The sequence below is a fragment of the Oryza brachyantha genome, chromosome 5 (assembly GCF_000231095.2).
Source record: "Oryza brachyantha chromosome 5, ObraRS2, whole genome shotgun sequence".
In the NCBI taxonomy this organism is placed as follows: domain Eukaryota; kingdom Viridiplantae; phylum Streptophyta; class Magnoliopsida; order Poales; family Poaceae; genus Oryza; species Oryza brachyantha.
This window is the reverse complement of record NC_023167.2, coordinates 10,750,144-10,986,482: the sequence shown is the minus strand read 5'-3', so window position 1 is coordinate 10,986,482 and position 236,339 is coordinate 10,750,144. Positions and strand designations below refer to the sequence as shown.

At 41.0% G+C, this 236,339-nt stretch overlaps 17 protein-coding genes, 1 long non-coding RNA gene and 1 pseudogene across 24 annotated transcripts; 9 read left to right on the top strand and 10 right to left on the bottom strand.

Annotated features, from left to right (window-relative positions):
* Window positions 1-7,781: 7,781 nt before the first annotated feature.
* On the bottom strand, window positions 7,782-12,468 carry LOC102713188 (beta-glucosidase 19-like). The gene is made up of 13 exons (XM_006655175.3): window positions 12,083-12,468; window positions 11,895-11,958; window positions 11,072-11,130; window positions 10,879-10,954; window positions 10,717-10,788; window positions 10,389-10,476; window positions 10,015-10,273; window positions 9,757-9,872; window positions 8,901-9,121; window positions 8,779-8,807; window positions 8,592-8,691; window positions 8,374-8,458; window positions 7,782-8,272 (listed from the first exon to the last, which is right to left on the bottom strand). Exons 1-13 carry the CDS (start codon window positions 12,230-12,232, stop codon window positions 8,044-8,046), a joined length of 1,548 nt encoding a protein of 515 aa, XP_006655238.1. The 5' UTR covers window positions 12,233-12,468; the 3' UTR covers window positions 7,782-8,043.
* A 13,267-nt stretch (window positions 12,469-25,735) lies between these two features.
* On the bottom strand, window positions 25,736-29,172 carry LOC102702846 (pentatricopeptide repeat-containing protein At1g10270-like). The gene is made up of 2 exons (XM_006654248.3): window positions 26,304-29,172; window positions 25,736-25,885 (listed from the first exon to the last, which is right to left on the bottom strand). The coding sequence occupies exon 1, from the start codon at window positions 29,054-29,056 to the stop codon at window positions 26,342-26,344; it is 2,715 nt and encodes a 904-aa protein (XP_006654311.2). The 5' UTR covers window positions 29,057-29,172; the 3' UTR covers window positions 25,736-25,885; window positions 26,304-26,341.
* A 417-nt stretch (window positions 29,173-29,589) lies between these two features.
* Window positions 29,590-34,831, top strand: LOC107304290 (annotated as a pseudogene).
* Window positions 34,832-51,025: 16,194 nt separating this feature from the next.
* LOC102702284 (putative disease resistance protein RGA3) lies at window positions 51,026-54,833 on the top strand. The gene is made up of 2 exons (XM_040524594.1): window positions 51,026-54,247; window positions 54,346-54,833. Exon 1 carries the CDS (start codon window positions 51,075-51,077, stop codon window positions 54,207-54,209), a length of 3,135 nt encoding a protein of 1,044 aa, XP_040380528.1. The 5' UTR covers window positions 51,026-51,074; the 3' UTR covers window positions 54,210-54,247; window positions 54,346-54,833.
* A 2,722-nt stretch (window positions 54,834-57,555) lies between these two features.
* Window positions 57,556-61,461, bottom strand: LOC102712636. Its single transcript, XM_006655174.3, has 6 exons — window positions 61,327-61,461; window positions 60,695-61,107; window positions 60,195-60,505; window positions 60,031-60,078; window positions 59,049-59,521; window positions 57,556-58,577 (listed from the first exon to the last, which is right to left on the bottom strand). Exons 2-6 carry the CDS (start codon window positions 61,030-61,032, stop codon window positions 58,218-58,220), a joined length of 1,530 nt encoding a protein of 509 aa, XP_006655237.1. The 5' UTR covers window positions 61,033-61,107; window positions 61,327-61,461; the 3' UTR covers window positions 57,556-58,217.
* A 5,535-nt stretch (window positions 61,462-66,996) lies between these two features.
* On the bottom strand, window positions 66,997-69,188 carry LOC121054459 (phytochrome A-associated F-box protein). Its single transcript, XM_040524260.1, has 2 exons — window positions 67,880-69,188; window positions 66,997-67,596 (listed from the first exon to the last, which is right to left on the bottom strand). The coding sequence occupies exon 1, from the start codon at window positions 68,991-68,993 to the stop codon at window positions 67,899-67,901; it is 1,095 nt and encodes a 364-aa protein (XP_040380194.1). The 5' UTR covers window positions 68,994-69,188; the 3' UTR covers window positions 66,997-67,596; window positions 67,880-67,898.
* Window positions 69,189-79,957: 10,769 nt separating this feature from the next.
* LOC102701725 (serine/arginine-rich-splicing factor SR34-like) lies at window positions 79,958-87,984 on the bottom strand. Of its 7 annotated transcripts, none has more exons than XM_015837831.2 (15): window positions 87,897-87,984; window positions 87,383-87,474; window positions 86,807-86,872; window positions 84,056-84,130; window positions 83,827-83,926; window positions 83,699-83,745; window positions 83,570-83,627; window positions 82,574-82,623; window positions 82,328-82,384; window positions 82,092-82,234; window positions 81,961-82,002; window positions 81,641-81,703; window positions 80,477-80,517; window positions 80,332-80,406; window positions 79,958-80,244 (listed from the first exon to the last, which is right to left on the bottom strand). In XM_015837831.2, exons 2-15 carry the CDS (start codon window positions 87,467-87,469, stop codon window positions 80,234-80,236), a joined length of 915 nt encoding a protein of 304 aa, XP_015693317.1. In that variant the 5' UTR covers window positions 87,470-87,474; window positions 87,897-87,984; the 3' UTR covers window positions 79,958-80,233. The 7 variants fall into 7 exon arrangements, 4 of the variants coding, with proteins under 4 accessions (XP_015693317.1, XP_015693318.1, XP_015693319.1 ...); XM_015837832.2 differs by having other exon boundaries at window positions 80,477-80,498; XM_015837833.2 differs by having other exon boundaries at window positions 81,641-81,682.
* Window positions 87,985-88,207: 223 nt separating this feature from the next.
* Window positions 88,208-92,234, top strand: LOC102701447 (chaperone protein dnaJ 49). Its single transcript, XM_006654245.3, has 3 exons — window positions 88,208-88,332; window positions 89,751-90,988; window positions 91,812-92,234. Exon 2 carries the CDS (start codon window positions 89,835-89,837, stop codon window positions 90,933-90,935), a length of 1,101 nt encoding a protein of 366 aa, XP_006654308.1. The 5' UTR covers window positions 88,208-88,332; window positions 89,751-89,834; the 3' UTR covers window positions 90,936-90,988; window positions 91,812-92,234.
* Window positions 92,235-95,983: 3,749 nt separating this feature from the next.
* On the top strand, window positions 95,984-100,064 carry LOC102712363 (mitochondrial zinc maintenance protein 1, mitochondrial). Its single transcript, XM_006655173.3, has 2 exons — window positions 95,984-96,340; window positions 99,585-100,064. Exons 1-2 carry the CDS (start codon window positions 96,091-96,093, stop codon window positions 99,659-99,661), a joined length of 327 nt encoding a protein of 108 aa, XP_006655236.1. The 5' UTR covers window positions 95,984-96,090; the 3' UTR covers window positions 99,662-100,064.
* An 11,299-nt stretch (window positions 100,065-111,363) lies between these two features.
* On the top strand, window positions 111,364-119,187 carry LOC102712086 (putative E3 ubiquitin-protein ligase LIN-1). The gene is made up of 17 exons (XM_040523876.1): window positions 111,364-112,172; window positions 113,253-113,313; window positions 113,414-113,656; window positions 113,943-114,022; window positions 114,093-115,274; window positions 115,351-115,492; window positions 115,708-115,953; window positions 116,027-116,324; window positions 116,499-116,620; window positions 117,198-117,317; window positions 117,487-117,618; window positions 117,695-117,817; window positions 117,895-118,005; window positions 118,082-118,228; window positions 118,305-118,430; window positions 118,580-118,696; window positions 118,788-119,187. Exons 1-17 carry the CDS (start codon window positions 111,508-111,510, stop codon window positions 118,803-118,805), a joined length of 3,933 nt encoding a protein of 1,310 aa, XP_040379810.1. The 5' UTR covers window positions 111,364-111,507; the 3' UTR covers window positions 118,806-119,187.
* Window positions 112,428-114,653, bottom strand: LOC121054404. Its single transcript, XR_005811786.1, has 3 exons — window positions 114,565-114,653; window positions 113,374-113,633; window positions 112,428-113,281 (listed from the first exon to the last, which is right to left on the bottom strand). It is a non-coding gene; the product is annotated as an uncharacterized LOC121054404 (long non-coding RNA).
* A 1,018-nt stretch (window positions 119,188-120,205) lies between the features above and the next one.
* Window positions 120,206-121,512, top strand: LOC102701170 (ubiquitin-like). The gene is made up of 4 exons (XM_006654244.3): window positions 120,206-120,366; window positions 120,553-120,763; window positions 120,892-120,958; window positions 121,304-121,512. Exons 1-4 carry the CDS (start codon window positions 120,264-120,266, stop codon window positions 121,343-121,345), a joined length of 423 nt encoding a protein of 140 aa, XP_006654307.1. The 5' UTR covers window positions 120,206-120,263; the 3' UTR covers window positions 121,346-121,512.
* A 23,486-nt stretch (window positions 121,513-144,998) lies between these two features.
* Window positions 144,999-148,960, top strand: LOC102700896 (UDP-glucuronic acid decarboxylase 2). Its single transcript, XM_006654243.3, has 6 exons — window positions 144,999-145,785; window positions 146,779-146,926; window positions 147,716-147,795; window positions 147,915-147,998; window positions 148,096-148,170; window positions 148,380-148,960. Exons 1-6 carry the CDS (start codon window positions 145,147-145,149, stop codon window positions 148,698-148,700), a joined length of 1,347 nt encoding a protein of 448 aa, XP_006654306.3. The 5' UTR covers window positions 144,999-145,146; the 3' UTR covers window positions 148,701-148,960.
* A 48-nt stretch (window positions 148,961-149,008) lies between these two features.
* On the bottom strand, window positions 149,009-155,359 carry LOC102700621 (caffeoylshikimate esterase). The gene is made up of 7 exons (XM_040524287.1): window positions 154,926-155,359; window positions 154,626-154,719; window positions 154,439-154,471; window positions 150,770-150,916; window positions 150,139-150,269; window positions 149,883-150,020; window positions 149,009-149,687 (listed from the first exon to the last, which is right to left on the bottom strand). The coding sequence occupies exons 1-7, from the start codon at window positions 154,959-154,961 to the stop codon at window positions 149,190-149,192; spliced, it is 1,077 nt and encodes a 358-aa protein (XP_040380221.1). The 5' UTR covers window positions 154,962-155,359; the 3' UTR covers window positions 149,009-149,189.
* Window positions 155,360-163,750: 8,391 nt separating this feature from the next.
* On the top strand, window positions 163,751-165,532 carry LOC102711808. Its single transcript, XM_015837081.2, has 3 exons — window positions 163,751-164,089; window positions 164,465-164,782; window positions 164,936-165,532. The coding sequence occupies exons 1-3, from the start codon at window positions 163,751-163,753 to the stop codon at window positions 165,530-165,532; spliced, it is 1,254 nt and encodes a 417-aa protein (XP_015692567.2).
* Window positions 165,533-182,121: 16,589 nt separating this feature from the next.
* On the top strand, window positions 182,122-182,938 carry LOC107304257 (protein SENESCENCE-ASSOCIATED GENE 21, mitochondrial-like). The gene is made up of 2 exons (XM_015837501.2): window positions 182,122-182,270; window positions 182,410-182,938. The coding sequence occupies exons 1-2, from the start codon at window positions 182,227-182,229 to the stop codon at window positions 182,654-182,656; spliced, it is 291 nt and encodes a 96-aa protein (XP_015692987.1). The 5' UTR covers window positions 182,122-182,226; the 3' UTR covers window positions 182,657-182,938.
* Window positions 182,939-185,917: 2,979 nt separating this feature from the next.
* LOC102711535 lies at window positions 185,918-187,341 on the bottom strand. The gene has a single exon (XM_006655171.3). It carries the CDS (start codon window positions 187,103-187,105, stop codon window positions 186,608-186,610), a length of 498 nt encoding a protein of 165 aa, XP_006655234.1. The 5' UTR covers window positions 187,106-187,341; the 3' UTR covers window positions 185,918-186,607.
* Window positions 187,342-196,831: 9,490 nt separating this feature from the next.
* LOC102700338 lies at window positions 196,832-197,698 on the bottom strand. Its single transcript, XM_040524329.1, has one exon. The coding sequence runs from the start codon at window positions 197,570-197,572 to the stop codon at window positions 197,066-197,068; it is 507 nt and encodes a 168-aa protein (XP_040380263.1). The 5' UTR covers window positions 197,573-197,698; the 3' UTR covers window positions 196,832-197,065.
* A 3,165-nt stretch (window positions 197,699-200,863) lies between these two features.
* Window positions 200,864-208,672, bottom strand: LOC102700056 (glyoxysomal fatty acid beta-oxidation multifunctional protein MFP-a-like). Its single transcript, XM_006654241.3, has 18 exons — window positions 208,495-208,672; window positions 207,883-207,954; window positions 207,747-207,803; window positions 207,616-207,669; window positions 207,464-207,531; window positions 207,293-207,374; window positions 206,467-206,522; window positions 206,050-206,352; window positions 205,861-205,947; window positions 205,288-205,462; window positions 205,041-205,162; window positions 203,942-204,105; window positions 203,607-203,861; window positions 202,481-202,602; window positions 202,251-202,372; window positions 201,614-201,762; window positions 201,365-201,503; window positions 200,864-201,225 (listed from the first exon to the last, which is right to left on the bottom strand). The coding sequence occupies exons 1-18, from the start codon at window positions 208,586-208,588 to the stop codon at window positions 201,190-201,192; spliced, it is 2,157 nt and encodes a 718-aa protein (XP_006654304.1). The 5' UTR covers window positions 208,589-208,672; the 3' UTR covers window positions 200,864-201,189.
* Between the last annotated feature and the right edge of the window lie 27,667 nt (window positions 208,673-236,339).

The window sequence follows — 236,339 nt, the reverse complement described above, 5'->3', positions numbered from 1 at the left end:
TCTTAGTCTTGGCATTTACGGACTTTGATGGACAGACCAGGTTCTCTCCTCTTTACCTTAATTCAAATAAAAATCGCGTGCTCCGCGAGGACAAATTTTGAGTCAAATGGGATGATATGGACGTCTTGCCGATTTCTTAGTTGCCCTTGTTGGACAGGCTGATCCTGATCGGGCAATTGAAAAAAAATTCTTTTTTTAGAAAAATTTGAACCAACTCAGGAGATAATTGTTTGGCTAAAAAACCAAACGACATATTTACAAACGAAAGATAGTTTGTGAATTAAAAATTTATATGCGTGTTCTTAGTGATCTAAATCCTAGATAAAAAAATAAACTGTAATAAAAATTCTCAAAATCAACTTTAAATTTAAAGTTAAAAACTTAAAGTTTCACATATAAAGATAAAAAACGTCAGAGTTCTTGCTAGGACGGGATGGAACCGGATGCAGTAACAGTGAGTTCTCTGAATGGTTGGTTACAAACTTACGACCAAATCTGGAAGAGTCTTTAGTGTGGTTACAAACTAGCATTGTCTCTTTTTTTTTTCTATTTTACTCGTGATTTGTTGGATTCTATCATATTTTACTCTTTTCAAAGAGCTAACTTAGAAATTTCATAGCTAAAGGAATCTGTTCACATGATGGATGAGGGCATATTATTTTTTATTTTACTGGTATTTTTTTTAAAAAAAATGATGCGTGTTTGGTTGTTCTGTAATAAACACAAACGATAATTGGCTGAGTGCACCACGAGAATAATTAATCTCATAGGATATGCTCTCAGCTCTAGATTGGTTCAAATGACAGCATATACTAACCCTTCAATACTATCTATCCCAAGAATAAAATAGGTTATCCAGAAGATGAGTTAAGGTCTGCCTGACAATAATACGCCAACAAAATTAATTGGTAGAAGCTGTCCAGACACTATATTACTACACCAAACACACACACATATATTTTATACTACACCCAGGGCATAGTATAGCTAAAACGTACGCCTCAACCCTTTCCACAGTGCAAATTACTCGGACTAATTTGTTTACTAAATAAAGTTGCAATTTATTTATTACAAGAAAGGAAAAAGAGAAGCAACCATATGTGCGAGAGTAATTTTTTATGTCTAGATTAATACTCTGTAAGTTATTTATCTACTAAAAGCGTCGAGAAATTTATTTACCGAGAGAACGAGAGACAGTGAGAGAAACCATATAGTAGAATGAACAGAAAAATCAGAAAATATGCAGTTGCGCACTCTATTAAAAGAGCAATTTTACTATCCTTAGTAGATACCAAGAGTTACCACTGTTTTCTATATAAAATTTGGTACTTATAGTACCTTGGATGGGAAAAAAGCTTAAGGATAGGAAAAAAGCTCCTATTAAAAACACTCACAGGGTGTGCTTTAGCGCATCCGTAAGAAATTAGAAGCTAACGTGCCTTGGATTCACATTATAGACGTCTTCTATTTTCTGGGCCTGAAACACTGGGGTGAATGGACTTTTCACAGAAATACTCACATTGAACCAAGAGGCCAGTGAAATAATTACAGAAAACTTCACTCTTTTGTACTGTCACGTGCAAAACTTTTTACACAAGTACTCACATTACATGTATTGAGGCTGCCTAGTGCTTAGCAGAGTTATTCTTGTGTCATCTTTGATTAGGTGTTGATTTCTTTTTTCAGGTTTTGGTGATGCGCATCAGGTTTATAATATATGGTTGTTTGAAGTTTTCAGGGAAATATTCCTTTGAAGACATTTTATTGTTCTGTGTGGGCATGTTTTTATGGTATGCAGGCACTAAGAATCATGAAATCAACGATTGAAGCTTTATATGGTCTTCCTTTAGATATTCATACTTCGTTTTGTATCAGCCTATCAGACTTACGATATATTGAAAGTATAAGCACATACTGATTTAATCTATCACATAAATAAATCATGATATTGTAAAGCGAAAGCATGGCAACACATGGATCAACCAACATGAACAGATCTGATCTAAACATGTATGCGAAACAACTACACACGAATAGATTAAACAGATGCAGTACTAGATTAAACATAATTGACCTGTACCGAAGGTTGTTCTGAGGAGGATTGTGAGCAGCACGAACGACTCGCGGCGTAGAATGTTGACGACGGCGAGGCGCGACCGATCGACGGGAAAGACGAGCCATCGTTGACGAACAGCGAGCAGTCGCGCAGAGCGCTCCCCAAAAACCTTATTCGCCCTCTCCCGGTACAGGACTTCACGAGGGCGACGGTTCCGGAGACCTGCTCTCCCGATCGCTAGTGCACGCCGGCGAAGGGGATGGAGTAGACGACAGTGGTGGCGTAGCACAGAGGAAAGACAAACCCTAGATTGTTTTTTCACATACGTTGCAACGAGGTAGCGGTCCGGTATTTATAGGACGTGTGATCAGCACGCCTACCATATCGTAACCGAACCAGATAAGCCGCGCGTAACCCATCTGGACTCTACACTATCTCGCGCAAGGAAGAATCCGATAAGTTTCCAAAACTAATCACCGGAATTTCCGTTTCATGCAGCAAAACAAAACTGCAAAAGGAAGCCGCATCTGCGCAAGCACGAGGAGGCAATTTTGGCGGACCATTCACGCGCATGTCGTGCGCGCGCGCCACCCGGCCCAGCCCGGCTAGGCTAGGCTAGGCGAGACGAGCGAGCGTGCACGTGTGTTGCTCTATTTCTTTCTTGCTCAAGGGCCTAGAGAGCACTCTCCTATTTAAGGATGTCTCACTCTCATAGAACTAGCAAGGTGGTACTAAATGTTCACATGCATGCTTCCATGAAGTGGGCTTTTTAGATTTTCCTAGGAATTATTCTACACATGGGCCTTAGCCCAACCAATAATTCCATCAATCCCCCACCAAATCTCAAAAGCCTTAGAGATTTGCCTGTCAATGTACTGTTTATATACCAGTATTGCGATTGAGACCGATTAAGGTTGAACATCCACCCAGAACCCCAAGCTACACTTACTCACAACTTGAACAATGGACTATGACTTGAATTACAAGTTTGGTGCAAGTAAGTTTCAGTTAGAGCCTTGACTGATATTAGACTGCTAGTAGTCTACCCCACGGGTGGAGCCTATAAGTCATACTCCATGGTCTCCATAGATTGCGACTACTAGTCAAGCTCATATAGGTGTGTTCTTTCAAGATTACTCTATAGGATAGTATCTTCGCTGATTAAAGCCAGCAGAACACATTAAGGTATTGCCAACCTGCCTTGTAGCAAGAGAGTACATGCATCTTCACTTAGAGAGGGTTATTAATTAAGAATACTCTCCTTCAGTTAACTAAAGGCTTGTTCTTCCTAGTTCCTAATTCACAGAATCTCCGATTACATAGGTTGTGTTACTACCATAGATAACTCATATGGGTCTCATACCCATCTCCTTCGATGCAGTGTCTATCACATTCCGTGATAGCCCCTTAGTAAAGGGATCTGCCAGGTTTCTAGCTATTTGGATGTAATCCAACGTTATAACTCCGGAGTTTCTCAATTTCCTGACAGACTTCAATCGTCTCTTCACATGCCTAGACGATTTCATATTATCCTTAGAACTGTTCACCTTAACAATCACAGTTTGATTGTCACAGTTCATTAGGATAGCTAGCACATGTTTTTCAATAATTGGTAGATCCATTAGTAGATCTCTCAACCATTCTGCCTCAACAGTAGCAGTGTCTAGTGCTGTAAGCTCTGCTTCCATGGTTGATCTCGTCAAAATGGTCTGTTTGCAAGACCTCCAAAAAACAGCACCACCACCTAGTGTGAAGACATATCCACTAGTGGCTTTGATCTCATCAGCATCTGAGATCTAATTTGAATCACTATATCCCTCTAGTACCGCGGGATAACCAGAATAGCAAAGTCCCAAGTCCATAGTACCTTTTAGATAGCGCATAACTCGCTCGAGCGCTTGCCAATGATCATCTCCCGGATTAGAGGGAAACTGGCTCAACTTGCTCACAGCAAAGGAGATGTCAGACCTAGTTGAACTAGCTAGGTACATTAGTGAGCCAATGATTTGAGAATACTCAAGTTGATTCCTAGTTTGTTTCTTATTCTTTCGAAGCAACATGCTAGGATCATAAGGCGTTGGAGAAGGCTTGCTATCAATATAGCCAAAGCGATTCAAGATCTTCTCCATATAATGAGATTGCGACAGTGTAATCCCATCATCGCCCTTAACTAGCTTAATGTTTAGAATAACATCAGCTACTCCAAAATCCTTTATGTCAAAATTTTGAGACAAAAATGATTTAACCTCTTTAATCACCTCAATGTTTGTCCCAAAGATCAGTATGTCATCAACATACAGACAGAATAAATCCATCGCCCCCACCATGGCGATAGTATACACACTTATCTGCCTCATTGACTGCCAAGCCTGCAGATGTTAGTGTTATATCAAATTTCTCATGCCATTGCTTAGGAGCTTGTTTCAAACCATACAAAGATTTTAGCAACCTGCACACTTTGCCTTCTTGACCTTTTACTACAAATCCATCAGGCTGATCCATGTAGATTTCCTTATCCAACTCTCCATTGAGGAAAGCTGTCTTAACGTCCATTTGATGAACGAGAAGACCATGTGAGGCAGCCAGAGATAGTAGTACTCGAATTGTGGTCAATCGCGCAACAGGTGAATAAGTGCCAAAGAAATCTTCGCCTTCTTTCTGAGTATAGCTCTTAGCCACAAGCCGAGCCTTATACTTTTCAATAGTACCATCAGGCCTAAACTTCTTCTTAAATACCCACTTACACCCTACGGGTTTGCATCCATAGGGTCGCTCTGTCACCTCCCAAGTCCCGTTAGCGATAATGGAATCCATTTCACTACGAACAGCCTCCTTCCAGTAGTCTGCATCTGGGGATGCATAAGCTTCTGAAATTGACTTGGGAGTGTCATTCACGAGATACACAGTGAAGTCATCACCAAAGGATTTAGCCGTCCTTTGTCTCTTGCTCCTCCTAGGAGCTTCACTGTCATCCTCTTCAATGACAATTTCATGTGTAGGTTCCAAATGTTCAGTTGGAGTGACTGAACTTGGAACCATCTCAGAAGATTGGCTAGATGTGTTATGTCCATCTTTCATTGGGAAAATGTTCTCAAAGAAAGTAGCATCTCGAGACTCCATAATTGTACCAACATGCTTGTCAGATACCTCAGATTTAACTATTAAAAACCTATAAGCAATGCTATGATGAGCATATCCCAGAAAGACACAGTCCACAGTCTTGGGTCCCAACTTAAGTTTCTTAGGAATTGGTACATTGACTTTCGCCAAGCACCCCCACGTACGCAAGTAAGAAAGTGATGGTTTTCCAATCCATATCTCGTATGGTGTTTTGTCCTTATTTCTGTTGGGAATTCTGTTAAGTACATGATTCGAGGTCAGCAATGACTCCCCCCACCATGCCTGAGGTAGCCCCGCGGTATCTAACATGGCATTCATCAAGTCAGTCAGAGTGCGGTTCTTCCTTTCGGCAACCCCGTTGGATTCGGGAGAATAGGGAGGTGTCCTCTCATGTATTATGCCATGCTTCTCACAGAATAAATCAAATTCGTTTGAGAAAAACTCTTCACTACGATCTAACCTAAGTCTATTTATCTTTTTGTCAAGTTGGTTCTTAACTTCTGCCTTATAGATTTTAAAATAGTCTAGAGCCTCATCTTTCGTTTTTAGCCAATACACATAGCAAAATCTAGTAGCATCATCAATCAATGTCATGAAGTATCGTTTTCCACCCTTAGTCAACACCCCATTCATCTCGCACAGATCAGAATGTAGGAGTTCTAATGGCGCCAAGTTTCTCTCCTCAGCAGCCTTGTGGGGCTTACGAGGTTGCTTTGATTGCAAACAACCATGGCACTTAGAACCTTTGACAATGAAAAATTTAGGAATCAAACTCATACTGGAAAGCCGAGACATTAAACCAAAATTAATATGACATAAACGTGAGTGCCAAACATTAGCATCATCATCCATACTACCACAAATATGGTTCACAGACTTATTGCAAAAATCAGAAAGGGAAAAACGGAACATGCCTCCGCACTCATAGCCTTTACCAATAAAATATCCATGTTTAGACATGACTACTTTATTAGACTCAAACACTAACTTAAATCCGTCTCTACATAGACGGGAACCACTAACGAGATTCTTGTCGATAGTAGGGACATGCTGCACGTTCTTCAGCTGCACGATCTTTCCCAAAGTAAACTTCAGATCCACCGTGCCAACACCATGAACAGAAGCATGCGACCCATTCCCCATTAGGACGGAGGAATCTCGAATGGCCTGATAAGAGGTAAACAATGAGATATCAACTAATTAGTAGATTGACTGACTGAAAGAACAGTAGAAAAATTACCATACCCTGTCCCATCTTTAGTCATGCCAATGGTCACATTGATAGAGTTAGAGGTCTGTCTCGCAGGTGCCTTCATGCCCTTGCAACCCTTCTTCTTGAAGTTAGTGTTCTGCTAGGCTTTGAATTTCCCGTTGTTCCCTTCATGCCCTTGCAACCCTTCTTCTTGAAGTTAGTGTTCTGCTAGGCTTTGAATTTCCCGTTGTTCTTGTGAGAGGGCTTGTGCACCACATTAGCACTTGATTGCCCCCCATCGCCTTTAGACGCAACATCCTTAGCTCGAGCCTTCTCTTCAACATCAAGTTCCTTAGCGATGGTTTGTATATCATGGGCCTGTTCTACCACATAACGGTTTTCAACCATCCTGATATAGCGTCAGTCATATGCATATATGACTCTACGAGACGATCACCAAGAACGCTAAGAATGCCTTGCGCCACCCGCAACACGAGGGTGCGCGCGCCACCCAGCCCAAGCCCAGCGCAGCAAGCGAGAGCGCGCATGTTACTCTATTTCTTTCTTGCTCAAGGGCCTAGAGAGCACTCTCCTATTTAAGAAGGTCTCACTCTCATAGAACTAGCAAGGTGGTACTAAATTTTCACATGCATGCTTTTATGAGGTGGGCTTTTCTAGATTATTCTACACATGGGTCTTAGCCCAACCAATAATTCCATCACAATATCTGTAATTAATCTCCGACCTGGAACTATGCATTGGATTATTAAAACGTTAATATTTTACATTCATTTGAACTGCCTGTATTCTTGCAGAAGATCTGATCTTCAATATTTCTTCTTACCTTTTTATTATTTCAGACCTGAATTATATATCAGGATTATTGCATACTTGTTTTTTTTCCTGCTTTTATTCCAGATGCATCGAGGTCCTAATGCTAGATGAGGCTGCCTAATCCACGCCCTCGTAACGTACACTTTCTCAATGACATTTACATCTGCTTCAGGTATCGACTAATTTGTCATGAGTCCCTTTCCGTTGTACAGAATTTAATCGATACTGTTAATATATTTTTATTAAATAGTTGTGATTAAATTATATTATCAATTACATTAGGAGTAGTAGAACAACTACATTAGGAGTGTAGTAGAAATTTAGAGGGATATTATCGTCTTTTTAATTGTAAGACTAAAAGTTAAGTATGTGTTATCTTCTCTGCTATCGGGCTACAGCGGATTGCGACCTCACCACCGTGTATGCGCACGCAGAGGAAACGATCTTCTGTTCTGCGAGGCTGTCAAAACTCACTCTGCAATTACCTTTTTGTTTGCAAAAAAAAAAAATTCTAAATAGAAAATACTACTAATCAATTAATTAACAAAGTACCAAAATACTATTTTTAATTAATGGCTTAGATTAATTTCACTGGTAGTATAATAACATTAGTGGAGAGCATCGGAAAGGGACCTATTATTTATAATAGTAGTGAAGCCCTCGAGCTGTCTTTGGGAATTGGGAGGATTTAAGCCAACGAGTGTTGAGGCTGCAGCCATAGCCGTAGCCAACTCTGAAAATTGCAAGACCATGCATCATCGTGTCACTAGAGCATACAGTTGTTCTTGCAGGAGAACAGCAAGGCTAAGGCTTCAAATTCAGAATGGCAGCAGACAGACACTCAAAGCTGAGAATGAGATGCTGCAGAGACGAAGCCATCCTCCACCTCAACGACAGCATTGTTCTTCAGGAAGCCTGAGTACCATCTGGCAGAGTGCCTGGGCATCCTTCTCAGCTCCCCGCCGCCAAAATCGACGGCGACAAGGCCAAAATGCGCCTTGTAGCCGCCAAACATCTCGTACTGATCCATGAACGACCATACGGAGTACCCCTTCACGTTGGCGCCGTTCCTGGGATCGGTCGATCAGTCATTCAGTAGTAATATCCATGAGTGAAAATCTTGTGATGAACTCCAAGTGTGTGCAGTGATAAAACATAATTCTTAAAGCACCTGATGGATTTCAGTGTGGCTGCCATGTACTTTCTCAAGCAGTCAATCCTACCCTCATCATCCAGGGTTGCATTTGATCCACTGCCTGATACAAATGCCCAGGTGAAATTGATGACAGAATGTGAGCTGAAAGTAATATCTCTGAACCCTAAATTTTTGTTAAAAAAGAGGACAGGATGCCTAAAGTTAACATTGGAGGTTAATTGAGTGCTACTGACCATTTTCCTGGATATAAACCAGAAAATCTCCATACTTTTCTTGAAGGTATCCAAGAGTATGCTCTAGGCCCCGAGGATCTAATGTGGTCCCTGGTAGAAACTGCATCAACAGCATTCAAACAAAACCATTTTACAGTCTGCAGATGTTACTATAAGTTCAATATTTTCAGTTCAGAGACGGTATCACCTCTCGAGTAGGTGTGCTATTCTTGGTGGCTGCACAAAAATGCAGGCAAACATAAAATGAGTGGACTTCATAAAATTTGAGAATATATGAATAACAAAAGCATTTCAGTACGAATTTTCTACCCCAGAAGAGAGAAGCCATATCAGCAGTGACATCCTGTAGCGGCGCCTTTACTACGTTACTGTCATCACTCACATAATTTGAGATATAATGATTCAACCCAATGAAGTCGAACGCGTTAGTAACCAGCTCAGATTCGTTGTTAGAGAAGGACGGAAGGCGGGAACCGGCAGCCTTCTTCACTGTCACTGGGTAATCTCCAAACACCAAAGGATGCAAGATCCTGCAATTTGGTTAGATTTTATGGTTTCAGGATTCAGATTTAACTATGAGGGTGCAACATTGTCTAATGTATTTGAAACAAAGACTTAAAGATGGAGTAGCAATAGAGTTCGCTGCAGTGGCTGGTGGCAAAACTTACAAACAAAACCTATAGTGCTCTTGAAGGAACACAAAAAGATAGCTTCGGTATCAGATTTTCTCATATTTTTACTCGTAACAAATTATTAACTTAAATTTTAGAGGTACAGTAAACAGAGGAGTGCATATAGTTTTTCTTTATGCAGATTTGATGACAGACCCCAAAATAGGTGTTCACTGTACCACTACAATTTGCACAGTCATATACCAACTCTTTTTTCAAGGTCATATACTAACATTTTGATACTAATACTCCACAATAAAAAATAGGTGTTTTAAATGTTGAAAGTCAGACCTGCAGCTATCCACTAACAAAATTAATGTGTATGCAGAACAATAGAATAGGCAAATAGTAGATGCAATGAATGCAATCATGGAGGATTGAGTCTTGTGGGTACATACTGACTTGAAGATCAAGCCAAATCCCTAGCGATAGAGTTATTTGTTTCATTCTTGCTATGGTAAATACATTGAGAAATAGGATATAACATGGCATACCATCCAAACATGTAATCCTTTACTCTTTCAGTGGCAACAATATCTTCAGCTGAATCTGTTAATGGGTAGAACCACATGGAGTATATGTTGATGCCAACAATGCCCTTTTGTGCAGCCTAAAACAGTGAAACCAGAAACACAGCAATGAAATCCATGTCCTAGACTTCATAAGAGTAATTAAGATCACACAGTACACAGACATTTCAAGAAAACATTCAGAAGAAGGCAGAAAATTTTCAGATGATAATGCACACTCACTTGGTACTTCTCCCTGTAAAGTCTAACAGCTGAAGCATGAGCTAGCAGGGTATGGTGTATGAACAGGTATGGCTCAACTGTGGAATTTCCAACTGTACAATTGCTTCTACCAAATGGATATGAGCAACGGTTTGGTGGGAGATACCCATCGTCGTAGCCAGATTGAGCCATGACATTTGGCTCAATTACAGTTGTCCAATGCGCAACTCTGTCACCGAACTCTCGGAAGCACACATCGGCATATGCTGTGAAGTCATCCCTGCAACACATATGCAGGGAAGGTAGAGCTTGTGAGGAACAAAATTCTAGTTCTTGTCATTCTTGATAATGTTTATCAGCATGGAGTGAATGGAAATTATTGGGTTAGTGCTTACACAACTTTGGGGCTAACCCACCCACCATACTCGTCTTGAAGGCTCTGAGGAAGGTCCATATGGTACAGGACAGCATGTATCTGAATACCTATTCATGAATGAGGACCAGAAAACCTAATCTCAGATGTTACCCGTCATGCATCATTGCTGCTAAGTGGATCATTGCTGCTAAGAAGATCTCTTCCGAGTGGTTTATTATGGTTGGTTATTTAAGACTGTTCATAAAAGAAATGAGAATTGTTTTTTTTTCTTTTCAGAAACAAGAAAGTACATATATGCATGCAAGTGGAGAAAGTTCAAAATGATAGGAAAATCAACCTATTCTTACCTGCTTTCACCAGCTCATTTATCATACTGTTGTAAAATTGCAGCCCTTTTGGATTAACCGCTCCTCTCCCATCTACAGATTGTGCAAAAGTTAAAATCAGAACATGCAACTTCATCAACAATGATAAATTGATAATATGTAGTTGACACGTAGTTGTCGTACTGGGAACAAGTCTGGACCAAGAAATGGTGAACCGACAAGCCTCCAGACCTATCTCACTCATTAGCTTGACATCCTCCTACATAGATAGAGCCCTCAATGAACATAGATGAAAAGATAATTTCTCAGACCACTGCAAGATCATGGATGATTAGCCTGGCATTTGGTGCTTTTATTTCTAATCTAAACACCATACCCTGTACTTATGGTAGCCATCACATGCCATATCACCTGTTTCGCCTCCTGGGTTCCACCCTGGTGCAACAGACCACAAGTTAAATTGACACAGGTAGGTAGAAGAACAACCGTACGTTTGAAGACACATTTCTTTTTTCCCGCCAATTTAAGTGCATTGCTAACAAAACTCGCTGTAGTTTATCATGTTCAGTTCCCTAACTCAAAATAGTAAGGAAAGAAAACATCTTCAACAATGTTCTATTGGGCTTTGTGCGTATTTGATGGACCAAGATCCTCTAACGTAGGGGAAAAGCTAGAAAATTAGTTTATTGGGGGTCACCGGGGTCAGAATATACTAATCTTATTTAAGCTTTAGTGTCATCTTAGCTATCTAAATAATATAACAATGAATTTCGTCGGAGGTCATCAGGGTCGGCTGATTCCGACGGATGACTGTAGTCCGCCCATGTCTAATGTAATGTCGGAGGGACGTAGTTGATGGTACGTGGAGTCCCATCGTTCATGGGCCCACATGTAAGTGACCACGTCACCGGCGAGCTCACGTAAGAGGATTCACATCTGTGTTTGACATAGCTACTGGTTTGTCAATTATCTAAACTCTAATAAATAGTTCATTTGAGCTATCCGGAAAAGAAATGCAAGTATGCAACTTTTCCGATTTCTCTTGGCTGAATCATGTGTACCCTCCAAACTAGAATAACATGACACCATCATCATTGTAAAAAAAAATGCTCCTCTCTTGTTGCAAGTAGTACTAGGTAGTTAATTAGGAAGCAATTAGGCACAAAACCAATCAAAATTGAAAGGGAGAGAGGGAGTACATGAATGTGCGTAAGTGTCCCAGATGCTTGGTTTCCTCCCATCCTCTGCAGCTGCTCCCTCATACTGCAAAACCAAAACCCAACCAAACCAAACACGCATCCGTTCTTAATCTCCGCAGGTAATTAAGAACAACGAGCAGCAGTAAAAGATCAAACTGACAAAAACCCAAAAGAGTCATCTTGGTTACCTGATAAGCCGCAGTCCCGGCTCCAAACACGAAGCCATCGGGGAAGTCGTCCCGGGTGAACTGCAGCGACCTCACGCCATGAACATGAAGCAGCAGCCATGGCGAGAAGAAGATGAGCAGCAGATGATGCAGGCGATGTCTCCTCTCCATCGCGTTCTCTGGACGACGATCCGGCAAGAACTTTTTGGGGATCTTTTCCGAGAATTTTGACCGGTGGTGTTTGGTGGCTCAGCTCAGCCCATTGCGGATTCGCCGGAGATGGGGAAGAAGAGCTGCAAGAAAATGCAGCGAGAAGAGAAGAGAAGAGAAGCTCAGCTGCATCCGTTCCAATCAGAATCCATTGCCTAGAAAAGAAAAGAAATGAAAAAAAATGGAAAAAGAAGAAAGAAAACGTGGCAGGAAGATTGCCTCATTAAAGAAGACGGATAGTAGTAGGTACGTACTGCAAATCCTCCATTGAGGGAGATGCTTTGGATAAATTTGAGTGAACACCAAATTTTCTCAAATCTCAATCGTCGAACTGTATGAGCTGAGGGATACTGCCAGGAGATGAGGTTCTTGCTGTCCTGGTCGTTATACTGTCTATTTTAACCTTCTGGTTAATAATGTTGATTAAAAATTTTGTGTAAATATATAAAATTGTAGGATATTTTTAAAATTTCTACGTAATAAGTTAAGACGTAACCAAATAATTAATAATTATATATTTTTAAATAAGACGAATTATTGAACGTAGTCATATAAGTTAACAATATTAAATAGAAAAGGAAAAGTACTTCACTTTGCAATCTCCGTGCATGACAAACATGAAATTAAAAATAATTTGTTTTAAAAGTGACTAGAATTAAGGATAAAAGACTGACGCCCTCGGTAAACATGAAATTTTTGGAAGCGGAAGTGTAGGTGAGGTAGGATGGCGACAAACACGATCATGAAGTGATTAATGAGAGTAATAACAGATCAACGAAAATGCTCATCTTGTGGCTCTATTCTCCTGTTCTCCGTTTGAATACTACCGGGTAAGGTAGCTCGGTGAGAACATAACTAGCCCTCCCGTCAGCAAAGTGAAACCCCCTCCTCTAGGCTTGTTACAGTGGTGGGTGATGCACGTCGAGACCCAATGAAGAAGATGTCTCTTTACTACCTTCTAGTAAGAATAGAGAAGATGTCTCATCTAGTAAGAATACACTTATTTGTGATCCTCCCTCTGTGACTGCTATTCCTATACTATCAGAAAGTAGACTATCCTAAGATTCGGGTTGCGATCCTCAAGGAAATAAGCTTTAATCTCAAAAATACTATTAGAGTGGGGAAACTTATAGCTACCTGCTCTTTCATTGAAATGGACGAATTACTGCCAGTAATCTGAGAATTCATTGGTTCAAGGTGATGACACACCGCCTTTTGGCTTGGTTCAAGCCAGCTTTCCAGCTATCCAATTACCGTGAGAGCTCTTGGACTGTTAGACCAAGTAAAGGTATTTGTCCCTTCCCCTTACGAGCCTGTGGGTGAAAGTGCCCCTCCAATTGCACAAGTCTCTCCAGTCCCAACAAGGGACAATCAATCCAGTTAGCCAATTTTGGAAAGCTTTTTAAAGTGCTTTACTAAATAAAGTTCTGTTTCGGCCATTGAGCAAGAGCAAGTATTCAAGCAGGAGTAGAAAGCTTCGATGCATTGGAAGTTCGATCTTCTACCTGCGAGTTCTGTTACAGCAATTGGGAGTACCCTTTTCACCGCAAGTTCTCTTACATTTAGTAAGCCAGCGGCGAGGGTGCCAACTCTTACGAGATCTCACCCCGATTATAGTGAGTGCTTATCCCTTGATCTTCCCTTGGAGTGCCAATTGTATAAGAAAGTCTTAAGCAAGTATATTTCAAATCTTAAGCTCATCTAGTGCCAGTGCACGTCACTCTATTCCCTAAGAAAGCAAATGATAAGAAGCTAAGCGCCCTTGCTAACTGACTTAACTGATACTAGCATGGAACTAAACTAATTGAAAGAGAGCAGCTACTGACGTACGATGAAAAAAGGCTGCTGCTTCCTACGCTCATAGCAAAGGTGTCTATTAACAAGCACACTTAATAATAAGAAGATGAATGCTTGGTGCTTTAACCACCAACTGAGTCCCTGCTTATTCAGAGATGACCCGTAGGAAAGAAACTGTCGAAAGTATGAGCCGAGAGCCTTATCCCTATCCGAGTGAAGGGTTGATTCAACCAAAGCAAGAAACAACCCTAGTATTCCTACTTCTGGGACAACCCTTGTTAACCGAGTTCTGGGCAAACCCAAGCATTGTTTGACGGCAAAGGAAACTAGAAATTAGTTGATTTGCAATACCCTTAGCTTTCATTTAGCTTCGAGGGAAGACCTTACTTTCGTTCCAGCATTCGCTTAAGGATGAAAGGATAGGAATAGGAATAGTCATATCTCGCTCGTACTCATATCACCCTCTATCGTAGGAGTGGTATTGAAGGAAAACCGTACGAAACAGGGAAGGCAACCGAATAGATTGGGTTTTAAAATAGGGGGGCAAAGGAAATGTTGATGTGATTGTTCAAATCATTCCGCAAATCCAGAAACTGAAATGGGGTGGTGCTGCCAATAAGGATACCACTCTTACTAGCAAGGTGAAGGACACAACAACCCGCATACCCTTTTACCACACCTAGCCCTTGTTGGGCACATTTACGCGTCTCTTGAGTTGATACCAACCGCATGACCCGCTTGGCTAACTAAAAGAAGCTTCTCGGAGCATCTATGCATATGAGAACGGCTTCCGTTCAAAGATTCGTATCTTTTATTCCTGGGGATCCCATTGGAGGTATGGTTCCAATACTAGCTTTTGGTGGAGGTCTCGTACCATAGCGAGGGGCGATCAATTCCTAGCGCAAGAGATATTCCTATCCTCGAGCGACGCTAGTCCGTTTCCTAGGAAGGCTGCTAAGGGTTCGGGTAGGAAAACTGGTACGGTTCCTTAGAATACCCTACTCCCGAGAAAGCCTCTCCTCCCCGCACTGAGGTCAAAACCATCTCTCGATCGGGGCTATACTACTGAGTCAACCAATTCCTCGCCGCCCTTCTCTGTCTTTACCCGCTGGGGGAAGAGTTTGAGGAGCATTGTCACCGAACTTCACTATACTATTTGGTTTGGCATGACATCTTCTTCTAACTGAGTTCAAAAGAGTATTGAAAAGAATGAATCCGGGTTTTAGCGCTCCTTGAATCTGGCCCATACGTAGTGTAAGCCGCCTGTGGCTGCTAAAGGCAAGGTATGAGGGTGAAAGTAAGCGAAGCCCATCTTGATATAGTCAATTGAGTGAGACTATGTTATTTAGTTCAGTTTATGCGTCTAGTGAGCATTGAACTCCTTTGAAAAGCGCAATGCTGATCAGTTAGACGCTTTGGATCTGGTTAAAGCAGAAGTGACGATATCAGTGCCTGCTGAACTTCCAAGCCCTCAAATATCGAGGATATGGTGGGCCCCGTTACCTTATTTCAAGGTGTAATAAAGGCTCTCCCCCGACTAGAAGGATCCTGGGACAACTGCTATTTCCTTCAAAAATATTAGCAGTAGCCGAAACGACTGGAAACCTGGGTAGCGGTCCGGCAAGGGCTAAAGGGCAAGGTGAGTAGTGAAAGCAAGAACGTTCTTTCGCATATAGAGCGGCAGCCCAGATTCAGGGTTACTTGTCCACACCAACTGATCAGGTATCGGAAAATAGGGCATATTTGTTTCAGCCGGGAGACCCCCTGGGGGTCTAGTTTTAAGGCGAGTAGGCCTATTGAGATGCACATAACTACCTTTTTCATCTTATCACCCCGCCTAGCGACTTTGCAAGCATTACAGGCTAGGCACCTAACAACGGTTATTCCTCCAACAGGTTATTCTGGGTTACGCTAAACCTTCAAGCCTTCTACCAGCAGATGAATACTTAATCTATCCCCTGTGCGCACGGAAAGGGAAAGCTACTCTTCACTTCAAGAGTATATGCCGAAAATCCTATGTTTGGAGTGACCATGAACACACTGCTTGAGACCCTTCTTTCGTGAGACAGTTGTGATTCCGCTTTCATGTTTTGGATTGAGCTTTGTCACTCTTTCTATGCCTCTTTCTTTTTCTTGGAGGACCTTCTCACAACACACACGCGGCGCTAAGGTTCCCGTGGCAACTGAACTAGGATTCGAAGCCAGGATGAGCGGATCTACCGCTCCAGGTCCTTTCCTATTCTTATACTAATATATGTAAGTTCCTTGCGTTTAGAACTAGAATGTGAGGCATAGTAATGGCGCATGTGTGATATTCTATTGATCCTGTTTAGGCTGCTTTAGGAAAGCAGTCAAGCAGGAATGGAAAAAATGTCTTCTGCTGCTATCTTATCTGCTAAAATGGACAAAATCTTCTCTTCTTCTCTATGTCACTAATCTGAGTCGGAGAGACCCATGAGACTTTCTTTTCTCCCGGCAGGCTCTAGCGCTATGGCAATGCTTATGGCTGCAATCCAAACAGCAATGGTCCTCGCGGGTTTAGCGCACCCAATCCATTAGGGGTTCCTGATAGTGAGATTCCTCTAGTCAAGTCTAAGGATTGAGTATGAGGGATTTCATCCGGTCTGTTTCCATTGCGGAATGTATGGTCACAGAATAGACTCATCCCCCGGCTTATAGTATGCAGCATGGAAGGCCTTGGATTCACACGTCTGGTGCTGCCCCGTCTTCTCCGCATCAAAGAGTAAAGTATGTTGTTGAGGGCCATGTGGTAAAAAATCGACTTTGTTTGTCACTAAACCTGCAGCATTCACATATATTGAAGCCGCTGAAGAAGCTATTGAGACTTCCTTCCAGTCACTCGAAATTTGGAATGCTAATTCTGTTTCTGAGGGCCCAAAGATGTCTGAAGCTTCGAAGATGGTAGCAAGATTTATGCTGAACAACCCATATCAGAAAGGCAAGGGATTGGGCAAGAACTAGCAAGGAATATTCGCCCCAGTGGAACTCCCTTCTGTTGATGAGAGATTTTGGGTAAGAGTTCATAAAAGGCGCTAGCCAGTTTCAAGGTCAGGAAGTGAAAGGAGTGATAATATATATTGGTTGTCCTTCGCCGAAACCTTTACGATCCACTTTATAGATCTTTGGGATATCGGTGTGTCAAGGAGAACTATTCTACTAACGTTTAGAGGATCCATAGAAAGCAATGACTACTGACGCCTGGTGGAGTCGCCATCCAAGGTTTCAAAGCCTAGGCTATAAATTTCCCAGCTATATGAGATTAACTTTTCGCAACAAATCCGTGACATCCAAAGGTAAAATAAGCTTTACAACTTTTTCCATTATATGAAACTAACTTTTCTCAAAAAAGACAAGCAAGTCCCAAGGTAAAATGATCGGTAAGGATTTTGCCCATATACGAAACTAACTTTGTTCAAAGTAGACCCTAGCATTGGTAGCGTTCCCCTTAGCCTTAGCCGCTCGTACCTCTATTTATTCTAATATTTCCTTAGCCGAGGTGCAGATCAATTGGCTTAGCCAAAACCTTTAACGGGATAAGGGTACCCACCTTTTAATGGAATCACCGAACTGTGGTATACAACTAGAAAATCCGAAATATAGTACTCGCTCTTCCCCCCTCGCTTCGGTAGTAGAGGAATCCCCAAGCAAAGGCCAGGACGCTAACGCTAACGCTATTGATATTCCTAGCGCATGTTTTCGTAGGATGTCGAGGACTCTTGCTTGAATACAACTAGAGAATTATCAAAAGAATACGACTAGCTCTTTACCGCGGGGATGCGTTGAGAGGAATCAATTGTTTAACCCGGTGACCGGATAGGAGCCGTGACTGTGTGGGTAGCATTATCAAAAGAAGGAAATTTTTGGAGTTAGCACGGTACTGAGGTCTCTGGTGCGAGTGACGGATTATCTCTTTTGGAACATTAGAGGTTGTGGACAGCACTCATAGCTCCTCTATTTCTCAAGGATCTATGCTTCCAGTTTGCACTCTTTCTAGGCTGTCTTCCAGTGCGATAGAGAAGCTGGCAGTGAACGGATTCATCCTGCAAATGTGGCCATACTACTAGCTCTGGCTAGTCCTTGCTTCATGAGGTACATACTTCTTCCGGTCTGCTCTGTTGCCGGGCTTTCATTCTCGGACACCTACATTCCCAACAGGCTAGGGCAAATACATGATGTCGGAATGATTCCCACACCTGGATTGAATGCTCCGCCAAAGTAAACCTAAACAATTAATTGAAGGAAGGGACGGCTGAGAACGAGGTGCCGATCAAAGAGAGAGGAAAAGTGGAATCCCGTTGAGGAAGTTCATTAAAGTGGGGATGACTCTTTGCCAAAGCTTCCGTTCAATAGCGCTAGGGATAGGAGCCGTTAGCAATAACCAGTAGTGGATTTCCTTGAATTGCTGATTCTTTGTCGTAGCCGTAACCGTCCCCGTAGAGGAACTACTGCCGCAAGCGAAGGAAGCAAAGGATTGATGAGCATTTCGAATCCCTATAGTTGATTGCCGTGATTAAATAGCTTTCATTTATGGATAGCTGCGATAATTCGTATAAATCCTATTATTCGTAGGAATAGAATCGTATATTGTAAATTGCCTTGGGCGAGGATGGACCCGAAGCCGAACTAGGAAAACAGGGAAGTACGTACGAAACTAAAGGGATGTCGTCAAAGGGGAATTTGCTTATTACCTACGTCTCAGTTCGGCGAGGTCATAGAAAGCTCTTTTTGCCTAGCCTCGCGCCTGCCTCTCACCTTAAAGGAGTACCCGAACAAAGGGGGAAGCTTGGTTTAAGCATATTTCCCTTGCCCGAGGATACGAATCCGAGCTATTAATTGAAAAGGCAGGGAAGGATATCTCGGAACTACAGCCGTCTACTACTATTGAATCCGAAAGAGGAGCCTACAACTATTTAATTGATTTATTTCTTTCATTCGTGGGGATAGCATCATTGGATGAAAGCGCTGGGAATCGTATTTACTACGTCATATTGGCCTAAGCTGATGCTGGAAAGGCTTCCCATTCCCAAGTTTACCTCGAGTAGGGAACCGTACCTGTTTTCCGACTTTCTGAAACCGAGTCAGGATGCTGCGATAGAGGATTTCATTTGATGAAAGCTATTGAATAACAAAAAGAATATTTCCATTGGTACCGTTTCCGCCATTTAGAAAGGGGGTTCCCTTGATCAAAAGTTGGAAAGTTGGTATTGTTGTTTTGGTGAGTCCACAGCCGTGCCGTAGGATAGCATTATTCTATTTCATCCTGTGGGGATGACATTACAAATAGATCCCTTGCCCTGGTCTAGCGCTGGGAATCATAGGAGCAATTCGTATTGGTTTTAAGCTGAGAAAAGGGACTATCGGAGGATGTGTCGAGCCATGGCCTAGCCCAAGCTGTCGATGATCACCTAGCGCTATCAATTAACGTAGGGAACGTACGCTACTACGAATGGTTCTACACATGCCGTAACAAAGCTAAAGGAAGCCGATCAATCGAGTAGGAACCAACACCGTGGCCGTTGTTCGAAAGTCAACCGTACCGTTGTTGGAAAGAATCGAAGCCGAGGACTCTACTACCCGGAACTCAATATGATTCAACCAAAGCCTTTGCTTTGCTAAAGATACCCGTTCCGCTGTTCCTTTACCGGCAACAACTATTGAGTAACAACCTTTTCCGAGGATAGCATTTGAGGAACTACCGCCGAGGAATCCTTTTTTAGCGGCGCTAGGTCAACAATTGCAATAGGATTTAGTGGCCTTACCGTTCCTTTTTCCAACTACAACTGATGAATTATCAAAAGATACCGCTATCGCTGTTCCTACGACGTAGTCAATACACATTGGAATAATGGCATCCCCTCCACCATAGTAAGAAGTAACAGGTCTACACCCTGCTTCCTTGTTCGGTTCAGGTTACGGGAACGGTTGACTTTCGAAATAAAATACCCTTCTTCCCTGTTTTGCAAATTCGCCTAGAGCTAGCGAAGCGAGTCCGTTTCCTAAGGACGAGCGATAAAGAGCTTTTTATAATGAAATATTGGTCTACGCCCTCCTTTGATGCCCAGAGGAAGAAAAGCGAAGGCAAAGCAATGGCATGGGCATGAAAGGCTACGTAAATAAGTACTTCCCCGAAAGAAGGGGGCAGTCTAAGGCGGGGCCTATCCACTACTTGTGAAGTAATAGAAGAGAGGATTTCTCGTATCTAGCGGGAGTACCACTACCAATGCTAGGGGCTCCGTAGAAATCCCAATTCCAAGCAAGCAACCTCTGGTCCTCGGGTCGGCGAACGAATGGGTTTTGGGAAATAGAGAACATGGACTCGATTGAACAAAGGTGGCACCAGAATGAATAGCCCACTTGTTTCGGGCAAGAATGAATGGGACTGATCGACTCGAGTTACCGAGCGACCTCCACTCTTCGACTCGAGCTTTCGCTTCGGCTTTTCTCTTGTTTTGATTTATTTTCTTTTTAGGTTCAAACCCAGAAAGAAGATTTCTTTTCTTTGCTAATTCCTCTCAATGAAATTTGCCATGTTACACTAAGTTACTTACGGATGTATGCATACAATCCGGGAACACTTTGGGGTGAACACCCATCCGAACAAGTAGGGTCAATAGTTCAGCATTTAGGCCGTAACATTTAGCAAAAAACTAATCTTAAACCCAACAAGTGCTCCCCCGAACCAAGCTAGATAGTCTCCTATCACTAGGCTCACCAACCAACCTGGACTTAGATTCTTTCTTATTATTCTAACCGGATATCAAAACCATAAGGATTGTTTCCAGCCAAGAGTTCCCATATGACATAAGCGCTCTTGGGTGGGGTGGGCCTTCATTCGCCAGGTCTTTGAGTGCCCGTCGGACCACGTGGTTGGTACACTAGGCTGATAGAGACTTTACTTTAAGGATCTGGCACCTGCACCCGACTCGGTCTGCCAGTGAATTTTGGCTCTACGTCCGGTCGGGTATGTTCGCGATTCGTACAAATGGAAGGCAATGCTATCAATGTTTCTACTGTGAAATAAGACTAAAAATAATTATATTTTACAACATATGGGTACAAGTTATACTTTAAGATTTTTTTCTCGATATACAGTTAGTGCTTTAAATTTGGTATCTATAGAGTACATACTATATTTTACGCTGTAAACATGCTGAGATTTTGAATTTTTTGTTGAAAGATATTACGCCATAAATATAGACATTCACTGAATCGCCTATATATAGATTTAAGGACCCATTAAGTATGGCTCTAATAACTCCCAACTCTAACTTACATAAGCCAGAATCATATCAAATGATATAGATTTTTTTTAAACAATGTAAGCAGAGCTGCTCCTAGAAAATAAACTATAGGTTGGATTGGGTTTTACTGCTTCACAACTCCACTCCATCCAAAAGACCTACCACTCTCTAATTTATTAATGTAATTACGTAAAGCTATCCCTTACGTACCACTAACTACAATTGTCAACCTACCCATATCCTCTCCCTGAGCTAACCAAACTAGTCAAACAATTTTAATCTAATATCCAACTTTCATAGGATCTAGTTCACGCTGCAGTGAGAGTTTGGAGTTCTACCCAGCACCAAGCAGGTACCAAGTCAACTATGACATCTGCAGTAGAAACTGCATAGAATTTACACTAAAATCATATTGAAAATTTGAGGTCCATTTTTAATAAAACAATGACAACATAAATATACACTAAAAAAACATGTATATATCAGATCAATTTTTCTCTCTAGTTTAATCATTCTGATCATTTTGAACCACGATCTTGTTTGACTACTATTTTCTACTAAAATAAATAAATATTTATTTATTTGTATTAAAATACTTTTTATGCCTCGCCTATGGATTTTGTTGTTAAACTAAATATTCAAATTTTATTAAAAGTTATAATCTGTCAAAAGTTTAAAATTTTAAACCGTATTTTTATACACAACGACATAAAATCAGAACGAAAGGTAGTATGACACTGGAGGCTCACACGGTCGCACCATTGATCGATCGAGTTTATGAACTTATCGTCAGGTACTGAAAAACGAGCACCAACAAAACGGAGATGTATGCTAGGTACAATAGCAGGCTATAAGCCAAAAAAGATAAAGAGAGAAGAGAGGAGAGAAGTGTGCTACTAATTTGTAGACAGCTACACACGGGTTCCAAGACAAAATATGTGTATGACATGTAGGACCATGTATTAATATTTTGTAGCTAACTATTGTATGAATTGACTATTACATTGACTATAGATAAATTGGAGCTAGTAGTAGCTAGTAGTCTAACAAGCTACGAACCAAACCTCAATTCTTACTGGCAAACGGACAAAAGAGAGTGATTTGTTTAGTTTTTTTTAATAGAAAAGGTAGACCGTCGTATTTACAAACAAAGAATAATTTATAAATAAAATTTTTATACGTGTATTCTTAACGATCTAAAAAGCAAGGCTAAAAAATAGACTTTGATAAAAAAAACCTAGAATCAACTCTAAATCTAAGATAAAAAAATTTAAATTTAAATTTATAAGATTACGTAGAAGCAAAAAATTAGTATGAGAAAATATTGTTATAAAGTGGTAGTGGTACCTATTTATTACCCTAGTGAGTTGTCATAGCGACAACCACCAACAGTAATTAGTAACGAAATTGGCAGGAGAATTTCCGCTGCATAATTATCTAGAAACAAAACACTGTTATTGGATCGATTCGGTGCGGAAAATGAGCCAGAAAGACATCTTAATTACTACTATATAGAAGTACTTCTGAAAGTCAATCAAAAACGCAAAATCACAGGAACCTCAGCAAAAATGTCAGAAACAGTTCACATACACGAAAGACTTGAGCATAATATTTCACTTCTGCAAATGCATGGATGATCAGTCCTGTCATACGGGCAATGATGGGAAGAACTACAGCAAAGGTCAGAAAGCACAATTGTTCAATCGTTCTAAACTTCAGATATGATGGTTTCCTTTCTGAGCATATGTGTGTATGGAAAAATAGATTACATCCAATAATGTCTCCTGTCATTTGATCAGAGAGACGGGAATTTTTGAAAAGATGAATGGATAAGCGACTCAGAGGTTCCGCTCCCGTAGTTCTATCTTCCTCCAGATCAGCATCAACACTGGCGTATCTCAACTCATCGGGCAGCTCAATCTGCAAAGGACAAGAGGAAACAATAATGGCAGTTAGTAGATATTGCATTCTCAAGCTGTTCAATTTAGACATCACATCAACATATGGATCACCCTTTTGTTAAAGAAGAAAATGAAACAGAAAAAATAATAGGGATAACTCATATAGAAACCAGCATAATGAGCAGAAACAGTATTTGTGTTGTATCTTGTTATAGTGCTACTGTACAGGCGAACTCCTTTACAATTAGAGTATGCACAACTTATGTAAGATTATCTTAAATCAAAGCCCATTTCTCAGAATGAGAAGAACTGACCAACATGATCAAGGCTTAAATCCATATAACACCCTCCTGGAACGTCCAGACCTCCTGCATGATTTACTCCATTGGGATGAATGGACAGTGCCAGTTCCTGAAGAACTATTAACCTGTCACCATATTACAACCTTCAACACGTGTCATATGATAAATTGATCATGTCATTTAATAGTGAAATGTGCTAAATTAACCGTCAAACTAATTCCTTCTCCCTTCGTCCATTATAACCTTCAACAAATGTGTCTAGATAAATTGATCATTCATTTAACAGTCAACTGTGCTAAATTAACCGTCAAACTAATTCCTACTCCCTTTGTCCCAAATGACTTTCTAGCCATTCGTCTCTATCCCAAAAGGACTTCATTTCTGCCTTCTCACCTACCATTTGGTCTGCAAATCGAGAAGTTTTTTCCCTTTCATACCCTTTGCCTGCCACTTCACAATACTGCTTTTCTTATTAGTTATTAGTGAGGGGCACTTTGGCCTTTTACCCTTGCCACTAATTTTTCAACCAATGACTACAGATGGAGTCTTTGTGGGACTCAGTACCAAACTGTATTCATACAAAATTCCCTCACAGGCTGAGTTCCTACTCATCCCCTACTGAACTGTTGCAGTAATATCTTTACCTACCAAAATTGAAGGCTTAATCACTTCTAGGGTTTAGCCAACCAGTGCAGTATCTAGTCTACACAGGAAATCCCTGGCAGTAATTAATCTGAACTAAGAATTGATCAGCCTAATATTCCGTTTTAACTAGTTAGTTAAATTGGCAGCAACGAACAGGCGGTAAGTGATCACAACAGCAAGCAATCAATAATATCTCCCACAAGCATAACTTGCATGAGGCAAGTCAGGTATGATCTATTTTGGAGATATTATTGAACCAGCAATAACTCCACTAACTACCCATGGTAGATTTACTGAGTAATGACGAATCTTTCTCAAAACAAAAAAGAAAACAAATACGAGAGCATCTAACTGAATAATTTCCATTGTGTAAGAAGCAGTCATGAGATAATACCAAAGCACCTGAGCTTTCTGAACTGATGGCACACGAAACCAGTTTTTTCTATATCAAGATTGAGCATGAGTATGCAACTAAAAAATGGTTGTTCCTGATCACATGACTTGATTCAGTCCATATTTTAGCATCTGTACAGAGGCTGAAAATCCACAAGCCAAACTCTTAACACTTACTTATTTTCACTCTAACATCTTCCTTTTCTTATCTACAAGAAAATTCAGATAAGTTTCTCCTTCTCCTAACTATACATGTGTACAGTTTCCTTGATGACAAGTGGAGAATATTCAGATAAGTTTCTCCGACCTATCCTGTGTACAGTTTCCTAGATGAAACGTGGTTAGAACTTCATTAAAAGCAGTAAGAGTACTTTCCCCTAACTTGATGAAAAATGAAGTTGTCATGATAATGCAGAGACAATGCGAAAAGGCTATTTCACGCGCGCTCGCGTGGAGCGAGCATGCGCGAACACTTCCAAAACTGCTGTTTCTGGCCCATGTTTTAGCCCATGGTTCGGCCCATGGTGAAAAACGGCCCGTTTTTGGTATTTACGTTACATGGGCTGGCCCATGTCCTCTTTATATGTTTTTTTACTTTATGTGCATAAAGTTTGCACGCATAAAGTTTATAGGTATAAAATTTATATATATATATATAAGTTTATATGTATAAAGTTTACATGTATAAAGTTTGTATGTTTAAAGTTTATATGTCTAAAGTATGTATATGTATGTGTGTGAGTGTGTGTGTGTGTGTGTGTATTACATTTTAATTTGAAAAATTTTGCATGTATAAAGATATATACATAAGTTTATATACCTAAAGTTTATGTTTATAAAGTTTATATATATAAAATTTATGTGTATAAAATTTTGTAGACCTAAAAAGAGAGTGTGTATGTGTATGTGTGTGTATAAGAGAGAGAAAGGGTACCGTATAGGAAAAATCCGATCGCTGGTGCTGGGGGCGAGCGATCGGTCGCGTATTAGACCTGCCCGCGACAATGCAACAGTGTGACTGGCAAAGATTAAAGGAATGCCAAGCTAGGCAAAACACACACACACACACACACACGAGATGCATACAAAGCATGGCAGCATGGTCTCTTTCAGGAAAATAAAGAAATAGAGAAAGGAACGTAGTAAAAGTTGACATGCACAAAATACCAATTGGTGGCTAAACCATTATAAATATATGTGTGTTGTTAACATAGTTGAATGACTAACTCAATATTTTTCCCTGGTCCAAAAGATTTCAATTCCCCACAATAGTTCCAAACAAAATGCTATTGAACTAGCTGATGCTTGAGGAACCTGCATTTCAAACATATAGCAGTAGTTAGCTATGTTATGCCCCAGTAAAACTAAGCAATATTTAATATGCTTTACTTAGTTTTGAGTTTGAGATGTTTAGATGGGCAAATAACAACTATTTGTAAGTACATGATATTTTATGTAGATTTCACCAGTTAATTTGCACACAGATTACCCTCAATTTAAGTACACGTTTATATAGTGGAGCCACTTCACAAAACTGTAATGAGGGTATAAGTTGCCATATTGATCACACATGACATTAATAAATCGAGTTTTTTAAAGATTATTATATATTTCTTAGTTCGTTACTTCCAGTTTAGTATAAACAGAGCATGGACAATAATTAATAAATCATTAAATCTGCTGAACCGATACTATGAAAATATGCTGTATATACAGCTATATCAGAGCTCACCTGAGTTGCTATTATTGAATGTCTCATGGAGACATCCTTCACCTAACACGTGCATAAGCATGAGGCACCACTTGAGGATCTTCATGTCCCATTTGCTCTTCAGGCAATCCATAGCCTCTTTGGTTCCAGGCAGCACCATGTGAGGGTTGGCTCTGAGAAGCCCTATATTCAGGTGGTACCCCTTGATTTCCAAATCCTACTTGTCCACGGTGAGAACTAAAACTGTTCTGACCTTGGTGGGCATAATTTCCAGAAGGGACCTGAGCACCAATTCCCTGCCGTGGAGGCTGTGTGTTGAATTTTGGCTCAACATGAGGAGACCCAAAGCGATTATGCTGATCTACTGCGTGACCATACTCCGGTCGGCTCTGAGAGCCAAAACCAGGTGGTGGTGGTGGTGGTACTTGAGCACCAAAATGTCCCTGTGGTGGCTGAGTGGAACCAACAGGATGCTGCGATGACTGAGGTGCACCATAACCAGGCTGTTGAGCTTGCGGAGCACTGAAGCCTGTATGCCACGGATGAGATGTGCCAAAACCATGCTGCTGTGTCTGAGGAGCGCTATGCATTGGTTGTGGTGGTTGAGGGTGACCAAAACCAGGCTGCATCGGTGGAGCTGATCTAAAATCAGCTTGTTGCACTTGACCAAGGCCAACAGCATGTTGCCATGGATGAGAAGAACCCATCCCATGCTGTGTTCCTTGAGTTGCACGAACACCTTGCCATGTATTGGGAGTACTGACATCTCGAGGTTGAGTCATGGAGACAACCCCAGGTTGCCGTGGATCAGGAGCACCAAATCCATGCTGCAATGGACGGCTACCGAACTCTGACCTGTCAACTTGAGGGCTTCCAAACATAGGCTGCTGAGGTTTAGGAGGCATCCCCTGAGGCTGTGTCACTTGGGATCCACCAAGACCAGGATGAAATTGTTGAGAACCATATGTCGGTTGGCCTTGGTGAGGCATGTAGTTACCCCGTGCCTGATTAGATGCAAATCCTGGCAGCCCTTGGGGTGAACTGCGAGGGCGATACTCTGGCCTAGGCGGAGGAGGCAGTGGCACTGGCTTCTCTTCAAAAGCTTTCTCAACCTCTTCCTGCCGGCCATCATTCTTGAAAATGTTAATAACAGACTCCCGGAACTCAGGAGGACAAGCAACACCACCCCTTGCCATTTCAGTCACCAAGTCCCGTGCTTGATCCAAGTTCCCTTCCTTGCACAATGCATTAATCAGGATCTCGAAGGTGGTTGTGTTTGGCTTGATCTCCTTGTCAGCCATCCTTCCATAGACCTTCAAGGCATCATCCATCTGGCCAGCTTCTGTAAGTCCTTCAAACATCCGATTGAAGAAACCAATATTGAACTTTGGTCCATGCTCCCTTCCATCTGCCATTTTATAGAAATACTGAACAGTATCATCCACTCGGCCTTCCTTGAAGCACGAATCAACCAGGTAAGTGTAGGTGTATACATCTGGAAGCACCGACTTGGTTTCCATTTCCTCAAAAAGCTTCTCCGCCTCTGCAAGCATCCCATTCTCACAAAGCTTCCCGATGATGTTGTTGAAGCAGCCAACATCCATCTGGACATTCTTCCTGGGCTGCCTGTGGAACACCTCAATCGCCTCGTGGAATTTGCCCTCCTTGAAGCACTGATTGACCATGACATTGTAGGACTCGCTGTTGATGCCGATGAAGCTCGGCGGGGTGTGGTTGTCGATCATGGACTCCCAGAGGTCGTTTGCCTCCTTATGCTTGTCATGCTTGAAGAGCGTCTCAAGCAGCACGTTGCAGGTGGCAGGGGTCATCCTGAACTTCTTGTCCAGCAGCGACTGGTAGTTCTCCATGGCCTCCTTGTCCATGCCCTTCTTCCAGTACCCCTCCATGAAGGAGGTGTGGACGACGCCATCATAGACCAAACACCTCCCCTGGAGCTCCTCGAAGAGCTCGAAGGCCTTGTCCCAATTGTCTTGTTCGATGTAGCCGGCGATGAGGTTGTTGTAGACGAGGGAGTCAGCGCCCTGGCCGCGGTTGAGCATCTCGCGCAGGAGGTCGAGGGCGTCCTGGATACGGCCGGCGGCGACGAGGCCCTTGGTGAGGTGGCGGTAGGTGACGGCCGACGGGGAGAAGGGCGCGTTGTCGAGCATCTCGCGGTACACCTCCAGCGCGGAGTCGACGCGGGCGGCCTCGCAGTGGGCGAGGATGAGCGTGTTGTAGGAGACGACGTTGGGGACGATGTTGGAGCGGCGGAAGAAGAAGTCGAAGAGGGAGACGGCGTCGTCGTGGCGGCCGGCGCGGACCATGGAGGCCGCCACGGCGTTGCAGGTGAAGACGGTGGGGCGGACGCGGGAGTTCACCGCGGCACGGGCCGCGACGGAGGCGCCGTCGAGGTCGCCGGAGCGGATGAGCGACTGGACCCGGTTGTGGAGGCTGAGGCGGGGCCCGACGAGCGCGGAGGTGGTGTCGGGGAGCCGCGGCGCGTTGGGGTCACGCGGCGGGGGCGGCGCGGAAGGGTCGCGCCGCAGCGCGTGGAGCGGCGGCTCGATGCGGAGCCTCCGCTTGCGCCTCCGCCGCTCGGCCGCGGCCTCCTCGGCGGAGGAGAAGGCGAGGCCACGCGCCGGGGCGAGCAGCGCGTGGGGAGGGGGGCGGTGGAGCCGCGCCTCGGCGGGGACGGCGTCGGAGGAGAGGGCGGCGGAGCGCGGGTGGAGGGCGGAGAGGCGGCGGAGGAGGAGGAGACGGCGGTAGAGCGCCATGGCGTCGGCGGCGGTGAGGTGTGGGAGGGCGGCGGCGATCTTCGGACGAGGACGGAAAAACCCCTCTTTGCGTTCTGTGCTGTGGCTAGGGTTTTAGTGGGGAGGGAAGGGAAGTGCTACTGCAGACTGCAGTCATCTATCCATACGCTCACTGCGACCAGCAGTTCGTTGGGCCGTTTAACTTGGGCCGGTTCCTCTGCTCAAGTAGGTCGTCCTCACTGCTCAGTGTGAGACACCTTAGTCAATGTTTAAACACTTATTTATTTATTATAAATAGTAAAAATAGATTATTAAATTATAAACTTATATATAATTTTAGACTAATTCGTAAAACAAATCTATGGAGCCTAATTAATCTATAATTAGTCTATTTGGCGCTATCATAAACCTACTTTAATTATAGATTAATTAGACTTAAAATTTTGTTATCCAAATTAGCTATCATTTTTATAATTAGTTTTATAATTAACATATGTTTAATATTTATAATAACAAGTGGGATAAGCTCTTAGCACTTGAGGGAGGCAGCCGCCGAAGTGGCCGAGGAATACAACACAACTAGTCTAGTCTACGGGCCTTCTCCTCCGATCCACCGACGCCGCCGCCAGTCAACTCCCCCACGGCGATCGACCGCGGCCTCCGGCGAAGCGACGGCTGGCTTCTCGAGCGGATCCACTCAGCGAAGGCGGCGGCCTCCACTCCATCCGTGCGCAACATTGTAAAGCTTTCCGCCTCTTGCTTTGCTGTCTTCGTTTATTTATTTATTTATTGATTAGATGTTGTGTTCGTTAATTAGTTCACTAATGCTTTTTTTTTTGGGTGTTGTTTCTCGATCCAACAGGTTAGTCAACCATCGCTGATTTTCGCCAGGTGATTTGCAGTTTACAAGCAAATATAGAACAAAAGAAGCCTACTTTTTCAGAGTTCTCTTCCTGCTTGCCTGTTCATGTTTCATCGTTCTATAGGTTCCCCTCCTCCAAACACAGTAGTTTCATTTAGAAAAATAAATTTGCTGCTGTGTTGTCCCAGTATTTTGTTCATACCAATTTCCAACCAAAGAAAAGAAGCCATCCTAGCTTTTTCTTCGACCATGTTCACATCATTCCTTGTTTAGATCTTCGTACTTCTTAGTTTCCCACCATTTTCTGTCTTCACAACCAATTTCTCTGTACCAATCACAGAAAAAGATCCGATGGCTGAATTGGCGCTGGCTAGCTTACGGCTGGCAGCATCACCGATCTTGACGAAGCTCCTCACCGACGCTTCAACACACATTGGTGTGGACATAGCGAGTGAGCTCCGTGAGCTGGAGACCAGCATCATGCCGCAGTTCAAGATGTTGATTGAAGCAGCTGAGAAGGGCAACCACAGGGCCAAGCTGGACAAATGGATATGGAAGCTCAAAGAAGCCCTGTACAATGCTGAGGACCTGCTGGATGAGCACGAGTATGACATCCTCAAGCGCAAGGCGAAGAATGGGGGAGCATCCGGAGGAAGCCTCTTCCTCCCATTCCATCCTGAAGCGATCCATGCACGCAGCATCGAGCAGGCTGTCCAACCTACGACCAAAGAACATCAGGCTTGTACGTCAGCTGAAGGAGCTCAAGGCCATCCTAGCTCAGGCAAGAGAGTTCCGTGAAATGCTTGACTTAACTACTGGTAGCAAAAGTGCAGAGGGTCAAAATGGATGTACGGAAACGGTGGGTATTACGCCGGCGACATCAACCCCACCACCAAAGGTGTTTGGTCGCGACACGGACCGCGATCGCATAGTTGATCTTCTTACCCAACACAAGACTTGCCCTGAGTCCAACCGCTTCGTTGTCGCCATTGTTGGACCTGGTGGCATGGGAAAGTCCACCTTGGCCCAGTATGTTTACAATGTCAAGAGGATACAAGAATATTTTGACGTCACGATGTGGGTTTGCATCTCACGCCAACTTGATGTCGATCGCCATACAAGGGAGATCATCGAGTCTGCAACAAAAGTGGAGTGCCCACATGTCGGTAATCTGGATACTCTCCAGTACAAACTAATGGAAATACTGCAAAACTCAGAGAAATCCCTGCTTGTGTTGGATGACATTTGGTTCGATAATTCCAAGAGTGTGGATGAATGGGATTTGCTTCTTGGTCCGATACTAGCTTCTCAAAAGGGGGCAAGCAAAGTTTTGGTAACATCTTGATCGAAGGCACTTCCACCTGCTCTTTTCACTGAAGATGTCATTGATTTGGAAAATATGGAAGATACTGAGTTCAGGGCACTCTTCAAACACTATGCTTTCTCTGGAGATAAAAAACGAGACCTCCAGTCGCATAGCAGGCTGGAAGAGCTTGCAGAGCAGATTGTTGAAGGCTTGGAAGTTCTCCTTTGGCAGCAAAAGTTGTAGGTTCCCAGTTGAAAGGGAAAACAAATATCGATGATTGGAAAGATGCTCTCAATATAAAGATTGACAATTTAAGTGAACCTAAGAGAGCTCTGTTATGGAGTTATCAGAAATTAGATCCCCATCTTCAGAGATGCTTTCTGTATTGCAGCTTATTTCCAAAAGGTTACAAGTATAATATTAATAAGTTGGTTCACCTTTGGGTTGCAGAGGGATTTGTTGATGCACGCAATATGAATAAAAGAATGGAAGATATCGGCATGGATTACTTCAAAGAGATGGTCTCTGGATCATTTTTTCAACCATTTTCTGAATATTGTGATGGATTTTATATTATGCATGACCTCCTTCATGATTTGGCAGAGTCACTCTCTAGAGAAGACTGCTTTAGATTAGAAGATAACAAAGTGAATGAGATACCATGCACTGTTCGATATTTATCTGTTCGTGTTGAGAGTATGGTACAGCATAAGCTAACTGTCTGCAAGCTACAGCATTTGCGCACTCTGATCTGCATTGACCCGCTAGTGGATGTCGGAAGTGATCTTTTCAAGCATGTACTGTTGAATCTGAAGAAGTTGCGCATACTTTATTTGTCATTTTACAACACTAGACAGTTGCCTGAATCAATTGGTGAGCTAAAACATCTTCGGTATTTGAACATCACCAGCACACTTATTTCTGAACTTCCAAAATCATTATGTGGCCTTTACCACTTAGAGTTACTTCACTTAAATGATGTTTCAAGTTTTCCTGACAGACTCTGCCATTTAAGTAAGTTAAGGCATCTTGAAACACGTGGTAATCTGGGACAGATTCGTGACATAGGAAGGCTAACTTTGCTTCAACATATTGGTAATTTTCACATCCAAAAACAGAAGGGATATGAGTTGCGGCAGCTGAGGAGCATGAATGAGATTGGTGGGAGTTTATCTCTCATAAATCTTGAGAATGTCACTGGAAAGGATGAAGCCTTAGAGTCAAAGTTGTATCAGAAAAGTCGGCTTAAAGAATTTTATCTTTTGTGGAATGATGGGAATAACATGAATCCAGAGAATAGTTTACACCTTGGGATTCTTGAAGGCCTCGTGCCACCGCCACAGTTGGAGCACTTATCAATTGAAGGTTACAAATCCACTACCTATCCAAGCTGGTTACAGGAGGGTTCCTATCTTGAGAATGTAGATTCCTTTTTTCTTTGTGAGTGCAGTTTTTTAGAAACTCTGCCATCCAATACTAAGCTCTTTAGGCGTTGCCATAAATTGCGTCTCTCGGATCTCCCAAATATGAAGAAACTACCCTCTCTTCCAGAAGGTCTCACAAAGTTTTCGATTCACAATTGTCCACTGCTTCTATTCGTTACTAGTGATGAACCGTATCATCATGATCATAGTGAGAACACCATGAGGATAGAGCACATGGCAGCACAATTTGCTTTGATCGAGTTGATGGGGTCAGGTTCATTTATTACGAGTGCACTGTTGTTAGATCTTTCATCTATGAAGCAATTGGCAGCACTGATGGATTCTGATATATCAAAAAATTTCCAGACCATTGAATGTGCCCTAGAAAGAGAAGATGAGGTAGTGATGACTGAGGATGTCATCAAGGCATGGATGTGTTGCCACGAGCAGAGGATGAGACTCATTTTTGCGAGGAAGATTGGGCTACCATTGATCCCACCAGCAGGATTAACTGAACTGATACTTAAATCATGTACCATTACAGATGGAGCTCTATCCGTTTGGCTTGCTGGCCTATCTTCACTTAGAGTTTTGTACTTATGTGAGATCATGACTTTAACTATGCTTCCGTCAGAAGAGGTCTTAAAAAATTTGACAAAGCTTGAGCACTTGAAAATTCATGCCTGCTTGTTTCTCAGATCGTTGGGGGGCTTGCGAGCTGCTAGTTCCCTTTCATATTTAATCTTGTCCCCCTGCCCTTCTTTAGAGTTGGCACGTGGTGCAGAATTTATGCCAGCATCCCTTGGGAGACTCTCAATAAACTATTGTGTGCTTGCACCTGACTTGTTTTGTGGTAACTGGCCTCATCTGAAAGCTATTTCCTTAAGCAACTGCAGATGCTCTGGGTCATTGTTTGTTGGTGGTCTTAGCTCCCTCAAAACATTCGCACTTCGTCATTTGCCAGACTTATGTGTGATTGAAGGCCTGTCTTCCCTTGAAGTACACAACATGTGTTTGATAGATATCGCAAAGCTTAGTGCCGAGTGTGTGGCACAGTTTCGTGTCCAGGATTCACTGTGTGTTAGCAGCTGTGCGGTGCTGAACAACATGATCTTGGCTGAAGGTTTCACAGTTCCAACCTCTCTCTCCCTTGAAAGCTGCAAGGAGCCATACATTTCGTTTAAAGAAACTGGAAATTACTCATCTGTGAAGCATCTGGAATTAAATGGGTGTGAAATGAGTTCCATGCCACAAAATCTGAAATGCCTCTCAAGACTGGTGGGACTTCGCATCTTGTTTTGCTACAATATATCATCTTTGCCTGATCTCCCGTCATCCCTGAAGAGCATGGACATAACATACTGCCCTAATATATCATGTTTGCCTGATCTCCCATCATCCCTGCAGACAATGGATATATTTGGTTGCCCTAATATATCATCTTTGCCAGATCTCGCATCCTCCCTGCATAGCATATCCATAGGGTGCTGCCCACTGCTGAAGGAGAGCTGTAGAGCACCTGACGCGGAAAGCTGGCCAAAGATTGCGCATATTCGCTGGAGGGATATTGATTGAACTACGCCTCAGATTCGCTGGCCAAAATTTGGTACCTCCTAATACCTAGGTACCAAGAAGTACCAACATTTTATACTGAAATTTTGGTACCTCTTGGTACTTCTCAGAACTATAAAATTGTTCTTACTAATTAGTACTAGCATGGTTTTTTAGCTGAGGAAATACAAAGCTCTGCGCATGAATGAATTCTCTATAATTCTGTGCAACCAAGGTTAAACACCACACGGATAATATACATATTGGCAACTAATGTTAAGAAGAAATATCACGAATTAATCATATGGAAATTGGATCAGTTAAGAAAATATTTTTTATTTTAATACTATTTTGAGAATAGTAATGTCCAGTTATGTGTAAAATTTAGAGGGCAAAGTTTCATACTGGACACTAGTGTCGACGGAAAGTCTAATGCGCGAACGTGTGTGCGTGTCTGTACGCACTCAAAATTGTTTTGACATGGTTTCACATGCATCATCCTGTTGAAATAGCTTTTCTTCCTTGGTTTGTACCATCAAACTAACTAGTTGGCATCCCGCGCCTTGCCATGGGTTTTGTAATTTTATCGCCAAACAAAATCGAAGTTTTGAATAGTTAGGTGCAACCCTATGTATTTACAAAATATATGATAACGTGGCTTCATATATATCATATGTTATTACAATGCAATTAATGTTTTATTTTTCAAAGCGTCATTGTGTACTGTTATAAAATATTTTATGTTCAATATGGGAGTCGTTGCAGCTAGATAGTTCGCACTTGAGCATTCTCTGCTTCACTCAAGCTTGCTCTGAAAATAGGTTTAAGTAACGGTACCTAATAATTATATGCTATCTAATCATACATAATAAAACAAAACTTACATATCATGAACAATAATTTGAGTTGAATTCAGAAAAAATTGCATTGTTTTTTAGGACTTAAAAAGAGAAACATAGTGTTATGTGCAAAATAAAGTAGTAGTATTATGTTTGACTATGTGGTGGAGCAAATGGAGGTGAATGGATGACTAATAAATGATTAAGTTAGATGGATTAAATAGCTTCTTGATCCAACGCAACGGGTTGTTATCTTTGTACTAATGTGATCTGATGAGTTAACATTGTTGATGATCTTGCATGTCTTGTTTTATAGAAATAAATGATGGGTTATTTTAGTACAAAGCTTGTTAGTACAATCTTATACTGCCTCGGTTAGAACTTCGGTTAGAACTGATATATAAGGTTATTTTAATTAATCACCAGCCGTGGATGAGGATGAGGACTGCCCGGCGTCCTCTGTCGCCTTGAGCCTTCCAGGCACTTGTACCAGGGACACACAGGGCTTCAATAGAAAGAACAAACCGGGTGAAGCTGGGATGGGCAACACGCAGTTACTTCTCTTAAGACTTTGGTCGCTGGTTTGGGATCGCCAGGACTTGCGAGTTGGTTGACGGTGGTGGTCAGGCGTATGGCAAAGTCTTCCACTGTCTTGCCGTCATGGAAGGAGAGCGATTCGTACTCTATGCGCACCTTTTGTGTGCTCGCATTAGCAAGGTGAGTGCACACCAATTCGCAGCGCCTTGATGCAGTGCCACGCCACCTTAGCTGAATTCTTGATGGCCAATGTCGAGATGATCTCAAGGGGAACGATGCTACTACAAATGGCATCGAGCGCCATCCACTACTTCTTTGTGGAGCTCGACACCGCATGGCTCGATGGTGTAATATCTTAGCCATGATTAATATTCGGTGATGAAAAATTGGCTTGCAAATTTATTTATTAATAAAAACTGTTTTAGAAGTATTTGTAGTGTTGGTGTGAATACATGTAACTAATGCGGGTTAGGTTGTGATATCCGTGACCAGAAACAGTTGATTTATCTCTATGTATGTAGGTGACTGTTAATGGCGAAATTTTGATAGCCCTTAGTGGCCGTTGATATTTTTTTACCGTTGCGGTGGAATCGGAAGCCGATGCGCTGATATGTTTCCATTGGGAGGCGCCGATGATTTTCTAAGTATGGAATATGGATTTGGAAGCCGTTAAGGACAAAGAATGTTATTGATATGGAAGTACGATGGTTTTCAAATCAGACTCACGTGGTTTCCTTAGATTAGTTTGATATTTTTTGCTTGCTTTGGATATCAGACTGATTGCTTGTAACAGGTTATGGAATAAATTTAACCAAAAGGTATAAATATATACGCCCTAGGTCATTTAGTTTTTTGAGAATAATCTCAATACATTCTTGGTGCATCGCCATTTTGGTTCATATCTTGTCAGAGCAAGCTCTCGGCTCGGCTGCATGTCTCGGTTCAATCTCCAGCACGCATGTAAGTTACTGGCATATAGTGATTATATCAGTGAGGTTAGGATTGTCTTGGTTCAGTTCAATATCCAAACCGATCTAATATAATCACTGGTTATAAGATTGGTTGAGATTCGAGTTGATTATTATATCTATCGACGTTTGATGTCGGCAATAAACTTATAGGATGACTACCGAGCTCGGAATTCGATGGTTAAGATGAAGAGGGAGATGATTTACCTAGGTTCAGGCTCTCGACGTAGCGAGATAATACCTTACTCATGCTTGGCGATTGTATTTCTTAGATGGATTTCCGCTTGCTCTCAAGGGGGGCACCCCGTTCCCCTTATATAGTGGGGGAATGGTTACAGATATGATAGAGTTCTAATCTAGTAAGACTAAGATCTATCCTAATTCGGTTACGGCTCGGATCCGAAGTACACGGCATACAATCTGGTACGTACCGGACTCCTAGCCAACATCGTACAGATATAATCTCCTTCCTATTCGGTACCCCGTTGACCGTACATATTTGTATAGTCTCCGGATACCCCCGGTATAGCCGTATAGGTATCCCACAATATCTTTGATTTCTCTAATAGATTAGTATTCGATACTATAGATTAGACTGAGACTTTCCTGGTTCAGTCCAATATCGTGGTTTATGCTTTTTCTCATTTGTCTATCCAACTTGATCTGAGTCATATATATCTCTTGAATCAGTATCGATCAATAACTTGAAGTATTTTAATTCAGTTCAATAAATGTCATTTGTTGTCATTAATCTTATATTGGCTCGGTTAGGCCTGATCTATAAGGTTATTTTGATTAAACAATGTTTATTAGATAGCTTTATGTTACTCTCTGTTCCATCAGAGTTCTAACCGATGAGTTATCCTGGTACTGGGTTCTGATTCATCGACTAATTGATTGATAGCTAACATATAGTTTTCCTGAGGATTTCTATTAATCTCGGTTCGGAATAACATTATACTATCTCAGTTCAGTCCATCTATGAAGGTTGTATTAAATTAAGTTGATGAATTGTCAAAGTAAATCTATATTCACTCATAATTAATTGTCGCTAATGATTGCTGGTGCGACCCTGTTTGGTCTGATCTGTCGAGATTACTCTTAATAAAATGGATTGGGTACTTAATAGATAGATTACCTATTAACTAGTTATACTTGGCTAATTCATTCATACTCTCTCCGTTTTATAATGTAAGATGTTTGACTTTTTTGCTTGCTATGTTTGATCATTTGTCTTATTTAAAAAATTATGAAAATATCATTAATTTATTTTGCTTGTGACATTTTATTATCAAAAGAAATTTAACCATGACTTGTCATTTTTTATATTTGTACTAAATTTTTGAATAAGACGAATGGTTAAAAATTATAAAAAAAAGTTAAACATATTACATTACGAAACAGAGGTATTATTTATCATTGTGGAATCCAGAAGAACATAGCACTGTAGCACGTAGGGCAAGAACAGAGTACACACGATATTTGTGCTGCGATCAAGATCAAGCTTCAGCTTTTCAGGATTTTTTTCCTTCTCCTTTTCTTTTATCATGCAAGGAAAAAAATCTGGTGCACACCGGGTGCAAACACCAGTCCGTGCAGCCCCGACGCGGACACATGACGACACGTGGACGAGGCTACCATCTGACGGCTGGCCCACACAAGCGAGTAATTAAGCGACCTGCGCAGCTGCGCCTGTAACACGGCTCGTGCTTGATCGGCTCCCTCAGATGCGCGTGCAACATGGATCGCACTTGATCAGCTCGATCTAATCCGCTTCTTCCCAACGCTAGGCTCCTCTCCTCCTCTCCATCATTCCCCTCCACCTGTTTTTAGTCTCACCAGTCGCCTCCATGACTTCTCGTCCAGTGTTGGGTGCGTCCCCGACGACCTCCCACCTTTCTTCACGTGGGAGCCCTTCCGTCGCCGCTGCGCTGCACTGGAGGGTGTTAGTAGGTGTTAATCCCCCTCATCTCATTACTGATCAATAAAACTTTATATATATTTACAATATATAGGCCTCTCCTTTACATAACTGAAGGGATAGGAAGGGGCCTGTGAACAATAATGAGAATATATACGGCCTATGTCTAACACCCCCCGCAGAGGCAACGTCGGGCGGACGGACGTTGAGGCTGGACCGGAATTCGGTAAACAGAAGCGATGGAAGACCTTTGGTGAAGATGTCGGCATACTGTGACGAAGTGGGCACGTGAAGAACACGAATGGCTCCGAGAGCGACCTTCTCACGAACGAAGTGTAGATCGATCTCGACGTGTTTAGTGCATTAATTCGGTAAACAGCACTAATGTTGTCACAGTAAACCAGTGTCGCTGTGGGTGGAGGAGAGTGGAGCTCCCGAAGTAACTGGCGCAACCAAGAAACTTCCGCCACAGCATTGGCAACAGCGTGATACTCTGCCTCAGCACCAGAGCGAGAGACCGTGGTCTGGCGTTTGGAAGACCAAGACACCAGATTATCACCAAGATAGACAGCATAACCGGAAGTGGACTTGCGGGTATCGGGACAGCCCGCCCAGTCGGCGTCGGGGTAGACAGTAAGATCAGTAGTAGAGGAGCTCTTGAGGTGCAAGCCAAGATCCATCGTGCCATGGACATAGCGCAATATCCGTTTGAGAGCAGCAAGATGCGGTTCTCGGGGGTCATGCATGTGGAGGCACACCTGTTGGACAACATATGACATGTCTGGTCGGGTAAACGTGAGGTACTGAAGAGCGCCAGCCAAACTGCGGTAGTCAGTGGGGTCGTCAACTGGAGGACCATCGGTGGCAGACATCTTGGCACAAGTGTCAACAGGTGTGAGAACCGGCTTGCAGTCAGCCATACCTGCTCGCTCCAGGATGTCGATACAATACTGTCGCCGACTAAGAAAAAGTCCAGACCGCTGGCGAGTAACAGTAATACCCAAAAAGTGATGTAATGGACCAAGATCCTTCATGGAGAACTCTGACTGTAAAGAGGAAATTGTCCACTGAAGTAAGCGATCCGAGGAAGCCGTGAGAACAATATCATCAACATATAGGAGGAGGAACACTGTATCGGTGCCGCGGTGATAAATGAACAGTGAAGTATCAGACTTGGCCTCAACAAACCCGATGGAGAGAAGGTACGTGGTGAATCGACTATACCAAGCATGTGGCGCCTGTTTAAGTCCATAGAGAGACTTGTTCAGACGACACACAAAGTCCGGGCGAGCGGTGTCGATGAATCCAGGCGGCTGTGAGCAATAAACTGTCTCCTGTAGAGTGCCATGGAGAAAGGCATTCTTAACGTCGAGCTAATGAACCGGCCAAGAACGGGAGACACCAAGACTGAGAATAGTTCGTGTACTGTTACAGGCTTGACCACTAGACTGAATGTTTCGTCGAAGTCAATACCAGGGCGTTGGGTGAACCCGCGGAGAACCCAACGTGCCTTGTAATGATCAAGAGATCCATCGGACTGAAATTTGTGCTTGAAAATCCACTTGCCGGTTACAATTTTGGCATCGGGCGGGCGTGGGACCAATTCCCAAGTCCGGCTGGCGAGGAGGGCGCTGAACTCTTCCTCCATAGCAGTGCGCCAATTTGGATCAGTTAGAGTTGATCGGTAGGTCTTGGGCACTGGTGAGAGCACAGAAGCATGGAGGTTGAGCCGGTCAAGAGGACAACGAACCCTGGTTTTACCACGAGTTGTGATCCCATGGTCATTGACCACAGGAAACCAGCCTAGCACAGGCGGCAGCCCGGTGAAACCAGGCTGACGAGCAGAGCGTGGCCTGGTTGGAGCAGGTGGCGGCTCGGCCTGTATTGTAGGTTCTGTCCCAGAAATGGCTAGTGGGGAGGCCTGGCTAGTACCAGGTGAAGAGGTTGGCCCAGGCGAATGGGCAGGCCGGTGGGGCGAATCCGAGAGGGCCGGCCCAGGCGAATGGGCAGGCTGTGATGAAGAGGCGGTGGGCCCAGGCGAATGGGCAAGCCGTGAGGACAAGGCGGCCAGCCCAGGCGAATGGGCAGGCCGTGCTGACGAGTTGGCCGACCCAGGCGAATGGGCAAGCCGCGGGGACGAGGCCACTCCGGCAGTGGGCGACGGCTCAGGAGTGCAGACCGGCCCAACGACTTGGGTAGGCCGAGATCGCCCAATCGAAGCCTGTATGGGAGAAGAAAAATCCTCCAAAAAGCTGGGATCATCACTGTCAGTAGGCACAACCGAATTAGTAAATGGAAAAGAATGCTCATCAAACACAACATGACATGAAATAATCACCCGATTAGAAACCGGATCAAAACACCAATACCCTTTGTAGTGTAAGGGATAGCCAATGAACACACACTTGACGGAGCAGAGGGGAAAGTTTATGGGGGGCGGTGGCGGCAAGGTTTGGATAGCAAGTACATCCAAAAACACGAAGATGTGAATAGGATGGGTGGTCTCCGTAAAGTGCAAAGTAAGGTGTATGGTGGCGTAGTGTTTTGGTGGGATGGCGATTGATGAGGTAGTTGGCGGTTTGGAGAGCCTCGACCCAGAAGGAACTAGGGAGACAGGCTTGGAAGAGAAGGGTTCGGGTAATATTGTTAAGGGAGCGAAGGATGCGCTCAGCTTTACCATTTTGAGGGGAAGTGTGGGGGCATGACATACGCAGTGTAACACCATGTGTAAGGAAGAAGGAACGCGCGGAGTGATTGTCAAACTCGCGGCCGTTGTCACACTGGATGCTGCGAATAGAGGTGGAAAATTGGGTGCGCACATAAGCAAAAAATTGTGACAAAGTGGAAAAAGTGTCAGATTTGAACCGTAGGGGAAAAGTCCAAACAAAGTGGGAGCAATCGTCTAGAATAACGAGATAATATTTAAACCCAGAGACACTGACAACCGGAGAGGTCCACAAGTCACAATGTAAAAGATCAAAATTATGAGAAGCTCTAGTAAAGGAGCTAGTAAACGGGAGGCGGGTGTGTCTACCAAGCTGACAGGCATGACAGAGACTAGTAGAGCCGCCTCGCGGTAGAGGTAAAATGGAGCGAAGTTGAGAAAGCGCATCGGGGCTGATGTGACCAAGGCGGCGGTGCCATATAGTATGGGAAGTAGAGGAAGTGGTGAAGGCGGTCGCAGACTCCAAGGATGATGCTGGTAGAGGGCTGTGGAGGGCGTAAAGAGGCCGGAACTATTGAATTTGGCGATCACGGTCCTGGTACGCAGATCCTTCACAGAAAAACCAAAGGGGTCAAACTCTACGGAGCACCAATTGTCAATAACAAATCGACGTACAGAAATAATATTCTTAATAATTAAAGGAGAGCAAAGAATATCCTTTAACGTAAAAGAATGAGTATTGTGATGGAGGTTAGTTTGGCTGACAGAGGAAACATGAATGGTTTGACCGTTACCAACGATGATATGGGAGGGATCATGTGAGGTTGGGGGTGGGTGAAGGAGAGAGTACCGGTGTCTGATGTCATGTGTGCAGTGGCACCCGTGTCCATATACCATTCGTTTGTAGCCGGTTGAGGAAGCGTTGCAGTGTTGAAGGACCCAGCAAGGGAGGCGAGATCCCATTGGGACGGGGCGCTGTTGAACCAGCCCACAGGTTGGGACGCGCCTTGGGGAGAGGCCGGTTGAGGCTGGTAGCCCTGGTTGGCCGGCTGCACCGGAGGGCACCAGATGGCCTGAGGTGCCTGCTGCAGTGGAAGAACACCTTGGGCCAGGCCGTTGGAAGGCCCAGCCATCGCTGCTCCAGCGAAAGAGGCCCCGACCGGGCGGGAGCCGAGCAGGCCGCGACCCATCGGACCGGGCCACATGTGAATTGTGCCGGCCCACGGATTATGCGGAGATGGCCAAACAGCCTGCACAGCGCCCGTGGTCCGGGAACCTTGTTGTTGGCCCGGACTCTGATGATGTGTAGTGGTGCTATTGCGGCCACTGCCGCCACCACCACCGCTGTTGCGGCGCCGGCGATTGTTGCGGGAATTCCCGCTGCCACCGCCAATGGTGGTCGATCCAGTGGATGTCCCGGCGCCAAAACCGGTGGAGTGCGCCGGGTTAGAGGCAGGACGACCACCTTGGCCACCAGCAACGCCTGAAGTGCCGGCAAGAAGAATCGTTGAGGAGGCGGCCGGGCGAGATTTGTTCAGTTCCTCAAGAAGTAACTGTGACTGAACATCGGCAAACCACGGAAAAGGACGTTGTAGGGGAATAATAGTTTGAAGATTAGCAAATTTTTCCCTCAAACCGTTCAACGTCTGGAGCACAAGGCTGCGGTCGGTGACTGTCGGCCATAGTCTTCAGCCGGCAGCAGTACTCCACGACGGTGAGGTCCCCTTGATGAAAATTGCGGAACTCGGCGGATAAGGTGAGGGCGCGTCGTTCGGAGTGGCCGAGGAACCGTGCTTCAAGAGCACGCCCAACGGATCGGGCAGTGCCGGGGGAGAGAGACATGACATCTTGAAGAAGATCGGCAGAGATGGAGCCGTAAAGCCATCCTAGCACCACACAATCCATTTGTATCCACTCGGCGAGGTCGGGGCGGTAGTCATCACAGAGTACGTGATCCGCCAAAACATACTTGCCGAGGGCGACAAGCATGAGACCACGCCACCGAGACCAGTTGCCGAGGGCGACGTCGAGCTGCACCGGCACAAGCGTCTTGATGTTGAGGACGCTTACTGCCTGTGCATGTAGGGCAGTGCGGACGTCGGCTCCCAGGGAAGGAGGTGCGACACCGGCTTGTACAGCTTGTGGTGCCGAGGAAGAGGGGACGCCGAGGGAGCCGAGGGAGTGTAGAAGATGTTGAAGTGCCGGCGACAACTGGGAATTTGGCGATGGCGCGGCAAACGCAGAGGTGAATCCGCCGGCTGGGAATGCTGGCACGAAGGTGGACGCCGCAGCAGGTCCTCAGATATATAGGTGTATGCCATTCTCTGTATGTTCATATATAGTAATTATCAATCAATTACAAACATGTCCTCAGATTGATAGGTCATCCTTATTTTTAGAGGATGCCCACAGTAAAAATTTGACTGTGCGAGTTGATTACCAAATACTAACTTGCCCCTTATATTTCTACATACACCATCTTTGAAGGTGAGATATATAGGGTGTATCATGGCTGAAAATTCAAACAACCGGCTGCGGAAGACAGAAGAGGAAAATAGATTGTCTAAAGGATCGTAAATGCAGTAGACAGAAGAGGAGATGGTATTGAAAGGATTGTAATTTAGTGAATGTAGCCATCCAATCTAATCCTGAGCCGTGCAAGCCGGGGTGAGGGAGAACGACTTGATTCTTAAGTCCAGCCGAGTGCAGGTCGCTTAATTACTCACTTGTGTGGGCCAGCTGTCAGATGGTAGTCTCATCCACGCGTCATGCATCTGCGTCGGGGCTGCACGGGCTGGTGTTTGCACCCGGTCTGCACCAAATTTTAGAGGCACCTGGGGCCCATCCCCATGATCCTAACGGAAACAGCTTCTATGCAAGTTTTAACTGACCGAGATTGATGGATAATTCTTTCTGCCTTGTATCTTTCATTGTGTTTCATCCTGTACAATTCTCTGGTGCTCTGTTTGCTGCTCTATTTTTTTTTCAAGAGTCTGTACACGCTCGAGGTTTGCCCGTCCAAACCGGGGACGGGCTTGAGTCGAACTAGCCTTCTCAATGTGTGTTCTATATGGGTCCCGATTTATTAGCACATAAATAAATTTAGATAAGACCAAAAATATCTCCGTGTAGAAATATGATTAGAAGTATAAAATTCAGTTTAAAAACTAAATGTTACGAAAAAACATAACTTTAAATTAAAAATAAAGAAAAAAGAAAAGTAAAAGAGGTAACCCTCGAATCACAATGAAAAAAATACAACTAACGGATTCTCAAACATATACCAACATGAAGACGGATTCCTAACTAGATTCTAGATGAGAGTAACAGCCATAAAATAAAGGGTTAATTAGATCCATGCCACTGCAATTATGCATGATTAAAAAAATACCATTACAATTTATCAAATTAGAGATATGTCATTATAATTTAGCCGAAATGAGATGGACACCACTGTATACGCTGGAATTAGCTAGGTTGACCTTTTTTGACCGTCAGTTTTTTGTATGGACCAAAATACCCCATGGGGTCTGCTAAACAACCGGATAAAATCCCCATTTCCACGGCGACAACGACGAGGTCGACGGCGTGGCGGCGGCTAGCAGCGGTGCCGACCTCATTCCCCCCTTCCCAAAGAGCGACAACAGTGACGACGAAGTCGACGGCGCAGCGGTGGCTGGCAGTGTACCGCCCCATCCCCCCATCCTATAGATCGACGGCAACGACAACGAGGTCAACGGCGCGGCTGCGGTGCCGACCCCATTCGCCGTTCCCAGAGATCGACGACAACGACGACGAGGTCGACGGCGCGGCGGCGGCTGGTGGCAGTGCCGACCCCATTCCCCCTTTCCAGAGATCGACGGCGACGACAAGGAGGTCGATGGCGTGGCGGTGGCACCGAACATGCGGCTCCGAGCAGTGGGCGTCCTCCGAGCACACGCACAGCCGTCGCTCACCACGCTCACGCCGCCGGTGCCGGCGACGCCGAGTACTTGGTCGCTCCACTCTTCACTTCACTCGGTTGTTAGTAAATCAAAGCTAGAAATGTGCTGAAAAGTGAGAAAAAACGCAGGAAAAGTACAAAAAAGCAGCGATATTTGACACTATAAATTTCTTAAAATGAGCTTAATCCCCCCATTTTTCATTCCAAATAGTAGGATAGGAACTGATGTTGCTGTTTTGGTAGCGCAAGTGTAAATAAAACAAATATGTTGTTCGAACTGCTCAAGTGAAAAGAAAGATGTGACTGGAGAAGAGGCCGTCCGGGTCGTACATGTCCTTCACCTTGAGGAACTCGCCGGCGTTCGGATACTTGGCGATGGCGCCGTCGAAGGCGACGTTCCGGTTCTTGCCCCAGTGCGGCACGCCGCCGTACTCGCGGCTCGGAGCGTAGTGAGCGACGGGTGCGCACTGGAGGGGTTGTGCGTGTGCTCGGAGGACGAACATGTGGTGGCGCCGAACACGTGGCTGACGACGACGATGACTCCTCCCGTCAGCGTCCTCGAGCGGCGACGACGGGTGCAGCTTGCCGCCGGCGGGGCCGCAGATCTGGCAAGCGCCCCTGCCCCTTCCGTCGTGTTCGATGATGTTGAGAGTAGAGATGGCAACGGGACCCGAGACCCGGTGGATATTTACTGGGTATGGATATGAGCTAAATATGTTACCCGTAGATAAGTAATTAAGCAAATACTTTCACCCGATGGGTACGCGTGTATGAAAAACGTTCTTATGATCCATATACCCGTTTACCCATGGGTAATAAATATCCGTAAAGTTTAAATGCATGTCATGGCCTAATATTAAATTAGCATAGCCTAATTAACCAAAACCATAGATATTTAAACCATCTATACATTTTCCACCACACTGTATGAATATGTGATGTCCTAAGTATCTAGCGTCTACGCAATATACTATATGGAAACTGTGATATTTAGATTATTTTGAACTTTTGCGGGTATATGGGTGACCCGATGGTTTACCCAAACGGGTATGGATATGGGGAGGTTTTCTTACCCGTGACGGGTATGAGTATTTTAATGGTACAAAATTTTACTAGTGAGTATGGGTATAGAATAGCAATACCCGATGGATATTTACCCATTGCCATCCCTAGCTGAGAGAGAAGAGGAGAAGAAACAGTTTGGGAGAGAAGAGAGAAGAAACGGAAGACGGGGCCCACATGTCAGTGTTGTTAGATAGGGGTATTTTGGACAATACGAAAATATAGTAGACTGCAGGTGGGTCCAACGGTCTTCTGAGTGTAGAAAATGGCATGTTTAAAATACAGTAAGAATTATAATGACATATCTACGATTTGGTGAATTGTAATGTTATTTTTCTAAACTCGCAAATTTATAATGACATGGATCTAATTAACCCTAAAATAAAATACAATACAAAGCGAAGTGAAACCACGCGATGGAAAAGGCAACGACAATGGCAATGACCTCTAATCCAGCAAAGCGAAGTAAAATGGAATGGATTTGGTTAGATAATTTCAGGTTCTAAATTGATTTGACCCGTGGAGGCAAATGGTTCCCATTAATTCAGTAACCACTAGACATATGTGGGACCCAGATATAGAAATTGATCAAAATTGGCATAAAATTGATCTTATACATAATAAGTCATTCCAACAAATTTTAATCAAATTTGATTTACTTCTATAGTGTGAACACAAGTTTAAAAATTTTAGGTCTGAGTTTATACGTACTAAATGGGTATACCATTGTGCTAGAGTGGATTGGACCTATTTTAGTCAAATGGTTTGGCGCGGAATGGGTTAAAGTCGAAGTTGAATTGATCTGACTTGGATTCTAATGAAAATGATTAGTGTGAGTTGGTTTGGTGTACCGCTTTGTGAAGAGATGAATTGAAGTGGATTTGGATTGGATCGAAACCTTTACTACACTTAGGCCATTCACAGTGCAGGGACATAGCGAGTGGTTTCAGCACGCCAAGTCCCTCACCATCCGCCATGAAGGAGAGAGGGATGCAGATGCGTACCTTCGTGAGGTCTCATACATCTTCATCAGAACATGCAGGACCTTGGCGGAAAATGGCACAGGGTATAGCGAGGGCTTGCACTGGGGAGGTCATACCTCTGCCTCATTGTGCCCTAGCGAGAGTAGAGAGAGAGAGAGCGCACATTGAAAACCGGACCCTGACCACCGTTGTTCCCGAGCGGTGCCGACCACCGCCATCCCGAGCCTACTTATTTTATAGGTCATGGGGTGTTGAAAGCATGGGTCATTGAAAGCAGGGAGCCAGTGGGGTAGAGAAGGTTAGAGGAGTTTTTTATATTTATTTTATAGGTCATGGGGTGTTGAAATGTTGGACCTCCATATATATTAAAGAATGTATAGGGACTAAAATAGATATTATTAGGGGCTGAAATAAAAAACTAAAGCCACTTGCGAAGCCACATGCATAGTAAGAAAAAAAATAAATTTTAACTTAATTGCTTGGGCTGAGTTGGCGTGCTATGGATTCTCAAGAACATGTCTTGCACTACGAATGGCCTTATGTGGTGGTGGCCATGCCAACATTCGGTGAGGGTGAGCGTACTGCAGCATCCTCTTGCACGTAAAGATTTATGCTTTCTTGTGTTATTCTCGACAAAGAAAAATAAAGCTGTGGGCATGCCTACTGGGAAGAACGTAATTTGACTTTCTTAAAAGCTGGATCGATCTCTGTGATCAGTCTTTGCTCTTGAAACTAATCTTTGTTTAGAAAAGTTCAATTTCCTGCTCACTCCGTTCCAAAATAAACCAATTTTTTATTTTTTACCTATAATATTTGACTCAACATCTTATTAAAAAATTACAATTAATATTTTTTTTCATTAGATGATAAATCATGAATAATATTTTACGTATGACTAATTTTTTTCTATTTTTTAAAATTTTTTTAAATAAGATGGATGGTCAAACACTGGACATGGAAACTGAAAGATTAATTTATTTTGGGACAAACGGAGGAGTGTTTTGTGGTGGTCTGAACTAGGAAGAATTGGAACATGGAAATAATTGTATTTTTGTCTTTGTTTGCTAACCTAATGGATTCTCTGTTAGTATGTTGCCTTTCCGTTTGAAAAAGTGAATATGTGATCACTATGGAGTATTTCTTTTCACTGTGGCACAGTTGGTTAAGATGGCTGATCACTGGTTTGCTCCTGTGGTTTTGATGCACGACGACGTCGACGAGGCCTTAGACCAACCTATAACACGTATTGATAATAATCCTACCCAATTCTGTTTTTTCCCTCATTTTGTATAGTCTTCCCGACATCTTGATACTACCAAATTTTTTATTATTTCGTTGCTTTGATTAGAGAATTCTTAGCAACCTTTATTGTGTACTAAAAAGTTCAAAAAATATTATCTTCACGTTTTAGGTTTGACATTATAGGTAAATATTTTAGGTAAGAAAATTTAGGTAAATTTCATACCTAAAATATCATTCCGGTTCTATCGAATATTTGTGTTGTAACTGTCAAATTGTTTTATAAGAGAATTGTATATGAATATATGAAGCGATCTACTCACACCGTTTCAAAATAAGTTTATTTTTTAGTTTTTGATATAATATTTAATTTTTTGTTTTATTTAAAATTTTTTGTGATTAATATTTTATTGTTATTAGATAATAAAACATAAATAATATTTTATGCACAACTATTTTTTAAGTTACTTTATTAATTTTTCAAATAAGACGAATAATTAAACACTAAAAATATAAACCAACAAATGGATCTTTTTAGTATGGAGAGAGACCCAATGACCTTGTTGACAGCATTACATATTTTTAACTAACTTATAATTCGAAACACCTGTGACAGAACAAGGTTTTGACCCTGTTTGGTTTCCACTGACTTAAAAAAAAGTTCCTGTCACATTGAATATTTGGACACTAATTAGAAATTAGAAGTATTAAATATAGACTATTAATAAAATTACCTCATATTCTGGACTATTTCACGAGACGAATCTATTAAGCATAATTAGTCTATGATTAGCGAATGCGATGCTACAGTAAATATTTGCTAATCATGAATTAATTAGACTAAAAAAATTTATCTAATAAAATAACATTTATTTATATAATTAGTTTTATTATCGGTCTATATCTAATACTCCTAATTAATGTCAAACATCTGATATGACAAAAGAAAAAAAAGTCTCTGGATCCAAAAATCACTTAGTAAGTCGTTGTTTTCCTTTATTATCCAACTACCATCCCTCTCTTCTACGCCGCTGCCTCGCCTAATCATCTATCCATGATACTTTTTATTGAGTTTTGCTATACGGACGAAAGTCCTCATATGATCACAGTCCGAGTAGCACGTGTGCCGTCGTTCCGTCGGCGCCAACGCCGAACAGATCGTTTGCGCTCCTTCTTTCCGTTAGCTTGTACACAATTGGTAAAAAAGTATAGTACGCTAAGCTATTTTTTTTTATTTCATATTCTCCTTATCATTTTTCCATTGCCACGTACTGGTATTTTGTTGGTAAATAAAAATAGCTTTTTTAATATTCGTGAAAAATATCTGGAGCCACTATATTTTTCAGGGTACAAAACTAAAATATTTAATATAGCAAGATACTTTAAAAAATGGTAAAAAGCCCGAAATAAAAAAGTTCAACCGAACGACGCATGCCAGCAGCGACAAGTCAAAAGTCGCAGCCACCGCTTTGGTGCTTTTCCCGGGGAAAACCTAACGGAATGGCGGAGCGGCGATGGCAGCGGCCGAGCCTGATGCCGATGGCGCCGACGGTGGCAACTCTTCTCGCCGTGGGGCAGAGCCGGAGCATCAACGAACAAGGTGTGATTCCCCTCGATTTTACCTACATTGTGGGCCTTTTAAGTTGGGGAAAATTCTGTATTGTCCACATTGAGGTGACGCAAGTTGCAATCTTTTTTAGGTAATAATGAACGCAAGTTGCAATCTTTGTTATAGATAATAAGAAGAGAAAAAGAGTTGCCAATTGAGTGCGAAGAAAGGGAGAGTGGAAGTTGCAAAAGAATGTTCTCAAGTCAACAACGGCAGCGAAGGGAAACAATAATTGGCTCCATTGTTTTCTTGCGATATCCATGCAACATTCATCCGTAGATTATTAGTTCATCCCAAATCCCCTCGGCCGGTTCCAACCTGCTTCCGTCGTCCACGCTTCAGCGGTGTAAAAGCGGGTAAAGGTTTCACCTCTTGCTTTGCTCTCCTCGTTTATTAGTTCATCTCCACCTTTCCCTACAAAACCTTCATCTGTCTCCGCTTCCCTTCAATAGTTTGATTTCCTTTTTGTTGTTTCTTGATCCAGTAGGTTGTTCATCCATCGCTGATTCCGCCGGTGGTTCTTTGAGTTCTTTCAGGTGCATGGTAGAAGAAAAAGGGGCAGCAAAAAAGACACGGTTTTCATAGAATCAGAGTTTTCCTCCAGTTTGTCCTTTCATCATCCCATTAGCGTCTTTCTTCGTTATAATACATCGTTCTATTTATCCCTCCGAACACAGTACTTCCATTAAGGAAAAAAGATCCATTTCTTTGTTCATAGCAATTTCCAACCAAAAAAAGATGTCACCGTATCTTACACCTTTTTTAACATTGTACCTTCTTTAAATCTTCCTAGTTATTAGAGTCTTTTAGTTTCCCACAAATTTCTGTCCTTGCATCCAAACTCTCTGCAGTCTATACCTACGTACCAAAATACAAAAGGAGAAGAACGGCAAGACAGTTACTTATGGCGGAATTGGCGCTGGCAAGCTTACGGTTGGCACTATCGCCGCCCCTGACGAAGCTTCTCACTGATGCTTCAACATACATTGGTGTGGACATGGTGAGCGAGCTCCGTGAGCTAGAGACCAGCATCATGCCACAGTTCAAGCTGTTGATTGAAGCTGCTGAGAACAGCAGCAACAGGGCCACACTCGACAAATGGATATGGAAGCTCAAAGAAGCCTTGTACAATGCTGAGGACCTGCTGGATGAGCACGAGTGCAGCAAAAGGGGAGTGCCCGCGTGTCGGTAATCTCGATACTCTCCAGTACAAACTAAGGGAAATACTGCAAAACTCAGAGAAATCCCTGCTTGTGTTGGATGACATTTGGTTCGATAATTCCAAGTGTGTGGATGAATGGGACCTGCTCCTTGGTCCCATACTAGCTTCTCAGAAAGGGGCTAGCAAAGTTTTGGTGACTTCTCGATCGAAGGCACTTCCACCTGCTCTTTTCTCTGAAGATGTCATTAATTTGGAAAATATGAAAGATGCTGAGTTCCAGGCACTCTTCAAACACCATGCTTTCTCTGGAGCCATAATTCAAGACCACCAGTTGCATAATAGGCTGGAAGAGCTTGCAGAGAAGATTGCTGAAAGGCTTGGAAGATCTCCTTTGGCAGCAAAAGTTGTAGGTTCCCAATTGAAAGGGAAAACAAATATCGATGATTGGAAAGATGCTCTCACTATAAAGATTGACAATTTATGTGAACCTAAGAGAGCTCTGCTGTGGAGTTATCAGAAATTAGATCCTCGTCTTCAGAGATGCTTTCTGTATTGCAGCTTATTTCCAAAAGGTTACAGGTATACAATTGATGAGTTGGTTCACCTTTGGGTGGCAGAGGGATTTGTTGATGCACGCAATATGAATAAAAGAATGGAAGATATCGGCATGGATTACTTCAAAGAGATGGTCTCTGGATCATTTTTTCAACCATTTTCTGAAAAATATTATGATGCAAGGTATATTATGCATGACCTCCTTCATGATTTGGCAGAATCACTCTCTAGAGAAGATTGCTTTAGATTAGAAGATAACAAAGCGAATGATTTACCATGCACTGTTCGATATTTATCTGTTCGTGTTGAGAGTATGGTACAACATAAGCTAAGTGTCTGCAAGCTACAACATTTGCGCACTCTGATCTGCATTGACCCACTAGTGGATGTCGGAACTGATATTTTCAAGCAGGTACTGTTGAATCTGAAAAAAGTGCGCATACTTTCTTTGTCATTTTACAACACTAGACAGTTGCCTGAATCAATTGGTGAGCTAAAACATCTTCGGTATTTGAACATCAGCAAGACGCTGATTTCTGAAGTACCAAAATCATTATGTGGCCTTTACCACTTAGAGTTATTTGGCTTGAATAATGTTTTAAGTTTCCCTGACAGACTCTGCCATTTAAGTAAGTTAAGGCATCTTAAAACACATTGTAATCTGCCACAGATTCGCGACATAGGAAGGCTAACTTTGCTTCAACATATTAGTAGTTTTCATATCCAGAAACAGAAGGGATATGAGTTGCGACAGCTGAGGAACATGAATGAGATTAGTGGGAGTTTATCTCTCATAAATCTTGAGAATGTCACTGGAAACGATGAAGCCTTAGAGTCAATGTTGTATCAGAAAAATCGGCTTAAAGAATTGTATCTTGTGTGGAAAGATGTGAATAACATGAATTCAGAGAATAATTTACACCTCGGGATTCTTGAAGGCCTCGTGCCACCGCCACAGTTGGAGCACTTATCAATTGAAGGTTACAAATCCACTGCCTATCCAAGCTGGTTACAGGAGGGTTCCTATCTTGAGAATGTATATTCCTTTTTTCTTCTGAAGTGCAGTTTTTTAGAAACTATGCCATCCAATACTGAACTCTTTAGGCGTTGCCGTAAATTGCGTCTCTCGGATCTCCCAAATATGAAGAAACTACCCTCTCTTCCAGAAGGTCTCACAGAGTTGTCGATTCACAATTGTCCACTACTTCTATTCGTTACTAGTGATGAACCATATCATCGTGATCATAGTGAGAACACCATGAGGACAGAGCACCTGGCAGCACAATTTGCTTTGATCCAGTTGATGTCAGCTTCATTTATTACGAGGGCACTATTGTCAGATCATTCATCTATGAAGCAATTGGAAGCGTTGATGGATCATGATATATCAAAAAATCTTCAGACCATTGAATGTGCCCTAGAAAGAAAAGATGAAGCAATGGTGACTGAGGATGTCATCAAGGCATGGATGTGTTGCCACGAACAGAGGATGAGACTCATTTTTGCGAGAAAGATTGGGCTACCATTGATCCCACCATCAGGATTAACTGAACTGTCCCTTGAATCATGCACCATTACAGATGGGGCTCTATGTATTTGCCTTGGTGGCTTAGCTTCACTAAGAGGCTTGTACCTAGACAAGGTCATGACATTAACTACGCTTCCATCAGAAGAGGTCCTAAAAAATTTGACAAAGCTTGATCGCTTGAGAATTGATGCCTGTTTGTTTCTCAGATCGTTGGGGGGCTTGCGAGCTGCTAGTTCCCTTTCGGTATTAAACTTGTCCTCCTGCCCTTCTTTAGAGTTGGCACGTGGTGCAGAATTTATGCCAGCATCCCTTGGGACACTCTCAATAAACTATTGTGTGCTTGCACCTGACTTGTTCTGTGGCAACTGGCCTTATCTGAAATATATTTCCTTAAGCAACTGCAGAAGCTCTGGGTCATTGTTTTTTGGTGATCTTAGCTCCCTCAAACAATTCGCACTTCGTCATTTGCCAGACTTATGTGTGATTGAAGGCATGTCTTCCCTTCAAGTTCACGACGTGTGGTTAATAGATATCCCGAAGCTTAGTGCTGAGTGTGTGCCACAGTTTTGTATCCAGGATTCACTGTGTGTTAGCAGCTGTGCGTTGCTGAACAACATGATCTCTGCTGAAGGTTTCACAGTTCCAGCGTCTCTCTCCCTTGAAAGCTGCAAGGAGTCATACATTTCATTTGAAGAAACTGGAAATTACTCATCTGTCAAGAGGCTGACATTAGATGGGTGTGAAATGAGTTCCATTCCACGAAATCTGAAGTGCCTCTCAAGACTAGAGAAACTTAGTATCTACGATTGCCCCACTATATCATCTTTGCCTGATGTCCCATCATCCCTGCAGTACATATACATAGAGGAGTGCCCCAATATATCATCTTTGCCTGATCTCCCATCCTCCCTGCAGCGCATATCCATACGGAACTGTCCACTGTTGAAGGAGAGCTGTAGAGCACCTGATGGGGAAAGCTGGCCAAAGATTGCACATATTCGCTGGAGGAATATTAATTGAACTCTTCCTCAGATTCACAACAACAAAGGAACAGAAAGGTAAATGGCTCCATCTATGCGCTACCAAAATATATATATTTATGCAAGGATCTTTTCCAGTCGTTCCTGATCGTTTAAATACTTCATCCATTTACCAGCTAAAATGCTCTCCTGAGCGCTGCCTGTGCTGCTGTTCCAACGCCCCTCTGCATCATGGACTGCCGCATGTGATGTCTCCTGCAGCTTGATTGATTGGTCTGAGTTCCTTCTTCTTCCGGTGCGTCGCATTTCGCTGGTTGTTAGCTATGGTCGTCTATGAGTATATTATGTGGACTATTTCCAAGACATGTATGTATATTTGGATCTTGTTGTGTTTTGCTGCCTGTCTATTCTTTTGGATTATTATTATTATTATCTGCCATCTATGCCTTTTGGACTTGGTTTCTATTTGCCGTAAGCCTGTAACTGTCATCTCGTGTGATCCGATGTAAATGCAAACATCCAGTATCTGCAATTAACTCTCGTGTAACTGTTTTCTCTTGTGTGATCCGATGGGAGGGTTTTTCTTTTTTCCCATGGCAAAACGCAGTATCACTGACTGCTGTACTTTATTGTTCAATTATTATCCATTGGCATAAAACATGTCTACCGGTTGGCTAATGCCTAGTTGTTTGATGAGTTTTTAGTTTGTCTCATTTATCTTGGATTGATGCTGCTCCTGACTCCTGTTCGTCACTTCGCCATTGTAAGATTTCCTGTGTCTATTCTTGGCTTCTTACAATTCAACTGGAAAGTTCCTAAGAATAAAGTTTCGACAATTCAAGTGCAACGTCTGCAATTACAAATTTTCAGGTAGAAGTTTTTCAAAATTTGTTCAAAAATTTCCCGTGGTGGTGCGGCAGAATGCGAGCGAAGCATGGTTGGCGAGCGATGGCGGACAGTGTGACCCTGGAGCACCAGGGGTGTCCGAATGTGCGGCAGTGGCGCCATGGCCAAGGGCAACGATGACAGATGGGCAGGGGTAGCAGTTGACGGCGGTGGTAGCGCCCCATGGCCGCCTAGCTTGGCGATGCGCTACGCGCATAAAGATGTTGCCAGGGACCAGGGGGCATGCATCGGTGGACGGTGGTGGTTGTGGTGCCGGCTGATCGGCTTGTCAACATACTAGGAGGAGCGACTGTGAGTGAAGCAACGATGGTAGGGATGTGGACTCGGTGAGGTGTGGTTTGGTGGATTCGGATCACCTGTCGGTAGCACAGTTAAAAAGAGTTGAGAGAGCGGATAACAAAACACTGTAGCATATGCACGGTAGCCTAAAAGGAGTAGTATAACTACTGTTTTGTGCTGTAGCAAATCACTGTAGCATATTGATCCGTAGCCGTCTGCCACGAAGCGGAGGGCTGAGATTGATCCAACGGCAGTGCACTGTTCATCCTCTACTATTAGCATGGAATGGTAGAGGATCCATTTCCGTGGTTTGGTGGTGTATTATAGAACACCTTATGGGTTAAATGACGTCATCATACAAGAAGCTGCTGAGTTACCAACCGATCTTGTTTGGGGACACTTGTGGTGTCAATGGGCTTGTGAGGGTGGGCGTGGGCTCTCTCTCCCTCCTAACTCCGCGATCGAACTCGTATTGATAGGTACCAATAGCAACTTTTTGTTGGATGGCTATTTGGTGGTTGAGATCTGCAGTGGCAGAGATGGTGTGATGATGGGCAATGCGGACTATAGCCGCTGCTTCTTCCCTTTCTCTCTCTCGTGCAACGATAGAGATCTCCGCATGGGAGGAAGACGCCAGTGATGATTTGGAAAGATTTCGAAGCAACAACAGCCAAGTTTGGAGCTTAGGTTTACAAGGTCTGAAGCTTAGTCTTCTATTTTTTTTATGTGTTTCTTTTGTGTTCCTAGGTTGAAGTTTAAAGTCTCTTTTGGTCGTTTATACCCTTCATGGATAGAGAGGCTGGATCAATGAAAAGTCCATTATCTAGAAAAGGAACTAATGATAGGACAATAACATCTATGTTGATTGAGCCATTGAGGCTACACCGACATTGGCGACATGGAGCTGAGCTACATGGATGATGACATGGTCGCAAGCTCGTCAATATAAGATTTTCACAGAACCGTGTATATATATATAGAAAAATTAGATTTTACTACCAGGTGTAGCTACTCCCTACACGTCCATGATGAAAAACATTTTCATAACTGTTTCTGCTCCCACCCAACAGAAAGTATGAACACTATTAAATCCCATGTAAATGATATAACTACATGTATAGAGTTTGTACTTTCTGTTGGAAGAGAGAAGAAATATGTATAGAGGTGTTTCTGCACCTTAAACGTGAAGGGAGTAGCTACACCTGGTAGTAGGATATATATATATATATATATATATATATATATATATATATATATATATATATATATATATATATATATATATATATATATATATATATATATATATATATATATATATATATATATATATATATAACAACTATAACTAACGAGTTCTTCTACCCCTATAATGTTTTATTAAAAATTGTTTTAAAAACATTTTTCCACTATAATAGTAATTAGAAATCATCGAACTATTTGTTCATTCGCACGCGAGGAGTAGAGCAAGCCAGACCGCAGTCTCTAAAAATAAATATGAATTGTTTACTTTTTGGGTGTAATGAGCCAAAATGGGCACAAAATTAGTGGGTTGCCAGCCTATCAGGCACACATTTTTTTGAATCTACCAATTAATTTTTTTTTGGGCTTGTATTTTTACTCTAGTATTCAGATGAATAATCCACCTCAAAACATGGTCTTTTGGTTAAAACTTTTATATCTATGTTGCTTGTATTTTTAAAGCTAAAGTTGAAAAATATACTACAACAAAACCTCAAAATCAACTATAAAATTAATTTTTAAAATTTTGATTTTGATTGGGACTAATAAGATACCATCTATGTCCCAAAATGTAAGTATGTATATGTTGTTTGGTAGAGATTGAGATTGAGAGAAAAAAAAAAAGACTATGATACACCTTAATAAATAACAAATAGATGAGGCTGAGAGAATTGATGGGAATAAAATAGAAACACTTATGTGAATAGTGCTAGAAATCTTTATATTTTAATACAAGATTTAAATAACATAAATACTTACATCTTGGAATGGAAGGAAGGAGTACTCGATGATAAAAACTAGCTAAGGATGTCAGCAGGATATTTTGACAAGGCAAAGAAAAGGAGAAAAAGAGGAGAGAAGGACGTTCGTGGTCACCTAGTTAGCAATTGAGCGCCAATCCTAAGTTGATGCTTCGAAACGATACATCAGAAATGGTATCGAATGCAAAATCAACGGGAACCAACTCAACTGACTGTCGGCTGGGAAAAGTTTCTAAAGAATCACCTGTACAAACTACAAACTACATGTACAAAAATGAAACGACAATTCTATACTGAAGTAGACAAAAATCAAAACCAACATAACAAGCCAGATGCTGCGGCATTCTACTACAAGATATACGCATCCAGTTCTGCCAAGATGCACACCAGAAAATGCAACTCAACTCCATGACAAGTGACAACCATGCTACCTTCAACATCATTCAAGAAACATGCCATTTTCGAAAAAAGCACAGCATATGATTTTGGTATAAACAATCTTCCTACCTGCAAACTTCTTAGAATGATGTAACCTAAGATGCTGCTACTATGCCTACAAGTCTGCGCAGCAAATATCCAAAACTGCTCAATGTTGTCCTCTGTAACCTCCAAATAAAGGGTTCTTACTCCCTGAGCACGACATACCACTTCAGATTTCACTTTCCTATAACTATGATTACTTACACAACTAACTACATAGCATCTGGCTCAATGTAGCTACATATTTGGACAGCAAGGCAAAAAAATCCACTGGTGCAGTCGCAACCAGAAACCAGGAAGGATTTCCTTTTGGACAGCAAGGCAAAAAATCCACTGGTGCAGTCGCAACCAGAAACCAGGAAGGCTGGAAATCGCTAGCTTCAGTAAATTTTGGGTTTTCGAACACGTTGACTCCTCCGGGGATCCACAGCCACCAAAACAGTCCTTTCGTTATTCATATTGCTGGGATCTTTCTCGGTTTTGATTTTCTTAGCAAGCAGAGAACTCCTATGTTTCTTATTTGGTTTGTGTCCTCGCTTTTCTCTAGAATTGATTTGCTTCACAACAGGAGCTGTTTCTAGAACTTGTTCGCACTCTACTGTGTGTGCACTAGCCTTTTCTCCTTCGGAAGGATGCATCAATATCTCTGAGTGCTTCTCGTCAGCATGCTTAACCGTCTCAAAGGGCTGATAACCATCTTCTTTGGCTGCTTGATTATCTATAAGAACATCATCAGCACTCTGCAAAGATAACCAAACCATAGAAAGTAAGTACATAATTAACTTTGATAAATACTTCAGTACAGAAATAAGATACTTCAGTATACAAATAGTGATCATTACAATTATCAGGCAACATAGATCTATCAAATATGAGGAAACCATTATAAATGGTATCAGGCACATGATTTTGCAACACAAATATTTTAGCTTTAGAATTATATATTAGCACTGTTTCATTTTGACTATGTATCACAAAGCAGAAAACACCTTTAAGTTCACCTTGTTTTCCACCATATACTATTAACAGTTGACTTCAAGAATACAATGGCCTATAGGTCCCACAGCCACAAATGCAACCGGAAATCTACATGGCATCATAGAAATCTAGATACTCTTTTAGACTGGCAAAGAATTGGCATATACTATCTTGCCAATTCTCCATACATATCTTGTGATCCAAAAGAGAAGAATTGGATGCTATTAACTTACTTCTTTGATAAACTCTCCAACATGGGCATCAGTTAGGAGATTGTCTGCATTAAAGAGCATATCAAATGTGATTGTGTTTGCATCCAATTGTGTTGCATCTTCCTGTGCATCATGCATCTTCATATATCCCATCATACCATCAGAGGGTTTATCTAAGTCATCATTCTGAAAAAAACTATCCAGAGCCTTTGTTTTTGTTTTCTGATGAGAACGTCTTCTATCCTTCTTACAAGAGGTGATGTGGTTCTGCACCTTCTGATTCTTTTGAGACACCTTAACCTTCCTATGGTCTAAGCATAGTGACAACTTTTCATATTTGCTGCGAGCATTGTTGAGACAACCTTGAAGGCTCAAAATTCGGGATTGGACCTCATCAACTGTAAGAAGAATCTCTCTCAAAGAATATTGTTCAAAGATCTTGTCATCCTCAAGTAATCCGACATCATGACTATTGCTTTTGATGTCCTCATCAACTGCGTTAAGAGTAACGAGTAGAAAGGTTTATCAACTGATAGGAGGAGGAATTCCACATAAAAAGACACATTTCTAGCATTTGAACTTCATTAATCTAACACTGATTAATAGAATGGTATTCTTTGTTGTTCTGCATAACCAGTTACCGAAAGATAAAAATAGTACTACAAAAGATAGACTAACAGAAAATAAAATAAATGCAACTGAACCAAAACTGATAACAAGTTCGACGGCTGCTCAGATAGATACTATATACAGAAACAATTTTAACCCAACCAATTTGCATGCAAGCCTGCAACTGATTAGCAGAATCCCCAGGAATGCACTAAAGGAGTGCTTTAGCAAAAGTGAGATCTTAACAGTACACGCATATTAAATTTGATTCCCTAATAATCCACGGTGCAAATAATCTGACCACTGACAAAAAAAAACACAACAGCAAGTACATTGATGTTATAACAAACATTTACATTTTACATTGACAGAGAACAACAAAGTTCACAGATACCTGGACTGTCAAAAACATCATTAACCAAGAGACCATCTGTTCTGTTTTCTGCAAAAGATTGTGAAACTTAATTATAATCCAAAAAAATATGAACTCCATGCAAAATGTGTTACTCATTCAACTTTTTCTAGCCTATAAAACAAGGTCAGGACAGGATGTCGAACCATAATAGGACAATGCAGGATGCATCTTCATGTACAGTGAGGTATCCGTAGCCTCTTCATCTCTTTTTCTTTTTCTTCTCTTCATTATAATTTTCTCATGGCTCTCAGAATCCAGTTTTGCCAATTCTGATTCAGGACCATCAGCTTTAACCATTTCCAACTTCAGATCTTTTTCATGATTGATAACAGCAAGTTCCTTGTCATACTTTGCTATTTGTGAAAAGATATTCTTCATACGTAACTCCAACCATTGGCATCGCCACATTATTGGCCCAACCACCTTTTTCCACTCGGCTGTCACTTTTTTATGTCTGGAACAAATTTAATCTAGTTACAATCTATGCACACGGCATTTTATCAAACGCAGAAGAAATACAATAAGTACAGTTTTTTTTTCTAATTCTGTTTGAACAACAGTACAACACCATGCTAAGTTGCTAACCACATGATACGACTTTAAGAATCGAAGACCTGCAATGACCTTGTGAAGAGATGCTCACCTGGCCATACTTGGTGCAGAATTAGCGTGATCCACATTCATATGGTTCGTACCAAGAAACGGCGAATCCACTTCCATGCCATGCATGTCCGGCTCTGCGTCATCATCAGACGCGGAGCAAGACGGCCCAAACGAGCTCGAGCACTCCGTGGTGTCCCCATGGTGATCGTCTCCATCAGGCGTCCCCACTGGATCACCACTGACAGTGACTCGCAGAGGGGTGGGAAGCACGCCACCCCCGCAGGTGTTCCTACCAAGATCCTTGGGCTGGTTCGACACATCACGAGCCTTGTCGTCACCGTCGTCGCCGTTGCCACCCACCGCCGCAGCCGCAGCCATTGTCAGGAACCCCCAAAACCCAAAACCTCCTCTTCCTCTTCTTCCTCCTCCTCTAATCGCCCGAGAGACACAAAGCTAACACCCACAATTTCGCCCAGAAACACAATCCACCATCAGTGCAACCATCACGCATCGAACAAATCAACAAGAAGCTGGACCGATTAATCCGCGGGAAGGAAAAAAATAAGAACAAAACCGAAGCCGACGACCCAACCCACACGAATCCACGCGCCCGATCATCCAGGCGGGCGGGCGGGGGAAAGGGGGAGGCCACGGGAGGAGAATGAGGGATACCTTCAGCCCGATCCGCGCCGAGACGGAGGAAGGGCAGAATCGGCCGCGTCACCCCCTCCCCTCCCTCGCCGTCCGTGCGCGGGGGAGGTAGGCGAATCCGCAACACGGTCGTTGTCTAGGCCGGGGGGTCAGGGAAAGGGGGCCGCCCACGCGCGCGGACCCACCTCGCCGGCGGCGCTCGCGGGTGAGGCGGTGAGGCCGCGGCCGGCGCTGCAGATGGGAAACAACAGAGAGACGGAGAGAGAGAATACAAACAAACAAACAACAGAGAAATAGTCAAATAGATGGAGGGAGGGGAAGAAGACGAGGGGTGATTTTGTAATTTGTTTCGGTTACAAAAGTCCAGTTCAAACTGAACTTGTGCAAAAGCTAGTGAGAAGCGGGAGTCGGCGAAACCGCGGTAACCGTGTTTTATCTGTTAGGTAACGAAAACGGATAGCGTGGTTTAATGAATTTTATCTGAATAAATTTATGTGGTAACCGGTTTCGATTTCTACCTGGTGATCAAGGTTTTTTTGAAACTAACAAAGTTTACTTCATGTTTTTGGCATCCATCGAAGTTGGAAAAAAACTTGAAAAACCAACACATGGGTCGGAACATGATTTTTCTAATGTTCTTTTCCTTTTTGGTTTCAACACTGCCGTCGTCGTGGCTTTTCGTATGGAGTTTAAAATTTTGAATCAAAATTCTGATGTGTGAAATCATCGTGGTTTTCGCGGCAACCACTTTGCCGTTGGGGTGGCGGCAACGGCCACCCGTGCGGTAACCTTAATGAGAGAGTGATTATGATCATGAAACAATTTTAGCACTTTTTTATGGTGCAGATAAAATGTTTCCTATATTATATTAGAGTGTAGATCTTGAACTCATCCAATATAATTTTTTTATGGTAACTATTGAAATTTTCATAGCCCCTTGTGAATGAAACTAAGTTTTCCCATGTTTGTGGTAAAAGAAAGAAAGGAAGGACCTTTTTGTGGAGCCTAAAGAATTTGTTTCTGACTAGAAATGAAAGAAATAATTTTTATAATCTCCTTTAGACATGAGGACATATAACATTCGGTTTTAAATATAAATGTCGTAGACTTGTGCAAAAAAGATTAAAAGGAGTTCGAACATGTTTTTTTTTCCTTTGTTACGGGTTATTCATTTACGAAAGGTGCATACCATTTATTGGCAGAAACAAATATGAAAAAGATGAAAAGAATGCACAAAAAGTTATAATACAACTTACTCATAAGAAAAAGTTTGAAAAAACTGACCTGTACGTTTATAAAGAGCGGGAGAGAGTATAAATTTCATGATTACAATTAGAGAAACCATCCTAACACTTGAAGCGTTCTCAAATAGATGATTAATATTGGATGATATTGAGTTTATCACCATATATTATTTGAGGGCACAAATGAATGGATTGAATATTAGAAAGTTGATAAATTGATTTAAAAGAGTTCCCTAAAAAATATCGATGAAGAAAGTTTCCATACTTAGGTGCTTGACAAGTGTGTTGTGTTGGTGACAATCAAAATTCGTAAGATGCCAAGAACGCACCAAGAAAGTTCCATGATGGATGGCTATCGTTATGTTAAACTGAATTCAGCATGATTACGCGTAGTCAATTAAAAATCATAAGTATTAACCGTTATAACATGCAATGTAAATCATCGTTACTGGCATGAATTTCCTACATGTTCTTTTACCATGATTTCCTACATGTTTTATATTTGGCTTGCCATTTTTTGCATAGGAAAAACGTTTTGTTTTTCATATAGAACTTGGTAATAGTGAATTGACATCTTCACAGAAGGACCATCATTTTTTCTCGTCAATGAATTTATGCTCCATATGAAAGTTTGTTTTGCTCCTCCTACAACCATGGAAATATTAGACACAATATCAACACAACACACTGCAACACAGTACAAGAGGGATAGAGAACAATAAATAGAAGGAAAGAAATAAGATGGGTAGCCAGAGAGAAAATGGGTGATCATTTGGCTTATTCAGATAAAAGATCAAACGATATATACACGAATGAAAAATAATTTCTTAATAAAACTTTTATAAACGTATTTTTAGTGATCTAAAAACTAAGACTAAAAAATAAACTATGACAAAAAGTATAAAATTAACTCAAAATTTAAGGTTGAAAAAAACATAAAATCAACATGGTAACATACGTCATTGTCACTATCATGAAGTTACATTTTGATGTTTTTAACTAACAGGTTTTTCATAGAAAAAAATACCAGTTTTGTTGTAGCACTGGTAATAGTGCAGATTGACATCTTCACAAAAGGACCATCAATTTTCAGTCTTCACAGAGTTTGGTTCAAGCCTTTAGGGTAATAGTTGAAGGTGATTGGTTCTACATTTAGATAAATCAGAGTGCGTAAAGTCATGTATAATGTAGTTTGGCCATGAGTATGATTGACAACTAGATGAAAGATGACAATTGGTTAGAGGTGGCGATGGATCAACAGGAACAACCATTGAAGATAGGGAAGAATGTCAAAACGGAGCTAGCTTTCCTAAAGAAGATAAAGAGCTCCGACGATAGAAGATAAATTGTTGGAAGGGAGACATCAGGGTAATGGAAGGTGACCAAGGGCAAGGTGAACGTTGACGATGGCTATGAGGTAGGAGGTGGAGGCTAATAGGGTTTGAGGAAGAGAGATGGGGATATTACATATATGATTTTTCAAGGATTAGAAAAGGTGGAGGTGACATCCAATGACAATAAGTTTAATGACTTCTCTTCCAAGAAAGAAAATATCATATGGATGACTTACGTGTGTATTTGGTTATCTGTATATCCTCTAGCATGACCCATATTGTTCGACATGTCCCAGTTAATCTTGTCCTGACAGTGCAATCTTATATGTTTGGTTATATGTGTTTGCTTAGCCAAGATAACCAGACAAGTTGTTTGATAACTTGCATGTCCCTAGGTAAACGACCAAAAAGACACCATCTGAACCACACAACACATACCACATGGAGATTTTTATGCCCACATAGCCATGCTCGAGGGAAATGAAGCACCAAATCATTTTTAAGAGGCTCGGCTCGCACCTCTTTTTTTGCATCAACATAGACATCTTATGTGACTCACCCAACCAACTAAACATCAGAACCTTGCGTGTGCTAAGCCTGGGCGAGTTTAGTGAACCAAACACAATCTACTTTGGTCTCACCAAAGATACTACAGCTCTGTTCTTTACCCGTTAACTAGCCAAGATTCTCATATCTTTCATGCACACGTTTTTTCCCAAACTGCTAAACTGTGTGTATTTTACGAAAATTTTATATAAAAAAATTATTTAAAAAATCATATCAATATATTTTTCAAGTATTTATAGCTAATAATTAATTAATAATATATTAATCCGCTACTACATTTTATACGTCAATTACTTACCTCACCAAAGAACGCGGCCTACCTTTTAGAGCTTGACTATGATGCTCTCTAATGACATTATTATACTACCAGTAACATCATTAATAGAAAAATATTTGTCGTTAATTTAGATTTCTACTACCACTAGAAAAATATTCTGCTATAAATAGTTGATATGATAGTATAAATAAATTTGATCCATTGAATTATAAAAAATAAATGATATAGATTAATTCTACTACCAGTAGAGAATATCATAGAATATATATACTTTTTAAGATGGCAAGGACCATACTACGAATTGGCAAAGGCAATTTTACACCAAGAGAAACACAAAAGGGTCCTTAGGAGCAAATAGTATTACAAGCAGGCCCTTCTAACAAGCAGGAAAGATCTTTAAAAAAACAACAAAAGCAATTAAATCCTTGTGATGTCATTGCAATCGGAATTGAGGTAGCTGGCGCCAGAGAACTTCCATGGATGGCTGAGTGAGCTTGTCTACCTTGAATACCATGTTCTTGGCAGCCTCTAAACCATGAAGGTTTAGTCATGGATTTTCTATAGATTAGGGAAACAACCAACTCAAACTTTTAGTCTTTTAGTGATGCCTTGTAATAAGCCGTCAATTGACCACTGCAACCCACAACTTGCTACAAAACTGGTCCAAATCCTTGGCTCTTATCGTTTCATAGTTGCAACCTCTTATAAGCCAAAATTTAAATTTTATAACTTAATTTTATTGGTTTTTTATCGTGGTTTATTTTATAACTTTTGCTTTTGAGTTATCATGGACACACATATAAAAGTTGGTTTAATTAGATCCATACCATTAAAAATATATAAGCTTTCAAAATATAGTATTGCTATTAGCGTATTTATAACAATGCCATTTATGTTGGTTGTAATCTTAGTGACTTAGATACATATTTTGCATGCATTAGACGAAAATGCCCCCACCTTCTACCTCTCCCATCACTCCTCACTCCCTTTGTCCGATGGGTTCAATGGCAACGGTACGGTAGGTTACGGTAGCACCCGCAAGAGAGAAACCAGTGACGTGCCAGCCACAGGTCAATAGCGGCCGTGCCGCCACCGCCACCACCATTGCCCACAGGTCATGGAGTTCTTTCACAGCGATATTTGCTGGCGTCTGGCCATCATGGCCATCCTCATCCTGCTCAGTCACGCCGACCAAACAGGGGAAAGAAGACGGGAAAGGGCCAATTTTGGTTAAAAAAAATTGTACGTCCAAAATAAACGAATTTCTGAATTTTTTATAGAATTTTTGACTCTTCGTCTTATTTAAATTTTTTAGGATTAATATTTTTATTATTATCACATGATAAAACATAACTAGTACTTTACATGTGACTATTTTTTTCAACTTTTTTATAAAAATTTTAAATAAGACAGATGGTCAAACACCAAACTAGAAAACTCAGAAATGTTTTTTTTATCGACGGAGTAATGCATACGAGAGGTAGGCAGTGACATATTCCAAAAATCCATAAAATTATAATGCACTGTTAGAAATAGTTAAATACTAGTGGTATATTTCAAGACCCGTATATCTTTAATATTTCAAGACCCGTATATTTTTAATAGTATAGATCTGATTAATCCCTAAAAAGTTTTATCCACAAGTTACATTTTGTTGGAAAGACACGATTTCGCTTTTTCTGGGAGCTCTTGCCTTGCCATGGGAGATGTTAAACACTTCTGTCACCCATTAGTTGTCACCAAAGTTACTGATAGGATCACCGTTTTACCTTAGAAGTCGCCCTATCCCACCTTTTTCTTGACAGTGGGGAAAAAATGTCAATTCGAAAGAGAAAATATTTCATAACATTTTTTAAGCTTCAGTGAACGTGATTCCTTTTTTTCTTCCGTCGTAAATCATCTGCAAAAAGTGAATTAGAATTCCCTAGGGTTCCAACATTGCTCCATACCAACCAAAGTTACCAAACCTAACACTAGCCACACACATAAGAAATGAGTAAATAGCATGTCTCCGTTGGATGCTTGAATGGTGACCGAGCGGCTGCCACGCCAACGCCACAGATAAACAAATGTTCTTTGCATCATCACGTGATGCAAACAACGGCGAACCCACTACTTTACTTAGGGTGATTAACTCTCTCCTTACGAATTATGATCGTAGGCTTTTTTTAATTATAAATTCTATAATAATTGGTTATAGCTTTTTCGAAGCGAAGGCTAGATGTTAATCCATTATATAAAATGAATAAACACTATGCAGCAGCCGGCAGTGAATCAGCCCCAAAAGGCAGGAGAATCAACAGCCATAAACTATCTAATAAACTAGTACCAGTATCATATAGGAGTATACTACTACTACAAAGTTCAAACTCGCTATCCAAAAAATTGTATGCTACACACTCCCTCACTATCGTTTATTAGTTTAAGGCAAAACCAGGAGGTGCTGCCATTGCCAAGTTGCCATTGATAAATATCATAATACCCCAATTGGCAAAGGTGCAACTTTCTGCAATGGTCAGAAAGGAGAGCATGCATGATTGACAGTCTGTGAGAGTGTGACACTGTCACTGATTGTTAGTTGCATCTAAAGAATTGCCATGTCAACTAGATCAAAGATAATGTTTAAATCCAATCAGGAAGGGCAATCAAAGTGTTTAGAGGTTTTCAGGTTGTAGCTGAACTGAATCCATGCAAAGCTAGAGAGAGGAAGAACCTTGAAGATTAATTTCACTCCTTGAAGGACAAGAAGAGCTGCACCTAATAGCTCATCAGCAAACAGAGAATGTGGAGAGGGTGGATTGATTTTGCTGACAGTCAAGGAGCAGTGATCCTCTTCCTCAGGAGAATTACACTTCAAGCATAACATCACCTGCATAAAATGCATTTTCTTGTGGTGATCATCAGGAATTACCCTCTTGATTGATCGCCTGAATGCGCTGCGAATTTCACTTGATGGCGCGATAATCGCGTTAATTAGATTATCTCTAGCAAGGTAAAAGAGATGCATGATGCATCACCTTCTGCATAATCTCAGAGCTGATCATCTGATAAACCCACATTGCTAGTATATACACTTGTAATTATCACAAGCACGCAGTAAGGTTTGCTTGGCATTCGGCAATGGCGGCAGAGAGCAAGCAGTAGTGGCGTACCACTATGTGGCGCGCGGAGTCAGGAGAAGAGTGGGCGCTCGGTCCAGGCGCCGGCGACGTGGCCGTTCTCGCAGACGTAGGCGCGGACGACGGGCTCGCCGTCGTCGTGGTAGCCGTAGAAGCTGCGGAGGCAGAAGGCGGCGTAGAGGTCCCAGGCCTCGGTGCAGCCGCAGAAGGCGCAGTCGACGGCGACGGTGGGGCGGCGGGTGTCGCGGAGGGCGCGGCGGACCTGGGAGCGGGCGAAGTTGTGGAAGACGCCGCGGAAGACCATGTACTTGCGGCGCTCCTCGGCGTGGACGCACCCCGGCCAGTCGCAGATGTAGAGGCGGTCGCCGCGGAAGCGGCTGGCGAGGAGCTTGTTCCCTTGCTCCCGGCTCAGCGTCCACGACCCCGACGCCAGGTGCGCCCCCACCGTCCCCAGCCACCGCCGCGGCCGCCGCCTGCTCCCCGACGCCACCCCGCGCCGGGCGGCGACGTCTCCCCCTTCCCCCGCCGCTGGGGCGGAGGCGGAGGCGGGGGCGGGGGGCGGGATCTGCTGCGCCTCGGAGGAGCAGTCGTAGGCGGCGTCGAGGTACAGGTCGTCGTAGAGCGACCACGTGGCGGCGTCCGATGTCGGGTTGGTGCCGCCGCGGTCGGGCGGCGGCGCGGCGGAGGTAGCGGTGGAGGCGTGGTCGAGGGAGGAGGAGGAGGGTGAGGGGGAAGGCGCGGGGGCGGTGGCGAGGTCGGGGCCGATGTCGAGCTCGAGGCCGAAGTCATCGGAGGGCTCGAGGAGAACGCCGGCGCGGAGGAGGCCCGGGCAGCAGACGGACAGCTTGTGGAGCGCGGCCCACGCCCTGTGCGCCCCGTCGGGCGCCGGGGGCGGGAGCAGCTCCGCCGGCAGCGCCCGCGTCAGGCGCGGTGGGAGGCACGTCCCCCTGAGCAGCGCGGCCAGGCGCGGCGACGCGCACGACGCCCTCGCCCAGTCCCGCGGGTCCCCCTCCAGCCGCCCCAGGATCTGCAGCAGCACGTCGTCCGCCAGCAGCGACAGCGACGCGGCGGCCCCCTCCCCCTCCGCCGCCACCCCCTTCTTCTTCCTCTCGCCGCGGCGGGCCGCCGGCCCCTCGTCGGCGCTCATGGCCGTCTCCAACTTTCCCGGGGACTCAAACTGCTCAAGCCCTCAAAGAATTTTATTTTATTTTCTTGTGCCTTTTTTGGGTGCAGGGAAATGGATTTTTTGCCTTTTGGGGTTTTGTTTGGGATCGCGGGGCGGGGCGGGGTGGGAATGAAATGAAATGAAGAAATGGGTTGGGATTATTGTGTGCGGGTGTCGGATGTAGGAGTATGTGTGATGCATTCTGTCCAAGGAGAGGAGATATTTTATTAATTTATATTCCTGTGGCAGTGCAAAAACGTGTGGATGGTGTTGGTGCGTGTGGCGCTAATCGCCAGGAAGTGTCAGCTAATGATGAGGCACGGAACGGTCCCGGTTTGCGCCGCTCTAACCGGTTGTTTGCTTGGCCTTAACTTAGGCCTGGTTTAGGTTGAAAAAGATTTTGTAAAACATCATATCAAAATTTTAAATATATATTTGAAGTATTAAACGTAGTTTAATTAAAAAATAAATTTTAAATTCTGCCTGTAAACCGCGAGACGAATCTTTTGATCCTAATTAATTTATCATTAGCGCATATTGGTTACTGTAGCATTTATGGTTAATCACGTACTAGTTAGGCTCAAACGATTTGTCTCACGATTTCTCACATAACTGTGCAATTAGTTCTTCGTTTTGTCTACGTTTAATACTCTATTCAGGTGTCCAAAGATTCGATGTGATGTTTTTGGGTGAAAATTTTTTAGAACTAAACAACCCCTTATGCTCCCTCCGTTACCGATTATAAGATATTTTTTCTATATTTATCTATGTGTTAATAAATTTATATATACATACAAAATATATACAGTGATATATAGGTGAATTTAGATAAAACAAAAAATTTTGATCATATAGAACGATGGAGCATGTTACTCTCTCTTAGTACCTATGGGTTTACGCGGTTTATATTTAATGTTTTATTGTTTATCTTATTTGAACTTATAATTAATATTTTATTATTATTCGATGATAAAACATGAATGGTTTAATTTTTTATAAATTTTTCGACGAACGATCACACGAAAATCCATAAATACAGTTATTTTTTTAGAGAACATAAATACAATTATATTGGAACGGAGGTAACATTAGCATCGAATAAATCAAAGTCAATCAAATTTGATTAAGGCACAATTTAATTTAGTTTAGAATTATTATAATCTAGATAGTTAAAAATAAGTTAAAATAAACGGATGGATTGTTTTGATATTATTATAATTTAGAGCTTATTGTAATCTTGTAAGCTCATTCAAATATAATTTTTTTTAGATTATGGGGTTAAAGGCCCACTGTCATTGTATACTTTAAATTAATTACCCTCCACCCATTATTTAGCATGCATCGTACTCCTCCATCTTCAATCCAAGTGTCTGTATGAACAGTGGGCCAAGAGGGGCGGCGGCAGACCGAGGAGAGGCAACAACGCACCAGATTAGGGCAACACACATGGTGGGAGGAGGTGACGGATCTATTATATAAAGTCAAAGTATAAATAATGTATAAAATAAACTGAGGGCATTCTAAATTTTAGCCTTACAAACTCACCGATCTATGACTTCACTAATCGAGAAATATTATGACAATCTTAGACAAATTAAATATGTCAACCAAACAACCCCTCCTTCGTCGTGTTTGGTTCATAGTTATAATTCATATTTTTGTTGAATAAGACTATTTAATTTCTTATTTGGTTTGTATGGAAGGGAAATCTATTTCTTATTTGGTTGGAGTTGGTAGGAATATAACATGGTGCTAACGCCAGATTTTGGCAAATAGGCGTTATTGATTAAGACACGGTTGAAAACCGAATTGGATAGGAGGGCTCGAATCGGCGGGGGACAGGAAGCTGGACGCAAAGGGATTGCAACCGATAGAGTCCAAATCGGACAAGGATAGAAACCCGATTGGGCCCAAAGCCTGGAGATAAGTTTGGTGTTTAACCGTGAGTCCGTGTAGATTAATTAGGATTTATCTCAGAGTTCGGTTAGGGTTTTGTTAGTTAAAGTCCGGATAATGTAATATTAGTTATTAGCGAATTCTTATCCAGTTAGCTATTTCCTGAGGCTATAAATACAAGTGCCCAAGGTCTTTGTAAATTATTTCTCGATCAATTTAACTTGGCGCATCGCCTCAAATCTTCAGCTTGCCTGAGCTTTCGGCGTGGAGTTTGTCATTTTCGCAATGTAAGTTCAAGTTCGTCAAAACCCATCGATCAACTAAGACAGAACTGTCTTGATTAAGTTCGATCTTCTGCTTGGTTGATCGGCGGGCCGAGTTCTACTATTGCTTTGACCTGTTCTGGCTTGAAGCAGTGGTAGTTCTCGATCAAGGTCTCACAAATTCTTCCGTCTATCCTATTAGCACAACGATGGCGAACTTGGTTCTGTCTCGGTTCGGTCCGATCAATCTGGTTTGTTGGTGTCGTGTTGGTGGGTTAGATTAGGAATTTGTGAGGGCTTACTGCTAGAGTTCTAGCCAGCGTTATCTTGAGTAATTCATTGATTGGTTTATTAATCTTACCGGTCTTCGTGTTTCTATCGTTATATTATGCTGAACTGCATACTGTCTCGGTTAGATCTGATCTATGTGTGTTTGGTGCAATCTATCTATGGAAATCTGTCTGATCGCTGAGTTTAGTAGATCGGTTGGTGGGTTACACTATTTTGCTATCTCATTATTCGTATGCTAGGATATTTATCTGATGTTATGCGTAGTCATGTTTAAGTCTGTACTGTCTCGATTGAGTTCGATCTTCTAGGTTTGGATTGGGCACGCATGCCGCCGGGTGTTAGTGTTTTATGCGAGTAATTAGTATAGCATTCCAGTTTACTGTACAAATTCCATGTTTAGTCTTATATCGGCTAACAATTTAGCTGATGATAAATGTTGGAGCGGTCCAATCGGCCGATTAATCTTAAGACTGTCTCAGTTGGGTCCAATCTTTTAAGATTAATTCGCTGGTTGGCTTATCTAGTATTTATCCTGCTTACGACTTAGCCGATTAGACATATTTATAACTATTACCACGAAATTCATGTAAAGCTGATCGTCTAGTCTATCGGCTAGGGTCCTAGAGCGGTATCGGCTATCTAGCCGATAGCGATTTCGGGGTTAACTGTTTTCCATGCTACATCTTATCAGTTACAGGATCAAACTGACTGGCACGCTCGATATTTCTAAGAATTAGGTTCTGCACTGGAATGGTCTAAGATTGATTCCCAGGCCTACGTGTGTGACCGTTGATTGTCATTTTCAGCGTCAACACATGGATGGGATAAGTTTTTTTTTATATATGTGTATATATAATAGTAATATATATAATAGTGTAATTGGATTATAGATTTATGAAATAATTTGAACGAAAAGGTTATTTAAAGATTGCTAACACAAAAGAAACACACTAGAATAGGCCATATCATGAGAAGCAAAATATGCATGGTTAAACCCGCCTGATTTGTTCTTATTTCTTTGGTAGTTGCCCTATTTCTTGCTCGCCCATGAATCAAACACCTCAAAATTTTGGGTAGCCATCTCCAATCCAATGATATCAAACCAACCAAACTCAGCTTCCTTTGTCTTAAATCATCTTAAAATACAGATGCAACTTCTTACAATTTAAATTTTCCTCAAAAATATAACAATCCTTGATATACTGTTTTATCTCAATTAATCATAATATTTCTCCATTTATTTTTTTAACATTTCAACCCCCAATCATAACTATTTCTTGCTTCAACCATAATCCTTTTTTTAATAAAAACATATATAACCCTATATACTTTAAGACGGATGCAATAAATTGTTTTAGGGCCTAAGCAATATGATGTTCCCTTAACTAGTAGCCTCAAGATCCACCTAAGCAAAAGAATATAAGCCACAGTTGAAATTACAGCCCTCTCTCTCAATGCATCATAGTATTCATTTAGTCAACCATTTCTATTTTTACTTCTACCTATAAATTAACATGACATTATAAAATTTTGCAATGAAATCTTCTTAAGCGGAAATCTATTTACAAATTAAAACATGCCCCACATGTTAGTCACTACCTATCTTTTATCTACCACTCCCTCCTCTCAGTCTTGTTGCAATTCTACTTCTGATCCCAACATCAGTTTGTTGTCATCTCCTACTCCTCGTCCTCCAGCTTCGCAGTATGTACCCCTTTCATCATTTCCTTCTTGCCAGATATCAGCGGTCATTGACCTAGTCACTAAATGCCAATGATGACTATGAGCTTCCAGATCTAGATATTCATAACCATGGTGGCAGCAGTGGTCGTGGCAGCTGCGGTTGTGTCTGCCTAGGGACAAGGATGACCCCTTCCCAACAACGGTCGGTGGTGCTAAAGTTTCCTGGTTATATGTGAGAGTGACCATCCATCGCCCCCAAAACCCATGGTTTTTGCCTCTCCTTGCTTGAATAACACACCTTTTTTATATGGGGATCCTTTGGCTTGCAGATGGCACTCTGCAGACATGTTTGTAAGCCACTCCTTTTTCGCCACGGTGGCATCTACGACCAATGGGGTCACTCCTCTCAAGCCATATATTGTACATTGCATGAGTAATGCTGCGATATATACAAAGTGCCGTGTTACTGCATTAGTTGGTGATCTTATCCGTTCATTTACAAATCAATGATTTGAGATATACTACCTCTATCATACTCGAATGTATAGTTTTGAATATTAAATTATATCATTATATATACATATATATACTCTCTACAAAATTAAAATTATATGAAAGTGCATTTAAATACAAATCTAACAACATAACATTCATTTTTTGGATGTGCTAGTATAATTAAGATTTAAAAGTTACAAAGGCTGATTTTCTAAAAAACAAGAGCATCTTATATTCTGAAATGGAGTAAGTACTATTATACTCTCTCTATTTTTTAAACGAATGAATTTCGGAAACCCCCATGTTTTATAGCCAATATATATCACATAAACACAAATTTCAATTTATTCTGTTATATAACCCTATGCTTTCCATCCAATTAACACAATACCACAGGTTTAAGGGTGAGAAAGTGCCACATGGGCAAGTGACATGGTAGACTTGCGCATCACCGTGACCCAGCTGCCAGGTCAAAAGCGTGGCCTACTGGGGCGGAGCGTACACACCTGTGGAACAAAAGCACACGTCTGTCCCTCTGTCGTTGCGTTCAATAGTATAGCCAACTATTAACTTTAATTTATCTATAGTTAATCTAATAGCTAATTTATATAATAGTTACCTATAAAACATTAATACATAGTTCACATGTCATACACACTATGTCTTATAGCCCGTGCTGCAGCTGTAGCTGACTATGAAATAGTAGCTCACTACTCTTCTCTCTCCTTTCCTATCTCTTTAAAATATGTTTATAGTTGGCTTATAGCATGCTATTGTACCTGCTCTAAGGCCACCTCCAATGAGTGTAGTTTTTTACATATATTTTAATACTAAGTAAGAATGAATTGTAGGATGATTTGTATTATGAGTTATTTGCTAAGAGATAAACTCTTTAAGAAGTTGTCTTTTAGAATGCTTAGAGATAGGATGTTATCTCTATTATTGGAGGTGGCCTAATCTTCCGCGATCAGGGAGATGGATGGGATCAAATATCGCTAGCAGTAGCAGCTAGCATTCGTTCCTTGTCTTGAGATGATCTCGTATGAGTTGGAACCTAAGCACGCTGGTTCCCACGCTCAGCTGGTTCATGCTTCTTCTGATGGGGAATAAATCCAACCTTTTGATCCTTTTTGCTTGTCTTGTCAAGAAAGAAGGGCAAAAAAAAAAAATGCAATTTAGGGGATCTTTGTTAAAGGCATTGCATAATGCAACTGCTGTTGTGTTTGTCGTAATAAATTTGGCAACTGCATAGATCATTCTCTGATTTTACTTTTTTGCAAATATACGAAGCTTTGTGCACTAATGTATTATTGTTTTAGCAGATGCATCTAAGATCCTAGGTTCAAATTTCTATAGGAGTATGAATGTCAGATTGGGTATTTGAAAGGCTAAATCCTCTACTTGAGCTAAGTTCTCAAAATAAAAAAAATGACTGCATATATTCAGGTGGATATAGAGGTCAGATAAAAATACTCTTCTTTAAAAAAAATATTACTCCAGGAGATAGAAAGAAATTATATGTACACCCTACACCTGCTGAGAGTAGGTGGGGAATGGAATAGGGGAAGCACTCTGGTTTTTATAGACCATTCGCTAACATCATATGCATTCAAACAAAGTCATTTGTTCCAGGTATATGTACAGAGATATTAATAGAGAAATAAACTATGATAAATACCCATCAACTTTGTAAATAAAGAAACAAAATAACAAAACTGGCAAGGTTATTGGACATCAACAAAATCCACTACTTTCTCTGTAGTGATAGCACTATCCATTCAACTTGATCCTTCATTTAGCCTGCAACATGGCGATGGATTTGCTCATGTTCTCTCAGCTATCCTTTTGATTTTGATCCACTTGACCTTAAGATCGATTTATTGCAAAATTAAGAGTGTGCCGCATCCACCCATCAGACCAAATTACATTCTGCAACCAGAAAAAAAATAATTGTCAGCAACCAGAAAGAAGTGATATCTGAAACAAAAATTACACAAATGAGTGGGAAATAATCTACTGTTGTGCAGGGTACCCTGGCATACCCCTCAATAAATTGGTATAAAAAGAAAATATTTTGATACACCTCAATAAATGTAAAATGAAAGAAGCTGAGAGGGTAGATATATGGAGGTATGATGAGAAAAGATGAGAACAAATTTGAATAGAAAGTGATTGATGTGAAGAAATAGTGTTGTGGATATTATAGAAATGAGTATATTATGAAATAAAATCTAATTTTTAGAAATACTTTTATTTTAGAATAGACGGAGTATTACATGCTATTACTGAATCAAACTACCCCACATTCTTCTTTGCTCTCTTCTTACTCCATCCTACATTCCTACTCCCATCCCATGGCTTCCAACTTGCTCACCAAACATGGTTAGTATTATCATCCTTCTCCACCTTCCATGGCTCCAATGTGGACACCAACAATTGCCACTTCACACATTTGAGAAATCTTTGATCATGGTGTGGGTATAGAATCCTCTTATGTAGGTCATGGTGTTGGTCACAATACATGCAATGCTATCCTCATTACATAGTATTAGTGTAAAGCCACGCATTAAGCCAAGATCTGCCAACACTGCTACATTGGCATTTAAATTAAGCACGACTAGATGAGCATGATAGAGCATTATGTGTAGAATTTTGTTCAAAGTACAACTAACATTTGGACGACTGCACAGTTGTTCTCCAATCTAACGGATGCACAAGTATAATTAATAGATTTTTATTACTTGGTTTGGCTTGAATACCTCTTCGTCATCATTATCACTCAAAAGACTCACAAAACAAACCAACAATAATAAATGTCATACACAATACTCCTATATTGGATGTGATGACTTATCCAAGTGACGCACCACAAAGTCAGAAGTCCACCGCTTAATAGCAACAGTTTGGTTCTACGTTATAATTATGATACCACTAATTTCAGCCACATTGTCATATACGTGCAAAACTCAAAATTCTTTTTTGGCTCAATACTTTTGTGATAGAAGAGAGAAATCTAAGTGGAGATTATCAAACAATTTTATCAGTGTGGAAACTACCCTCAATAACTATATGCAAGAATTATGTTATAAAAATAAAACACTATAGCTGACCAGTTATACAAGATAAATTTATTCAGCTATTCATAAACAAACAAATAAAATGTGATGCGCTACACTCCTATTTTGGATGTGACGAGTGACGATGCACCCCATCTTATTAATTAGTAACAGTTTGGCTCTATGCTATAATTAGGCCGCACTATTAAAGGCTCCTTAAGAACACAAAAGTTTCATTGGATTTTTACACAAAACATTTTAAGTCCTCTAATCTTAGGTAGCCAATAATACAGCCACGTACCTCAAAATTCTTTTTGGCTAACTTGCCCTACACCAAGTAATCGCCACATGTGGGTGAAAGAAATGCCTTGGGTGCCGCCTTTCTATCTATTCTATTTCTCTCGACAGCAAACAAAAGCATACAACTTACTAGCACTAACAATAACAACCACACAAAACAAACCGGGCATAATATTCTTTTTACATGCAAATAGAAGGTTGTTTAGAGGGTGATTGCTTGGCTTTTTATAGAAAAGGTCAACTGGTACATTTACAAACGAAAAATAACTAATAAATAAAATTTTTATAAACGTATTCTTATATATTTAAAAGTTAAGGCTACAAAATAAACTTTAGTTAAAATATCGAAACTAACTTTAAATTTATATAAGACTAAAAATTAAATTTTTAAATTATAAATTTAAGTAGAAGCGAAAAGACAAGTCGTGAGACTTCGTGGCCTGAAGAACATTGCTAGTGACAGGGACTTTTGGACGACACACCCTCATCAAAGCATACACTCGCTCGTCATCGGTTGCTTTCGTAACCCACAGAATCGAGTGCTACAGGCATGTGCATATGGTGGAATTGGTCCACTGATGGCGGCCTGCTTGGAAAGCATTTTTTGTTTGCGCCATATAAACTGAAAACACGTGGCCGATACCAACGAAAAATAATTGGAGGATAAAGATTTATTTGGAACAAAGAAAATGTGGAAGTTTTTTTAGGATTTAATCATCTAGAAAATTTCCTATATGGCTATTTGGAGCAAAGGATTACACACATTCGAAATCTATAAAATTCCTTTGAAATGGTTCCATGCGTGAAGTATTTTGATTGTTTGGTTTTTTCATGAAAAGATCAACATTACATTTGCAAATGAAAAATATTTTATGAATAAAACTTTTATATATGTATTCTTGGCGATCTAAAAGTCAAGGGTGGAAAATAAACTTCACTTAAAAAACTCCAAAATCAGCTCCAAATTTAAGATTAAAAATTCAAATTTTGACTTATAAGTATAAGCAGAAGTGAAAAGATAGATGAAGATCTTTAGAAAAAGTTGGCATCAGGTCTAATCCCTTGAAAATTTTTATTTGGACCTCTAATATAATTGATGTGCTTTTCTACCGCTTATTCAAATAATTTTTTGTATGTTTTTCTTTTATTTTGCAATACTCTGTTTGGTATATGCATTCTTATAAAAAAAATCTATTGCTATGTTTTTACCATTGCTGTGTTTTAAAATGAACTTATCCAAAGAGATTAGAGTTCAAAAGACAGACTAGGCATGCGCTTAGAGCAACTCCAACAGCTACCTATTTTAACTTGACATCTCTGTTTTTTGGCAAATTGTAAAAAAACTGTCTCCAACAGTTTGTCATCCGGATTCCTAAATTTTAGCAATTTGTCATATCTTCTCGTTTATGCGTATATATGGAAGTCCGAATTTCACTTGACATAAAAAAAGTACGACGCTGGGTTTCTCTCGCACCTTCGCCTAGAAATTAACGTGGAGTCCCGATGTCGCCCACTGCCCGAGCCGCCGCCGACCGGCGTCCCACCGTCGCTGAGGCTCGTTCCCGCACTCCGCGGCCCGTTCCCGGCCGCGGCCCCTCGCCTGCTTGCCGTTGCCTGCGTCGCCCATCCCCTCCCCCCCCGCCACCGCGCCCGCCGCCCGGTGCCGCGCTCCAGCGCCCGCCGCCCCACGCACAGCATTGCCCTCGCGCCCCCGGCGCCGCACGCCCGCCTCCTGGCGCAGCGCCTCGCCCCGCCCCGCGCGCTTTACCCCGCAGCACGGCCTCCGGCGAGCATTTCCTGAAAAATGACGAGTACAACAGGTTCATAGTTAATCCTGAAAACCGAAATGCTTAATTGATTATATGAAGTGTTGCTTGTGCTCATTGATCTTGTATTGCTTCTCAGACTAGTTGTTCTGTTCTAGTGTTCTTCCTTTGGATGAGTGATGCAGTTGGGATGAGACGGTGCAGTTGGGGTGAGGCGGGTGTGACTTTGTAAGCAGCAAGCACCTTCGACTTGAATTAGCAAGAGCAGTGCGGCATGGCGCCGGACGTCGCGGGCCGGCGACGGCGCTGCTCCGGGTTGCTGGATGCGATCTCCCTCTCGTCTAACGTCAACTTCCAACGATCTTGAGGACTGATTTTATTTTTTGCAAGTGTAGTATCCCTAACTCTTAGGGATGAAACATTTTTTTCTTTACTATATTGTTTACAAACTTGCTAAAACATAAGATTTAGGAAATAAAAATTGGGTAACTGTTGAAATTGCTCTTAGAGAATGCCTAATACATTCATCTTATACTTCATCTACAAAAAAGAGTACACTAAAAATATGATCTAGCAATTCATCGAACACGTACTTCATATTTAGCCATCATCCATATGGAAAGAAAAAAAAACTCCATTCTCTCTCGTTACTTCAAATGGAGATGTAGCATATACTTAAGAAAAAAATTTATGGCTAATATATATTTATAGAATATAGTTGGATATGTACGAACATATATATAGAGAAAGAAATCTTTCTTATATGATCATTTAGACAAAGATATAAAATACCAAATTTAGACAAAGATATAAAATACCAAATTTAGATAAACAGTTAGACACGCTATCAGCCTCGCTCATCCCACCTGACGAGGCAACTAAACAGTCTTAAGGTTATTAACGGATGCAAGCGGCAAGCCATACCTTAAGCAAACAATCAAACACGCCCGTAGAGATACCCCTACCAAGCGAAAACCGGACGTATGACGCTCATAAGCCGTTACGGAACAACGGTACAACAGTACGCATCAATGGTTGCCCAATAATACCAACTAAGCGAGGAAAGCCACTTTATATAATCACAACATAATAGGTCCACACAAGTACACAACCACAAACTCTTAACGCAAACAACAATGGATGAAGCGACAGTTGAACTTAGAATACAGCAGAGTTCATAATAGTACTCTATGGAATGAAGTTAAAGCACCATGTGCTACGATATATGTTAGATTGGTGATGACAAGTAAAATGCTAATGCCAAGGCATGTAATACATACAATCTTTCCGACAAATATTACGACATGAACAAGCAACAGTTGAAACAACCACTTTCTAAATGTGAAAGTAACAACAATTCAATGGTAAAGACGAAACAGGGAAACCATAATCCACGATCTAATGCCTTCCAAACTCAGCTCAGCAAATCATTATGAAATATAACTGGCACCTTCAAGTGCATCCATCTTCACTCAGACTTCGCCTGAAAGGAAGCACAGATCATATAAATACAAAAACTTCAATCATATTAAAGGCTCACAAAAATACAGAGCTTTTGGTGAATGTATACAGGAGACTGGGATCGGGATAAACTTCTGCTCTTGACAGGGCTCCTGCTTGCAGACTTCTCGCGGGGAGGCTGAGGCTGCACGAGACAATGGTTACCATATGGAACAAATTTATAGAATATAAGTTACGTTGTTTGGAAAACTTACAGAAGTAGCAGGGGATGGGGATCTTGATGGTGATTTGCGAAATGTTCCAAAAAAGATGAAATTGTTAGCAAGCAATGCTCTATTACAAGAGTTTGATCCAAACATAGGTGAATATGGTAACATCAACACACATGAGAGCAGCAAACATTAAAGCTAGGGAGGAGTGTTTTGGATGAGCACAGGTAAAGAGCTCACCTTTTTCCAATGTGCATGTTATCTTTTGAAATACTATTGACAGACCTTAAAAGTAAATGTTGTTTTAGAAAGAGGAAATCACGAATCTTCCAAATGAAGACGAAGCCACGATGGATCACACACTTCAGTTCTAGCTATTCGCTGAACACACTTATTTCATTGAAAAGTACTTTAGAAATAAACTCTAACATTAAGGTGAGGTCTATATTTGAGAATAGGGGTGCATGGCCAAGTTTACATTTGAGAACAGAAATGTGTAAGTCATAGTATTTCGATTATACCACGAAATGCACTCCATAAGTCCATATATGTTTAGCGCCAGCCCTATCTTTGCTCCATAAATCCTATTGCTGGTTGTAGTCCACTTGTCATACAGTATGTCACTAGCCAGCAGAACTATCCAACGTTCCAAACCATCGTCTGGTTCTCAAAGCATCCAATATCCTACCAATGCAACCCAGATCGCTGCATGTCCCAAATCTAAGAAAGACAAGAGCAAATTTTCAACAACAAATGACAGCTATCCAGTTTTCTGCATGTTTAATAATCAAGAGTGGAAACTCAAAGTGCATGTACAGAAGAAAAAAATGCATCTCGAAAGCATAAGATGTAAAGTACAAACCAGAAAGGAAATTACAAATTTACACGAGAATATAAAGAGCCAGGTCTACTTCATTTTATGAAGAGAGATATGTGAATCATGTGATCTATCACACAGGCTATGAGGCTAATCACATAATCAATTTTGAATGTTCAATATTGGAGGCGGTCCATTTCTTAGAAAATCATGTGTAATTTTTAAATAGCAAATATGAAGATAATGCATGCAAATGCTAGTTACTTTCTTAACTTTGTAACATAGTATTAATTGGAGAATCTTAGTACTGCACCATTGGAATGAATCGAAAGCTTTTCATCAACCATGTAATATGTTGTTAAAATTCAAAATCGAAATGGAACTATTCATACCTTTCTTTCGCAGGTGAGGGAGACCGTGAAACAGACTTAGATCTGGAAGCGAAGAACATCAAACTGTAATAACTCTCATGTTATTGTTACCATAACTCATTTGAGTTGTTAATAATATTTCCTTTCTTGCAATTGTCAGAGAGAGATGGAATCACACAGGCTAATCACATAATCAAAATTGAATAATCAACATTGGAGGGGTTACATTTCTTCAAAAATCATGTCTACTTTTAATAGCAAATATGAAGATAATGTGCCAATGCTGCCCGTTTTCTTAACTTTGAAAAAAAAAATCAAAATCGAAATGGAACTGTTCATACCTTTCTTTCACTGGTGAACGAGACCGAGAAACAGACCTAGATCTGGAAACAATAAACAGCACGATGTAATAACGTTCGTGTTATTGTTACCATAATAAACTCATTTGAGCATTATGAGATTTGAACCATACCTTGGACTCCTGCTTCTGCTATAACTACGGCTTCTGCTTCTGGAGATAGAGCGGCTTCGGCTTCTGCTTCTTGAGATAGAGCGGCTGTGGCTTCGGCTTCTGGAGCAAGAGCGGCTGCGCTTAGTAGAATTGTACTCCTTGACCTGTTACAGCACATTCCCATGAGTATGTAAATTTTCAACTACTGATTAGGTGAAATGAAGTGCAGAAACAACACATTTTCAGTATGACCATACCCTGACATATGCCCGTGAAAATGCATTACGGAACTCTGAGTCATCAAGCTTTCGTATCTATACCATAACAAAAAACTGCATGTCAGTTTTATCTTCTTGGAAACACAAGCACATGCATGATTGGGGAGAAAGTAGGTGTCTAGCATATCACAAAGTTCCCTTTTTCTATTATTAAAGGAACCAGCCATAACATGAATTTCCAGATGGCAGTGTACACAGCATATGCATAGAACAAATTCAACTTACTGCTTGTTTCATATCCTCATAGTTGGTATAATCAACAATTCCAACAGTTGCTGCAACACATAAAAAATTTTAGTAATAAGAACTGCTGAAACATAAATGGTACAAAATAATACAGATTGAATGACCGTTGTGCTATCAAACTACTAGTCCAATTCATACCAAAATTAACATCAGCAACAGAAGAGCATGGTTGTTAAGGCGTCGCTGCAGCGGTAAGGCGCTACCAGGGAGCATGGCGTCTGCCTCGCCTTGCCAAATTGTCTAGGGCGTCTGCCTTGACACTAAGGCATCACAGTGGCATCGCCATGGTGGGTAATGGCGCTATAGTGAGAGAAAAGGACGCCATAGAAGGGGAGGGGGGAGGTGCGATTTTGCCACGGTGGACCCATGCGCGTGAAAAAAAATTGGGCGCTAGCCTTTGTGTGCGAAGGGAAAGGAACATGGTGCTACTTTTTGGCGTGAAAAGGAAACTAGCGCGCCAAATCAGATCAGATTAGATCAGAGGACTAGAGGGGGCAGAAAGCCAGCAATGACCCCACAGCGACCCCATCGTCTAGTGATGCCAGCGACGATCCTTTGCAAGGACGATCCAAATATTTTCTTGTCTCCCCTGCTCTGCTCCTTCCTCTGCTTTGTTCCTTCCTGTGCTCCTCTGCTTACTCTACTCTTTTGTGACCATCTATCTCTGTTCTAAAAGTTTATTTCTTCATCTACTAATCGTCTGCTTACCCTCTGTTCCTTTCCTACTCCCTGACCATGTTCTTTGTATTTATAGCAGATTGATGCTCTTCTCCTCTGATTAAATTAATGTATGTTAAAATACATGTTTAATTTGCTATCATATTAGGTTATTTTGTTTGCCACCTTATTTGTTTTTGACCATCTAAGGTGTTGCCCCGTCTTACGCTTAACCGCTATAGCGGTAAGGCAGTGTGGGGCCGCCTTACCGCCTTAACAACCATGTAGAAGAGCAACTTAAAAGTGTCCAGTACTAACCTCCACCCTCACGATAAACATCAGAGAAACAGACATCACCAGCTCGCCTCATATGATCCTGAAAATGGAAATAAAAATCAAGATTCATGAAGCATGAACAGTTGTATGGGAGGTCATCTGCATCCATACCTTGAGATCTTGCCATGATGCTGACGAAGGTAATCCAGTAACCATAACTGCACATTCCATGAATCAAGCAAATAAGAACACTGATGTATCCAATCAAGATTGTAAAAGTTGAGTACAGAAGTACGTACCACGGTAATCAGTACGTCTAGAGGCACCACGGCGCCCAGCACTGCTATTGTTGCTTGACCGATCAAAAGAAGGGCCTCTGCCACCATGAGCTAACTCCACCTAAATAGAGGTATGGAAAAAACATTATGAGAAAGATCATCTTTCTTGTCACAAATAAATAAATAAATTTCATCTTCACCACCTGGCAGTCTCTCAAGAAATATGACATATCATGCACGATCGACTTACCCGCAACCTGTGGCCATCAAAGTCATATGCATCACGGCCATGAATTGCATCCTGCGCATCACGGGGGTCTTCAAACTGCAAAAGGAACCATGTTTGTTATTCTTCTTAGACTCTAAGGTGCTATCTGTGCAATCAGTTCTAGATTAATTTTGACAAAACATTTCTTAAGAAGTTAAGATAGTTCAGCAAAACTGGATTTGAAGCTTCTTGTTAAGTTTCCTCTAAGGCCTAAGGGTGAGTTTGAGAGTGAAAAAGAAGATCACATAGAATGAGGCAATTTATTAGCGCATAATTAATTAAGTAATAATTATTTCACACTTGAAAATGGATTAATATGATTCTTAAAGCAACTTTTCTATAGAATTTTTTTACAAAAAACACATCGTTTAGCAGTTTAGAAAGCATGATCATGAAAAACAAGTGATTTTTTCCTCCCTTCATGCCAGCTCAAATGCAGCCTAAAGCAAGTTTGTGTGACCTTTTTATCTTTATACTATATGGAAAGGCTCATTGATGGTATGTCAATTTTCCTTCATCCCTTACACTTTTAGTCCATCCTCGTCGCCCAAATTCCTCATGAGCTTAAAGCAACGAAATTGGGTTTTTCCATTCTCTTGCCTACATGCTAACCCTTAAGCTGCCCCTGCCACAACTACAGGGTCCTAAGCCTCCATCTCCTTTTCTACTGCTACATCCTCCTCTTTTGTCCTTGCCTATACTTACGGCAATTAATCACAATTCACACACCCCTAAACAAGCCCTGCTCACATCATATCACTGTCGTTAGTTGTGACAGTTGCCAATGAGAAACCACAGGTCCAATATACAAAAGCAAGATAACCTTAAAACATAGTTTTTTTTTATTGGTGCCAAGATCTGCCCATTCTGCTATTCCTAAATATTCAGAACAGAATATAAAAATGTGTTATGAAAAGAGCAGCAGTAGTAGCAAGGCAAAGCAGGAGAACAGTAATGTGTGACCTTTAGGGGTTCATAGACAAGCAAGCAAGCCAGTTGAGGAGTCCACTAGTGGCAAGTTGTTGCAATAGTATATTCCTAGGTTTCAGCTCTAAACTAATTGCATGGTTTGCTAAGAGATGCCTGTGATATAAGCTGACATAGAATGTTTTACCATAAAACAACAAATTTAATCATCATCTTGCATATAATTGCCAGCCTTAAGAGCCTCTTGCTATGGTTGGGAACAAGTCCAGTCAAAGAATAGAATGAAAGCACTCTGATTCCCCTTCTCGCTTCCTCATATTCAAAGCTGAAAACACTCCTGGGTTCCTAACACATCATTCTAATGGAACCTCCAAAATTTGTTATCCAGGGGTTGCTTTATTTCACACCAAGCCGAAGTAGTGTTATGAAAATTTGCCAACTTTCGAGTTTTCACCATACAAAAAGAATTAGTAAAGGTTCAATGTTCTTTGGCTCTCCATTTATTGTGGATCACCATTGACTAAAAACTAGACAACCACTTTGGGCTAGATATTGATTAAGCCAGTGTTCGCGGTCAGTTTTCATGTGCTAATTTTGTTCACAGACCCCCAAAAAAGGAACATATCAAAAAACAAGATGATGACTTAATAAAATGGTACTCCCTCCATCCAAATTATAGGAACTTCTAGCATTCAAAATTTATCCCATAATATAGCAACTTTCATTAGGACATAACCGGCTCAGATATCAGCATACGTATGTTACGCATCAATAAACCAAATGTGCAAACTTTTATATAAGATTTATTTGTTATACATTTGAAGAAATGTCACTGCACCATGAGTTTTGTGTATTACCATTCGTAGAAGTACTTGCATGGGTGAAGTGAATAGAGCGAGCATACAGAACGGAATAGATGATTAATTAAAGAAGTTGATTGAGATCAGCCCACAGTCTTCCTCAAATGTTCTCCCAAGTTACCACGTCACTTTTGGGCCATGCTAGACAAAACAAAAAGTTCCACATGTTTTGGATTTGATTCAGCCCTCCTGAGAATTAGCCGCTCATCCAGAAGGATTCTCGAGGCTCATGAGTACTTGTTGGAAAGCTTATGAAGTCTACTTTCATGTGGTTTTAGCCCCACGTCGAAATTTCTCCTGAGCTGTCCAAAATCTGCAAAATGAGTCACGTACCTCTTCCAGTCTGAATTTGTTTTGGGCCTTAGGCCTTGTAATTGAGTCTTGCTTGGTTAGTCGATATCATACACGACCTTCCACCTCATGTAACTCAAAAATAGCCAGCTGTCATCGCCATTAGGGTTTGAGTTTTGCATAGATTTTGTTGTCCACATTGCAATTTCGCCACTAGATCAGTTTGGGGAATCCCAAATTCATGTGCTTAATCTTTCATCCGCAATTCATATTGTGATTTTCTTGTCTTCTGAATTTATTTGATTGTTTGTAAGAGGAAAACTTTCGTGGTGTGGTCGATCACGTGGGAGCATGGTTGATAGCGAATTAGCGACTAGACGTGCCGGTGTAGTGGTTATGATGTGATGATCGGCTGATCAAAAACTTCTTGACATCGCCAAATCAAACCTATTGGAAGATCAGGCATCTAATCTCATCATTTGATGCGAGCCCCTCACCATTTGATTTGACATATGTCCTTAATACCCGTGAAAAAAACTCTAGAAGTGATTATATTTTGGGACGGAGGGAATAGTTCATATTATAAAATGTGAACAAAAATCTAGAAAGAATATGCTCATGGCAAGTAGTCAATATAACACCCATAATCCCTTACCTCAACAAAAGCATAACCAGGAGGCCTTGGAGGAATTTTCAAATCAATATCCACAATACGGCCATACTGCACAAGCAAAAGTAATGGGAAAAAAAGTTAAATTCTATATGTATGAATATTCAATCTAGAAAATAAAGATATAAAAAAACTTAGTAACTATGTGATGACAATTGTTCTATGCTTCTACCTACATCCTTCCATAGCACCACATAAGATGGCAACAGCAAAGAGGTGCCAACTAGGTTAAAAAAAAAAAGAAAGGCCCAACTGACTATGGCAGAATTGACATTGAAGAAATGCTCCAACCAAACAACAGAGAACTGTAGGCAAATATATAATTCCACACTCTCATATGTACCCACTTCACTTTAATATAAAGCTAAGAAAGCAGTATTGCCCCCAACATTCCAACAACACCCATAACCCCTAAATATTTGCGTCTCGAAGTCCTGAAAGCAGCTACAGACGGACTCGTTGATACCAAAACAAAATTCATACTAATCTGCCACTTCACTACCAGAGGATAACAAACACTATTACATTGCACACGACCTCCTAACGTAATTGGTGCCCCACCTTATAGAAGAGATCCTCCACCTCCCTCTCGCGGATGTCGCCGGGGAGATTGCCCACGTAGATGGTGCAGCTGTTGCGCCGGCTCATCGTTCCTGCCAGACAACACATCAGATGGCCATAGCGTTAAACCCAAGCACCACAATCACGCCTACAAACTATTCAGGCAAACAAAACGAGGTATAGCGTTGCATCTTAGCTCCCCCCTGACAACTACGAACCCAACTGCTGCGCCGCCGAATCGAAGAAAAAACCCTAGGGTTTAGAACCGCGCGGGCTCCCGAATCTACCGGAGAACCAAGCAAACCAAAAAAAAAAGCCACAAAAATCCAACCCCACCCGCCCCGCCCCGCCCCGCCGAGACGAGACGAGAACCAAACCAAGCAAGCGGCACAGAAGAGCACGCTCGAACTCGCGCGCAGGAGGAGTACTACGCTCCCCGAAGCAGCGGCAGTGGACTGGAGGGGAAGGAAGGAAGGAAGGAAGGAAGGAAGGGGGGAGGGAAGACCCAGCTCACCTGCGACCCTGCGGCGGCGGCGGTGGAGAGGGAGGGAGAGGCGGCGGCGGCGGCGGCGGAGGGGTCGAGAAGCTTCGGAAGCGAGCGGCGCGAGGAGGAGGAGGAGACGACGCGGCGTGCGGCGGATATTGGAAAAGGAGACCGCGTGCTTTACGATTCGCGCTGCAGGGCCCACCCGTCGGTCACCCTAAGGCCTCCTCGCGCGAGCGGGGGGTGGGCCCACAGCGCAGTGTCCCACACGGCTCGATGGGCTAACTCGTAATAAGCGGAGAAACACGAGGGGCTTTGTAGAAAAGTGCCGCCTCCTCCTCCCCTTCTTCCCTCTCCTCTCCGTTCTCCCGTTCCGCCGGCGGCGGCGGTCGTGCTCCTCCTCGTCGTCCCCACGTCGCCGATTAGCCCCGTGCCTGCCGGGTTCTATCTCTAACCACATCCCACGGTAAGGTCAACTCGCCGCGGATCGTTCCCGTCCAGCTCCGGGTCTTCGGTTAGTTGGGTTCCTCGCTTCGATGCGGTAGTGGTACTGGTACCCCGCGCCGCCGCTGCCGCGAGGTTGGAATTATCGCCTCATGCTCGGTAATGAGGCGGCGGCGATGCGGTCTCAAGCCGCCTGACCTAGGGTTTTGCAAGGATCGCTCCGTCAAGGAGGCCTTGTTTTTCTGGTTGCTGGCGGGCTGACGATCACTACACGTGGTGTCGGGCTAGCTAGTTTGATGGCCTGTTGCGATGGAGAGAAAATTGCTCCTTCACCCCCAAGAGAGAGATTGATGTGCGTAATTACATCTGGAACGAACTCGTTGGCCCGTAAAAATGCCTCATAGTTATCTAGGAGTCCTTCTTTGCCACAGTGGGTACGAGGAATGTCAAATTGCCAGCATGTGCACCATAGGTCTGGTCAGTAGTTGATTGACCGTCGTCGGTGAGAGTGTTTGAGCTCCACCTGCGATGACAACCAAATCTTGAGCATGTGGGTCTCAGTGGCTGAAAGCTCGGCCGTGCACTGATAACCAGAGCTCAGAGTCTTGCACTGGCAGCTTGAGCTTGGCGTACTTCCGGCAACCTGAACTTGGGGTGAGGGCAGTTATTGGAAGTGTTGATGAGTGCATGCTGACTTATGGTGGTAGAGGAGTGTACGCCAGCAGACAGAAAGCTAGATGCTGGCTGGAGACGGGGAGCAGTGATGGCCGGAAATAGAGATAGATTAATATGGCATTATGGCATATGAGGAAGACGGGGAAGTGAAATTTGACATTTCACATGGCATTGTGGCAAATCAGTGGATTTCCACTAAACTATATCAGATTTTTACAAAGCCCATGAACTTTGTGGCAAATGTGATGTGCCCCTAAACTTCATGGCAAAAGAGTAATTTTCCCTAGGATGGATGCATGTAAGTGAAAGCGTTACTCTGGTACTGCTTTATGTAGCCAGTGACATAAGAAGTTGCAAAATATCCAAGCTGATGTGGTTTATGCAGAAATAGACTCCATATATATTTCTTAGCTAAAAGAGATATATGTTTAGCAATTGGCATGGGTTTGCTACTTGTTTTGATCGTGCTCTGTTGGTTTATCCAATCAATTGTGGTAGTTCCATACAATCACACTGCGGCAATCTGTTTCACTTAAGTTATCTCCTGTCGTACCAGACCTTCCTAAGTTTGTTTGCTTTAGTTTTTGTACTCTTAGTTGTACCACTTGTTTACATCCTAATTTCTGAGGCTGATCCACCTTTTGATAGATACCATTTTTGTGCCATTGCAAGTATAAGATGCTAGTGAATTAGAGTTTACTCAATTTTTTGTATTACAACATTAAGTTTGATTTCAATTGATTTTGAATGATATTTGTTTCATAGGTCAAGAAATTTTTGCCCCTGTTTAAAAGTTATCAATTTGGGTGTCCTATATGTATATGATCCAGTTCTAAAAAGACTAAGGGCATGGATGGGAACAAAGATGAGGCCTTGAGGTCTGTCAAGCTTGCAGAAACTGCGCTTGCATCTGGAGATAAACAACAAGCAGAGAAATTCATTCGAATAGCCCAAAGATTGGACCCCAGCCTAGCGATTCATGACATATTGGCCACAACCAAGAACTATGATACCCTGAATGGTGCTGCGTGCCAATACAAGGCCAGAAGAGGTGAAGTTGGTGAAACCCAAAATCTGCCTAAAGAATTTGTTGGTCCTTCTAATGTTGATAAGGGTTACACTGAGGAAAATGTTAGAGTGGTTCGGAATATCAGAAAGAACAAGGATTATTATACAATTCTTGGAGTGGGGAGAAGTTGCTCTGTAGAGGATATTAGGAAAGCCTACAGGAAGTTATCACTGAAAGTTCATCCTGACAAGAACAAGGCTCCTGGGGCAGAGGATGCATTTAAGTTGGTCAGTAAGGCTTTCAATTGCCTAAGCAATGATCAGTCAAGGAGAACTTATGATCAAACAGGTGCCATTGAGGATCATCAGTATTCCAATGTCACAAGGCAGAGAGCTACAAGGAGACAAAGGCAAGCAAGAAGTAGCTTCTATGGTTATGAAGAAGATTTAGATCCAGATGAGATATTCAGGTCCTTCTTTTATGGCACCCATGGTAATATGTTCCATTCTCATAATGCCTATAGAGCAAGAGGAACAGCTTGGCAGCAACAACAACAACAACAACAGAGAAGGGAACATCCGATACAGGGTGGGTCAGGCATAAACATAACAATGTTGGTACACCTTGCAGGGGTTCTGTTTTTCGTCTTGTTTGCTTTCATTCCAGCAAGGCATCCTGAGTATTCCCTTAAAAAGACAAACCATTTTGCTATATCAAAAGTCACTGAAAAGCATGGGGTAGAGTACTTTGTTAGCAAACGAGATTTTGACCAGCAGTTTCCAGAAGGAAGTTCTTCTAGAGATAATCTTGAGCAGTATGTTTTTAAAGACTACAAGAGTATGCTGGGAAGATTCTGTCATGTGGAACTCCAAAGGCGCCAATGGGCTAAGGACTACCCTACACCTCACTGTGACAAACTGCGGAGCCTTCCTGTAACATAATTATTTTGGTCTCTCCTTTTGAATATTAGAAGAATTTCACTCTTCATTTGCAGGTACTCCCTCAGTTACTTTTACTTTTGATGTATTTGACTTTCTATGGTCACAGATATGCTGTTTTAATTAATTTTTTTTTCTAGGATTTATATAAGTTTGTGTCCTGAAGTATTTTTTGTGAACAATTTACTGATGTTTCTTTCATATATCGAACTTCGATTATATTTATAGAAAACTTCAAATTATGAAGTTTTTTTTAGTGAACAGTTTTTAATGCTGTAGCTTCTATACATCAAACTTTGGTTATCTGAAACATAATTATGCTCGAAATCTTGGAATTTGTAACCAGATGAGAAAGCATTGATTTTTTTTTAAAAAAAAATACAGTGCAAGTATTATTGAGAAACTTTATGATTTTCCTTATGATCGATTTTATATGTATTATTGTTTGGAAATCATTATACTACTACTTAGGGCTTGCATGGAATGTTTTTTTGTCTGTTACATGGTGTTTCAACTCTTGGGAAAAGAATATAGCAAATAGTGCATTAGATAGAGAACTGAAATTGCTGCCAAATGTTGAAATATTAGTAGATTTTCATCTTTCCTCAATATATTTCACTTTTGCTTGAACTAGTAGGTGATTTGTTTCAGGAATCTCAACAATGACATTTGAAATATTTGAAATTCATTTTTTGAATTATCAGTTTTTTAGATATATATATCTTTACGATGAAGATCAACTCATCTTTGGGCTTCTGTATATTGGATTCTTTAAGAACTTGCCTGTTCATTTCTATTGTGGTATGATGGCACCTGACAAGTTATTGAACTTTGTATCTGTTTGGAGTACGACTCTCACAAAGATATTTTTATTGGCAGGTATACCGCGGCACAAATTTTTGGGAAAATGATGAGCACTGTGGTTTCTTGCTCTATAACTCTATACACTTGAAAGTAGTCCTGCATACCATTGCTGCATTTCAGTTATGTACACTCCTGCATGCAGTAATGAACCACAAGGTTGTCAACTCACCGGTCTGTGTGCTATTGATGTCAACCTTGATACGAGGTGGTCGCTGTAGTAACCATTTCACACTTGCTTCCAGTTGTCAAACTAATATCAACGAATTTTGTACAGATATGTTTACCCTTTTTTTTAACAGAGAGAGATAGATATGTTTACCTTAAAGATGATTAATAATCTGCTGTTGCTACCGAAAATACGGCTGAGCGGTGGTTGTGGCCATCGCTTAAAATCCCTTGAAGGGCAAATAAATGGAAACACGAAATGCCTGTTAAATACTGTAGAGTAGTATTATACTTTTGTGCGCTTGGTTGTGTTCTATTGAATAATTATCGTTGTTCAGGTTTCACATTTCCAGGTTCTTTGCCCTGTCTGACTATCACATATGGCCAACATTTTAAAGCTGCGTTGTTGTGCCTTATCAATAGTTGATTCTGAGTTATATTTGTCATTCTTGGTTTGGTTTTTTTACTGGAACAAAGGAGTGCCACTATTCCTTTTATGCACTGTTTGGAAGGTATCTGTTTTTCTAATTAAAATAAGTAATCCCAAGCGAAGGAATGGAATATACCATCATTTTTTATGACATGGCACGTAGTATATTACCTTCGTTTCACGTGGTGCTCCTTTCTAGATTAATACTAATGAGTCTAAATATATATAAAGGGAAATTTGGCTACAGGACATCGGAACCGTGAAATTAGCGGGGGATACTGCAAAGTGGAGAAGACACACCCGAAATCTGAAAATTAGCCGTAGGATATCACTTGCCGATGCGGAGAGAAGAAAAATTTTGACGCCGACATGAAGAGAGAAGGAAAATTTTGACACCAATGGATAAAAATACCTTTGTCCGATATAGTCAAGACAGTTGGGGCAACTAAATCAGGCAAGGGCATTTTAGCAAAATTTTTCTTTCTCTCTCCACATCGGCACGGATACACCGGAAAAGAGAGGCAGTGTCCTACAGCTCATTTTCAGCTTTAGACAGTGTCTTCCCTTAAACATGACTTTTTGCAGTGTCTCTAGCTACTTTCGCGAAGTCAGAATGTCATGTAGCAAAATTTCCTATATACAAAATATATTCATTATAGAAATCAAGGGAATTAATGTGCATTGTCATATAATATTGTAATTATCGCACGTATTGCCTTGTCTCAACCATCATAGTCGTCCCTTATTTAATTTTACATCATTCCATTATCCTCGAGTGAACTACTTGAGCGCTTACATTTTGAGACAAAGGTAGTATTATTCATCACAAAGTTACAATCTTTTTTCATCCTAAAAAAGTATAGGGCGAACAATATCCTTTTGTTCTACATTGGTTTTATTTGAAAATAGCATTTTTTTTGCCCATGTAAATTTATATTGTTCATAGTCGTCAAATAGACAGGTCACATGAATGAATTGTTGGTTCAAATTAGTGTAAGAGCATTGTTATGTCTAATATATTGCTGATGTAAATTTCACAAAAGCGCATATATTATGGTCCACATTGAACAAAATGATATGGATTTTGGCACGTTGCACATAACCATAAATATTATAGTCAAAGACTCCCACAAAACTACCCTATTAATTAATTTAACATGATATTGTATCAAAATAAAAATGCTAGGTGATATGTAAAAGAACTCATAAAATCAGATGTGATTTACATATTTTTAACTAATAAATTTAGGTGAGTCAAAGCAATAATTGGTCGATAATATGGTTTTATGAAAATATATTATCATGATAAGTGTGGTTATATATCACGTAAAAAAACATATGGTTACGTGAAACTTGGCATATAATGCCAGTTGATTTATAAAATTTACTCGTTATTTAATGGTATGCAAAAACTATATGTAAAATAAAATGGGTTATAAGTTTAGATAGATGCAAGTAAGTTTGGTTTTAAATTCGGAAAGACTAAAGTACGGCCTTCTATCCAAGACGGGATTCATTAATGACGTAGAACGAGCAGTTTTTTTCTTTTTCAATTTGTTCACAGGCGTCAACCACGCTTTCCTTTTTCTCACTGAGGCTGCAGGCACCGCACTTTGTCATTTTGACCAACATCAACGTCTTCGGAGCGTAGAGCTACAAGTAGATCTGCCATTCCAAGCGGCTCCCTCAGACATAGCGGCACTCCGGCGATTCCTTCCCTTTTAAGCATCCCCAACAACTCATTTATCACATCCTTCATCCTAGAAATAGAGGATGAAGAGTAAAAGTTAAGCTCCAGCAGAACATCTATCACATCATCTATTTTTAGATGTCATCCATATTAGAAGAGAGAAACTCTATATTTAGATGTTCTCTCTCCAATCCTCCAAATAGATATAGAGTATGTCATATATAGATGATCTGCTAGAGTGCAAAGGAATATGAAGGATAAAAATGTTTTAGATGATCATCTAAATAAAGATATGGATGACCAAATTTAGATGAGCTGTTAGGGATGCTCTTAGGATCGGTCCTGACCCCTGAGAGGGGTTGGAGGTGCGGCCACCATTGGCCCCCAATTCCCAAGGGACCCTACGCCTACCCCGACCGATATATTCTGAAATTTCTAATATTCATCTATCATCAATTACCTAGGTTCATCTTTATGCATTGAGAAGAAACTATTGGATGAAATTGATATTGGTGCCATTATCAATGATTTCGCATCTAAAAACGTCAGATGAAATTTTTGAGATAACATGTACCATGTTTTTTATATAATATTATTTTCTTAATGCAATTTAAATATTTACAGCAATAATTCACACGTACATATGTATATACTTGTATATATATATTGATTATTATCATATAGCATGATAGTATGATAGAGACCTCTATGTTTAGTTTCGCACCAGGTCCTTGAAAAGTCAGGACTGGCCCTGTTCCCTCCGTCTTGCCCTCTCCCTACTTCACTGCCAACATCAGGCTTCAACAATGCTCCAACTAAAATCTAGCACCACCTCTCTTCACTGGTAGAGGTATGACAGCAGTGGAGCAGACCACCAACAACAAACCTAAGGGCTTAAGCTATTTTCCATAGCTAGATGTTCAAGCTCATGTCGACAATGAGAATGATGGGCAGGGAGCAGAGAGGCCAAGGAAGCATTAGATCTAGAGCTTTGATTGGCAATTGTCCTACTCCTCATCAACCCGCTGCATTTCTCGTCTACTTTTCAACGTAGGTATGTCATTCTTAGCTAGTACTCACAAGGTATCAAGGATGATACTTGTGGTATCATGGTTGATGGCCATAGGTACCAACCCAACCCTGGTATATATGAGTATCAACCGATAGCTATTACTCGGGTGTATCTATAGGTATCATGCCTCGTACCAATTGGTATCAGTTGATACGTTGTCCTAGAGGTACCAATACATATGGATATCAATCTAACCGATACCTAGTGCTATAGGTATTGATACATATAGATATCACACATGGTACCGATTGGTATCAGCTGATGCCTGGTAAGGTGTTGATACTTGATATCTTGGTCTATATACGAGCTGCCTAGTATCAGTTGATACCTGGTAAGGTGTCGATACTTGATATATTGTCAGCGAGAATCCAGTGACAGGAGCGCAATTTATGAGGAGTAAAGTGTGGATTTGTTTAATATGTCAAATACTCGTTTAATCATCTCGCGAAGCAACGACATCTCGTGATAAACTATTGCATTGTTTGCCCCAATGATGGTCTTTTTGATCTCATTCGTATTCCGATCGTAATAAAAGGGCTTACATTAAACAAAGTCGTTTTACGATCACATATTTCTTGGTGCAGATATCTCTTTTTGCAAAAAAACATACCGAGACCCTCTCCACAACCTAGACTAAAGTTTTAGAATTTTATAACCCGATCTTCCGGCTGATATCCTAGTCGTACTCTTTTATATTTTAGTGCCCCAGTTTCAAACTGCAAGACGTTTTTGCTTTTTATAGTTTTATTATCCCAATCAAACTTATTTAATCTTAACTAAGTTAACAGGGAGTTCTAAAAAAAAAACTAAGTTAACAGGGAAAAAAAAATGAACATATACCCTAGAAAGGGCTAAAGTCGGCGTTGGTGGCCTTGCCAACCCATCGGCCCATCGCCGGCTCCTATACCACGCCCACCACACCTCTCCTCCGGAAAAAATGGCGGCGGCGGCGGCGGAGGGTTTGGCAGCTTACCGGGCGGTGCTGCGGGCGGCGCGGCGGACGTTCGCCGGCGACAAGCTGATGCTGACGGAGTCCGCCGTGGAGATCCGGCGCCGCTTCGAGGAGCACCGGGGCCTCTCCCCGGGCTCCGACGAGGCCACCCGCGCGCTCTCCGACGCCCGCGAGGCCGCGCACTTCATCACCCACATGATCGTCCAGACCCAGCGCGGCCCCTCCGGATCCTTCGGTACCTCTCCACGCTCCCTCCCGTTCTGCCTGGGATCTCAGGGTGTCGAGATACTCCCTCGCGTGTTTGCCTGTGCAAATTTCCGAGCTAGGGCTTCGGGTGGCTCGAAATTTAGGTTGATTCGTGCAGGATAGTTGAGAATTGGACCTATGGATGCTGGCCTTAGTTATCATTTGTTCTTTGATGAATAAGAGGTGCCGGAACGATGCACAATTACACTTGAAAATTGGAATTTTCAAAACAGATAAAAGTTGGGCAACACTCCGCCAGAAGGAGCAGAGGCTCTAATGCAACACGTATTTAGTCACTGGAAATCACATAGAGCATATTAGAGTTGCTACTTTTGAAACAATTTGCCGCTGTACCATGCAAATGAAACGATTCCTGAGTACAAATTGAAATAAGGAATTGCTGAAGGTATATAATTACAAATTGATTTATTAATTGTATTACACTCCTTTTTTTTTGTGGCTGGCTCCTGGTGCAACTAGTTTTTATGTAGTTCCCAAGGTTCATTTTTCTGTGTACTAGATGTAGCTTGTAGCAGTGATTTTTTTTAATGTTCACTTTTGGTTGACTGAGTGCATTATGCCCACCCTTGCCAGCTGCCAGGTTGTTTTTTTTTCCTTGTGTGGTGACATTCAGCATGACAAATCTAATGCTCAGTTCAAACTAATGCACTATATTTTAGGATGGCCTTATTTTCACACCATTTTATAGTTTCAATTCCACGGTTGCCCTGGAAGAATATGGCATTGGCCACTGGTGGATAGGACTGAAGACATAACAGCCAATTGTGGACCTGATGACTCTCTTGCAATAGATGCAACTTATGTTGCCCTGCAAAGTAAATAAATGAGAAAATACTTCTGCATGGAGATTCACCCTGGTTCTATACTTGCAGTTTGGTTTGATTAATTACAGCAAAGAATGGATCCTTTTAGTTGTTAATAAATCCATTTACGCTAGTTATATATAATGCTATGCCTTTTGGAAATCCTTGGTTATCCCCCAAGTCCCAACAACTCTTTATTTCCTTTTTGTCTTGACCATCCTACATTCCCAATTGTCTGACCTATGCACTCATACTTCCACACCAGTTATTCCAGTCCTATCCAATCTGTCTCCATTAAGAGCAATTTGATTAACCTAGAATCACCTTAGCTGAAACCAGTGATTCAGTAGTTGCAAAGCTTGTCATGATACCATGGAAGTAGCTAATCTGGTGAGAGAACAAGTGCACTTTGCGTGTACATTTCAGGACATGAATTAGCTAACATGATGCTTACCCTAGAACAAGTGAGCTTTCCATGTACTATACAGATTGATCAGTACTGTAGTATGCTTTCCATTGATTTGTTAAAATTATTGACGTGTCCTATCCAGCGTTCTCCAGGCGACAAGGCGAGGCAAGGGACTCACCTCTGCCCAATTGCCTAGGCGACACACCGACACCTAGGCATTTGAGGCAAGTGTAAGGCGACGCCTTGCACACATGAGCACAAGAGGCATACTAGAGAACTAATTATTTTTTCAATTGAATGTAAAAAGTCAAAAAGTCGACAAGAACTCTATGCGATGGCAATGCTTTGCTTCCTGACAATGCTCAGTTGCCTAGGTGACATTTTAGAAACCATGGTCCTTTCATGATATATGCTTATATTGCATATTTTCCTCTTACTTGTGGGACTTTGGGCAGTTTAATGCGGAAAGTTGATATCTAACCATATCTTTTAGAAGAGTCATCTTAAAAGCTTTAATAGACTGAATAAGGATTGAATTTTAGGGCAATTGTCAAGTGTTTTTAGTTCTAGGCCGAGGACCATAGTATCACCTCAGTTCTATTACTGTGTTTATTCACATGATGCTTTTCAGCATGAATAAAACCTTCTATAAGAAAAGCCAATGCTGTACAACAATGGCTTTTTAAGAAATAGTTTCTCAAGAATAACATTGTAACTCAATATATTTTCCTATTCTTATTAAGTTTCTGGATTTGAATGCATGCCTCAACTTTGAACAATCTGCCACTTATGTGATAAAAACAAGAGTAAATTTGATTTTGGAGCCCCTTTAACCAAAATTTTCCACTCTTACAGTCCTCCCATCTATTTCCTCCTAAACCTATCCATATTTATATAGCATTGTCGAAAGTTATTGAGGTTTTTGATAATTAAAATAGCAGAGCTTTTCATCCACAAGGTCTTTTTTTTTGTTTGTTTTAGTTTGTAACAAATGGCTGCCTGTCATGTGGGGCCACAATTATATTACATGGGGAAGGCAAGCTAGTCGCGTGCGTTGCATGCCAAGAAGTGCATGGCTAGGAGGGCTATGATAAAGAAAATATATTGGGGTCTAGAGATATGGACCTATTTCCCTCTATCCTTTAGTAACTTTAGCGAGTTATCAATCTATTTCCATAAATTTAGGCTGTGTTCTTTTCTCCCCTTTCACAAATTCTACTTGCTCGTTTTCTGTGCGCATGCTTACTGAACTGCTAAACAATATACTTTTTTTTTTCAAAAAAAATCTATAGAAAAATTGCTTAGAAGTTCATATTAATCCATTTTTGAGTTTTTTATAGCTAATACTTAATTAATCATGCGTTAATCCACACTCCGTTTTGCATGTGGGACGGGAGGTCTCTCCTCTCTTGCCGTGGTGCTGGGGCAATGAGGACCTACTCATCCTCATCCTCCTGTTGATCTTAACTTCTGCCCTCATTCTTCTTACCACCCTCCGAGTGAAGCACATGACGGTGGCATGCCATAATACTGTGCATTACAGCAAGATTGTGGATTGTGTCATTGCCAAAACTGTGTGTTGCTGCCCTAAAATGACTTTTCATCTTCAATGGTGAATAGTAGAACTGCTATAGAGATCTAAATCTGTATAAAAGAGATTTGTCATTAAGTTGATCATATTCCTTGGCCTTTTGGTTTTAGCAATATAGTTGTGGTCCCTATATGCCATGCCCACCACCAGCAATGGTATATCCAGATTGTGTATCGTACTGACTTTACTGCCCATATTGCTGTGTTGCTTGTGGACTTCATTAAGATAATATATGATGTCAAACCTTAAGAAATACGTCTCTTCTTATGTTTGATTACCTAGGTATTGTCCTGAAACTTACCTATCATTGATGTGAACGATATTAACACCACTTTACTGTTTATCTTGTTGTCTTGTTGATTTACTGACATTTAAGAGTCTGACAATTAGTAAATGTTTGGTGTTGCAGTCGTGAAGCCTGAGAAGGTACATGCTGGAGCTACATTGGAGGTGCCTACCGAGGAAATCCTGTCTAAATTGAAATAGAGATAGGAAGCAGTTGTTATACAAGCATTGTACATCTTTGGCTAGTGAATAAATCAGCTCTCAGCGTGCTGCCTATCGGATTAGTGGCTGACCATATAATTACAGCAGTTTTTTTTAATGGTCAGGCCAGCACTTTTTTGCACTATTCAGAAGAAGTTTAGTGATTGTGGTTACGTCTAAAAACCATTGAAAAAACTCTAGATGTTTTGATACACAATTTTGGAGAACTTGCAGATTTAGACTGGTGTGCTGTTGTGGTTCATCATTGTTCTTCTCCTACTTCAATAACACTGAGACGTGAGAAGCTATTTGTTTGATTTGAACTTTGAAATGATGTAAAGGATCGGCATGCAAATCCCTCATTGTACCGTGCCTCTATCCAGAGGACAAGTTTTTGTATGCATCTGGGATTTGTCTTCTCCTGGCTATATGTTTGTCATGTATTTTAGACCCTCATCATTATGTACTACTGGTTGCCCTGGTACCTAATAAGTATTGTTGAGGGATAGCTCCTTAGGATTCTCTTAGGATGTTTTTAGTGCTGGATTTAAGGTCAGAAATCCATCCTTGAAATGTTCTCGACAATCATGGACGTGCACATATTGAATGACCTATAGCTGGTGAGCTCTGCAGTGGAGTTTGTTGTCTGAATTCTGAACTGTTTTACCTTCCTTTTTATTATCATTGTATTTTTGCAATGCTGCCCTGACAACCAGGGAACTCATGCCTTTGTAGCTTTCAGAAAAGCTAAAGCATTTTTGAGAAACAGCATGTCCCAGCTTTGTTGCCTACCTGGCACCATGGTACTAATTAGAAGGCCTCAATGGCATTATGGCCCTCATATGTCACCAGATTGATGTACCTTTGATCCCTCCTACATTTCCCCTGTTCATTCCCAATTGTGCAGTTCTTTTCATTGCTTTGTTCTGTTCTCCTTGGCTCATTTCTCCATATTGATCTGTGATTGGTTTCCCATGTTGTATGCTGCCTGCCCTTTTCACTGCACTGAACAATGTTTGCAGAAAGTTGTTTTGTCACCACACAAGTGTGCTTGACATGACATGTTTGCTACGTAAGAATTTTGCAAGAAAACAATAGGGTGAATCCACCAAAGTTCATAGAAAATTCATGTGCTCCGAACAATTCGTGAAACTACTGAACCTTCAGTGACAACACTCCAGGTTTGCCATTTGTAGTCTTGGTGATTAATCTTCTCATGACACAAAATGCAGTACAATCCCCACAACGGCATCAATTATAGTAGTAGATGCCTTTGATCTCACAATCTCGCCGCAATAATGACAAGTACTTTTAACCAGATTGAATGATGGAGAGATTTGACTGTCAGTCAGCCAGCACCTGTACTGGACTGCCACACATTGTTACCTTGCCTGTCTTTGCACTTTAAGAGTTTCCTAAATGGAGGGCTAGAGTATAAATTGTTTGGATAAATCTTAGTTAAAATTTGATATATTTCTAATGCAATTTTTAGCCAGGTGCGGGGCTCCACCCCTGTCTACATACATACTGATATACTGCTGCATGTATTTCCTGCTGATCACAGTTGTAAATACTGATGTACTATACTACTATAGTACTATACATATGATGCCCTTCCCTATGCAGCACAGCTAATGTGCAGAGTGCCTTGTTGCCACAAACAAAAACGTTGTTTTTTTTCCTGGACAAAATGATAATAATGCAGTGCAGGTGAGGGGTGAGAGATAAGAGAGAGGATGCAGCACTTATTCAGAAGTTTCATTTACTCTCCATAGAGGGAAGCCAGAGCTGCAGTTCAGATTCAGAAAGAGTGGCATGTGATGCAAGGAATGTGACAAAACTTTTTCTGCAGACTTTGCCAAGTTGCAGTTCAGCTAGCTGCATGAACTTGCTCAGTGCTCTCTCTTTCACCCAGCTTTTTACATGTAGCCATGCAAAAGAAATGGTTTCTTGTGGATGGAAACATGTAAACAACAGTGGTTTCAGAAGCAGTATAATTGCTGTACTGCTTAGGCCACATTCGGCTGTCCCTCTTACCTATCCAGATTTACTCGTTTTTTATGTGCATGTTTCCTGAATTGCTAAATAGTGTGTTTTTTATAAAAAAATTTTATATAAAAGTTGCTTTAAATATCATATTAGTCTATTTTTAATTTTTTTATAATAAATAAATAATTAATTATGTACCCATCTATTATTACATTTTGCGTGCCGGATAACTTTTCCCCAAAACGAACGCGGCCTTACCGACTTTTTTTCCACTCTCTTAACGTGATGCTTCTGAGCTTAGAGGAATCTTGTGAACCTTGGAATGTTATGGCATGTAAACTAATGAAGCCATTTTGTTTTGGCCGTTGTTGCTGTTAGATGGAAAGCAGGCTCGCTCGTGATCCATGCTGCGCCAGGACAAACGAACGAACGCATGGTGGTGGCGTGCCGTTTTCGCTTGATTTTCTACCGCCATTTCTGTTCTACATTTTGTGTGTGTACATATATATACTACATAGTACTGTTTGTCACATGGAGTGTTGCTTCTCTTTTTCTGCTTTTGTAGTTTGGCCCTCTTTTTCAGAGAAGTAATTTTTTCTTGTAACATAATGTTAGCAATAAGCATTTGTGATTATTGTTGGATTCCTATATAATGTATTGAACGTTTTATAATAGTCTCCTCTCCTACATGTAGCAATGGCCGTAGGAATTTCCCGTGACCTGGATGATAACATGTGTCACCAGATTAAGACAAATAATTAAGAGCTAGTCTAGATTGGAGCCAATTTTTGCGCAACCAACATGTCAGTAGTGTCAAAACCTTAGCAAATTTGGGCACTACCATAATTATGATTGTAGAATTTCTACAGATGTGTCAAAATTTGCTAGCAAACCAAACATTAATGTGGTACTATTTCTAAAATTTGGTAGGGTAAAAATTAACTTCAATCCAAACTAGCCCTAAGTGCATATATTGTGTGTTATGGCTGATTGGTGAGCCTGCAGACAGCTGCTGGGCCATGGGGGTGGTTGAGCTCAATGCTTGCATGCAATTCTATTATATGTCCACCTAGTCACCAAGAAAATAATAGATTGGGCAGGAATTATAAATCACATATCATATACTTTTGTAAGAAGCCCATGTGGATAAAATGCAGCCTCTTGATTAGGAAATATACATACTATCCAAACATGGATGCTAAGATATCCCATGCCATTAGCAACACATAATGAACCAAAGTGAGTGGTCATCGAAGATCTTTGGCAACATGAAGGATGGATGGTGTGCTATATGTGCATCCCATCAGTTCACAGTGGCTATGTCCAGGTTGTTAGGTTTAACCTACCAAATTTTGTGTGGCTTTGGACCTTGAAGAGATGACGCAGTGAGAGACACAATCCAATAATTCTATGGTTGAGTAGCCCCCCTCCTCTTCCCTACTGCATGCATCCAAGATTGGGACAAAGGTTGGCCAGGTTGTGAACCAGCTTTTCCCCCTCTTTGTAGACACTAAGACAAGTAGACCAAGACACCTCAATAAAATGAACATGTTTAACCATATATTCCTAAGTGTCCTCTACTATTTTTATTTATGATTCTACACTTCAAGTCATATTGTAGATACACAGGTGGACTGATAAGACCTTAGGATCATTTTATTTTTTGTTTAGGGAATTATTAGGGGGACCCTAGAACCTGATTGGATCCAATCAGAATTGTTCATTGCTACCTGGTCTTTTTCATAGTTATCCTGGTAGGTATGGCCAATTTCTGTTTTAAACCTTTCTTATAAAATTTTGAACATACCCCCACTAACTTATGCTTTCGTATATGATTCTTTTAGCCATGTCGCTTGGTTAAACAAAACTTCTGTGGATATGACAAGGGTTTGGCTATACAACATTGGACATGGCACAAGTCCTTGCAATGCTGTTGACCATGCTATTTTTAAATTACATCAAAGAAAGACTATGTAATAGAAATCTAACATTTGCCCACTTATGCAACATATGAAGATGATTGAGGATTTTTACCATTCTTAATGAGAAATAAGAAAGAAATCAAAACTGTCTATCAGACAAAATTACAAAACCCAACACATGTCAAGCCCCTCTTTGCGCTTCCTGTCCATCTAGTAAAGATGCTAGGTCAATGGTATACTGGGTCAATAGTATTCTCGTAATTTTAACTAAAACTAGAGTTTGACCTAAACAAAGACTATTCCGCTCTTCCCCTGGCCTCCTTCACTCTTGTCTTGCATATTATTGACACAGCCCACTACCCCCTCCAACCTATTTGAAATTGACAGCAACTACCACCATATCTTGTTCCAAGCCAACGGCTATCCCCTCCTTCCTAGTCGTACCATTGGTTTGTGTTCAGGCCTAATGACCATGGTTTTAGTTGGGTGAAAATGGTTGGAAACAATCGGAAAACACCCTAAACCATTTCCATAACCATATTTTCTTTCTCGGAAATGGAATGAAGACGGTAAGCTGGAAACAGAAATAATACTGGAACTATTTGATCAAAAACATAACAGTATCGATTGAAAGCTGGTAATTCATGTCAAAAACAACTAACTATAGCATTTGACCCTATTTTAAAGGCTAACTATCAATTTGATTTCATGTTCTTAACTTTGCTTATTTGATTCTATTTGTCAAAAATGAAGCTATCATCTAACCCTACTCCATGAAGTCAAGTTAATGGTGTTAAGTAGGGCCAAATTTCACTTACACCATTTAACCCTTATCAAATATTTTGTTATTTCACAAGTTTGACAAAATTTTGATTAAATATTAACAAACTTATCACAAAACTTGGCTTGAACAAAACATTCGAGAAAGTTAGGGACATAAGAAAACACATAAATAGTATTTTGGCCCCAAATTTAATATTATTTACTCTACTTCACATGATAGGGTTAGATGACAACTTTATTTTAACAAGAAGGTCAAACAAACGAAGTTGAGAAATTAGGGTTAAATTGACGGTTAGACTTTAAAATAGGATCAAAAGCACAATTATTCCTATATAAAATGTACCTTACCAGATAGAACACACCCAAAGCATCAAATAGCTAGCAAGAATATGTTCGACTTTATTAGCACATCCATCGTATCACATGCTAACACCACCCAACAGGCATTAAAAAAAAGTGATCAAGACGTCGCATATAAAAAAATTTCTTTTCTTTTTGGCAATTTTTGTACCTTGTTACTCTAGAAAAATACTTCCTAATTAAAAAAACACCCATAATTCGTCGGAATTTCTGCAGAACCGGTCAAGAAAACGCAGGTTTCATGGGATTTCATTTGATTAATTAAACTGTCTTGGCAGAAAATTTTTAACGGGCAGGATTGTCTCCTTGCGGCGTGTCCCTCTCACGATTCGCTAGCTGCGTCGTCTGCATCTCTCTGATCCGAAAACGCAACCGACGACGACGCATTCACGTGTACCATAATGAGCAAACTGCAACCGTAATTTAACCAAAGTACACGTAAAAAAAATCTAAAAATGACATTGATAAACATATAAGTATAAGAAATATCATAAACGATTGCGAGTTCTAAGAAATGTCATCGTACAAACGAATTTGTCTGAGAAATGTCATCGTTAGGTTTTCATCCATTTTTTACCGTTAAATACAATGATCATACTATAGCACTTAACGAAAAAAGTTAATGGAACCCTAATGACAATGACATTTCTTAGACAAATTCATTTGTATGATGATATTTTGTAGAAATTAGACTCGTTGATGACATTTTTTAGAATAAAGTGTTTGTCAATGACATTTGTTAGATTTTTTTTAAAAAAAACTACGCAATGGACTGTGGTGCTCGACGGAAGTCTTTTGTGCCGGCTCCAACGCCGCTCCTCCGCGTGCACGGCGTCGCTACTCCGTGCTCTCTTACCGCCGGCGCTCTCGCTCGCGTTCTCTGTGCTATCTTGCGGTTGATAATACTAGATAATTGATACAACTTGTATCATCCGGTTCACAATTTATTCCGTTCTAACGTAATTTCGTTACGCAGTCGCTCTGATACCAAAAGTAGTGTGAGCTAGAGCTAGCTCAACTCGAGAGGAAAAAACTCTGACAGGATAAGGTGTCGATCAGTCAATTCCTCTGGTGGATTATAGCTTAGCATTAACCACGAGTTAAGATCTGGCTGAGATAGCTATTTTGGCCTGTCTCTTGACCCCCATCTGAACTGGATTTCATTGGCTGCAGGCAACAAGTTTTTTTTTTTTCTTTTGTGTTGTTGTTGTTGTTGATCCAATGATTGGTTCTTTTAATCGAGAGAAGGCTACCCTCTGTCTACCTTGTTGTTGCTGGTAATTAAATGCACTTTGGACGAGCAAGTACAGTACACGAGAATTAAACATTGGGCAGTCAAGGTAGGCTGCAAAGTACAGAGTTGCAGTGTAGTTTTATCTCGGCAGAATGAATGACAGATTTGTAACTGATTTTTTTTTGGGTGTTCTTCAGATCAGCGTCAGATTTTGACCATGGTTTATTTTGTTTATACTGACATGTGTTGTATTAAAATGCATGCTCACTCTGCTCCAAGTAGGAGGTCTGTTTGGTTCCCTGGCGTTTTAGAATCTTGGTAGATCAAATCAAAGATTGTATTTAATTGTATGATGTTTAACTGTTTACATCTATTTTAACGTGTGGAAGTAGTGTAAAATTGGATTAATGGAAGCAATAGCGCACCATTATTGTACGTACTTCCATTCCTAAAATAAGTGATTGTTGTAGGAGAGAGGATAAATCATTAGGAGGGAAATGATTTAGGTAATAAAACAGCAAGCTAGCTAAAAATAGGCATTTGCTAGATTTTAGGTAAAATCTTTCCAAATCTCAGTCAGATACCCCCTGTTGTTGGATTTAATCCAACACCGTAAGATTGAGAGAGAGGGGGGAGGGGGGAGAGAGGAAATTAGACGAGAGCGACCTAACGGTAACACCATCTTCTCTAGTGATGTTGTGGCAACATGAATAATAATTGTCACACTATATTTAGAGTTTAAGTTTCGGGGTAGGGGTTGTGAAGATGATAGCGAAGAGAGGTTTCTCTATGCTTAGAGAGACATGCATAGTCAGCGGTGGACAGTGGCATTGCCACTAGAGTCACGGATTATAGGCCAATGGTGGGTATGGTTGGTAGCAGGGGTGACATGAACACGAGTGATCAGAAAGTGGATCTAGCAGTACAGGCCATCGAAGATGAGGAAGGATCGGCCACGCATGGGCTTTCCGTTGCCGGACTATAAACACTAGAAGAAGAGAAGGGGGACGAGGTTGGTGTGGTGGGCAGCTTCTAACGCCGACAAGGAAGATAGAGGTGGTGTGTGTGAGGAGAGGCAACACCAATGACGGTGGATGATTCGAAAAAATTACATTGGCGGCACTACCGGTATGTTAGGGGATAAAGTGTGGCTAGGGTTAGGTGGTGCATAGAATAGACATATATCGATACACTAGTAATTTAAGATTAGCAGATTTATTTAGTTGAACTATAATTAGTTCTAAATTATCCGTCGGTCATCTCGTAACTATTCTTGGTGCACATCCGAATCTTAAAAATATCCTGCCCGTTGAAATGTGAATGATCTTTTTTTTTTCAACCGCCTGAACAGTAAACGATCCACGAAAAAAAGGCAGGTAATGCAAGAAGAAGTACTGAAAGTATACTATACGTGAATAATCATGGCACTATAGCAGAGCCTGGTACAATTTATGGCGATGCTGAAATTCATAGTGGGTAGCTAGCGTTGTTAATTGTCCGTTGTCACACCATTTAATGTTAGTATATCTCAGAACTCTCAAGTACATTGATACGTGTGACTTTGGACATAAAGCACACTGATGAAGACAATTTAATAAATTGTGAAGGTATTTCATTCGTAAAGAATGAAACAGTTGGTCGGGCGTGAAACAATGGAAATTGCTACGAGTACGACTCAGACATCCGATTTACGTATGACTCAATCATCTAACAGCTACATTGTCACTTACTTTATCTTTTTTTGCCTAATCAATAGTTACAGTATTTTAGTCATAGTTAGGTATTACAATCGGGTCTTATCGTGTAACACAATATATACACACATCAAGCATTTTAAGATGATATCTACCAACTAGTACTAGTAGTAGCACGGTCACAGTACTATTCTGGCCGGATTCTTTCCACTGAGTTATCTAAACAGAAACCTTTTTTTTCACGTGCACGTTTTCTGAACTGCTAAACGGTTTGTTTTTTATAAAATTTTTATTAGAAAGTTATTTAAAAATTATATTAATCTATTTTTATTTTTATAATTATTAATTAATTAATTAATCATGCCTAATCTATTACTGTATTTTTCGTGCGGGTTAGTTAGCATACCGCTGAACATGGCCTCCTCTAGTTCGATAATTGGTAACGACACAGTATTGAAATCTAATTTAACTAAGTTTTCTATTAAAAATATGCAAAAATAAAATATTTTTATTAAAATATTTTAATCTATACATGTTGTCCTGTTATTTTCAAACAAAATGTTTTAAAAATTTTGATAGTTAAAAATTTTAAAAGTTTGACAGCGCTCTTGTCCAAAACAAACATAGATTATGAAACCGGAGAAAGCATATCTTTAGAACATGGGGAGTAATAATACGACATACAAAGAAAAAATATTATTAACTATTAATTACGGCATGATAAGTTAGAAACATTAAAACATAAGAATTATATATATTGTAGTGCTCTGCAGAAGAATTATGGATACTAACAAGGAGACAACAGCAGTAGGAAATTTTTCATAAGGTCTCGAAGTTATCAAGCCATCCCATAGAAATTCCACGGAATTTCATGGAGTTCGTCCATCCATTCCCCAAAGGAGCACACAAGGGAGTGTAATACATAGGAAAACTGTCACGAGGTCATGACTTATGAAGTTCGGATCAAGCCATTCTATAGGAGTTTCACATGACTAATAGGAATTCATACATTTGTATCCAAAAAGGATCACACGTGAAAATTTTCCCCGGTGTACGTGCCATGAGCTCATTACAGCTTCCACCAGAGTCGTTAGGATTGCTACATGATTATTCCATCATAGACTCGCTGGGTTCTTTTTCACATATTTTTCCTCGGCCTGTGCACACGTTTCTATACAGCAGTTCAACGTCTCATGTTTCGACTTTGTAACAGCCAATTCTATAATTTATGCAATTAAACAGATAATATAAAGACCAGAAATTTTTTTGATCTTTCATTTTCATATATAAGAAGAACAACATGTACGTGCCTTGTTTAGTTTGCAAAAACATCACATCAAGTTTTTAACATATATTTGAAGTATTAAACATAGTCTAATTATAAAACAAATTTCAGATTCCGCCTGGAAACCGCGAGACGAATCTTTTGAGTCTAATTAATACGTTATTAGCATATGTTGGTTACTGTAGCACTTATGGCTAATCACGTTTTAATTAGACTCAAAGGCTCAAAAGAACCGTCTCACGATTTCCCCCATAACTATATAATTAATTTTAATATTTACATATATTTAATATTTTATTTATATATTCAAAGATTTGATACGATGTTTTTCCTGTTTTTGAGGAAAGTTTTTAAAAACTAATCAGGGCGACAGCCACATTGACCCAGTTAGGCGGTAAGCATGGGCCACACAAGGAGGGGAGGGTCTTCCTCCTCCCGTGAACTGACCAACCTGCTCACTGGCTCCATTGCCAAAACTCCATGATTGCTTTGGCAGGACGCACGTACGTACGACCGATGGAGGGCCATGTCTCAACCAGCTAGTAGCTTGCAGCGGCCATGGCGGCGGCAGCAGGATGCACAGCACCTACAGTACAGCACAGCTGATGGGCATGCCATGGCTACCGGTATAATCATCGCCGGTCGTCTCCGCGTCTGCGTTAGTTAACTGCTACCTCCGTCATATAATAATATTATTTTTCGTTTTTCCGTGTCTAACGTTTGACCATTCGTCTTATTTAAAATTTTTTTATGATTAATATTTTCATTGTTACTAGATAATAAAATATAAATAATACTTTATACGTGACTAATTTTTTTAAGTTTTTTATAAAATTTTCAAATAAGACGAATAGTCAAACGTTGAACACGGAAAAACGAAAAATAAGGTTATTATGGGACTAAGGCAGTAACCAGTAACCACTCTGTGTTTGCTGCTACCAGCTTGACATTACTTACACTTTTGTGGTGAATATTCAAGGCAAGGAATTTTAAAGGAAAATTAGAGGAATTTATATAACTGTTTTTATCTGAAAATCCTGTAAAATTCATGTGTTCCGAAGAGACCCTCGTAACATATGGATCGGCACGTGTAACGGTGTGTAATAATAAATGTAATATTACGGTTTTCGTAAAATGTGATTTTACGGATTAAGGCTCAATTTTAGAACTGGACCTATATATGCAATGCCAAAGTGTGTGATGAACCTCTGGAGTTATTATTGAGCCCCCAGCGAAGTTCAGTTAACCCCACATATCTGAACTAGTAGCGATCCAGACTCTTTTACTCCTTACTGTACTGCTGGCTCAATTCAACATGAGAATCATCCGATTAGAACAAGAAACAAGGGATGCTTGGAATCAGTGGCGGATCCAACGGCCGGTGACCTCTAGCTGCCGTCCTGGCTCGTCAGCGATCATGTAAAAATTTTACTGCTATTATAGAGATTCATAACTACATCTTTCGTAGATAACTGCAACCTCCGTTTCACGACATGAGAATTTTATGTATTACCTATATTCATAATATATAGATACTAATAAATCTATACATATATACTAACAATGTATTACAATTAGACTGATCTATATAAAAATTTCTTGGCAAAATTTGCTACAGGGTATCGAAAAAACACGTAATTAGCGGTGGACACCATAAGATCATGAATTTATTGTAGGGCACTACAAAAGTGTGGTAATTAGCTACCGGGCACTGTGGCTAATATTTTATTATTTTTGAAGTCAAAAATTCTAAAAATAACGAAATTGCCCTCTGTTGCCAACCCGGTATGCACCCTCGTCGTCACTGGGTCACCACCGTCGTCACCTGCTCACTCACCCAGTAGACTAGGGTTCGGGTGTAGTGCGGTGCCGAGACCAATCGGGTCTGCTTTGACTGGACCCGACATAACGGGTTGGCGATAGAGGACAATCACGTCATTTTTAGAATTTTTTACTCTAAAAATAATAAAAAATTAGCCAGAGTGCCCTATAGCTAATTACCACTTTTTTGTGGTGTCCTACAGCAAATTCGTGATCTTACGGTATCCACCGGCTAATTACGTGTTTTTTCGATGCGCTGTAGCAAATTTTGCCAAATTTCTTAGGTCCACATCTGCTTGGAATCTACCACTGGAGTGAGCCCTTTACATGGCAGAAGTACATACATACCACTGAACTGATCTTTTACTTACATGGCAGAGAACTACAGACCGACAATAGACGGTTCAATTCACATGAAGCTAAGCTGGGGGATAAAAATAAATTTGCTGTGTGTGTATCTCTGCTGCAATATTAGCTTATCCACAGGACCAAGGAGGAAGGACCAGCAGCTCAGCTTTCCCATACCTAACAAGATTGCCTAACTGTGCATGCAAGGACACTAGTATTTCTTACCTCACATCTCTCAACTCACCTCACTCTCTGTCTGTCACAGGCTCAAGCTCACACTTGCATGTAGTACATTTGTAGCCTTCTCTTGCCAGCAAGAGAAGAAGGCTAGCTCGAGAGTGCCTCCTCGTCTCGCAGCTCATATGCGCTAGCAAGTGCCAAGAAACACAGCTCGGGCGCCGGCGGTCGCGATGCCGGCGGCGACAGGGACGGCGACGGCAATGGCGGTGCCGCCGCACTCCTCCATCTGCTCGCTCATCGCCTTCCTGCACCACCACATCCGCGCGCTCCTCGCCGACCGGGACGCGCTGCTCGCCGCGCGCGCCCGGTGCATGGGGCTGCTCGACGGCCCGCCGGGCGGCGCCGGCGCGTCGCGCGGCGAAGACGGCGGCGACGGCGAGGACGACGTCCTCGCGGCGCTCCGGCACGCCGCGGACACGCTGACCGGCGCCGGCGGCGAAGCGGACGGCCTCGACGGGGCGGAGGCGGCGCTGCAGGGGCCGGCGCTGCTGCCGGAGGACGGCGAGACGGGCGGCGTGGACAACCGTCGCGTCGCGGCGTGCGCCTACTTCTACCTCGCCCTGGTGCGCGCAGCGCAGGGGGACGCGTGGCAGATGGCCATGCACTTCCTCCAGGCCGTCGTCGTGTCCCCCGGCGCGGTGGCCGGCGCCGGCGCCGGCGGCCTCGCGCCCCGCGCGCTCTGGGACGGGCTGTTCGACGAGGCCGTGCTGGCGCGCGCCGGCGGCGGCGGCGCGAGCGAGGAGGACGCCGCGCGGCGGGCGGCGAGGCGGTACAAGGACTGGCTCATGTACTACAAGGTGGTCGCAGGCGCCCCGGCGAGCGGCAGCGGCGGCGGGTGAGTGAGTTCGTCGGAAGCGAGGGAAACTTTGATTCACCGTGACAGTTATAACGGTACCTGGCATACGTATACGGTATACTATACGGGCGTACACCTAGCCAGTGCACGTATATACAGACTGTGACAGTATAAGCATACGTATATCTTTGGACACTGAATCCTATGCTACTCACGAGACTGAAAAAATGGAAAAGGGAAAACTTTTTTGTGACAGAAGTGGATGTTGCCATTTTAAAAAAAATTTTCTTGGAAAAAGGTTTTGGTATTGGGATTTTGAATGCTTTTTGCCCAAATGTCCCTTTCAACTTTCTGTCCTACTTTTACTGGCTACCTTCTCTTCTCTGTGGTTTTTGCATTTTTGCAATTTTTTGAATGAAAAATGAGAATTGTGAAATCTTTTATGGTGTGGTAAGTTGCATACCTCCATGCAGTTCCAGGATTGCAAGCCATGGGTACAACTCTAAATTGAATTCTTGCAAAATATAAGATTAGCCTCATTTTTCTCTTTGAGTGAATTTGATGTAGGTCACCATCTTGTGATTTGTGAAAGGGATGCTTCAGCTTCTTTCTTTCATTCCCTTTGCCTGAGCTTTTTCTTTCCTTGTAGAACCCACCGGAGCACATTTCTGCACGTCATGGGCGCAAATCTGCACCTTCTTACTTTCTACCATTTTCTCTGTGATGTGGCAAAAAGAGGGAAATCCGCATTCTATCTTTTCCAAAAGGGATTCAAAAAGGAGTTGAAACACCCTTTTTTGCCAAATGCCATCTTCAAATTTCTGACGAATTCTTGAAGCAAAGCAGGGGGCAAAGATTCTCCACTAGCAGCTTGAGACAAGCATGTGCACTAAACCATCCTGACCCACAGCTGCATGCCTGCAAAATTTAACACCACCTAGAGAGACCATCTTGAGTGCTACAGCTCTATATAGTTCAATAACCAGTAGATGAGTTGATGATAGCTTCAGTGTAGTTGTTTCATTAGTGCTTGCTAGTTGTTGCTACTATCTGTAGGTATAGAAATAGAAGTGCACATTGTTCCATTGTCTGAAGATATATACATCCATCCATGAACAGGTGCATTCAGTTTGGAAGGTCTGTGAGCTCTGCCATTCCGAAATGGCCGGATTTTTCAGAGGTAAGAGTCATGTTTTCTGCATATGTAATGCCATGAATAGGAGAGGATTTCAGAAGTTACCTGCATTTGAGAGCTCAAGTGAATTCTGACATTTGCGCAGGGTGGGACAATCCACTCTGGTGATCATGAAGGAGAGTGCAGAGCCTCCAACTCCAACTGTGGCGATCATGATGGCTTCGCTGAGCTGAAGGATTTTCTCAACTGTGATGATCAAGAGCTTCAAGAAGATACCAAAGGGAGCTCTGACAGCAGGTGCCTACACGAAATGCTTGAGGAGTACCAGTCGGATTCACCTGTTTCCTTCTACTCACACCTTGATTCTAGTGAAGAGAGCGACAATGAGGTAATACATGGTCAATTTCTAACACAAATTGTCAAAATACAATTAGAAAGCCTAAGAAAGCCTCAAGACTATATAGGAAAACCAAACCTCTTCTTTTTTATTTTGTTGTTGGCAAATTTAACTGAAATCCTCACCTAAAAGTTTACAAATAGAGACTATGAAGTTTGTAACAATAGTGTGTGTGTGGGTGGGTGGGGGGGGGGGGGTGACATACCTCTAATTGCAAAATTAGTATAAGCTGGAACAGCCTTTGAGTTTTTATGGCATTTTAATTCTTCTGTCGCAGGAAGTTTCACATGACAAAGGGAGGTCAGCAAAGGTTATGCCTATCGACACAGATTTCTTGTCAACTAAATTCCATGGAAGGTACTATATCCAACATCATTCGATCTACTGTTTCCCATATTGTCCTAACTTTTTTTTGTATATTTGTTAGATCAATTCAGAATAAGAATCTGACATGGTGCACCTCTCCTGAAAATGCAATGATCTACACTCCTGAATCTCCACTCTACCAAGTTGATGACTATGAGATGAAACCAAACAATGTAAAATCAAGCAGATCGCAGGGCTCACTCAATAGTCTATCAAATTCAGTCCTAAATATAAATAAAGTGGACTCATACTCAACATCCAACTATTTCAACAAGGAGGGCATGTTTCCACAATGCACGCCAAAGCATGATCTCAGATGCTTCAGCCACTTCTCAACAAAATTTATGAAGAGAAGTGCTCTATCTGACATAGTCTCCCGAGGGAGCATGAGCAGGAAATTCAAGGCTTTCTCACAGAGTGACGAGTGGAGCGATGTCAGCTCACGCTGGGGGAAGGAAAGCCAGGTAGATTTTCTTGAGAGGTTTGAGAAGGCGGTATCGAAATTATTGGTTTCAGATGAGCTAGAAAGCTACCTGGATGCAGGTTCGGAAGTTACAACCATATGGCACTTGCTGAATAATTCTTCTGACGTGAGACACAAGTCATCAGCACGGCAAGAAATCCTTGACCAACTTCTTGACAGCATTTCCACATCTAACAAGGACAAGGTGATCAGGGCATCAGTCTATGTTCTCCTGCTTATGATATCCGAAGATAGGAATGTAATGAGAGGCATCAAGAGGAAGGAGTTCCATTTATCCAATCTAGCCAGCGCATTGAAGAGAGGTGTGCAGGAGGCAGCCATTTTGATATACTTGTTGGATCCTTCACCTTTACAGATCAAGAACTTAGATCTGTTACCTTCACTTCTACATGTTGCCTGTAATTCAGACACCAAAAAATGGCCTGCATTGCTTCCACTGACGCCAACATCGGCATCAATAGCTCTCATTGAGATCTTGGTGACAGCATTCGACTATGTGACAAACAATGTCCACTTAGGTGCCATCAGCTGTCCTCATATTTTATCTAAGCTTGTTGATGTTGCAAAGAATAACAACCTGGAGGAAGGTGTGGCGCTGGCAGCTATTCTCGTCAGGTGCGTAAGGCTTAATGGGAACTGCAAGAAGTTCTTATCACAGGCTACTCCAGTGGAGCCATTCCTTCACCTTGTTAGACGAAAAGAACACCGTGCCAAGTGTGCCGCACTTGAATATTTCCATGAGATTCTTCAAATCCCTCGGTATGATCCATACTTGAAAAGGTCCATTCTTTTAAATCATTGCCTAAATATCTTGTTGAATTGAATCAATCTTCAGGTCTGCAGCGAACTCCCTGTTGCAAGAAATAAAGCAGCTAGGAGGCATTTCTATCATGCATACATTGATGGCCTGTCTCCATCAAACTGAACGTGAACACAGGGTTTTAGCAGCTAATCTTCTTCTCCAATTGGATATGCTGGTATTTCTACTGTCCCTGATACTGAAGAATTATTTTTCCAGCTTCGCAAGTACAACCAAATTATCTGCAGCTCATTAGGACAACTTTAAGTATCACCTCAAATAAAATGAAAACACTGGTTATTAACCGTTCCTATGAAGATATACAAGTAACAGTTGAGCAAACATAGCATTGCAATGATCTCACATTATCCAAAAAATTATCTGCTTTTGTAGGACAAACCAGATTGTAAAAGTGTGTTCAGGGACGAAGCAATGGAAGTCCTGTTGGATTCATTATCATCCCAAGAAAACTGCAGTGTGCAGGCATTAGCAGCATCTTTCCTTTCTAATCTAGGAGGGACTTATTCCTGGTCAGGGGAATCATATACTGCTGCATGGCTCGCAAAGAAAGCAGGACTAACATCAACAGCCCACAGAAATATGATCAGAAATATTGACTGGGTTGATCCTTGCCTGCAGGTGAAATATGAATCAATATCTCATTTGGACAAGATAAGTGATATTAGCTTAACAGTAGTTAAATATGATGCAGGACACAGAAATAGGTCCATGGAGCAGTAAATCTGCACGAACAATTATGAGAATAGGAGTACCAGTTCTTCGTGCTTTGGCCAAAGGAATGCAAAGCAAGGTGAAGGGAACCTCACATGATTGCCTTGTATGTGCTGCATGGCTTGGAAGCGAGCTGGCTGCTCTTGGTGAAAATGACATGAGATATTCTGCTTGTGAGATCTTGTTACATGATATAGCCAGCCACTTGCACCCAGGGTTTGAGCTTGATGAACGGGTTCTAGCATGCATGTGTCTCTATACTTACACCTCTGGAAAAGGTAAGGAAGATTTCATTACTGCCAAGTTATAGCCATCGAGTTCAGTGGTTTGGTTGAGTACTGACCAACTAAAACCATGAATATTTTAGAATGTTAAATCAATTTCTCAAAACGTTAACAAAAGGATGATCATAGCATTTTTTATTAAAAAAAAATGATTTTTCGTACCTACAGGGAAGCAAAAGTTGATGGGTTTGTCAGAGGGTTCCCGAGAATCTCTAAGGAGGCTGTCATCATTCACATGGATGGCTGAAGAGTTACTTCAAGTTACAGATTATTATCTTCCCAGCAAGCCAGTGAGTAGTGTTAAAATTTAACTCCTTTCTGCCTACCTTTTCTCTTCCTTTCTGAATACTACCTACGTTTCATATTCTAAGACTTTCTAGCCTTACATAAATTCATCTATTGATGAATATATATAATTTGTATATATGTCTAGATTCATTGGCATCCATACAAATTTAGGTAATGCTTGAAAGTCTTACGTCGTGAAACGGAGGGAGTAGAAAATAATGTGAAATGTTCAACATTCATGCTCTCCCTTAATCACAATGAATATATTCTAAACTTAGTTAAGTAATAGAGACAAACACATAAAAGTAGATCATTTCATTTACTGCCCTTCAAAAGGTGTTTAGTAGTTTGACAAACCTAGCTAGTCTGCCAATCTTGTGTGGAGTGAGGCTTGCAGTAGGAGAGTTTTTGTCTCTTACCTTGTATCTTTTTATGTTCTGTTTTTCTTCTCCTTAATGAAATGAAACGCAATTCTCTTGTGTTTTTGAGAAAAAAGATTATAATTATCAGATGCTCAAGGTCCTTGTTTTTGGAAAACCATTTTACATGAAATCTAATTATCTGTAGTTGTCAGTGCAGCGTGTATCATGTGTGCACACACAGATACTGGAAATCGGTCAACCTGGCAATGGAGCAGCAACTGCTATAATATTCTTTGGAGGGCAGCTCTTTGTTGGCTATTCTAGTGGCACCATCAGGGTAATGATATAGAGTTTCTAATCACTCATAAATCCACAGCATAATCACACATGTTTTAAGATAACAAATATTTAGTTGAGAAGTAATATGGAAAAAGGGTGTACTTCTTCAGTTCATGCAGATGTACTTGCATAACTACAGTTACTGACACTCAAGTGATCCTCTACAGGCATGGGATATAAAAGGCCAAAGAGCAGTAGTTATAAGAGAGGTTACAGAGCACAAGAAAGCAGTTACATGTTTCGCACTATCAGAAACTGGGGACAATCTCTTGAGCGGGTCAGCTGACAAGTCTATTAGGGTAAGAAATGCAAACACCAGTTTTCAGCAGCAATTTAATTGTAATAAATTACTAGCTAATAATAGGCTCTTTGCAGGTATGGAAAATGGCACAACGCAAGCTCGAATGTGTAGAGGTGATTCAAATAAGAGAAGCAGTGCAGAAATTTGAAAATTACAATGACAAAATCATTATACTTACACCGAACAACGTTCTTAAGGTAGTTAATTGCGTCATATGCTATTGGTGATTGCCCAGCATCTGAAGTATATAATGTTTGTAATTTCACCTCCACAGTTCTCTTCCTCATCAAGAAGCACCCAAGCATTTTACAAGAGCAAGCATGTCAAATCTCTAGCTGTAGCTCATGGCAAAGCTTATCTTGGTTGCACAGACTTGAGTATACAGGTTAGTATTGTCATTATGATAGCTGTAGCAGCACAATATCTAGGAACATGCTATCTGAAACATAAAAATTCCACAGGAATTAGACATAACAGTGGGGTCAAAGATTGAGGTAAGAGCACCAACAAGAAGCTGGAGAATTAGGAAACAACCCATTAGCTCTATCTCGATATATAAAGATTGGATGTATTGTGCTGGTACTCAAGTGGAGGGATCCACCATAAAGGTAATTATGAAAGTTGCACCTCTGAAAGAAATAGCTAACAATATATGAGTAAAACACTATAATATTGGTAAAACAGGACTGGAAGAAGCGATGTAAACCTACAATGACGATGGCAATATCAAAGGGAACAAATGTAGAGGCAATGGCAGTGGTGGAAGACTTTATCTACCTGAACTGCGACAAAAGTCCTAGTATCATTCAGGTCATCTAAATTTATTTTGTAATTTTGTTCATTCCTATCTATAAGCAACTGATGATATTAAAGGAACCACCTTTGCCTAGTGGTTACATAGTTGTAAAATTACAAAAGTTGCCAAATTGAAAATGATTTTTCTTCTGTATTGCTAACAGATATGGTTGAGAGGGAATCAGCAGAAAGTAGGGAGGCTATCTGCAGGGAGCAAGATCACAAGCATCTTCACCGCAAATGACATTGTCTTCTGCGGAACTGAAACCGGGTTAATCAAGGTCAGTACCACGCCATTAATCTTGGCCAGAGCCATTTATGTCTATCAACCTTTAACACCATAAATATAAAACCTCCTTATCGCAATTACAGGCATGGATCCCTTTCTGAAAAAAACCCACAGGAGAATAGACCAGAAAGAGGCTCAATTATGTAAATGGCTAAACGCAAAATGAGAGTATGTATGTACAGCAGAAGAACAAATAACAGGTAAAAAGAAAAAGAAAGACATACCCTTGTACAAGAAAGGCGGTCGCCCCCCTCTGGAGGAGAAATCAGCGTGCATAAACTCCCATGATCACCAATTTCTACAGAGCAATGACTAGCATTACTAGCAGCAGCAGCAGAGGCTCCGCAATGTAAATATAGATATAGATAGATCGTGTCGTGTGCTTTCCTTTTTCTCTTTGAAATGACAGTGAATGCGTATGTTAACACCTGAGTAAACTGACATTGCCTCCCCCTATAGAAATATAAGAACTGCCAATCTGCCATAAACTCGCGTCTGACGTCGATCCTATGATCCCATCCTGCGATGAAGAAGACGGCCTATAGCCGTCAGAAAGAGAAACAGAGTGGTGGTTCATGGACAGCACGTACAGAAACGAAGCAGCGGAGAAGGCCATTGCGGCATTTGGTCGAACACCTTGTGGGCGAGCGGGCGAGCACTACCTTGAGAAACAATGCTCTTTCTATCACCTCTTTCCCACACATTCTTCCGATTGAAATGAAATCGAGCGGCCGGGAAGGGATGAACCGGAGGGAACCGGGAATCCTAGAGAAAAACCGCGGGAAACAAACCTCGAAAGAAAAGGAGTTGCGTGGAGGGGAAACCGCAAGATTACGGGAGGGAGTGGGGGCGCCGCGCCAAGAGTCCCAATTGCCAAGATTGGCGGTGATCCGTCCCAGCAACGATCACATTCCGTAGGCTGCAGATTCTTTCTCTCCTCCCCTCCAATTTTATGTATACGTGCGTTTCGTAAAAATGTTAAATGATATGTTTATTTTTGAAAAACATTATATATTACTATCTCTGTTTTATAACGTAGGATGTTTGATTTTTTTTTGCAACGTTTGATCATTGTCTTATTAAAAAATTTAGTACATATATAAAAAAATGATTGGTCATGCTTAAAGTTTATTTGATAAGTCACAAACAAAATAAATGAAATTTTTATAATTTTTTAATAAGAAAAATGGTAAAATATTGCAAATAAAAAAATTCAAACATAGTTAATTATTACGTAATAATATTTTTATCTTTCATTTTTTTAATAAGCTAGAAAGGGATGCAGCCCTAGCACTAACTAGAATGATTTATCCGATTAAAAGCTGCTGGGCCGGCCCAATACGTGTTTACCATTTCTCCGGTGACTCATCGGTTCCGTAGCGGCCACGAACTCACTCGCGTGTGCAAATGGTAAATACGTGCGATTTATTATGTTTCGTAGCGGGCGCGTGACGTCTCCTGCTCCGCTCCTTGTATAAAAGGTGGCCACCAAGTTTCCTTCTCATTTCATCACCATATCGCCACGCACCAATCAATCTTAATTTGCGAGAGAGGCCGAGATGCAGATCTTCGTGAAGACGCTGACGGGGAAGTCGGTCACTCTCGAGGTCGAGAGCAGCGACGCCATCAACAACGTCAAGGCCAAGATCCACGACAAGGAAGGTGTATATATATATATATTTATATCTGCACGCACACCATGCATCTTGTTGCTGCATGCACTGAACAGTAGTGATCTATTAGCTCAGCTTCACTGCCAGCACCGGTGGTAGCTGCTCATCTGAATAATTATAATACTAATGAAGGTGATCATTAACCGCCGGCCGGCCACCAATTTGTACTTGGTAGGTATCCCGCCGGAGCAGCAGCGTCTCATCTTCGCCGGGAAGCAGCTGGAGCAGGACGGGCGCAGGCTCGGCGAGTACGGCATCCAGAAGGAGTCGACGGTGCAGCTGGTGCTCCGGCTCCGCGGCGGCACGAGGGGCGGCTACATCATCCAGGAGCCCAGCCTGCTGGCCCTCGCGCTCAAGTACAACGAGAAGAAGATGGTCTGCCGCAAGTACGCACGAATGCATTCATGGCCGGCCTGATCTTAGCTACTGCATCACTTAGTTCTTCGCTCTCTCACGCTGCATCCGACGTGTGTGCATTAAGCTTATTTCTTTTGCCGGCGTTTTTCTGCTGCAGGTGCTACGCACGCCTTCCCGACAGGGCTACCCACTGCCGCAAGAAGAAGTGTGGCCACAGCAACCAGGTGAGCCTCATCGCCATTAGCTCATAGCTCCCGTACGTTTTTTGGATATGCTGATGCTTATAAACTAAAATTTAAATTTGGAGCTAATTTAAGTTTTCTTCATCGTAGTTTGTTTCCGGGTATTTTCTTCATCGTAGTTTGTTTACCCTCGTATTATTTTTAGCTGTCAGTAAGTTTAATTTCAGTGGACAATGATGCCAATAGTGTTTTACCGAATGCTAACTCAATTAAGTTCTCTGCTTTTGAATTTATGTTATTTGTAGTGCAACTTCTTTTTTTACTTTAATATTACTACACGTCTATCTAAACTAAATCTGATGTTTTCTATTTCATCAAATTTATCAGGTAAGACCAAAGAAGAGATTCGTATCCAAGCACACCATCTGAGTCGTTCAAAACGTTGTCATGCAACAGTTCAATCAAAGTCTTCATATTACGGATTTATATTTTGTGTTACCATGTTATTATTAGTTAATAAACGTTCCACTTGGCATCTATTGCCGTTTCTGCATGGCGGAGAATAATTAATGAGAGTTTGCTTCAATGTTTGTGGATGTTGACATTTTTTTATTAATTGAGTTTTTTTTTGTCCTCTCCAATAAATAAAATGTTAATGAGATTTTGCTTTAATGTTTCTGGATGCTGTTGTTGGTTTGATTTCTGGCCATCAAGCCATAATAAAAACGACGATTCATACCCTTCACTATTATTTTTGTTGCCGTTCATAATTATTTTAGACAATTAGACCTAAAATTCTCTGTTGAGAAACTTCATTGAAAATGCATACATAATTAATTTCTAGTGTTATTCACAAATCACCAGACAGTTTTATGTCCAGGAAAAGATAATTATTAATCTTATTATTGATGTTCAAGTGAGGAAAAGAAATATGGGGCATCCAGTAATATGAACATGTGTAGAGGATTATTTATCAATTCGAAAGCATTACTCTCGCACAGAATGGCATATATGGGCCGGCCCAACAGCGAGAAAGCCCATGCATCTCCATGGGCCACGTGTCAATCCTGCAGTTTTTCCTTTCCCGATGTACCGGCTGCCTTTCCTCGTTTTTCTTTTTTTTTTCTTTTCGCAATTTTTTGGTTTCGTACCGGCTGCGTTGCCTCCTCTCCTCCTCCGTATACTCCCTCATTGACTTTTGAATAACATTCATTTTATTCAAAAAAGTATATAATTATTTATTATTCTGTTATGATTTGATTTATTACTAAAGTAACTTTTAAGTATAATTTATAAATTTACATATTTATAAAAAAAATAAGACGAATGGTAAAAACATATATTGAAAAGTTGACGGGGTCAATTAGAAAAAAATCAAAGGAAGTATATATATTAGAGTGGAATGCAACACGCACTATTCTGCTATGTGAATATATTGTTGTAAAAAAAAATTAGCATTCATTCTGCTCCATGAATCTGCAATCTTGGGGTAACCAGAAATTGTTGTATTCTTCTACATTGCTCTACGTGGTGGACATATGAAATTACACCTTTAGGAATTGTGTTATGAGAGATGAGAGAAAATGACTTTAGATTGAATCTGCAGTCAAGATGAATTGCTAGATAAATCCTCCTAGGACATCAAACATTTAATTGATCAATTATCACACATTAATTGAAAAAAAATCAAGCACCAACCATTTTTCTATTAGTATTTTGGATAAAAATAATAAATAAATGTATAATTGCTTCCAAAACATGTCAACATCAAAGTGAACGGTTCAAGTAAAACATATTATTTTCCAAAAAATAAAAATAAAAAATAGTTACACATAAAGTGTTATTTATGTTTTATTATGTTAACAACAACAAAAAAAAATACTAACGTACTTCTTTTCTAAATAAAACGGACCATCATCAAGCGTGAAACATAAACAACGGAAGCATTCCCTCCTTGTGTGAGACAGACAGTAATTTGGAAAGGTTGATGGTAAAAATCAAGAAATAATATATTCATAAGGGCAATCTTAATGAGAGTTTCATGGACAATAAATAGGTTATATTTTTGATGACGTAGCAAAATATTAATGAAGAGAGAGGTGAAATGAGTTTCATGGGGATGAAACCTTTTATACACTGTTGCCTAGACAACTTGTGTCTTGCATGTAACCTAGAAAACAACAATAGATGAAACTATACATCTAAGAGAGAGGAATATTGCATCCTAGTTTTAAACTTTTTAGTTGTCACTCTAGATAATCGTGTCCATAAAACTTGTATTGAGGATAACCTATCAACACGTGCACTCTCCCACTGGCAGCACATGCATGCTAGTAGTAGCTAGGAGTACCAGGCAGGGATCTTGGGAGTGCCGGCAATAATGCCGTTGCTGCAATGTTGCTCCATGGGCTCCTGCTCGCCTCGTCGACCTCCGCCGGCGACGTACGTAAGAACCGAACGTGTGTTCGTCGCACATGCCACATGGACGCTGTCCGTCGTATGTCGCAGCGTTGGTTCCTCGGATTAAAATTCGAGCCAGCGGGATGGAATAATAGTCAAGACGCTGATGTGCGTGTTTTCCTTCCCACATGGAGCAACAACATGCTCCACCATCTCTCCATTTTATAAAAGTAGGATTGTTTTATTTAACTTTATATAAATGATAATGTATCTCTATATATATCTAAATAAGATTAGAAAATCTTAATATAAAATAGAGGGAGTAGCTTTCTTGTGTTCATATTGCTGCGATTTGTTATTGTTATTTCTTCTTCATTTTTTCCTTCTATTCCTACGACCTCTACTTTTTGTTTTGTTTTTTTACTCTCTTTTCTATATTGTAATGCTTTTTAATCATGAATAGATTTATAGCATACTAATGAATTAGGACATATATAAAATATATACCGATCTATAGATAAATTTAAGCCAACAAAGTTAATAAATCTTACCACGTGAAATGTAGGAAATTCCACTTTAAAATTTCGAAACCGTTAGCACTTGGCAGCCAACCATTCAGACATAGAGTATAAGGCAAAAACATACGTTACTGCTTGTTTGAACGTATGAATACACAAAAATTCACTTAATTATATCCGACATAAATATATAATGTACTGGTCAAAACTTTGAGAACTTTAAGCGTCAATTTTGTAATTTCATAAACCTATTTTGATATAATTGTGATCAAGATCACACCTCAAAGAGGCCGCAAAACAATAAAACATGCATCAAAGTATTTTTGACCAACTCGTGGAGTATGTCTGCCACATATTTGTATTCACAGCAAAATCAAACCATTGCGTCCTGATTCATGCACACACCGACACAGTCTGTAGCTAGTCAGAGTTGAAAAAAAAAATCTTAAGTCGTAGCCATCGATCACCCGTTAATTGACAACTTGTCAACTGGGGCAATAATCTTCATGTCCAGACAAACAAGAGGAGCTGGCAGAAAAAAAATGATATGAACATGGTCAAGAATTCTGATGTGGAGAAGAAAAAGCCTTCCAAGTAACTTCCTAGCTTCCTGATTGCAGCAGCTATATGTAACGGTTTCCACACGTAGCTTTCCACTGTACTTCTCCATGTTGGGCACATCCTGTCAGAGGCTAACTCTTGGGGATCTTCCTCCCATGCTGCCGGGCACACTAGGACCAAATAAAATGCAGGCACTCTGCCCCAGAATAAGTGGATCCTAGAATTAGTATCTCAAGAGAAAAAAAGAGACTAACAAAGATTAAAATGTGTATTACTCCCGTGTCGTAAAATGTAAGAAATTTTAGAGATAGATATAGATAAACATGTGTCTAAATTCGTTTTGAGAATCTCTTGTACTAACTCCGGTCATTAATATATGACACCTTAGACATGCAAATCGTGATGGGAGATACTAACTCCGGTCATTAATATATGACACCTTAGACATGCAAATCGTGATGGGAGAGATTATTTAATAACAGATGTAATATTAATAATATAATATTTAGTTTTATATAAATTCATTCATGAACAATGAATATTAAATATTTATGGAGTAATAGAAAATCAGCTGGCCCAACCGCTTGCAAATGTACATTTTTTACGGACGGCCCGTGCCATCCACCGTCTGTAAAAGTTAATTTTTATAGGTGGTGGATATAGAGCACTGCTTATAATAATATTTTTCTGTCAAGAAATCCGAAAAATCCCAACATTCAAAACAATCACCTAATCGTCATGTCCCAATATCGCTGTCGGTCCTTACTGTCGCCATTGACGCCGTCTTCACCACCTCTATTGGATTTGTCCTCCCAGTGACCGCCGCATACAGATTTAGCCAATATTATTGTCGCCACCTCCGTTGGACCCTGCAGCGGCGGCGGTCGCCGCTGTCGTCATCGCCACATCCATCGGATCTGGCCGTGGGGTTAGGCCTCCCCACGGCCAGATCCAACTGCCATTGCTGCCTCCGTGGGACCCCATATGTCATCGTCGTTGCCACCATCACCAGATTCTGCCGCCTCCGCCGCTGTGCCAAGCTACTGCATATTGCTTGTCACCATTGTTGTTTCCGCCTTTGATGTATCCCCACACCGTCTCTACCGTTGCCGCCTAGCTGTCATGCGCCACTGATGAGAGAGAGTGCATGGAGAGGTGAGAGAGAGTGGACTGGAGGGAATGGTGATGTGATCTTATCTCTTCCTTATATGTGGTAAACATATCACTTTATGCCCCGTCTAAAAACAATCATTTTTGTAGGTGGTCCATAAGGAGGGTTGCATGAAAATATACACCTGTTTTTGTAGGTGGGCCTACTTATGGACTGCCTACAATCAACATATAATCTAAGTATCTAACCGTCATTCCGATCATTTTTTTAGGTAGTCGCCGGTATACCCGCCGATAATTTTTATGTATAATTGTCTACAAAAATCATTTTTAACGTAGCGATTCGTATGTGTGTTTTATCAAAACACACATATATCCATGGATTACGACAGGATTTTTCGAGTAGATGCGCACAAGTACCTTAGCTAATAATGGTCCATGCATCACAATCCTATGATGAGAGTAGAAAGGGCCGGGCTGGAGGGGTGTGACCTGAGGCCAAGTGGGATGGCATGGTAAGCGGTCTACCAACCGCGTTGATGACATGCCAACGAAAGAAAAAAGGTATATTTACGAAAAAAAATAATTTATGAATAAAACTTGTATATATATATATGTGTTCTTGGTGATTTAAAAGTAAGGATTAAAAAATAATCTATAATAGAAAAAATCAAAACAAGTTTAAATTTATTGTTAAAAATCCAAATTTCATAGGCATAAACGCAAGATGAGGCTACCAGTAGCTACCCGTTGAGAATCAAGCTCTAAAATAAAAAGATTTTATTGATGGCCCCTCTTCAAATTCTAAACGAATCATTCAAAATTAAAAAAAGTGAATGAATCCGTGTTTTTGCGAATGGAAAATAATTTATGAGTAAAACTTTTATATATGTCCTTTGTGATCCAAAAGAATTAACCATGATAAAAAAACATAAAACTTGTTTTTAAAATATACGTAGTATCTTTTAAACAGTTACGAGAACCATGGTACAAAAGAGACTATTAAGAGAGACCATGCATGGGATGGGATGGAATCGAAAAGCATATATGAATCCTCTTTGTCGCAGGCAAGCGGGCAGACATGCATCTGGATCGATCGGTAGCAACAACCTCCTCCCAACTCCCACCACATGCTACGTTGCTGCTTTATTTAATCTTTTTTATTTTATACCGTTCACATATATATATATATATATATATAAAAAACAAATTATCTTACTTAAAAAACTATATATGTATTAATAATTTTATTATGATTTGATTTATTATTAAAGGAACCATAAATTAATTTATAATTATATATATATGAGTAATTTTACAGTCTAACGAAAAATAACAAAAAATATCTCGAGGTATCGGTACCTCACGGTACTAAATCGTTTCTGATCACTGGATCTAACAGCGCACATACTAATCAGCTTAGATCCAATGATGAGAAATAATTTGATACATGTATTTTTTGTTAGATCGGAGCAAATCTCTGTATGTATATATTAATAAAAAGTTATAAATAAGAAGAAGGATCAAAATAGATTAAAAAAAAAAAGCAGAAACCGAGGGAGTAGTAGCTACGAGCGTCTTGCTGCTGCTGTACATGTGCCGCCAATAAAGACGTGGTTGCTGCTGCGCCATGAGCTGCTGCCACGATCGTCGTTGCTAGTCATGGCGCCCACGTCGCTCGTCGACGACGCCGGTGATAATTAACGAACTGCAATTGTGTGCTGCTCCTGCTAGCTGTGTGTATCCTGCATATATATGCATGCATGGCACATGGCAGATCGACAGCATGCTCCTTACCATGGCACAAGCATGTATCGATATGCATGAGGGGGAGGTTAATTTCCTCTTCTGTTTAAGTTGCTGTGAAATGGAAGTTGCTGATCTCTGTTCTTTAATTTTCTCTTCATTTCCTTCGTATGCAATAGGCCATTTAATTTACTCTATATTACCATATGTGGGTTACTTCATATTATTTATGGGTGAATTAGACCCGGCCTTTGCATACGAGGTCATCAACCGATGGCGATAATAAAACAAAAGGAGAAAAATGGTTATGTTATTTAGTTGGCATTACTTTTCAGGTCGCATGGTTCCTCTGGACCGCGCTGCTTGTTTACTTAACAAAGCATACGTTAGAATTATTAATTGGACTAAGGCCCATGTGTAGAATAATTTTTAGAAAAATCACAAAAACCCACCTCATGAAAGCATGCACGAGAACATTTAGTACCACCTTGCTAGTTCTATGAGAGTGAGACCTCCTTAAATAGGAGAGTGATCTCTAGGCTCTTGAGCAAGAAGGAAATAGAGCAACACGCGCTCGCTCGCCAGAAAAAATTTACCAACTAAATTGAACACTTCCTCTTTCGTTTCACCCAAGTGTTCAGCTCACATAAACCACCTTTTACAAAGGCTTTGCAATTGTGATCAGTTTTTGGAAACTTATCGTATCGGATTCTTTCTTACGCGAGATAGCATAGAATCCGGATAGGTTACGTGCGGCATATCCGGTTCGGTTACGACGTGGTAGGCGTGCTGATCACACGTCCTATAAATACCGGACCGCTGCTGTCACACCCGGAGTTTCGTCCTCACACGTCCTATAAATACCGGACCGCTGCTGTCACACCCGGAGTTTCGTCCTAAGCCTAAAATCGTAAAAAGAAATCCGTAAACAACAATTGGCTTAATTAACTCAGGAAGAATCCCTCTAAAAGAAATTAATTCAATTAAATCGAGGCTCGCAAATCGACTAACTGGATTTAAATTTAAATTGCAGAAGTATAAAATTTGGCAAAACAAATTAATTTAAAACTCGGCAAAAGTGGGGTTTTACTTTTTCCCTCCTTTTTCCTTTCTTTTTCCCTTCCTTCTCAAATTGGGCCGAAGTCCAATTTTCCTCCCTCCCTTTTCTTTTTCCTTTTTCTTTTTCTTTTTCTCCTTTCCGGGCCGGCCCAGCCGAGCCGGCCTACTTCCTCTCGGCCGGCCCAGCCGACCGGCTCCGGCCTCCCCTCTCCGCGCGCGCCCCGCCTGGGCCGCCGCTCGGCCTAGCTCCCACGCCGCGCCCGCGCCACGAGTCCGAGCCGCCTCCCTCCACCCTCGCGCCACTGACAGGTGGGGCCCACCTGTCAGTGACCGTTCCCCCCGCGCCCGCGCCCGCGCCGTGCCGGCCGAGTCCGAGTCCGCGCCGCCGCCGCAACCGCCGCCGCCGCAACGGCCGCCGCCGAGACCGCGTCGCGCCCGACTCGGTCTCCAACCTCCGCCCGCCCTAGCCGGCGCCGCCACCCTATAAATTCCCACCGCCGCCACGCCGTCGCCCACTTTCCGCCTCCGCCCGAGTTGCCGCCGCGCTATCGTCGTTCGCCGCCGCCGGTTGATCTCGCCGCCAGCCGCCTGTCGTCGTCGTCCAGCTGCGTCACCACCTCCGCCTCGCTGTCACCGACTTGCTGCCACCCTCGTCGTCGCCAGGGAGCTTCCCCAGTGCCGCGCACTCCTTCGCCGCCCGGTCGCCGCCGCGTCCGGCCTCCTCGCCGTCGCCAATCGATCTCCGTCGCCGTTGCCGATCTCCCGCTCCTACCCGCGTCGCCACCTTCGCCTCGATCTCGCCGACTCGCCCACGCGTTCGCCGACGCCGGTGAGCGTCTCCATCCTCCTTCCCTCTCTCTCTCCCTTCCCGGAAGACCGCCGTCGAGCCGCACGCCGTCGCCGGACGGGTGCGAAGCTCGTCCTCGCCGCCGCCTGCTGCGGTCGTCGTCGCCTTCGCGACGCCGTCGTCAAGCCGCCGCCACCCGCGCTCGTGCGCACCCGCGCCAGCCCGCTGCCGCCGCCTTGCTCGGTTGCGCCGAGTGTGCCGCCGTCCCGGTTGTCCGCCGCCGCCGTCGCCGGTCGCCGGTCGTCGCCGTCGCGCCGTCGTCGCTGTCGCGCCGTGCCGTGCGCCGTCGCCGGGCGTCGCCGCTCTCGCCGCCGCCAGCTCGCACCGCCGGCCGCGCTCGCTCCCCTCTCTGCTCCCCTCTCGCTGACCGACGGGGCCCACCCGTCAGTCACCCCGCGCCCCTCCTCCCTCTCTCCTCCCATGGGACCCGCGTGTCAGTCTCTCCCTCCCCCTCTCTCTCACCGACAGGTGGTCCCCACCTGTCCGCCGTCAGCCTCCTCTCTCCTCGCTTACATCAGCAGCCCCATTAATTGCGCAATAATTGATTTAGGACTTTTCTGTTTAGCTAAAAACCCAGAAAACTTCTAAAATTCATAAGTAATTCACCTAGTCTCCGTTTAGGTCCATTCAAATTTCATTAAATTTATAAAATTGTCAAGAATCCATTAAAAATAGTTTCTTTTGCTGTTTCAGTAGAGTTTGTGCCTGTTTTATTTATTTTTGTGCTTTGTCGCTTAGATTCGGACCTCGCCGAAGAGCCGGTTTACTTCGAGATCGTCGCCGAAGTTCCCCAGGGACCAGAGCAAGGCAAGTGACACTCATCCTTGAACATATTGAACCCATTATTGCAAATTCCCCGCTTTATTATTTCAAATATGCATTGTTTTAATTAAAGTATTTACTTTATGTTATTTTCGGGTAAACCTTATTATTATGCCGTTGTTTATCCAACTTTATTCATTGCTGGACCAGGGGTAACTTGATTAGAGTTAGGCTTAGGTTAATGCTTAGCCGTGCTTAGAACAAATAGCTCATGGGATCACATTTAATCATGCTTAGTTCTGAATAGCTGAGATACTGTTTCATTACCCAGTTCGGGCTAATGTCAACTAAAATATTGATAAAGGTGGGCTGTGGGTGCATGGTTTTGAGAGTCGCACCCATGGCGATTAAGGACCGGTTCACGGGAAACCCTGGAAGTAATTAAGTGTTAACCATATGCCGAAATGGGTAAGGTGGGATTTGAAGCATGACTTCAAACTATTTGACGTACCCAGGCAAGGGTAGGCGTGATGGAGTATGGACGGGCAATCATGGTGTAACGAAAGCCTCTGCTGCTTCCGGATCTACCAAGGCACAAGAGGGGACTGCCCGACTTGGTGTAAAGGAGGGGGTGAAACCTGAAGTGTGGTACGACTAAATAGGGAGGGTTGTGTAACGGGTCCTATTACGGTCTCCTTTCCGGTATACCATGGTGGTATGTCGGCGCACGTTCAAGTGTAGTGGAGTCATGTCTTATGGGTACAGTAGTACACCTCTGATCAGAGTATAAACTATTCGAATAGCCGTGCCCACGGTTACGGGCGAGCTCCCAGCTTCACTGTGATTAGTGAACCCCTAATAACTTGAGTAAATTGGTTATCACTCGGGACTACTGCAACGTGGTGTAACGTTGGGCAGTGGTTGGGCCTGTTGCAGCGTGGTGTAACGTTGAAGAGTGTTGTGGTATTTTACAACTGTTTATTTACTTATGTTTTACTGTATCTAATTACCTTTGTTCTTTTTAATCTCTGTTATTTGTTTAACTGCTGCTTTATTGCAACTAACCCTAGCCTGTCCTTGTTAATCCCTATGCATCATTTATTTTTCCCCTTGTCCGTGTTACTTGTTGAGTACGGTGGTTTGTACTCAGCCTTGCTTAACTTTCTCACCCCAGAGCTAGAAGTCGAGTCCGATGGAGGTGCCTCTCAGGAGTGAGCTGTTCCGCCGTCGAAGCGTTGCCTGTGGACTGGAGCCGTACCCGCTGGAGCTAGTCTACCCTTTTTTTTTCCGCTGCATTTCCGCTAGAATAAGTGTAATTTTTCAGTTATTTCTAAGAACGATGGTTATGTAATCAACATTGTCTTTTTGTGTACCCTGGCTGGTCCTGGACAGGGATTTAATACACAATTAAGTTCAGAAATTCGTACGAGGAATTTCTGGGCATGACAGCTGCCTCGTTGCAACGTACGTGAAAAACAATCTAGGGTTTGCCTCTCCTCTGTGCTGCGCCGCCACTGTCGTCTACTCCGTCCCCTTCGCCGGCGTGCACTAGCGATCGGGAAAGCAGGTCTCCGGAACCATCGTTCTCGTGAAGTTCTGCATCGGGAGAGGGCGAATAAGGTTTTTGGGAAGCGCTCTGCGCGACTGCTTGCTGTTCGTCAATGACGGTTCGTCTTCCCGTCGATCGGTCGCGGCTCGCCATCGTCAACATCCTACGCCGCGAGTCGTTCGTGCTGCTTCCAATCCATTTTAAAACAACCTTCGGTACAAGTCAATTATGTTTAATCTAGTTCTGCATCTATTTAATTTATTCGTGTGTAGCTTTTTCACGTACATGTTTAGATCATATGTTGGTTGATCTATGTGCTGCCATACTTTCGCTTTACAATGTCATGATTTATTTACGTGATAGATTAAATCATTATGTGCTTATACATTTAATGGCATAGAGTAGCATGCATGACCTGGGCTCTTTATTTTTGCCATAAGACACATATATACCTTGCCACTTGAGGTGCCCAATTGATCACCTTGAGTCCTTGAAAAATTAGAATGGAGAGATAATAGCGTTGTTGCATCGTAGCCTGCTCAGTTCATGGAGTTCATCGAGTAACTGTAGTGAAAATCGTCGAACGGTGTGAAGGCTCGTCTGGAAGCTCAATGGGCTCGTTCGAAACGGCATGTCCGGATCGATGTAGCTAATCACCGCACGCAAAACGAGAAATGTCATTATTATATGATTAATTAAGTATTATTTATTTTAAACTTGAAAAATAGAATAATATGATTTTTTAAACAACTTTCATATAAACCTTTTTAGAAAAAAAAATATATCATTTAATAGTTTGAAAAGCGTGCACACGAAAAAGAGGGAGGAATTAGGGCATGCACAGGGTATGGAGCTTCATCAAGGAGTCTCACACAAAATGTCACGTAGGATAAAGCCACATATAGAATACATATATACTCCACATTACACAATGCCTTGTGTGGGACCACCTATAGTTTATCTTTTTTTTAATGTCCCAGCATGTCTCCTTCTCTCCGTCTCTCCCCCTCTTTTCTCTCGATCTCTCCTCTCTCTCTCGCAGCGGCGGCGCGTCCTGGCGGGCGACGGCGACCTCGGATGCGGCGCTCCGGGATCTGGCGACGGCGGGCGGGTGAGGTCGGCATCAACGGCGCTTGGCGGCGGCGCTCAGGGACAGGTCGGCCTCGGCGAGCAGCGGATCTCGGCGAGGACGACGCTTGGCGACGGCGCTCGGGGACAGGTCGGCCTCGGCGAGCAGCGGATCTCGACGAGGACGACGCTTGGCGGCGGCGCTCGGGGATAGGTCGGCCTCGGTGAGCAGTGGATCTCGGCGAGGACGACGCTTGGTGGCGGCGCTCGGGGATAGGTCGGCCTCGGCAAGCGGCGGAGCTCGGCGCCGGCGCGTCCCGCAGCAGATCTGGCGGGCGGGAGAGTTCGGCGCCGGCGACATCCGCGTCCCGGTGATGGCGGATCGGAGACAACACGTCCTCATGGCAGAGCTCGCAGGCCGCGTCTGCTCTCCGCAGCAGCGTGTCGAGGCGGCTCGGCGTGCGCTGCTTGTTCCCTTTGTCCTTCTTGCTCTGACAAAAAGTTCTTGCTCTGATAAAAAGTTGCTTGCTTTTGCAAAAAGCCTGACAAGGCATGCGTTCCCTAAGAGCAAGGCTAATAATATATAGCCAATAAGTTTATACCCAGCTCTTAGCTCACCCATATAATAGTTAGCTCTTCATCATTAATACAGGACCCACATGTCACTCTTACAGAGTTTCTTGGTTCTTGTGCCTGAGCTGGCTATAAGCTTACGGCCTGCTTACACTCTCTCATCTACTCTCTCCTGCACATAAGTATTTAGCCAACTTATAGCCTACTATTATACTTGCTCTAAGCTTTGTGGGGGCACGGCTCATCCGAGCTAGACGGAAATCTTGGATGGGGAGGAATGAGGCTACTTGACACGTCACCGTATAGTGCATGTTCTTAGCCCCTGAGCTTCCTGCAAACGCGCCCAATGAGCTGACCGGCGGCGGAGGAGATGGCCGAGGTCGACACGCGGGAAGATCCATCCTAGCTAGGGCATGGCCAAAGCTGACAACTTGGCGACACCATCAGCGGCAGGCGAGTGCTCGCCAGTACCTTATATTTTGTTTGTTTGCGACGGGTATTACGTACTCCCTCTATTATTATTTTTATATTTGACACCGTTGAATTTTAGAATTATGTTTGATCATTCGTCTTATTTAAAATTTATATCCAAATATGCAAAATTATAATATATAATTAAAGTTTTCATAATAATAAATCATATTATAATAAAATAATTAATAATTATATAATTTTTTTAATAAGACGAATGGTCAAACGTGACCTAAAAGTCAACGGCGTCATATAAAAAAATATGGAGGGAGTACCTGACACAAATTATCCGATGAATTTATCTCATTTTGTGGTGTACTCCCACAAACTTTCCCAGCATGTTCGATAGTTGGAGGGTGCCCCACCAAAAAAGGGTGATTGTTAGAGTTTTTTATGAAAAAAAATCCAACGACATATTTATAAATAAAAAATAATTTATAAATAAAATTTTTATAAACGTATTTTCAGTGATCTAATAAACATTGTAAAATAAACTTTAATAAAAAAACCTTAAAATCAACTTCAAATCTAAGGTTAAAATTTTAAACGTTGGCTTCCAAGTAAAAAAAAGATATGGCAATCATTTCGTTTTCTGGCCACCGATGAAGGCTTGTAGGCTCGTTGGCACTCGATAGTCACAACTAATCTCATCAGCACACGTACCATGAAGAAATACATGCATATGATTAATTGAGTACTAGCCTTTACAAACTTTAAAATAATAGATTAATCTGATTTTTTAAATAAATTGCATATAATTTTTTTTATAAAATATATGTTGTTTAACCGTGCGGAAACATGCTTGCAGTGTCACGTGAGAATGCGTCCATAGACATAGACAGTGCGGGAACGAATCTGGGAATGCGAGAAATGGAAAGGAAACAGAGACCGCCTCGGCCATGCGGCACAACACGCACAGTCGTTGGCGCGACGATGGATGAACAGCGGGCGTGATCAGGTCTCTCTTTTTATAGGTTTCAAAGATGGATGCCAACTTCACGCATGGTGCTAACGTGTCCAATCATTTTATCATAAAAATTTAAGGAACAGATTCAAAACGAGTTAAAAATAAAATTATATAAAGTTTTGATCTAATTTTTTTAAGAATTCAATAGGACTGTGAAAAAACCTACGGGTCTCGACCCATTCCCACCCGTAGTTGCTACATGATTATTAATTTTAGAGTCTTTTCACAAAAATTTATTTTTTAGTCTTGACTTTTTAGATCGCTAAGAATATGTATATAAATTTTTTTATCGGGTTCGCGATTTGTCAATCGCTTGAAAATTTTTAATCTATCAATTGTTTTTTTTCTGTCTATTAGATTTGCGATGGTTGTGCACGTGCTACTTTGTTTGATTTTCATTGTTACTGTTCGGTTTCAATCCAACATCAAACAAAATTGTTTGATGGATTGATTTTTGCAAGCGATTGATCAATAGGTGTCTCTAATTTTTATTCAAGAATTATTTTTTATCTACAAATATACCATTTGGCTTTTTCACAAAACAATCAAACAATCACCCAATTTATTTTCGTTATAGTAGCGATACGCCATGATGCTCACCGACACCTTCCGCGGTGATACGCTGAAAAATCTAGCCCGTACGTAGCCATCACCGCGTTTGACAACTCGTCAATTGGGCCAATCGATTACTACTCCGTACTAATTAACACTCTTCCTTTGTTTTCCTGCCCAATCAATCATCACGTCAAGACAATAAGGATACAGATGTTTGAACATGGTCAAGAATTGTTGAAGAGAAGGTTTCAGACGAAAGTCGCTATTCCTGATTACATACTCCACATGTAGCTTTCTTCCTGGACTTCTCAGTGTGTGACCATGTCAGGGTAGGGCCTAACTCCTACAGATATTCTTATACCAACCCTGCCCAGTGATGGATCCAGGATCTAAAGATTGGAGGCTAGGTACGTTCTTCCTCCTTTAGCCCTACATTCTTCTTCCTTTCCTCTATTTTACACAGCGTATCCGGCGTATAGGGGGGCTGGAGCTCCACTAGCCCCCCCTCTAAAATCCGCTACTGACCCTGTCGGAATACCAAGGACCAAGGTTGCGTTTTTCCATCACATTTTTTCTGAGTTTTTTCTTTTTATTTTTATGTGCACGCTTCTTGAAATCGTTAAACGACATGTTTTTATTAAAAAATTCCATATAAAAGTTTATCATCTCACATTTTGAAAATAGATTTTTTAAAACTTTATAACAGTTAATTTCGTCGTGTATACCGATAAATGGCTATCACAAAAATCAAAAAGAAAATTTATCTTTAGCTATCTCAAACACAACCCAATTGCAAAGACGGAACCTGGAATGACCTTTCGACCGGGGTTCCTTACTAACTAAAATTACTTTAATTAATTCAGTTATATCCATCGATTAGCAAATAAGCGAATATACCAAAATCCCGTCACCCAAAGCTACGCAAAACCCTAACTCATCTTTCGTGCCCTGCCTACCCCACCCGACTCCACCACAAAATTTTCATTTCACTGCCTATAACGCTCATGGCTTAACATCACCACAGCTTGCATTGTGCCTTTGTAGCCCTGCCGCCCCTACCTACCAGCATTACTACTAGGCTTCAACGTCCATATATCTCAACGAGGAGCCCCATTGCCGAGACTAGCATCGATGACAATGCTAGGGGGCAGGTGGATGTGTTGGCCCCACATTCTCCACCCCCAAGAGCGGCAACTACAACGACAATAGTGGGAGAAGGGAGTTGTGTGAGTCATACATCCTCCACTCATGTGACCGGTGACCAGAAACCAGAAAGGCAGTTGACCTAGGGGGATGTACCAACCGTGCATCCTTCACTCCTGAAACCAACAAGAAGGAACGGTTGCGATCAAGGTAGGGAGAGTAGTAGCGTGGAGCGTTATGGGGAAGTAGACAATCATGTCACTTCTCTTTTGTTGGTATTAAATGTTACTATACGTAATAGTTCCATTAAACCCAGGGGCGGAACCAGGCATGGGGCAGCTTGGGCGTAAGCCCCATGCCTGGCTAAAAATTGCATTAGGATTGTATTAAATTTTAGCTAAGATTTATCCATACAATTTATACTCTATCATTTAAGCCTTAGTTTTAGAAAACTCCTAGTTCCGCCCTTGATTAAACTCGTTATAGATACACCATCATACGTAATTGTGTCAGTGTTATAGGTATAGTATACCTTACGACAATGAATTTGCGTATATGCAGGGATATTGTGTTTTCCATTGGCTCTACATGGGGATTTGTATATTTCAAATTGGAGATGGCTAAAAGGAGCATGATTGTACTTGAACAGAACTATCCTTAATCTGATCAGGTACATGATAGCATTCGTATGCCATATTTGGTAAGGTGTTATTCGAATTCTATTATGAAAAGGAAGGATTTTACAATACAAATACAAGGCAGGGTGGGGATAAGAAACAAGGGATACACAAATCACACAACTCCAAGATTAGGCAGCACCTGCATCAAGATCAAGCCTATAATATATTGTCGACTTCGTCAACATTTGGGTTTGGTTAGTCATGAGAGGGGAGTTGCTATCTTATATTCTTGTATATCTCGTCGAAATCATACGAAGAGCCAAACCTGCTTTAACCGACTGGATGAGGGCTATTACCAGACATTATGTGGCTTGAACCAGTATAAAAATCTACATCCCATTTATTGTGGATCTAGTCTCACCCATATTGTATAAACCAAACCCTACGCCCTGTTGTATCATGGTCGAATCTATATGTCAGACAACAAATGGATTCTCACCAGGAGCCATCACAGATATCTTGTCAATTAGAGCCATTACAGATGAGTTAATATCAATGACAGTTCTTTCATATATAATTTCTTATCTCTAATGGTCATCAATTTCACCTCTTAAGAAAATATGGTTATATGTAATTACTCTCTTTGGCCTGTCATATATGTGCAGATTTATTTTTTTAATTGATGCAAAGGCTGGACGTTATACTTCCGATGTCAAGAAAAAGAAAAGCAAGCAAAGGATAGCGATGTGTGTTGATGTGTTGAAATGGTGTGTGGGGGTAGTTAGGCGGATTTTTAGGTGGCTAATTAATTAACTTGCTTGCCTCCTAATCTAGTGTTCAATTGTGCCATGCATGGCTGCCGATTTAATTTTTAATTCTTCTTTAAGCAAGATGAGATGGGCAGTTGATGTGGTATATGTCAAGGTGCAGTTTCCCTTTCTACATCACATTCAGGTGAAAAAAAAAATCTCTGTTCATTCATAAAAAAAATGGAAAAAGAAAGAATACCTACTCAACAATGAACATCGTAGCCACTTATATATACACACTACTGGCCTCCTAGAACTCTTACCAACCCACTTTAATTTACAGCTCAAACCATAACTAAATCCGGTCTTTTTCTACAAAAGAATGTGTTATTTAAAATAAATGACAATTACCATTCATGGGCGGCCAGGAATACATATAGTATGCAGCAAATGTACGTGTATAATCCTTTTTTAGGAACTTAGGGTCCCCTGTAAGCATAAATTAATTAGACTCTAATTAGCATTCGGTGTCAGTGGAGGTGCTAATTAGCTATCAGCATCAAGCGACAGAGACATAAAAAGAAAAGGTGAATGGAAAGCTTGCTTCAAGCTAATTAATACTAAGCTAGTGAGTGGATTGATCGATCAATCAATCAATCACGTGTGGTCACATGAGAGATGCACTTTGTGATCCATCCCCAATGGTACTCCTGCAAGGTGTTCTGGCAGTACTAATTGTAAAGAGATCGGGGGGAAAAATGACTTTATCTTATCCTAATTAATACATCCATTCCAAAGTAAGATAATTTTTTTGTTATTTTTTGTTGTACCAAAATAGGTTCATCTTTGATGCAATCATTGTATTGAATTTTATAAAAATAGAAAATAAATGCATTGGTACTCACTAAAGTGGATAACAATCGTATTGAAATTTGATAAAGCGAAAGTTATTACAGTAGTTCTACTTGCAATGAGTGAAAATAAAGTTATTTTAGATAGAGAAAGTACTTCTCCCAAAGAAAAAGAAACTACTTCCTTGGGCTCAAAACACATGCACATTTTTTAAGAGACTAATGATGCAATGAAAACTGATTAGGATTGATTAAGATGAGAAAATAGGTTAAAAAATAAGTAAAGGCTGTGATTTTTGAAAGAAGAAGATATTTGAAGAAGTACATATAAATTTAAATCCTGATGTAGCTATACGGAGTGAGTACATAATTAAAGAGGGAGTTGTACTACTTTGTCCCTCTATTCTCCATTTCCACGTAAAAACCTCTTCCTTTTCATAAAAAATGTTTAGGATAAAATACTGATTACTTTAATTATAAAGATCCAAATCCTTCACTAAATTGAATAAAAATAGTTTCAACACAGCCGCTATAATGGTTTCTTTATATATCAAAGCTAAACCTATGAAGAAAATGGCCAATTGTATTAATTAAATCAAAAGTAAAAAATCACAAAAAAAACAGACTTTGATTTCCTTGCACGTCCACAACAGGTACACTACATAATAACACAGACTTCTTATAACTCTTGCAAATAAAGCTATGAACAGTTAGATTTAATCCATTTTTATAATAATGAGATTTATTAAAATAGGTTCGAAGTTTATAGAAAATCAATAACCCAATCCCTTATGCCGTATTAGCATTAATTCATAAAAGTACTCCGTTTCTTTACAGCTTTTCGATTAATTATATGTTAATTAATTAGACGGCTTCTTTAATTTGCTCGATCTACAGAAGTGGTGTTAGTTGTTGGGGGCTCGTGAGCCGCTTCGATCGATCTCTACCAAACTTGTTTGTCCGGGATTATTGGCGGTACATACGCGACGTAATTGACTTCTGCTTACATGACAATTGATTTGTACACATGCATATGCAATTCAAACCACCGACCATATGTAGCTCTCTTCACTTACACTGATCGATCCGTCCAAATTAAAGTGCCAAGCTTACGCCCCCCCACCCCCCCTCCAATCATCTTTTCGCTCGATCTTGTGCTTTAAGCTAAAAATTAATCAATCTTAAATTTATAGTTAATTTTAGAGGGTTTTTTTATTATAGTTAATTTTTTCAGGCTCAGCTTTTTATCCATCCAAATTAAAGTGCCAAACTTACGCTGCCTCGTCTTTTCACTTAAGCTTATGCTTTAAGCTAAAATTTAATCAATCTTAAATTTATAGTTTTAGAGGTTTTTTTATCGTAGTTAATTTTTTCAGTCTTAGCTTTCAGATCACTAATCAGAACATGTATAACGTTTTATTTATAAATTATTTTTTATTTACAAATATATTTTCCAAAGGATCGCTTTAACTTATTTAGAGATGTTATCGTCACAAAGATTAAATATTTAGGAGTGACTAATACTAGTCGACGGATCAACAGTACATGCATCCTGCAGTGTAATGCATGCACACGCATCTTAAGTAGGTATACATCGAGATCTGTAGGCAGGACAGGCCGGACAGCATATGCATGCCTCATACAATAAAATGTGTGAATGCAACAGATACAGAAAAATAAAGCCCTGGATCTATACATTTTTTCCCAAAGCTATATATTCTATGAAACATGTTGATCCAAACAACCCTACAAGAATTATAATTGCTGTTAATTTGTTAATGGGTCCAGATGGAGGGTTAGGGGTCTGACAAATGTAAACAAAACAAGAACTAAAATACAGCAATATATATTCAGCTATTGCCGACACTGACCAAACAAGAGTTGAAAAGGATTACCAACAGGAGGTTGCTCGATATATCATCTCTTTTATTTACTTTTATTGTATGCATGTATATACACAGACCATGCTATGTACTCCTCCGTTATATACTACGAGGCTTTTTGAGTTTATCTTGATTTATCCATATATTAATGTATATGTTTTATATGTGCATCAGATATAGATAAGACAAAAAGTCTTATAATATGGAACGGAGGAGGGATGAGTAATTTCTCTGATTTTTTATTTGAAACCGTTATCCTTTAACATATATTTAACTGTTCGTCTCATTTAATAAATATACAAAATTACAAGTTATTCTTAGAGTTTCTTTAGTGATAAAACAAATCATAGAAAAATAATTAATAATTAAATAAATTTATTAAATAAGATGAATAGTCAAAATAAAGTTAAAATAAAAAAATCAGAGCGAGGATGGAGTAGATAACCAACTATATTTTGGTTTCCTTGTTAATTAATGTCGTAACCGATGGATGGAATGCAATCCTCTTAATTAGCAGCCGTGGTTACATTCGATCATTACTGATCTCCAGCCTCTCACATAGGAGTATATATATAAGGACATTTGCCACCAACATTTTCTCTACTTGGGGACCTACACTCACCTCAATTAGAAGATAATTAAGTTGTATAGCACACCTTGATAGGCAGTTCCCAGGAGAAATTAATCTATCTCAAAACATCTCAGAATTGAGATTTAAGGTGGGATTTATTTTATGGAGTGATGGGTGTGTTCTAGCTGTTGAGGTTGGGGATTACTAGCTCCTCTTGTGTTTGTTAATTTGTTAATTAAGTTGGAGGCTGGCTTCTGAGGAGAATCACCATATGGTCCTGAGTAGCTGCCTTTCATCGTACTGTTGGGCAACAGCCAAAGTGGACCACATCTCATTGTCAGATCTAGCTTGTTGGACCTCATGATCCCCTTAATTTGTTGTTGGCATTAGGTCTAATTAAGGTTTCTCCATAAAATATGTGGCATAGAGGGTCTATTTTATAAAACAGAATACGACATGACTAGAATAAGAAAAGAAAAGAAAAGGTCATCTTATATATGACCATGCATGACGCCGATGGTAATATTACTTTGATTTTCTGGAAGTTTAATTTAAGCATGCTCACCCAATTAAGGATAGGAAGAATTCTCTCGTAGTTGCGTTAAGGGCACGTAATCTGGTAAGACAATAGTTATCTATATGTATCACATCAGATTAATCGATTTACATGGCATTATTAACTTAAGAAAAACTTGATCGTCGTCTCTTCGTTCGTCTATTGCCCATGCACGTGCTCCCAAACTATATGCAACTTGTTTTACAGAAAAACTTTATACATTAGTTGTATGTAACAAATACAAAACATAGAAAATGAAGTATTAAATATAATATAGATAACTAAATAGACAACTCATTAGATAAATTGTCTATCTATATGCCTGTGTATGTTAAATAGACAACAATTATCTACACGGTTATACATTCCCTAACACCTAGCCTCTCTGGTCACAGATAAAATGCACAAATTTGTCAGGGTGTTAGTGTTGGTTCTGCAATACCTGTCAGAAACAAACCTGAATTCGAGCAACTAACTCCATTCAAAAAAATGTAAATATTTTCTGGATTATTTAGTAGAAATTAAAGTTAAAAAAAAGACTCCGTTGTCTCTCAATAAATGTGAAATGGATAGGGTTGTGATGGTAGGTGAGGTTAAAATTAAAGAATTTTAAATAGAAAGTGATTGATGATATAATTAGTATTGTAAATAGTGTTAAAAATATTTATATTTTGGTATAAGATTTAAATATTATAAATATTTATATTTTACGATGGATGATGTATATATAGCCTAGATACTTGGAATTAGAATCTACAGATATCATGGTCACCAATGTAAGTCAAAACCCATTGCTTTCACCTAAGCTGTCTTGCAGTACCACCGGCAGTGCATGCATGTATATGTAAATGATCTCACAGTACTAAAGTACTCATTCGTTATATGTTATAAAACTTTCTGAATTTATCTATATTCATTTATGTATCAATGTATATATTTTGTATATATATGTTAAGGTTTATTAATATATATGTGAATCTTGTCTGACAAGGCCAAGAAGTCAGATTTTTGATTTAGTGCTTAATTTCATCGTTTATATTATTGAATAGTTAACAAAAATCTTAGAAAATATTTCAACCTCATCCTCATTTATAAAAACAACACAATTTAGCCCTCCGAGAAATCCAGATAGGAAAAAAAAAACTGACTTGCTACATAACAGCATGGAGTCAACCGATGAACAATTCAAAACCCATGACATAAACACGCAAAAAAAAAAGCCTAGCATCTGCAGGACCTAGCCAAAGCCCCAAAGCCCCGGGTAGCACGAAACGAGATGAAATTAACTTCGATCGAGAACAGAACTGAAAAAAAAAAGAATCTTACTGATTTGTGAGGTCGACACACGACACTCGACAATTTCCATGAAGCAACCTCCTGCTGCATCGATCGATCTCACACACACACACACACCAAAGCCCAAGTCCAACGCTAGTAGAAACGGGGATTAAGCAAGCCGATTTATTATTAGTACGTAATTAGCAACTAATCAAAGGTGATTTAGCTGTAGTAGTAGAAGAAGGTCCCGTCCGTGATTAGAAAAGCACCAATAATGCTGGGTCGAAGGAATAAGTCCACGTGGGGCACGTGGCGGGCGGCTCCCTCCGGGGTGGGCCCACTACCTGCCTGCCTTTTTTTTTTGGTTCTTTCTCCTCCTGTGCACCGCACTCTGCATGGGCGGGCGGGCCCACCTGCAGTTGGCGGCCAGCTTAACGCGTAGTATCGCCTCACCTACCCTCTTAGTGTCGCGTCTGTCCATGCAAATGGGGTTGGTTAGTTCTCCGAAGAAAAAAAAAGATTAATACTAATTTCGTTCCACAGTAACTTTATTTTTCGTTTCTTGGTGTCCAACGTTTGACCATTTATCTTATTTAAAAAAATTGTACAAAAACTTAAAAAAAATTAGTCACGCATAAAGTACTATTCATATTTTATCATCTAGTAAGAATAAAAATATTAATCATAAAAAATTCAAATAAGATGAAGAGTCAAAACATTATATCAAAAAACTGAAAAATGATCTTATTTTGGGACGGAGGTAGTATATGGTTAATTAATTATTAATTATTACAAATATAAAATAGATTAATATAAATTTTACAACAACTTTTTTATAGAAAATTTTTGTAAAAAAATTTAATACATTTTAGAAAATGTGTGCACGGAAAATGAGATGGTTAGATAACTTAGCCACCTCCGCCGAATGCGGGCTAGTTGTACGTACCGTTTTGATTAGATTTATACGTGCATTAATGAATATATATATAATTATATATATTTATTAATAGATAAATCTAAATAAGAATAAAAAAATCTATAATATGAAGGGAATATGAAGGGACAGCAACAGCAGCCGTCGGATCTTGTAAATAGAAACGTCAGTTCTTGCCATGTGGAGGAGTTATTTACCACCTCTGTTTTTCTATTTTAAGATATAAATATAAATATTTCTAGATTATTTAGTAGTGGTTAAAGTTTAAATAAAAATTATGGTGTCTCTTAAAAACAAGGAAAAACAAGGAATAGATAGGGTGGAAGGGTAAATAAGGATAATACCAGAAGAGTTTTAAATTAGAAGTGATTAATGAAACAATGATTATATTTTGGAATGGATGTGAGCAACTCTGGCTAAAGTTTGTAGCAGGAGCGCTAGTACTGTTTATGCAGTTATTAGATGATGAGAAGATATATACAAAAAAGATGAGCTGGATTGGTCTATAATTAGCAATCTTCAAAGTAGAAGACAGTTAATGGTGACACAAAAATGAGAGTACAGAGGACACTACTATTTTGGCCATTAATTAATTAACACGTTAATTCTACTTAAATACTCCATCTGTTCTAAAAATACTAGAAATGAATTTGGACAACCACTAATAATTCGTAATAAAATGTCCCACGTCAAATTCAGGTCAAAAATCTCTTATACTCAAAGATGAATACATTAATTTTTAATAAAAATCCTATGTATTACACTCATTTTTAACTATTGTGACAACGAACACTAGGGACTTGTTTAGGGGCTTAAAATTTTGAAAAACAGCCGGTGAGAAACTAGCTTATCAGAATATTGAAAGGCAGGAACCAACTTTTGGCTTCTAGTTTATTTTTTTGATTCTGCAACTCGCTAAATGCTATTTGGAACAATTTCTGACTTCTAAACTTATGTGAGAAGCTACAACTGCCAAAAGCTTCCTGAGCAGGCTCTAGTTGTGGTACCACAGATTCTATGATCACTGCAGCTTCCAAACCTAATCAGTAAAATCCACACACACACTGTCAAGTCCTAAACCAGTTGAGGTAACCCTCCCACAGGGCAGCCAACACGCCAACGCGGCCGCACCGGATCACGCAACCCGCGTAGTCAAACCCCGCAGGCCACGGCGACCCCCATCCGAGCCGTCCATCACCCATCCGACGGCTCCGGCGGCCGGACCCCCACCCCCTCGCGCCTCGCGTCCCCCCCCCCCCCCCCAATAAATACACCCCGCGCCGCGCTCTCCCACCGCTTCTTCCTACTACCACCACACCTCGCAAGTTGGAGATTTTGCAGATAGGTCCCTGGTGGTGAGGGGTAGTTTTGCGCGGAGGGGCTCGGGGTTTGCGAGGTTTTACAAACAGGTCCCTGTGTCGCGTCTGCCTCTCGGCGCCGGGGGGCAGGTGAGGGTGAGATGGCGTCGGAGCTGACATACCGCGGCGGCGGCGGCGCGGCGCAGGGCGGGGAGGCGGCGGCGGGGGGTTACTCGCCGAAGCCATCGAAGCCGCTCGCATGGCTGCCCCGCGCCGCGCGGTACGCGGCCGGGGAGCACCGCCCGCTCTTCGCCCTCGCCGGGATGCTCGTCGCCGCCGCCGTCTTCTCCCTCGCCGGCTCCGGCTCCGGCTCCGGTTCTTCCTCCGGCGCCGCCGCGGGGGGTTCGTCCGCGTACTCCGCGCAGGTGTCCAACCCGCTGGCGCGGTTCTCGGTGGAGCCGGGCGTGCACCACCACCACCGGGAGGCGCAGCAGTTCGTCGGCGGGAAGGTGCCGCTGGGGCTGAAGCGGAAGGGGCTCCGGGTGCTGGTGACCGGGGGAGCCGGGTTCGTGGGGAGCCACCTGGTGGACCGGCTGGTGGAGCGCGGCGACAGCGTGATCGTGGTGGACAACCTCTTCACGGGGCGGAAGGAGAACGTGGTGCACCACTTCGGCAACCCCAACTTCGAGATGATCCGCCACGACGTCGTCGAGCCCATCCTCCTCGAGGTCGACCAGATCTACCACCTCGCCTGCCCCGCCTCCCCCGTCCACTACAAGTACAACCCCGTCAAGACGATCATATCCTTTTCTTTTTCTTCTACAGCTAATCTCTTCTGCTGCTCCGTTAAATCTCTCTCCAATGGTTTCCTGCGAAAGATTCGTTTTTTTTTGGGGGTGGGAAATGCTTGTGGTTGGATTTGATTTGATTTGTTGTTTTGTGCATGTAGTGGTAGTACTAGCCTTGTCAGTTATCCTGCATCTGGGTGACATTGGATTTAGACATGGCCGGATTCCGTGTTCGTCCAGCAATTGGGAATCTGGATGGGGAAGAGGAATTCGGGACGCATGGAGCTAGGGATTTGCGCCACGTTGCGCCGTGAATTTTGGAGGTTTCTGCCATTCTCTGATCCTGAACAGAGACTCACATGTGTTCCCTTGATTGCGCTGTTGAAGGCAGAGTTTGGCTGCTTCCGTTGGAATGTTTGATCAAATTTGCTTCTCTTTGCTTCGTTTCGAATGGAATGAGTTTCAACTGAAAGATCTCGATCCTACTCTACTAGAACATAGTTAAATCGGGTTTTCAATGTTAAGTTCAATTTAGAGCCCTTTTGATAGTAGAGCAAAGAAATGGTACTGTTGTGATTAAGTATCTTAGATGAGTCATCTCTGGATCAAGGATTGACCAATCGTCTCGTGCAGTTACTTTGCTTTATGATCTCCTAACGGGGGAAGGAAGCCAAAGGAAACGCAGGTTCTGCTTGGATCTAGCTGAGCTGTCTAGTGTTGCTTAAATACGACATAAAGTGTGGGTTTTGATTAGCCGAAAAAGCAAGGTCCAAGTCGCCCTTGTGCCCTTCTCTTTCTAACCAACTTAACTTACTGTTCACTTCACATGATCCCCTTTTGTTCCTTCTTTTGCAACCACTTGTGGAGATTTAGCCTAACAACCAGATGAAAGTATGGGAAACATGAAAAGGATGCATGACCTTGTTTGTTTCACTAGTGGCATCTGTATCGTTTTCGGAAATGGTCTATGTAAACTGCGTAAAGCCTTAACCTTTGTGATGGCACAAGACCAACGTGGTTGGGACGCTGAACATGCTTGGATTGGCGAAGAGGATCAATGCCAGGTTCCTCCTCACCAGCACCAGCGAGGTCTATGGTGATCCCCTCCAGCATCCTCAGGTGGAGACTTACTGGGGCAATGTCAATCCCATTGGTAATAACCCTTCTGACACTCTTTATCAGATGAATTTTCTTATATTTCGTGGATCTATCGTATTACGGATTCAGGGTAACTTATTGTTAGTGGAGATCAAAGAAGATTCCAGGTTGGACCATGCATATTGTTAGAGCTGTCCGATTAAGCGAACTGTTGCCTACCAAACTAGTGCTGTTTCTCATCATACACATCCTACATTCATCAATGCCATGTCTTGCTTATCACTGAGAGTACATTGATTGAACATATACTCTTAGATTTTTCCCATTTGGGGTTTACCCAAATAACTATTGAGGACTGGTAGTAGAATGTGGCAGAAGAAGGAATTAGCCTTTTAAAATGGACATGTTCTTGAATTGAAGTATGCTGTAGTATGAAAGAAGCATGGTTTAGGTAAGTGGGGAAAAGGGATATTGGGATCTTGCCCGCTGGAGATGCTGACCATGGAATCTTAGATGGGTGGGCTCTTGCATGCTTTGATTCTCTTTGGTGGAAAGGGACAACGATGGTTGGTGGAATTTGCTCGAGAGGGCCACTTGGTGGTTCCCTTTTTAATAAAGGAACAGGGGAACGACACTACGCTTGACCAATTATGCTTTAACCAAACATCCACCAACCGAGACATCTAAAATAATCAATAAAAACAGAACAGAAAAGGAGAGAGTTTGTTGAGCCAGATAGTTACAGCTAATGCTTGTCTCGTAACATATTTTTGACTACTGTTTAAATTATTCTTAACGTTGTAAGGTTTGGTTTTTCTGATACATGTGTTTCTCTGAATAACAGGTGTGAGGAGTTGTTATGATGAAGGCAAGCGCACAGCTGAAACTTTGACCATGGACTATCACCGTGGTGCCAACCTTGAGGTATACCACGTTTGCTGTGCAAACATTGGACTTTCATCTCTTAGCAAACATTGGACTTCACATTCCATTCATCTGGAAATAAATTCTAATTTCTAGTTTTGATTTTTTGCTGTGTTCAGGTCAGGATTGCTCGGATCTTCAACACATATGGCCCTCGCATGTGCATCGATGATGGACGTGTTGTCAGCAACTTTGTTGCTCAGGTATAGACGTACTTTGTAACTGTGGCAATATTTTTCGGAAGGATGCTGCCAATGTTCAGATAAAACTGAATTGGTCCATCTGCAATTGTGGTTGCAGGCTTTGAGGAAGGAGCCTTTGACAGTGTACGGTGATGGAAAGCAGACCAGGAGCTTCCAATATGTGTCTGACCTGGTGAGTTTATCTTTCTGCTTCACTAAGCAAAATAACGTTACTAGTCTCTGATATCTAATAAACACTTGGGAAGACAATACTACTATGTTAATCTTAGAATGACAATATCAACAGAAAACTTATGATCTTAGATTTTCCTTTTCTGCTATATGTTGAGCTCAATATGGCACATTGTTGCATTCCTTGTACTGATTCTGGTCTCCTCCCAGGTTGAGGGGTTGATGAGGCTGATGGAAGGTGAGCACGTAGGGCCATTCAACCTTGGTAACCCTGGTGAGTTCACCATGCTGGAGCTGGCCAAGGTTGTCCAGGACACCATCGACCCGAACGCAAAGATCGAATTCCGTGCCAACACTCAGGATGACCCGCACAAGCGCAAGCCCGACATCAGCCGTGCCAAGGAGCTCCTTGGGTGGGAGCCAAAGATCCCCCTCCACAAGGGCCTTCCCCTCATGGTCACCGACTTCCGCAAGCGCATTTTCGGCGACCAAGATAGCGCCGCCACTACCACCGGAGGCCAACAAGGGTAGAAGGAGGAGGAAGACGACTCTTGGAAATTTTGGTGGCCTGCTTCTCTAGCTGCTTGGTTAAGTTCATTACTGACAAAGGCATGGCCTCTCATAGTTAGTTCCGTTGGAACCGTTTGTTACTAAAGATACCTTGGTTGCTGCTGCTGCTGCCTGTGTTGTCATTCTTTTTTTCCTTGTAATTTTTCTCTGCCTCCTCTCAGTCTCATCTATACGAAATTTCAGTTGGAGATAAAGTTGTGGATCTTCTGATTCTTTGTTGAGATGATAGCATTATATGGTATAAAATTACATGTTCTCAGAAATTTGTATTTTTGTCATGCTGCACTAGGCAGGAACCTGGTGCATTTTTAAACTGAAACAAACAGCATTTGTTCCAATGAAACATGATTTCTTTTTCCTGAACTTTCTATAGCTCACAATCTGCATCACAAACACCCGAATTCCTTTCTTTGAATGAAGTTTTCTTTTTGTATCTTTTTTCATATCTATCTACATCCTACATTGCTGGTGATTTGATCGGCCGGCTAGCCCGCAGAGGAAGCCGGCGCCGCGCCGCTGCTCCGGCGACCCGTGCGATGCCACCGTGCTGTCGTCGCCACCGCCGCGGCTGTTGGCAATGGCCATCTTGTCGAGCACCGGCGGGATCCTCGCCCGGTCTTGCCGGGCCTCACGGTGGCGGTGGCTGCGGTCGTCGAGCCACGCGACGATGTCGGAGAAGACGAGGTCGACGTTCTCGTCGGGCTCGCCGGCGGTGAGCCCGTGCCACATCCCCGGGTAGAGCTTGATGGTCTTGTCGGCGCTGGCGGCGCGCTCGTACAGCGCGCGGCTCACCTCCGGGTCCGTCACCGTGTCGGCCTCGCCGTGCAGGATGAAGAACGGCATGCTCACCCGCGACAGCCCGTCCTCGACGTCCATGGATGTTCGCAGCAGCTCCAGCGCCGTCTTCAGCCGGGGCTTGTCCTGGTAGATCAGCTTGTTCTTCCTGATCTGCTCAAAACAAGAGAAAAAATAATCTCTCAGCTTTCATCTGCAATTCTGCATGTCCAGTACTTCTGTTCGATCGTAGCAAAGAGAAGAAAAAGATCCGTTCTTTGATCAAAACACACAAAAGATGGTGCAGAGTTCGCAACACATTCGATATCTGAATGCTGTTAATGCTGCAAACACAAAAAAAGTTTGGACCTTTTCGCGCTTGATGGGGTCCTTGAAGGCGGAGTCGATGACGTCTTTGGTGGGGACGATCTTCCACTTGGGGATGATCTCCTCCACCTGCGTCAGCAGCCTCACCACCACCGGGTGCGGCTTCACCTTCTCCGATATCTGAACCCCAGCAGCAACAAGAAGAAGAGCAGATTGATCCAGCTGAAAAAAAATCAATAACGGGAGGAGGAAGAAAGAACAGAAACACAGAATCCATGGCCGCCGGCGGCGAGGTCACCTTGCACATTGGCGCGACGAGGACGGCGCCGTCCCAGAAGGTCGGGTCCTTCCTGTGCAGCAGCAGAGCAACTGCACCGCCCATCGACTCGCCGTACAGGAACCTGCTTTTCTCTCTGTACTCCTCCAGTGCTGCATTATTATTTTTTTTAAGAAAGAAAAAGAGTGAGGATGTGATAAACATATTCATCCTATTAACATTTCTATGTGTGTTTTTTAAAAAAAACAAATAGTTTCTACGTGAAGATGAGATATTTTATGGTACTTGAGTATGTATTACGAGTCGCTTCATTTATCACCCCCGACATAAACTAGCTCTATAAATGTTAGGTACCACGTATTTCTACATATTTATCTCTATAATCCGCGAGGAAGTACTAAAACTGCATCCATGGAAACACCTGTACTCTAAAATCACAAAGTCACCACTGTTAATTTACTTGGGATGATGAAATTTCCAGAGGTAAATGAAGTACGAACAGATGAAGATCTTTACTGACTTGGAAATCATTTTAACTCTGAAGCGCAGAGAACTAACTACTGAAGTCTGAAATTTTACTTGCGATGGTAAAGTTTCAGAGGTAAAATGGACTGCAAAAGCAGATTAACATCAGGAGGTGCTGTTTACTTACCACAGATGGATTTGAAGAATCTGTCACAATCATCGACAAGATGCCCAAACTTCTGGACGTAGCATCTGGCACCCATGGACTTGCCGTGGCCTTCATAATCGATGCCGAACACACCATATCCTGCCGTCGCCAGCTCGACCCCACATGCTGCCAGCAACACAATGTCCCCCCACCATTAGAACAGCATCATGCATGCTTGATGCTTTCATCTGCTTTCCAGCACTTCCATCATCCATGTGACAGTAATTAACCAGCTAAAAACATTGCCCATAAGCAACAGTGGAAGGAGAAGAAAAGGTCATTACAGCAACTAGTTGAAGAACAGTGGAGTTTCTGTCATCGTTGACAGTAGGATCTGAAAACCTTGCTAGCTGTATATCCCAACATTTCGGCGTAAACAGTGGGAAAAAAAACAGCTTGAGCACATGGGACATGGCACCTTCTGTGGATAGACCAAGATTAAAATTTTTTAATCATCTAGTATATATGAGCAGGTGCTGTGAGGTACCACAGTGTATGTTCAACTACCTCTAATATTTTTTTTCCCTGGATCAGTTCCTAATATCTCGATGTTAGGAAGATGGGGGAAAATCATACCCTTCTGAAGGATGTAATACCACGGAAAGATTATTATAGTGTTTACAATCAGTGAGATGAATTGGGAGTATTTGAGGCCCGTTTAGTTTCCAATGTTTTTTCCCAAAAATATCAAATCAAATCTTTGGATATCTAAATGGAGCATTAAACAAAGATGAATAAAAAAACTAATTATACAGTTAGAAAAGAAATCGTAAGACGAATCTTTTAAGCCTAGTTAGTGCATGATTAGCTATAATCCATTATTTAGCACATGTGGGTTACTGTACCACTTATAGCTAATCATACACTAATTAGGCTTAAAAGATTCGTCTCGTGGTTTCCAGTCAAGCTATGAAATTCGTTTTTTTTATTCGTGTCCAAAAACTCTTTCTAACATCCGGTCAAACGTTCGATGTGATCTCTTCACCAAAAACTTTTGCCATCTAAACATGGCGTAAGGTTTGCATACCTTTTGAAAACTTAGTCATAAATTTTGACCTGGTACCCAACTCTTCTACCATAAATTTCTAAAAAGCAAGTCACTCTCATACTGAAAAACAAAAGGACAATCTTGACCACCCAGCTACCATCCAACAACCCTAATTTCCGTGATCACTTATGCAGGCAGCCATTTTGTTTATGAATACTGTCGTTGTCCTTTCTCTCTTGTGTCAACTTCAGCATTTCAAAAAATTCCAATGAATTACACGTTCTTAGTAGTCCCATCACTATCAAATTACTGCATTAACAGTTGCTAGAGAGATACTTTGTGTTAGTTAAACGAAGGTTTCTCGCTTCTGATTACAGAAAAGATTCCTGTCTGCTGCATGTGTGTATTATACAGCTGAATTTTGTGGTTCTTCATTTATATGTCATCAGAACAGTGCCAATATTGAGAGTCGTTATCATCTGAGTGTCCTGTTAGTGTTCTTAAAGACTCGGACCCGTTCAGTGCACGAGAAGAAAAATTTTATGTGTTACATTGGACGTTTAACCGACGTTGGAAGGAGTTTCCAGACTGTAGCACTTATGGCTAATCATAGACTAACTAGGCTCAAAGATTCGTCTCGAGATTTCTCACATAACTGTGCAATTAGTTTTTTGTTTCTTCTATGTTTAATGCTTCATTTAAATCTCTAAAAATTTAATGTGATGTTTTTTTAAAAAAAAATTGAAAACTAAACAAGGCCTTATCCTGTAAACTGGCAAGTGTAACATCAGTTGAATATGTGCAAATGTGAAGCTTTTGTACTTTATGTATGTGGATAAATTAGTAAAAATCATAAGTGCATCATGGGAAAAAAAAAGAGAAAAGAACTGTTTTGGGGACATATGAAATGACAAATTTCCCCGTTTATGAAGAAAATCATGGAAGAAACTACAAATTAATTAAAACAGTTTTTAACTATCTCGTTTTGCTCTTTTCCTTCAGGTCATATACTCATATTTAATGGTAGGATCAATAATATCAGTAAACTTCTAGGGTAAACAAAAGTTAATATTAACTAACCCCTAACACTATTTCGTATTAATTATCATAGTTTCATTGTTGCGTAGGCTACAATCCTAAAAGAAGGTACCCACATTGATGAACTCAAGTAGCAAGTTGCTATCTCTGGCTTCTTTTTCAAAAAGCATCTTTGCTTGTAGCCAAACAAAAAAGAACCTAGCACAGCGCCTCAAGTGAGAGGAGTGCTGCTAACTACCATCTTAATTATATTTAACGACCTTAAGCAGAAGTTTTAGTCTCAAAGAAACAAACAGAGCAGGTAAACTCTGGACTAGGTCTCAAATCCAAATGTAATCTCCATGAAGAGAAAACAAAGAGGGGGATAAGGACAGAAAACCTAAACTCTGCATATTTCTGATTGGGAATGATCCCTCTGAATCTCAATGACTGAAACTACCCAGCAATTATGACTAACAACTGAACAACATATTCTTATCTCTAGCTTAGACAATGTGTTCTTCATTTTCCTCATCGATGTTCATGCAGGTGCATGAAGTGTATGTGTGACAAGTTCTTTATAGAGTTTTCGATAAATAGCATTTGAATGGTCCAGATGAGCAGCTGAGAGATTCACAGATAGAAAGAAACCAGTTCATTGCTGCAGATGCTGTAATTTTCTGAGAAATTCTATCACTATTCCAGTTCCCTGTCAGAATTCATACCCCCTACGTACACGGCTCTGAGTTTCCTAGTCCAGAACACAAAAAATGCTGACCACACCATCGTTGACAATAGCAAGCAACGACAACAACCACCACAAATTAATTACTTCTATGGGTCTAATAGTAATCGGCTAGGTGCATTGTATTATGCAGAGGTCGGGATAATTTAATTTATTCCCTTATCTTAAAAATATACGTTTTATAGTGATGGGTCCAAGTCGCAGAATGATTTCTTTAATTATCGTTTTGATATTTGCCCTCAATGTGTTGTTCTCCTATCGTATTGGTAGCTCCATGACATTGAAAATGTTCTATAAATACTTCAGGTACCTCTCTAAATCTGAAGTGCCAATTGTTACTACCATAAATTAAGTCAAGAAAACCTATTGGTATAACAACATTAGAACATTTCAGTGTCTATTTCTCCATTACTGTACAGTGACTACGGTCAGGGAGATAGGTCAGTTCGGCCAATAAGGCAGAAATTTAGGAGAATGCTCTTGGCACCAGAAACAAAAAAAAAAAGAAAAGAAAAATTAAGGACCAGCTATTTTGTCTCCCATGCTATCTACATGTTCTCTCTTAATGATCAAAATCAATGCATGCATGCATCCAGAAGTAGAATGAACAACACTGTGCTAAACACAGAACAGGCCTAGACAAATAAATGATCTCTCCACGGATTCATGTGAAGTCGTCACGGATGATGCAAGAACAAGATATGTATATAGTACAAAAAGCCAATAGCCCTAACAACTAGGGACGCCAATAATATAATAGCAGACACATCATCTTAATTAGCTAGCCTTTCACACAGTTCAAAACATGGTTTTCGATCGATCTCATCCTGACGACCAAAGGAATCCAGGAGAGAAAAAGAAAACACTAAAATTCAGACAGCGAGTGGTCGAAGCATACCTTTCATGAAGCCACTGACCTCCATGCCGTAGCCTGAAAGCAAGTGAGCAATTGCAAGAATGAGTAAAGCAGTAAGTAACATGTTTGATTTGGCCGCCGAGTTAACGGAATGAATGGATTGATCAGGCTATGGTTTCTTGATTAGCTTCAGCTCGATCAGATGATTGCTCAAAAAAATCAGACCTACCATGGCAAAGGAAGATGAGCGCTTTGGGCGAGGAATAAGCAGGCAGCCAGCCGCATGTGAAGAGCTGTAATCCTCTCGGATTCGTCACATACTCCTGATCAGAATCAACCCATCAAAATCATATCAGAAAAAAAAAATCCAACAGCCAAGCGACGAACGAAAAGCAATCATCAGCTGATGAACAAGCGAGCATGCATGAATTCAGATTAAACCGGCTGAGACAAGAGCTACTTGCAGCTAGCCTCGGCATGCGTATATACGTTTCAGAGAGAGAGAGAGAGAGAGAGAGATAGAAATCACCTCATGGTACTTGACATCGTCCATCTCCTTGGCCATTCAATCAAAAAACGCAAGCTAGATAGAGGCGGCAAGAACGGTGTGTCCACACTCCACACCGATAGAGATGGATGTGTGTATACTTCGTCTACGCCTTGCTGAATCGAAGGAACAGTAGAGCAGATCGATGGAGTCTCTCTTTTCTTGCAGGGAATAAAACTGTCAGAGGTAATACTCCACACACATGCACAAACAGCAGCAGCAGCAGCTACATATATCTGCAGAGTTCTTTATCAGAGATAGATAGAGAGCGATAGAGAGAGGGGTGGGGTTGATCAGGAGGAGGAAGACGACGACGTGGAGAGAGACGAGACGGGATGAGGAGGGAATGGAAGGGAAAGGCAGGTAGCTAGTCTAGGCTAGCTAGCGTGTGGAGGGGACCGGACGAAACAAGGACTGCCCATGCGCACGTCGGTTCTGAATGGCAATCAACGCGAGAGAGAAGAGAGCCCGAGAGGAGAGGGGAATCGAGGTGCGGAGATGACGACGACGACGGGTTGACGACGGTGGCGGCGGCGGTGGATCTCCTGCGGGGTGGAGCTGTTGGGGGACACCCTGTGTCATAGCTGTGGAGGGGGATTCGATGATATGGTGCACAGTCTGCCGTCAGGTAAGTAACTGTAATATATTTCCTTATTATTCTAGTGTTTCATAGATAGGGAATAATGCGCCAACAAATCTTTGATTTACTCCAGATATGGGAGGTGGGACTCAACAATTTGAAAAAAAAAAGTCCAGTTTTTAGTTTTTTTTTTATAAGAAGAGGAAGAATCACCGTGTTTGGTTCAACCCCTGTGACGTGACGGAGAGGTTCATCCACCACCTATAGATGCAGCGGCCAACAGCGAGGACAATGGGAATAGATAGAGCACCACCTCCATCGCTAGCCATGTCTATGTTCACCACAAATAAAGTCAATATTTCCATATATTTAAATACAAAGAAGATATGTGCGTGGCTTTGGCCCATATTTTTATTATAATAAAAATTTTGATTTACATTTTAAAAATAATATGAAAATCTGGACCGACCGTTCATCCCTGAATTTTCATTTCATTTAACGCAACTTAGTAATTCAGAGATGCCAGGGATATATAGGTCGGGTCAAGTGTCAACGGACAGCTATGGGCATGCAACGGAGAGCTTGATCAGAAGCATTAGGCTGCGTTTAGTTCCCAAAATTTTTACAATACATATCATATCGACGAGTATGGCCACATATTTGAAGTATTAAACATAGTCTAATTATGAAATAAATTCTAGATTTTGCCTGAAAACCGTGAGACGAATCTTTTGAGTCTAATTAATCCGTTATTAGCACATGTTAGTTACTGTAGCACTTATGGCTACTCATATACTAATTAGGCTCAAAATATTCGTGTCACGATTTCCCCCATATCTACATAATTAATTTTTATGTTCATGTATATTTAATGTTTCATTTAGATATCTAAAGATTTGATGTAATATTTTTGGGAACTGAACATTATGTTAATTGGTTGCTTGCTTGGAGCTTCTCTTGACGTTTGCCAAAGGGTTGATGTAATAAACTTGCAAGGCAGCTGACAAGTATATATGTCATATAATACCAATTAATTTTGTGAAAAATGTAATGCTCCCCAAGGAGAACTGTGGTTAACTATAATTTTCTCCTCACAGTTTAGGGTAGTTTACTAAATTTTAGTTGCCTTCGGGAATACTGCATCACTAATAACAGAAAAGAGGAATGTGCCTGAAAAGTTTAGGCCTATATAGCAAGTATCCGAGCTGTTTATATATATCGGGCCGAAATGAACACCAGAAATCCAGGCCCAAGCATGGTGGAGCCTGCAAATCCGAGGCTGGCCGAGATTGAACGGCCCAATGCTTTGAAACTTCGGGGAAAAAAAATCATCCTTCTCTTACAATTGCCGGGGATTTTTCCTGTATAAACTACTCCTCCATTTCATAACTTAAGATGTTTGACATTTTCTGCTATAATTTTTAAACATTTGTCTTATTTAAGAAACTATAAAAATATCATTTATTTTACTTGTGACTTACTTTCTTATCGAAAGAACTTTAAGCACGATTTATTATTTTTTATATTTATACTAAATTTTTGAATAAGATGAACGATCAAACGTTAAAAAAAAAATAAAATATCTTACATTTCAGAACGGAGGTAGTAGCAAAGAACAGTAATACTTGATCTTGGGTGTGAAAATTCTATCTCCACCGCTGCCAGCACTGACTAGTTAGTTAATTACTCCCTCCGTAAGTCTGTATATTAATAGATGTTGTTATTGTTTTATTTAACATATATTGTCTTAATTAAAGATTTTATGCAAATATACAAAAATATAAATTATAATTAAAATAACTTAGTAATACATCCATCATAAAAAAATAAATGATAATTATCTAGGAATTTTAATAAGACGAATAGTCGTGCGAAAAAATCAATGATATCATTTATTAAGATATGGAGGGAGTAGTTCTATAGATCGCCTCTCGAATTTAATGTCATATGTACAGAAGTATATAGTTTTCATTTATAGTGTATATACGTATGTATCTTTAATTTATAGTCTGGGAGTAATGTAAAGTTTGTTAGTTAGTGCATGTTTATCATTCTATCGTTAATTGTTTTATAAACATTTATCAATATAGCTTTAGTTTATAGTCCATGAGTAATGTAAACTTTTTACTACTACTTGTTATTCCAACATTTCAATTTTTTTAAATACCTATAAAAAGTCATATATTTTTTCATCTCTTGTATTTCATAGAAAAGAACAAATGAAACTAAGGCTAGTACTGATGTACTAGTATAAGAGAATTCATTGCTTAGTTGCTACGGTCGATTGAAGCTGTAGTCTTGTAGTAATACAATAAGGCTATATATGCATGTTCTTTTTACAAAAAAGATAAAAGATCGTATGATTCTTTGCTAGCTATTTAATGCTATAAACAATAGAGTTAATTATTGTAACGTTAAAATTTTAATTTAAAAATATAAGATAATTAACTCTTTCTATAAACTTTTATAAAATGCATAGCACTTCAGTAAACTTCGGTAAGAGCATCCCCAACAGCTTATCTAAATTTGGTTCTCTATGTCTTAGTTTGGATGATCATCTAAAACAGTTTCATCCTCTATATATTTGTGTGCTCCAACAGATCATCCATATTAGAGTATCTATATTCTAGTCTATTATATTTTATTGATACATGTAACTACTATACATTTGTTTTATGTTTTATAGTGGTCAAAGTGGGGACATTTGAGTTTTAGATGATGGAGAGAAAATATCTATATTTAGATGTTCTCTCTCCTGATAAAGAGGACATCTAAAAATAGAGGATGGAATAGATGTTCTGTTGGAACAGTATTCTTATCTTCGATCCTCTATTTTTAGAATAGATGATAGGATAAAAGAGCTGTTGGAATGCTCTAAACGGACGTGTAAAAGCTAAAAAAAAAAAAGGTGTAAAAGAATACAACCTCTGCATTCCCAAGGCATGCAAAGCTAACAAAACTGTTGACGCAGAGGCGTCCTGAGGCCCCTGCACTCAGCTCCCTCGCTTGTTCTTGGTTGTCAAAACAAATATACATACAAATGTACCCCGTTCGTTTTGGATGAGCATGCTGCTAATTAAGCTGATCTTCCGCACATAAAACGTGTATTATTAGAGCAATGCAAGATTAATTGATCTTTTTAATATAACAATGTTGAAAATTGGATTTATTTAATTGTTTAAAAGGAACTTCTACATACAATCAGTAAGTAGTTTTGGATACAAATATATATGGCTATGGAATGTCATCAGAAAGAAGTAAATACACTACTCCCTCTACTTTATTATTATATAATATGATGTTGGTTTAGATCAAAATTGTACTAACCAACATCATACAGATAGAAAAAAGCATAGCGTATTAATATTTAACTATAGTAAATCTTGTTATAACATTCTTCTTCCCTCCTCTAACATGAACTGGCTATAGTGTTTGTCGCATCAATAGTTAATTACTCAATGTGCATGCATGCATACAGAAACAGAGGTTGGATGGAAGGAAAATATATAACTTAAGCACTACTACTAATTAGGGCACAAGTGTAAATAAAAGTGTCTACTACCAAAATTGCTGCTAAACATTCGAAGTATGTCTATAGATCAAAATTATACCACTGCATCCACCCTTTATGCAGGTTAGTGGTACATATACATTTTTCCTTTAAAAAAGATAAGTTATCATGCATGCTGCCTGCAGTAAAATTAGATATCTCTACAAGATTAGTACTATCTCCGCTTCATAATGTAAGATGTTTAACTTTTTTGGTTATAATGTTTGACCATCATCTTATTTAAAAATTTAGTATAAATATAAAAAATGATAAGTCATGCTTAAAGTTCTTTTGATAAAAAAGTAAGTCATAAAACAAAATAAATGATATTTTCATAATTTTTTTGAATAAGATAAGTTATCAAATATTGTAAGTAAAAAAGTCAAATATCTTATATTATGAAATGGATGGGTTACATTATGAAACGGATGGGGTAGACTATAGGAACCTCGATCATGTACATAAAACAAATAGTCAACGTAATGCGGTGAAGACGATGATGATGGTGAAGATGATTTAGGGATGGATGAATGGATGGGTGGATGGAGGAGGTGAGAAGGCCATGGTGGAGAAGGGGAGCACGTGCAGTGTACACGTATATATAGTGCAATTCACCATGACCAAGCTAGCTCGCATGCGTTGCTAGAGCTTGGCCGGTGTTGAAGCTGCACGTACCCTGCTTCTCCAACAGGAGCCTACTCACCTACTAGCTCGCATTGCAGTCGATCGAGAGGAGGAGGAAGACGAAGAAGAAGAAGAAGCTGCTAGCAATGCAAGCATCAGGGAGCTAGCAGCTTCAGGTGTAGAGAGATGGATATAGATGGGGAGATCGAAGGCCAGGCTTACGCAGAGGTGAGAGATCGATCGATGTGCGAGTATATGCATGCCTTGCAGCTGCGTGCTGGCCGGGTTTATATATAGCCTGATAGCCACCACAAGATAGCTACGGTTTCATCGACATCATATCGAAAACATATTCATTGCAGGCTCTCTATCTCTCTCACACTTCTGAGAGAGAGAGAGATGTGGAGTGTTGGAGTGAGTTTGGGGAAAGCGTGCGTGAGCTCATTTCATCGAGTATGGTGCAATGGCCTGGTTGACTACCGCTACTCTTCCCTTTGGCTTTGGGGGGTTACCTTGGATCTGCATCTGCGCCATGGACGACATGACCGGTTTCTTGCCTTCTTTTTAAAATTTACTTGTGCCATCATCGATCATGCATTTGCACTCTCGAGCTAGTGTTGCTCCATCCGGCCACTCTATTTTCATCGTTAATCGATCGCCGATGAGGTTATCTTCCAGAATCATATGATCATAAGAGTAAAACAACGCCATTTTGATATATCATATTCGCAAGCATTGTATATCTTCCGGTATGTTCTTCAAAACCATGCCAGAGGAAAACATATCACTAGTACATATACCACATAACGTATCAGTCCGTAGTGATAATATATCACTGTGCTGTTGATTTTTATGCCAGCAAATTTCGATATGATTTTGTAATCATTATAGTCAAACATGAACTCATACACATTGATTTAAGAATGTATTCAACTTGCATTCATACTAATTTACTGTAGAAAACAATTATCATCCATCCACTACCATATAACAAAAAAAAACCAGCACTGATAACACTAATACTAGGCTTCCGTGCATCCAAATAAAGAACTACAAAGATCAGCAGTTTTGACATGTACGAGCACTACACTGCGACAACACTTTTTGGTTTAGGTCTACTCAAGACTATCATTCCCAAATATGTCTTGCCTTCAAGAGTGTTGAAGTGCCTACTTGGTCACTAAAATTGTGTCGACAACCTTGAACCTTCTTATCCTAGCTAAGTTGTCACCTTGTCATGACTCCTAAACTACCAACGAGACCTTCTTCTCTCTAACCTAGTAGTTGTCTCTACCGATATCTTTGTACCCATTAACCTCATATATACTTCCTCCTCACCCTCCCCGCCTCTTGAGCGCATTGCAGATTTAAAGCCTTAATTAGGGCACACTAGCGTAGAACGACTTATTTGTGCTAGGTCTATACTAACATTTGTGCCAGGGATATCTCTATACCCGTTACAAATTGGGAGCCAAGCCAAATTTTCAGATATATAACCGGCATAAATGAGCACAGCATTTGTGTCGGGTGATGTTAACAACTGTTTCAACTCGTTGCTCTACCGACCATTCTTTTAAAATAATTAAAGAAAATATCCGGCACAAACATGTGTTCGTTTGTGCCAAGTCGTGACTATACCCAACACAAATAATCATATATTTGTGCCGGTTGTTAATATGAGCACACGGGCTACACCGTTCCAGAATTATCAGTGAAGAGTATATGAAAGCCGGCACTAATGTCCCAAGTTCCGACCAATACGTGTAGTTCCGTTGCAGTGGCATATATATGGGAATTTAACTATTTGCCTCTGTTAGAATTGTCATCTTTTCAAATACCATCTTTAAAATTGCTCTTACACAGTTGTTATTGGAGAGAGACTTTTTCTTAGATATTTGCCACTTTCTGCCTCCGTGGCATACCACCATGGCGCTGCCTCCGTGGTTGCGGAATTAGCGGCGGAATCAGCTAGCTTTGTGGTGCTGCATGGCTTGATTAGTGAGTAGAGTTAATTTGGCAGTGAGTAATGAGCCAATAATCTGCGTTTATTTTTGTTGCGGTGCACTGTACGCTTCGTTCTTGGTCGGCTGCCTGCCTGCCATACCCGTAGCGGACATGGTTTTCGAGTTTGCTTCCTAATCCTATCAGGTTGGGATTAGTATACAATTAATTAATTATTAATTATATAAAATTGAAAAAATAAATTAATATGATATTTTAAAATAACTTTTTTATATATTTTTTTTAAAAAATACATCATTCAGCAGTCATGCACATCGAAAAAAAGAGAAATCTGGATATAGCGTCACTGTCAGATCGCGCATTTCATATGAAAATGTTACGTGTAACAAGATACTGTTACAAACTTTTTATTTTTTAACGGTATTACAAACTTTTTATTTTTTAACGGTATTACAAACTTAAAAAGACTTACATGCGAACAAAGCTATATGTGCTCTCACCTCGTGGCTATTTATTGGCCCACTACTCACTGCCAAATTAACTCTGCTCACTAATCAAGTCATGCAGCACCACAAAGCTAGCTGATTCCACCTCTAATTCCGCAACCTGGAGGCAGGGCCACGGAGGCAGAAAGTGGCAAAAAATTAAGAAAAAGTCTCTCTCCAATAACAATTGGGTAAGAGCAATTTTAAAGATAGCATTTGAAGAGATGTCATTTCTAATTTCTAATAGTGGCAAATAGTTAAATTCTCCGTGTGTGTATATATATATTTATGATCTGTTCCGAGCCATAATCTGCCTCGTGATGTACTTAGACGTACCGTACGTACGTGGCACATCTTACACGTACGACGTACGCTGAGTCAGTACTGAAGTAGTGATGACACACCGTGTGGCATGCAGCAGAGCAGAGGCAAACCTATCGTTGGATTTCTCTAATGATTCGTCGCAGCAGCTATAGCGGCAGGCATGCAGGAAGCTCGCAGCAGCTTTTTTACGTACTCCAGAAGCCGGATAGGAGTACTAGATTTCAACTGCAGATACGATGCTGGTGGCATGACCTCTGTCTCCATGGGCCATGGCTGATCATATATATCGAAGCTGTGAAGCAACCATCGAATATATGCGCACTACTGTGCTCCTTACTCGCAATGATGGTACAGTGGTCCGTCATCTTAGCTACGTGGCCGCTTAGATCAAGTTTAATAGTATACCCAACTGCTACATGTGATTTATCTGGAACAAAACATATACTAACATGTTTTACCTGTCATACATACATTATATCCTAGAGTCTGTACTGCAGCTGGCTATAAGTCTGTAGTTTACTGAGAGCAAGTTCAATAGTGTGGGATACCTATACTGGAGGTATCTGGAGACTATACAAATACGTACGGTCAACGGGGTACTGAATAGAAAGGAGAATATATCTGTACGGTGTCGGCTAGGAATCCGGTATATATCGGATTGCTTGCCGAGTACTTCGGACCCGAGCCGTAACCAAATTAGGATAGATCTTAGTCTTACTAGATTAGGACTCTGTCATATCTGTAACCCTTCCCCCCACTATATAAGTAGTACGGGGTGCCCCCTTGAGGGTAACGGAGATCCATCTGAGAAATACCATCGCCAAGCAGGAGTAAAGTATTATCTTGCCACGTCGGGAGCCTGAACCTAGGTAAATTGTCTCTCTCTTCATCTTAACCATCGAATTCCGAGCTTGGTAGCCACCCTATAAGTTTATTGCCGACACCAAACATCGACAGTTGGCGCGCCAGGTAGGGGGTGCGCTATCTTTCTTTTTCGATCTAAAGCTCTTTTCAGTGAAGTTCGATGGACTTCAACTCGGACATCATGAAGAGTAAGTTCCCACCAGGCTCGACCTTCAAGTTCGGCGGCGTCAGGCTTCAGACCGACCAATTCGGTGCGTTGTCATACACCGACTCAAGCTCCTCCGACTCCGACGAGGAAGTCTGTCGGTTCGAGCCTAACAGAGAGGCATCGGGTCAGACACAGATCCAATCTAGGTTGCATGACACCAAGATGCTTTCTCCTAGTTCAGACCAACGGGCAAGCTAGGGCGTGACCCCGATGGAGGTGGAAATCAATCCCGAGGCTATGCCGACTCCTCTGATCAACACCTCCGAGTCCCGGAGCAGTACCGGAAGCTTCGTGCCGCCCCGAGAAGTCTTCGCTGCCAGCAAGCCGGCGTCGCCTTCCTCTGTAGCCAGATGGCAAGAGGAGGAGGTGGCTCAACTAGCAGAAGAGCACCGACTCAAGGAGGAGAAGGAACGCCAGGAACAAGAAGAAAAGGAACGACACGCAACGCACTCTCACGCCGCGCTACGGATCCAATCTCGCAAGATGAAGCGTGATCTCCTCCAGACCCAGGTCGACGGACATGACGTCTTCAAGACGCCACAGCAGAACGTCCGTGCAGCCGCCGATCTACTCAGCGACATCATCCAGCAGCTCCCATAGCCAGACCTTCCTATGGTGGAAACCATAAACAAAGTCAAGGCCATGGTGACAACTGCTGCGATCCAGTACTCACTCCAGCACACGACAGGTACCCCAGTCGCACGTACGGAGGCTCATTCGTCCAGATCTCCTAGGTCTCGGGCGAATGTCTCTCGGCAGCCGACTGGTTCAAGGCCGCATAGCGAAAGCAGAGCGCGCCGACACTCCCCTGACTCGGCGCGGAGGAGAGACTCCGTCGAGAGGCAACGCCGTATCGACGACGAGATTCGTCGACTAGATCGGCAGCGCTAAGAGCTCAGGGCTGAGAAACGACGCCTTAATCAGGAAAATTCCGTCGACCTCCGCCACAAGCTCGAACATCAACGCCACACCCACCGGGAGGACCGTCAACACGACCGGGACAACCGAAGTCATAGCCAGGCGTCTAAGCATCGGTCACTCGACGGCTCAGATAATGACATGATAGACGGTGTCCCGGCCTTCACCAAGAACTTAAGTCAGTTGACTTGGCCGACTAGTTTCAAGCCCACTAGCATCAAGAAATACGACGACTTCACTGACCCGAAAGTGTGGCTCACGGTATACACCATGGCCATCCGGGCAGCAGGCGGCGACACGAAAGCCATGGCCAAGTACCTACCGGTAGCCTTAGACGATTGAGCTGGACATTGGCTGTCGGGGCTCCCCAAACGGTCCATTGACTCATGGGCAGAGCTTCGCGACCGGTTCATCGCGAATTTCCAGGGCACATACGAAAGGCCAAGGACGAAGTACGACTTGTACCAAGTACAATAGAGGAGAGGCGAATCCCTGCGGGCCTACATCAAACGGTTCTCAGAGGTCCGCAACTCCATCCCTGATATAAAAGATGACGTGGTCATCGCCGCATTTCGAAAAGGGGTGCGTGATGAACCATTCATCGTGAAATTCACTAGGAAGGAGCCAACCATCGTCAAAGATCTTTTCAACATGGCTAACTCCTACACAGCGGCCGCCGATGCGGTGTCCGCATCACGGGGAGATAAACACGAAGAGAAAGGACAGCAGTCGTGCAAAGGAAAGGAAAAGGAGCACAAGAAGGACTCGGACTTGCAAAAACATAAGCCCGAGGAGTTGGTCGCCGTCGCTGACCGACAGCCCATCCAGCGCCCCAAGATGTCTGATTATGACAAAGTCATGAACAGCATGTGCCCTTACCATCTCAAGTCCTCCCACCTGGCCAAAGATTGCTTTGTGATGCGTCACTACGCAGAACAGTTAGCCAAAACCCAGTCGGGGGCCGCCGGGCCGAGCAAGATGAAGCCCGCCGACAAGAAAGATGACGTCGACTTCCAAGATCCGCAGGCCGAGCTAAACCACATCTTTGGTGGCCCGCTCGCGTACGAGTCCTAGCGGAAGCAGAAGCTCGCGTCAAGGGAGATAAACAGCACGACGGTGGACGTCCCCCAGTACCTACGGTGGTCGGAGGTCCCAATCACTTTCGACCGCTTGGATCATCCTGACCGAGTGGCTCACCCAGGGCGGTACCCACTAGTGCTAGCCCTAGTCGTCAAGAGTGTCAAGCTGAAACGCGTTCTCACCGACAAAGGGAGTGCCCTCAACATCTTCTTCACCAAGACGCTTGACGACATGAAGATCCCGAGGTCGGAGCTACGCCCCAGCAATGCGCCCTTCCATGGGGTCATTCCCGGGCCATCGGCAACACCACTTGGGTAGATCACTTTTCTGGTTACCTTTGGGACAAAGGACAACTACCGGACCGAGAACATCTGCTTTGAAGTCGCTGACTTCGAGACGGCGTACCATGCCATCATCGGCAGGCCTGTGTTGGCGAAGTTCATGGCGGTCCCGCACTACACCTACCTCATGGTTAAGATGCCCGGACCACATGGCGTCATTACCCCTGCGCAGCGACATCAAGCAGGCCTTCAGCTGCGAGGGGGAGAGCTGCGAAATTGCACAACAGGCTGAAGAACAAGCCGGCCGGGAGCAGATACGCGAAGCTTCAACCCGCAAGACGGAGGATGATGAGCTACCATCAAAAAGGTGGCAAAGATCACCTCCAACGAGAAGAAGCAGATCGCCCTCGACCCCGCCAACCCGTCTAAATTTACTTTCATAGGAACTCAATTAGATCCTAAATAAGAACTCGCGCTCGTCACTTTCCTCCAAAATAATAAAGATATTTTTGCTTGGAAACCGTCTGATATGCCGGGAGTCCCTAGGGAAGTGATCGAGCACTCCTTGAATGTAAAAGACGACGCTAGGCCAGTTAAGCAACGCTTTCGCCGCTTCGCACAAGACAGGAAAGACGCAATTAAGGAGGAGTTAACCAGACTGCTCGCGGCCGGCTTCATCAAAGAGGTCAAGTACCCCGACTGGTTGGCTAACCCCGTCTTGGTCAAAAAGAAAAATAACAAATGACGAATGTGTGTGGATTACACGGACCTTAACAAGGCATGCCCTAAGGATCCATTTGGTCTACTGCGCATCGACCAAGTTGTAGACTCGACGGCTGCTGTGCATTGCTCAGCTTCCTCAATTGCTACTCAGGCTTCCTCATTACGCCATTCGGTGCGTACTGCTACATCACGATGCCGTTCGGTCTAAACAACACAGGAGCAACCTATCAGTGGAAGCATACGTCGACGACGTGGTTGTAAAGTCGAGGTTGAAGGATGACCTACAACATGATCTAGAGGAAACCTTCAACAACCTCCGATGCTACAGGATGAAATTAAATCCTGAGAAGTGTGTGTTTGGCGTTCCCTCCGGCATGCTCCTTGTCTTCGTCGTATCCCGACGGGGCATCGAGCCAAACCCGGAAAAAGTCTAGGCCATACTAAACATGAAGCCTCCCAGCGAGCTCCGACATTTCCGGAAATTGGCCGGATGCATGGCGGCCCTCAGCCGGTTCGTATCACGACTCGGCCTCCGAGGGATGCCCTTCTTCAAACTACTGAAGAAGACCGACCACTTCACATGGACCCCGGAAGCGCAAGAAGCTTTTGAGGACTTCAAGAAATACTTGACCTCTCCTCCCATGCTGGCTTCGTCTAACCCAAACGAGCCGCTCCTGCTCTACGTCTTGGCCACAGAACAGGTCATCAGCATGGTCCTTGTGGTCGAGTAGGAAGAAGACGGACACTCTCAGCTGGTGCAGCGACCGACCTACTTCGTCAGTGAAGTACTTGGAGAATCCAAGTTAAAGTACCCCTAGGTTCAGAAACTTCTCTACGGCGTCCTGATAACGGTAAGGAAGCTCGTTCATTACTTCCAAACCCATCAGGTCTCAGTCATCACATCCTACCCACTCGGTGATATTATACACAATAAGGAAGTGCAAGGCCGCATCACGAAGTGGGCACTGGAGAAGATGCCATACGACATCACCTTCAAGCCGCGCAACGTGATAAAGTCACAGGCACTCACCGACTTCGTGGCCGAGTGGACCGATGTGCAACTAGAAACCACGCCAGAAGAGCTGCCCCACTGGACAATGTACTTCGACGGCTCTTTACGCATGACAGGGCCGGGGCCGGAGTAGTACTTATATCGCCCAACGGCGAAAAATTCAAGTACATGCTCCAGATCCACTTCCCGGCATCGCACAACGTCGCCGAGTACGAAGCACTCCTTCACGAGCTACGGTTGGCTATATCTCTTAGTATTAGGCGACTGCTTGTTTGAGGAGATTCCCAGCTAGTCGTCAACCAGGTCATGATCGAGTGGACCTGCGCAGACGAAAACATGCAAGCCTACCGACAGGAGGTGCGCAAACTCGAAAACAAATTCGATGGACTCGAGCTGGTTCACGTCTTGCGGCACAACAACGAAGTCGCCAACGAATTAGCCAATCTCGGCTCGAAACGGCTACAGGTGCCAACCAACATATTCGTCGAACACCTCACAAAGCCCATATCCGAGAAAAATAATGAACCCAAACCAACCCTGAGTGAAGCAGAAGACGCAGGAGACAACGGCCAACCACCAAACTTCGACGATCGCACGGTCACAGTCATCACTGACGACTGGAGAACTCCATTCATCAAGTTCCTCACGGAGGAAGTCCTCCCGACTGATAAGGCAGAAGCCGAAGCTACTGCTATATCGTGTCAGACAGAGAGCTCCTCCGACGAAGCGCGTCGGGCATCCTCATGCGCTGCGTGCTCCCTGACGAGGGCAAACGAATACTCCAGTCAGTCCACTCGGGCCTCTGTGGCAACCACGCCTCGACCAAGACGATAGTTGGAAAGACGTACAGGCAAGGGTTCTTCTGGCCAACCGCCGTAACAGACGTGCAAGAGTTGGTTAGAAAGTGCGAAGGGTGCCAATTCTTCGCAAGGCAGACACACGTGCCGGCACAGGAACTGCAAACTATCCCGATCTCCTGGCCGTTCGCCATATGGGGACTCGACATTGTCGGGCCCTTCAAGCGGGCACCAGGAGGGCTCACCCACCTGTTCGTCACCATCGACAAATTCACTAAGTGGATAGAAGCAAAACCGGTCGCCACAATCAACTCAGCGCATGCGAAAGACTTCATACAGAACATCATCTACCGCTTCAGCATTCCAAACCGTATCATTACGGACAACGGTAGGCAGTTCATCTCTGGAGTCTTCCAAGATTTTTGCGAGGAGCGTGGGATCAAGATCTGCTACGCCTCCGTAGCACACCCAAAGAGCAATGGGCAGGTCGAAAGAGCTAAAGGCATGATCCTTCAAGGAATCAGAACCAGGGTCTTCGACCAACTACATCCCTACACCGGACGATGGGTGCAAGAGCTGCTGCCAGTACTCTGGGCACTCCGCACCTCCCTCAGTCGAGCTACGGGACAATCGCCTTTCTTCCTTGTGTACAGAGCAGAGGCAGTCCTGCCCACCAAAACCGACCACGAATCGTTTCGCATATGCAACTACAACGAGTCCAAGGCAGACACGGCCAGGGAAGACGACCTCAACAGGCTGGAAGAAGCCAGGGACATTGCAACTATCCAGTCGGCGCGCTATCTGCAAGGACTTCGCCGATACCACAACTGGAATGTTCGCGGTCGGGCGTTCCTAGTCGACGACCTGGTCTTACGCAAAGTACAGACCACGAAAGATCGACACAAGCTCTCCCCGATCTGGGAAGGGCCTTACGTCATAGCCGAGGTCACTAGGCCCGGCTCGTACCGACTAAGGATGGAAGACGGAAGGCTACTAGAGAATTCATGGAACATCGAACAGCTACGTCCCTTCCACACATAGTCGATTTCTTGTAATTTTCTTTTTACCCTTTGACTGCCCTCGCCGAGTGCCCACCACTCGGGAGGCCAGTCGGGGGCTACAATATACTCTACCTTTGGGTCCTCTTTAATAAATTCTATTGCCAATGAGCTCTAAAACTGTCGGTCAATCGAAGTCTGGATGCAGTAGTACATCCGCTCGGCCACACCTTGCTTCCCACCAAACCGAGCGACGCCACGCCAAGCTCCGCTTTGGCTAGGCCCGCTCGGGGGGCTACTGGGACAGGCACACGTCGAAAGGATAACTCTTCACATGACAACAAGACACACCACAGCAAAAGACTCTGAAGCAAATAGATCAAATAAAATCACATCATGATAAGTTTGCCTAGAACATGGTTAACTACTACAAGTTCTCCTACTTCTTTACAGGCCAAGGTCATCCGCGATCGACTCGGCAGCCTTCTCCGACTCGTTGGCATACTTCATAGCCATCTCCTTGTCGTAGTCGGCAGCGAACCCGTCGCAGATGGTGTCAACCTCCACCCGGGGATACAGCGACTTCACGAAGGCCAGAGCATGGCTAGACGCCAGCTTCGCCGTCTCCCGCAACTCGGTGCCGTGAGCCGCGGGCATCTTCTCCAGCTGCTGGACCACCCCGTCTATGCTAATCAAAGAGGAGCCCTGTGCCAGCAGCGGCATCACCCCAAGCACATTAAGGGCAACCGTGACTAGCCGATCCTAAGCCACCTCAGCTTCCTGAGCCCTAGCCTCGGCGGCCTCCACCACGGACTTCGCCCGGGATTGTGCCTCTGCTAATAAGCATGTCAATCAGGAAATGCCCGGAAGGGAAGAACGAAGGAGGGGGTAAAGATAAACCTACCCACGAGCTTAGCAACGGCGTTGTCCTTGGCTTTCTTGAGCCGAGCGCATTCGGCTTCCAGCACAGCCTTCGAGGCCGACAGCTGGGATCGCTCGGCCTCAAGCTCGGCCTTCACCGCAAGCAGCTTGGAACACTCGGCCTGCAGCCCGATGTTCGTCTTCTTCAACTCTCCCAAGGCCGCCTCCTGATCTGTCAAAAGAAGGCAACCTTCAGCCACAAAGAAGGAACAACGGCCAGACACAGATCGTCGCACCTTTGATCCGAGCGGTACTCGATACCAGCTCCATACGAAGATCGGCTATCTCACCTTGCAGGCGGCGCTCCATGGCCTTCGCCTGCTCTAGGATCTCATCGCGATCCTGCCGCAGGGCATCCATGTTCCCCAACTGGGGATCCAACGACCGAAGGGCCTCTGACTTCGCCTTCGAGCGTGCTTCAATTCCCTGAACGACACGCTAAAAGTTAACAGGATTGCGCGCGCAAGAAGACAGGTAATGAGAATACCTTCATGAGCTTCACCGACTTCTCGATGTACCGCTCGATCTTGGCGATGTCCTTGGAGTCGTCCGATGGGTCGATCTTGGCCCGGTCGGTGCGGCTCTCTAGGGCACTCAGAGGCAGCGTTGCCGAGGTCGTGGCCACGGCCATTGGGACGGTCGTCCTGGCATCCAGCTCCACAAAACCTGTGGCAGGAAGCACACTGGCGTGTCCGGTTCTATAGTGGGCGCTGCAGCGGTGGCTGGGATAATCGCCAAAGACGTTTCGGCGGGTGGCCCCGTCGTGGGGTTAACCACTAGGAGAAGGGCCGGAGTCGGGGCAACCGAAAGAACGTCCGCCGCCGGGCTCGGGGGCTGAGCGTCCTTGGACCCGGCCGGTGAAGTCAGGTCAATGTCGCTTGATTTCTTGAAAATAGGCGATAAGACTCCGACGACTATGGGAGACCTACTCGGATCATGGCGGAAACGCTAAGTCAAGTTACCTCGCCCCCGTTCTGAAGGCAGGCTTCCTCAAGCGCTTCAGAGGAGGTGGGTTGGGAGAGCAAGTCGGGGTTGGAGTGTCGTCCTCGGCCGCCCCGGCAAGCTCGGCGTTCGGATCAAACACCATCCTCTTGGCAGCCGGCTCGTCAGCCAAAGCTTCCGACCCCCTCTTGAGTGTGGGCAATGCCTGACTGGGAGGATAAGATAGGAACTGGTGCCGATCTTGCGAGAGTGACAAGAGCCAGATTATGACGCATTGGGGCAATTTCCCCAGAAGAAAATGATAAACGAACCTCCAGCAAAGTAAAGGGCTCACCGGCGACGGGGCATTCCTGGCATTAAACGGACGGGGAAGATCGGAGGCGTTGGCCAGGATGGGGGTGTTCGGAGCAAACAACCTGCGGGCTCACGACCGAATATCTGCTAGCCGAAGTTTCTCCGTGGTCACTCCTGATGTAGTCGAATGCGAATCGAACCCGGTCCTTGAGAGGCTAGATTCGGCGATAGATGAAGTGCCGAGTTACCAGACGCCGGTTAGGCCAGCGGTCTTCAGGTCCTCAATCAGGTTGAGGAGAGAGTTCACCTGCGGCATCTCCTCGGCAGTCGGAAGAGAAGACCAGGACTCCCGGGCTACTGGGGCATGGCCAATAAATGAAGGAAGGGAGTCGGCAAGGTTGGAACAATAGAACCATGTCGTGTGCCAGCCCTTGAGAGACGTTTTCATGGGCAGGGAAAGCCAAGCCTTTTGGCTCCCCTCACGGAGCTGGATGCCGACGCCGCCCACCACCGAGGGATGATTTCGGTTGGGTTGGGGCTTAACGGCGAACAAGTGGCGGAAAAGGTTGAAGTGATGGGGGATCCCAAGGAAGGTTTCGCAGGTGTATACAAACACTGCGATTTGAAGAATGGAATTGGGGTTCAAATGATGGAGTTCGATTCCATAGAAATCCAGCAGACCCCGGAAAAAGGAAGCCACCGGAAGACCAAAACCCCGCTCAAAGAAAGCCTCGAATACCACTACCTCTCGCGAGTCGGGAGTAGGGAACTCCTCGCCATGTGCACTGCGGTATCCGGCTACTTCCTTGCTCTAGATCAGGCCAGCTCCAGAGAGAGTGGATTGGTTCTGGTCGGTGGTGATGGAAGTTTGCCAGGCGTGTAGCGGGAGCACTTTCCCTGAATCCACTTGGGAAGCCATCAGGAGCTTTCTCCAAAGGGTTGGAGGAGAGGGCGCTGATGCGATGGGCGGAGGAGAGGCTAGAGCTCTGAGCGTGGAGGCTAGGGTTTCGGTGAGCGCGAGATTGCTGAAGCAAATTGGGGCTACAGTGGTTAGCGCGGCGGAGAAGAAGATGAACGGGCAGAGTAACGGGAAGCTTAAATGGGCTGTTGCTGGCCCTGACGGCTATAAAATTCCGTTACAAGGCTAAGTATCATTATGTCCCATGCGGGAAAGGCGAACTGAAATTTTCGGTGCTGGCATAATGGATACCATGCTATTCCTAAGGAACGTTGCGAGTTTTATGACGATAAAATGAAATTCGTAATTTCCTTCAAATCGGGAATCGACGGAACGCCTATGTTATGGGCTCATGGCCGCACTCGGACAGGCATCAGTCGATATCACCCATGGCACTTAATTGCGCTCTTTAGCCTGTGCCTAAACTTTTAGTAAACCCGAATTAACTCGGTATTAACTACTCGGCTGTAACGGTTGAGCCAGTCAGCGCAACCTATCCCATGGACAGAACATGGCAAAGCGCTGTATGTCTGGGGAAACACGGCACAAACTCACTTTCAAACCACTCGGGTCCGGAAGCACTTGAAACAGTGCAGCTCGAGTTGGTGAGCTCGAAAACTTCGAGAGGAAACCTTTTTGGTAACAGTCCATAGATGACTCTATGTTTAATTGTTACGCATTTAAGCATAGAGTCAGGGGCTACACTGATGCACCTAATGTCTTATTCCATTCGAAGTCCTCCACAGCTTCAACAATCATCACAAAGTACTCGGGATCACTCGAGAAGCACTCGGGGAGCGCTTGAAAAGCACTCGGATAGTGTCAAGCATATAGCGCCAGGATACGCCTACTGGTCAATGATCTACACGGATAACCTACGCTGCTATGGATGACTCCGGAGGCTGCTGTGGGATACCTATACCGGGGGTATCCGGAGACTATACAAATACGTACGGTCAACGGGGTACCGAATAGGAAGGAGAATATATCTGTACGGTGTCGGCTAGGAGTCCGGTATATACCGGATTGCATGCCGAGTATTTCGGACCTGAGCCGTAACCAACTTAGGATAGATCTTAGTCTTACTAGATTATGACTCTGTCATATCTATAACCCTTCCCTCACTATATAAGGGTTACGGGGTGCCCCCTTGAGGGCAACGGAGATCCATCCGAGGAATATAATCGCCAAGCAGGAGTAAGGTATTATCTCGCCACGTCTGGAGCCTGAACTTGGGTAAATCGTCTCCCTCTTCATCTTAACCATCAAATTCTGAGCTTACTAGCCACCCTATAAGTTTATTACCGACACCAAACATCGACAAATAGTATATAGCCAACTACTAGCTCCAAATCATCTATAGTCAATCTAATAGCCAACTCATACCATAGTTACATATAAAACATTAATACATGGTCCCACATGTCATTCACACTGTCTTAGAGCACGTGCTGCAGCTGACTATAAATTAATAGTCAATTTATCTTCTCTCTCCATCTTATCTCTTTAAAATATACTTATAGTTGGCTTATAGCTAGCTTGCTATTGTACATGCTCTGATCTTCTTTTCGCTCCCCTATCTCCTTAAAATATGTTTATAGCTGGCTTATAGTCTGCTAGTGTATATGCTTTTATGCTGAACAATGATATCCTAGTTTCTTGTTGTGTGCTCGGAGTAGCTACTCCAGCTGGTATGTTATTTCTCCCAGCCGTCCGTTTGTGTGCCTCTGCACATGTTCAGAGAAGAGTATGTGGCCGGAACAACTTATACGTAGTATATTGGCAATTAAGTTGGCAGCATACACTTACGTATGGTGTATCTATCGTCGGATTCGAGCGCAGTCCAGCGGTCGGTCGGCATGCAATTCGATCAACGCGTACGCAAGCTGTGCTCCTATATATAGGATCTACTGTACTGAGAAAATGTCCATATATTAGTCTTCAATGTCATCGATCATCACAAGTGTATCTATCCCAGGTCCTTACCAAACTGCATTTATACCTTTCTTCTCTCCGTCGATTGGTATATAAACAAAATTTTAATTTCAAAACTTAAACTTTATCATAGTTTATTTTTTGATCTTTGTTTTTAAAATTGTTGAAAAAATTATCCACAAGTTTATCTTTTAACAAGCAGTTTTCGATTATAAAAAATGATGAACCTATGATTCATAGGTCTCCATTTACCAAAGAGACTAGCCCGATTTCTTACCTAATATTTGGTTTGAAGGAATTTTAACACATAAAAATATAAAAAGTGTAGAAGTATGAATGTATACCCATATCAATCCATAAATTTTTTTAAAGATATTTGAATGGATGATATGAATGTATACCCATATCAATCCATACAATTTTTTAAAGATATTTGAATGGATGATATGAATGTATACCCATATCAATCCATACAATTTTTTAAAGATATTTGAATGGACGAAAATATTTCTATATTTCTCTCTGCAACACGTAGAAAGAAAAAATATTTGCTTTTCATATACTTCGTTCTCCAAACCAGATGGCTTTATCTATAAATCTAATCCTTTATTTTTTTCACCAAAACGAATTTTCCGTAAATGTGTTAACAGATCTTAGGCCATGTGTAGTTTCTAAAATTTTTCTTCAAAAATATCATATCGAATCTTTGAATACTTAAATAGAGCATTAAATATAGATGAAACGAAAAACTAATTGCACAGTTATGTGAGAAATCATGAGACAAATCTTTCAAGCCTAATTAGTCAATGATTAGCCATAAGTGCTAGAGTAACCCACATACGCTAATAACGGATTAATTAGACTCAAAAGATTGGTCTCATGGTTTTAGACGAGCCATAAAATTTATTTTCTCATTCATCTCAAAAAACCTTTATAACATTCTATCAAACATCTGATGTGACACCCAAAAATTTTCATTTCACTTTGACACACCGTTAATATTGCTGCCGTGTAACAGTCGAAATGAAGCCATGCATGTCGTCGATCGATGATCGTGCGTTTGTTGCGTGAGATGGTTGTTGCGTGAGGTGGAACGATAGATCGATCGATGGACAGATGGAATGATGTCTGATACGATAGATAGAAGTTTATAGAGACGAAGGGGCCGATGGACATATGGCCTTTGTGTGTTGACCCAAAACTGCATTCAACTGGGACATGAATGTATGGATATCTAACTAGCCATGCCTGGCAGTGGGAAAACTTGTTCGACTCTAAAAAAGACTTTACTTTTATCTTATTCTATGAAGAGTTTATTTTTAAGTAATTATTATATTAGAGATAGTTAAATAAAACATAAATATATATATTGGGGTTGGAAAAACTAAAGGATATTATAGTATTTATAGCTTTGTATAACTTAGAGCAGGTAAGCCAGTTAATATTTTAAGGAGACAAGAGAGACGATAGAAGAGAAACGGGCTTATAGCTAGCTGCAGCACGAACTCAAAGACATAATGTGTGTATGACATGTGCGAGCAAGTATTAATAGTGATATGTTTCGTAAATTACTATTGTATGAATTGGTTACTAGAATAGAATAGCTATAGATAATTTGAAGCTAGTGATTGGCTACTATCTCGTCTCATATTAAGTTCATTTTTCAGTTCTTTCGACTTTTCGTCTTATTTAAAAAAATTACGATTAATTTTTTTATTGTTACTAGATGGTAAAATATGAAAAGTATTTTATATGTGACTAAATTTTTTTAGGTTTTTATACAATTTTTTTAAATAAGACGAATGGTCAAACATTGGACACAGAAATTGAAAAATAAAGTTATTATAGGACCGAGGGAGTATACTATTCAACTACGTAAAGTGGATAAAAAAATAAAATTAAAAGGTTACCGAAGGCGTAGCAAGATTGGCGACCGAATTTCAGGCCCTGTTTAGTTTCTAAAATTTTTTCAAAAACATCATATCAAATTTTTAGATACCTAAATGAAGTATTAAATATACATAAACATTAAAACTAATTACACAGGTATAGAATAAATTATGAGACGAATCTTTTAAGACTAATTAGTACATAATAGCCATAAGCGCTATAGTAAGCAACATGTGCTAATGACTGATTAATTAGACTCAAAAAATTTGTCTCATGATTTTCAGACAAAATCTAAAATTTATTTTATAATTAAACTGCGTTTAATACTTTAAACTAACTTTTTGAAACCGAAAGCAGCCTCATATATGAAGCCGCGAGATTGGCGCGAGAGCATTCAATGGATTGACAGTTTGTCACTGTAGTGTGTTGTTGCTGCCACTGCAAGTAAACAGTAAATAGGTATAGGTGGATGGATGGTTGCTGGCAGTGGCATAGGAGCGTGCATCCCCATAATGATTGGGAGTCGCCCTAAACCTGCAAAACCAGTTGACTACCATCACATCCCCTTCCAGTCAGATCAGACTTCGTGTTGATCAAACCATGCATGAGCGTGTGTGATAATAAAAACTGCTCCCTCCGTCCCTCCTATATTATACCGGGATTTTAACTTTCTATTTATACAATTTATCACTCGTCTTATTAAAAAAATTTAATAATATTATTTATTTTTTTATTATTTTGTTTATTATTATAAGTAGTTTAAGTATTACTTATAAATTTTTATATTTATACTAAATTTTTGAAATAAGACGAATGGTTAAAAATTATTATTGAATAGTTAGAATCCTATATAATCTGGGATTAGGGGAGTAACCACCTAGGGTGTTAGTTTTATAGGCTTTAATCCCATTAAATAATATGTTACAAAGGTAAAAATAAGGATGTGTCATAAAAGTTATAAGGAGAAAGGGGGTTAGGTTTACGCGGACGCTAACTCCAAAATTTATGTTATTTGATATTTTTGAGAAGTAATTATTAAAATAGATTGGCTCTAAAACTTATATTATGTGAATTATTTGCTAGTTACATTAATTCAGGTGATATATGAAATGTGTCATAACTGTTACAATATAGCATATTACTTATTTCTTATTTTCTTATAATTTTACGCTATTTTTATACAGATGGTTTTACCCCGAAACCGTGTGGTTTCTACGCCAAACTATGAGATTTTCACCGTCCAACCACGATTATCATAGTTTTTGAATTTACTTTTTAATTTTAAATTCATCGCGATTTCTAGGGTTTTTGCAGTAACTGCGTGATAAACACTCCTCCGCCGTCGGGCGGTACGGAGGCCTTCGACGGTTTTGGAAACCCTACTTGTACGACTGCTAGTTATTGTTTTAGTTTCAGCTTAAGTTACTTTTGTATCTTTGATCGTTTCGGTTAATCATCTAGTGATCGCATCGGTTAGATCGGTCTTAGGTCCAATATTCCGATCAAATCATGTACTGTGGCTAGTGATTGTATTGGCTCGGTTCTAAGTTATTATTATATCTTTGGTTGATCTGATCGACTACTTTGGGTGAATTATGTTGACTTGTTATTTGTTGTTTGATATATTTAATCTAATATGTCTTGTTTTGGTCTGATCTATTAGATTGCGTATATCAAATAGCTTATTAGGTTGATATATCTTGCTCACTGTTTTATCTGAGTTCTAATCGATAAGTTATCAGTCATTGGATCATCGGTTTGATAGCAATCTTATTCTGTTTAGTACCTTTGCCTAACATTGCTAGGCATAATCTTGAACTGTCTCGGTTCGGTTCAATCTTCTAATATTATGTCCAGCGAGCTAAGCTAGATATTTTATAGATCTTGGTCGCTCAAGAATGGGTAATAGTTGATGATCCTTGCAACCCACATACTTATTGTACTTATACCAGTATAATAACCGATTGCTTTACTACATTACTTCTACACCAATCGGTTTTGTTTAAGTCAACAATTATTTAAGTGTTGCACCGACTTATAAGGATTACATGCAAGTTAGTTTCGGATGAGTGTAGCAAAGGATTCATAGTTCATTTAAGGGGCAATTTCGTTCATACCCTTGTTTCGATTTCTAATATTGATTTTACCCCTTCTTGTTAGTGTTTTCGTATTCACCCCTGCTGTTTTAAACCGAACGAACTGAATGCCCTTCTTTTGAATGGAAGAAGGACTAACGGTGTTAGCGTTTAGGTTAAAAGACTATTTTACCCTTTTTTTGGAATTTCATTTTATCGTTGGTTTTTGTCATTTGTGTTGTTGCCCTTCGTTTTAAATCATAGCAATATATATACAACCACAAAAGAAATATTACTGGTAATTCATCTTCACTTTAACAGAATACCTATTTTTTTATAAAAAGAAGAAAGCTTTATCAAAAATTAACAAAGCGATAATAGTTAGATATCGCTCTGCACAACACAAACAAAACAACTACAGATACTGCTTAGAACGAGATGGAAGAGCAAGTACAGCGACTCCAAAAGCGAGAGACGACGAAGGCGGTCACAACCAGAGCGAGCGAGCGAGCGAGGGGATGGGAAGGGAGCAGTGGTGGTCAGCGAGGTGGCTGCGCTGGCGCCGGCATTGGCGCTGAAGGCGACCCAGCCATCGGTGCCGCCCCCCCCCCCCCCCCCCCCCCCCCCCCCCCGCAACCGCCTCCCAACCCTGATATTTTGCAAAATGCCACTTTAGGTGTTCCCCTCTCTCTAGTTGTAATGGGGGCAAAATTGTCCTTTAGAATTTTGGAAATTAATTCTTTTATTTGTTTTTCTGATTACATCTCACAACTAACGGTCTCTTATATAACTTCCATCCAAAAGACGAACATCTAGTTCATTCGGTTCAAAAAAGGGCAAATACGAAAACCCTAAAAAAGAGTAAAATCAATATTTGAGTCTGAAACAAGGGTAAGAACAAAATTATCTCTTCATTTAATTATTTAAGTTTATTTGTATAGGACTCCTAGCCAATCCTAGCCTTCAACGACTGATTGTTTAACCTATCGGCTAAACGCTACTACATCGATAGCCTATCACAGCTGGGTTCTATAATATCTATCGGCTCGATTGTCGATCGACTTGTTTTATTCTAAACTTATCAGTTACAGAAATAAACTGAGCGACATGTTTGCACCCTTTTAATAATTTAGTTCGTGCACTAGAGCGATATATTTTATGTCAACGATCACATGCTCATCCACTTAAAAGAATGTTGTAATTTGAAGCTCTCGACGGCGCAGGGTTATGGCCAATATGGATTTCCAAGACAAGATTGGTAACACAAACCGCTTGATTTTTTTTGTCAAGTAAAAAAAAGGAAATTCAGATTGAGTTTTAAAATTCCCATAAAATCTATCTGGTGGTGTATCTCATAGTGACGTAGCCCACGATCTAGGATAGATCTGACGATGATCGATGGAAGCAACGCAATGATGCCGTGGCGGAAGGAAGGGATGCACGCAACGATGGACGACCGAGGCGAGCCGACCCTTTTTTTTCTTTTTTTTTATCCTGCCTTGGTTGGGCGTGTGGATAGATTGCTGCAAGGGGACGGAGTTCCTTTCTTTCCGGGGGTAGCTAGGGTCATACAATGTGTCAGCCTCTGTCAGGGTCCTAGGAAATACTCCCTCCGTTCTTTCGTAACATGGTGTCGTTAAATTTTGAAATATTTAAAAAAATTATCCAAATATATTTATATTATAAGTTATACTTAAAGTTTCTTTAACAATAAATTATATTTTAATAAAATAATTAATAATTATATATTTTTTAATAAAGCGAACGGTTAAACATAAACTTGAAAGACATCGAATAAAGAAAAATAGAGTAGTATGGATAGTCCATACTCCTTACCGTTGATCTTCTTCTTCAGATCATGTGTCAGCCTCACTCATTTATCTACTAGCTATGTCCAATAAAGAGGGTAATTTTGCATTGTTTCTATTCAATGTTTAATTAGACGTCTTATTTTAAAAAGTTTTATAGTTAGTATCTTTATTGTCATTAGATTATTAGATAATAAAACATAAATAGTATTTTATGTGTGACATTTTTTAAAAAGTCATAAAATTTTTAAATAAGATGAGCGATCAAACGTTGGGCATGAAAAAAAAATTCATAAATATTATTAAATTGGGATGGATGTGATACATTATAGATTACAATTTGTTGTTTTATATTAAGTAATATCTACATTACATATATAATTTTCTTTAAAAATCTTAAAACATTGTGTATCTCATCCCAAGAAAAATTATATATGCAAGTTGTTGAGTTTAGATTTAGTGTCTAAAAAAGCAGCCTCGACAAATACTATTTAGATGAATACTAACACTTCCAATTATCTTTATTCTTCAAATATTATTCATTCGTTTGTTGTAGGATAGAACATTTGCATACCATTCCGGCATTCCCCAATCCATTTCCACAACCATTGATAACATTTGACTCATCCACCCTACTATATACCAACCTAACACGCCATGCACTTGTACATCTAGTGGTCACTAGTGGTGCCGTTTAAAACCTTTGAAAGATTTTGGATTTTTAGATTAACTGATTTTCTAATAGCTATTTGAGGGGGTCAAACGAATACATTAACTACGGTAAAATTTCAAGAAAGACCAGTCTTAACGCATGTTTCATAGGGGTGTCATGCACATTAAATAAGTGCTACGTTAGCAAAATTGCTTACTTGGCAGGATCATTAAATAAGAGAGTTTCATGAGATGAGAGATGTGTTTCATCCTCATAAAACTCATGTAGCTCAGTTAACTATTTACAATCTTAATAAGTGTGCCACGAAACTATACATTGAGACCGGTCTTAGATGCTCAGCAAGTGTGTCTGTGAAAACTCCAATATATATAGAGAAAAGAACATGGCCTAGGTTACAGTGTCACCATCACCATAGTTTAGCCACCGTCAGCCATGCAAACCCCACCATAATTAACCACTCTCATGTTGGTTACCAACGATGTCAACCTCACCATTCTCCCCTCTACTACAGCCTACCTTCTCATACACCTGGGAAGCTGCCCTTCACCCATCACTCCCACCGGTGGTGGTGGAGCCACCTCCTGGCTGGTCATAAATGGTTGTGGGAGGATATACGAGGTTAAATAGGAAAAAATAAATGATTAATAATTAATGAGACAAGTAGTATTGCGAAAAGTATTCAAAATATTTATATTTTAATACAAGATTTAAATATCATAAATAATTATATTTTAAAACATAGAGAGTACTCGTTAAACTCGTCTCTACTAGCTGCAATACATAGATTGTAATGTTCCCTTTTTGTCTCAGGCTACCGGCCTCGATAGGGATTTAGTTAGGCCTACGTTATACCATATAAATTGCACCTAACAAAATTTTTTTTAGGTCCTTTGTGATCAAGCGCGGTGCAAGGACAAGGCAGATTAATTTTCCTACTGAAATAAATCACAAGATCTCAACTATTTTGGGCCTTGGGAACATCAAGGCCCATCAACTAGAAGGAGGCCCAATTTCTCTCGTGCAATGGCCTTGGGCTGATGGTCCAGCCCATCTGGCCCACACTTCAGCCTGTAAACATTTCCTCGCACTGCCTACGGACGCTGTAATAAGCCCTAATAATAAGCCAGAGAAAAAACGTGTCTCTGACATGTGGCGGTCAATGAGGCCGCCTTCGGTTTTGGACTCCGAATTGCCCTAACAGCCTCTCATTGTTTTGTTGCTCCTTTATCAGGCATTCAGCCTCCTCCATTTCTCTTCTTTTCGACTATATTAGCCCCTTGTGGGAATGGTGATTTATCTTCTTTCAAAGGTAGAAAAAGAATAACGACGACAACATATTACAAGAGAGCATTATAGTTGACATTCAATTTATTCCAATTGAATGGCGCGGGTCGTATCTAGCTGTGTTTTCATGCTGGCACAAAGGTGAAAATACCATCTCTCTAAAAAACTATAGCCATCTCATGCAACACGGAAATTCTTGCATTCAAAATAGGTTAGATTGTGAAATTGCTAAAATTATATAGTAATTACATCGAGTCTTATGGAATACATGGTGGTGTAGAAGAGGAATGTCGGCCGCGATAACCACAGTGGAAGGATCCGCCAAGATTATCGAGGACAAGGCGGTGAAGCTCGGCACGGTGGCGAAGGACGTCACCACGGCGATGGCGACGACGACGGAGGAGAAGACGGCGTTCTGGGAGCCGGACCCGGAGACCGGCTACTACCGGCCGGTGACTGGCACCAAGGAGGTGGACGCTGCCGACCTGCGCGCGGAGATGATCAAGCAGAGGATGCTGCACGACTGATGCAGGACTGGGCGCTTCGAGATTCGTGCCCACGGATCATCCCGTTGTGTGTATGCGTACGTATATGGACCGTCCGATGTGGCCCCTGGCTCATCTGTGAAAATTGTTGCATGTTGTACCAGTAGACTAACAACAATTTCTATGCATGTGCATGGCTCAGTTGTTAGCTGACACATTACAGATTTTTATCTGTAAAACATATTACAAAATTCAGCAGCTCTCGTGCAGAATTTATATATATTTAACGATAATACAAGAAATATGAGCAAAACAAAATTTGAATTCTCAACATTAAATTTGGAGTTCATTTTGGAGATTTTTAATGGAGCTTATTTCCATCCTATGCTTTTTGATCGCTACGAATACATATATAAAAATTTTATTCATAATTTTTTACTTGCAAACATACCATTTGCCTTTTTTTTCTTCCTCAGAAAACCAAACTTTTTTTCCAAAAAAAAGCAAACGATGATCCCCATAGCCAAACAATCCAACAGATATGCCACTTCGAACGTGAGATCAATATTTGTTTTGCCATTTCGGCCACTTCTGTTTTTTTTTTTTTTCTGATTTTGCATACTCTGGGGGCGGGGGGGGGGGGGGGGGGGGGGGGGGGGGTGGGGTAAAAAATAACCCTGGAGGATTCTAGATCTGGAGCTTCCGGTCGATGAATATGATGGAGACGAGGAGGATGCCGGCCGTGGACCTGGAGCGGTCGCCGGGTTCCCCCCGTGGCGGCGGCGAGCTGGCCAGCCCCGAGACTGGGCGTCGCGCGGCAGGTGGGCCGCGGCCGATGCCGTGCTCATCTCCGAGCGATGCCGCGTCGTGAGTCTCCCTCGGCGTTCTGAATTTGATTCTGCTGTGCTCACACCTTATCTGAATCACTGAATGGGCTGCGCTGATTAAAATTGTTTCGCCAAAAAATTATGATCGAAATTCTAGCTTCCATGACCATCATTCACTTACAGTGAGGTTCTCACATCAAAATTGTTCCCCTTACTTCAGTTACTGTCAACCTTCGAATTACAAGAAGGAAACGACGTCAGAGTAGCTAACAACGGGAAGCCACTAACCACCCGGTACACATACTCAAATCTAGTGGACTCCATCGAACCATGCAAAAATCACCACTCCATCTGGCACAACAGAGCTCCGCTGAAAGTGCAATTCTTCCTCTGGCTAGCTACGAAGGAAAGGCTCCCCACCAAACACAACCTGGCGATGAAAGGCATAACCCAATCAAGTGCTTGTGCCATCTGCGATCAACAACAAGAAACTGCAACACACATCCTGCTCATGTGCCCTTTTGCGATCAGCTTTTGGAACATACTTCAAATCAATCCGGGAATAAACCATCTGGAAAATTGGCATTGTATCAAACGACCATCAGTGCTGCCCAAGAAGACCTACAGGGTTTTCATCTCCTTATGTCTTTGGACTTTATGGATCCACAGGAACTCAGTGATTTTCGATAACAAAGAACCTTGCCTCCGGAGAGCTGCCCTTTCAGGGTTACAAGAAATCGCACTTTGGGTGCAGCGGTTGAAGAACGAAGATATACAATCAGCGACAACTACCTGGAAAATGTGTTTTCGGGATGCTTTGCTAAGATCCCTCCTTAACTTCTTTGTGTCTTCCTTTTGTTCGGATTGTCTGCTTCTCCTTGTATTTTTGTATTTTAACCCCTCTCTATTAATATATTACCCATTCAGGTGGGGAAGCTCTCTCCCCCCCCCCCCCGGTGATCGTTTCCAAAAAAAAAAAATGTTCCCCTTATTTCGTTTTTTTCTCCTATGAACTAAATTTCGTGTTTGTGATGATAGGCAAGAATATCCCTGCACAAGACTAATTTATCAAAGGCATCCAGCACCACATCGGTCCAAGTTACTATCTGGGGTGGGGAGAACCATCATGTTATCTATGCAAATGGTTTTTCACAGAACAAGTAGAACTCGGGCTGCAATCGAACTCGAGCTGCAACGAAGAACTCCAGGGATATTTGTGTCCCCCTAAGTTGGCAAAATCAGCAAAAATGCTACGAGTGGCCAAAATGGCAAAACAAATGTTGATCCCGCATTCGGAGTGGCATTTTAAATGCGTCAATCCGCGGAGTAGCATTCTGGCGAAACCAAGTATTGGGAATGGCATAATGTCCAATTTCTCAGCAGCAAGGCATCACAACACTCAAGTATTTCATTGTTGGTAGGTGCATGACACCAATAGCAATGAAAGAGGCACAAGAACAATAATCTAAAGTGGCAAAAGAGACTTGAACAAGTCCAGATCATAGTTAATTAGGCACATTGAAAGGGCCCAACTTTGCTGCAAATCCTTGTAACTGATAAAGAAGAACACCCAGCCCACAAACAAGAGGTCTGTCTATAGCCATCTCGCCATCTAGCTTCAGGCAAACAGAAATATGAGTAACTTGAAGGATGCCAGGATGATAAATTGTAATCTTGACCAGGATGACCAATTTATGTATTACTAGCCCATTTTTCGCATTTCCTTTTTGGATTTTGATTGAACAGACAATCATGTTCTGTGCTGGTTGTTCTCCATGGCTTCTGGACTTAAATGTTACAACAAGTTGGAATTTTTTTTTTCCTGAACCACTTTTGTTCTGAAGTGTGCTCAGACTGACTAAAAACTTTTCTTCTGACTTCTGTGGTTACTATGGACAATCTTTGGGATATAATACTCAAATGATAAACCAATATCCAATCAAAATTTATTCTTTCAAACACCTCAAACTAATCCAAGGAAATTTACAATTTGAATTTAAACCAGGCTGCTTCGAACTGTCCAGAACATAGGTTTTAAAAACGAAATGTGCCAATAGAAACTTTACAACTTATAATTACGCATTAGCATGATGACAATGAAATTCCAATCAAAACAAATGGTACAGAATATGAATAATGGGATAAATTCTTAGATGCCACTGTGAAATACAGATGCCATGCGCCCATGCCTAGTGTCACTGGTATGTGGTGGCACAGGAGGGATCATGGAAATTAGTAGTGGGATATAAGTAATTTCCTAGAAATGTTATAAACACTTTTTAGTCACTAGAACCTTTTCAGAAAAGAGAGATTAAGAACCTCCGTAGAACGCTTCTCACCAAAATACTGTACTTATATCTGGGTTAAAACCGATCCCCTTTCTGAAACGTATTTATATCTTGGTTAAAATCGATCCCCTTTCTGAAATTCTGCTCAATTACAAATGTATTTCCTATCTTATGGCGCCAATGTCCAGTGTAATTCTCCTTGTCACCACAAATTCCTAACTAGTACAAACAAAACTAAGCTCTACAGCGATGAAATCAATTTGACTTACTGGTCAGATATAGTAAGACATTATTGATATCAGCTCTGTTAAACACTTCCAGAACAGAACAGAACCCGTTGCTCTTCAGAAAGGCAAATTTATACAGCCCTTCAAACTATCAGAAGGTTGGTACAGAACAACAAATAGCTGGCACACAGGAATTTCCTCAGTCCACTGAGAATTGAGTTGTTTTCATGTGAAAAATCTAAGTGAAATCACTGCATCCTAAACAAGCCTTAGGATTCAACTGAAGAAACAATTTTAGCCACTGATTGATAATATAAAAAGTCTCTTACCCTGCAACTTGTACTGAATTTACAAGGTACAGAACAGGGAGGAGCTCAAACTGAGTTTAGAACTGAAGAAACCTTATTACTGATTCCAATATCCATGTTTATGAGCTGCCTTGATACAAAGAACCCACCCATACATATGCGATTGAGATGGTGTTCTGAACTGGTGAGTCCCATCTAAAAGCTGGGACATTTCCCTCTTATTCAGACAGCTAATTGGGCATCAGTTCTAGTAGTACTAGTTACTATTATACTAATTGTATAATAGTCCCCACCATTGATGACGTCACTGCAGCTTGGAGGGGGAGGAGGGGGGGGGGGGGTTCTAGAACGCACCTCGCAGGCGCAGCTGGTGGGGCTGGAGCGGCGGCAGGAGGGAGGAGGAGGAGAGGGCGTCATCGCAGTCGAAGCCGCAGCCGCACTGGGGGGACTCGAGGAAGTTGTCGACGGCGAAGTCGGAGGAGAGGATGCCGACGGAGAACTCGAGCTGGTCGCCGCGGCGGGTGACCTCGACGATGCTGAGCCAGAAGAAGAGGACCTTGACGGAGACGCCGCGGAGGTCGGTGAGGTGGTCGGTGGAGATGCGGCCGGTGATGGTGGGGTCGTAGCGGAGCGAGTAGGAGCCCTGGATGGAGAAGCTGCAGGTGGAGGAGGAGACGTCGAGCGTCGCCGTGAATTCGCCGGTGGAGTCGTCGAGCGTGTAGGAGGTCACCCCCTTGGGGAGGATCCCCACGGGGAAGTCGTACGACTCCAGCACCTCGTACGCCGTCGGCTTCGCGCCGGCGACGGCGAGGAGGAGGAAGAGGAGGAGGGGGCGAGGCATGGCGGTTGGTTTGGTTTGGTTGGGTTGGTGGTTGTTTGGTTTCGCGGGAGGAGGAATCCGGGTGGATTTTATGGAGTGGAAAATTGCACCCGGCCGCCATTAATGGACAGCAGCAGCAACGTGGGAGTAGCTCCCACAGAAATCCTATCCTGTGCTCCCACATGCCCGGAGCTGCTGAGCAAGATGAACGCAACTCCCCTTGGTCTAGAGAAAAATTCTTGCGTGTATCATCACCAAAAAAATTGGATTAGTTCGAATACTATCATTTAAGTGGGCTTTGATAAAATACTACGTTCAACAAACACCGTGTCCCGGACTTTTTTTTTCACTCGCTCCTCAGTTTTATCCTTATATCGAGCTTATATTCCCTATCGTAGATTTGTCGATAAAAATAGTTTCAACCGAATCTAATAGGACAGAGGCAACTACCCATCCTCTTTTTATCTCGACCGAGCCAATCTAGTATAAATGACAGTTATGGTTTTGTATATCTATTCTTGTAGGCATATGTAACGGTTGATGGCTATGAAAATACATCATCCTATTATTTCTATCGCATCTTAGTCGGAGAAGATCCATATATATTTACGGATACTCGGTCAACATAACTTTTTGACAAGCAAGATTTATATCTACGTACCGAGCTCGGTCAAATATTTTGACAATTGAGCGGCGTGGGGGTGAGGGGCGATTGTTTGACTTTTCTAGGAAAATAGAGACAGTATATTTGTAAAAAAAATAATTTTAAATAAAACTGTATATGTGTTGTTCTTAGTAATCTAAACATCAAAGTAAAAAAATAGACTATAATAAAAAAAATCTAAAAATATATCTAAATTTAAGATTAAAAATTTAAATTTTAGCTTATAAATATAAGCGAAAGAAAAAAAATAAGGTCTAACGATTCTAATTACAGTAGAGGACAACCTGAAACAAAATGTGTACACGAGGATTAATATTGCTCCCTTAATTTTTCATCGACGCTTGACTGCCCACCCCAGCATGGCTTCCCTCTAATCTGCAGTGTCCGCTCATCATCCACGTCTTACCCGTATACCCTATTGCAGGGGCGGAGCTACCATATAACCAGTGGGTCATATGACCCCAGTAACTTTTTGTTAATCCTACTTTAAGACTGGAATTTAATAAACGTGGTTTGACACCACAATATTTAAAGAGTGACCCTGATGACATAAGCATTGCAACTATTTTTTTTTTAAATCAAAGTTAGCCTGAAATCAACATGCAACTATGGCATTTAGATAAATCCAGAATCCAATTCTCTTGAAGAGCAACCAATATGTCACTCGGAACCGAAAAATCAAACTTGTCTTTTTCTCTGACTTCTACTTTTTATTTTATTTTCGGGCATATATTTTCTAAAATACCGAATAATATGTTTAAAAAATTATACGAAAGTGACTTTAAAATATCATATTAATTAATTTTTTAAGTTTTTAACAATTAATTAATTATGCACTAATTCGATGTTTTGTTTTATGTGCCAGAAGGGTAACAAGAGTCCCGGGCAAAAGGTGTTAAAAGGGATACAATCATATCTTCATTATAGTTGGAAGAAAAAAAATTGATGAATCATCTCAAAAACCTGATTCAAGAGTCTACTCAAAATTCAAATGCATTAGAGACATATACTCAGTAAATGAGGATATGGAAATCATAATTCGTATGAAATATGGTTTGTACTCAATACCATAAGAGATGACTAGCACTAAATTTAATTATGAATTTAGTTGTGTTTTTATTACAAAGAGTGATATTTAGTACTGTACTAAATTTTATAACATACATGATATAAAAATCATGACATTGCACTGTATTTGAAAAATAAAGATAGGTAGAGACTCGACCGGATGAGATCGGTCGCTTTAGAAAGTGTACGCACGCAAGGGCCTTTTTTGTCACCTGCACGTACGACCGTTTACCAACACGATAAGGTGAAGAAGAAGATGGTTCATTTTAGATGCGTATTTCAACTGGGAACGTTCATTTGTTTCCCGTTTTTTTTCTGAACCATGTCTATCGCTGTACTCCTACTAGCTTAGCTACTTATTACCTTTATTTTAGATTTTAAAATATTCTAATCATATGTATTGATTTATGTACTAATCTAAATAATACCAAAATACCTTGTAATATGAAACAAACCAAGTATCATTGTCCTCTTTTTCTCGATACATTTCAGATGCTTTTGTTTTTATTGAAATTTATCCATAGATCCATGTATACCGTTTAAATTCGTCGGTATGAATCTCACTGAACATTTTACAATGTGAAGCCAAGGACTATTCGTAATTCAGGTGTAGTACAGGATTAGACCTCCAGCTATTTTATTTCTCTTTGCTTTGCTTTTTATTTGTTTCCCTCTCTCGGGTAAATCCATCACAGGAGGTTGTTGAGACAAGCGGCATGTGTGACGCCACGCCGTATCCCTACTGATCTGATGCGGTTAACATATAATTTTAACCGTTATTGTTTTTAAATGGTTATGTTTAAATAAATAAAAACTGTATGGTGATATTTAAGGCAATATAAGTTTTATAATATAATGTATTTCTAAATATTTTAAATATATGCAGAAAATTAAATATTCAAAGTTTAAACTTAAACAATACGTAGTACACAACAACCAATACTTATTTATGAATGGATGAAGTATAATAATCTATCATGAGTACGTGGCTAAACCCATTCTTATGTTAAAATAAATAAAAGTTTTATTACGATATAGTTCGATAATATACTCTACTTTTCAATATTATAATTTTTTAAAAAGTAAACATTTAAATTTTAAACTTATATAAAAATGGATAGGTATAATAAATAATCTATCACGAGTACGTGTCCGGGTGCATTCGAGTCAGATGATAGATGGATGAAGCTTTTCTCCGGCGCATAAATGAGAACAGTTATTAACACATATTTAATTAAGTAATAACTATCAAAAACTTTTAAAAGAATGCGTTTGACTTCTTAGAACAACTTCTTTACGAATATACGTAAGTCTTTTATTCATGAAATAGACATTTCAGTAGTTTAAAAAACGTCTCGTGAAAAACGATACAATAGGTCGCCTTTGTTTTTCTACGTGGCCTTTATTACCTTGTCTGTTTCCAAAACGTAATAAGGCTGCGTTTAGTTAAAAAAAAAATTTGGGACATAGGTCACGTCGACGCGTACGGTCATAATAAAGTATTAAATATAATCTAATTATAAAATAAATTTCAGATTTCGCCTGGAAACCGTGAGACGAATCTTTTGAGACTAATTAATCTGTCATTTGCACATGTTGGTTACTGTAGCACTTATGGCTAATTATATACTAATTAGGCTCAAAAGATTCGTCTCATGATTTTTTTTATAACTGTGTAATTAGCATTCATGTTTAAGTATATCTAATGCTTCATTTTATTTAGATGTCTAAAGCTTCGATATGATGTTTTTGAAAAAAAAATTTACAAACTAAACAGAGCCTAACTTTAAACGACTGATATTTGAATTCACATGTCCATATGACCCAAGTTAGAGGGCACAAAGGTCTTGTCCGCTGTGTTGTTTGCACTCATCTTTTCAATTCTGTTTATGTATATAATTATGCTAAAATTTAAATTTTTAACCTTAAATTTAAAATTGTCTTGAAGGTTTTCACGGAAGTTTTTTTTAATCTTTAGTTTTAGATCATTAAAAATATATATATAAAAATTTATTTACGAAATAGTTCTCGTTGTAAATATATCGTTCGGAGAGACCAACCATCACCCCTTGAATTCTAATACAGAAGTTGCAGCTCTTTCCGTCATCAGGTGACACGTACGTACGACCAGCGAAGCCTTACGTGGAGGGCGATCTAAATGCACTGCCCATTACACAGTACAAAGAGGGTGTGTTAAATTATTGATGAAACGATGAATGAGCACTGTTTGATCGTGTGATAACATCCCATGATATAAACGATTGAATTAATTATTATAAAATTAAAAAATATATTTTAAAAATATGAGACGATGGACTATGTAATTATTTTATAAAGAAAATATTCTGTCTAACAGCGCGTAAAAAATAGAAAAAAGTCTGTCTTAAAAAGAAAGTAGCATCAGAGTAGTCTTAAAGGGGCCCTAGTCTTAACGAGGCATGGAGCTTGACTGTGTTCACTCCAAGTAATCAAAGCTGATGGGTGCTGCACGATGGGTGCAGCTGACCATGAGTGATGAGTGATTCTTAAATCCATTCTAGCTCCGTTATTAAATGAACTAATGTTCCACATTTGAAGTATAAAACTTTTAGATGAACCGACGATAGAAGTAAATTGTACTTTGAGACTTTGTCTACTGTTGTAGTTTGGACTAGAAATAAGACAAAGGATCAACTTTAGACAAGATTAGTTTACAAAGGATTTCACCTTAAGCCCCTTCTCTACTTACTCTTGTTTATATTATAAATTATTTTAGACTTGCTATAAGTCAAACCTTTTGAGGTGTATCAAAATTAAAAAACAATATAGCAATATTTTGAACATATAATAAATATACTATTAAAATATATTTATGGATTTAACGAGACTATGGTGTTATAGATGTTAGTACATTTTTTTATAAATTTGGTGGTAATAAAATATGCTTAACTTTAAAAAACTAAATAGACCTGTAATATAGCATGGAAGGGTCTTACTTGAGCGAGAAATTTGTAACCGTGACATTACGATTTTGCAAAGTTGAAGATATGTTATTGGTATCTCACTGGCATATGGGGGCACATATGAGTAAATGACCGATAGGTTAGGACAACATATATTTAATTTAACAAAATTATAATGACAACCTTGCAATTTTTTCTAATTAAGTATTTTCCCTCACCCTTGCTCATCTCTCTCTGCACGAAGGGATGTGCCAGTGAGCCAGTCGAGCTTGAGATGGGTAGAGGTAGCTTAAGCACAATGGGGTGATTGGTTGGCTTTGGTATATTTATAAATAAAAATTAATTTATTAATAAAAATTTTATATACATGATATAGAAGTTAAGGATGGCAAATAAACTTTGGTGAAAAAAAATCTTAAAATCAATTCAATGTTTAAGGTTAAAAATTTAAATTTTGGCTTATAAACATAAGTCAAAAGATGACGGTGCACTGGTAAAGGTCTAGCTGACTAGCTTGACGGTCAAAATTTGGAGCAAAACAAAGGTGAGGCGCCAAAGTTTTGGGATGGATAGATAGGGTCTGTTTGGTTAAACTCTAGGTTTCAGATTTATCTCACATGGAGTCAGAGTCTAACCAACCAATTTACCTCCACCTAAAAAGAGAGCCGAATAGGCTTAGAGTGATCTAGGAAAATAAGGGGTGAAGGGGGTTTGGAAAGTTACAGTTTAGACTCTAATAGTTAGAATTAGTAGTTGGAACACTTAAAAAAAGACCAGATCTAGAGCATCTTCAGGAGAATGCTAATATCTAACTCCCAAAACCTTAGTATTGAGATCATCTAAAAAGATTTTGGGTCCAAAAATTACCCCTTCCTCCAAAAGAAGCCGCTAAAACTAAATCTTACAATTTGTTGACTGCCACGCAGACATGATTGGACACATGTTCCTGAGTGCTCGAGCCATGGAGGGCACATGAGTGGCGCTACCCGGAGTTGATTAATCAATTAATTAATCATTTAGTCAATCTAAGAAGGACAGCTAAAATAGATGATTATTGCTAAACCCAAATACAGGCACACACATGTATTGTCCACCCACATCATCAGATCCCCATGGCTCAGAAATGTAGACCGACGTGGTTGTGGCTGCGTGGTCTATGAGTTGGCACGAGAAAAAAATATGGCGTGATTTTCTGATTTGGGGAAGCCACCATAAGGCCTAAATTTGGTTCATGCAACGCTGATATTTGGGAATGCTAAAAAATTAGGAGTAGCTTTGGATAACTATTGGAGAAACATTTTTAGTCTAGAATGCCAATAATTACTTTCTAGGATTGCTCTTGGAGATACCATTCTATGAGCCGGAACAATAACAGACATGATAATAGCTAATTAATGTTGAATTCTTTTTATTATTTAAACTATTTTATTTTTAAAATTTAGAACAAAACCCTTCAGTACCTTATTCTCAGATCTGATTTCTTTTATCATCCCACCTAACTGGGTCGAACAATATCTTCACCCTGCCATGAGAAATAGATGTGGCAATATTCTTTCACGATCATGACCAAAAAGTTCGGATGTGGAACTCTGTCACCGGAGGGTCTAATTTTTAAAATAATAAGGCTGAAACTAAAAAAGTTCAGAGACGATGGCAACAGCCAAGAGGCGCTGCTGCAGCAAAAGCAGCTTGAGGATGGTTTCAGCAAGAGCCGCTCAAGGACGTTGTGCCGTGATGGATGGACGTGGATCGGTACGTCAGTAATTCATGCCTACCGCGCTCATCCCCAGTCGCAGAGATTTATCTCACATGAGTCAGAGTCTAACCACGGTTAGCGTTACTGCCGCGGTAACCGAGCCCTCCACGAAGGTACGGCTTCGATAAGCCACAGTAACCGAGTTTAAATTTAAGAAAAGTTTAAAAAATTTAAGGAATTTTAATGAAAAAAATATATGTTGTATATGTTGATATATAGTGTAGTTTTATCAAAGAAATTCGTGAAAAGATGTATTTTTGACATAATTAAAAATCTTAAACAAGAATTTCGGGAAACAAAATTAAAAAAATAGCCTATTGCAAATAATATTTCATAGGAAGATGGTTAAGAATATTTTGTATTGAGTCATTATTAATTTACACTAGACACTAGGTACATAATGTTGAAATACAAATATACAATAATGGATATATAGAAAATATGTATGGAGAAAAATTATACGTGCATGTTAGTATATACATAATAGTTTTATTCGTAATATTGTGCAGTAGGTATAGTTGTGACGCAACAATCAAAATGAAGTTGTTGGTACTTGTTATTGGTGTAAATTATTTGTAAAGTGTGATATAACGGTGTATGTTTGTATGTTGTAATATCAAGAATTTAGAAAAACGTCATGTGAAAATTTTGTTGTTTTTACTATAACATGTCCTATTTTTTCAATGTCATAAATATAGTCACAAAATATTTTCCTGTTTTTCATGTATTTTTTTAAAGTTTTTCTTTTGCATCTGACATCACATCCGCGGTCCCCTTGCGGTAACCGTGATTTCGGCTACAAAATCTGCGCAGAAAACCGCTGTAACCGCCGTTTACATGCGCTGTTCCAGCAAATAGTTACCGTGGTTACCGCGGCAAACCGCGAAAACCGCGTGGGTTTAAATTTATTTTTTTATTCAAATTCATCACGGTAACCATGCGAGATCCGCGGGAGCGAGGCGCCGCGGTTTTGACGGTAAGTGGAACCCTGGTCGCAGCACGCAGTTATGACACTCTAGTTCATCGGCTGGAGAAGGAGGCCTGAGCTGAAACCTTTTGTAAACTTTTTCTTACTCCCTCCGTTCCAAAATCCAAAATATATGTATTTTTAGGATTTAAATTTTATATCACAATATAATCATTTTTTACTGATATTACAATGGTTTCAGAGCTAATCAAAATGTTTAGAAAGGAAATGTAATCGATTTGAAATTCAAAAATTGATCCCTACAATGCTTAAAAGTAAATCTTTTGAGATATCTTTAGTCTATACTAAATACACTAGAAATGCTTATATATTTCAATGGACCGGAGGTATTAGCCTAGAGTGACCATGGTGTCTTACCTCTGGTCCAAAGTCCAAACTGAAACATAGCTAAAACAACTCTAATAAAGCAGATTAACGATTACCCGCAGCTCAAAACATTCGCGCCTTTTGCACGGAATGTAGGCATTTCGTATGGAACAACCTTCAATCCCCGTGCTGAAAGACTGACTGCAAAGCCTCCAGTTTTCTCAGTTTCAGATGGAATGCTGCTGCTTATATTTCACTAGTCTAAGGCTGTGTTCGACATGGGTTGGAAAGTTCTGCCTCCTCTCATAAGCAAAACGGAGTGGTGGATTAGAGCAATACTAATTAGTTACTCCTTACTCCACCCGTCCCAGAATAAACTAATTTTTCACTTTTTACCTTCAATTTTTGACACTTCGTCTTATTTAATTTTTTTTTATGATTGATATTTTTTATTAGATGATAAATCATCTTATTTAATTTTTTTTGCAATTGATATTTTTTTATTAGATGATAAATCATGAATATTACTTTATGTGTGACTAATTTTTTTTAATTTCCTGAATTTTTTTGAATAAGACAGATGGTCAACAAGTTAGATACGGAAACCGGAGAATTCATTTTTTTGGGGATAGAGGGAGTACGTCCTTACATGCAAGTCCTTACATGCAAGGGATTTTTATGATGAATGTAGACAAGCATTTGTCCACCCAGATTCATACGCAGAATTTCTTATATTTAAGAATAGATATATACTAGCTTAACTTGAAACATAGACCGGTGAATTAATGCATGGTTAATTAAGTATTAGCTAAATTTTTTTGAAAAACACACACACATCGTTTAGCAGTTTGGAAAGCGTGCTCATGAAAACAAGTTAGATTAAATTTGACTTATGTTTTGTATATTCTAATCTTTTTAAGCCCCCCTTGAGAACGAATCAAGGGTCCACTATGAACATCACCAGATAAGGAAAACACGATCAAACAAAACAGATATGGTAAAATGACTTAAATCACAAATATGAAATAATCCTAATATAAAAATTGTATACTTCAATTATACAAAGTTTATTTTTTGACAATATGATCTGTTTCTATGCGAGTATGACTGGCCCTTTTGTACTTCAATTAGTTTTTTTAGCTGTACTTCAATTGGTTTTGGGACTTCAGAGGCACGACTATGCTCTGTTCTTTAGGTTGTATTCATGATTATTGGGATTTCAGAATTTCAGGATGAACCCCAGTTTGAATTCCACAGCACCCCGGACCAAACATTTCATTCCCATAGGCAGTATGAACATTTCTGAGATAATCGTTATCTGCCATGGCATTTGTGACCAATTATATAGGATAAACCTAGTCAATTGTAATAACAATCAAAATCCAGAATGTTTATTTCTTTCTTGCAACCTCGACCTATTCAATGCTTGTTGTTTTATTTGATCCTAAGGGATTTCAAAACGGAGTTGGGGAAAAATAATTAAACAACCATGCAAGCATGATAGATCTAACCACATCTCTTTCAATTCTTAAAGTGGGAGATAATTGTTATGTAGATGTCAAAGGACAGGTCTACAGAATGTGTTATGCTTGGAATAAGCATTCGTAGTGAAAAAAAAATTGACCTCGCCACACTAATCATCCTGAGCGTACTTCTCACCTGGTTATCACAATTCTGTGCACAATTTAACATTTGTTGCCGTTTTGAAATAGTTTTGAAATTGTGTCAATTCTTCTCATGGCAAAGATGTACCCTTCCTTAAAATTTCCCCATGTTATCATCTTAACTACAATGTTGCCTGCACTACATTGAAATTGCAGTTCTTTGAAACCTTCAACTAACTAACTAACACAAAACCAGAACAGACAATTACACACCTACCATAGAATCCAAGAAATGATTCTGGCATCTCAACAAACTTTGCAACTATATTTATGCAGATGCTTCAGAAGTACAAGCTAAAGAAGATAATTATCAAAAGGCCTTTTTTCTTCCCCCAATTACAATTCCCAAAGAGTTTGTGTACAAGAAATTTCAGCTGATCTTACTTTCTCCTGTGGATCCTCTCTAAAGTCTAATCTGTCTGAAACAGTGCAAGAAACATATGAAATCGAGCTCTGAATTTTTGATATCCCATCAAAAAGTTGGGACATTTGTTGTTTATTAACCCATCTAAGATAGCAGATTCAGATCGCGCGGCTCACATCAACAGCATTATCCAAGAAAATTTCATGGAGCGGCGGATCGGGCTAGGATTCTAGAACGCACCTCGCAGCCGCAGGCGGGGCTCCGGCTCCGGCAGCGGCAGCGAGAGATCGGCGTCGTTGCAGTCGAAGCCGCAGCCGCACTGCGGGGACTCGAGGAAGTTGTCGACGCCGAAGTCGGCGGAGGCGATGCCGACGGAGAAGCCGAGGTCGTCGCCGTGGCGCGTGACCTCGACGATGTTGACCCAGAGGAAGAGGATCTTGACGGAGACCCCCTGGAGGTTGGTGAGGCGGTCGGCGGCGATGCGGCCGGAGAGCCTGGGCTGGTAGCGGAGCGAGTAGGAGCCCTGGATGGAGAAGGCGCAGGTGGAGGTGGTGTTGAGCGCGGCCGTGAAGTCGCCGGTGGCGTCGTCGAGGGTGTAGGACACCACCCCCTTGGGGAGGATCCCCGGCGGGAAGTCGAACGTCGCCAGCGCCTCGTACGCCGTCGGCTTCGCCGCGCCGCCGCCCGCCGCGGCACCCGCGGCTACGATAAGGAGGAGGAGGGGGAGGCGAGGCATGGCGGATCTTCGCCGGCGACGAGGAGGCGGAGCGAACGGCGAATCCGGCTTGTGTGTTTCTTGCGCTTGCGGTTGCGGGGCTGGAGAAGGAAGAGGTGATTAGACTAGCGTTAGCTCTAATTTAAAGCTAGTTGTAAGATGGATTAGGGATTAATTACGCTGAACTAATCACCACCCTCCCACGCATCGCCACCGGTGCTTCTCCCCTGCAACGTGTCACGGCCAAATGGGCCGTGCGGGCTGGCACAGCCCACGGCACGGTTGAGGAAGCGGGCCGTGCCGTGCCGGCCCACCTGCTGCTGACACGGCCCAGAAGCTTCCCGTGCCGACACGTGGGCCGTCTATCAGCACGGGCACGGAAGCGGGCCGACGTATCCGCGGCGGAGGCAAAGCGGGCGGGCCGCCACAGGCCAGCGGGGCGCCGACGCGTGGACGCGGTGGAGCGGAGGGCATGCCGCGTGGGCGTGGGCGGTGCCGACGGCCGTGGTACGTGGAGGTGGAGGCGTCGAGTTGGAAAAAAAAAGAGAAATTATATGGTAAATAGAAAAAAAAGGATATAAAATATATTAGATAAAAATAAAAACTTTAGGAAATTATTGGGTATCTGAGAAAAATTTAAAATCTAAACTTTATGAAAATATGGAGGTAGAAAATAAAATATGATTAATTTACTTACATGTTTGATTGATATTTTGATGTTTACTGGAGGGAAAAAGTGATAAATGTGATTATGGGTAGAGAAATACTAGAGGAATTAAATTAGTAGTGACCTTTTTATTGATGCATACATATATTACATGGCTGCCTCGTTAAAAACTTTGTCATGTAAAAACTAGTAATTGAGAAAACCATGACAAAGGAGAAAAAAAAAAAGAGTATAACCAGCCATGCCATGCCGGCCTACTACAGTAACCGGCCTGTTATAGTAAACGGGTCGTGCCATGGCGGCCCGACGTGCCACCCCGGCCCAGACACGACATGGCCGGACGGCCCGTGCTGGCACGGCCCAACTACCGTCGAGCTCATGACGGGCCATGCTGTGTACTGTAGCCGGGCGCTTAGGCCGACACGACAGGGCCCGGCCCATTTGGTCGTCTTTGGCTTTGCTAAAATAACGTTTTAAATTAGTACAATACGCTGATTATTTCTTCTATTAATTTATTAAAAAAATTGAGTTGGTATTGTTTTTTATGGTGAAATAACATTTGTGCTCATGACCTCTTGATTAAAAGGACTCGATTCCGACCGTGGATGGAAATCACAATCCTAACATAAACTCTATAATTATGTGCTATTTTTTTTGGAATGTCAATTAAATGAGCTGCTCAGATATTGCTGGAGCTCGTAGAATGATGCTTGAGTTAGGGCATGTACAGAGGGCTTTTATTGTCGTCTTTATCGCTGCATAGTCGCTAACGTGGAAGAGATGATAGGAGAGATAAAAGTGATTGTTTTGCATAGAGTCAGCAAAACATTGACTCTTGGCGCTTAAAACGAGGAAACAACCAGAAAATCTACTTTGTATGTATGCTGACTCTAATAAGAGGCGCTTATCAGATTGAATATGAACAGGAAATTAATTAGCCTATAATTATAAAGGATCGACTTAAAAAACTATTCTTTATATAAGGAGTTTTTTCTACTGACATGACTTGAAGATAAAGTCCATAATAAGCTATACCATTAAATATGCTCTTATGCATGGCATCTATAACTCTATTTATTTGTCACATATATTTTGATTTGCTACAAATATATGGTTTGACTCAGCCACCTTATTTTGGCATTGCGTGCTTCGTTATATTATTTTAATATTTCTTCAATCATCCACAACGGACTAGCTGATTGCGTACACTTCTTGGGAGCAAATTTTACTCACAAGTGACAAATAGCAAAAACATTTTTTTACATAAAAAGAATGAAAATTGTATCTCGTGTTGCATTAGTTTAAGAAAAGTAGTTTTAGCGAAGCTAAGACCAGGAGTGAATTATAGCGCCACCGTATTTTGAGAAAGTAATTTTAGTCGGGTTAGAGGCCGTGTCTAAGATTTTGTGTCCCCAGTGCTAAACACAAAGTACTTATATTTTTAGAATTTTTTCTGATAGAGTGATCTGTTCTTTACCAAACAAAAAATTCTTTAGTTGTTAGAACACGCGTTCACGTCATCATTAAAAATACAATTATTTGCACCCTATATTTATGTTTCTACTTATTTATTCTTATAAGTTAAAATTTAAATTCAACCTCGAGTTGATTTTAGGGTTTTTTCATCGAAGTTTATTTTTCAGGCTTGACTTTTATATCGTTAAGAATACATATATAAAAGTTTTATTTATAAATTATATTTTATTTACAAATATACCAGTTTGATCACCCTTTATACCATCATGATTATTATCGTATACTTGTCGAAACCAAAGAAACAACTAGTATGTTCTAGCCGAATAATAGAGCAGGAAGAGGACTTTTAAGAAATGGAGTTAGATATCTGAAAGTATGTTGAAACTTGAAATGTATTATCTTCCATTGAAACATGTAAATTATAGGGTTCTAATTTCTGGAGGCCCTGCACGGTCTCGTGTGTAGGCGTGTTACACTTGCCCATCGGCGGCTCTGGGCACATTTTACCGCTTACTACAATTACATATTTGCTATCTTATATGTCTATTACATATGGATTCAGATATTGATTAAATGGTGCATATATATATAAAAGATTGACAAATATACCGTACTGGGCAGGCCGCCCAATCGGTACGGTGGATGGAGGCCAAAGGAGTATAGTCCGATTGCATTTTACGTGTAAGTTTGGTGCAGAACAATGGGTATTTGCATCGTGTGGTTGGATCTGGAGCTAAAGGAGTAACCCAAATGTCGCTTCATCAACCTACAGTACAAACTTTTAGATCGTATTCACCTTTTGTCCGGTCTAACTTATGATAGATCTGACACTACTTTCCGACTCCAACGTACAGTAACCCAGAAAGGGGATAATCGTTTGGTTTTTTCATAAAAAAAAGTCAAATGATGTATTTTTAAATAAAAAAAGTAATATGTAAATAAAACTTTTATATCCATATTCTTATAATCTAAAAGTTAAGACTGAAAAGTAAACTTCGATAAAAAATCCTAAAAGTTAAAATTTAAATTTTAGCTTATAGATATAAATAGAAACAAAAAGATGGAGTACAAAGCTCTACTAAAATGGCCCAGATAGAAAGAGAATAGAGAGATGCCCTGAGCAGGGTTACGAAACCAGCGGTTTCTCCATCTGTTACTGCAATTTTTGGTGAGAAACCATCCAAAACCACGATAATCATGCTCCACGTATATAAAAGTTTTATTCCTAAATTACTTTTCATTTACAATTATGTCATTTGATTTTTTTTCCATGAAAAACCTAAACAGTCACCACTCTAGACGCTGTCATATACGTGGTCCTTCCTATTTTCAAAATAGTAACCCAGATTTACCACTTATTTATAAGTTAGGGACCGGATGTGCTAATTATGAGTTGCGAACATACAAGGGGTGGGGGAACGGGAGATAACATCACGCCTCTCCTCAAGGGGAGTCACATAGCAATAGCACATGCCACAGAATGGATACATGAGCTCTAGAGCCGTGACCTTGCACCATCAACCATGGCAGCCTGCAGCAGTTTCAGCGATGAATTTGTCAGGTGAAGTCACGCATTGGCTCAAAATTTTAAGTAAAAAAAAATGGGTGTCCGGTAAACGCAACACAAAGGTGTATCAGAGCAGAGTGGTTGACATGATATAGGTCCTTACCAAAGACGAACCCTGACGAGCTCTCGCTGCTAAATATTCACAGGGTTCAAAGATCCCCCCGTAATCCTTCGACCAAGCATTCAGTCTGTTGTAAATATATTTCGTGCCAAGTGAATCGGCCCAGAACATCACTCCACCCCTGGTGTCAAACACAGGTTGCATGGAAGATTTACCAGTTATGAGCCTGTAATTAGTGCAAGGGAAGGGAAAATGATGTGGGAGATGCAGAAGAGAAATAAAGAAACGGACCTATAGGAAGGGAAGCCCCTCCCCATAATGGATGCCACATCAAGATCAGATGCTTTCATAGCAACTCCCTCATCAAGCAGTCGACAGGCCTCATTCACCACGGGGAAGAACATCATCTCCACGATGTCATCGTCTGTTAATTTCAGCAGCTGATGGGAAAGAAACCGTCAGATTCCTTTTTGCAGAAGCAGTGAAAAGTTAAGCTACAACCTGGTGAGCATGATTTAAGATAAGCACTATTTTGCTTATAGAATGGGAGCCAAATATGCCGTAACCATAAATGTGTACAACAATGTTCTTGCAAACTGTGATGTACAGAACTGCACTTTGTAATTCACTTGCTAGTTACAGAACCTATGCTGAACTAGTATTGTATTTTAAATTTAATTTATGAAATCAGATTAATTTCATGCGGTTTTCAGCACCTTGCCACAAAACTCACTACTGTAACAAAAGAAAAAACATGACACAGAAAGAAGTTTTACTCGTTTACTCTGAGAAGTACAATATCTAAAATATGCAAACCAAGGTACATCTGTGAGATATGATGCATGGCAGTACGGGTCAGTACTCTGTCCAGCATAAAGAAAAGGAGAATAATTTGGTTCCAAAGGGGGACAGCTGTGAGAGTGTAAACCTTAGGATCTTGTGAAATACTAGCCATGCTTCTTGATTTTTCAACATACTTATTGATTTCAGGATCTGGAGAAGCCTTTCTCTTATCATCATAAAGATAAAATCCCCTGCGCGAGGATTCACCTGCCAAGAACAGTATATTAGCCATGAGATACAGATTCACATGTAGCTCAAAATCATATCGAACAGCATGAAGAAATTGTATGTGCATGCATTCTTAATATGAAAAACCTGTCCTGTTTTCCTCGAGCATAATTTTAATAAGCACCGACTTATAACATCGCTCAGGATAACTTTGGAGATATTGCTTTCTGGAGGCCACAGCAACTCCAAAACCAACAAGATCAGCTAATCTGTATGGACAAGGCAACAAAGAACTCATGGCCAAACAAAGAAATAAATATGCACTACAAAGGCCCCTTCTAAACAATGAAGAAATATCTACTGAAAAAGAGTTAGCACAGAGCAACAAACATGAAGATATTCACCAAAAAGGATTCAGTAATAACATGGGTATGAAATATCTGTTGTACTACCAAGTTACTATAGTAGTAAAGGAAAGAAACACTCTCTCCGTTCCATAGTGGAAGACTTTCTAACTTTATCTAGATTCATATGTATGCTAATGAATCTAGACACATACAAAACATATACAATGGTCAAGGAATAAATATAGGCAAAGTAAGAAAGTCTTACAACATATAAAACAAAGGAGTAGATAACATCAGATTAAGTGGTTACATGGAAAAAATTATAAAGTAACTCAAAGAGGAAGAAGATATGACATGAATATGCCCCATTTAAAAATTCATACTATACCATACTTTTATTGGAAGCCAAGAAAAATAAGAAATAACTGAAGTTTAAGTACGGTAGGAGGAATGGATTGGTCCAAGTGTCAACCTAAGGAATGAAAGGTTAAGCAGTCAAATCCTGTGTACTCTATATAAACTATCAAAAATGGCATTTGATAGGTTTACGGAGCAGTGACTAGTTGCACATAAGAGTAGTGAGTACTGCACGTTGCAGAGGACTGAGTGCAAACAGTAGAAACAGTGCAACATAAAATTAAACCTGGTAAATAAAAAATGCTGAAACACCATTCTTTATATAGTTGCAGACATTTTTTTCATTCGTTCTCATAACATCTGATAATCTTTCCAATTAAGGGAAAAGCTGTACACCATATTTTATTATGAGGAACATAAAGCAGACAATTCATAAATTACTCAAAAAATTAAATACAAATAAATTTGTATCCGAAGTTCTTAACACGAATAATAGCCATTGCCCAAGTGCTGAAGTCTGCAAAGGGAATATCTTGTTAAAAAATCCGTAGAGGGACTGAAATACTTACCGAAAAGGCCCCATTGGCATTCCAAACTTTGTAATCACATCGTCTACATGGTAGACATCCAGACCATAATCAACAAGCAAACAAGCCACCCGTGTGAAAGGAAAGAACATCCGATTCACAGCAAAGCCAGTGCAGTTCCCAACAACTATTGGTGTTTTTCGTATCTTTTTTGCCACATCTAGCAAGTCAATAATAACTTGTGAGGAAGTTCGATCAGTACGGATTATTTCCAACAGTGGCATTACATGGGCTGGGCTGGAGATAAACATCAAAAGATAAGTTATAAACTATAGTTAAGATAAACAGGAATAAATGAAAGATGGATAACACATTACCTGAAGAAATGTGCACCAGCAATTCGATCCTGGCAAGATGCCTTTTGGCCAATTAACTGAAGGTCTATTGTTGAAGTATTTGTGGAAAATATGCAATTAGAATGGCAGTATCTTTCAAGGTCAGAAAATATTTTCTGCTTTAGAGATATATCCTCAATAACTGCCTGCAAGAGTTTTATAATCAAAAAGTGATAAGAGCACCACTTTCTCCTTCAGCTACTATATACTTAAGTTCAAGTTAAACTGCTTGACTCAAAGGCTGCTATGAGTGGGTTCTACAAAAAGCAAATGTTTATTACGAACAAAACATTCATTGCACCAACATGTCATCAAGAGTTTTATCAAGTTGCTGTTAAATCATTTTCTGCATCATGAAGCTCAGGTAAAAATTCACAAGTGGAATCTGGTTTTTTTTATCAATTTGCTATTAAATCATTGTGTTTGTGCCCTGAAGCTAAGGAAAAATGTTTTTTTCCCGATGGAAAAAAAATTAATTGAACATTCTGATGCTGTAAGCAACATCTTAAGTGATCTGGTCCAATTAAATTTCATAATTATGATAGAAGTACCCCAAATTAGTTTGGGGAATGCTACACTCTTGGAATTGGTAGCCAAAGGTCTGTTATTCCACTATGGGTGGCTTAGTACCTCTATAATTGCTTTCTATAATCTCTGCAAGGATTGATGTGATTCTTCAGTGTTGATTAAATGATTAAGCCGGTCATCATTTCAAAGGGAGTTGGGGGTTTGTCCCATCACCCTATGTCTTTTCATTTCAAATATAAATTCAAATATGTGTGCCGAACGGAAGAGGCTGGAGATGTAACCCATTTCCATTATCTAAACGAGGATTTGGCAAACATGATGAATAAGCACTCAAGTAAAGCACAAAAGCTATATTCTACTCCATGCGTTTCATATTGTAAGATGTTTTAGCTATTCCTAGATTCATCTATTGATCAATGTATATTGTTTATATTTATGTCTAGATTCATTAGCATCTATATAAATCTAGGCAATGTAAGAAAATTTTACATTATGAAACAGAACTAGTACTGAGTAAAGTTAGAGAAAAAATAATTGCAAATATTAAATCTACCTCAATGACCAGATCTGCGTCTCTAAATTGTTCATAGTCAAGAACACCAGATAGTAAAGAAAGTTTCTTTTCATAATCTTCTTTTGTCATTTGCCCCTTTTTGACAAAACTCCACAAATTATCTGAACAGGAAAACAAGTCTTACACATATGCCCAATAAAAAAATAACTGAACAGGAAAACAGAAGAATTTAAGATAAACTTCAAAGACAATCTATAGAAGTTTCAGAAGTAAAAAATAAGATCACCTTTAACTCTGCTAACACCGGCATCTAAGAACTGCTTGTTGACTTCTTTCAAGATTACCAGGAAGTTGTTTGATATCAATGCTGTTGCAATTCCAGATCCCATTAGACCTCCCCCAACAATAGCTACCTTGTGTATTCTCCGTGGCATCAACCCCAAGTTGCTGATATATGAAATCTGCTAGAGTAAAAGATGGTCAGATAAACATTTAGCATTTGACATAGTACACATCAAGTTCAAAGATGAGCATAAGAGTACCATTTATAGTTCTATACCTGAAAATTTTATCCGAAAGTATCTCAATGGAGTAATAATGGAAATTGGAATGCAACACTCAGAAATTTTGCATCAGTGCATGCAGATGCTAATTCATCCTAAACAGTGATAAATAAATGTACTGGTCGTTGTTCTGATTTTAAACTTAAATGCACTAGATTACAAGACACATAAGCATGATTCTCTTTTATATTTTCACCAAATGTTGATCAGTAACTGTTGCTAACTTCTGAGGTAGTATAAAAAGAAGTATTATGAACGAACACCACCAAAACTTTAGCACATACTATTCTACCCACCTTTGAAGTTGCACGTTGCGCAAAAAAGACATGCCTTAAGCTTTTGCTTGTTTGAGACATCTCAAGCATTTTTCCACAAAGTGTTTCCTGTCATTGCCAAAAGTGGGTATTAAGCATCATTAAGAAACCAACCCCTTAGACTAGGTATGCAACAGTTGCTCTAAAAGGTAGCACTAAGTAGTGATTGACCTTCATGAGGCCAGCTCGAGGGCCAGAAACAATGCCCTCTTCAATAACATCAATGCAAACTAAGGGATGTTGAATATTAGCAGATTTCTTTTGGGCCTGAACTCTTGCAAAATTCAGAATATTCTTCATTTCCTCAAGAGCTGGAAACCTATCGGTTCTATGGAGACTCCTGAACCATGGTCGTTTGCCTTCAACAATTTCTAGAGCCCAGGAACAGGCCGTGCTGATCAACTCATTAGCTGAAACTACAGCATCAACTAAACCAAATCTGTGTGCCTCCACTCCTTTTACAGGCTTAGATAACTATTAAGAGAAGACAAGTCATGGTTAACTGTCTTGCATGAGCATGACCACCACAAAATTAAAACATGAAAAATATGTCCAAGCATTGAAAAGCAGTGTATAAAGCAACCATACCAACATCATCTCAAGAGCTTTTGACAGGCCGACAAGGCGGGGCAGTCGCTGTGTTCCTGCAGTAAGTGAAGACCTTCAATCAACATATAATTGGAAAGGAAAATAGAGCAAAATGTGCATTTGACAGAGTAATCAACATGCAAAAAGCCATCTCTTCGCATATCTAGGGCTTGTTTGGTATGGCTTCAATTCCTATATTATTGCAGAAAATAGAGTTACCTTAAAATAAAGTAATTCTAATAATCTAACTTTAGCCTATGAACAAGATGTCTTACACTAACAACCGTAATCTAGGCAACTCTAAAAAACTTCAGGTTGGATCTGTATCAGGGTCCTAATTTTGTTACAATAGAAAAGGGAAATTGTGTATGCTTTCCTTTTATAGAGCCTTTTCCTCTATGTGTTTGTGTGTCGGTGTGTCCGTGCGCGTACATGTGGAAGGGGCATGAAATATGTGTTTCTGTTTCCCTTAGAATGATTATGCCTTTCAGTACATGGTTAGCTGCATGTGGCACAAAAAATTAGACAAATTCTTCTGGACCATTTTTTGATGTATATGATTCTATGGATCCTCTCAAGATCTTAAGGTACATAGTTTTCTGCCTTCCTTTTTCACAACAATCTTGTCTGACTTCATATCTTATTAGTAACGGAAATCACATTACATACTCTTCCCAAAAAAAGATGGCTGCAGGGAGCCAGGGACAAATGTCCCATGTTCAGAATTAAGCCCACAAAACCAACAAAGCACAGTGTGAAAACACATAGGATCAGTCCTTCAAAAAAAAAGGATGACAAGAAAGACCAGGTTGGGACCTGAGAATACCTCCCAGTCCAGGAATGATGCCCAGTTGAAGTTCAGGTAATCCTAATTGAGCCGAAGATGTAGAAATACGAGCATGGCAAATCTGCATAAAAAAATGTCAATGTTGCCCAAATAGGAAATAAAATCTCAAAAAGTTTGAAGCATAATTTGACTATTGCATCCTACACATACCATGGCAACCTCTAAGCCGCCACCTAGAGCAATGCCATCTATAGCAGCCACCGATGGTTTCTGGGCATCTGGCAGCAACAAGGACTTCACCACAAAAAATACTCGGCTTGCAGACAAACTTGGTTCAAAGTAGAAATATCAAGTTATCTTACCTTCTACTACGTCGGTTAAAAAATCAATAGATAGCAATCCAGGCTTCTCATTTTCTGGCGGCACAAAAGTTTAGCAGTGCAAGTCAGGGGAAAAAGGGATGGGCATTCTCAGAGCACTTGACAATCCTTACTTGGCTTTTTGTCGAATGCGTTTATATCAAAGCCTCCACAAAACCTCCCTTTGGCGCCTGAGTGTCATGTGATGCATAAGAAACACACATCGCTAGCACAGGATCCTTGACAAGAAACTCTCTGCAAAGTACGTACCAGTGAGAACAATTGCCTTGACATCACTCCTCCTTAGAGCTTCCTCGTAATCTCTCTGCAAGCTGGCTATGACTGAGAAAGTAGAAACCATGGGTCCTATTAGTACACTACACCCCGCGTGTTCATGCCCATTCCAGATGCCAACAGCAGCGAGAACTGATTAAAGAACGGAACCAAAAGTAAACAAGACTACATCTGGCAACACGCATGTGCCAATGATAAACAAATTGTGTTTATATATAGATAGGCATGAATCAGACCATGGAGACACAGCCCAAGCTGGTATATCAACTTCCATGAGTAGATTGATCCCACAAAGATGGAACGATGCAATTCAGACCACCCAGCATCTCAGATTTCATAACATGTTCTTCCCCCCCAAAAATAATAATAATAATAAAAAGATAAACCGGGGCCCGGCCAAACCGGGTTGCGATTGCGAGAACGCTGGAGGAGGCCGCATCGGGTAAAAAAATTCACCGCGGCGCGCACTCACAAGCAAGCACGGGTACCAGCAACAAATATTTCACCAATGGGTGGGTGCGCTGCGGAATCCGGAGAGGGGAGAGGGAGAGGGAGAGGGAGAGGAGAGGGGGCGGCTGGCAACTGTACCGTCGAGGGAGAGCGCGTTGACGGGCGGGTTGGAGACGGTGATGACGGCGACGCCGTCGCGGCGGACCTCCATGGAGGTGGAGCCCCTCGCCATCGCCGGAGCAGGCCAATGCGGCGGCGCGGGAGACAGCAGCACGCGACGCCGACGCTCCGGGATCTCAGGAGAAAAAGACAGCGTAGTGCTGCGCCTGCCCCTCCCCGTTTTAATTGGAAGCTTGTACGTACGCTTTCATTAAAACGAAGGCGGAAATTTTAGGTTGTCGAGGGGAGTATATTATGTATTCCTTCCGTTCTAAAATAATGTTATTTTTTATTTATTACATACTTACCCATACAAAAGCTAAAAATACTATAATAACATTTTCTTTATTAAATTCTAATGGGTTATATTCTATTTTGTTTATTCTCAATACATTTATTCATCGTTTTACAAACTCCAACGAAATAATTACTCAGAAATGAACTTATTTTGAAATAAGCTAGAATGGCAAATGAAAAAAGATCTTGTTTTTAGACGGGCGTAGTAATAAGGATGAGAAAATAAGATTATGGTGCCTTTAATTTATGATTTGAGGGTGATGGAGATAAAATAAAAAAAAAATATATGGAAACAATAGTGCAAATAGTACAAAAAATATTTAAATTCTATGAATGTTAGGGCATTCACAATGCTCCTACATGACAAGTGGTATCACCTCATCACGTAGGAGCAGCGCTGCTTTGGAGGAGAGAGGGCATGGGAGAGTGGTCTCAACGAGCTGCTCATGCCTTGTAGAGAATCCAAGTAGTCTCGATGGAGTTAGCGTGAAGCCACGCTTGGGACACACATTGGGAGGGAGAAGCCGAAACCTCACCAGAGCTTGGACCTCTGTGCCGAAGTTGTGCCGACACATGGACCCCTGCTGCCAAAGACTCGATTCTTGCCACCGACGCCGGGACCCTCGTCGCTGAAGTTGCGCCGGCGCCGCCGAAGCCTTGGTCTGCGCCACCAGAGCTCCAACCTCCGACGGAAGAGGGAAGGGGAGGGATGCTACTCGCACTGTGGGAGAAATCCTGTTTTACAAAGTGGCCTAAGTCTACGTGGCATCCGAAACCACTTGAATGAGGCCACTTGCACTGTAAATACCCTTGTCTGCTAGTTCACTAGCCCTTGAAAATTCGTGCACACTCGGTCCTATAAAGAATTACTTCCTCCAAAGTTTTTAATATGATATCATTAACTTTTGAATTTACGTTTAACCGTTCATCTTATTTAAAATTATAAGGCATACGTAAAGTTCATATAATAATAAATCATATTATAACAAAATAATTAATAATTATATAATTTTTTAATAAGACGAATGGCTAAACATAGAACTAAAAGTTAACAATGTCATATAAAAAATATAGAGGGAGTACTTGTTTTCTTTTAGCAAAAGAGTTTTATTATTGGAGTTTTGTAAAATAGAGACACATGTATTAGAGTTTTTTTAAGAAATAAGGGACATGTGTATTGGAATATGAAAAGGTGTTGAGTATTTTTGTCCTTTATATCTATGGATTGATTAGCAAAATACACTCACGTTGTTACAGCATTAAAAGAACCACATCATGACATTACAAAACAGGAAATCTCTTTTAAATTTTAGAGATTTTTGGTTGCCAAGTTTAACTTAGAAGAGAATGGATGGTGATCCCATGTGTCACAATTTGGGGACTAGACTTTACATTTTGTGTTTGGGCTTATAAGCCGAAATAAAAAAGCATAACACTAATGCCCTCTTTGTCTAGTCGTATGAACCAACATTTAAGCAAAATGCATAAGCCTAAACAACCAATAGCTTTTTCTATTAGGCTATTTAAAGTTATAAGTCACTGTTATACTCTTAAATTAAAAGTCAGGCTCAAGTAGTTTTTTTTACTTATTTGAAATAGAGGCAACACCCTATCATACGAAAATAAAAGTCAGTTTGAAAGCTTACCTATAGGTCTAAGCCTAGATAAAGATGGCCTAAACATAAGCAACTTTTTATTTGGTATTTTTAAAACCATAAGCCACGTATACTGTTAAGCCAGAAGCTAGGTTTGATCTTTTCTTGTTATTTGGAGCGGAGGTAGCACCCAAATTAAAGTTTTAAACCATGGACAAAATTTAAGTGAATAATTTGTTAATGGTTATAACGGCGATGTCGGCCATTGTGGTGGACCTCCTTCGGGGTGGAGTTTTTCAACCTTAGGATTTGGGATTCGGATCACCTGCCCAATGGTATTTGGGATTCGGATCACCTGCCATGACTAAGCAATGGTAGGCTAGAACAGTAAAAACATAGAGAGAAAACGACAGAACATTGCAACAGATATACTATGTTGTACTGTAGTAAACACTATAGCTAAAACAATAATATATTTATTGTTTTGTGCTGTAGCATGACACTGTAGTAAATGAATCCATAGCCATCTATCTAGACCATCTCGAAACAGACGGCCGAGATTCATCCAATGACATCGCACTATTTTTTCTCTATCATTAGCATGGAATGGTAGACGATCCGATTCCTGCGATTTGGGGGATGGAGACAGTATTGGTAGTTTTTCAACCCGTTTTAATTGAAGTTTTGCAGTTTGTACGTACGCTTTCATTAAAGGAAAACGGAAAATTAAGTCGTGTACCACTGGTACAGTGGTACGTCCCAAAAAGAGGAATATGGCCCAGTATATTCACTATTTGTTGTCATTTATCCCATAAAGACTTTTTTATCTTTGCTGTAATTACTTGTGAGGAAAGATAGATATGTCAGAGTTGGGTAATAAGAAAGATATGTTAGAGTTCGAAAAGAATAGGAGACATATGGATTGGAATTTTAAAAATTGAATCACAATTGCAAGTGTTATGGGTTCGGTTCCCCTTAATGTTTCCTTCAAGAAGAGCTTTAGTTGGTCAAAATTTGGTCAACTGGCATAATTTGTGTGCTTCAGTTGTGCATATTAATTTAACAGAGGAGGATGAAGATGGATTTTTCATCAAAATGGTCATTTTTCTGTTAGATCAATGTATTTAGCCTTAATTAATAATGGGTACATAGAGAGGAATAAGATTATTTGGAAGCTTAAGATGCCCCTTAAGATTAAGATTTTTATGTGGTATCTGCTTAAAGGACTTGCTTTAACAAAAGACAATTTGGCTAAGAGGAATTGGAATGGTAATTTAAGATGTTGCTTTTGTATGAAAAAAGAAACAATTTACCATCTTTTCTTAGATTGTCATTTTTCTAGATTTCTTTGGAGATCAATTCAATTCTCATTTGGATTATACCCACCACAAAGTATCTCTCATATGTTTGGGAATTGACTGGTGGGTGTCAATAAAAAAGTTAAGAAAATCATTCTTATAGGGGCTTCCGCCATATGTTGGGCTCTTTGGCTTAGCAGAAATGATATGATTTTTGATAAAACACCATCAAAATCTTATTTGCAGGTATTTTTCAAGGCAACATATTGGCTTCAGGGTTGGGCTCAACTGCAAAGACATGATGATGATATCAAGCTAATAAATGATACATGTCGTAAACTAGAGTCGACGATTATACACCTTTTTGCCAACTTCGGATGGAGATTCTCAAATAGAATTAAGTAATTAAGGGTTCTTTTATCTTGTGTTGGTGTCTTTTAGTTTGGAGTTTCTCTACATTATGTCAGTGTATGTGAAACTTATTCATACACGGATTTTGTAATAATCGGCCGTAGCTCATTGAGCAAAGGCCGGAATGTTATTCCATTATCTAAAAAAATTTGTAAGGCGTGTTCTAATCAATCAGCCAATGCCAAGAAGCTTTTTCTTCTACGTACAAAACAAGAAATATTATTAGCACATAATTAATTAAGCATTAACTATTATAAATTTAAAAATGTATTTATTTGATTTTCTTAAATAAAATTCTGTATAAAAAGTTTTGTACGAAACATATCATTAGCAGTTTAAAAGACACGCTATTGCAAAATGAGTACTAGCCAAGCTCAGTTAGCTGGTTAGAATCAAGTTTTAACTGGCGTTTGTACGTAGGCTTTCATTAAAAGAATGTGGAAAATTACATGGTACATACTTAGTACGTCCTAAATAGTAATGGCCCAGGAGATTCACTGGTCGTCGAATAATACACGCTCAGTCGTACAAAGATTTTATTTTTCCATCTTTATTTGTGCAGCAAAATATATTTATTTTTGAAGCAACTAATATATGAGAGTTAGATAAAGACGTTATACATAGATTATAAATGTATTGTAGTTGGATGAACTAGCAGTGGATATATAAATACATTAGAGTTTGAGGGCCTCTTCGCTCGGTTTTCAAAGGAAAATATGAGAAATTAAACTGTTGTTTCTTTTTTAAAAGATACATCGCCTGCCATTAAAAGCACAAAGCCATTATGAAATATTTACTCTAACAAAGAGTCAAACTTAAAACCTTAAGTACTACTAAAGCCTTGGCTTTTGTAAGAACTAAGCTATATGTCCTTTCGTATTCCGTCTGAAATTTTGTGGTCACGTTGCCTCCTGTCCGAAATTTTGTGGTCACGTTGCCTCCTCTGACCTGTATGTCTCTTGTCTCTCTTCTCTAATACATAATACTCCGTCCAAAATTTTGAGTAGAAAATTAGATGACGAGATAGGCATGTGTAATAATATGTTAGGATATTGTCAGCTAGTAGTCAGGTAGCCAATCCAACCCTGCCGTGTGATTCGCGTGATAATCAAGGGTATAAATTAATCAGGGTCTGGGAGAGGATCTCTCGTGTATCAGGAGTTTAGGTGGAAATTAAGGATTTGCAAAAAGTTTTTAAAAAACATCAAATCAAGTTTTTTACACCCTTTGAAGTATTAAACGTACTCCAATTACAGATTCCGCCTAGAAACCGCGAGACGAATCTTTTGAGTCTAATTAATCTGTCATTAGTACATGTTGGTTATTAATCACGTCCTAATTAGGCTCATGGTTCTTTTCTTCTCATAATAAGTAGGGTTAGTGGGAATAGAATCCACCATTATTTTTCTTTAAAAATAGTGTATAGATAAAATAACAAGGAGTTGGCGGTGGTGGTTTTAGCAATGTTTACGGTAGTATAGATAAGACGAAGAGTTAAACATTATATCTAAAAACTAAAAAGTTTGCTTATTTTGGAACAGTGGGAGTATCATGTTGTACTTATATATCGATTGAGTTAAGAAACTTTGGTTAAATTGTTTTTATATTTGCATGCAAATGAGAACTCTGGATAAATTATATCTTCTTCTTCTTTTTTTTTTTAAGGAAACCTAGTTATTACAAGGGTGGGAGAATTATAGCATGGTGGTAAAGTCCGCTAGGTTTGAATCGCAGGTTTGCAAATCTGCGAATGCTGAACGGGTTTCACGTTATTTCAATGTTTCATGTGGCATGAAATCAATTTATGATTATGCTTTCGAATTATTTTTGACATATTTAGTATGAAACATTAAATTTTATCAAGATTCAATCGGAATTTGTTAACAACCTTGATTCCGATAGAGCTCGAAATTCGATGACCAATCAATTACATAGACACTTCATGAGCATGTGAACTACATCTTGAACCATAGCTTAAGAAAAGACATTTTAAAGTCCGTGGTAACGGAGTCTGAAGCTAAGCAGGGCTTGAACCCTGGTTAAAGAAAAGGTCCTAGCTATTTTTTTTTCTAAAACTAGGTTAAGAAGTTTAGAATCAGGTTATGTCTTAACCCTTGTTTTAAACAAAAATTTACTCCAGAACATTTTAGAATTGTAGCATTTTTAACACCCTCACCAATGATTACAAATTGGCAAATAAAAATTCAAAGGTTACACCTAAAAGCATTCAGATTGTGCCTTCCTCGAATTACAGCTCAAATAGTACAAGTGAATTTGATTGCAAACATTTCAAATTACAAATTCATTTATCAAACCTAAACATATTATTCCTAAATGAGAAACCTAAAATTACAAAGTTTCAATCCCTTTCTTGAACCTAATCTCCTCCCAACCCATCTAATTCACCATCCTTCTCCTAGACCAAGCCTCTCTCCCCTCCTTTGTCCTTTTCCCCCTTGGCCTAGTTTGGCTAGCCCAGCTGGCCGACTTTCCTCCATTGCTAGGCTGGCCACGCCTTTCCACCAGGCCTCCCTAGCCCATAAGGTAGCATGGGGCAGCCACCACAGTGACCCTCACACCCTTCCTTGCGTGTGTCCACTAGCCTATGCCTGGACCATCCTCACCCGTCAATCACAGGCTACACTATGATCGTGCGCTCATTCATAGCTACACACTTATCTTCCTCCTTTGATTAATCCACTGCCCGTGAGACTAGTGGGTCAAGTAGAGCACCGTGCTCTTTAACACGATAGCACAACCACTTTCCGCACCTTTCCACTAATGCCAGCCACGGCTCCACCGTGCTGACCCTCGTCGCTCCATCGCCATCACCAACCTTGCCAGTCATGGAGACTTGATACACACAGAGGACACCACACCGTCTTCGTCGGTGATGCCAACCACACCCCACCCTTGCTCTCCAGCTCCCCACCCCATACCTGCACCAACTTCTGCTTGCTCCATGCACATGCTGACCACACACACCCTACAATGTGTCACATCATCTATGTCACCTGCTATCACTCCATGTTACCAATTATTCCCACTACAACCACTATGTTGTCATACTCCAACCACCTAGCCTCCATACACAAAGAGGGAGAGTCATCCAAGCCACATCCTCCATCATCCCACTCCTCCGAGCCGCATCATCAGCTCACCTCAACCACCCATGAGCCGCCTCCCTATGTTGGACCCCGCCCCCTTGCTACTAGCTGGAGCGAGGAGCAAGGAGCAAGGAGCAAGGATGAAACATCGCTTGTGAGGAGACGGACACCCTTACATCGCCGTCTCAACTTCCATCTAGACTATCGTCGGTAAGCCCTTTCCCTGTCACCACCGCCTCGGTGGACTCACACACCGCATACTTTCCTCCTACCCTAGTCACACATCTGCCTTCCTCTCTCCCAACCCCTATGTGCCCAAGTGCCCAACCTAGGTAGTCATTGCTGCATATTTGTTAACGACAAATTCTAACCTACCATTAGTCAATATAAATTATGTCAAAGCAAACACACAGGGAAAACCTATCTAACGAAACCAATAAAGCCAATCCAATTATCATGATGTTTCCAAAAGATGGATGTCATGTTTTGCTAACATCGTATCGGATCTATTCTGGACTTTGAGATACCTTGTGTAAATAGGTAAAGTTAGATGTTTCTTCTTTTCCTTTTAGGATATGAATCTCGACCAGTTGCTTCTAGCCCTGTCTGTCGGACTCGATAAATCCCATGGGTATAGATATGTGCACATAGGGGCCTAGTAAAATAACAAAAGTTCATTATACATAACTTTTGGTGCATCGCCACATTAGTAGTAGTCTTTGACGGGGAATGCTCTTGGGTTGGCTGCATCAGCTTGATCTCTGGCACTTGAGTAAGTTCCCATCACCCAATAATCATACCAACTTAATCAATACTTTCATGGTTCATTCCAATATTCTGGTTAAACTTGTATGATTACTGGTTATCCTATCGAGTCAATTGAAATTTTTTTTGTTTCTGAGATTGATCTGATTTATCTATCACTTTGTGCAAGCCTTAACAACTTGATATTTTTTTATTATTATGAATCTCATACTATCTCGGTTATGCCCGATCTATTAGATTGTGTTAACTAATTTGTTTTTGTTAAGTTGATAAGTTTTGTTCATTGTTTCATTCGAGTTCTAGCCGATGAGTTATCCTTGTTATTGTTTCTAAACAATAACATCAGCTTATGAGAGTGACAGGTTTGCATCGCTCTACTATTGCTTGGTTTACACTATCTCGGTTCGATTAATCTATCAAGATTTTGCTTATCTTTAGTTTATTCGACATGAGAAGGCAGGTGGAGGGAAAAGATGAGCCTTGTGAGCTCGGGTGAGGAGAGCATAAGCTTCGGGAAGCGCTTCTTTAGGCGGTGGAGGCGGCTAGAGGAGGTGGTGCGGTGTCTCCAATTCGGCAGTGGTGGCTGGCTTTGGGGGAGAGAGGAGGTGGCCGCTTTAGCTTGATGAAATAGAGGCACGGTACAGGGTAGCAATGCCCGCGGCGTGGCTGAGGACGGCAACGTCCACATGAATGGAAAAAATATTGGAAACCGGAGACGGAGCGCGGTGCTCACTAGCGGTTACATCATGACGATTATCATGATAATCGGCCATATCGCCATGGCATGATAATGGTAAATCGCTGGTTGATTCAATAAATATGTGAGCATTCAAAAAGTTTGAAAACATTTAGAAGAAAAATTCAAAAAATTCATAGAGATATATCACGATAATCGCGACATATCAGGCGGTTTACGTAGAAAACCACAATTATTGATATCTCAAAAATCACCGTGATTATTTTTTTTACCAAAACTATGGCAATAATCGCTATAAACCATGCCGTTATCGTGCTTTGCCACGCGATACCTTCAAAACCATGGTGATTTTGTATAAAACTTTTAAATTTAAATTGATAAGATTTTTACGCGATTATCATCGATAACCACACTATCGTGAAGCAGAGGTTTAGGTCCCCTCGGTGATAAACGGAACCGTGGTGCTCACAGGGCTTGAGTGGCAACGGTGTCGGCTGGTTGGGGTGGTAGTGCCCTGGCTGGCCCAAGGGGAAAGAAATGATAGTAGGAAGGTGAAAGCAAGAGGCAGAAAAGAAAAAAAGTAATTTTGGCCCAAATGAACACTGAATCCTTGTAATTTATGGACTGGGATTCAAGGGACGAAGTTTAAAAGAAAATATTTTGTGGAAGAATTTGAAAATTAATTAGGATTTCAAGGTAATGATGAAATTGTCTATGTGGACTTTATTGGAATTTATTTGGTGTACATATATTGTAAACGAAATATTTTGGGGACATTTTGGAAATGAGAAAAATACTCGGGATAAGTTTTTGTGAACGGAAGTGTGTTCCAAAGGAGGAATACAACCAATTTAAAAACAAAAGTAAATTTTAAAGAGTAAAAATTTTAAAGAAATGAAGTATTGATATAATCAATAAGAATCAAGGGTAAAACCTTTCGCAAATTTTTTCGCTGGAAATTTGGTAAATTTTGAGTCTGTTACAATGTTTGTGTAGTGTTGGGACAAGCATGTAAAACATTGCCTTCATTGGCCTTTGGGGCATAAGTCCAAACATGATTGAATCAGACATAGCCATTATAAAGGCGTTGGTCTTGAATAAAAAGAGCCTTCTACACGCCCTATTAAGCTTTCGAGATCAATTAAGGACCAAGAAAGCTTGAGCCCAGGAAATGTAACACATCAAATACTTAAATTGTACTTAGACTCGGAGTCGTTGATCAAACCGCATAGGCACATGTGGTCAGACTGCCATTGAGCATTTGGTGACGGTCATAACGACCTTGCATGGGCGGTCATACTAGCTAGTCTTCAGGGGAAAGCTCTGATATTTTCCTAATTTGGCTCAAATTCATATCGTGTATATGGCAAAAGGTATACAAAGTTCATTACATATTACTACAAAATCTAGAAACATAATGAGAAATAGCCTAAACGAAAGTACAGAAAAGTGGTGCAGTATTATAGCAAGGAAAAATATCATCACTATGGAAAAAAAAGGGACGTTAAATTTTATTATTGCAGCATAATATGGCAGTATGGTTACAATGAACTATATTTGAAAATGATGGTTTACATCTTTGCTCTACATCAAGAGCTATGCTATCACAGCATCATGGAAACCATCCTGTCATCACCTGTCACATTACCAGGAGGACTTGGGGGGAGAAACATCACCATGAATTTGGCTTGGGACAATACGAGTTAATATCTTGCCACCGCCAATCATGTTGCTTGGATGACTTCGGAGAGGAACATCACGACGGATAAGGTTTGGTCCATTAGAAGTTAAACTCTTTCTGCCACCCATTACATTACCAGGAGGACTTACGGGAGGAGCTTTATTATGGTTTGGACTTGGGCCACTAGGAGGAAATCTATTACCATCACCTATCTTATCACTAGGAGGACCTAGTGGGTCACTTGGACCTGGGACAGTACCATGGTGAGGAACTACATGGCAGATTTGGTCTGAGCCACCGACAGACGTCTTTCCACCATCTATCCCATTGAACATGGGAATTCCAGTGAAGGGACCAACGCCTTCTACTTGAGCAGCTATTATGAACCCAACACCATTGGATAAGAGCATGGCAAATAAGAAGTGAGATAGCAATGCCATTTTTTCGACTTTGTGTCTATGTTGTTGTATCTTTCTTATTGCCTAGAAGTTATTGAGACAATGATATATATATATATATATATATGGAGATCAATGGATTTTTTTACTAGCATTGTATTTTTGCATTCATTTGTATCCCACGTATCAAGGCAACCTATTACTCTGCATGTTTATTGAACAAATATGCCTAGCTAAGCTTGATTTGGTGGGTTTCTAATTTTAGTTACATTCTACTATTTGCCTTATGCAAAATGTGATATGTTTTTAACTATTTTGCCTGTGTGGCACCAATCCATAGCTAAATTTAGAATCCATACTCCCACTAACCATTCTTGTAATACCCCAACCCGTTTGAATCCTAGTAGTGGTGCGGTTTAGACCTATGTGGCCTAGAAGTGGTTGTGTAGTGTAATTTATGTTTAGGTGAGTAAGAGTCTGGTTATAAACCTCGGTAGAAAAAGTCCAACCACCCAGGTCAATCCTTTTACATGAAGCGAGGATGAAAATTTAAGCGAGATATTATGCGAACATAGGTCCACTAAGTGTGTATAGCGGACTAATGCGGATTTTAGATGCATGGGTTACATTTTTTGTGTCATATTTCAAAGATATATGTATTAAATAAGAATAGGATTGTTACTTCCTTCATTTTTATTGCATGGATTCGTCTAGATAGACTAGTTATGCTAGCTTCTAATTTTAGTTACATTCTTCTATTAATTTTTTTTTAAAAAAATGTGGTCTATTTTGACTACTTTCTAATAATTTGGCACCTAATGCATTAGCTAAATTTAGAATCAATGCTCTCACTAACCATTCCTTCTTATATTTCAAGGATATATTCCTTAACTAGGGATGACATGGTCATTTGCTTTCCTTTTATCTTGATTTTGTACCATTTTTAATCCTCGATTCTCATAACAAAACCCTTGCATTTTTTAATCAGGCTGAATAGAATACTATGCATTCTTTTTAGAAAAAAGCTCATAGCAACAACGATTGTTTGAAACTAGATTTTGTGAGTATGTTCAACGTCAATATGAACTATCCAAGAAAGAAGCCCGCACACAAACCTGAGCTTAGTTGCCTTTTGAAAACTGTAGTGCTTGGAAATTCACCTCCAAGTTGAAAGTCGCATTTCAAATGGAATTCTAGAGTTTATTAAAAGCCTCATGAAAATTCGAAAACATTAAAATACGTACAAGGAAAATTTAAATGTGGTTTGGAGTACTTCTATTAAATTCTCCTTGTTCTAAATTGATCCCTCAATTTTTACTTGAATTTGAGATCAAAAGAAATAAGTTTTAGACCTCCTAAAAACATTTATCAGAGTTTTCAAAAAAGAAAATAAAAACAGTCTTCCTTCCTCATAAGGGCTTAAAGTCATCCAAACTCCTCTACCTCCATCCCTGGCCCAGAGTCTTGGATTGCTAGCCTTCATTCTCCCTCTCTTTCCCGTTACGGAACCTATCTCTTTCCGTTACGGAACCTATCTCTTTTCGAAATAAGGTTCCTATTCTCATTGACCGGTCCAAAGCGATTACGATGGTAGAGTCTTTTCCTATCTCTAGTCTCCCTCGACCTAAGACGGGGTGCCCGTTACTATACCATTGTCTTTGATAAAAAATGAGAGGTCCATCCATATATCCTGTCTCTGTCTCGTATGTGGTGTGGTTGATCGGGAAAGGATGCAAGCTTCTACATCTTCTTGCGCTTCATCTTCTGCGGGAGGGAATGGAGTGGATCCAGGGATCCGTCATTCCATCAACATTGCCATTCTACAAAATTTTCCACCCTCTCTCATGGCCCTCCCTCCTTATGTATGTTCGACTGCACAACCCTCTTCTACCTCCCTATTTCCCATAGCGGACTAGCATGGCCTAGGCCGGCTTTTTTGCATGGCCTAGCCGGACCAGTAGCAGCCACACTACAAATGACGAGCTGGCCCTGCAAGAAAGAGCTTTCTACTTCCTCCAGCTGCAGCGCCCTTTGTTTCTTTGTAAACCCTAGCCATTTTCTCCACAAAATTCACCTCAATCAACTAGCGTAATCCAAAATAAATTGGGTGATTTCCACCCCCATGCCATCATCTTCAACTCCCACCAATTTCCTCTTTCATTTTTCAATGCTGATTGCCTTGAATAAAGCAAAATGGCCTGACCTAATTGCCATTGGCGTTGATAGCCAACAACCGAGCTTTGGCACGCCAAACATTTCGCTAATAAAACCAGAATCAAAATTATGAATCATCAAAAACATTTTATTTAAATTGCATCATTCTTGAGTCTGGTTGGTTCTCGCTGGTATATTATAATTACTTTCTTGAATAAATATTTTTCAATTGGTCACACCCTTTTAAAATAATTTATTTGGATCTCTGCATATTTTGGGGAACTAAATAATTTGGATTATTTTTCTTATCAACCATTCCTATTAAGATTATTCTATATTTGGATTGAGTTTTTTCTTGGGATAATCTTTTTGGGTGGCTTTACTATTATTCTATGGCAAAGAATACACTTGTATAACAGCTCATAAAATAAGTTCCATAATATACCTATTTGGCCCAAAAGCCCAAAAGGAGTTCAAGGGAAACTATGGTCCCTCTCTATTTGGATGATTAGCTGTTGATGATAGGCTATGGATGTGAAGTATAGTAATGACCATGAATAATCTGCAAATCAATACTGACTTTTAAATGGATTTCTTGAGATTATTAAATGCATAGAAGAAAATATCAAACATTACAAGCCATTCAAGAGAAGTTTGGACGTGGGTGGTAGCATTATTAATAAATTTCCCATGCTGTAAAATGCTTAATCAAGTCCCACTTGAATTTTCATAGAATAATAACTAATTTTAGTAAACCAAAACTATTTTGTAAAGTTTTTAAAAAATAAAAACCTAGACATAATCATTCTTTCTCCTGAGCCAAAAGTTGGCACAAGTCACCCTTCCTCTCGCTAACACATGACTTCTCTATCTCTCGGTCATGCTCGATCTATTATATTGTGTTAACTAATTAGTTTTTTTGTCAAGTTAATAAGTTTTGTTCATTGTTTCATTGGAGTTCCAGCCGATGAGTTTTCCTTTTTGTTGTTTCTAAATAATAACATCGGCTTAACAGAGTGATGGGTTTACATCACTCTACTATTGCTTGGTTTATACTTTTGATCTATCTATCCAGATTTTGCTTATCTTTAGTTTATTCGACTTGGGAAGGCAGGTGGAGGGAAAACATGAGCCTTGTGAGCTCGGGTGAGGAGAACGGAAGCTTCGGGAAGGGCTTCTTTAGGTGGTGGAGTGGAGGTGGCAAGGGGAGGTGGTGTGGTGTCTGCAAATCCGCAGTGGTGGCTGGCTGGCTTTGAGGGAGAGAGGGAGGCCGCTTCTGCTTGAGGAAATAGAGGCGCGGTATGGGGTGGCAATTTGCAAATGCCCGTGGCAGGGCTGGGGACGGCAGCGTCCGTATGAATGACAAAAATATAGGAAAACGACGACGGCAACGTGGTGCTCACCAGCGGTTATGATATCGCGATAATCTTGAGCATTATCGTAATAACAAGCCATATCGCCATGGGACGATAACCGTAAACCGCGGTTTGATTTGTAAATATCATGAGAATTCAAAAATTTTGAAAACATTTGGAAGAAAAATCCAAAAAAATTCATGATGATATATCGTGACATATCGTGCTGTTTATAAACAAAATCGTGATTATAGATATCGAAAAAACTGCCGCGATTATTGTCTTAGATGCCACGATTATTTTTTTTACCAAAACCGTGCTGATAATCGCTATAAACAGCATGGTTATCGTGCCCTACCGTGCGATATTTCATTCATAACCATGACGATTTTGTTCAAAACTTTTAATTTCAAATCGATACAATTTTTGCACGATTATCACCGATAATCGCGATAGCGTGAAGCAGCAGTTTCAGCCTCCTCCATGATAAACAGAACCGCGGTGCTCACAGGGATGGAGTGGCGACGGTGTCTGGCTGTCTGCTGGTTGGGGTGGTATAGTGGCTTGGCCGGGCTGGCTGGCCAGCTTGGCCAGGACATAGCCCAAGGGAAAAGAAATGATAGAAAGGGGAAAAGCAAGATGCCGAAAAGTAGTAGTTTTGGCCAAAATGAACATCGAATCTTTGTAATTTTTATGGAATAGAGTTCAACGGATAAAGTTTAAAAGAATATATTTTGTGCAAGGATTTATAAATTAAAAAGGATTTCAAGGTAGTAATGAAATTGTCTGTGTGGACTTTATTGGAATTTATTTGAAGGACATATTTTGTAAACGAAATATTTTGGGGACTTTTTGGAAATGAGAAAAATACGCAGGATAAGTTTTGGTGAACGGAAGTGTGTTCCAGAGGAGGAATACAACCAATTTAAAAACAAAATTAGTTTTTTAAAGAGTAAAATTTTTAAAGAAATGAAATATCGATAAAATCAATAAGAGTCAAGAGTAAAACCTTTCACAAAATTTGTTTCCCTGGAAATTTTGCAAAATTTGAGTCTATTACAATGATTGGATAGGTTGGGGAAAGGATATAAAAGATTGCCTTCATTGGCCTTTGGGGCATAAGTTGAAACATTCTTGAATCAGACATAGCCATTCTAAAGGCGTTGGTTAAAAAGAGCCTTCTACACGTCCTATTAGGCTTTCGAGATCAATTAGGGACCAAGAAAGCTGAGCCCAGGAAATGTAACACATCAAATACTTAAATTGTACTCAGACTTGGAGTCGTCGGTCAAACCGCCTAGGCATATGCAGTCAGACTACCATTGAGCATTCGGCCATACCGGCCTTGCATGGGTGGTAAGACTAGCCTTCGTGGGAAAGCTCTGATATTTCCCTAATTTGACTCAAATTCATATCGTGATATGACAAAAGGTAAACAATTATTAAACAATTCATTACATATTACTACAAAGTCTAGAAACATAATGAGAAATAACCTAAACAAAAGTGTAGAAAAAGTGGTGCAGCATTATTGCAAGGAAAAATATCATCACTAAGGAAAAAAAAAGAAAGGGACGTTAAACTTTATTATTGTAGCATAATATGGCAGTATGGTTACAACGAACTATATTTGAAAATGATGGTTTACATCTTTGCTCTACATCAAGAGCTATGCTATCATAGCGTCGTGGAAACCATCTTGTCATCACCTATCACATTACTAGGAGGACTACGGGGAGGAACATAGCCATGAATTTGGATTGGGACAATAGGAGTTAATATCTTGCCACCACCTATCATGTTGGTTGGATGACTTCGGGGAGTAACATCATGGCGGATAAGAGTAGAAGTTAAACTCTTTCTGTCACCCATTACATTACCAGGAGAACTTACGGGAGGAGCTTTATTGTGGTCTGGACTTGGGCCACTAGGCGGAAATCTCTTACCATCACCTATCTTATCACTAGGAGGACTTACGGGAGGAGCATTATTGTGGTTTGGACTTGGGCCACTAGGAGGCAATCTCTTACCATCACCTATCTTATCACTAGGAGGACCTAGTGGGTCACTTGAACCTGGGACAGTACCATGGTGAGCAAGTACATGGTAGATTTGGTCTGAGCCACTGACAGACAATGTCGTTCCACCATCTATCCCATTGAACGGGAGAATTCCTATGAAGGAACCAATGCCTACTACTTGAGCAGCTATTATGAACCCAACACCATTGGATAAGAGCATGGCAAATAAGAAGTGAGATAGCAATGTCATTTTTTCGACTTTGTGTCTATGTTGTTGTATCTTTCTTATTGCCTAGAAGTCTTAAGACAATGATATATATAGGGAGATCAATGGATTTTTTTACTAGCATTGTATTTTTTCATTTATTTGTATCCCGCATATCAAGACAACCTATTAATCTGCACGTTTATTGAATAGATGTGCCTATCTAAGCTTGATTTGGTGGGCTTCTAATTTTAGTTACAATCTACTATTTGCCTTATGGAAAATGCGATATGTTTTAACTATTTGCCAGTGTGGCACCAATCCATAGCTAAATTTAGAATGCATACTCTCATGAACCATTCTTGTAACACCCCAACCTGTTTGAACCTATGTGGCCTAGAAATGGTTGTGTAATAGTAATTTAAGTTTAGGTGAGTGAGAGTCTGGTTATAAACCTTGGTAGAAAAAGTCCAACCACCCAGGTCAATCCTTTTATTACATGAAGTGAGGATGAAAATTTAAGCGAGATACTATGCAAACATAGGTCCGCTGAGTGTGTAGAGCGGACTAATGTGGATTTTAGAGGCATGTTGTTATATTTTTCTGTGTCATATTTCAAAGATATATGTATTAAATAAGAATAGGATTGTTATTCCTTCATTTTTATTGCATGGATTCGTCTAGGTAGGCTAGTTATGCTAGCTTCTAATTTTAATTACATTCTTCTATTATTATTATTTTAAAAATGTGATATATTCTAATTACTTTCTAATAACGTGACACCTAATCCATTAGCAAAATTTAGAATCAATGCTCCCACTAGCAATTCCATCTTATATTTCCAAGATATATTCCTTAACTAGGGATGACGTGGTCATTTGCTTTCCTTTTATCTTGATTTTGTACCATTTTTAATCCTCGATTCTCATAACAATGCCCTTGTATATTTTGATCAGGCTGAATAGAATATGATGTATTTTTTAAGAAAAAATCTCATAGAAACAACGATTGTTTGAGACTAGATTTTTTTTAGTACGTTCATCATCAATATGAACTATCCAAGAAAGAAGACAACACACTAACCTGAGCTTAATTGCCTTTTGAAAATTGTGGTTCTCGGAAATTCACCTCCAAGATGAAAATCACCTTTGAAATGGAATTCTAGAGTTTATTAAAAGCCTCATGAAAAATTTAAAACAATAAATATGTACAAGGAAAATTAAAATGTGGCTTCGAGTACTTCTATTAAATTCTCCTTATTCTAAATTGATCCCTCAATTTTTACTTGAATTTGAGATCAAAAGAAATAACTTTTAGACCTAAAAACACTTACCAAAGTTTTCAAAAAAGAAAAATAAAAACAACCTTCCGTCCTCATAAGGGCTTGCAGTCACCCAAACTCCTCTTCCTCCATCCCTGGCCTAGAGTCTTGGATTGCTAACCTTCACTCTTCCTCTCTTTCCTATTACGGAACCTATCTCATTTGGAAATAAGGTTCCTATTCCCACAGACCGATCCGAAGCGGTTATGATGATAGAGTCAATTCCTATCTCTAGTCTCCCTCAACCTATAGAAGGGGTGCTCGTTATTGTACCATTGTCTTTGATAATAAATAGAGAGGTCCACCCATATATCATGTCTTTGTCCAATCCGTGGTGTGATTGATCAGGAAGGGATGTTGGCTTCTACATCTTCTTGCACCTCATCTTCCGCGGGAGGGAAGGGAGCGGATTCAGGTGATCCATCAATGTACCCATTCTACAACATTTCCCACCCTCTCTCTTGGCCCTCCCTTCTTATGTATGTTCGACTACACAACCCTCTTCTCCCTCCCCATTTCCCGTAGCGGACTAGCGTAGCCTAGGCCAGCTTTTTTGCATGGCCTAGCTAGACTAGTACCAACCATACTACTACTGACGAGCCGGCCCTGCAAGACAGAGCTTTCTACTTTCTCCAGTCGCCGCGCCCTTCGTTTCTTTGTGAACCCTAGCCATTGTCTCCACAAAATTCGCCTCAATCAACTAACGTAATCCAAAATAAATTGGGTGATTTCCACCCCCCCCATGCCCTCATCTTCAACTCCCACCAATTTCCTCTTTCATTTTTCAATCCTGATTGCCTTGAATAAAGCGAAATGGCCTGACCTAATTGCCATTGGCATTAATAGCCAACAACCGAGCCATGGAATGCTAGAATTTTCACCAATAAAACTAGAATCAAAATTATGAATCATCAAAAACATTTTATAAATTGCATCATCCTTGAGTCTGGTTGGTTCTCACCGGTATATTATAATTATTTTTTTGAATAAATATTTTTCAACTGATCACACCCTTTTAAAATAATTTATTTGGATCTCTGATTATTTTGGGGAGCTAAATAATTTGGATTATTTCTCTTATCCACCATTCCTATTAAGATTATTCTACTTTTGGATTGAGTTTGTTTCTTGGGACAATATTTTTGGGCGATTTTACTATTATTCTAGGCCTAAGAATACACTTGTATAGCATCTCATAATGTTCCATAATTTACCTATTTGGCCCAAAAGCCTAAAAGGAGTTCAAGGGAAACTATGGTCCCTCTCTATTTGGATGATTAGTTGTACAATATTTTGATGATAACCTATGGATGTGAAATATTGTAATGACCATGAATAATTCGCAAATAAAAAACTGAGTTTTAAATGGAATTATTGAAATTATTGAATGCATAGAAGAAAACATCAAACATTACAAGCCATTCATGAGAAGTTTGAATGTTGGTGGTAGCATTTTTAATAAATTATCCATGCTGTAAAATACTTAACCAAGTCCCACTTGAATTTTCATAGCATAATAACTAAGTTTATTAAACCAAAACTATTTTGTAAAGTTTTATAAAAATAAAAACCTAAGACATAATCTTGCTTTCTCCTCTCGCTGACATATGACTTCTCTATCTCTCGGGTACCAGCCAATCCTCCATATGGCTCATTCGTCTGTCCTTGTCTGTGTGTAGACTTGCCTGCATGTGTGGTCTTCCTTGTTGGCCGAAAGCCTTGGCCTCATGTTGATGCTCCTCTCTCGCTTGTGTGGAGGCCTAGGTGGCCTAGGTTGATGTGCACCATACCTAATGCTAACAGGTGGGACCTTGTTAGCTTCTAGCCAGCTAGTTCCTTGCTAGCCCTAGCTGTGCAGCTGCCCTCAATTCCACTTGACTCAGGCTGTTTTCTCATAAATTTATTGTGGAAATGAATACATACTTCAAGATTTTCATTTTCCTCCTGAATGCGCATTCAATCATAAATTTAGTCAGAGTAGAGATCTGTCCTATTTTCTAGAGATCCATCCTAACTCTCGATGCCATCAAAAGAGAATGTAGGCATACATAATTCCACCTTACCAACAATGTTCTCCCTCCCCAACAACCTATAAAAGATCATCATGTCCTCCTTTCCCCCTTGCCACCTCTCAAAGACCTAGTGCATTCCCGACCTATCCCTATACTGCCTTCTCTCTCTGCCACACCTGATAAACTTTTGTCCACCACCAAGCCAAGTTGCCACATCCTTCAAGCTTTTTTGAAGCCCTTGTACTCATCAAATGTCTCATGTGCCTCTAAGATTGTTGGACTGAAGTGCCCACAACCCAAAAGACACCATTCTCCCCTTCACAACCAACTTCCCTATCTAAAGCTTTTCATCATATGTGCTAGTGAGTTCCGGTTTGTGTTCTTGTTGACGGTTCTTAAAATTCAATATTTGATCGTCAATACCGGCATAAAACCAATCAAAATGAGCATCAAACCATGTGATAGAGTTTATTATTAACCAAATTTCTCAAGTATCGATGAATTATTTCTATGCAGGTACTTTTGGAGAAAATACAACCAAAATGAGAAGAGACACACTTATGGTCAATCATGTGCAAGTACATGGATCATTGGTCCCACAAGTCAGTGCAAATCAGACTTAAAAGTTTCAAGTCGGCATGGAATCAACCTAAGGGCCCACATGTCAGCCTCTAGTGAAGTCGATGGTAGAGAGGTGGGACCCACAAGTTAGCTGAACAGGAGGTTCAGGCAAACCCTAGGGACCTCCCCTCGCCATATGGTTCCATGTGTACTGGTGATGACAATGGTTGTGGGTGTTAATCAACTTATAACCACCTTAGCATAGCTATAAATAGGTGTTACCTTCTTTATTCTTACACACACTATATCTTAATAGGAGTTCTATCACTCTCAGTTCAAGGCTACTCTTCTGAGTTAGAAAATAGGTAGAGAGTGAGGAGAAGCTCAAAGAAGTGTTGGAACTATCAACACTCTCTATCCACTTGTACCTCGGCGAATGCTTCTTTAATAAAGTAAGGGTTCGAGATTTTTTTTATGGTCCACTAGTTACTCTCATCTTTGCATGTTCATCTTGTAGTATTTATTTACTGTGTGCTCTTGTACTAGGACTATGTATAAAGAAGTAAGTTCTTATGTGGGGCTAGAGTAGTAATTAATAGCTTAGATGTGTTGTCTAGGTTAGAAATTACATTTATTTGTTGTGTATCCCATGGATTGCAGAGGTTGGCAGCAGTTGGTGAAAGCCTTGAATTCCGTCCTTATCAAGCCTCCACGTTTGGTGACATCATAGAGCTATTCGTCAGACTACCCGTGGAGAGCAGGGATGAGTCGGTGCCTGATGCAATAGATAGAGTTTTACCTTAACTCTGCTAGATAATTAAACTATAGGAATCATCTCTAACCTTATATTTCCTTAGAAGTTGGTGTCCTTGGATAAATCCATTCTTAGATTCTACACACACGTACCTCGTGTTTGATACCCTTAGAAAACTCTAGGGGTGAAATCCCACAACGGTGTTCTATGCACTTATGGATTTATTGTGTCCTGTCATCAGCCATCAAACTATCATGTCGTTTGATTACCACAACCAAAGAAATGTTCATGTTGCCTTTCTCTAGTTGCCTATTGCATGGACCCCTAACCATCAACCTCTCACTAAGGCTGATGTTTGGGTCCCCACACAATATTGTGGCCCATATACACTTTCCATTCCACAAGCATGATCTAGGTTGTGCATTCCCCATATATTCACTAGGTATCTACCCATAAAGTCCGAGAGTCTACGTCGCTCTCTCTCATTGCTGACATGCTAGTCTAGTAGGCCTTTGTTTTTTTTTTTTAACTTTTTAGCCTTTTTGACAACATTTTTTTTGCAAATAGATGCATGTAAAAACTAATTCTCGAAAAGGAGTCCTTTCCATCGCCAACCTCTCTGGCATTGAGGTTCAACAACGTGGCTCTACAGAGGCTAGCGCCGACCTAGGTGTCATCATGGCACACACCCACCATGGGGGTTGCTGACGTGGTATTGTAGCAATATATTCTTTCATACACATTAGCAATGTAATCAATCTCAAACACAAGCACATCCATTAAAATGATCACTTAGAAGCACTGCATTATAATTTGACACATCAAACTAAGAGCCAATCACAACAAAACATAACAGGTTAAAATTGTCTATCACAAGTAGTTTGTTACAAAGCACATTGAGCGAACAACTAATTAATAGATCACAAGCTTCTCTCATCACTTGTAATTGTGTCCGCCTAATTAGTGTATCTACAAATTATAACATTTCATTTAAACAATGTGAAGAATTGTTTGAAATATATGAACATGATCCATTAGTAAATAGCTTGTGGTTTTTTTATGGGTGCGACAAGTGTTGTATGATTTTGTTGGTTCAGATGGCTAAGATGCATCGTGTAGCTAGGATAGACCAATTTCTTTGGCACAATTTATGGTGTAGTCCTCTTTGTTATCATCATTGTCCTCCTCCACTTTAGGCTTCTCTTCATCATCACTTCGGGAAGTAGGTCCCTTCCTCTTTAAAGCGCGAGGGGAAGATGCACCACCTTCTTGGTGTTGTGAGGTATAAGTACCATCTGTGTACTTCCTTGTATAGATTATGGAATCCTAGCCATATTTGGTTGAGTTCCTAACTATGTAAACCTTATCCCTCAACCAATATAAGACAGGCAGAGGTCCAAATATTGGGCAAGCAAAACACAAAGCCCCCAACAAGCAATACAAGATTCTAGGTGCAACGCATAGCCTCATCTTCATTATTGCCAATACAAAACATTGATAAAATAAGGGAAAATTTCACAGCAAAGAAATATATCTATATTATAAAAATCTGCAACAAAATCTAAACTTTATTATTCATGACGAGTTGGATGCATCGTTACACAACTCTATCTGGAATTATGGTATATATGTCTGCTCCATAGAATGTCCCATCAAGTCCTAGACCATCATACCATCACCTATGACATCACTAGGAGGACCTAGTGGGTCACTTGGACCTGGGACAGTACCATGGTGAGGAAGTATATGGTGGATCTGGTCTGAGCCAGCAATAGAAAACCTATTTTCACCATCTATCCCAATGACACCTATCACATTACTAGGAGGATTTAGGGGAGGAAGACCATGGTGGTCCAGATTTAGTCTGGTAGGACTCAACCTCTTACCATCACCTATGACATCACTAGGAGGACCTAGTGGGTCACTTGGACCTGGAACGGTACCATGGTGAGGAAGTATATGATGAATCTGGTCTGAGCCACCGGTAGACAGCTTCTTTCCACCATCTACCACATTGAAGGTGGGAATTTGTGAGGAGGAATCAATGTCTATCATCTGAGCAGCTACTATGAACCCAAAGCCAGAGGATAAGAGCATAGCAACCAACAAGTGAGATATCGATGCCATTGTATTCTACTTTGTGTGTATGATGTTGTATGTTTGCTACAATGATATATATAGGGAGATCAATGAATTGACATAGTATCCTTATCTTTTACATTCATTCGTATCATATACATATTAAGCAACCTATTAAGTTGTACCTTTTATTACAAGGATATGTCTAGATAAGTTGGTTTTGCTAACTTCTAGTTTTAGCTACATTTTACTATTTGCCTTTTGGAGAATGCGATTCACTTTAAATATTTGCTAATGTGGCACCTAATCCATTAGCTAAATTTAGAACCAATGCCCTTGCTAACCATAACGTTATATTTCCAAGATATATTCCGTTCATTTTTATTGCATGGATATCATTAGATAAACTGGTTTTGGCTAGCTTCTAATTTTAGTTACATTCTACTATTTACCTTTAAGATAATGTGGTATACTTTAACTATTGGCCAATGTCACACCTAATCTATTAGCTAAGTTTGGAGCTAATGCTCACTAACCATCATGTCTTGTATTTGCAAGAGGTATATATTCTTGTCTTGTATTTGCAAGAGGTATATATTCTACGTGCCACATGTGGAATAGCTATGTAGCGCACCTCCAAATGCTCCCCCTCCCGTTCTCTTGATTTCTGTCACCCAACAAGACTCGCCATTCCATGTGGTGTTGACAAATTAACGCTAGGTTCCATTCAGTAAGTAAAACAATAAATCAACATATTCTTTGATCATATCTAGAGTAATCAAATCACTCTTCAGCAGAGAAAATCACAGATCTAAATTGCAAACTACTCTCATACGTAGTAAACAAATTACTCTTCGATAGTAATACTTTGAGTAATTTTATTACTAAGACTACGTGGTGCTTCCATATGTCATTTTTTTTATAACAGATAGGGACGGTAGCGTGAAAATTGGAGTGGTTTTATTACTAAGATTTTATGGTGCTCCGAAACATAATTAGTGGCGGATCTAGGGTTTAGAACATGGGTGGTCCGTTCTAAAAAATTGTTCTAAACATAATACATCTAACGATGCTAATATATACAATGTATATACAGATAATATAATAAACCAAAAGCATACCAAGATATATTTATAAAGCAATTTAAAACATATAAATAACTTTCAGTTTCAGGTTCATTGACGTTTGAGTAAACAACCAAAAAATCATGTCCTTACAGGAGAAAAAATTTGCTAATGGCAAATTGGCAATGAGTTCCTTTTATTAGTAGATAGATACTACTGTTGCAATAGGCTACAGAGCCAAGTAGCCAACTAACAATGCAAGAACTAATAGTCTGAACTGAACCTCCAAACTCTAAAGCCAGAAGACGTCACTGGGCGCTGGCTGTGGGCCTGTGGCTGGCTGCTGGCTCGCACACTGGGCGTCATAGCGGCAGTGTCAGCCATCGGCGACGTGGCGCTCCCACTCCTCGGCCCTTGCCTCCTCTCATAGTTCGGTGGTGTAGGGCGCACTGCGGCAGCCGACGGTTCATTGGAGTCGGATTCGTGTGGTGTGGCTCTGTAGGCGTGGTGCGGCGACGTCATGCCGGCCGCTGGCGTCCGGGCGGTCTGGCGGTGACTTGTTCCCTCTTTGCTAACTACTTTTTACGGAGACTGAGGAGTGAACCGTCAAACTGAATAGACGAAAAATGAGGAGACGATGGACGAGTTGATTGTTTCGTCGCGAGGAGACGTGCGCGCTACCCTTCGGCTTCCATCCATGCGCGTGAGTGACTGCCAATGCTGTGATTGTTTTTTTGCTTTTTCTATATAATATATAGTAGGATCGATCGGCAATTTTTTGGGTGGTCCGGGGACCACCCGGACCACCCTCTAGCTCCGCCAGCTCCGAAACATAATTATTTTACAATATATAAGAACATAGACATGCATGCCATAAAAACGGTTTTATCGTAGAAAAAGTAAAAAAATACTCACCTGATTATATGTGCATTGAATGCTAAAATAAAAACTTTACTCACATGAAACACATAGTCCCACTTACGGGGGAGGGGGGGCATGGTGCTGCACATCCTATAAAATGTTAGAAGATTAGATAAGGTAAGTGGCTGTAATTGGAGCATTGTGAGAAGCACGGTGTAAGAAAACAACGCGCTACACGCGTTATTGTAGTATACTCGCTCTCCTCTCTGTGTGTGTGTGAGTGTATATAAACGCGCTACACGCGTTATTGTAGTATACTCGCTCTCCTCTGTGTGTGTGTGAGTGTATATATATATATATATATATATATATATATATATATATATATATATATATATATATATATATATATATATATATATAGACACACACTAGAAAAATTGCATGTGCGTTGCACCGGGTCAAGTTAAAGTTAATTTTGATCGTTTAAATTAAATAAGTTTTAAAAATAAATTGTGTACGAATTAGAAATAGTAAATTATGATCAACTTACAATTGATTTGATAGACATACACTGAACCTTATTATGATATTTTCAATCAAGTTATCTAAGTCCTACCCTCTTTGATTTTCTGTATTGGATGCAACCAAATTAAAATATTGTGTTTAAAAAAGAAATTTAAGATTGCGTAGAAAAACATAAAAACCTAACTTTTAGACCATGTGGAAAAATAAAATAAAAGGTAAATTTAGATACTACTGAAAACTAAACCTTGAACTTAGATAATTTATTTCATCAGAAGCTTCTACGCACCGGAACAATCATCAATGATAGGTTGAATGTAAGTGACTTGCTGTACTTGAAGTCTTCTCTAGGAAAATTTTTATAATACTTTATAGGGTTAATTGGATCCGTGTCATTATAAATTTTATGATTCTGAAAAATATTATTATTATTCATGAAATCATGTACATGCCACTAAAATTTTATTAAATCACAACCATACCACTTCCGTCATTTTTCGGTCCGCCCGCTGCTTTTTCAGTCTTCCCATTTCTTCCGTCGATCCTGCCTCCCGCTCCGGCACCCTCTCCTCCTTCTCCTTCGCGTCCCCCGCGCACAACTGCACCAGCAGCCTCCGAAACCTCAACACCCTCGCCGGCGCCGTCCTCGTCTCCATCCGGCATCTAGTATAGAGTAGTTAGCAGAGGGAGGGCGGAGGCGCTCAGGCGCACGATGGAGGAGCGCGAGCGCCATCTCGGTGCACTAGGCGAGGGTGCCCCGCGCTCTCGGGGCTCGAGGCAGTGCGCTGTGTGCGCGAGCGGCGGGGCGAGGGCGGCGTCAATGGTGCTGAGCACAGGGAGACGGTGACCCAGGAGTTCGAGGGCCCCTTGAGGACAAGCGGCGCGGCGTCGCGGGGTTCGACTAGTCAAGGGCGATGGCGCGGTCCACCTCGGTGTGTGCTGCGCGGGCGAGCGGGACAGGGGGCTTGGGCGGTGAGGGGCGCGGTTGCGCCGCATGCAGGCACAAAGCCAATCCGGCCGGCGACCTCAGGGGGCACTCGCCAGTCGGCCCCCTGCCGACGGGCATGGCTGCGTAGTGCAAGCAGCAAGGCAGGGCCGTAGGCCGACATCGACATGGCATATCATGTAATTGGATGGTTTTTAGTGCTCACTAGTATTTGGCTTAGCTATGTGCTCTAGTATTCTCTGCCATTGCTCGACGCCGTTGGTAGATGGAAGAAGCAAGAAGACGGAAACACAGCGAGCGGACGGAAAAAGTGACGGGAGTGGCATTGGTGTAATTTGACAAAGTTTTGATGGCATGCACATGATTTCGTGAACAGCAATGGTATTTTTTTGAAACCGTGAAATTTATAATGGCATGAATCTAATTAACCCTACTTTATATATGCACATAGACTCCATAAACACTCAACGTTTCTTTTATATCCGTGTAATACTCTATTCAATTGTTAACATGCCCTTATTGTAAAAAAATTATGGAAAAGAAAATTGTAATATTTAGTATTTGATACCAAAACCTTCTCAATATTTTTTTTATTATATTAAGTTCTGTTTTCAAATAAAAGTGAACTTAAATTTTCAACCTTCTACTTGGAATTATATATATGAAAAAAATTCATTGGCAAACTTTGTACAGAAACAAAATATTTCTATGCATGAACATGATATTGCCATGCATCAAATTTTCACATAAATATTCATAACTTTACATATAGATAAAATATTTCTAGTCATAAACTTTATGCACAGATATTCGTGAACCTCTAACATAAATAAAATATTTATGTTCATAAAATTTTTATATATAAGTAAAGTATTTGTATGTAAAAATATTTGTGTTAACAATCATTTATTTTGAGAATTTAGTTAGGTAAAAAAATTTTGGTGTTGAAATTTGCATTAAAAATGAAAACGTACAACTCTATAAATTTAAGACTAACCAAACAAGCAGAAGATCGTGCAGAAGCAAACAAGTAGAAGATCGTACATAAACAAAATATTTCTATGCATGAACATGATATTGCCATCCATCAAATTTTCACATAAATATTCTTAACTTTACATATAGATAAAAATATTTCTAGTCGTAAACTTTATACCCACCTGCTAGAACCAAACAAGCAGAAGATCGTCCTGCCGCAGCCGCGAGAGAAGATTGCGTACCCTTCCGCCGCCACGAGAGATCGCCCTGCCGCAGCCGCGAGAGAAGATTGCGTACCCTTCCGCCGCCACGAGAGATCGCCCTGCCGCAGCCGCGAGAGAAGATTGCGTACCCTTCCGCCGCCACGAGAGATCGCCCTGCCGCAGCCGCGAGAGAAGATTGCGTACCCTTCCGCCGCCACGAGAGATCGCCCTGCCGCAGCCGCGAGAGAAGATTGCGTACCCTTCCGCCGCCACGAGAGATCGCCCTGCCGCAGCCGCGAGAGAAGATTGCGTACCCTTCCGCCGCCACGAGAGATCGCCCTGCCGCAGCCGCCGAGAAGATCGCCCTGTGCAGCCACCGAGCGTCGTGCCGCAGCCGTCGACTGCCGTGCCGCCGCCGAGCGCCGCGAGGAACGGCGCTCATTGGTTCCTCTACATTGTTACTCCCTACATATTTTTTTATATAATATCGTTGACTTTTAGGTCACGTTTGATCATTCGTCTTATTAAAAAAATTA

Bases quoted from the DNA above. Each gene is read 5' to 3' on its own strand.
- LOC102713188 (XM_006655175.3), bottom strand. From the start codon at position 12,232: ATGGAGAGGAGACATCGCCTGCATCATCTGCTGCTCATCTTCTTCTCG. The intron at 9,873-10,014 runs GTGAGTGTGCAT...TCACTGTTTTAG, and splicing joins TTTACAGGGAGAAGTACCAA to GCTGCACAAAAGGGCATTGT. The intron at 8,692-8,778 runs GTGATACCGTCT...CTGTTGATGCAG, and splicing joins ATAGCACACCTACTCGAGAG to TTTCTACCAGGGACCACATT.
- LOC102702846 (XM_006654248.3), bottom strand. From the start codon at position 29,056: ATGGCGCTCTACCGCCGTCTCCTCCTCCTCCGCCGCCTCTCCGCCCTC.
- LOC102702284 (XM_040524594.1), top strand. From the start codon at position 51,075: ATGCTGAGGACCTGCTGGATGAGCACGAGTGCAGCAAAAGGGGAGTGC.
- LOC102712636 (XM_006655174.3), bottom strand. From the start codon at position 61,032: ATGGCTGCGGCTGCGGCGGTGGGTGGCAACGGCGACGACGGTGACGAC. The intron at 59,522-60,030 runs GTATCTGTGAAC...CTCTTAACGCAG, and splicing joins TGATGTTTTTGACAGTCCAG to TTGATGAGGACATCAAAAGC. The intron at 58,578-59,048 runs GTAAGTTAATAG...TTATCTTTGCAG, and splicing joins TTGGAGAGTTTATCAAAGAA to AGTGCTGATGATGTTCTTAT.
- LOC121054459 (XM_040524260.1), bottom strand. From the start codon at position 68,993: ATGAGCGCCGACGAGGGGCCGGCGGCCCGCCGCGGCGAGAGGAAGAAG.
- LOC102701725 (XM_015837831.2), bottom strand. From the start codon at position 87,469: ATGAGCCGGCGCAACAGCTGCACCATCTACGTGGGCAATCTCCCCGGC. The intron at 82,385-82,573 runs GTAAGTTGAATT...GTTATGGTATAG, and splicing joins ATGAGGATATGAAACAAGCA to ATACGAAAGCTTGATGACTC. The intron at 81,704-81,960 runs GTATGAACAGTT...GAGTTATTACAG, and splicing joins CGTTCACCAGTGAAAGAAAG to TTTGATGTTCTTCGCTTCCA.
- LOC102701447 (XM_006654245.3), top strand. From the start codon at position 89,835: ATGGATGGGAACAAAGATGAGGCCTTGAGGTCTGTCAAGCTTGCAGAA.
- LOC102712363 (XM_006655173.3), top strand. From the start codon at position 96,091: ATGGCGGCGGCGGCGGCGGAGGGTTTGGCAGCTTACCGGGCGGTGCTG. The intron at 96,341-99,584 runs GTACCTCTCCAC...TTGGTGTTGCAG, and splicing joins CGGCCCCTCCGGATCCTTCG to TCGTGAAGCCTGAGAAGGTA.
- LOC102712086 (XM_040523876.1), top strand. From the start codon at position 111,508: ATGCCGGCGGCGACAGGGACGGCGACGGCAATGGCGGTGCCGCCGCAC. The intron at 113,657-113,942 runs GTAATACATGGT...CTTCTGTCGCAG, and splicing joins GTGAAGAGAGCGACAATGAG to GAAGTTTCACATGACAAAGG. The intron at 118,229-118,304 runs GTAATTATGAAA...TTGGTAAAACAG, and splicing joins TGGAGGGATCCACCATAAAG to GACTGGAAGAAGCGATGTAA.
- LOC102701170 (XM_006654244.3), top strand. From the start codon at position 120,264: ATGCAGATCTTCGTGAAGACGCTGACGGGGAAGTCGGTCACTCTCGAG. The intron at 120,367-120,552 runs GTGTATATATAT...TGTACTTGGTAG, and splicing joins CAAGATCCACGACAAGGAAG to GTATCCCGCCGGAGCAGCAG. The intron at 120,959-121,303 runs GTGAGCCTCATC...CAAATTTATCAG, and splicing joins AGTGTGGCCACAGCAACCAG to GTAAGACCAAAGAAGAGATT.
- LOC102700896 (XM_006654243.3), top strand. From the start codon at position 145,147: ATGGCGTCGGAGCTGACATACCGCGGCGGCGGCGGCGCGGCGCAGGGC. The intron at 145,786-146,778 runs ATATCCTTTTCT...TTGTGATGGCAC, and splicing joins ACAACCCCGTCAAGACGATC to AAGACCAACGTGGTTGGGAC. The intron at 146,927-147,715 runs GTAATAACCCTT...TCTGAATAACAG, and splicing joins GGGCAATGTCAATCCCATTG to GTGTGAGGAGTTGTTATGAT.
- LOC102700621 (XM_040524287.1), bottom strand. From the start codon at position 154,961: ATGGCCAAGGAGATGGACGATGTCAAGTACCATGAG. The intron at 154,720-154,925 runs GTGATTTCTATC...GATTCTGATCAG, and splicing joins ACGATGTCAAGTACCATGAG to GAGTATGTGACGAATCCGAG. The intron at 150,021-150,138 runs GTGACCTCGCCG...GCTGGGGTTCAG, and splicing joins TCGTCGCGCCAATGTGCAAG to ATATCGGAGAAGGTGAAGCC.
- LOC102711808 (XM_015837081.2), top strand. From the start codon at position 163,751: ATGGAGGTGGAAATCAATCCCGAGGCTATGCCGACTCCTCTGATCAAC. The intron at 164,090-164,464 runs GTCCGTGCAGCC...CGCCTTAATCAG, and splicing joins TCAAGACGCCACAGCAGAAC to GAAAATTCCGTCGACCTCCG. The intron at 164,783-164,935 runs GTAGCCTTAGAC...CAAGTACAATAG, and splicing joins CCATGGCCAAGTACCTACCG to AGGAGAGGCGAATCCCTGCG.
- LOC107304257 (XM_015837501.2), top strand. From the start codon at position 182,227: ATGGCGCGGGTCGTATCTAGCTGTGTTTTCATGCTGGCACAAAG. The intron at 182,271-182,409 runs GTGAAAATACCA...ATGGTGGTGTAG, and splicing joins GTTTTCATGCTGGCACAAAG to AAGAGGAATGTCGGCCGCGA.
- LOC102711535 (XM_006655171.3), bottom strand. From the start codon at position 187,105: ATGCCTCGCCCCCTCCTCCTCTTCCTCCTCCTCGCCGTCGCCGGCGCG.
- LOC102700338 (XM_040524329.1), bottom strand. From the start codon at position 197,572: ATGCCTCGCCTCCCCCTCCTCCTCCTTATCGTAGCCGCGGGTGCCGCG.
- LOC102700056 (XM_006654241.3), bottom strand. From the start codon at position 208,588: ATGGCGAGGGGCTCCACCTCCATGGAGGTCCGCCGCGACGGCGTCGCC. The intron at 207,375-207,463 runs GTATGTGTAGGA...TTTTTTATGCAG, and splicing joins GCGGCTTAGAGGTTGCCATG to ATTTGCCATGCTCGTATTTC. The intron at 205,163-205,287 runs GTGATCTTATTT...TTTCCTGTTCAG, and splicing joins CGGTGTTAGCAGAGTTAAAG to ATAATTTGTGGAGTTTTGTC.